This window comes from Rana temporaria, chromosome 5 (genome assembly GCF_905171775.1).
Source record: "Rana temporaria chromosome 5, aRanTem1.1, whole genome shotgun sequence".
Classification (NCBI taxonomy): domain Eukaryota; kingdom Metazoa; phylum Chordata; class Amphibia; order Anura; family Ranidae; genus Rana; species Rana temporaria.
In genome coordinates, this window is record NC_053493.1 from 407,172,940 (window position 1) to 407,461,297 (window position 288,358).

Sequence of the window (288,358 nt, forward strand, 5' to 3'; positions counted from 1 at the left end):
CGACATCTCGCACTTGCTGGAATAGAAAAAACACATTCCAGCGAGCGCGTCATAGAAGCGACGGGGATCCGACTTGGATTTCTGCCAATTCTAGCCGCGGATTTTGGTATGAATCATGAGGGGGAACTCCACGCCAAATTTTAAATAAAAAACCCGCAATGGGTTCCCCCCCAGGGGCATACCAGGCCCTTAGGTCTGGCATGGGTTGTAAGGAGAACCCCCCTACGCCGAAAAAACGGCGTGGGGGTCCCCCTACAATCCATACCAGACCCGTATCCAAAGTACGCCGTATCCAAAGCGAGCGCCCCCCCCCCTCCTGAGCCGTACCAGGCTGCATGCCCTCAACATGGAGGGGTTGGGTGCTCTAGGGCAGGGGGGCGCCCTGCGGCCCCCCACCCCAAAGCACCCTGTCCCCATGTTGATAAGGACAAGGCCTCTTCCCGACAACCCTGGCCGTTGGTTGTCAGGGTCTGCGGGCGGGGGGTTTATCGGAATCTGAGAGCCACCTTTAATAAGGGGGCCCCAGATACTGACTAATAAATTACTCAGGTGAATGAATATGGGGTACATTGTACCCCTAGCCATTCACCTGGCGGAAAAAAAATGTAAAAAAACACACTACACAGGGTTTTTAAAGTAATTTATAGGGTTGTCCAGATACCGATACCAGTATCGGTATCGGGACCGATACCGAGTATTTGCGGGAGTACTCGTACTCGCGCAAATACCCCCGATACCTAAATAGAATACTTTCCCCCCCCCCCCTTTCCCCCCCGCCGCTGCATCGAGGGACATGGCTAGAGGGACATTGCTGCATATGTGAGGGACATGGCTAGAGGGACATTGCTGCATATGTGAGGGACATGGCTGCATATGTGAGGGACATGGCTAGAGGGACATGGCTGCATATGTGAGGGACATGGCTAGAGGGACATGGCTGCATATGTGAGGGACATGGCTGTATATGTGAGGGACATGGCTAGAGGGACATGGCTGCATATGTGAGGGACATGGCTAGAGGGACATGGCTAGGGGGACATGGCTGCATATGTGAGGGACATGGCTAGAGGGACATGGCTGCATATGTGAGGGACATGGCTGCATATGTGAGGGACATGGCTAGAGGGACATGGCTGCATATGTGAGGGACATGGCTAGAGGGACATGGCTGCATATGTGGGGGACATGGCTGCATTTGGGGACACATTTAAAAAAAGTATCGGTATTCGGTATCGGCGACTACTTGAAAAAAAGTATCGGTACTTGTACTCGGTCCTAAAAAAGTGGTATCGGGACAACCCTAGTAATTTATTAGTCAGCTCTGGGGCCCCCCCTCTCTTCTTTAGCTCTTTTACGAGGGGGGGCCTTCTTCTTCGACGTCTTCGGTGGGGGGGGTGACGGTCTTCACCGCCAACTGGTTCTCTTCCGCGGGGGGGGGGGGGCTTTCTTATTTAGCTCTTTTACAGCGGCTTCCCTCCCAGGCTTCTTCTACGTCTTCCGCGGGGGGTGCCCGGGCTTCTGTCACCTTCTGCGTTCTTCTTCTCTTCTTCGATGTTAACACGTCGCTTCCTCCCGCTGTAATGCCGTGTGTGCTGCTCGCACCAATTTATATAGGCCTCTTATGACGTCACAGTCCCATCATGCTCTGGGTGCACGGTGCGCTTGCTCGTCCCCACTCCTTTCCTGACCGGCCGGGAGGCGTGCTTTGGATACGGGTCTGGTATGGATTGTAGGGGGACCCCCACACCGTTTTTTCAGCATAGGGGGGTTCTCCTTATAACCCATACCAGACCTAAGGGCCTGGTATGCCCCTGGGGGGGAACCCATGCCGTTTTTTTATTTAAAATTTGGCGTGGAATTCCCCCTCATGATTCATACCAACCACTGCGGCTAGAATTGGCGGGAATCCAAGTCGGATCCCCGACGCTTCTATGCCGGCTTTTTCCCCATCGCGGCGAGCCGGCTCGGTGCTGGCTCCCGCGACGGGGCTCGTAGGTGGTCAATCTCACAGAGAAAGGGAGCGAGATTGACACAATGTCGCGGTCACCTACAGTAGCGTTTATGGTTGTGGCCTCATCACTCCAAATGACTTTGTGGTAGAAGGTTTGAGGCTTGTCTCTGTGCTGTTAGGCGTATTATAAGCGGGATACTTTGTGGCATTTGTGTAGTAATGTCTTTCTTCTGGTGACTCGATCATGCAGCCCATCTTTCTTCAAGTGCCTCCTTATTGTGCATCTTGAAACAGCCACACCACATGTTTTCAGAGAGTCCTGTATTTCACCTGAAGTTATTTGTGGGTTTTTCTTTGCATCCCCAACAATTTTCCTGGCAGTTGTGGCTGAAATTTTAGTTGGTCTACCTGACTCGTTTTCCACTTCTTAATTAGAGTTTGAACACTGCTGATTGGCATTCTCAATTCCTTGGGTATCTTTTTATATATTTTTCCTGTTTTTATACGGTTCAACTACCCTTTACCACAGATCCTTTGACAATTCTTTTGCTTTCCCCATGACTCAGAATCCAGAAATGTCAGTGCAACACTGGATGAAAGATGCAAGGGTCTGTCAGGAGTCCAGAAACTCATTGACATTTTATACACACACACTAATTACATGCAAACAGATCATAGGTGAGGATGGTTACCTTTAATAGTCATTCAAACCTCTTTGTTTCAACTTATGTGCATGTTATCAGGCCAAAATCACCAGGGTACTTTTGATCAGGGTCATCTGGGTAGTTTCTGTTGCCATTTTGATTTAAAAAGAGTAAACACAGTTGATTGATAATAAATGGCTTCAGCCAAACACTAAGGCCCCTTTCACACTGGGCGGATCAGTAATGAACCTCTGCTTGCTCAGCGGGGATCGCTCCGTTGATCCCCGCTGAGCCGGCGGATGACAGGGCGGTCCCCGCACACTGTGGAATGGAAAAAAAGTTTTAAAAATGGTCGTTTTTTCAGGAGCAGTGATTTTAATGATGCTTAAAAAAAAAAAAAAAATTCCTTTAAATATTGTACCTGCTGGTTGTCTATAATATGCCTGTGATAACGTCTTTAAGAACCCGGGTCTTGCCCCAGGGAACATGTACTGTATCAATGGAAAAAAAGTTTTAAAAACTGTCGTTTTTTTCAGGACTCCTGAAATCACTGCTCCTGAATCTTTAGGTGCAAACTACAGAGCACACGGCCAGTACACACCAAGTAGCTTTAGGTGCAAACTACAGAGCACACGTGCAGTACACACCAAGTAGCTTTAGGTGCAAACTACAGAGCACACAGGCAATAAACCACGTAAGAATACTGCAGCTAGCACAATCACCTGCCTGCCAGTAAATTTAGAAGAACTGATCTAGCTAAACTATACAGTGTATAAATATATGTACAACAACTGGGATGTATATATATCCTCTACACACTGTAACATTAACTGACTAGCCTGCCTGCCTGCTCTATCTACCTGCAATAAATTACACTCTCTCTCTCTCTCTGTCCTCTCTTAACCACCGCAACACACTACACAAGGCCGACCTGCAGGTGGCCTCTTATAGTGTGGGGCGTGTACTAAACCCCCTGAGCCATAATTGGCCAAAGCCACCCTGGCTTTGGCCAATTATGGCTCTCCATTTTTTGCAAGCTGTTATTGGCCAAGCATGCGGGTCATAGTGCATGCTTGGCCAATCATCAGCCAGCGATGCCGCAGTGAATTATGGTCTGTGAAACGTAACTCGAATTTGGCGTGAACAACCCGTTTTGTCCGTATTTTGACGAACGATCGAACATACGATGTTCGAGTCGAACATGAGTGACTCGAATACGAAGCTCATCTCTAATAAACAGTTAATAAAGAGAAGTTTTTCCAAAATAATACAAAGTTTATGTGATGTTCCGGGGTTAGTTCTACGCAGTTCCTAGAGGAATCCTTCTATAAGCCATTAAAAACCAATGATATAAAACCAGTTTCTAATGTAATACCATAAAAAAAATATGAATGCATAGACAAACACAATAGATAGTCGGTTGTATTCTGCCTTATTTTATTTTTATTGGCTTAGGATTTTATCCTGTATTAAAAATATAGGTCCCTCAGGATTTAAGATTCCAGCCTTCACTGGGAAAACTTCAGGACAGATGGTGCTTAAATTTGAATACAGAAATGCTTATCCAAATGACTTTAGGCAAAGTTAGAGTATCTAGCCAGTGTTTTACGGATTTTATTTTAATGCTAAATAGAATTACAGGCTTAGTTATTTCGCCTGAAAGAAATTGCTTTAAGGAGTAGATAATTCTAGCACAAGTTGCATTTACGGTTTTATAGTTTATAACCAGAGACACAGTGGAAAATGCCCTGAGGGGTTTAACAGAAGAGCCTGTGGATTTGCCTTGTAAGATATGTGTATAATGCAAGGGGACAATCAACGATCTGCATCCTAGACATATGCACAGCAAAAAAAAAAAGTTTCTGTTCGTTTATCGTGATTCGTAACGAGTCGTAATTTCGTAAGACGTTAGTTATCGTATTCGTACTCTTTAGTATTTTCGTAACACTTTTTTTTCCGTTTCCGTTTTTTTCTGTTAGTTTATTTTTCGTTGAATCGAGATTAGTATTTTCGTTATATTTTGTATTCTGCCACGTTCGTATTTTTAAAATGATTTTATTCGTTCCTTCGTTTTTACGTTAGTTTAATTTTCGTTGTTTTGCTATTCGTATTTATATTATATTTTCCATCATGCCGCGTTCGTATTTTCGTAAGAAATATATCTTCGTTGCTTTATGATCATTCGTATTTTCGTGTCTAATTTCCTTTGATTGTAAAAACGTACTTTTGTAGATTTTATTGCATTCGTAATTCTGTTAGAATACATTTTACGTTTATTTGACACACTACTCGTCGTAATTTTGTAATTCGTACTTTACTGTGATTGACTTGACTGTCTTAGTTAGCACACACACCCTGTCTAGAATGAAGTCTGACGTAGAAGAAAACTAAAATATGTCAGATATTACAAATACAAATCTAGAAATTAGATGCACTGCAGTCTAACACAGAAAAAGACACAAGGAGCCAGAAGGTAATGAGAAAGAAGCTCATTGGGGGAAGGAACAAACCTCTTCAGAGGAAAGGGACAGCGCTCAGTGGCTATTGGTCAATGTCCAGAAATATTTCAGTACTAACGAAAGCTAATTTACATTATTTTGTTGTTTTCATTTCCGTTTTCCGAAGATTCGTAATTTATTTTTCGTTTTTTATTCTTTGTTCGGCATTCCGGTTGTTTTCTTTTCGGTCTTCGAATATTAGTAAGTTTGCATTTTCATTCATTTTGTTTTTCGGAATTATTATTTTTTTTTTGGGTTCGGTATTTTCGTTGTTTCTATGTTTTCGTTTTTTTCTTATTTCGTATCTTCAGTGTTTTCCATATTCGTTATTTTGAAAATATCGTTATTCGTTATTAATTGCGCTAAACCGTTCGTTCATTCGTATGTTAACGAATCAACTAAAATAACGAAAATTGACGGAAAATGTATTCGTAACTAAAAAAATTGCACATGTCTACTGCATCCACTCCAAATGTTACCCGTTTCATGAACACATAAAACAGGATATGTCCACCATCATCCAAGTGCCTAACTTCTAAATGGAGACTCCTATCTACTAAAATGAATGTCCAATTCTGTTTTTGTGCATCATCTCATGCATCCCTTTTCCTCGACTACACCTACTCATGGTTGTCAGCTTACCAATTTTTAACGTTAGCACATGTTCACACTAATGTTACACACATGATCTCAAAATCACATTTGCAAAGCAAGAACCATATGGTGCCAGAGGATATAGCTGTTTTTCTTTTTTTTTGCATCCCTCTAGTGTGCCCATAGAGTCTGGGAAAATTGAACGTTGCAGATTTGCTATCTTAGACTTAGTTCCTTCTGCGCAATTGAGCAGTAAGTGCATTGCATCTAATTTGGTAGGCTGTGGTCGATTCAGCCTCATCCTATGTGACCTTACTGGCTTTCAGGTCTGTTTTGAAGGTAGATTTCCAGGTTGTTGGCAGTCTTCCTTCGTTCTGTGTGGGCAGGGTTCATCTGCACCCTGCACGCAGGGGTACTCCGTAATTTGCATTCGGTTCTGGTTGCGCAGTAAGTGCACTCCATCAATTTGGTAGGCTGTGGCCAATTCAGCCTCATCCCATGTGACCTTGATGGCTTTAAGGTCTTTTTAGAAGGTAGATCTTCAGGTTGTTGGCAGTCTTCATTGGTTCCGTGTGGGCAGGGTCATCTTCACCCTGCACGCAGGGGTACTCCAAAATGTACGTTCTGTTTTGCTTGCACAGTAAAGACACTCCATCGAATTTGGTAGGCTGTGGCCGATTCAGCCTCATCCCATATGACCTTGATGGCTTTCAGGCCTGTTTTGAAGGTAGATTTCCAGGTTGTTGGCAGTCTTCCTTGGTACTGTGTGGGCAGGGTAATCTGCTCGCCTGAGTACTCTGTAATTTGTGTTCGGTTCTGGTTGTGCAGTAAGTGCACTCTACCGAATTTGGTAGGCTGTGGCCGATTCAGCCTCATTCCATATGACCTTGATGGCTTTCAGGTCTGTTTTGAAGGTAGATTTCCAGGTTGTTGGCAGTCTTCCCTGGTACCGTGTGGGCAGGGTCATCTGCACGCATGGGTACTCAGTAATTCGTGTTCGGTTCTGGTTGTGCAGTAAATGCACTCCATCAAATTTGGTAGGCTGTAGCCGATGCAGCCTAATCCCATGTGACCTTGATGACTTTCAGGTCTGTTTTGAAGGTAGATCTTGAGGTTGTTGGTAGTCTTCTTTGTTTCTGTGTGGACGGAATCATCTGCACTCTGCACGCAGGAGTACTCCATAACGTGGATTTGGTTTTGGTTGCGCAGTAAGTGCACTCCGCCGATTTTGGTAGGCTGTGGCCACCGCATCTGATGTTTGGTAAGCTGCAATATATCACATTTGGTTTTGGGTTTAGTACCGTTTTAATGTAATATTAATTAATTAATTAAATGTACTTTAACCGTTTGGGAGCCACGTCGCATGACCGCGCAATTGTCTGTTAAAACGACGCAGTGCCGAATCGCAAAACCTGGCCGGGGCCTTTAGCTACCTGGGTCTTAAGTGGTTAAAATCACTCTCGAATTGTTAGCTCCCGGCAATACGGAGAAAAGTCATTCATAAAAAGACCAGAGACTGGGAGTGGATTACCACCGCTGGAATCTTTTTTTTTTCCCATTTTTATTTTTTTTATTCTTAATAAAGGACTTTCCCAACGGTGGGTGTTGAATTTGGGGGGACCCCCACACATTTTTTTTTATTTTTATAATTGATTTTTCTCTTTATTGCCAGGAGCCGACAATTCATTATAGCCGCGAGTGATTTTAAATGACTTTTTTTCCCTTCAGAAATGACACTTTGTGCAGGGACAGTTCTAAGCATGGGAAACAAGCGCTGCTTTACAGGCATACTATGCACAACCCCCCAGGTATGAAATTTAAAGGAATTTTTCACTTTTATTGTTTAACTTTAAGCATTATTAAAACCACTGCTCCTGAAAAAACAGTCATTTTTAAAACTTTTTTTTTGCATTGATACATGTCCCCTGGGGCAGGACCCAGGTCTCCAAACACTTTTTAGGACAATAACTTGCATATTAGCCTTTAAAATTAGCACTTTAGATTTCAAACGTTTGAGTCCCATAGACTTTAACAGGGTTCTAAAGTTCACAAAACTTTTGGTCTGTTCGCGGGTTCTGGTGCGAACCGAACGTGGGGGCGGGGGGTGTTCGGCTCATCCCTATCGCTGACCCATGGGGCAGATGCCACATTGGCTGCATTGCTTGGTGAGGGCTGCTACTGGTCATCGCCATCCCAATTTAATTGAAAATCAAATTAAGAACATCTTTTGGTGTTTTTGTTGAAAACTCAGTGAGCTTTACAGAATATATGTTATCACACAGCACAGAGCTGGCTGCTAATCACATGAAGTAAATCCACAAGACGCACAAACATAGGGATCCGCGGCGGTACAGGTGCTCTATATTCTCAGGGATGAAACTATAGATGAAAAGCAATCTTTCAGTGACAGAACAAAAGCCAGCTCTGGCGTGTCGGGCTGCAGAACACTCAGTACACATGACACCAAAAATCCCGAAAAAACTGCTTCTGTGCGCTTAGCGAGGCCGCCTTTGCTTTCAACATGTATAACAGAGATAAAACTGCAGCTGCTATGGATTGCTTTCCAGCGGCGGGAGTACACAACACGGCGATTCAACTGATGGAGGCGAAGCAACAATTGATGTCGACCATTGCAAGTGGCTCAGATGGATGGGCTACAAAAGATGATAATGATACATAATTCAAAGGATGGCGTTTGTGCAAAATGGTAGCTGACACTTTTTTGTCACGCGTCAAGGATCATTAATCTTCAAACGGTTACAATGCCAGAAATTTAAATTGCTGTTGCGGTAATCTTTTCAACAGGTCCTACAGTTTTTTCTGCCAGTCGGCTTTTTCTTTTCATGGGTCATTTAGCAGTTTCTTTTTAACAGGACAAAAAAAAAAAAAAAATACAAAATAGAGATTATTATTATTATTTTATTTAAAGCGGTATTGGGCCTGCTTCAACCCTATTCAGGTTGCCGTTGATGCGTTTTGCATTTTTTCGCAAAGCATTTTTGATGCGTTTTGTGTTTATCTGTTGCCTTCCAGGAGAAACCAGCAAAAACGCAGCAGAAACGCATCAAAAAACAGTGATGCGTTTCCATTGTGTTTGAATAGAAGTCTATGGAACCAAAGACGCAACCAGCTTGACAACGACGGTACACAGTTGGGAGCAGTGGTGGCCCATCCATTAGGGGTGCACGGGCGCCCCCCATCCATAACTACATACAGTGAGGCCTCATACACATGGACCAGAATCTCGTCAGGAAAAAAACGCTTGGCCAGATTCACGTACGGCGGCTTAAAGATGTGCGGGCGTAGCGTATGTAATTTCCGTTACGCCGCCGCAAGTTAGAGAGGCAAGTGCTGTATTCACAAAGCACTTGCGTCCTAAGTTACGGCGGCGTAGCGTAAATGTGCCAGCGTAAGCGCGCCTAATTCAAATTGTGAAGAGGTGGGCGTGTTTTACGTAAATAAAGCATGACCCCACGTAAATGACGTTTTGACCGAACAGCGCATGCGCCGTCCACGGTCGTATCCCAGTGCGCATGCTCCAAATCACGTCACAAATAGTCAATGCTTTCGACGTGAACGTAACCTACGCCCAGCCCTATTCTGAATCGACTTACGCAAATGGCGTGAAATTCGACGGCGGTTCCGACGTCCATACTTAACATTGGCTGCGCCATCTTTTTGGTGGTTAATCTTTACGCCTGAAAACGCCTTACGTAAACGGCGTATTTTTACTGCGACAGGCGAGCGTACGTTCGTGAATAGGCGTATCTCGCTGATTTACATATTCTAGGCGTAAATCAGCGTACACGCCACTAGCGGCCAGCGTAAATAGACAGCTAAGATACGACGGCGTAGGAAGACTTACACCGCTCACATCTTAGCAACATTTAAGCGTATCTCAGTTTGAGCATGCGCTTAAATGTAGGACGGCGCGGATTCAGAGTTACGACGGCGTATCTACTGATACGCCGGTGTAACTATACCTTAATCTGGCTAGTTGTTTTTCCTGACGAGATTATTGGCAAGAATCTCTTGCTGCCCGAGTGTACAGACTCTCCTTTAACCACTTCAGCCCCGGACCATATTGCTGGTCAATGACCGGGCCACTTTTTGCAATCCGGCACTGCGTCGCTTTAACTGACAATTGCGCGGTCGTGCGACGTGGCTCCCAAACAAAATTGGCGTCCTTTTTTTTCCACAAATAGAGCTTTCTTTTGGTGGTATTTGATCACCTCTGCGGTTTTTAGTTTTTGCGCTATAAACAAAAATAGAGCGACAATTTTGAAAAAAATTAATATTTTTTACTTTTTTGCTATAATAAATATCCCCCAAAGATATATAAAAAAAAAATTTTTTTCCTCAGTTTAGGCCGATACGTATTCTTCTACATATTTTCCGTTAAAAAAAAAAATCGCAATAAGCGTTTATTGATTGGTTTGCGCAAAAGTTATGGCGTTTACAAAATAGGGGATAGTTTTATGGCATTTTTATTAATAATTTTTTTTTACTAGTAATGGCGGCGATCAGCGATTTTTATTGGTACTGCGACAATATGGCGGACACTTTTGACACATTTTTGGGACCATTGGCATTTTTTATAGCGATCGGTGCTAAAAAATGGATTGATTACTATAAAAATGCCACTGGCAGGGAAGGGGTTAACACTAGAGGGCGGGGAAGGGGTCAATCATGTTCCCTTGGTGTGTTCTAACTGAAGGGGGGTGGTACTGACATGGGGATGTAGCCTAGATGGTTCCTTATGTAGCGCTACCACCGAAGGAGCCGCTGATTAGTTTGGGATCGGCTTACTGAGTTACCTTCTTGGCTTGGTTTAGGGGTGACATCCGTGAGTGTAAGTGAAGAGCAAGTGTCCAGACACAGAATGAGTTTTCAATGCTTTATTCCAAGGCCCCAACATGGCCAACATCAACACGACACACAATAGAGAAAGGTTGATGAGCGTAGAGAAACTTTAGTATCAGGCCTTGGATATGAAAAAGAGCAAGCCTGCTCTTAGCAATAGTGTAACTCAATTCTTCGCCACCCCGATCAGGGTGGGTAAAGTGCCCCCGGACAGGCGACTATCACATGCCTGGCAGCCGGAGCGCCACTTAAAGCGGTGGTTCACCCTAAAAAACAAGTTTCTACCATGCCATGCAGCATACTAGCGTGAGCTACAGTATGCCTTTATTTATTTATTTTGCGCCGTACTCACTGTTTAATCCCGTAGTTAAGTTTCAGACTCCCCGCGGGGAGTAGGCGTTCCTATGCAGAAGGGAACATGATTGACGGCCGGCTATGGCGCGTCACGCTTCCTGAAAATAGCCGGAGTAGGACTCGGCTCTTCACGGCACTATACAGCGCCTGCGCACAGACTAAGAGCTGACTGCGCAGGCGCCGTGAAGAGCCAAGTCCTATTTCGGCTATTTTCAATAAGCGTGACGCGCCATAGCCGGCCGTCAATCATGTTCCCCTCTGCATAGGAGCGCCTACTGCATAGGAGCGTCTGAAACGTAACCTACGGGATTAAACTGTGAGTACGGCGCAAAAAAATAAAATAAAGGCATACTGTAGCTCACGCTAGTATGCTGGATGGCATGCTGGATGCGGCGTGGTGACCGGATCCCCGATGGTTCGTCTAGGCCTCCTGGACAACCTCTAGTTCTAGGTTCCCCTCTAGCCGATCCCCCATTGCACAGCTCCCAGCTTAGGACCCTTACAGCAGAAGGTTGGGACCCAGCAAGTCGCTGGGGCCCCTCTCAATATTAGGGTGAGGCTCCGCATGGTGCGTAACCTCAGTAAAGCAGGTCACGGTGGCGGGGGCCCATGGATGCGCGTACCCTGAATGTGGATACCGCACCTGGAACTGGGGCCCCGCACAGAACAGAGAACAATGGGTTGCCACAGATATATCCCCCCCCCCAGCATGCCCAATGAGTACAGAACTCCTCTGATTGGCTGCTGGGGAAGGTGGGTCTGTCAGAACCCCTCTAGCGCCACCTGTCGCCCGGGGGTAATACCCCCGGAGCGCAGACTTACCTACAGGACAGATTCTGAAATTGGCAACAACCCAAATTTCCACAAATTATGAAAAGGAGTAAACTAATCCTCTCATTCCCCACTAATTTTAGCGTAACGCCCATACTAAAAGTAAGGGGGCGCTACACTTATATAGTATACTGTCTAGCAGTCCCAGTCAGTCACCAGCACAGATAATCATCCAGTTTTAACATGCAATACTTTTATTCTGATTTTGCTCTCCTGCCTCATCTAACACACAAGCTTAGAAGCACCACCATGAACAGGGACTCGAGCCCAGTGGCTCAGCTGCCATCACGCTGAGAAAGCCTCCAATTTGTACAATCAGGGCTCTTGAAAGTCAGCTGATCTCAGCGTTTAATCATCCTGCCCCAGGCAATCAACCTGCCAACTGTGTAGCATACAATATAACATACATTCTGACTGCAGACATCAATGCATGAAGCCAACAGGAATTATTTAAGCGACAGCACCACATATATTTAGAGGAAACGAAACGTATATTTCTATAAAGGACCCAGCCTGGTTTTGCGATTCGGCACTGCGTCGTTTTAACAGACAATAGCGCGGTCGTGCGACGTGGCTCCCAAACAAAATTGACGTCCTTTTTTCCCCACAAATAGAGCTTTCTTTTGGTGGTATTTGATCACCTCTGCGTTTTTTATATTTTGCGCTATAAACAAAAATAGAGCGACAATTTTGAAAAACAATCAATATTTTTTACTTTTTGCTATAATAAATATCCCCAAAAACATATATATATAAAAAAAAATTTCCTCAGTCTAGGCCGATACGTATTCTTCTACCTATTTTTGGTAAAAAAAAATCGCAATAAGCGTTTATCGATTGGTTTGCGCAAAATTTATAGCGTTTACAAAATAGGGGATAGTTTTATTGCATTTTTTTTTTATTTATTTTTTTACTACTAATGGCGGCGATCAGCGATTTTTTTCGTGACTGCGACATTATGGCGGACACTTCGGACAATTTTGACACATTTTTGGGACCATTGTCATTTTCACAGCAAAAAATGCATTTAAATTGCATTGTTTATTGTGAAAATGACAGTTGCAGTTTGGGAGTTAACCACAGGGGGCGATGTAGGAGTTAGGGTTCACCTAGTGTGTGTTTACAACTGTAGGGGGGTGTGGCTGTAGGTCTGACGTCATCGATCGAGTCTCCCTATAAAAGGGATGACACAATCGATGCAGCCGCCACAGTGAAGCACGGGGAAGCTGTGTTTACTTACGGCTCTCCCCGTTCTTCAGCTCCGGGGACCAATCGCGAGGGGGTGGCTTCATCCCGGATCCCGCGCCCTCATCCCGGATCACTCCCCGACGATTTCCGACCACCGCATGTACAGGGGGGGGGGTCCCGATCGGACCCCTGACCCCACCGAAAGGCGGGGACGTACATGTACGTCCATCTGCCTGTACGTGCCATTCTGTGGACGTACATATATATGCGGCGGTCGTTAAGCGGTTAAATCAGTATTAAACCCAAAAGCATATATATTACAGCTTATCAATTCTTAGATGTGATGGCTGCATTCGTTTTTCTTTTTTAGGCTTTCTTTCTTCAATTTTTATCTGGCCACTAAATCTGTTGTTTTTCAAAAGAACAAGCTCTTTTGCAGTTATAGGGATTAGACAAACCAGTTATCCCGGGCACGGGTGCTTACAATGGTCAGCTTTCATCCATTTATGGAAAACCTTTATACCAAAAGGAAACATTTGATATGGAGAAAATAAACTTGTTTTTCTTAGAATCTTAAAGGGGTTGTAAAGCTTTGTGTTTTTTCACCTTAAAGGAGTTGTAAATGAAAAAATGTTTTCACCTTTTTTTTTACTTGTACTTATCGTTATATGAGCCCTTGTTTTCCGGCACCGAGCGGGGAATCCTGCGGGGAATGGGCGTTTCTAAGCGAAGAGGAGTTGATTGACGGCTGCTAAGGCGCGTCTTGGCCTCTGTTTAATCTTCAACTGCCATGATGCTGCACATGTGATCAGTTATGACACCAGCCATTGGATGGTTTGACAGTTTGGTTGAGAGCACAACCAATGTGACAGTTAGCATTCCCGGCATGCCAGGAATGTAACTGCTTTTTCAAACTGTTAAATTGATGGGTTTACTTCCGCTTTAAGGATGCTGGAAAGTTCATTTTGAGGGTGAACCTCCGCTTTAAGGTGAAAAAACATCTCATGATGCCGCCCCCCCGAGCCCCCGTTATACTTACCTGACCCCTCGAAAGTCCCGCGCGGTCCCGAGATCCTCTTCACCGCTCAGCCTGGTCGCTGATTGGCTAGAGCGGATGGATTGAGAGCATTGGCTGGCGCTGCTGTCAATCACATCCAGTGACGCAGCGCGCCGAGGGGCGGGGCCGAGTGATACAGTGAGCGGCAATGGCCACTCACTATATCACAGGAGCGTGCCCGCAATTACTCACCACCATGCAAGCTCTCTCGCATGACTGTGGTGAGTAATTGCGGGGAGGACCAGAGACAGCCGCCGAAGACTTGGATCGGGGACACTCTGTGCAAAACGAACTGCACAGTGGAGGTAAGTATAACATGTTTGTTATTTTAAATGACAAAAAAAAATTCCTTTACTAACGCTTTAATGCATCCTTTGCATTAAAGTGGAGTTCCACCCTGAATTTTTTTTTTACAGGAAAATACTGCAAAATACCTGTTGCTATGCGGATGTTCCTAATCTGCCTCTTCCTTATCCGCGGTGGGTCTTCTTCCGCATCCTCCTTGTGAATGGGGCGCACTGCTTTCTAGGAACTGTGTGTATCCCAGAGAGTAGCCGCCCATTCACAAAGCGGCGCGAGCCTTGTGCGTGCGCAGTAGGAAACGGGCCGCAAGCTTCACTGCCTGTTTCCCTTACTGAGGATGGTGGCGCAGGACATGCAATGATTCGGATCGGCATCGGGGAGGGGGGGGCATCATCGCGGGAGCCTAGGACAGGTAAGTGTCCTTATTAAAAGTCAGCAGCTACAGTGTTTGTAGCTGCTGACTTTAAAAAAAAAATTGCGGGTGGAATCCAAAGAGTTGCAACCAAAGAACCCCATACCTACTGTGAAGCATGGGGGTGGCAACATCATGCTTTGGGGCTTTTTCTCTGCAAAGGGAACAGGACGACTGATCCGTGTACATGAAAGAATGAATGGGGCCATGTATCATGAGATTTTACACTATTATACACTGGCTTCGGTGGCAATTAGCCTCTCAGCGGAGCGGGCGAAACGGGATGGCGGGCGGGCGGCCACCTGCTGCCCCCCTGAAATGCCGCCTGGTACAATGGTACCATCGTGTCCCAGGGTAGGGCCGGCCCTGGACCCAGCCCATGGTTGTCATGGACCCACCTCCTGGGTACATACATTGGACTTACACAACATTTCTATTAATTTAAGCATTTTTCAAAATATGATTGAAAAGACAAATGTTATACCAGCTTTCCTGTTAGTAGCTACAGAATCCTCAGGATTTGTAGGAGCCTCAGAGGCTTCTCTGCTGGGTCAACACCTTGACTCTCAAACATTTGTTATTTGTTTGCTAAATGCTACTCAACAAAAGCTTAGGAAGAACAAAGTTCCTTGACTTCTCATCCCGAAAGGATGCCTGTGACATCACCAAATCAATTTTTGGCAACACAATAAGCATGTCCTCGGGCCTCCCAAAAGCTTGAGGTCCAGCTTGACAAAATGAACAATTCATAGCCGCACAATACATTTTTATTTATTTTTTTTCCCCGCTCATAATAGGAGCCCGCCTAGGGAAACGCGTGAACCATCTGCGAAACGGCAACTCGAAATCCTGCACATTGAACGCTTGACAATGGCACATTATGTTCATAATTCATAACACAATAAACGAGCAGAGGTTTGAAAACCGGTGAAGAAAAATGCAGTTTAAATGAAGAAACATTCCCATTTCTGTTATTTTGTTGTGTCTTTTATGTTGTATTAATCTTGTTTATGCATGTTTAGAGCCTGCAGGATGGGGCAAAGATTGATTTATCAGTGGACGGAGTAAAAGAGAAGTGTTTTGTACGCTCTTTATCTTTAAAGTGACGCAAGCCTAAACGGCAATATAAATTCCAAACATTGCCATTGGTATTGGGGTTGGGGGGTATTGAAATCATTTTGCTTTCGGAAAATGCATTTCATCTTGCCGTTTTACCCAATAATTGTACACGCGTAAGCAATCTGTTGTCTTTAAGTAGTAACGGAACCTTTTTTGTGTTGGAGATGTAAATGTGCCAGGAATGATTTGGCAACTCATTCCGCATGCCATTCTCCATGCTATTCAAAGTATTTTCGCACATCATCAGGCATCTGTAATAAAAGAAGGAAAGTACTGTATCCATAGCAACCAATCAGAATACATCTTGTTCTGGTCTTGCTCTATGGAGAAAAAAAAATTAAGGGACAATTTGGAAGTGCACCTGCGCTTGGGCCATACGGAGAAAATTAACATGTTTAGCCCCCCTTCCTGACCAATAAAATCACCAAAAGTGGAATTGTGTGCCTTTCTTCCTCCACAATATACAAAAGAAAGTATAATATATTGAAAAATAAAATAATAAAATCACATAAAGGTCAACTTGACAGAGATCTCTCTCCTCCTTACATCAGAGTCCGCACACAGGCCCCCCTTACATCAGAGTCCGCACACATGCCCCATTACATCAGGAGGAGGAGACGGGGTGGGGGGGAGGAGGAGGAGGAGAGGGGGGTGAGGAGGAGGAGAGGGGGGTGGGGAGGAGGAGAGGGACCTTTACATTCAGGCACAGGCCCCCATTACATCAGAGTCCGCACAGAGGCCCCATTACATCAGGAGGAGGAGACAGGGTGGGGAGGAGGAGGAGAGGGGGTGAGGAGGAGGAGGAGAGGGGGGTGGGGAGGAGGAGAGGAACCTTTACATTCAGGCACAGGCCCCCATTACATCAGAGTCCGCACAGAGGCCCCATTACATCAGGAGGAGGAGACGGGGTGGGGAGGAGGAGGAGGAGGAGGAGAGGGGGGTGAGGAGGAGGAGGAGGAGGAGAGGGGGTGAGGAGGAGGAGGAGAGGGGGTGGGGAGGAGGAGGAGGAGGAGAGGGGGGTGGGAGGAGGAGGAGGAGAGGGGGGTGGGGAGGTGGAGGAGAGGGGGTGGGGAAGAGGAGGAGGAGAGGGGGGTGAGGAGGAGGAGGAGAGGGGGTGGGGAGGAGGAGGAGAGGGGGTGGGGAGGAGGAGGAGAGGGGGTGGGAGGAGGAGGAGGAGAGGGGGTGGGAGGAGGAGGAGGAGAGGGGGGTGGGGAGGAGGAGGAGAGGGGGTGGGAGGAGGAGGAGAGGGGGTGGGGAGGAGGAGGAGGAGGAGAGGGGGTGGGGAGGAGGAGGAGGAGAGGGGGGTGGGAGGAGGAGGAGGAGAGGGGGGTGGGAGGAGGAGGAGGAGGAGAGGGGGGTGGGGAGGAGGAGGAGAGGGGGGTGGGAGGAGGAGGAGAGGGGGGTGAGGAGGAGGAGAGGGGGGTGGTAGGAGGAGAGGGGGTGGGAGGAGGAGGAGAGGGGGGTGAGGAGGAGCAGAGGGGTGGGGAGGAGGAGGAGAGGGGGTGGGAGGAGGAGGAGAGGGGGTGGGAGGAGGAGGAGAGGGGGTGGGGAGGAGGAGGAGGAGAGGGGGTGAGGAGGAGAGGGGGGTGGGAGGAGGAGGAGGAGAGGGGGGTGGGGAGGAGGAGGAAAGGGGGGGTGGGAGGAGGAGGAGAGGGGGTGAGGAGGAGGAGAGGGGGGTGGGAGGAGGAGAGGGGGTGGGAGGAGGAGGAGAGGGGGGTGAGGAGGAGGAGAGGGGGTGGGGAGGAGGAGGAGAGGGTGTGGAAGGAGGAGGAGAGGGGGTGGGAAGAGGAGGAGAGGGGGTGGGGAGGAGGAGGAGGAGAGGGGGTGGGGAAGAGGAGGAGGAGAGGGGGGTGGGAGGAGGAGGAGGAGGAGGAGAGGGGGGTGGGGAGGAGGAGGAGAGGGGGGTGGGGAGGAGGAGGAGAGGGGGGTGGGAGGAGGAGGAGGAGAGGGGGGTGGGGAGGAGGAGGAGAGGGGGGTGGGAGGAGGAGGAGAGGGGGGTGAGGAGGAGAAGAGGGGGTGGGGAGGAGGAGGAGAGGGGGTGGGAGGAGGAGGAGAGGGGGTGGGGAGGAGGAGGAGGAGAGGGGGTAGGGAGGAGGAGGAGAGGGGGGTGGGAGGAGGAGGAGGAGGAGAGGGGGGTGGGGAGGAGGAGGAGAGGGGGGTGGGAGGAGGAGGAGGAGGAGAGGGGGGTGGGGAGGAGGAGGAGAGGGGGGTGGGGAGAGGAGAGGGACCTTTACATTCAGGCACAGGCCCCCATTACATCAGAGTATATCACATAAAGGTCAACTTGACCTTCGGAAGTTATAAACCCCCCTTCATGACCAGGCAATTTTTTGCTATACGGCACTGCGTTATTTTAACTGACAATTGTTCGGTCATGCAACGCTGCACAACGCTGTACCCAAATAAAAATTATTAACTTTTTCCCACACATAGAGCTTTTTTTGGGTGGTATTTGATCACAGCTGTATTTTATTTATTTATTTATTTGAGCTGTCAACAAAAAAAGACTGACAATTTTGAAAAAAACAAAACTGATGCTATCTGTGAGTCACCAGCCTACTCTGAGCCATTCCCAGCCCACGCAGATCAAAACAAACAGGCCTAGCTTCCAGTTAGGCCTGCTTAACCACTTAACCCCCGGACCATATTGCTGGTCAAAGACCAGAGCACTTTTTGCGATTCGGCACTGCGTTGCTTTAACTGACAATTGCGTGGTCGTGCGACGTGGCTCCCAAATAAAATTGGTGTCCTTTTTTTCCCACAAATAGAGCTTTCTTTTGGTGGTATTTGATCACCTCTGTGGTTTTTAGTTTTTGCGCTATAAACAAAAAGCGACAATTTTGAAAAAAATGAATATTTTTTACTTTTTGCTATAATAAATATCCCTCAAAAATATATATAAAAAAAATTTTTTTTCCTCAGTTTAGGCCGATACGTATTTTTCTACATATTTTTAGTAAAAAAAAATCGCAATAAGCGTTTATTGATTGGTTTGCGCAAAAGTTATATCGTTTACAAAATAGGGGGTATTTTTACGGCATTTTTATTAATATTTAGTTTTACTAGTAAAGACGGCGAACGACGTTTTTTTTCGGTACTGCGACATTATGGCGGACACTCCGGACACTTTTGACACATTTTTGGGACCATTGGCATTTTTATAGCGATCAGTGCTATAAAAATGCATTGGATTACTATAAAAATAACACTGGCAGTGAACGGGTTAACACTAGGGGGCAGGGAAGGGGTTAAGTATGTTCCCTGGGTGTGTTCTAACTGTAGGGGGGGTGGCCTCATTAGGGGAAATGACTGATCTTCTGTTCATACATTGTATGAACAGAAGATCAGCATTTCTCTCCCTGACAGGACCGGGAGCTGTGTGTTTAACGAGCGATCGCGTGTGCCCGGCGGCGATCGCGCCCTGCCGTGCACGCGCACGGGAGTCGGGGGAGAGCGGGGGGCGCGCACGCGCCCCTAGTGGCCTGCGCGAGAGCCGACGTATAGCTACGTGCTAGATAATATTGCATTTTTCCTTGAGTGAGTGAATAACTTGTATAGCGCTACAAATGCGCACTTAATCGCCTCAAGGCGCTTTGCAACCATTGACTTCCTATACCTTCAGAAGAGGTGGGTCTTAAGTTTTTTTTCTGAAGGCCCGATGGTTTTCTTCCATGCGGAGGAGCCGTGGTCATTGCACTGCAAATCGACGTTCTCCCTTCGATTTGTAGTGGGACTTGGGGAAGTGGAGGAGGTTTTGGTTGGTTGATCGGAGGATGCGATTGGTGGTGTAGTGTTTTATTTTGCACATCGCTCCTGGAGTTACTTCCGGGTATCGGGGGCTCCGGCACTGTGATTGGCCTGAACCGCGATGACCAGTATTCATTTTGGCAGCAAATTTCAATTCAGTTTTAGTCCCATTTTAGTCTTCTGCAATTGTTTTAGTTTTAGTCGTATTTAGTCGACTAAATCTCCAGTACATTTTAGTCGACTAAAGCCGCGTACACACGACCATTTTTCACGTGATTTCTCTCAAGCCTGCCTTGCATACACACGATCGTGAAAAAAAAATGTACACGTACGACGGCACTATAATGTGGAAGTTAAATTCGATTGGCGCCACGCTTTCGACTGATTATGCAAATTTCCCTTCTCATGACTTGCTTCTGAACATGCGCGTTTTTTCCCCCGTCGTTAAAACCTACACACAACGTTTTTCACGACGTGAAAAACAACGAGAAAAAATAGAGCATGTTCAAAATTTTTAATGCCCAATCAGTTTAATCGGTTAACCAATGAAGCTGACTGATGGTCTGATGTGTCTACACACCATAGGTTAAATAACCGATCGTGTCAGAACGCGGTGACGTAAAACACAACGACGTGCTAAAAAAAACGAAGTTCAATGCTTCCAAGCATGCATCGACTTGATTCTGAGCATGCACAGGTTTTTAACCGATGCTTTTGCATACTAACGATCGGTTTTGACCTATCGGTTAGGCGTCCATCGGTTCAATTTTAAAGCAAGTTCTAATTTTTGGACCGAAGGTTAACTGACCGATGGGGCCCACACACGATCGGTTTGGACCAATGAAAACGGACCTTCAGTCCGTTTTTATCGGTTTGGACCGATCGTGTGTACGCGGCCTTAGTCCTTTTAGTTGACGAAATTAACACTGGAGATGACATCACTCTCCACATGCGCACGGGAGCCGCTGGGAATGGCACACTCACTGAAGCAACGGCACATATGCGCCGTTGCTTCAGTGTGCATGTGCCAATGTCATCGGCACATGCAGATACAGGGGGATATCTCATAAACCGTACAGGTTTAGGAGATATCCAGGATAGCTACAGGTAAGCCTTATTATAGGCTTACCAGTAGCAAAAAAGTGGTTATAAAGGGTTTACAACAACTTTAAAGCGGAGGTCAGCCAATTTTTTTTTTTTTTTAAGTCAGCAGCTTCAAACACTTACCTGTCCATGTCAGCACCCGAAGCCGATCTGTCCCTCAGCTCACGGGTGGAGGCACCGCCATCTTCAGTAAGGGAATCAGAAAGTGAAGCCTTGCGGCTTCACAGCCTGGTTCCCTACTGTGCATGCGCAATCCCACTGGTCCCTGCTGTCTTCTGGGACATGTGGGTCTCCCAGAAGACAGCGGGGGGAGGAAGGAGGCGCCGGATGTTGCATAGATAGCCGCGGGTGGCTCGGCTATCTATGCCCAGAAGTGGGAGCAAAATACCTGTATTAGACAGGTATCTTCTCCCCCTGAAAGGTGATAAATGTGACATTGGAGGGGGGGGGGGGTATTCCAAAAAGCAGAAGTTAAATTTTTGGGTGGAACTCCGCTTTAAGTGCTACTTAACTGGCCAAAAAAATTAAATCACGGCTGTGCTTGTGTGCAAAGCTGTGTAAATCTCAGGACTGGGGGGACAGAAATAGACATGTGCATTAGTTTTCGCCCGAATTCCTTATTCGTCCGAATTTCGGGTATTTTCATGTTTGTTTTAACAAACGAAAACGAATGCGCAGAATCCGAAATCCGTAAGATCCGACATAAAAAAATGCTTTATTTTCGTTTTCGTTGCTACAACAGTTTGATATAGAGAGGAGATTCAACATGACGCTGACAATAGCAATCTGTGTCTATCTAACCTGAGGTCGAATGTGCCTAACCTCAACTCTATTAGTCCGAGATTATTCTACATAGAGAGGAAAGATTCAACATTATAGAGACAGTGTTGGGGGTAGACCATTCAACATGAACAACGAAGATTCGACGAAGCAGCGAAAAACATACAAACGTCGAATCTGTCATTGAAGGCTTATGGTGTCTGTCGAAAGTTCTAAGAAGATTCGACAAGCAGCTAAACTGTACGACGCCGCGATCATACAATTCCGGTCAAATCCTCCGCCCATAAGCTATAGAAGAATTTGAATGTTGGTTGACTAATAATTATAATTTATAAATACAATTATTACTAGTGTCAAACAACATTAGAATTCTTCTATAGCTTGTAGGCGGAACATTTGACCGGAAATGTACGATCACGGCGTCGTACAGTTTAGCTGCTCCGTCGAATCTTCTTAGATCATTCGACAGATACCATAAGCCTTTAATTGACAGATTCGACCCTTAATTCAGATTTTCGGACAAACGCATTTTATAAGGAAACAAAATAAATAACAACGAATTTCGGGAGTAACTAAATAAATGTATTTTTCAAACGAAAACGAAATTCCGAAGCGAAATATTTCAGTGCGCACATGTCTAGACATAAATACAAATGCATTGACGGGTAAACAGCAACCATATACAGTATACATTTCCTCTGTGTATTTCATTGTTTGCCCGGAGTTCGGCTTTAACACTGTAATGTGGAGCCTCATTTACCTTCCTACAGTAAAACTTCCAATTGCAACCATTTATTCTAAGAAGCACAAAAGCAATGTGGAAAACACGCCGCTGCATTTTAAAAGCATAACCGATTATGATATATTTTGATAGAAGCAAAGTATTTTTCACATGCAAGCGCTACTCATTCAACCGCTGAACTCCTTCTCCTGAAAGCACTACAAAAAAATGGGTCGAAATTCTGTTTTGTTTTTTTTTTTCCTTGCAAATATAGCTCTTCATCGGCTCACATTTCAATCACCAAAAAAGTGAAGCGTGATTTTTCTTCCTGAGGCTAATGTTATTGCTTAAGAGGCACCAGGTACATCTTGCAGAAGAATGAATACATTCTGGCTCCATGCTCACCAAAAAAAAATATGAAAGTGTCTGGAATAACCCTTTCGGTGACTGAGAGAGCTGAACTCAGACATGCAAACAACTAAATACATGACTGGTGCACTGCTAGAGTCCTAGCTCATGACTCCTTTAGCATAAACCCCCTACATACCCCTTATCCTTAAATTAACCACTTCCATACCGGGCACTTCCGCCCCTTCCTGCCCAAGCCAATTTTCAGCTTTCAGCACTGTCACACTTTGAATGACAATTGTGCGGTCGTGCTACACTGTACCCAAACAATTTTTTTATCATTTTGTTCCCACAAATAGAGCTTTCTTTTGGTGGTATTTGATCACCTCTGCGGTTTTTATTTTTTGCGCTATAAACAAAAGAAGAGTGACAATTTAAAAAAAAAAACACTATTTTTTACTTTTTTATTTAATAAATATCACAATTTTTTTTAAAAAAACTTTTTTTTCCCTCAGTTTAGGCTGATACGTATTCTTCTACATATTTTTGGTAAAAAAAATCGAAATGATCATATATTGATTGGTTTGCGCAAAAGTTATAGCGTTTACAAAATAGCTGATAGATTTATGGCATTTTTATTTTATAAATGTTTTTACTAGTATTGGCGGCGATTTGCGATTTTTTTACTGTCACCGTGACATTGCGGCGAACACATCGGACACTTTTGACACGTTTTTGGCGCCATTCACATTTATACAGCGATTAATGCGATAAAAATGCACTAATTACTGTATAAATGTGACTGGCATTCAAGGGGTTAACACTAGGGGGTGAGGGAGGGGTTAATATGTATACCTGTATTGTGTTCTAACTGTGGGGGAAGAGGGGTGACTGGGGGAGGTGACCGATCTATGTCCCTATGTACAAGGGACACAGATCGGTCTCTTCTCTCCCCTGACAGGACGTGGAGCTCTGTGTTTAAACACAGAGCTCCACGTCCCTGCTCTGTCGTTACCGATCGCGGGTACCTGGCGGACATCGCGACCGCCAGGCACGCGCATCGGCATCTTGGGGACGCGCCGGGCGTCATATGACGTCCTGTTGAATATTCAGAGTCACCGTGGAGCCATCATTTGACGATGACCCGGTACTCTACTGGTTAAAGACATGACACCTTCTGGACTAATTGGCCAACAAAGGCCCCTTTATTAATTCCAAAAGATAACATAAAATAAACGTATAAAATTAACCATTTTTAATAAATATATATAATCTTTAAATACATATATATATTTAAACACAAACAACTTTTATTGACCCAAAGAACTTTTTCTAACTATTGCGTAAGAGGTTCCTGAGAGAAGGTAAAGAATGCTATGTCATCGGCTGCCCACCATCACCAAAGTATTCTGGCCTCTAACCATTCTCCCACCAGCTCCGAGACTTGATCGTTCCTTCAATCTTCAGCCCGATTGACCAATAGCCCGCTTAACCAGATAGGGAAGGTGCCCATCCCGAGACAGGCCCCAAGAAGTTGGATGTTCCCAAAGTGCTGTTTTAAAGCACATTAATAGAAAGTTATGTGGAAGGGAAAAGTGTGGAAGAAAAAGGTGCACAAACAGCAGGGATGAGCGCAGCCTGGAGAGGATTGTCAGGAAAAGACCATTCAAAAGTGTTGGGGACTTTCACAAGGAGTGGACTGAGACTGGAGTCAGTGCATCAAGATCCATCACACACAGACGGATCCTGGACATGGGCTTCAAATGTCGTATTCCTCTTGTCAAGCCTCCTGAACAACAAACAACGTCAGAAGCGTCTTCCCTGGGCGAAAGAAAAACAGACCTTGGTGATGTCACCTGGAGACCCCACCCCCTTATGACATCAGCATCCCATCATGCCCCTGGGCCCGTGACATCATAAAGGGGTGGGGTTTTTCCTGATGACGTCACTCGATGGCCACTGGTTACTATGCACAGCTGCACCAGATTCAGAGTGCACCAATTTTAGTAAATCTTAACCACTGTGTCTTTGATTTAAAGCTATATTATTACACCATTTATTTACGATTGAAAAATGGCTCTGTATAGTCTGTGAAGTACCGTATTTATTGGGGTATAGTGCGCTCCCGCGTATAGCGCGCACCCCTAAAGTTGCCCCGAATTCCAGTGGAAAAAAGTTTTTTTGTACTTACAGTTTTGGTGTCTTGCGCGGCGTCCATCGGCGGCCTCGCCTGCGGCTTCGGGTGTCCTCTTCGTCGGGTCCGGCGTCCTTCTGCGGCGTCCTCGCGTCCTCCCTGCTCGTTTCCCGCGCCGAGTTTGAATACTGCGCCGACATATACAGAGCGCAGTACACTCGTGTATTGTCGGCAGGCTCGGCTACTCTCGCGCTGACGTCCTGTACGTCCAGGACGTCAGCGCGAGAGGAGCCGAGACTGCCCGATAATACACAAGTGTACTGCGCTCGGTATATGTCGGCGCAGTATTCAAACTCGACGCGGGAAAGCGGGTATCGGCGTATACCGCGCACCCACGATTTTGCCCTGATTTTCAGGGCAAAAAAGTGGGCGTATACGCCGATAAATACGGTATATGTAGTGTTGTGATACTGTATTGTACAATGTTTCTCCAAATGTTATGTGTTTCAATGGAAGCTGCCCTAGTATTTGTCTTGGTGAAGGGAAGGCCCCCTGTTGGGGTTGCTTTGTTTTTTTTTCTGTTGCCTGTATAACAAAAAAAAAAAAAAGTTTCAATATAAAAATAAATAAATAAATAATAATTATTGATTAAGATAAAAAAAAAAAAAAAGAAGAGCGTCTAGAATTTTTTTTTTTTTCCGTTGATGTTTTCTGGTCTTCTGACATCTGAGAGCTTCCTGCAGAGAGGCGCGCCCGGGAGAAGACAACAGTCAAGAGAAGAATAAAGACAATGGTGAGAAATGTTTTTCCCTGCAGCCTACACTTGGCAGCTTCATCGACTGCTGAAACTAGAAGACTTGCTTATAAACCCGTCATCCTTTCCTGAGCTGTCAGCTGTTCCTGGAGGCTGCTTGTTGTAGCACGAGAGGTCAACTCATCAATAAAGGCCGGGTGAGCAACAGGTTCTCCCTATTGTACTGCTGACCTCAGGGGCCCCTTACTGTATTCCCCCCTTCATCCCCCTGTTGGTAGCCATGGTCCTGACCATGCACCCATGAGTTTCATACATTTAATCCTACTTGTGATCTATGATTATTTGTAGGTCATTGTTGTGGAAACACCACAAATTCATGTTGAAATGATCGTGAATACATGCTCTATGTTTGCTGTGGATACACAAAGTTATCACTAGACATGTGCATTCGTTTTCGTCCAAATTTCGGGGATTTTCGCGTCCGTTAACGATAGCGAACGTGCAGAATCAGAAATCCAAAAGATACAACATAAAAAATGCTTTATTTTCGTTTTGTTGCGACAACAGTTGGATATAGATAGAAGATTCAACATGACGGTGACAATAGCGATCTGTGTCTATCGAACCTGCGGTCGAATGTGCCTAACCTAACTCTATTAGTCCGAGATTATTCCACATAGAGAGGAAAGATTCGACATGATTTGATGAAGCAGCTAAAAACATACGATCAATACAAACGGACATTTATGATCAAATGCTCCGCCCATAGGCTATAGGAGAATTCTAATGTTGGTTGACTAGTAATAATAATTAATAAATATAATTATTACTAGTGTCATACAACATAAGAACTCTACTATAGCTTGTGGGCGGAGAATTTGACCGGAAATGTACGATTGCGGCATCGTACAGTTTAGTTGTTTTGTCAAATCTTCTTAGAATATTCGACAGACACCATAAAGCCCTGTACACACGATCGGTTTGTCCGATGAAAACGGACTGTTTTCATCGGACAAACCGATCGTGTGTGGGCCCCATCGGTTTATTTTCCATCGGTGTAAAAAAAATAGAACATGTTTTAAATTTCTCCTATGGATAAAAAAAACGATAGAAAAAAACGATCATCTGTGTGGAAGTCCTTCGGTCAAAAATCCACGAATGCTCAGAATAAAGTCAACGCATGCTCGGAAGCATTGAACTTTTCTCAGCACGTCGTAGTGTTTTACGTCACCGCGTTTTGGCACAGTCGGATTTTTTACTGATGGCGAGTAGGCAAGACTGATAAGTCAGCTTCATCGGATATCCGACGAAAAAATCCATAGGTTTAGATTCCATCAGATATCCGATCGTGTATGGGGCTTTAGCCTTCAATTGACAGATTCGACCTTAAAGGGTCACTAAAGGAAAAAAAAATGTTGCCTAAAATTAATGTCTGCAAGGTAGACAGACAGAATAATGTAATGATTCTGTTAAAAAACGAGTAAATACCTATTAAATTCCTTCATCTATATCACCTCCGGCATTCTAGTTTCTGTTCTCTCATTCACTTCCTGGTTTCCGGCGCTCGTTCATGTAAGAACTACATTTCCCAGTATGAATTGGGGCACGCCCAGTAATTCACACCTCATTGAAGTCTCTAACACAGATGTAGTTCCCAGTAGGGGGTGAGCACATTACTGACCACCGCAGTAAAGCCTCCCTTCACGGTGGTGAGTAACAATCAGACAAGCAGGAAGTGAACTGAACAGAGAAGAAATAGAGCAACTTCTGAGCAAAAATGAACAATGAGGAAGTGAAAAGAGGAATGTCTGCAGGTAAAGGATGCGTATTATGAAAAAAAAATTTTTCCTTTACAACCCCTTTAATTAATTCAGATTTTTCGGACAAATGCATTTTTTTAACGAAACAAAATAAATAAAAACAAATTTCGGAACTAACTAAATTTATTTATTTTTTGGACGAAAACAAAATTCCGAAATGAAATATTTTAGTGTGCACATGTCTACTGGGCAGGATGTCAAGACACAAATAAAATGGTCCTTCCTTGAAGGCATGCTATGACATTGCAGGGCCACTTTCCATAACGTTCACCCTTTCTCGAAAAAAATGTGTAATTTACCCTTTACTATTAATTGTATTTTTATTTCCTCTAAAATAAAATGAAACACTTTAGCCTGGCTGCAGTGTTTCATCATCATGAAGACACGGCACACAATTTACATGTAAATGAGTCTTTGGGAGGGTTCTTTCCATTGGATATTATTAACAGCCTACTTCACTTATCACTCCGCAGTGAAACACATATGCCTGCCGGTGTTGTCGCATGTTTATAATTATGGAGCACAATCTTATAATTAATAACAAAACCTATTACAAGTCTAACTTTGATCCGGTAATTATTTACCTAGCGCTAGAAGAAGGCTTAGTGAGCGCGTTATTTTTACCAGCGCCATCCCCGCATCGTGCGGGAAGATAAATTACCATTTGAAGTTCAATATATTTGCGGTATTAAAAATATAACAGTGGAAATTCTATTAATTAAGAAATGTTCCTGACATTAATTAAAAAATATTCTCATCGATGAAGCGTTTTATGGAGCGCAAAAAATAATAGCGGGTTGTGATTGAGCGCGGGTGACTGCATCATTCTTGTTATATCTGAATTCATATTAATACATTTTTGCTACAGTTGTAGAGAGACAAAGATGATAAGTGATCCTCTGTTTTATTCATGCCACATTGCATTTTATATTTTCTCTATCCATAGAACACTTATTAGTTTAAAGCTTATCTCTGGATTATAAAAAAAAAATCAAGCCCAAACAGCCATATTGCCCCTCTCTTGTCCTACTTATTCACAATGGCCCGGATTCAAGTAGCAATTGCGCCTGTGTAACCATAGGTTACACAGCGCAATTGCTTACTTGCCCCGGCGTTACGAATGCTCCTGATTCAGGAACATCGTAATGCCGACTGCAGCCTAAAATCTGCGTGGCATAAGGCTCTTATGCCACGCATATCTAGGCTGCATTCTTGCGATGACCGCTAGGGGGCGTTCCCATTGTGGTCAGCGTATAGTATGCAAATTGCATACTAACACCGATTCACAATGTTGCGCGAGCCCTGCGTACGCAATTTACGTTGTTTCCGTACGGTGTGTTTAGCGTAAGGCTGCCCCTTCTAATAGCAGGGGCAGCCAATGCTAAAGTATACCCGTCGTTCCCGCGTCGCGACGTTCGATTTTTACGTAATTTGCGTAAGTGATTCGTGAATGGCGCTGGACGCCATTCACGTTCACTTTGAAGCAAATGACGTCCTTGCGACGTCATTTGCCGCAATGCACGTCGTGAAAGTTTCCCGACGGAGCATGCGCTCTACGCTCGGCGCGGGAGCGCGCCTAATTTAAATGATTCCCGCCCCCTACGGGATCATTTACATTAGGCGCCCTTACGCAGGGCAAGTTTACACAGCGCACACGCAATTTACGGAGCTACTGCTCCGTGAATCACGGGTAGCGCAGTAAATTTGCGGGGGCGCAGGGCAAAAACGCTGCCCTGCGCCTCCGTAAATAAGGGGCAAATCTACCTGAATCCGGGCCAATGTTTTAGACAAATATACTGCTAACCAGCTTTTTACTTGCCCAAGTCCACTATCATGCAACCATATGCTGCAACCCTTCCAAAAATGCAGACTGGTAAACCAGGCCTGCCAATGAATCTTGTTACTGCCCCTCACATTGGAATTATATGATGCTACTACTTGAAATTTTGTGAGGAGCCATCCAATCTTAAGTACCCTGGGATGGGCCTTCTGATCTTCAACAACCTGAGGGGAGCCCTCTGATCTTCAAGTCCCTGAGAGGACCACTCTGATCTTTAAGACCCTGGATGAAACTCTCTGAGCTTTGACCTTCATGACCCTGGGAAGAACCCTCTAATCTTCAAGAACCAAAAATAACTACTCTGGTCTTCAGGACCCTGATTCTTTGAAGAACTTGGGAGGTCCCCTCTGTATCTATAGGCTCCCGAGGAACCCCTCTGTTCTTCAAGACCCTGAAAGAACCCATCTGCTCTTCAAGACTCTGGAAGGTTTCCTCTGATCTTTTGAGACCCCAAGAAAATCCTTCTGATATTCAAGACCCTGAATAGAATCCTCTGGGCTTAAAGACTGTGGGTGGAACCCTCTGTATCTTTAAGACCCTGGGGGGAACCAATCTGATATTCAAGACCCTGAGAGAACCCCTCTTAACAAAAATTTGAGAGCTGGTTCTCAAATTTCCAGACCACAAAATCCGTTCTCGTAGATTCTGAGCGTGTGTAGACAATTTCCGACGCAGAAATTTCCACACATGCTCTGAATCAAGTACGAGACGGAAGTACAACTAACGCTCATAATGGCGATAGCACATTCGTCACGCTGCAAATTTTTTCATCTTTTAACCACTTACAGGGGTAGTTCACCGCAAAAAAAATTTAAGATTAGATTCATGCTCATTTTGTCTAGGGAAATCGGCTAGTTTTTTTAAAAACGAAGCAGTAGTTACCGGTTTAGAGAGCGATCTTCTCCGCCGCTTCCGGGTATGGTCTTCGGGTCTGGGCGTTCCTTCTTGATTGACAGGCTTCCGTCAAGCTTCCGACGGTCGCATCTATCGCGTCACGATTTTCCGAAAGTAGCCGAACGTCGGTGCGCAGGCGCCGTATAGAGCCGCACCGACGTTCGGCTTCTTTCGGTTACTCGTGACACGATAGATGCGACCGTCGGAAGCCTGTCAATCAAGAAGGAACGCCCAGACCCGAAGACCATACCCGGAAGCGGCGGAGAAGATCGCTCTCTAAAACGGTAAGTACTGCTTAGTTTTTCAAAAAACTAGCCGATTCCCCTAAACAAAATAAGCATGAATCTAATCTTAAATTTTTTTTTGCGGGTGAACTACCGCTTTAACCCCCGGACCATATTGCTGGTCAAAGACCAGAGCATTTTTTGCGATTCGGCACTGCGTTGATTTAACTGACAATTGCGCGGTCGTGCGACGTGACTCCCAAACAAAATTGGCGTCATTTTTTTCCCACAAATAGAGCTTTCTTTTGGTGGTATTTGATCACCTCTGCGGTTTTTAGTTTTTGCGCTATAAACAAAAATAAAGCGACAATTTTGAAAAAAATACAATATTTTTTACTTTTTGCTATAATAAATATCTCACAAAAATATATAAAAAAAACTTTTTTTTCCTCAGTTTAGGCCGATACGTATTCTTCTACATATTTTTCGTAAAAAAAATTGCAATAAACGTTTATTGATTGGTTTGCGCAAAAGTTATAGCGTTTACAAAATAGGGGATAGTTTTATGGCATTTTTATTAATATTTTTTTTTTACTAGTAATGGCGGCGATCAGCGTTTTTTTTTTTTTGGTACTGCGACATTATGGCGGACACTTCGGACACTTTTGACACATTTTTGGGACCATTGGCATTTTTATAGCGATCAGTGCTATAAAAATGCATTGGATTACTATAAAAATGCCACTGGCAGGGAAGGGGTTAACACTAGGGGGCGGGGAAGGGGTTAAGTATGTTCCCTGGGTGTGTTCTAACTGTAGGGGGGTTGGCCTCACTAGGGGAAATGACTGATTGCTGTTCATACATTGTATGAACAGAAGATCAGCATTTCTCTCCCTGACAGGACCGGGAGCTGTGTGTTTTGTAACAGTAGGAGCTACTGTGATGGTAAAATGGACCCAGGGTATGCACACTTGAGATGTGCAAAACTACAGAACATAGCTGTGGACTGGAGAAGACTGCTTTTGCAGCTTTCTCCAGGTTTTGGTAATCCAGGCTTTGTTCATTACCAGCAGGGTGTGTGTGCTCAGGTGAGCACAGCCCTTTATAATGAGTGTGTGGGAAGACCTCATGGCTCCCAGTTGGAGACAGCTCCTGGAAGAGACAGGAGGTCTCCAGGAATCAGAGAGGCTGTAGGAGACAGCCAGAACAGTGACTGCAAGAGGCAGAGCTGTAGACGCTGAAGGGAAGCGGTCTATGTTGAGGAGTCCGCTGGTCTGGGCAACCAGGATAAAGAGCAGAGGTACTGCTACAGAGAGCCAGAGGAGGACTAGCATTTTCTATTGTATATTTGATGGAGAAGAACCCCTGCGTGGGAAAACGTTTGTTTGGACTTATTTTTGCCTTTTTAATAAAAATGGGCTACCATGCCCTTAACCATAGTTCCTGGCTGGAGTGAATCGCTGAAAAAACGCCCATACCACGAGAGCTAATAACCCCCAACCTTACAAGTGGTGGATTAATGCGGGCACAAGACGGTGGCATCCGGGTCCTTGCTCCACAGTGAGTTCACGTCAGGAACTGTTGGCTGTGTGTGGAAGTGCAGCCAGGCAAAAGGCATTGCAGGTTATGTACCTGTGAAAGGACAATCTTGGCAGAACTGGAGATCTCTGCAAAAGTAAGTTCATCTGTTATATGAACTGTGTTTGTGTGCTTGAGACAGCACAATCTGTGTGCAGCTGAGGAGAACTTGCTTTAAAGTGACAGTGCTTCATTTTTGCTGGACGGTGCAAAAGTTTGGTGGAGTGACTGCAAAGATGATGCAAGGGTTTGAGCCTGCCGGAGAGTACTGCAGACTGTTTTTTGCTAAACTAACGCCAGTTAAAGGGGAAGTGCATGTGGTTGCCCCTGGTAACGCTAGTACAAGCAGGCCAGCTGTTAATGTGCAAAGTCCTAAGGTTGAAAGAGGATGCAGTTGGGGAAGCCCTGCTAAGGCTATGAAGCAAGAGCGCTGTTTGCGGTGCAGTGAGTGGGGGCATGTTGTCTCCAAGTGCCCTTTGTCTCAGTCTCCAAGACAAGGTGACATGGCCAAACAAAGGTCTGCGACAATGTTTGGAAAACCTAATTTGAGTGCCAGGAGTGTCCAAAAGTCGCATACAAAGTTCGAGAGGTATGTGGTTGCCCGTAGCAACGGTGGAGATATCAAGTCTGCAAACCACGTGAGAAACGAATTGCCGACAAAGGATCGTGGCAAGTTGAAAGCAACAATGTTTCAAGGATCGCAAAGTCGCTGCGTTTGGGAGAGTCAGCAAAGTACAGCTGGAAGAGTGCCATCTCCCTTGGCAACGAGAGATCAAATGTCAACCGGAAGGAGGAGCTACTGTGGAGATGTAAAGAGGCATCCCATTAAAGATATGTGTAAAAATGTACCATGCCTGGAATGTGGCCAGCTGGGGCATGAAATATTGTCTTGCCCTAGATTCTGGGGTGCACCTGGAGATAATGAGGCTGAGCCAGTTTCCTGTGAAAATATATTTGCCGTCTCCCCTGGCAACAAGGAGTTTTTTGTTGTGCCTCCTGGGGGTGCTAAGGAGTCAGAAATTGCTGCTGCAGTTTCATCCCATGGCCACCAGGGAGAGTTGGCCAGTGAAAGACAACGTACTCAAATGAACATGGCAGCCCCCGTTACAGTGATCGGTAAGACTGTTGCTGGTAAATGCATGGAAAAGATTGACTATGTAAATGTGCACACTGGAGTTGCAGTGACCCCAAATGGGAGATCCACTGTCTGTGTAGAAAAGGACTTTCCTCGCTGCAGTGCCCTGTTCAGTGGGGAGGCAAGTGGTAAACTTGAATATGACAATGTGATGGGTAAAACTGATATTGTGTTGGCTAAAGTTGATGGCCCAGCTGCTAATGGGCTAGTGCACCTCACTAGAGATATAAATGTTGATATGAATACAGTTAAAGATGTGCTATCTCCCCTAGCAACCGTGATGAAGGCCACAGAGGTGTCCCTAGAAACCCCCAGGGAGCTCTGCGTTTTGGAGCCGGAGGTTGCCTGGGACAGCTATGGTGCCACTCTGAAGGATAAGACGGTACCTGAACATGGTAATAATGAAATGTTAAATGCTAAAACTAATATGTTTGAAAACACTCATGATGGAAGTGTCTTAATGCTGTCTGGCAATGACAGGTGTGAAGGTCTTCATGCATTTAATGAAGCGCCACCAGAAGGTGAGAGTGTGGTATTGCAGCCTGCAATGGTTAAAAATGTATTACCACAGTCTGGTTTACACAAAAGTGACGTCTGCAATGTGTCGGTTACTGAGCCACTCTGTCCCTCTGGTAGCGCAGAGATAACAGATTGGGACAGATGGACAAAAAGCCTGTTGGCTTTGTTGGAAAAGGCCTCTGTTGGTAAGAGTGGAGCAGACATGATTTCTGCAGTGCCAGATGAAGGACCTGCAGAGCAACTTGTATGCAATGGTGCATTTGCTGCTGCAGATGATGTTGCTCACAAGATGGAAGCGCCAAGTAACGGCGAACGCACAGAAGAGGTCATGTCTGTGATCCACAAAGGTTCTAATGATGTGGTAATGGATGGTGCCATGCCAAATGAGCTGATGTTGGTGGAAGTGCCAGAGGGCACAGCAATAAGTGAACTGATTGTAGTCAAAGATCCAAATGTTGTGTTATGTGATGTTCAGCGGTCGGGACAGTTGCTGGCAGAGGATCTCATGCCAGTGGAGTTTGCGTGTACTGAAGCTGCCGGAGACAACCACTCCGTTGGGTGCAGTTCCTCTCCAGACACTGCCCTGCGGAACATGGGTGAAATTAAATATGACAAATGCATTGATGTTTCTGACCATGATGAAAAATGTAGCATGTTGGCGATTTTTGATGGTATGGTTGCCATGGGTGACATCAAAAATAATGGTAGACATGATGGTCTTGGTCAAGTTGATCTGGTTGTAGAAAACCCTGAAAATTGTAGCGAGACAGGGAATGATGGGTTTGACACAGAGGAGGAAAAAGGTATAGCAGAAGTAGGCCCCCTAGAGGTTCAGGAGGGTAATTCTGGGGAAGGTTTCCTGAGGTTTGAGGAACTTCTAGGATCTGAGAAGGATCCTGGTAAAAAATGGTTGGAGGGAAAAAGCCCAAAACTTAGCAAGGTGTCACATGACTTAAAAACCTCAGAGTGGCGAGATAGTCAGGATGTCCTTCAGAGGGAGACTAGGACGAGGCCGCAGTCATATGAGGATGTTGGTGATGAAACTGACAGAATGAAGCATGCAGTGTACATGGGGAAACAAGTGATGCTAAATTTGGACAGTGTTCCAGGGGAGCATCCGGCTGTGGTGGCTACCTCCAGTGAGGTGGATGCCCCTTTAAAGGTCTCGGACCCCCAAGCTGCAGTGAATGAGCCCCTCCATGTCTCTAATAAGGTTAAGGTCCCCAAAAATGTTTGGCATATTGATGTGGAGTGTGTAGAAATTACAGATATGCTAGTGGATTTGCTTGAACTGGTGAAAGCACAGTCCTTGTATACCTGGGTGCCTCCATTACAGTCAGAGGTGGTGGTACTGCGTGGTACCAATGGATGGAGCCAGGTAGTGCAACCTGTGCCGGTTAAAATTAGTCACCAGTGGAACTGGTTAGTACAGTGCTTTCTGATAGTGTGGCAGGTGATCTCCCAGTTTCCTGTGAGGGTGCTTCCGCATACAGTTCAGTACGGAAGGCACTCTGGGGGGCTGCTGGAGACATCAGAGGTCTCTCCGCCTGATGCGGTGATGGAAATGTCTGCTAATGTGGTCCGAGGTGCGGCTGAGCAGTGTTTTGTAAATGGCGCGGATACTGCCTCACCCGTTACAACTAAGAAGGAAGGGCCAGATACGGACACAGCAAAAGCAGATATTTTGTCTCTCACCTACAAAGAGGTACAAGTTGGGGTACCCGGAGACACTCTAAAATATAGTATGGAGAGGAACAAACATTGGGATATGGAAAAGTGTGAGCTGGCAAAAGTTGGTACACCCAAAAGTAGCAGGAAAGGCAGGGGGCCACCAGAAAAGAAACATGAGTTCAGGAACCCCAAGGACAGAGGGAGTAGGCTGGGGATACAGAATGGTAGGACCCTGTTCCGATCCAGGATAGGGCGTGCCTGGAAACGCACCCGAAAAAAAGATTGGGGCACCTCTGCGCCAGCTGTTCGCTGCGTAGGCCCAATCAAGGATTCAGGCTTGTGTGTTCCGCCCCCTACGGGTTCAAAACAAGGGGGGGAGGTATGTAACAGTAGGAGCTACTGTGATGGTAAAATGGACCCAGGGTTGAGATGTGCAAAACTACAGAACATAGCTGTGGACTGGAGAAGACTGCTTTTGCAGCTTTCTCCAAGTTTTGGTAATCCAGGCTTTGTTCATTACCAGCAGGGTGTGTGTGCTCAGGTGAGCACAGCCCTTTATAATGAGTGTGTGGGAAGACCTCATGGCTCCCAGTTGGAGACAGCTCCTGGAAGAGACAGGAGGTCTCCAGGAATCAGAGAGGCTGTAGGAGACAGCCAGAACAGTGACTGCAAGAGGCAGAGCTGTAGACGCTGAAGGGAAGCGGTCTATGTTGAGGAGTCCGCTGGTCTGGGCAACCAGGATAAAGAGCAGAGGTACTGCTACAGAGAGCCAGAGGAGGACTAGCATTTTCTATTGTATATTTGATGGAGAAGAACCCCTGCGTGGGAAAACGTTTGTTTGGACTTATTTTTGCCTTTTTAATAAAAATGGGCTACCATGCCCTTAACCATAGTTCCTGGCTGGAGTGAATCGCTGAAAAAACGCCCATACCACGAGAGCTAATAACCCCCAACCTTACAGTTTACACACACAGCTCCCGGTCCTCGCTCTGTAACGAGCAATCGCGGGGGCCCGGCGGCGATCGCGCTCACCGGGCACGCGCACGGGAGTCAGGGCCGCATAGAGAGCCGACGTTATAGTAAGGGCTCTCGCACAGGAGAGCCGAGCTGCCGCCGTAGAACTGCGGCGGCTGGTCGGCAAGTAGTTAATGCAGCGTATTCTCTTCTTCTTTATAATGCTAGAATAATGAAGTTGTTTTGCTGCTGATATTCACACAGAGATCCGACAAACTGATTTCTTTATTATTTCTCGTGATCTCCTGAATAATCTAATAATAATATAGTGATCTTTTTTCTTCGAATCGTCTCTCACCAAACTTCAACTAACACGAGTGTAACGGTCACCACCGTTTACGACCTTCCATCAACCCTCGACAGCTTATTGACACTCCACAATCAGGCAAACGAACACGACCCATAAGAATTCCCCCCAGACACGAGACACACAGCTCTGTTCTGGTTTCAAATGCAAGACAACTTTAATGGTTACCTCTCTAGGTTATATACAGTTTAAGCATGAAAGGAACAATTAAACTCTCCACCCACACCTCACACCCTGGGGGGGGGGCTTCAATACACCTTCAGATGGCTAATTGCTAAACATTCCAGACATCTCGGTGCCAGGCTATAATTATCATGATCTAATCACTTCACCTGAGAAGTCACATTCCTTCATTAACAGAATTCAAACAAAACACCATCACACAATGATTTCTTCTCAATCCACACCTTTAGACAGACGTTCTGTCTCAGCATACAGCTTGACAGAAAGGTATTCACACCTCTGAGCATCAATAGGCTTTAAGCAGTGTTATCACACAATGAAAGGCCTTTCAAGAGCCAGCCACATTTAACATGTCAACAGTCTACACAGAGAGATCAATCATAGAATAAACCAACACTTTGCAATATCTCCAATTGCATTATGAGCTATCAGTAATGTCCCCTGTCCTGTAATTTAGGATATAATTTCTCAGTCCCCCTATGGCCCTATCAGACATAAGGTGACCCTAGACATAAGAGTTATTAATGATGCCGGCACAGGAGTACCCGTTACAACGAGATTAGCAGAAGGAGCCCAAGGGGGGCGCACTTGGTATTTAACTTCCCTTTTAAAGTGCCATCGTACGTGTCCGCATTCTTGGCGATCGGAATTTCCGACAACATTTGTGCGACCGTGTGTATGCAAGACAAGTTTGAACCAACATCCTTCGGAAAAATCCACAGTTTTCGGAATGTCAGATCGTGTGTACGCGGCATAAGTGTTAGGGACCTGCAAGTAGACAAGCCAGGGGACCATATTTTATCAAAAAGGGATTGTTTGTCACGTAGAACACTCACTATCCTTTGGTTTAACATGATCCACGTAAGTTTGCATTTTTATCAATGCATTGTCTATAACAGGGCTTTCCCATGCTGTGGCGATAGCAATTTTTGGCGCCAGGAACAAAAAGTGTATCAGTGTCTGGGTCGAGGCATGTTTTCTACTGGTTAGTTTGTAGGGCAACCCTAGCGTCCTTGATGGTGTTAACCATTGTGACCGATAATATAAATGAATAGACCCTCACCCAAAATCGACGAATCTTGGGGCATATCGACCATATGTGAAGTGGTGTCCACACCTGGCCACAACCCCTGAAACAGGAGGACGAAGCTCCTGGTATATTTTGGACAGGCGCTCTGGCACTAGGTACCATCTAGCACAGTGGTTCTCTACCTTCTAGTGCCGCGACCCCTTGATAACATTTCCCAAACAGTAGTTGGGATGAGTGGCAATGCTGGGGAGTGTTCTGAACGGCCAACTTAGGTGCTCTTGATCAAGGTCATCTGCTGATCTGAGAACTGTAGTGAGGACTTTTAATGGCAACTATAATCACAGGTAGTGTTACTCACTGTGTCTCCAGTTTTGTGGTGTCTCGTAGCAGTAACACCTATGCCAAAATCTGGAGGTGGGGTCTCACATTCCTCACCAGTCAGCTGACCTCTAGTCTCTGCCCCCCAACCCATGTCGCAAACTAAATTGGCGGCTGTGAAGAGGCTGAGTGGGCGGCCACGGGCTCCAGGAACAGCCCAGCTGGGCTGCCGCGAAAAGGCTGGAAGAATGGTGCGGGCTTCAGGAACATCCCAGGATTTGGTGACCCCTGGCAAATCATCATTCGACCCCCGAGGGGGTCCCGACCCCCAGGTTGAGAACCACTGATCTAGCAGATTCGAGTCACAGCGTTTCCGAAAGAAGCCGAACATGCAGATCTGCGCTGTATAGAGCTGACTAGCAGATCTGCATGTTTGGCTTCTTTCGGAAACACCGTGACTCGGACGAGCCTACGCAATACGGGGGGCGGGGCCTTATCCGCCGGGGGGAGCTTTTGCTGAAAAGACGTCAATCATCTGGGCGACCTCCCAGATTACATGCCTCCTCAGCTTGGAAACGCCTACTCCCATGGGGAGAAGTACCCGGAAGCCAGAATGAAAAGATAAATTATTAGGTATGTACAGCGTAAAAAAAAAAAAAATGTGCGGACTGTACATGTGAGGCCTCGTACACACGAGGGGACATGTCCGATGAAAACGGTCCGCGGACCGTTTTCATCGGACATGTCCGCTCGGAGATTTCTGTCTGATGGTTGTACACACCATCAAACAGAAATCCGCGCGGACAGGATACGCGGTGATGTAGCCGCGACGATGACGTGCGCGACCCTGGAAGGTCAATGCTTCCACGCATGCGTCGAATCACTTCGACGCATGCAAGGGCTTTCGGCCGAGCGGACATGTCCGGTGAGTCGTACAGACAACCGAACATGTCCGACGGACAGGTTTCCAGCGGACATGTTTCTTAGCATGCTAAGAAATTTTTGTCCGCTGGAAAACGGTCAGCTGGACAAATGTCCACTGGAAAACGGTCCGATAGGCCGTACACACGACCGAACTTGTCCGCTGAAACTGGTCCGCGGATCATTTTCAGCGGACATGTTCGGTCGTGTGTACGAGGCCTTAGAAGTCTAAAGAAGCTGTTCTGAGAAAAATGTTATTTGGGTGAACCTCCACTTTAAGTGAAATACAGAGCTGAAAATATTTTATCATTTTATACCAATCTTTTATTTAAAAACACAATATATATACTTGTGGAAAATACTCTGTAAAGTCCCTTTAAGTATGGAGCAATTCTTTAATTGTTTCCAATTTGTTCTGAAGTCGAAGTTCTCGCTTTATAAACTGCTTTGCTGTCTTTTTAGCATCCATGTCAATTTTATTGGAAGAAGTCTCATGTTTGAACGATTCTTGTTACAAAGAAAAATGCTGACAAGTCTTTCGACATCTTGAGAATGGGCCATCAAGCACGAGCAAAGTCTTCATTGTGACAGATTGTATGAGACGAACGCACGCAGTGGTGACACTCTCTATCCTAGATCTTTGTGAAGAGTAACTAAAAAAAAATAAAAAAACTGAGCTCTCCCTATAAGATGAGAGGACCCAGAGAGAAGAAGAAAGCAAGCTCCGCACCAACCACTTTATAGTCTTTAAATCTATTTTGAACGTTGCTGGCAAAACAAAATGGAGCAAAATGGAGCAAAAATGACTTGTACATGTTACAGTTTATATCCTATTGAAGATATAATTATACAGCCCCCCGTTGGCTCCATTCAGTCTGCACTAGCCACTTAAGGACCGCCTAACACCGATATACGTTGGCAGAATGGCACGGCTGGGCACAATCACGTACCTGTACGTGATTGTTAAATGCCTAGCTGCGACCCGGTCCGAAGCTCCGTGACCGCGGACGTGGGACCCGCGGGTCCGATCGCCGCCGGAGTCCAGCGATCGGTCCAGGGGTCAAGTCCTGAAGAAAAAAGTGTGGGAACTCCCACCCAAGATCCACCCAAGATCCGTTTTCATCAGACATGTCCCCTCGTGTGTACGAGGCCTCACATGTACAGTCCGCACATTTTTTTTTTTTTACGCTGTACATACCTAATACCAAAAAAAAAAAATGATACGCTCATATGCATAATTACTAAACATGTTCTTTCTAAATCCCACGATAACTCGCGGCAGACCTCCGCAATGTCTCCTGGGAACAATGACAAAAGCTCCCAGGAGACATTGCAGCATTGAGGAAGTGATGGAATACCCGCACACTACCTGATGAATCCATATACAGGAAGCGGCCAGTAACATAAAGGATTACTAAGGTTCGCCTGCCCCTGACAGTGACTTGAGCTGGGCATCGCCCCTTAGTGAAGGATTGGCTCGGGCGGCTCGGTTGCTCTCAGCTACTCGTCCTGCAAATGGAACTGCGTTCCTGCTGTGAAAAAAGTGCAGGAACTCCGTTCCCACGCGTTCCCGCAGGACTTGAGCCCTGGATCGGTCACAGGAGCTGAAGAACCCCTGAAGAACGGGGAGAGGTGTGTGCAGGGGCGGACTGACAACTCATGGGATTATGGGGCCCCTGGGCAATAGATTATGGGGCCACACAGTATACACACAAAAACAGTATACACACACAGACACACAATATACACACTATGGCCCGGATTCACAAAGCACTTACGCCGACGTATCTCGAGATACGCCGCGTAAGTGTAAATGTGCGCCGTCGTATCTATGCGCCGTGCCCACAGAACTAGATACGCCTGAAAATAGGCTTTCTCCGACCGACGTAACTTTCCTACGCCGGCGTATCGTGGGCGCATATTTACGCTGGCGGCCTCATTGCAAATATGCAAATGAGGGTAATACGTCAATTCACAAACGTAGTTGCGCCCGGCGCATAATATACGCGGTTTGCGTAAGGCTTATGTCCGGCATATAGTTATTCCCCATCTATGAGGCGCAACTCATGCAAAGGTATGGACCAGGGAACACAGCCGTCGTATTTTACATTGTTTACATAGTAGTATGTGAATATGGCTGGGCGTAGGTTACGTTCACGTCGTAGGCAGTGATCCGTCGTATCTTAGGGAGTAGTTTCGACATGATTCTGAGCATGCGCACTGGAATACGTCCACGGGACGGCGAATGAGCCGTTCGTTTTAAGTACTTCTATGACGCTTGGCCCATCATTAGCATGGGGTCATGCCTCATTAGCATGGCTCACGCCCACTTCCACCTTAGCTGACTTACACCGAGGAAACCCAGCGTATCTTTAACAGCGAGTGGGAGCAAGTGCTTTGTGAATACTGTGCTTGCTGCTCTGCGCTACGCCGGCGTAGCCTAAAAAAGATACGCTACGCCGGCATAAATATGCACCAATGTATGTGAATCCATACTGTCCCTGCTTTTACTGAGGCTGGCAATCCTGATGGGGCCCCTTAGTGGCATGGGGCCCTCGGGCAGTGCATGAGTGCATGAATGGTCAGTCCGCCCCTGGATGTGTGTAAACGCACCTTCCCCGTTCTTCACAGTGGCAGTGTCATTGATCGTCTCTTCCCTGATATAGGGAAAGTTGCTCAATGATGTCACACATCCAGCCCCGCCCCCTACAGTTAGAAACACATATGAGGTCACACTTAACCCCTTCAGCACCCCCTAGTGGTTAACTCCCAAACTGCAATTGTCATTTTCACAGTAATCAGTGCATTTTTATAGCACTTTTTGCTGTGAAAATGACAATGGTCCCAAAAATGTGTCAAAATTGTCCGATGTGTCCGCCATAATGTCGCAGTCACGAAAAAAATCGCTGATCGCCGCCATTAGTAGTTAAAAAAAAATGATTAATAAAAATGCAATAAAACTATCCCCTATTTTGTAAACGGCATAAATTTTGCGCAAACCAATCGATAAACGCGTATTGCGATTTTTTTTTTACCAAATATAGGTAGAAGAATACGTATCGGCCTAAACTGAGGAACAAAAACTTTTTTTATATATTTTTTGGGGGAAATTTATTATAGCAAAAAGTAAAAAATATTGATTTTTTTTCAAAATTGTCGCTCTATTTTTGTTTATAGCGCAAAAAATATAAAAATCAAATACCACCAAAAGAAAGCTCTATTTGTGGGGAAAAAAGGCTGAATCGCTGAATCGCAAAAAGGGGCCTGGTCCTTTAACTGCATATTGGTCCGGGTCTTAAAGGAGTTGTAAAGAAAAATATTTTTTTTGCTGAAATGACTGTTTACAGGGTATAGAGACATAATAGTTAATTGATTCCTTTTAAAAATGATTAAAAATAGATAAAAATCAATCATATAATGTACCTGTAGTTTCTAGTTTCGTTTTTATTTCCTGCATCTGTGCTATACAGAGCCATAGAGCAGTGATGGTTTGGAAAACGAAACTAGAAACTAGACACACAGTAATCACACCTCATTGAAGTTAGTGACCACAGAGAGAAAGCTCCCAGTACCGTGGTCATCAGGAAACAGACAACCAGGAAGTGTGGAGATCAGAAAAGAATTACAGCAACTTGAGAGCAAAAATTAACAATGAGGACATGAAAACAGCACTGCATTAACCACTTGAGCACCGCGTCATGTAAAATGACGGCTTCACTGTGGCTCTGGAAAGTCAACAGGACATCAATTGACGTCCTGGATTCCTCTGGCCACTGGGGGGCGTGCGTCCCCGAGATGCCGATGCGCGTGCCTGGTGGTCGCGATGTCCACCAGACTCCCGCGATCGGTAATGACATCTTACAGAGCTCCACGTCCTGTCAGGGGAGAGAGGAGACCGATCTGTGTCCCTTGTACATAGGGACACAGCATCGGTTACCTCCCCCAGTCACCCCTCCCCCCACATTTAGAACACTAATTAGGGTACACATTTAACCCCTTCCTCACCCCCTAGTGTTAACCCCTTCAATGCCAGTCACATTTATACAGTAATTAGTGCATATTTATATCACTGATCGCAGTATAAATGTGAATGGCGCCAAAAATGTGTCAAAAGTGTCCGATGTGCCCGCCATAATGTCGCAGTCCTAATAAAAAAATCGCAGATCGCCGCCATTACTAGTAAAAAAAAAAAAAAAAAAAAAAAAAAATAATAATAATAATAATAATTCTGTCCCATATTTTGTAAGCGCTTATTGCGATTTTTTTTTTTTTTTTTTACCAAAAATATGTAGAAGAATACGTATCGACCTAAACTGAGAAAAAAAAATTTGGGGAAAAAAAATTGGGCTATTTATTATAGCAACAAGTAAAAAATATTGTTTTTTTTTTCAAAATGTTTGCATTTTTGTTTTATAGCGCAAAAAATAAAAACCGCAGAGGTGATCAAATACCACCAAAAGAAAGCTCTATTTGTGGGGAAAAAAAGGGCGTCAATTTTGTTTAGGAGCCACGTCGCATGACCGCGCAATTGTCAGTTAAAGCGACGCCGTGCCGGAAGCTGAAATTTCACCTGGGCAGGAGGGGGGTATATGTGCCCGGTATGGAAGTGGTTAAAGTGGAGGTTCACCCAAAAACCATTTTTTTTTAAGATTAGATTGAGGCTCATTTTGTGAAGGGGAATCGGGTGTTTTTTTTACAATCGAAGCAGTACTTGCCGTTTTAGAGAGCGATCTTCTCCGCCGCTTCCGGGTATGGGCTGCGGGACTGGGCATTCCTACTTGATTGACAGGCTTCCGACAGGCTTCCGACGGTCGCATACATCGCGTCATGATTTTCCGAAAGTAGCCAAACGTCGGTGCGCAGGCGCCATATAGAGCCGCACCAACGTTCGGCTTCTTTCGGCTACTCGTGACGCGATGTATGCGACCGTCGGAAGCCTGTCGGAAGACTGTCAATCAAATAGGAACGCCCAGTCCCGAAGACCATACCCGAAGGCAGAGGAGAAGATCGTTCTCTAAAACGGTAAGTACTGCTTCGATTGTAAAAAAAACACCCGATTCCCCTTCACAAAATGAGCCTCAATCTAATCTTAATTTTTTTTTTTTTCGGGTGAACTCCCGCTTTAAGGTAAAATAAGCTATTGTTGTTGTTTGTTTAGGGATCTCCTAAAGGTGAAAAGGGTAGGGGCTGATCGGACATACCAGGGCAGGGAGTTCCAGAGGACGGGAGAGGCTCTGGAGAAGTCCTGAAGGCGAGCACGGGAGGAGGTAACAAGGGAGCTAGAGAGCAGGAGGTCCTGGGAGGATTGGAGGGGACAATTTGGACGATATCTGCAGATGAGATTGGTGATATAGATGGGGGCCTTGTATGTTGTGGTTATCATTTTGAATTTTACACAGTGGGGTAGGGGAAGCCAGTGAAGGGATTGGCAGAGAGGAGCAGCAGTGAAGGATCGGTTAGTGAGGTGTATTAGTCTAGCAGCAGAAGAACTAATGCCTTTTAGCATGCAGGATTTGATATTGTAGCTCTGTGCATCTGCTCCAATGGGGTTGATTCATTAAAGTAAATAGGATGTTGCCTTGCTGACTTCCATCATTGAATCATGTACAAATATATAAGAGGTCCATACAGTGAACTTGGTGTTGAGTTATTCACTTTACGGTCAACACTGAGGACAAGGGGGCACTCTTTACGTCTAGAGGAAAAGAGATTTCGTCTGGGTGGCGTTCCCGTCGTTTTCCGCGTCGAGTATGCAAATTAGCTATTTACGACGATCCACGAACGTACGAGTGGCCGTCGCATTCTTTTACGTCGTCTCTAGTCGGCTTTTTTCGACGTATAGTTAAACCTGCTATTTGGTGGCGTACGCAATGTTAAGTATGGCCGTCGTTCCCGCGTATAATTTTAATTTTTTTTTCCGTTTGCGTAAGTCGTTCGTGAATCGGGATGGACGTAATTTACGTCCACGTCAAAAACAATGACGTCCTTGCGACGTCATTTAGCGCAATGCAAGGCGGGAAATTTAGGGATGGCGCATGCGCAGTTTGTTCGGCGCGGGGACGCGCTTCATTTAAATGAAACACACCCCCTACTCGCCAATTTGAATTACGCGCCATTACGCCGCGAGAGATAGACTACGCCGCCGTAACTTACAGCGCAAAATCTTTATGGATTCAAACCAAAGCCGGGTAAGTTACCCGATACGCTGCGCGGGTGCAGATCTCTGTGGATCTGCCCCTTCATCTCCAAATACGGAAAGGTTTCTTCACAGTAAGAGCTGTGAAAATGTGGAACAGACTCCCTCCAGAGGTAGTTCTGGCCAGCTCAGTAGATTGCTTTAAGAAAGGCCTGGATTCTTTCCTAAATGTACATAATATAACTGAGTACTAAGATTTGTAGGTAAAGTTGATCCGGGGTAAATCTGATTGCCTCTCGGGGGATCAGGAAGGAATTTTTTCCCCTGCTGTAGCAAATTGGATCATGCTCTGCTGGGGTTTTTTGCCTTCCTCTGGATCAACTGTGGGTATGGAGTTGGGTGTATGGGATTGTAATTGTCAGCTTCCGTGCCGGAAGCTGAAATTTCACCTGGGCAGGAGGGGGGTATATGTGCCCGGTATGGAAGTGGTTAAAGTGGAGGTTCACCCAAAAACCATTTTTTTTTAAGATTAGATTGAGGCTCATTTTGTGAAGGGGAATCGGGTGTTTTTTTTACAATCGAAGCAGTACTTGCCGTTTTAGAGAGCGATCTTCTCCGCCGCTTCCGGGTATGGGCTGCGGGACTGGGCATTCCTACTTGATTGACAGGCTTCCGACAGGCTTCCGACGGTCGCATACATCGCGTCATGATTTTCCGAAAGTAGCCAAACGTCGGTGCGCAGGCGCCATATAGAGCCGCACCAACGTTCGGCTTCTTTCGGCTACTCGTGACGCGATGTATGCGACCGTCGGAAGCCTGTCGGAAGACTGTCAATCAAATAGGAACGCCCAGTCCCGAAGACCATACCCGAAGGCAGAGGAGAAGATCGTTCTCTAAAACGGTAAGTACTGCTTCGATTGTAAAAAAAACACCCGATTCCCCTTCACAAAATGAGCCTCAATCTAATCTTAATTTTTTTTTTTTTCGGGTGAACTCCCGCTTTAAGGTAAAATAAGCTATTGTTGTTGTTTGTTTAGGGATCTCCTAAAGGTGAAAAGGGTAGGGGCTGATCGGACATACCAGGGCAGGGAGTTCCAGAGGACGGGAGAGGCTCTGGAGAAGTCCTGAAGGCGAGCACGGGAGGAGGTAACAAGGGAGCTAGAGAGCAGGAGGTCCTGGGAGGATTGGAGGGGACAATTTGGACGATATCTGCAGATGAGATTGGTGATATAGATGGGGGCCTTGTATGTTGTGGTTATCATTTTGAATTTTACACAGTGGGGTAGGGGAAGCCAGTGAAGGGATTGGCAGAGAGGAGCAGCAGTGAAGGATCGGTTAGTGAGGTGTATTAGTCTAGCAGCAGAAGAACTAATGCCTTTTAGCATGCAGGATTTGATATTGTAGCTCTGTGCATCTGCTCCAATGGGGTTGATTCATTAAAGTAAATAGGATGTTGCCTTGCTGACTTCCATCATTGAATCATGTACAAATATATAAGAGGTCCATACAGTGAACTTGGTGTTGAGTTATTCACTTTACGGTCAACACTGAGGACAAGGGGGCACTCTTTACGTCTAGAGGAAAAGAGATTTCGTCTGGGTGGCGTTCCCGTCGTTTTCCGCGTCGAGTATGCAAATTAGCTATTTACGACGATCCACGAACGTACGAGTGGCCGTCGCATTCTTTTACGTCGTCTCTAGTCGGCTTTTTTCGACGTATAGTTAAACCTGCTATTTGGTGGCGTACGCAATGTTAAGTATGGCCGTCGTTCCCGCGTATAATTTTAATTTTTTTTTCCGTTTGCGTAAGTCGTTCGTGAATCGGGATGGACGTAATTTACGTGCACGTCAAAAACAATGACGTCCTTGCGACGTCATTTAGCGCAATGCAAGGCAGGAAATTTAGGGATGGCGCATGCGCAGTTTGTTCGGCGCGGGGACGCGCTTCATTTAAATGAAACACACCCCCTACTCGCCAATTTGAATTACGCGCCATTACGCCGCGAGAGATAGACTACGCCGCCGTAACTTACAGCGCAAAATCTTTATGGATTCAAACCAAAGCCGGGTAAGTTACCCGATACGCTGCGCGGGTGCAGATCTCTGTGGATCTGCCCCTTCATCTCCAAATACGGAAAGGTTTCTTCACAGTAAGAGCTGTGAAAATGTGGAACAGACTCCCTCCAGAGGTAGTTCTGGCCAGCTCAGTAGATTGCTTTAAGAAAGGCCTGGATTCTTTCCTAAATGTACATAATATAACTGAGTACTAAGATTTGTAGGTAAAGTTGATCCGGGGTAAATCTGATTGCCTCTCGGGGGATCAGGAAGGAATTTTTTCCCCTGCTGTAGCAAATTGGATCATGCTCTGCTGGGGTTTTTTGCCTTCCTCTGGATCAACTGTGGGTATGGAGTTGGGTGTATGGGATTGTACTGTGTTTTTTTATTTTGTTTGTTTATATTTTTTTTGTGGTTGGACTGGATGGACTTGTGTCTTTTTTCAACCTGACTAACTATGTAACTATGTGCAAGTAAAAATGCTGTTTTTTTTTTTTTGTTTGTTTGTTTTTTCCAAGCACGTGGTTGGGTATTTTTTTTTTGCAAAGTAAATCTTCACCATATTCATTAGGCTAGGGGAAAAAAATCCTTTGCCGAGAGCAAATGCCCTTGCAAAGTGAACAAACCCCAATGCTATGCAAGAACAGAAAACATATTGGGCCAGATTCACGTAGCGCAGCGGATCTATAGATCCGCTCGTTCTACGTGAATTAAGATCCGCTCCCGCAAGTTTAGGAGGCAAGTGGCTAATTCACAAACAACTTACCTCCAAACTTGCGACGGCGGATCCTAAATCCCCAGGCGGAATTCAAATTCCGCGGCTAGGGGAGTGTACTATTTAAATCAGGCGCGTTCCCGCGCCGATTTAAATGCGCAGGCGCCGTCCGCGAAATTTCCCGGCGTGCATTGCTCCCACTGACGTCGCTAGGACGTCAGTGGTTGCGACGCTTACGTAAACGACGTCCGTCCGTATTCGAGAACGACTTACGCAAACGACGTTAAAAATTTTAAATTCGACGCGGGAACGTCGGCTATACTTAACATTGGCTGCGCCTGATAAAAGAAGGGGTAAGTATACGACGGAAAACCGCTACGGAAACTACGTAAGAACACTGCGACGGGTCCGCGTACGTTCGTGAATTTGCGTATCTCGCTGATTTACATATTATTTATCGTAAATCAGCGGGAACGCCATTTTTAAATTGAAAAAAAGATCCGACAGTGTAACACACTGTAACACTGTCGGATCTAGCCCTATCTATGCGTATCTGATTCTATGAATCAGGCGCATAGATAGGACCAGTTTACGTCAGAGATACGATGGTGTATCTGTAGATACATCGTCGTATCTCTTTGTGAATCTGGCCCATAAAACATAAAAAATACGCGCCGGCATGTGCGCGATACAAAACACACACGATACAGCCTCAACGAGCGAGCATTGATTTCGCTGGCACGTTGCAGCTGTGACTTTCCAAACAGCGCCGATCCTAAGGGGCACCCTGCGGCTCATTTATATGATTATACTGGGAAAAGCACCGCAGCTTAGCGCTGCTAAAGATGGCCTTTTATACAGCCTGAGATTGATGAGAACCACTTGCAGGCACTTGTAGGCTGGCGTCACATGGAGATGGAAAATGAAGCAAGGTACGGAGGCATGCCGGAGATGTCAAAGAAAGCGTATGCCGTGTCAAGGTTAAGTTGAAGTGGCTTTTGCAAAATGGTGATTAGTGACCTCAATGAACAGGGAGGAAATGCACTGTTGATATTCAGGCGTTGGACAGACTAGTCACCTATGGAAGAATTATAACGAGGGCGCAGAACGATCGGTGTCCTTGGATTAGGACGGAAAAATATGATCAATGAAAGTGTGACAGAGGAATAACTGAATGCCAAATTCCTCAATCACAACAGGCTTTTCTATGCCCATAAGCTTGGATAATATGGGCATAGACACCAGGGTGGTCCGTTATAGTTTGCTCATGTTGTGCCATGGATGGATGTTCTCTTTCACTGGACTGGGCATCATCTCCTTGGGGGAGGTCATTCAAAGCCCAGGTCTATGCTACATTATTTAACCACTTAACCCCCGGACCATATTGCTGGTCAAAGACCAGAGCACTTTTTGCGATTCGGCACTGCGTTGCTTTAACTGACAATTGTGCGGACGTGCGACGTGGCTCCCAAACAAAACTGGCGTCCTTTTTTCCCCACAAATAGAGCTTTCTTTTGGTGGTATTTGATCACCTCTGCGGTTTTTATTTTTTGTGCTATAAACAAAATAGAGCGACAATTTTGAAAAAAAATGATGGGCCAGATTCACGTAGAACTGCGGCGGCGTAACGTATCGTAGATACGTTACACCGCTGCAAGTGTTCATCGCAAGTGCCTGATTCACAGAGCACTTGCGATGAAAACTACGCCGGCGGCCTCCAGCGCAAGGCGGGCCAATTCAAATGGGCGTGTGCCATTTAAATTAGGCGCGCTCCCGTGCCGGACCTACTGCGCATGCTCAGTTTCGCAAATCCCGTCGTGCTTTGCGCGCCGTGACGTAATTTTTTCTAACGGCGACACGCGTAGCGTACTTCCGTATTCCCGGATGTGTTACGCAAACGACGTTCATTTTTAAATTTCGACGCGGGAACGACGGCCATACTTTAGACAGCAATACGTTTGCTGACTAAAGTTAGGGCACCTAAATTTGCGACGGGAAACTAGACTAGCGGCGACGTAGCGAACGCGAAAATCCGTTGTGGATTCGCCGTAACTCCTAATTTGCATACCTGACGCTGGTCTACGACGCAAACTCCCCCCAGCGGCGGCCGCGGTACTGCATCCTAAGATCCGACAGTGTAAAACAATTACACCTGTCGGATCTTAGGGATATCTATGCGTAACTGATTCTATGAATCAGTCGCATAGATAGAAACAGAGATACGACGGCGTATCAGCAGATACGCCGTCGTATCCCCTTTGTTAATCTGGCCCTATATTTTAAACTTTTTGCTATAATAAATATCCCCCAAAAATATATAAAAAAAACATGGGCCAGATCCTCAAAAGAGATACGGCGGAGTAACTGCTGTTACTCCGTCGTATCCCTGGTCCTAACTATGGAACTGATCCACAGACTCAGTTTCCCATAGTTAGGACGAAGATCCGACATGTGTAATTGAATTACACTGTCGGATCTTAATGATACAATTCTAGGCCGGCCGCTAGGTGGCGAGGCCATTGCGGCTGGCGTAGAATATGCAAATGACCAGTTACGGCGATCCACGAACGTTCCGACGGGCCCGTCGCTCTAAATCTACGTCGTTTACGTCGAGTTCCGCCGCGTAAAACTAGGGCTAAGCCCTAGTTCTCTTAAGCCATGTTAAGTATGGCCGTCGTTCCCGCGTCAAATTTTAAATTCTACGTCGTTTGCGTAAGACGTCCGTGAATGGCGCTGGACGCCATTTACGTTAACGTCTAAGCAAATGACGTCGGAGCGACGTCAGTTAGCGCAATGCACGTCGGGTAATTTACCCGACGGAGCATGCGCAGTACGTCCGGCGCGGGAGAGCGCCTAATTTAAATGGGACTCGCCCATTTGAATAGGAACGCCTTGCGCCGGACGGATTTAAGTTACAGCGCCGCAAAATTCCAGGTAAGTGCTTTGTGGATCGGCACCTAACTTGGGAATTTTGCGGCGGAGTAACTTAAATCAGAAAAGTTACGTTGCGCCGCGGCTTTGTGGATAACCCCCCATATTTTTTCCTCAGTTTAGGCCGATACGTATTCTTCTACATATTTTTGGTAAAAAAAAAAAATCGCAATAAGCATTTACTGCGACATTATGGCACACACTTAGGACACTTTTGGCATTTTTATAGCGATCAGTGCTATAAAAATGCATTGGATTACTATAAAAATGCCACTGGCAGTGAAGGGGTTAACACTAGGGGGTGGGGAAGGGGTTAAGTATGTTCCCTGGGTGTGTTTAACTGTAGGGGTGGGGGTGGCCTCACTAGGGGAAATGACTGATCTTCTACATTGTAAGAACAGAAGATCAGTATTTCTCTCCCTGACAGGACTGTAACGAGCGATCGCGTGTGCCCGGCGGCGATCGCGCCTGCCGTGCACACGCACGGGGTCAGGGGAGTGCGGGGGCGCGCACGCGCCCCAAGTGGCCTGCGCGAGAGCCGACGTGTTGCTACGTGCTCTCGTGCAGGGGAGCCGACCTGCCGCCGTAAAACGACGGCGGCTGGTCGGCAAGCTGTTAAAGGTCCCTCATGAGCTTAACAGACATCCCAACCTGCAAAATCTAATTTCAGGGAGGTGGCAAACTCATTTCAGGGAGGTGACGCTTCGTGCCGGTGCCGACCACCCCACCCCAGTTAAATACAGCCTGATCAGTGGCAATTAAATGCAGCTATACCAGTGCAGACATCTCAAGTCTCCCGCGACTCGCGGGAGTCTCACGCATTTGACAGCGGGCTCATGGACACCCGCGAGTGCGGCACAATCTCCCGGCTGAGCCTGCCTGCACTGTCACCCACTGCTACAGGAGGCGTTTGAACAGCGCCTGTGAATGGAGCTCCCGAGCTCGGCTCTCATTGGTCCATGGGAGGTGCCTGCGTCAGCGAAAGGAGGGAAGAGGGAGGCGGGCCCATGCAGTGAAATTATTCACGTGCGTGCGCTGTGAATGGTAGCTAGGCTCGGCTAATTTGCTTAGCTACTGAGCATATCGAGGCGGGTCCCGTTTATGCGGGAGACTCCCACCAGTCGCCGGAGACTTGAGATGTCTTGCTTATTAAATTTAAAAGCAGGTCTTGCTTCCATACTTGCCTCTTCTCCAATCACAGCGGTCACATGATCATAAACCCTGCCCTGCCTCCTGCCATCTGAAACCCCTTAAAGGGCTTGGAGGCACCAAGGGACATCCATCATAGGCGTAGTGCAGGATCGAGAAGGCGGGACCTGCTATGGGACTCGGCCACACTCAGCTACATTCATCTGCGCTCGGAATCAGATCGATCCTGGCGCTTACCACTCGCTCGGCGGCTCAGGGCTAATAATGAAGTCCTGCCACCGTGAGACTCGGGGCTTTACGGGGTCATATTCGGGGCTTCAGCCACTGCTAGCCACCCCCTCCCGACACCGCTGCTCCACTCCATCCGGTGATAATATGCACAACGCACACACCCGCTCAATTGCTGGATCCATTTCTGGATCTTACAGGCAGCTCTGCCAAGTCAGAAGGTGACCATACTGTCTGGACAGATTGGGTCCAAGGAGGTATGTCAATGGATTTGAAACAGACCACACCTTTTTACATTTTTTATTTCAGGTCACGTTTGTTGTCACATAGGAATGTACATGTACAAATATATAAGAGGTCCATACAGTGAACTTGGTGTTGAGTTATTCACTTTACGGTCAACACTGAGGACAAAGGGGGCACTCTTTACGTCTAGAGGAAAAGAGATTTCACCTCCAAATACGGAAAGGTTTCTTCACAGTAAGAGCTGTGAAAATGTGGAACAGACTCCCTCCAGAGGTGGTTCTGGCCAGCTCAGTAGATTGCTTTAAGAAAGGCCTGGATTCTTTCCTTTCCGATTGCCACTCGGGGGATCAGGAAGGAATTTTTTCCCCTGCTGTAGCAAATTGGATCTCATGCTCTGCTGGGTTTTTTTTGCCTTCCTCTGGATCAACTGTGGGTATGGAGTTGGGTGTATAGGATTTTACTGTGTTTTTTATTTTGTTTTTTTATTTTTTGTGGTTGAACTGGATGGACTTGTGTCTTTTTTCAACCTGACTAACTATGTAACTATGTAACTATATAGGAAGCGCAAATGAAAGCCTTGAGCTACTTTATTGGGGTTACGTCATTCCCTGAAGGCAATGGCCCAGATTCACAAAGCACTTACGTCGGCGTAACTTGTTATACGTCGGCGTAAGTGCAAATGTGCGCCATCGTATCTGTGCGCCAGACCCACAAACAGATATGCGCCTAAAACCAGGCTACACCCCGCCGACGTAGCTTGCTTACGCCGGCGTAGAGTGGGCGCACATTTAGGCTGGGTGCATGGTGCCGCTCCCATTGATTAGCCAATATAAACATGCAAATGAAGGAAATGCAGCGATTCACAAACCTGCGTGCGCCCGACACAGGCTACGTAAGGTGCGCGTCAGGGCTCGTACTGCCGGACCGTTTTGAGCGGACATGTCCGCCCGGAGATTTCTGTCTGATGGTTGTATACACGATACGCGGGAACGTGGCCGCGCCGTCGACGATGACGTGCGCAGCCCTGGAAGTTCAATGCTTCCACGCATGCGTCAAAGTGATTCGACGCATGCGAGGGATGGTGGCCGCTCGGACATGTACGGTGAGTCTGTACAGATGACCGAACATGTCCGACGGACAGGCTTCCAGCGGACATGTTTCTTAGCATGCTAAAAAACATTTGTCCGCTGCAAAACGGTCGGCTGGACAAATGTCCGCTGGAAACCTGTCCGCTTGGCTGTACACACGACCGAACATGTCTGCTGAAACTGGTCCACGGACCAGTTTCAGCAGACATGTTCGGTCGTGTGTACAAGGCCTAAGTTACGTCCGGCGTAAAGTTATTCCCCATAAAGGAGGTGCAACCCAGCAGCAGACATACAAAGGGCTGCACCAGGGAACACAAGCCGGCGTATTTTACGTTGGACGTGTGTCTGGCTGGGCGTAGGTTACGTTCACGCCGTACGCAGTGATCCGGCGTAGTTTAGGCAGTTGTGTTCCGACCTGGTTGTGAGCAGGCGCAGGGGGATGCGTCTACGTCACGGCGAATGCGCAGTTCGTGATACGTATCTGTCTGGCGCTCGGCCCATCTTTTGCATGGGGTCACGCCTCATTTGCATGGGTCACGCCCACTTCCACCTACGCCGGCGTACGCCTTTGAATCCCACGCCACGCTGGCGCAGCGTCGGGAGCACTGGCTTGCTGAATTCAATGTTTGCCTCTCTGCGCTGCGTTGGCGTAGCTTACATTGGTTACTCTACGGCGGCGTAATGTGCGCCTTGCTCGCTGTGAATCTGGGCCAAAGTGTCTGCAGCCAGTATTTTCAATTATTAGGATTTCTTTGAGCAGCCAATGTAATCCCACAGAAGAGGCAACCCTTATAAATTCTGGCTCGTCCAAGTGTGTTGGCGCCTATGCTAAGCGCAGATTATCTAGAAGGACCCTTACGATGGAAACCAAGCTTCTCCGTCTCACCTATTCATTTCTAAAACCGACTGAAGTCATCGTAAGACTCCACCAAACTCCACTCCATCCGGTGATAATATGCACAACGCACACACCCGCTCAATTGCCGGATCAGTTGCCGGATCTTACAGGCAGCTCTGGGAAAGCTTGCGTCTTTCTAAGCGCCTGTATTGTGTTTTTCAAGTAAGCCGCTAAGTGTGATTTTTAATTAAACTCGGCCGCGGTTCAGCGGGAAATCTTTAAGGATATGTACCGGAGGAGAGCATCACCTCTTTACATCGGAGACAAATGCTCCTTCATAAGTCCTCCGACAATCCTGACAAAGACAATTTAGAGACGAGGAATCTCTCGGCTCGGCACGCCGGGAGAGCGCAATTAGAAGCACAGACCAGCGTGTCACCGGCGACCGTCTTTATATATATCCCCCCCCCCCCCCCCAACCGTCTCCCACCGCAGGCTCCTGATGACTGCAATAACTGCAGCCCAGCACAGTACATTACACCATAGGCGCTGGATTATTATTATGTATTTACAGGTAAATTGGAGATTTGCAAAAAAATCCGTTTGGTGGACTGGCGAGGATGCTTTGAAAAGGCAATGTGAAAAAAAATAAAAAATCAACAGATCAACATTAATATCGGCATTATTATTGCAAATCATCGGTGAATTAAACAGTATGTTCTGCTGTGGTTTGAAGTCAAAACAATGCAGAAAACAGATTCATTAATTTTGAGAGTTTTTATTTTATTTTATTACCAACATTTGTTGGTGTGCTTTAAAACAAAGGCAGGTTTTATTAATATTAATTAAACAGCGCCATCTGCAGTATGTTTAGGAGAATTGCAGGTGGAAGAGAACGACAAAGGACATGAAAATTCCAAAATGACAAATAATACTTGTGGACACATCTATTAGGACAACAAAAACAACATTTACTACAATTTATACTAATACTACTACATAATAATAATAATAATAATAATAATAATAATAATAATATAATAATAACAAAAATTGTAATAAAAAACATCATCAATAATAGGAAATTCATTTAACCACTTAAGGACCGGACCAATATGCTGCTAAATGACCCAAGGGGTTTTTACAATTCGGCACTGCGTCGCTTTAACAGACAATTGCGCGGTCGTGCGACGTTGCTCCCAAACAAAATTGGCGTCCTTTTTTCCCCACAAATAGAGCTTTCTTTTGGTGGTATTTGATCACCTCTGCGGTTTTTATTTTTTGCGCTATAAACAAAAATAGAGCGACAATTTTGAAAAAAATTCAATATTTTTTACTTTTTGCTATAGTAAATATCCCCCAAAAACATATATCATTTTTTTTTTTCCTCAGTTTAGGCCGATACGTATTCTTCTACCTATTTTTGGTAAAACAAATCGCAATAAGCGTTTATCGATTGGTTTGCGAAAAATTTATAGCGTTTACAAAATAGGGGATATTTTTTTTTTTTTTTTTACTAATAATGGCGGCGATCAGCGATTTTTTTTCGTGACTGCGACATTATGGCGGACACTTCGGACAATTTTGACACATTTTTGGGACCATTGTCATTTTCACAGCAAAAAATGCATTTAAATTGCATTGTTTATTGTGAAAATGACAGTTGCAGTTTGGGAGTTAACCACTAGGGGGCGCTGTAGGAGTTAGGGTTCACCTAGTGTGTTCTTACAACTGTAGGGGGGTGTGGCTGTAGGAATGACGTCATCGATCGAGTCTCCCTATAAAAGGGATCACTCGATCGATGCAGCCGCCACAGTGAAGCACGGAGAACCGTGTTTACATACGGCTCTCCCCGTTCTTCAGCTCCGGGGAGCGATCGCGAGGGGGCGGCTAGAAAAGAATAGCCGCGCCCTCGTCCCAGGTCGCTCCCCACGGGTATCCGACCGCCGCATGTAGCGCAGGGGGGGGGTTCCGATCGGACCCCCGACCCAGCGGAAAGGCAGGGACGTACATGTACGCCCATATGCCTGTACGTGCCATTCTGCCGACGTATATGTACATGCACGTCTCTTTCTTTTTCTTCTTACAATGATGTTTATAATAATTATATCAATAATAATCAACAATTATATGGAAATATTATATGGGATTCTGAGCAACTACAGAGTACAGTTGGCAAGTGGATTATTATTGTTATTATTCTATAGATCAGTCATCATCAACCCTGTCCTCAGGGCCCAGGTTTTATGAACAGTGGAACCTTGGATTACAAGCATAATCCGTTCCAGGAGAATGCTCGTAATCCAAAGCACTCGCATGTCAAAGCGAGTTTCGCCATAGAAGTCAATGGAAAATGAAAATAATTCCTTTCCGCATTGACTTCCAATACCGCATGTGTCCTGAGGTGGGGAGGGGGATGCCGGAGAGCCTCGGAAATACTCGGAAAGGCTAGGGGACAGCTCGACTGAACTCGGAAAACCTCAAAAAGGCCCAGGAGTTTTCTATAGTTTTTCTGAGTATTTCCAAACGGCTACGAACGGCTCTGGTGCCCCCCCCCCCCCACCTCTGGCCAAATGCGGTACTGCACACCGCTGTGGCTTGAATCCTGCTCGTTTTGCGAGACAACACTCACAAACCGAGTCAGGATTTATTTAAAAAAATGCTCGCATTGCGAAACGCTCGTTAACCGCGTTACTCGCAATCCGAGGTTCCACTGTATTATCTTGGGGAGATGCAGACTAGAATACTGCAATCACTGAGCAACAAATGATATCACCTGTGATGTATTTCAGTTATCTTGCAAACCTGGCCTGTTAGTGGGCCCTGAGGACAGGAGTTGATTACCACTGCTATAGATAATACAGGCATCCAAGCAGCTGGCCCGGCGTTTAAGAAGACCCCTGCTTTTTGGCCAGTTTTTTTACGTGTAAAAGGTCTTCTTATACGCCGGAAAATACGGTACACACAAAGTGCTCAAATATGAAATCTGCTGACCAGATGGACATGACCTCTTTAATTAAAAAGAAGCTCTAATGTGCTGAATGGATGCCCTGAGCCAGTGCATAGATCTTCTATGCTGTGGCCTTCTCTCCGCAAAAGTGTCCCACATAAAAGACAAAGGAACAGTACATAGCGTAATACTGTTTTTATTATTATTATTATTATTATAATACACAATTTATATAGCGCCAACAGTTTACGCAGTGCTGTAGAGGGGGGACAGCACAATTACAGTACAATTCAATACAGAAGGTACAGGAGGGCCCGGCTCATAGAGCTTACATTCTAAAGGGAGAGGGTGATTGTACAAAAGGTATTAGCTGCAGAGAAGGATTTGATGGGGGTGGCTCCAGGGGTGTATTTAGGTTTTGTGCCGCCCTAGGCCTGGTGAAACTCGCGCACCCCCTACTTTATATATGACGCACCCCTTCCTTTTTAAGACCCGCTCTATCATTTTCATGGGAGGAGTACAAGGTGGGATGAGGACAGGGGGACAGGATGGGATGAGGACAGGGGGACAGGATGGGATAAGGACAGGGGAACAGGGTGGGATGAGGACAGGGGGACAGGGTGGGATGAGGACAGGGGGACAGGGTGGGATGAGCACAGGGGGACAGGGTGGGATAAGGACAGGGGGACAGGGTGGGATGAGGACAGGGGGACAGGGTGGGATGAGGACAGGGGGACAGGGTGGGATGAGCACAGGGGGACAGGGTGGGATAAGGACAGGGGGACAGGGTGGGATGAGGACAGGGGGACAGGATGGGATGAGGACAGGGGGACAGGATGGGATGAGGACAGGGGGACAGGATGGGATAAGGACAGGGGGACAGGGTGGGATAAGGACAGGGGGACAGGGTGGAATGAGCACAGGGGGACAGGGTGGGATGAGCACAGGGGGACAGAGCATCTTTTAATTTGGGGGGAGATGGTGGCATGGGGATATGTGCCGAGGAGTGATTTGATTTTTTGCCGCCCCCCGAAAAGTGCCGCCCTAGGCCTGGGCCTTGTCGGCCTAGGCCATAATACATCACTGGGTGGCTCGGGGGAATTTGTTAGGTGGGTGTGGGATAGGCTTCCCTGAATAAATGAGTTTTTATGGATCTCCTAAAGGTGGACAGGGTAGGGGCTGATCGGACATACTGGGGTAGGGAGTTCCAGAGGATGGGAAAGGCTCTGGAGAAGTCCTGAAGGCGAGTATTGAAGAAGGTAACAAAGGAGCTAGAGAGCAGGAGGTCCTGGGAGGAGTGGAGGGGACGATTTGGGCGATATCTGCAGATGAGGTTGGTGATGTAGATGGGGGCGATGTTGTGGGTGGCCTTGTATGTTGTGGTTACTGGTTAGCATTTTGGATTTTATAGGGTGGGGTAGGGGAAGCCAGTGAAGGGATTGGCAGAGAGGAGCAGCAGTCATGGATCGGTTAGTAAGGTGTATTAGCCTAGCAGCAGAATTCATAATAGACTGAAGGGGGAGGAGCCTGCGTAAGGGTAGGCCATTAAAGAGAGAGTTGCAGTAGTCAAGGCAGGAAAAAATCAAGGAGTGAATAAGTTGCTTTGTGGTGTCATTAGTCAGGAAGGGTCACATTCTGGAGATGTTGCGAAGGGTTAAGGCGGCAGGATTTAGCCAGTGATTGGATGTGGGGGCTGAAGGAGAGTTTTTATTAAAAGCTAACACATATAAAATAGTCTGCTTACATTAGATGGTACCTTGTCCTGGCACTGAGGATAGCCTGTGATATATTATATGAGAACCGTTCACCGCTGAGCTCATGTTGCAGAGCTGTGTTATATCAGATATGGCGACCTGTCAGAATTGGTAACGGAAGTGACGTTCCAACGCCACCATCTTGCTATACCCCACACTCCTCCATAGTAAAGATCAGTGTTGCCAAACTACCAGATTGAAATTTACTGGCACAACACCAAAAATTTCCTGGCGCAGCCACGTTTTTACTGGCATTTCACAAAAGTTACTAAATAAAATTTTTAGGTGCAAATTTCCGTATTTAAGCTACAAACAAGTACGCTGGGCAAATAGCAATTTGATTTAAGGTAGATATTAAGGTAAAAAAAACATATTTTTGTTATTTTCGATATAATAAGGGCAAATCATTTAGTCCCATCACCCCCTTCCTTCGCCCCCCCCCCCCTCTGCGATGCCACATTCCCCCTCTGCCTTCAATCTCCCCCAGGCCCCCTGCCTCCAATCACCCCCTTCCTCCATCATCCCCTGCCCCCATCCCCCTATGCGGTGCCACCAACAACACCGGTCTCCATCCCCCACCCTCTGCGGTGCCACCATCCCCCTCTGTGGTGCCACAATCTCCCTCTGCCTTCAATCTCCCCCAGGCCCCCTGCCTCCAATCATCCCCTGCTCCCATCCCCCTCTGCGGTGCCACCAACAACACCTGTCTCCATCCCCCACCCTCTGCGGTGCCACCAACACCCCCTGCCTCCATTCTCCCCTGTCTCCAATCTCCCCCTGCCTCCATTGCCCCCTGCCTCCATCCCCCTCTGCGGTGCCACCACAGCCACCATCACCCCCTGCCTCCAATCACCCCCTGCCTCCAATCTCCATGTGCAGTTCAAAGCCAAACCGATCTCTGCCTTTTTTTACTGGCACATTCCCGCAACTATGGACATTTACGAACGGGGGAAAAAAGTGCCCGTTTTTACGAACTGTCCGTAAAAATACAGACGGTTGGCAACACTGGTAAAGATACACAGAGAAAGGACAAAGCAGACATCTTGTTACTCCCCCCAGACATTTGTCCACTTATATACTTTTGTTTACACTTATATTTAACCACTTTCCCACCGCGCTATAGCGAAAATACTGCTACAGCGCGGTGGAGTTATTCTGGGAGGACGTCCCTGGGACGTCCTCCCAGAATCCTTCACTTGCGCGCCCCCTGGGGCGCGCTCCCAGAATCATCCGTGAGCGCCGGGTCTAGAAGACCCGGCGCATCACGGATCGCGGTAAATTGCCGCTGATAGCGGCCGTTTACCACGTGATCGCTCCATCAAATGACGCTGGTTCCTCCCTCTCCTCTCTGTACCGATCGGTACAGTGCGAGAGAAGAGGGGGGGGGGAGCGGGTGGCAGCAGCAGCTGCACTGTGGGCTGGATCTTTGACAATTGCAGTCACAGATCCAGCCATCCCTCCCTGCGCAATACTCTGCAATACCCCCCATACTGTCTGCAACACCCCCCCACACTCTGCAATACCCCCACAATCTGCAATACCCCCCCCCCACTCTGCAATACCCCCCCCCACACTCTGCAATACCCCCCCCCCCATACTGTCTGCAATACCCCCTACACTCTGCAATACTCCCCCACACTCTGCAATACTCCCCCACACTCTGCAATACCCCCCCACACTCTGCAATACCCCCCCCCCACACTCCGCAATACCCCCCCCCCATACTGTCTGCAATACCCCCCACACTCTGCAATACCCCCCCACACTCTGCAATACCCCCCCATACTGTCTGCAATACCCCCCCTACTGTCTGCAATACCCCCCATACTGTCTGCAATACCCCCCCATACTCTGCAATACCCTCAATACTCCACAATACTTCACAATACCCCAATACTCCACAATACTCCAATACCTTGCAATACGTCGCCTATGGGGATTTTTAAGTAGCGAAGTTTGGCGCAATTCCACAAGCGTGTGCAATTTTGAAGGGTGACATGTTAGGTATCTATTTACTCGGCATAACTTCATCTTTCATACTATGCAAAAACATTGGGCTAACTTTACTGTTTTTGTTGTTTTTTTTTAAGCACAAAACTGTTTTTTTTTTTAAAAAACACGCATTCAAAAAATTCCTGCGAAAATACCGTGCAAGATAAAAAGTTGCAACAACCGCCATTGTATTCTCTAGGGTCTTTGAAAAAAAAAGGATATATAATGTTTGGGGGTTCTATGCAATTTTCTAGCAAATAAATGATGATTTTTACGTGTAGGAGAGAAATGTCAAAATTTGCCTTGGTGCTCCAAAACGCCTGATGGTGTTCCCTGCATGTTGGGCCTCTGTATGTGGCCACGCTGTGTAAAAGTCTCACACATGTGGCATCGCCATACTCGGGAGGAATAGCAGAATGTGTTTTGGGGTGTCATTTGTAGTATACATATGCTGTGTGTGAGAAATAACCTGCTAATATGACAGAAACTAGAATTTTTTTTTATTTCTACAGAATTTTTAGTCTTTTTTCTTTTATAGCGCAAAAAATAAAAACCGCAGAGGTGATCAAATACCACCAAAAGAAAGCTCTATTTGTGGGGAAAAAAGGACAAAAATTTCAGACGTGTACAATGTTGTATGACTGAGTAATTGTCATTCAAATTGTGAGAGCACCGAAAGCTGAAAATTGGTCTGGTTAGGAAGGGGGTTTAAGTGCCCAGTGGTCAAGAGGTTAACAGTAAAGTGAGTTTAAATACTGAAAAACAGTCCTTAGAACTCCGTCTGACTGTTATGATGTTGAATTTTAAAAGCTGCTGCAAGTCAAGCTTCTCTGGTCACGTCACTTCCGGGTCCCAGCATCCGGTTTCTCTCTTGCACGGAGTGGAACGCACGCCAGTGCCACTGACCACTGACGAAACACCGGCATGCGTTCGCAAGAGAGAAACCAGATGCTGGGACCCGGAAGTGACGTGACCAGAGGCGCTTTCGGTCACGTCACTTCCGGGTCCCAGCAATTATATAAATTGGCTCAACTTATTTGTTGCACTATGGGCCAGATTCACAGAGGAAATACGCCGGAGTATCTACTGATACTCCGGCGTATTTTCAAATTTTCCGCGTCGTATCTTCATTTGTAATTCACAAAAAAGATACGAAGGCTTTTGGCTAAGATCCGACAGGCTTACGGCTTCGTACGCCTTCGGATCTTAGGATGCAATACTTCTGCCGCCGCTGGGTGGAGTTTGCGTCGTTTTCCAGCGTCGGGTATGCAAATGAGCTTTTACGGCGATCCACGAAGGTACATGCGTTCGTTACGTCGTCGCTAGTTGGTTTTTCCCGTCGCAAAGTTAGGCCTGCTTTTTCATGGCTTAACTTTAGACGAGCCATGTTAAAGTATGGCCATCGTTCCCGCGTTGAATTTCAATTTTTTTATTTTTTTGCGTAAGACGTCCGGAAATACCAAAGTACGTTACACACGTCGCCATTCAAAACATTACGACAGGCGACGTCATTTCGCGCAATGCACATCGGGAAATTTTCACACGGAGCATGCGCAGAACATTCGGCGCGGGAACGCGCCTAATTTAAATGGTGCACGCCCCATTTGAATTAGGCGGGCTTGCGCCGGACGGCTTTACGTTACACCGCCGTAAGTTTACACGAAAGTAAACGTTACGCCGCCGCAGTTCTTTATGAATCTGGCCCAATATGTATATGTTTACAATAATTGTTAAAATTTTTGCACTTTATGCACATTTTCACTTTATTATAATATATATATATTTTATTATTATATATATATTTTTTGCCAGAGAAGAGCATTTACAAATTCAGTCAAGAAGAGCACTAAATTCTGCACATGAAATAACATATTAGTTGATCCTGATGCCCTCTCTGCTGCACGCCCGGTACAATGTTACCATGTCACTACAAATTGTACCTCAGGGTACATTAAACAAGGACATATTTCAGACTCTATAACATTGTTCAGTGGACTGAAGGCAAAAAACAGAAAAGAACAGTTTGTACCATTAACGGTATGTGTCCTGGGGTTTCCTATTCATCTACACTGCGTTCTAGTACCGAAGCACTAAAATGATTTTTCTTGCATTCTACATTTTTACTTGGTTTGGCTAACAATAGAGAACAAGTCAACCTGAAAGAAAAAAGCTACTTAAAGTAGATGTAAACCCAATCACTACATTCTCTCAGAGGTGTTTTTTATCCCCCCCCCCCCCAAACATTAAATGGGCAATTTTCCAAATAAATAATTAATTTGACAGGTTTCATCCATCGGTTTCTAATGCCACGTACACATGACCGTTTTTCGAGTTGTAAAAAATTACGTTTTTTTTATGTCATTAACCACTTAAGGACCGGACCAATATGCTGCTAAATGACCCAAGGGGTTTTTACAATTCGCCACTGCGTCCCTTTAACAGACAATTGCGCGGTCGTGCGACGTGGCTCCCAAACAAAATTGGCGTCCTTTTTTCCCCACAAATAGAGCTTTCTTTTGGTGGTATTTGATCACCTCTGCGGTTTTTATTTTTTGCGATATAAACAAAAATAGAGCGACAATTTTGAAAAAAATTCTATATTTTTTACTTTTTGCTATAATAAATATCCCCCAAAAACATATATATTTATTTTTTCCCTCAGTTTAGGCCGATACGTATTCTTCTACCTATTTTTGGTAAAAAAAATCACAATAAGCGGTTATCGATTGGTTTGCGCAAAATTTATAGTGTTTACAAAATAGGGGATAGTTTAATTATTTTTTTTTTTTTTTACTACTAATGGTTGCGACATTATTGCGGACACTTCGGACAATTTTGACACATTTTTGGGACCATTGTCATTTTCACAGCAAAAAATGCATTTAAATTGCATTGTTTATTGTGAAAATGACAGTTGCAGTTTGGGAGTTAACCACAGGGGGCGCTGTAGGAGTTAGGGTTCACCTAGTGTGTGTTTACAACTGTAGGGGGGTGTGGCTGTAGGTCTGACGTCATCGATCGAGTCTCCCTATAAAAGGGATCACACGATCGATGCAGCGCCACAGTGAAGCACAGGAAAGCCGTGTTTACATACGGCTCTCCCCGTTCTTCAGCTCCGGGGAGCGATCGCGAGGGGCCTGTATGCGCCATTCTGCCGACGTATATGTACATGCGGCGGTCTGGAAGTGGTTAAAAACGATCATGTGTGGGCTCCAGAGCATTTTTCACGATGTAAAAACTGGCCATTAAAAATTTCGTACATGCTCTAATTTTTCACAACGTTTTTAACGTTGTCGTTTTTAACGTCGTAAAAAATGGTCGTGTGTGGGCTTTAACGACGTGAAAAAAACGCGCATGCTCAGAAGCAAGTTATGAGACAGGAGCACTCGTTCTGGTAAAACTACCGTTCATAATGGAGTAAGCACATTCATCACGCTGTAACAGACAGAAAAGCGCAAATCGTCTTTTACTAACACGAAATCAGCAAAAGCAGCCCCAAGGGTGGCGTCATCCGAATGGAACTTCCCCTTTATAGTGCTGTCCTACGTGTTGTACGTCACCGCGCTTTGCTAGAGCATTTTTTTTTTCACGATCGTGTGTGGGCAAGGCCGTTTTAACGATTAGGTCGAAAAAAAACTCCTTTTAGCTCTGCTTTCAAGAATGTGTAAACTGCAGAGTGCAGGAGTCAGGAGTAGGTAATGCACAGAGTGCAGGAGTCAGGAGTAGGTAATGCACAGAGTGCAGGAGTCAGGAGTAGGTAATGCACAGAATGCAGGGGTCAGGAGTCGGTAATGCACAGAGTAAAGGGGTCAGGAGTAGGTAATGCACAGAGTGCAGGGGTCAAGAGTAGGTAATGCACCGAGTGCAGGGGTCAGGAGTAGGTAATGCACAGAGTGCAGGGGTCAGGAGTAGGTAATGCACAGAGTGCACAGAGTGAAGGGGTCATAGATAAATCACAGAGTGTTGGGGATAGGAGTAACCGCCATATTTACACATTACTTAGCATGTATGAACGTAACATGAAAAAATATGTACACTTCCATAATGATCTCTACTTTAATAATCGTCACAGTCCTGTGCAAAATGAGGTTGCTGGGGTCATCTTTGTAAATCCTCTGGAGTCCTTTAAGGCAGTGGTCCCCAACCTTTTTCGCGGGCAATGGCTGGTGTTGGCGCTTCAATCATGGCACCATGGTTGATATGGTGTCAGGGTGATTATTTATATTATTACATTGTAGTAATAAATTAAATAGTTCAACTTGCCATAATGTAGAATCATAAACAAAGGAGAGAAGGATATGGGAATCCCACCTATTTATCAAATATGTAGTACTCACCGATATTTTCGGGGGGTGCAATCAAAAATATAATGTACCAAGAGAGAAAAAAAAATGACTGCTGCACACCCTTAAGAGTTATTACTACGTTTTATTAAATATCAGAAAATAGAGCATAAAAGGCATTAAAAACACACAGGTAACCAATAATGGTATAGTACCCTAGAAGTGACCTGAGAATACACTCACAAAAGCGAGACGGCAAAAATCAGTGACAAATTGAAAACTGGAGCTTGATCATCCAATAAGGAGATCTAAGTCCATAACTCACCCATTCACCCTCCACACAACACAAAGAGACCCCCCACCCCAAGCACATATAAAACCCCCACTGCTATCAATAATCCTAAAGATTTCCACACCATGCGGTGGTTCCCTGTAACTACAGGTGAAAGTACCACTTTTGGTGAGCAGAGCAATTATCTGCTCACCAACAGTGTATATATCAACACATCCAATATTCATGTAAGCCTAATTGCCATTAGCAGTTCAACAAGATTTCAATATCTGATGGACATATCTACTTGATATATTAGAATGGACACTACCCATAAGTAATGGGAACCCGTCAATCAATTGTGGCTACATTGTTGCATAGTCCTCTCAAGTGCAGCATAGGTGAACTCTGATACTTAATGATCACTACTACAGTGTCTCAAATATATATTTTTGTTGAATGCCTCCTTATCAGTTACTATCTGATGGAAATTGAATAACTGTTTACGCCAGATGCGGCGACCCATCTGAAGAGCAGAGACATATATATATATACCACTTTTTTTCTCCAGCCTAGTAGAATTGTCTGTGGTCCCTGGGACTATATCTCTCTCATCTGATTTATCACTTGCCATTTATCTCCAATTGAGCAGTATTACTATACCACTATATAGTGGATCCCTCTCATGTCCCCATTTTTGAGCTTTTTCTTTTTTGCAACTTTTCCCACTTAGACGGTGGTACTTTCACCTGTAGTTACAGGGAACCACCGCATGGTGTGGAAATCTTTAGGATTATTGATAGCAGTGGGGGTTTTATATGTGCTTGGGGTGGGGGGTCTCTTTGTGTTGTGTGGAGGGTGAATGGGTGAGTTATGGACTTAGATCTCCTTATTGGATGATCAAGCTCCAGTTTTCAATTTGTCACTGATTTTTGCCGTCTCGCTTTTGTGAGTGTATTCTCAGGTCACTTCTAGGGTACTATACCATTATTGGTTACCTGTGTGTTTTTAATGCCTTTTATGCTCTATTTTCTGATATTTAATAAAACGTAGTAATAACTCTTAAGGGTGTGCAGCAGTCATTTTTCTTTTTTTTTTTTTTTTTTTCTCTCTTGGTACATAATGTAGAATCAGTGGAAGCCCTGAGCATGTCACTTGCCACTGTCGCCTGCTACCAGATGTGGATAGTCACTTGCCAGGCTGCCTGTCACCAGATGCGGAATCTCACTTGCCACATCACCTGCCACAAGATGTGGATTGTCACTTTCCACATCACCTGCCATGCTTACTGCCACAAGATGTGGATTGTTACTTGCCACGTTGCCTGCCACAAGATGCAGAATGTCACTTCCCACATCACCTACCACAGTCACTGCCACAAGATGCAGAATGTCACTTGCCACATCACCTGCCACACTTACTGCCACAAGATGTGGATTGTCACTTGCCACGTTGCCTGTTACCAGATGCGGAATGTCACTTCCCACATCACCTACCACAGTCACTGCCACAAGATGCAGAATGTCACTTGCCACATCACCTGCCACACTTACTGCCGCAAGATGCAGAATGTCACTTGCCACATCACCTGTCACACTGCCTGCCACAAGATGTGGATTGCCACCTGCCACGTTGCCTGTCACCAGATGCGGAGTGAGTGGAGCGCCCCTTGTGGTATATCACGCAGACAGCTGAGGGGGTGAACTACAAGTCCCAGCACACCTCACCTGTACTCCCACACACAGCTCACCTGTCACTGTTAACGTCACATCTCTGTGGGATCGCCCTTCTAGATGTAGCAGGGTGTCTCCCTCCTCATGCTGCAGCGGTATCACCTGGCAGAGGGAGGGTCCAAGACTCCTTCATCTGTCACTCTCTGGATCCACCCTTCTGCAAATTCCTGCTTAGCTGTCCGGGGGGCCAGCAATCTGCGCCGCTGAACAATGACTCTAAGTTTTCCCAGCGAGGAGCCGCAGGAGAGAGGCGATGCGGGGCAGGCAGTGTAAGATGATGTCATCTCTCTGCTCCCCGCCTAACCTCCAACACTGAGGCAGAGCACTGGCTTTGAGGGCGGAAGAGCGGCGATGCAGGCGGCGGAGAGAGAAAAGATATCTCTGCTTGCCCGCCCGCTCACTTCTTCCATCCACCCAGCGCTCTCATGCCGGCAGCCCAGGATGTCTCTTGATGGCCGCCCGCACCCGCCTGCAGAAGGGCCACGGCCCGTTAGTGGGCTGCGGACCGGGGGTTGACGACCCCTGCTTTAAGGGTTTTTAACTCCTTTTAGCTTCAAAGAGGTTTTGCCCATAAGTCCTCAACTTCTTTTCCAAAGCGTTATCAGGAAGGCAAAATGGCAGCGTACCCCGGCATGTGAAGGAGATGTCAGGCTTAGACCCCTTTCACACTGGGGCGACTTGTTCATTCCCTGACTTGCTCATTCCCCGACTTAGTTGGGGTAGGCGGTACACTTTGGTGGGGGTGGGTCAGCCACGCCCTGTGACCTATGACCTCTGGGAACCCACCTTCTGACCTTTGGGGGAGGTCCCTGTTCCAATTCCTGAGTCTTAGCCATATTCTTCAATGGGAAACCCTAACCCTACCCCAACCCCAACCCTAACACTACCCTAACCCTACCCAAACCCTAACCCCAACCCTAACCCCTAACCCTAAACCCTAACCCTAAACCCTAAAAATAGCGCTTGCAAACCGACCTGAAACAGTCCTAGCCATATTCTTCAATGGGAAACCCTAACCCCTACCCCAACCCTAACCCTACCCCTACCCCAACCGCAACCCCAACCCTCTAACCCTAACCCTAATCCCTAACCCTAAATCCTAAAAATAGCGCTTGCAAACCGACCTGAAACAGTCCTAGCCATATTCTTCAATGGGAAACCCTAACCCCAACCCCAACCCCAACCCTAACCCTACCCCTACCGCAACCCTACCCTAACCCCAACCCCAACCCTCTATCCCTAAACCCTAACCCTAATCCCTAACCCTAAACCCTAACCCTAAACCCTAAAAATAGCGCTTGAAAACCGACCTGAAACAGCGGCTCCAGTTTCTTTAGTGTGAGAGCCCCAAAGTCTTGCTAGTCTCATCCTTGGAGCGGTATGTTTACCGCTCCTTCCCATTGAAAGCTATACCGCAGAGGTGCATTGCCGGAAGTATTAACCCGCAATTCCGACGGTAAAAATAGCGGAGCTTTACCGCCACCCAGTGTGAAAGGAGCCTTAGGCACGGCACACTATAGTTATGTTCGACAACTCTAACGACACATTTTCTACTCCGCCAATGCACATCTAGGTTTATTGTTTTAGGTAATGGCTCAGCATATTCCGAAGCCCCGATGTAAACAGGCAGACTTGTCATTAGGGCCCACGCTGTGTGTTTAGATCAAAGTCGGAGATGTTTAAAAATAGTGCAGTATATGTCACCTTTGTCTCATAAATTATGGAAGACAAAGTCATTCTTTGATCACTCGGAAGAAGTTTAAAAGTGTACGGAACAGCATCCTCCCCGCTGAGCCGCGAACATCCTCAAGAACAAATGCCAACCCTACTTTGGTTCCTTTACCTTTTCAGGTCTTCTATTTTCAAACTGTGAAAAGACATTTTTTTTTTTTTTCCTTTCTTTTCTCCAGAGTCTTGAATTTTCCTTTTCATTTTTTTTTCCTCCCACAGATAAAGGGCCACTTCAGCTGGTCGCTTACAGCTTTCATTTCGGAGAGCTTAACACCGACTTTATAAGAAAATGTTAAAGGGAATAATTTGAGCAGAAGGAGATGCTTTATCCTATCTGTGTCACGGCGTACTGACATCTCTCGCAGCTAAAAAATAAAAAAAATAGCGCCATTGGAAGACGCATAAATCCCTCCAAAAGGTCCAATTAAGTAAGAAAACAGCGATGAACGTCAATTCTTATATTTCGTACATAGACAGAGCTGTACCGGGATGTGAAATGTGAGCTCATTATATCATATTTAAATAGGGAAAAGTAGGGTATAAGAATCGCATATCACAGCGGAACGTTTTACCGCATTTTAAAGGTGATCAGACTCCTGATTTTTTAACCACTTAAGACCTGGACCTCTAGGCAGGTAAAGGACCCGGCCAGTTTTTGCGATTCGGCACTGCGTCGCTTTAACTGACAATTGCGCGGTCGTGCGACGTGGCTCCCAAACAAAATTGCCGTCCTTTTTTTCCCACAAATAGATCTTTCTTTTGGTGGTATTTGATCACTTTTTTTGATCATTATTTTTTGCGCTATAAACAAAAATAGAGCGACAATTTTGAAAAAAAAAACAATATTTCCTGACGCATTCATGGCAGCACACACTGGGTTGTGACTCCGCCCCCACAACCTGACAGGATTGGTTAGCTATAAATTTGAAGGGGAGACGCCCCGCACCATTCTCTTTTTTTATCCTCACCTGACAGATTGGACGAACAAGCAAGAAGCATGCCTCTTACCGCAGATCGCCCCAGCAGGTTCAGCCTCTCCTGTTTGGAAGTCCCTCCTGTACAGTCTCTAAATGAGCTTTATGGTGGGAACCCCCGTTCTGGTGGTCTCAGGGGCTCTGGAATTATACTGGCATCTGTAGCAAGCTTTAAAGAAGCTTCAAATCTCGCAGTGGTCCCCACTTTCGCTCTGTCTTTCCTTCCAGTGCAGTGTGTGCTTCCACAAAGGTATTTGTATCATTACATTTGCCACCTAAGGTTAGTTTGTTTTGTACCTTTGCCTGCCTGTTGTTTTTTTCTCAGCTCTGCTGAGCCCTGTGGTTCCTCTGACACCCCATACTCTCGGGGTCACCGCCGTGTACCCCTCAGCGCTCTGCTCATGCACGCAGCTCAGTGATGATGCCGCCGGTCTCCTCTGCCCTCTTCCAAATGGCGGCGCCGTTTAAAAAAAAAAAAAAAAAGGAAACAGTCCTATCGCTCTGTAGTTCTGGCTGCAGTCCTGCTGCTCTGCTCTACTCAGAGTGAAGATTGCACCAGGTGTGTGCAGGCTCGTCCCAGTTCAGCCTGGGCCAATTGATTACACAAAAAAAAAAGAAAGAAAAAGAAATAGGAACAAATAGGATAGAAGATATAATACATTTTATATATTAATTTATAACATATTGTAGGAGAAAGTATATCCATAATTAAACAATTAATATAATCCAAAAAATAAAATAAGGATAGATATATGTATATAAATCATTATATTTAATAAATAGAAATGTTGGGGGGGGGGGGGGACATATTGTAATGTTTTCCCTTCTCTCTTTTTTCCCACCTTTCCGGGCTGTCTCCCTGCTATCCTCATGGGGGCCACTGCCCTCGCAGACCACCATCAGCTGACCAGGTATAGAGGCCGTCCAGAAGGTGGTAAGTAGAGAAGAGACAAAAAAGAGAGCTTGGCCACTGACGCTACAGTTTTGGTAGCCCTATCGGGTCAAAAGACCCAAGTTTGCGGCACAGAGGGAGATTCTAGCCATGCTTCCGGCAGAAGGCGCAAGAAGTCACTCAAGGTTACCCTCTTGCTTTCTTCAATCAAGGCATAGCCGCTCGCGTCACAGCCACTCCTGTCATAGTGGGTCCCACCGCAGACGATTACCTTCATCCCAGATGGAGCTATCTTACCCGCACCACAGCAAATGTTTGCCAAATATGTGGGGCGCCAGCCTTGCCAGGGGAATTGGCCTGCCGCTTGTGCTTCATTGAAGTAACCAAGGATTCAGAGGCCAGAGTATATACTGAGCTCCTAGGAGAATCGCACAGGGATCAATTGTGGGCGATCCTTCCCCAAGCACATCGCCCAGCACCCGGCTGCAAAAACCCTCTCTAAGAATGAGGAGTGTGAGCAGGCGTCGGACTGTCTCTTCTTTAGTTGAACCATTTGCCCATTCAGTCGAGGAAGCGATCGGCTGGGAAGAGGTTATGGCAGAACCTCTGAAGGTTCAGAAATATTTCCTGGTGCTGAAAAGGGGGTCCTGAATCATTTCCCTTCATCAAAGAGCTGGAAAACCTCATAAAGGATGAGTGGGGGAGATCGCATAAGCGGCCCAGTATGAGCAACAAGTTTGCAGATTGTACCCCTTGTGGGAGTCTAGGATCAATTCTTTGATCAATGCAACTACGGTCGATTCATCTTTAATGCGACTCGCTAGAGACGTTTCTCTACCGATTGAAGATGCAGTTACCATCTGGGACGTTCTTGATCGTGAAATCAATATAGAACTGAAGGAAGCCTGCTCCACGACAGGAGACGCTAGTAGGCCGGCTATCACCACGGCGGCAGTAGCTAAAACTATCGCTGCATGGGCGGCTAACGTTGAGAATTCCATTCTAGAAGGAGCCGACCAGGGGAAGATATTCTCCTCCCTGCAGGGAAATTAAGTTGGCTTACGGCTCCTGAGGGGGCGACTTCATGACTGGGAAGAGCCTTATGGCTGAGACCCTGGATAGCGGAGACAGCATCAAAATCTACTGGTGCAAAACTCCATATGGCGGCTCAAGTGTATTTGGCACAAAGATGGACTTGGCCATCTCCAAGGTTACCGGGGGAAAATCCGGGCTGATTCCCTCCGATAGGAGACCAGAGCCCCAGAAGGGCCCCGCTTACAGACGCGATCTTCCTGTCAAGTACAGGGATGCTAGATCCTACCGTCCCGGCAGGAAATTTAGGAGGGACTGGAAGACTCGACCCTCCTTCATGTATTTACAGTAAGCCAAGGCTATCACAGCCGGGGAACAGCAGAAGTCCTTTTTGAGGGTCCGTCTGCCCACCCAGCTCAGGTGGGCACCAGACTCAAGAGATTCGCTTGGATATGGGCAACTCGTATAACAGATTCATGGACACTATCCTCTATCAAGACCGGTCACAATTGGAAATCCATGGGCACATTGCCAGGGAACACATTCCAGCCTACCAAGTACCTCCGCACCAGAAAGGGAGGGGGTTTTATTCCCCTTTATTTCTGGTACAAAAAAAAAACAGGGGATCTACGTCCAGTCCTGGACCTAAAGAGGTTCAACAGACGATCAAAATAGAGGCCCTCAGATTGGAAAAGCCTTCAGTCCATTTTGTTGACAGTGGACGTGGGAGACTGGATGCTATCTCCTAGATTTTTCGGACGTTTACCTTCACGTCCCGATCATCCCGCCTTCCAGAGGTCCCTTCGGTTCTCAATCTATCAATCTCATTTCCAATTTTGGTGCCCCCCATTCGGCATCGCCTCAGCACCCAGAGCATTCAGCAAGTCAGGGTGTTCCTAGGGGCAGAATAATATACCAGGTTGTACCGGGTGCAACTCCCTCAAGAGAGGCTGAAGCCCTTACTCCAGAAGGTACAGAATCTGCTATCATCCAGACGTCTACTGTCAGAGCCTGCCTCAGTACCCGGGGGTCCATGTCAGCATCCATACCTTTGATACAGTGGCCCCTGTGACACATGCAAGTCTTACAGAACTCCTTTCTCAGGCAGTGGAATGGAACGTCAATAATCCAAACCATTCACATCCCGAACTGGGTAAAGCAATTAGTATGGTGGTGGACACACCCGTCCAACCTCAGGGAGTCCATTCCAATAGTTCCCCCAAGTCCAGAAGTAGTAACATCGGACGCCAGCCAGGGGGGATGGGGTCCACACTATCTAGACCAAGTAGCCAAAGGACAGTGGCACTTTCGGGCTCAGGGCATAGTGTCAAATATTTTAGAGCTCAGAGCAGCCTTTCAGGCTCTCCTGGCCGTTGCGCCTCTTCTAGAGGGGAAGAGTGTCCTGATCAGGATGGACAACAAGTAGCGGTGTCATGTATCCAGATACAGGGGGGCATCAGGAGTCGCACGCTTCAAGAGGAAGTTTGCCCATATTGGAAAGGGCACAAGTGCACCTGTTAGATCTATGGGCAGTGTACGTCCCGGCAACACAGAATTCGTTGGCCAACTACCTAAGCCGAGAGACACTTTCAAACAACGAATGGTCCCTGAACCAACAGGTATTCTCCATTCTTACGAAAACTTGTGGAATACCAGAAGTCGACCTAGCGGCCACGCCAAAGAACTCCAAGTGTCAGAGGTTCCTGTCCAGAGCCCACTTTCCATCAGCCGAAGGGACAAACTGCCTAGCTCTTCCATGGAGCTTCGAGCTGGGGTACATTTTTCTTCCAACTTCTCGGATTACAAGATTCCTGTCCCGACTTCGGAGGTCCTCAGCCACGGTTATTGTACTAATACCGTTCCGACCGAGGAGGCCATGGTTTACGACCCTGCTACAACTAGGTACGCGGCCTCCAATACATCTTCCAGTAACCTGGGATCTCATACATCAGAGGCAATTCTTCCATCCAGCCCAGAGAAGCTGCATTTGCCAGCTTGGAAGTTGAGAGGGCTAGGTATGGGGAACTAGGATACTCTCAGGAGGTAATATCAACCTTATTACAAGCTCTAAGGAGCTCCACTGATGTCACCTATACAAGGATCTGGGAGAGGTTTGTGTCGTCGCAGCAAAGAGATTGGAATCCCATCTCAAATTCTTGAATTTCTTCAGTCAGGGCTTAACAAGGGCCCGGGCCCGGGTACCCTGAAGGTGCAAGTATCCGCCCTTTCAGCCATGACGGGTACTAGATGGGCTCTTCATCATCCGGTCACTCTGTTCCTCAGGGCCTGCGTAAGATCAGACCACCTAGGAGGCCAGCCTTTCCAACAGGGGATCTCTGTGTAGTACTCGAGGCCCTGTCCAATCCACCCTTTTCTCCATTCAACTTAGTCTCACCGTGGAACCTAGCTCTGAAGATGGCTTCCCGTATTGCTATCACCTCAGCTAAGAGGACGTCGGAGATACAAGCACTTATGGCTACGGAACCCCTATTTAGTGTTCTCCCCTGACAGAGTGGTTCTGAAGCCCTCAGACCATTTTTATCCAAGGGTAACTTCCTCCTTTCATTATAACCAGGACATCGTCCTTCCATCTTTTACTAATGAGAGGGGCGAGCCCCATGCCTAGGATGTCAAACCTACCATCTCCAGTTTCTTCACAGCTACATCTCAGGAAGACGGATTCTGTCTTAATTATCCCACACGGGAGCAGACGAGGTCAGCCAGCTACCTCCCGTACCATTACCTCTTGGTTGTTAGTGCTATCGCGGAGACCTATTCCATCCAGCAACTTACGACTCCTAAAGAGCATTAGGGCTCATTCGACAGGGGCAGTGGCCACTTCTTGGGCAGCATATTGCGGGATTTCACTGGAAACCATAGGCAGAGCAGCAACTTGGTCTTCCCAACACATCTTAATTTCTCACTACAGAGTGGATTCTGCTCTCCTGGCTACCGTCGACTTTGGCAGATCTGTTCTTAGAGCCAATTCCTCAGCGCTATAGAGAATAAATATTACTGTTTTCTTGCACCCTCCCGACTGGCGAGTTATTTCCCAGTGTGTGCTGCCATGAATGCGTCAGGAAAACGGAAAATTGTATACTCACCTTTCCGTAATTTTCCTTTCCTGACGCATCTTCATGGCAGCACACAGATGCCCGCCCTATTGTTTTATGATGATATATACAGAGAATGGTGCGGGGCGTCTCCCCTTCAAATTTATAGCTAACCAATCCTGTCAGGTTGTGGGGGCGGAGTCACAACCCAGTGTGTGCTGCCATGAAGATGCGTCAGGAAAGGAAAATTACGGAAAGGTGAGTATACAATTTTCCGTTTTTTTACTTTTTGCTATAATAAATATCCCCAAAAACATATACAACATTTTTTTCCTCAGTTTAGGCCGATACGTATTCTTCTACCTATTTTTGGTAAAAAAAAATTGCAATAAGCGTTTATCGATTGGTTCGCGCTAAATTTATAGCGTTTACAAAACAGGGGATAGTTTTATTGCATTTTTATAAATTATAACTTTTTTACTACTAATGACGGCGATCAAGATTTTTTTTGTGACTGCGACATTATGGCGGACACTTCGGACAATTTTGACACATTTTTGGGACCATTGTAATTTTCACAGCAAAAAATGCATTAAAAATGCAGGGCCAGATCCACATACATTTAGATAGGCGCAGCGTATCAGAGATACGCTACGCACTGTAACTTACTTTTGAATTCTTTGAATCCACAAAGAATTTGCGCCGTAAGTTATGGCGGCGTAGTGTATCTCTCTGCGCGTAATTCAAATTGGTGGGTAGGGGGCGTGATTCATTTAAATGAAGCGCGTCCCCGCGCCGAATGAACTGTGCATGCTCCATTTCAAAATTTCCCGCCATGCATTGCGCGAAATGATGTCACAACGACGTAATTTTTTTAACTTAGACGTGAATTACGTCCATCCCTATTCACGGACGACTTACATAAAAAGAAAAAATTCAAATTTCGACGCGGGAACGACGGCCATACTTAACATGGCAAGTCTATCTATACGCCGCAAAATAGCAGCTTTAACTATATGCCGGAAAAAGCCTACTAGAGACAACGTAAGAGAATTGTGACGGCCGTGGATCGTCGGAAAAAGCTAATTAGCATACCCGAGGCGAAAAACTACGCAAACTCCACCCAGCGGACGCCGAAGTATTGCATCTACGATCCGAAGGCGTACGAAGCCGTACGCCTGTCGGATCGAACCCAGATGCCGTCGTATCTTGGTTTAAGGATTCAAACTAAAGATACGACGCGGGAAATTTGAAAGTACGCCGGCGTATCAGTAGATACGCCGGCGTACTCTCTCTCTGGATCTGGCCCGCATTGTTTACTGTGAAAATGACAATTGCAGTTTGGGAGTTAACCACAAGGGGGTGCAGAAGGGGTTAAGTGTGACCTGTTTATTTTTTGTGTGGGGTCCTCCCTTGACCACTTCAATACCGGGTACATTCACCCCCCTTCCTGTCCAGGCCAATTTTCAGCTTTCAGCGCTGTCACACTTTGAATGATAAATGCCCGGTCATGCAACACTGTACCCATATGGAATTTTTATAAAGTTTTTCACACAAATAGAGCTTTCTTTTGGTGGTGTTTATTCACAGCTGATTTTTTTTATTCATTTTTGTAAAATAAATGAAAAACTATCAAAAATGTGGGGGAAAAAAACGTTAATTTATGGTATAAAATTTTACAAATAAATAATTGTTCTTCATAAATTTATGCCTAAAAATGCTACATTTATTTAGTGAAAATAACCCAAATCAGTGTATATTATTTAGTCTGCAGGAAAGTCCACAAACTATGGTATATACTGTATCTGAAAAATTAATCATTCCTGATGTACTGACGGTCATTTCTCAAGGCCAAAAAAGGCCTCAGGCCTCGTACACACGACCAGTTTTCCCGTCAGGAAATGACAGTGACGGGGAAACCTCTGGTGTGTACAGGGGGAAAGTTACCGAGCAGATTCTCGTTTTTCCCCCCGGGATTCCTGGTGGACTTTTTACCGCCGGGAATCCCGGTCATGTGTACAGGGCTTCAGCCAAAAATTACAGGACAGTACAGAAAAATTTAAAGCGGGGGTTCACCCAAAAAACAAATTTTTAACATTAGATTGAGGCTAATTGTGGGAAGCACAATCGTGTGTTTTTTTCCTATTTGATTGACAGGCTTCCGACCGTCGCATACAGCGCATCACGAGTTGCCGAAAGAAGCCAAACGCCGGTGTGCAAGCGTCGTATAGAGCCCCACCGACGTTCGGCAATTTGTGACGCGCTGTATGCGACGGTCGGAAGGCTGTCAATCAAATAGGAGCGCCCAGTCCCATAGATCATACCCGGAAGCCGCGGAGAACATCTATCTCTAAAACGGTAAGTACTGCATTGATTTAAAAAAAAACCACCCGATTGTGCTTCCCACAATTATGGCCCGTACACACGATCCGAATATCGGACGAAAACGATCGTCCGATGAAGAATCGTACGATTTTCGGATCGTGTGTACACTACTTTCGAAAGCCGATCACGACCGTTCATCCGATATTTTTCGATCGGACATGCACGAAAATTTTCCTCGTACGATGTAAGATCGTACAATTTTCGTTTAGTCAGTACAGTTGTCGTCCGACAATACAATACAAATTCATTACAACACATGACATCACTTCCGATTATTTTTATCGGTCGTACGAGAATTTTCGGGACTTTAATAACCTATTTTATTTTACTTGCGACTATTAAGCGAAAAAAGTCGTACGATCCGTCGTACGATATTCGGATCGTGTGTACGGGCCATAAGGCCTCGTACACACGACCGTTTTCCTCGGCTAAATCCATCAAGAAAAATGCTGGCAGAGCATTTTTACCGAGAAAAACGGTCGTGTGTATGTTTTTCGTCGAGAAAACTGTCGTGGATCTCGACGAGAAAAAAAGATAACATGTTCTCTTTTTTCTCGTCGGGAGTCTCAATTTTCTCGTTGTGTTCCTCGTCGGGCTGGTTTACGAGGAGAAACACGTTCGTGTGTATGCTTAGAAACCTGCACATGCTCAGAAGGGTGGCGCCAGTGGAATAAAACTTCCCCTTTATATTGCCGTTGTACGTGTGGTACATCACCGATGAGATTTTGTCTTGACAGTGTGTATGCAAAGAAAGCTTGACAAGAATTTTGTCGAGGGAAAACAACGTTTCTTTTACGACGACATTCTCGGTCGTGTGTACGAGGCCTATGTGTCAGAAATAGGCTTGGTCCTGAAGTGGTTAAACTTTGATCAAAAAAACACCCCCAAAAAAACAGAAGCTGATTGATTTCTTTTGCACTCTCTAATTTAACCACTTAAGGACCCATTCACGCCGATATACGTCGGCAGAATGGCACAGCTGGGCACATCCACGTACAGGTACGCCGCTGGAGTCCCGCAATCGGTCCCCGGAGCTGAAGAACGGGGAGAGCTGTGTGTAAACACAGCTTCCCCGTTCTTCACTGTGGCGCTGTCATCGATTGTGTGTTCCCTTTTATAGGGAACCACAATCGATGACATCACACCTACAGCCACACCCATCTACAGTTAGAAACACAAATGAGGTCATACATAATCCCTTCAGCGCCCCCTTTTGATTAACTCCCAAACTGCAACTGTCATTTTCCCAGTAAACAATGCATTTTAAATGCATTTTTTGCTGTGAAAATGACAATGGTCCCAAAAATGTGTCAAAATTGTCCGAAGTGTCTGCCATAATGTCACAGTCACGAAAAAAAAACGCTGATCGCCGCCATTAGTAGTAAAAAAATGTTTTTATAAAAATAAAATAAAACTATCCCCTTTTTTGTAAACACTATCAATTTTGCGCAAACCAATCGATAAACGCTTATTGCAATTTTTTTTATCAAAAATATGTAGAAGAATACATATCGGCCTAAACTGAGGGAAACAAATAATGTTTTATATATTTTTGGGGGACATTTATTATAGCAAAAAGTAAAAAATATAGAATTTTTTTCAAAATTGTCGCTCTATTTTTGTTTATAGCGCTAAAAATAAAAACCGCAGAGGTGATCAAATACCACCAAAAGAAAGCTCTATTTGTGGGGAAAAAAGGACGCCAATTTTGTTTGGGAGCCACGTCGCACGACCGTGCAATTGTCAGTTAAAGTGACGCAGTCCCAAATCGCAAAAACTGCCCGGGTCCTTCATGAGAAGAAAAGTAACCGCTCAGATGATCCAAGGAACTTTTACTCACTGGATCCAAACCGTGGGTTCCGGCAATGCAGTTAATGCAAAATTGAAGAGAAGAAGCTGGGACAGCCGCACTCCAAAAACGTTCCTTTTTATTAAAACTGGTCACAGAACATCACACGCCACAGCAAACAATCAGGAAAATTCTAACGCGTTTCGCACTGTGCTACAGTGCTTATTCATAGCTCATGATGTTCTGTGACCAGTTTTAATAAAAAGGAATGTTTTTGGAGTGCGGCTGTCCCAGCTTCTTCTCTTCAATTTGTTCGGGTCCTTCAGCTGCCTAAAGGTCCGGGGCTTAAGGCCCCATACACACCATAGAATCCATCCGCAGATAAATCCCATCAAATGGGTTTCAGCGGATAGATCCTATGGTGTGTACACGCCAGCGGATCTTTATCCGCGGATATATCTCCCCTGGGATGGATTTCCAGCAGATGAATATTTTCTGACATGCACAACAAATCCATCTGCTGGAATCCATCCCAACGGATGGATCCGCTGGTCTGTACAGACTCACCGAATCCATCCGTCCGAAGGGATCCCCCGCATGCGTCGTAATGATTTGACGCATGCGTGGAATTCCTTATATGACAGCGTCGCGCACGTCATAATCGCGGCGACGGCGCGACACGTCATCGCAAGAGGATTTCGGCGCGGATTTCAATGCAATGGTGAGTACACTCCATCGCATGAAAATCCGCCGAAATCCACGAGAGGATTTATCCGCGGAAACGGTCCGCTGGACCGTATTCGCGGATAAATTCTATCGTGTGTATGGGGCCTAAGTGGTTAAGGAAATCAACCTCAGTGTTTTTTATCTTGACTTCTTTGGAGAATAATGTTCAGGACAAAAAAGGCATACTGTAATGATGTACTGTCTGTGATTCAGTAGAGAACATTTATTTCTGGTTGTCAAGGCTATTTATTTATTTTTGGGGCCAAATTAGGTGAATGGTTGGTAAAGAGGATTTTAAAGTTTGCTCGTCGGTAAAGTATTTTGATAAATGGATTAAAGGAACAGAAAAGAAAAACAAATCATTCCATTCCGGGGAATTCTTATGTATTATGCAGGATAATACATCGCCTACTGGAGCTTACAAGGATTTGAGATTTCAGCCATGTGCATTGTTGTATACAACTGTGTAAAGCTCACAAAACTCCTTATTTTTAATATTGTTACATGACAGTATGCAACAGTATCAGCTAAATGATCAGGCAAACAGTACCGAGCAACTTGGGCCCGGATTCACATACATCGGCGCATATTTATGCGGGCGTAGCGTATCTAATATGCGCTACGCCGACGCAGCGCACAGAGGCAAGCACTGGATTCACAAAGCACTTGCTCCCACTCGCTCTTAAAGATACGCTGGGTTTCCTCAGCGTAAGCCAGCGTAGGTGGAAGTGGGCGTGAGCCATGCTAATGAGGCGTGACCCCATGCAAATGATGGGCCAAGCGCCATAGAAGTACTTAAAACGAACAGCGCATCCGCCGTCCCGTGGACATATCCCAGTGCGCATGCTCAGAATCACATCTAAACTACTCCCTAAGATACGGCGGATCACTGCTTACGACGTGAACGTAATCTACGCCCAGCCCTATTCACGTACTACGTAAACGACGTAAAATACGACGGCTGTGTTCCCTGGTCCATACCTTAGCATGAGTTGCGCCTCCTATATGGGGAATAACTTTACGCCGGACGTACGACTTATGCAAACCGCGTATATTATGCGCTGGGCACAAGTACGTTCACGAATCAGCGTATCTCCCTCATTACCATATTTGAATAGGAAATCAATGCGAGCGCCACTTGCGGCCAGCGTAAATATGCGCCCACGATACGACGGCGTAGGCAAGTTACGTCAGTCGTAGGAAGCCTATTTTTAGGCGTATCTTAGTATGTGGGTAGGCGCATAGATACGACGGCGCACATTTGTACTTACGTCGGCGTATCTTGAGATACGTCGGCGTAAGTGCTTTGTGAATCTGGGCCTTGATGTTTAATAACTGAAGTCAGGGTGAATTGGCAATAAAAATAGAATGGTAGCAGGGGGCACAGGGGGCCAAAGGGGCGCATTCCCTGGGCAGTGGGCACAGTGTTCATAAGAAGTTGGGAGGGGGGGGAAGCACCAGGAGTTTTGGCTGCTTCGTTCTCCAAAGCCTCACTGATAGAACTGCACTGACACTCCTGTCAGGAGGACAAGGGGCCTTGATAGCTGCTGGAGGGAGGATTCTGCTCCCCCTTCCCTTCAATAGTAGTCTACTGTGGGCAGAAAAGTGCAGGCAGCCACTGAGAACACACCTTGTCTAAGCACTGCCCCACTGGCGAATGAGGGTAGACTGCTGTTCTTCCCGTCTCCCGTTGTCATGTGACATATCACATGACCTGGGATGGGTAGATGGAGGAAATACTTTAATTATCAATGGGTTTGGCACTGAGAAGGAGATCTGAATGGAGGGTGAAGGGAGAACTCTGCCCTAGACTTCTCCTCTCCTCCTTAGAACCCCCCCTAGTATCAATGCTATTAGAACATCTTAATAAGGGAGTATATTGAGACCATTTATGTTATATGTATGTATGTTTAATGTATTTTTGTATCTATTGTAATGTTGGAAAAGTTTAATAAACATAGCTTGCTAAAAAAAAGAACCCCCCCCCCCCCTAGAGACCCTAACCTCTTCTATCCCTTAGAGCCCTTCGACCCCACTTCCTCCCTTTAGGGCCCCCTGGATGCCTTTAGTCCCATGCACCCCACAGGGCCCACCTCCGGGCTCCCCTCTTTCATCCTCCTGCCATAGATGCCAAAGCAGGCCTCCTAAGACTGACACCATCCACGGGGGGGTCATTTTTTCCCCAACACTTTTTATTTATTTCTCGGAGGGTATGTCTTAGGGGGGATGTATTTATTTATGTAGTTTGTCTCATGTCTTTGTTTTTATGTGTTTCCCTTTTTGTGTACTGTATGTGATCATTAGTGTGACTTTACATTTTTTATTTGACTTTTTCTCTGTCTGTATTTTTCGTTCTGTGAAAATTTTAAATAATGTAGGGTCATTTCACTTTTTCTCCCTCTGTATATTTTGTTGTGTGAAAATTTTTAATAATGTAGGGTCATGTAGGGCACAGGTATATGCCCATGTTAGCGACTGCACGCCCGCACACCTAAAGTTAGCATCCTACATTAAGATTTAAGCCACCAAGTAATTACACACTGTGGCCGCGATTCAGATACATTGTCGTATCTTTGAGCGGGCGTAACGCATCTCCTATGCGCTACGCCGACGTAACATTGAGAGGCAAGTACTGTATTCAGAAAGCACTTGCTCCCAAAGTTACGTTGGCGTATCGTAAATGGGCTGGCGTAAGCCTGCGTAATTCAAAGTATCAAGGCAGTGGGCGTGTTGTATTGTAATGAAGCGTGACCCCATGTAAATGCATGTCCGATCGTACGGCACATGCGCACGCATGCTCAGAATCACGTCGCAAATACTCCCTAAGATACGTCGGCTCAATGCTTTGTCAACGTGAACGTAACTTACGCCCAGCCCCTATCACGTACGACTTACGCAAACGACGTAAAATACGACGCTGTTCCGACGTCCATACCTTAACATGACTTACCCCTGCTTTATGAGGGGTAAACTTACACCGGACATACGCCTTACGTAAACGGCGTAGCTAAATCAGACGGGCGCAAGTACGTTTCTGAATTGGCGTATCTAGGTCATTTGCATATTCAACGCGTAAATCTACGGAAGCGCCCCTTGCGGCCAGCGTAAATATGCACCCAAGTTACGACGGCGTAAGGAGACTTACGTCGGTCGTATCTTGAAAAATTCAGGCGTATCTCAGTTCCTGCATAAGCGCATAGATACGTCGTAAGTCCTTTCTGAATCCCGGCCCATGAGTTTTCTTTTGTTGTTCAACCCAGCGGGTTAAAGAAAAAAAAAACAGGGGCCCCTGGTCAGAGCCACTGTTCTAACAATCCAAAGTTAGTACAGCGATTTCCGCTGTGCTGTTCTATTGTGTCCTGACAGAGGGACGCTTCCCCCCGCCACCAGAACACTTCGATTAGTGATTTCAGCCATTGGCTGAGAGCGCTGATCAGAAGCAGGTTGGCTGCTGGTTTTCCAGCATGCACGTCCAAATGGCCGGCTTCTGTTGGACCAGCTGCCATACACACGTCCTGAATGTCGGCCAATTTTTATTGATTTGGCCAATATCTCCAGACATTCGGCCCATGTGTACTAGACTTTTTTGTTCACAGCAAAACCTGCAGAATCTCTTCCCTCTGGCATGTTTCACTCAGAAAAGCCTGATTGTGTAGTAGAAGGGAGACTTGTTTGCCTGTGACTGGGACACCAAAGGTGGGGGAGGCAGAATAGTTGGGTGCTTGGAGCGGGGTTGCGACAGTGCATTACTGAGCAGGTCTGGGATAGCTGAAAGGAGCTTTCCTAACCATCAATAACCAATAAAAGCCCACCACATCTTTAAAAGTCAACATCAAGTCAACATCAAGAACACGTGGACATTACCTCAGATTAGCAGGAGGAAAGTTCAAAACTAATCATGGAAAGTATTATTTTTACTGAAAGAGCAATTGCTACTTGGAATAGACTTTGAGTAGAGGTGGTGAGTAAGTAACTCTAGAGATAAAACAATAATTCTTCCGCTCTACAAGACTCTGGTCCAGCCGCACCTGGAGTATGCTGTCCAGTTCTGGGCACCAGTCCTCAGGAAGGATGTTCTGGAAATACAAAGAGTAGGGATGAGCCGAACACCCCCCCGTTCGGTTCGCACCAGAACCTTCGAACGGACCGAACGTTTGCGCGAACATTTAGAACCCCATTGACGTCTATGGGACTCGAACATTCGAATTCAAAAGTGCTAATTTTAAAGCCTAATATGCAAGTTATTTTTGTAAAATGTCTTTGAGAACCCGGGTCTTGCCCCAGGGAACATGTATCAATGTAAAAAAAAGTTTTAAAAACGGTTGTTTTTTCTGGAGCAGTGATTTTAATGATGCTTAAATAAAAAATAAAAAAATGAAAAATTCCTTTAAATATCGTACCTGCTGGGTGTCTATAGTATGACTGTGAAGTGGCACATGTTTAGAACTGTCCCTGTACAAAATTAGATTACTATAAGAAAAAAGTAATTTAATACTGCTTGCGGCTTTAATGTAATGTCTGGTCCCTGCAATATGGATGAAAATCATTGAGACACAAACAGTACACACACCACGTAGCTTTAGGTGTACACTGCAGAGGACATGGGCAGTACACACCACGTAGCTTTAGGTGCAAACTGCAAAGGACACAGGCAATACACCACGTGAGAATACTGCAGCTAGCACAATCACCTGCCTGCCAGTAAATTAGGAAGTACAGATCTAGCTAAACTATACAGTGTATTAATATATATACAACACCTGGGATGTATATATATCCTCTACACACTGTAACTTTAACTGACTAGCCTGCCTGCCTGGCTGCTCTATCTACCTACTAAAAATGACACTCTCTCCCTTTTTTTAACGCCTCTCTCTGTCTTCTCTCTTTTAACCACCGCAAAACACTACACAAGGCCGACCTGCAGGCGGCCTTTTCTAGTGTGGGGCATGTACTAAACCCCCTGAGCCATAATTGGCCAAAGCCTTGTCATGAAAACAATGTGCACCCTGTCACCAAGCACTCCTCACACGAGAGTTTTTCCCAAAAAACAACATGATCTCACTTCACAAGTCACACACCATTGCAAGTCCGAATTGCAGAAGGTGCTTGACACACTTTGAAAAGAAGACTTCCAGGACACATTCCAGAAGTGGCAGGAATGCTGGGGTCACTGTATTGCTGTGCAAGGGGACTATTTTGAAGTTGATTGTGTGTAAACGTAGATAAATAAAGTACTTTCTTGTAAACAGAGCTAGTCTCAAAACTTTTTTTGTATTTTTGGTGGAGAATGCGGGTAGTTTTGAAACTTTTTGATACCACCTCGTATACTGAGATAAAAAAAATATATATATATATATATATATATATATATATATATATATATATATATATATACATAAAAAACAAGATACATTATTATTATTTTTAGTCTCAGTATACATGGTGGTATCAAAAAGTTTCAAAACTGCCCGCATTCTCCATCAAAAAAATATATATATATAAAAATTGATGTAAGCTCGAAGGACCACATTGTCTTTTTTTCTGCCATCACTCTTTTATGTTACTTCTATTAAAACCACCCCAACTTTGACTTCCCCATTGACACCAATTGGTAAAATTGTGCAGAAATCAGATTTTCTCCAAAGAATTTGGGGAAATGAGAACATTGAATGCAACACACAAAATTTCACACAGTTATCAACAATAACATTTTTATTATTATTATTTTCCTCTTCTTTTTTTTTTTTTTTTTTACACTGAATAAGCCACAACCACAAACACCATAAAGCGTATGTAGAAAAATAGTGGTACCATATTAGCAATGATGACCTGATAATAATTCCAAAGCAATTATACTTTATATATGCTACTAGTAACCAGTCAGTAACAAGCTGTCACAGTGACTGTACGCATTACATTCATTATATTGTAGAAGCTACAGGGATAAAGTCTATATTTTCTAGTACATAACTTCACAACAATTTGCACTGATTTATATATATATATATATATATATATATATATATATATATATATATATATATATATATATATATATATACATATATATATATATATATATATATATATATATATATATATATACATATATATATATATATATATATATATATATATATATATATATATATATATATATATATATATATATATATATATATATAATATTTGAAAGCCCTTGAAAACCATTTGACTTGATGCTGTTATTTTAACCTTGTACTTTACATGATATTTACTTAAATTTTTCAGGATGAGTTCGGGTCTCTGTTGACATTTGAGAGACACTCTAGGCACTGCAATCAGAAGCTTATTTTCTCCTTGAGACTTAAATAGTCCATAACAGAGTAGATTATGTGAGCATTTCTTTTTTTTCCGCTGACATTTTTAAGTTTAAACGCCTCAGGTTATCATAACCTAATCACTCTCCTGTGAGCAACATAAAAAGTCATGCTGGCCAAAGGTAAAAGAAAAAAAAATGTAAGACTTGATATTTCAATTTACAAAAATGTTTATGCTTTTAAAATTGAAAAATCCCTATAGCGTCTGGTTAGTTGGTCGTGTCTAAATATGGACAGTGGGATTAATATTTATTTACTACAAAATAAAATAACGTCAGTATCAAATATCTTGTTGTTTTGTATGCACAAACATAAATGTGTTTTAGAGACAAATAATTTTTTCTCTTTTTTTAAGGATTTACATTAAACTCTAATGATTCTTTTATTTATTTTTATTTATTTTTTGCTATGCATTTTTAATTTATCATTTAGAACAGTGTTAGTTGTTTTATTATTTTTAGCCAAATTTTTTTTTTTTTAAATCTATGGAACTTTTAAATAATTTACTTCTAATTGGCTAATAAGTATTTAAAATCATAAATATGAACACAGATCATTTTTAACATTTTTTTTTAGACTTTACATTAAACTTTAATGATTCTTTTTTTTTTGTTTTGTTTTGCATTCCTAATTTACCATTTAGAACAGTGTAATATTACAGTGTTTTTATTTTTTTTAGCCAAATATTTTTTTTAAATGTCTGGAACTTTTAAATAATTTACTTATAATTGGCTATTAAGTATTTAAAAATATAAATATGAACACAAACAAATTGCAGATAAGCAAAATGCTAAACAAAAAAAAGATATATATATTCATTATTATTTATTATAAAATGTAATATAATTATAATTAATTTTACATTTTATTGATAATAAAATTCTAACAGTCAACTTATGTTTTTCCAGGGGCCATGTAAAGTCAATGAATATCCAGCAACACGGTAGAACTTCCAATAAAATTTAATGAAGACAAAGGGGGAAACCATTACTGTGAAGAACCCAACCGGGACAGGGGCTTTTGGAGGGGGCTGCGGGGTGGCCTCTTGCCTACTGACTATGGGCCCTAACATTTGAGGGAGCTACAAGCATTCAGGAAGATGTCCTGTTATATAATGAAAAATGACATTACCACAGTCAAGGAAGCCATGATGGTCTCTGCCAACTTGAAACTCAGTTAGAATATGTATGTGAAAAGAAAGCTGGTTAATGAGATTTGAACTGGGTGGCCACTGATCGAAGTCACCTAGGCTTGTCTAGGTGACTAGTCAATTAGCTTACTGTTTAATTAGATTACTGTTTATGTTTAAGTTGGCTGTTCTTTAAATGTGCTAATGATATTACTGTTTACAGTTTGCATTGTTTAGGAAAATTTGATCAAGCTCTTACCTGATTTTGTGTGGTCTATATTCTGTGTGAATTTACAATAAAGTGAGTTCTAGTTTGCACCTAAGCTAGTGTTGTCTCGTTCTTGGGTACAATTCTCCTCTATAATACCTGGTTCCTGAGTGGAGGAAGCTGTATTTTGGCAGAGGCACCCATGCTTGGGTTTCCAGTTGGTTCGGCACAATTGCATAGCAAGGTTGATGCATTTCAGCCCCTTACTGGGCTTACTTGCTTAATTAGTGGTTATGACTAAGGCTCAGTAAGGAGCTGAAATGTGTCAAACTTGCTGTGTAATGGATTCCTCTTTTGTCTTTATGTAATTGAAGTAAAGATTCTAGGGATTTTACTGGAACTTGTACCGTGTTGCCGGACTTTCATTTTTTTTAAGTGAACCTGTTAGTGATCTGAAGTGTTAAAAAGCAAACATGCAAAAATTTGCATTCTTAAAGTGGGCGTAAACTCTCTTGTAGAATTGTGCACTGCCAAAAAATGTGTGTTTTAAATTTAGTTTCAGTCGTTTTTTTTTTTTCGGGTCATTCGTTATGATCGCAATTCATAAAAAAATTTAATTCATGAGTTCGTAAATTTGAAAATTCATAAATTCTAAATTCGAACATCCATAAATTTGTAAATTCATAAATCCGAAGATAAGAGAGAAAATCGTAAAATTCAAAAGAAGGAAAGCCCGAAAATGTGAAATAATAACTAACTAGTAATAACTAACTATTAAATTATAGGTATTGGAATTTCCTTTCAAATTGGCTGTTAGTGAATGTAATGAAAACTAATTATGCGAAGTTATGAATTATCTGAAAAACGAATGCCCCATCGAAATCGTATGGAACGGAACTAATTAATAATAAAAAATAGTAATAATAAAACAAGTTTTTATTATTAATGTTGTTGTTATTTATTATTATTATTAATTTATTATGTTCCATTCGTTTACATACAGCTTTTGTTTTTTCAGATAATTCGTAACTTCGGATATATTCCTAATCGTTACGTTCACTAAGGCCGCGTACACACGATCAGTCCATCTGATGAGAACGGTCCGAAGGACCGTTGTCATCATTTAACCGATGAAGCTGACTGATGGTTTGCGTGTAGAAGAAGTAGCTCTGTTCCATTGAGTTTGAGGGAGCTCTCTGTCACCCAATTATCTATCAATGTCAGACATTTTTCCAATCCATGATATTGGTCTTTTTTGTTGGTGATGCGGAGATAAAGTTGAGTGTCGTCCCCGTAAGAATGATAGAGCAGGTCCTGTTTGCTGATGATTGCGAAGAGTTGGCGGAGGAAGATGTTGAAGAGCACTGGCGACAGGGGTGATCCTTGTGGGACTCCACATGTAACGGTGCAGGCTTCTGACGTGAAGGTTCCTAGTTTGACTGTCTGAGATTGATTTTCCAGGAATGATGCGAACCATGGTAGATCCGAAACTGCGACTCTGGCTACTTCTGTGAGACGCACGAGAAGCGTTTTGTGATCTACTGTGTCGAAAGCTGCACTTAGGTCCAGCAGGACCAGGGGCACCGATTGGGAAGATTGTTCCTCTTACATTGTTGGCCATCGAGAAGAATGTTCCTCCTACACTGATGGCCAGTGGGAAGTATGTTCCTCTTACACTGGTGGCCATTGAGAAGAACTTACCTCTTACACTGGTGGTCAGTGATAATAATGCTCCTCTTACAATGGTGGCCACTGGGAAGAATGTTCCTCTTTCATGGGTGACCATTGGGAATAATGTTTCTCGTACACTGGGTGCCAGCGGGAAGAATGTTCCTCTTACACTGATGGCCACTGGGAAGAATGGTCCTCTTACATTGGTGGCCAGTGAGAAGAACGTTTCTCTTACACTGGTTGTCAGTGGGAAGAATGCTCCTCTTACAATGATGTAGCTACTGGGAAAAATTTTCCTCTTACAATGATGTCCACTGGGAAAAATGTTCCTCTTACACTGATGGCCAGTGGGAAGGATGTTCCTCTCACATTGGTGGCAGCTGGGAATAATGTTTCTCGTACACTGGTGGCCAGCAGGAAGAATGTTCCTCTTACACTGGTGGCCACTGGGAAGAATGTTCCTCTTACACTGGTGGCTAGTGGGAATAATATTCCACTTACATTGGTGGCCATTGGAAATAATGTTCCTCTTACATTGGTGGCCAGTGGGGAGAATGTCCCCCTTACAGACAGCTAAAAAAGATCATTGGTGTCATGCTGCTGGCTCTTCCAAGTGGTGCTGGACCCAAAACTTTACAGGCACCATCAAATTAGAGTTCAAGAAATCTATAGTAACCTCTGGAGGAACCCTGGGGTTCCGCAAAACCCTGGTTTAGAATGACTGTACGTAAAATGTATATGAAAACTAGGGTCCTTTTGAAAACAACTGTGCATAAGTCTGTTTAATTTCAAATATATTTTGAAGGAGACATTTTAAGAGTAACTAAAAAAAACGAAAATATTTAATAAAAAAAAAACTAAAAGAAAAATTATTATTATTTTTTTTGCATATGACTGTGCATTGGAAAATGTAATGCTATAATCATCAGGGTAAATGAGAAAAAATAAAATAATATATATATACAGTATACATATGTATGTATGTGTGTGTGTATATATATATATATATATATATATATATATATATATATACATACAAACAAACACAATATACGGTATATATGTATTTAATATGAACCTGACATAGCAAGTGCTGCATGCAAATGTTGTTGATTGAAACATTTTTAGGCCAGATCCCTTTAATTTTAACTTTAATTTTAATTGGTTGCATAATGCTAGAAAGGTTTCTATTGCAGAAAACAACATATTCCATGAATACAGTATCGTCTTTGTTACCCCACTCTTTTTAAAATATCCAGGAAAATTTCAATATTTTAGAAGCAGCTTTACAGGACAAAATAAATACAAACATGTTTTATATATTGAAATCTATCTGGTTAATACTATAAGATGATGATTAGATATTTTTTTTTCAGCATTGATATCACAAATGTACATTAAAAATAATTTAAATGATAACATTTTTATAACATTCAGACAGATATAGATTACATTTTGTACAATTTTATAGTTGAGGCAATCCCAGACAAGTTTTATTTACACAATTTACATCAGAGAGTGCCTGCTTTTTTAGCAGAGGATGTATACCATACTATTTTAATTATTTACTGAGCTGTTATTGCTAGAATGTTAAAGGGAGTTTTGGTGGTGTATGTACTGTAAAAAAATACCTCTCATTGCTGGTAGCATCCAAATTTATTTACACCTTAGAAAAAACTACTATATACCATAGGTCTACTCTATGTATTTGTTTTTTGCTCCATTTCATAAAATAATAATAATAATTAAAATAACAGTAGTGTGTATTATTTTTATTATTATTATTATTATTATTATTATTATTATTATTATTTTTTATATTATTATTAATAACTTAATAATGGGAAAACATTAAAAAAAAACATGGATTCAAATGTAGACAAAAAATATACCCGTGTTTTACTGGTGTCTAAGCTTCTACAAATAATAAAATGATATAAGCGGATATAAAGAATATTGTATATTGATTTAAATAAAATTATGAACACATTCTGAAAATGCTTTTACAAAAATATTTTCAGGGCTATTTATTTGAACCTTTAAGTATCACGGCTTTATACACAAAATAATTTATTTACAAATAAATAATATGCAGTGCCGTTGTATTGTTAAACCTTTGCCTCCCACAATTGTCTTTTATTAATGGAAAAATAATCTATTTGAGATTTTTGTTTTTTTGTTTGTGATTTTATCCATAGCTCTGAAATAGATTGCTGTTGTATTGTTTTTTTCTCTTTTTTTTTCTCCAATTTTGTAAACGAAAAATGTACACCGTGGAATATTTCTTGAAGTATTTTAAGGTTCACTCACTGCCACTAAAACGTTAGTTTTTTACATTTTCTGGATGTACTCAACCCATGGTGGCTTAGGTTGGAAAGATTTTTTTTCTATTTTTTTTTTTTCTAAAGATCTGTCTTCAATTTTTATATTAGAGAAAAGATCATTTGTCAATTATATTTTAAAATAAACCTTCTATTAGATTAAATAAGCGTTAAAAAAAGCTGGTCACCTAATTGAATGTATCACATTTTGGCACATAATTTTAGTTGCTCACACCAACCCAATAGAGTCCTCAAATTTTCTATAGTATCAGCTTTCTGAAAGTTTTGCATTGACATGTTCTCTCAGACATTGCATGGCCTCTCAATAGGTCAATCACTGGGCATTGCATGTTAAGATGAGGGGTGGGGAGGGTGTCTCTGCATTATGTTGGCATAGGAGATTCCAAGGTTTCTGGGGCCCGTGTTGATGTCCGGTGTGAAGAATGTAATGTATGTATTTTTTGCATAACTTGTATAGGATTTTTTTTTGCATCTGTAGTAATGGTTTTCCGTGAATGCAGATGAAAAAGGCACATGACAAGATGGGTGGGTAAGGAGGGGATAGGAAGGAAGGGTTCAGGGAGTAACAATTGGACATGAAATCTGGAGCAGTGGAAAGAATTAGAAAGTTAATTTTATTAGGAAAGACAAGTTACTTCCACCTTGTAAATAGGAGTTGGTAATTACGGGAGGGCAGAAGGGCCCTAGGGTTTGTTAATTGGTGAGAAAGGGTAGCTACTAATTTGGAAGAGATTTGTAGTTGAGGGTGATGAAGAAAGGTCTCTGTATGGGGGATGGGGGGGGCTTGTAGTGTTGTTGGGGGAAGAGGGTGACGGAAAAGCTCTGTATTGGGGAAGAGAGATGGGGCAGAGCTTTATAGTTGATCATGATGAAGGAATGGCTCTGTATAGAGGGGGGTGGGGGCATTTTAGTGGGGGTGGGAGGTTGGAGGGAATAGGGAAGGTCTTTTTATGGGGGAGGGCTTTTTGTTTGTTATTTTTTTGGGGGGGGGGAGAGGGTGTGGGACGAGTTATGTACTGGTGGAGAGGAGAGGGATGGGGAAAAGATTTGTAGTTGAGGGTGATGAAGGAAGGTCTCTGTATGGGGGGGCTTTGTAGTGTTGTTGGGGGGAAAGGCTGTGGGAAGAGCTCTGTACTGGGGGAGAGGAGAGGGATGGGGGAAGAGATTTGTAGTTGAGTGTGATGAAGGAAGGTCTCTGTATGGGATGGCTTTGTAGTGTTGTTGGGGGGAGAGGGTGAGGGAAGAGCTCTGTATTGGGGGAGAGGGATGGGGGCAGAGCTTTGTAATTGATGGTGATGAAGGAAGGGTTCTGTATGGAGGGGGGGGCATTGTAATGGGGGTGGGAGGTTGGAGGGGTTAGGGAAGGTCTCTGTATTGGGGGGGTTTGTAGTGTTGTTGGGGGGAGAGGGTGTGGGAAGATTTCTGTACTGGGGAGAGGAGAGGGATGGGGGAAGAGATCTGTAGTTGAGGGTGATAAAAGGAAAGTTTCTGTATGGGAGGGGGGCTTGTGGTGTTGATGGGGGGAGAGGGTATGGGAAGAGTTCTGTACTGGGGGAGAGGAGAGGGATGGGGGAGAGATTGTTAGTTGAGAGTGATGAAGGAAGGTCTCTGTATGGGGGGGAGGGGGTGTAGTGTTGTTGGGGAGAGATAGTGTGGGGTGAGGTCTGCACTGGAGGAGAGGGATGGGGGAAGAGATTTGTAGTTGAGGGTGATGAAGGAAGGTCTGTGTATGGGGGGTGTAGTGTTCTTGGGGGGAGAGGGTGTGGGACAAGTTCTGTATGGGATAGAGGGATGGGAGCAGAGCTTTGTAGTTGATGGTGATGAAGGAAGGGCTCTGTATGGAGAGGGAGTGCATTGTAGTGGGGGTGTGAGGTCGGAGGGGTTAGGGAAGGTCTCTGTATTGGGGGGGCTTTGTAGTGTTTTTGGGGGGAGAGGGTGTGAGAAGAGTTCTGTACTAGGGGAGAGGAGAAGGATGGGGGAAGAGATTGTTAGTTGAGGGTGATAAAGGAAGGTCTCTGTATGGGGGGGGGGGGTAGTGTTGTTGGGGAGAGAGGGTGTGGGGTGAGGTCTGCACTGGAGGAGAGGGATGGGGGAAGAGATGTGTAGTTGAGGGTGATGAAGGAAGGTCTCTGTATGGCGGGTGTAGTGTTGTTGGGGGAGAGGGTGTGGGATGAGTTCTGTATGGGGTAGAGGGATGGGGGCAGAGCTTTGTAGTTGATGGTGATGAAGGAAGGTCTCTGTATGGGGGGTGTAGTGTTGTTGGGGGGAGAGGGTGTGGGATGAGTTCTGTATGGGGTAGAGGGATGGGGACAGAGCTTTGTAGTTGATGGTGATGAAGGAAGGGCTCTGTATGGAGAGGGAGTGCATTGTAGTGGGGGTGGGAGGTCGGAGGGGTTAGGGAAGGTCTCTGTATTGGGGGGGCTTTGTAGTGTTTTTGGGGGGAGAGGGTGTGGGAAGAGTTCTGTACTAGGGAAGAGGAGAAGGATGGGGAAAGAGATTGTTAGTTGAGGGTGATGAAGTAAAGTCTCTGTATAGGAGCAGGAGCTGTGTAGTGTTGTTGGAGGGAAATGGTGAGGGAAGAACTCTGTATTTGGGTAGAGGGATGGGGGGGAAAGCGTTGTAGTTGATGGTGATGAAGGAAGGGCTCTGCAAGGATAGGGGGGGGGGCATTGTAGTGGGGTGGGCGGTGGGAGGCGGAGGGAGGGAAGAGCTCTTGACTGGGGGAACGGGAAAAGGGTTTTGTAGTGTGGAAGGATTTTGGGAAAAGTTCTGGGAAGGAGGTTTGAGGGAAGGAAGGTAATTTCTCATCTTCCCCCTGGGCATTAGATGGCCCTAGCCCACCATTTATTTTAATTATAAAGCTGTGCCCAAAATATTCCAAAGCCAAGTGGGTTATATTGATGGTCATTTTGCAACCCTTCCTTGTCCCTCTACCTGGGTAAAGTGCCAACTTATTTTTTGAATAGCCCTGTAAGGAAACCACCTGTAAACACAGACAGGCAAATTGCCATGAAGTTTAGAAAATAATAGACTAATCAATGCATAATGAAGGTGAAATCGTTTTTGTGGCATTTACTTCATAGTACAGGAACAAGGTCTGAAATAGTCGTGTAGCTGGGCAAACAACTCATTTGGACAGGAAACATTGGCTTGATTGAGGCCATTAGAGTCAAAGTTATAAAATAATCATATTACTTATATACACTGCTACAGAAGTGTTCTCCAGAAAAAAAACAATTACTTAAATTGTTGATGGGAGAAAGACCCACTTTGTGTCCTTTTTTTTTGCTGATATTCCTGTTATATGGTTATATAGACACTCCTCGTTCCGGTGACTTTTTGGTTTACATGTATTAATGGACAATCCCTACTTTTAGAATCCAGCGCTATTTGAAGTAGCTCAGGCCAGCCACGAGGAAAAACTTTTCCAAAAAAAGCTCAGAGTCCAGCACAGCGATGTGAGCGGCTCGTCCAATCAGAGTGTTAGCTGTGTTTGGGAGGGCATGAAAAACGTTGTGCCTGATCAAAGTGCAGTCCTTGGAGTCTATCACCGGCTGTAGAAGATTGTTTATCATTTCGGTGTAGATGGGACCTGGAAAGAAAAGTATTGAAGTTGCATTAAGCCTGTGATCATCTGTATATTGGGCCATGGATGTTTTATGAGTAGAGATAAGGCTTGGGTTTGATGTTTTCATGGGTTGCAGCAAATCCCCAGGATTCACAAATTGTAAACTTTTGGCCAAAAGTTCAAAGGTTGGCAGCAGAAATACGCAACAACCTACAATGCAGGACATGGCCTTTGCCCCTGGTCAGTACAAAGAGCCCTAAATGTAACCACTTGAGAGCCGCGCTATAGACGAAAGACGTCCACAGCGCGGCTCTCAAGTGCATTACCCGTGCACGCCACTGGGGGGCGCAGCGGGTAAACACTGTGCCCGGCGCATCGTTGAGAAGCCGATGCGAGTGCCTGGTGGCCACGATGTCCGCCAGGTACCTGCGATCGGCGGTGACAGAGCAGGGACGTGGAGCTCTGTGTGTAAACACCGAGCTCCACGTCCTGTCAGGGAGAAAGGAGACCGATGCCGTGTCCCTTGTACATAGGGACACAGCATCGGTCACCTCCCCAGTCAGTCCCCTCCCCCCACACAGTTAGAACACACCCAGGATACACATTCCTCACCCCCTAGTGTTAACCCCTTCACTGCCAGTCACATTTATACAGTAATTAGTGCATTTTTATAGCACTGATCGCTGTAGAAATGTGAATGGTCCCAAAATTGTGTCAACAGTGTCTGATATGTCCGTCGCAATATTGCAGGCCTGACAAAAAAAAAACGCAGATCGCCGCCATTACTAGTAAAAAATAAAAAATAAATCATAAATCTATCCCCTATTTTGTAGGTGCTATAACTTTTGTGCAAACCAATCAATATACCCTTTTTGCGATTTATTTAACAAAAATATGTAGAAGAATACGTATTGTACTAAACTGAGGAAAAAATATAAAAAAAAAAATTGGGATATTATTATAACAAAAAGTAAAAAATATTGTGTTTCTTTTCAAAATTTTCTGTCTTTTTTTGTTTATAGCGCAAAAAATTAAAATCGCAGAGATGATCAAATACCACCAAAATAAATCTATTTTTGTGGGAAAAAAATAAAAAAAATATAATTTGGGTACAGTGTTGTATGACCGCGCAATTGTCATTCAAAATGCGTCAGCGCTGAAAGCTGAAAATTGGTCTGGGCAGGAAGGGGGTTTAAGTGCCCAGTAATGAAGTGGTTAAAGGAATGGATAATAATTCTATAATTATATCAAAGCGTGGGCTAACAGCAGTCTCCCCATGTCTCCCCAGGGACTGTGGAAGAAGAATGTCTCCTAACAACAACATCTAGTAACCAGTTATGTGCAGTGGCGGCTGGTGCTCCAAATTTTTGGGGGGGGCGCAAACAAACAAAAAAAACAAAAAAACAATTGCAGCCTCACTGTGCCCATCATACACAGCTACTGTGCCCATCAATTGCAGCCACTGTGCCATCCAAGGCAGCCACTGTGCCCATCATACACAGCTACTGTACCCATCAATTGCAGCCACTGTGCCATGCCATCAATTGTCGCCACTGTGCCATCAATTGTCGCCACTGTGCCATGCCATCAAACGCAGCCACTGTGCCAATCAACTGTCACCACTGTGCCATGCCATTACACGCAGCCACTGAGCTATCAATTGTCACCACTGTGCCCATCAATTGTCACCACTGTGCCCATCAATTGTTGTCACCACTGTGCCATGCCAAACGCAGCCACTGTGCCATGCCATCAAACATTTACACTGTGCCCATCAATTGTTGTCACCATTGTGCCCATCAATTGTTGTCACCACTGTGCCCATCAATTGTACTCGCCACTGTGCCCATCAATTGTACTCGCCACTGTGCCCATCAATTGTACTCGCCACTGTGCCCTGTTAAATGCTGCCACTGTGCCCTGTAAAATGCCCCCTCCTCATTTCAGCCCGGCACTTACATTTTTGGGGTCAACCATCCTGCTTCCACCGTCCCTCGATGTCGTCTCCCGCCCTCGATGACGCTTCAGCCAATCAGGTTACCAGGTTACCAGAACCGGTGAACCTGATTGGCTGAGACGCCTGTCAGTCTTATACAAGGAGCGCATCCCTAGTGCGTTCCTTGTATAAGCTTCCGGGACCCGAGGGCTGTACTCGGAAAAGCCTATCAGCAAATGTTTTATTGTCTCGTTATTTATTATTTTGCAACCGAATTATTATTATTATAGCCACCAATTTTACGTTCTTACGGGGGCACTCGGCAGGAGGGAGGGGCCAGGAGCACTGGAGAGGAACCTGAACTGCTCTGTGCAAAACCACTACACAGAGCAGGTAAGTACACCTTGGGGGTTATTTACTAACGGCAAATCTACTTTGCACTACATTTGCCAACTACAAGTGCAAAGTGCACTTGAAATTGCACTGAAAGTGCACTTGGAAGTGCAGTCGCTGTAGATCCGAGGGGGACATGCAAGGAAAATAAAAAAGAGCATTTTAGCTTGCACGTGATTGGATAATAAAATCAGCAGAGCTTCCCCTCATTTCAAATCTACCCCCCATGTTTGCTATTTTGAAATTAAAAAAAACAAGACTTTAATATCACTTTTTACCACTTGCCGACCGCCACCTGTAGATTTACGTCGGCAGAATGGAACGGCTGCGCAAAGGGACGTACCTGTATGTCCCCTGCCGCGAGATCCATGACCGTGCCCATGGGACCCGCAAACTTGATGTCCGCCGGTCTCCCGCGATCGTGTAACAGAACTGCAGAATGGGGAGATGCCTATGTAAACAAGACATGTCCCTGTTCTGCCTAGTGACAGGACAGTGATCTACTGCTCCCTGTCATTGGGAGCAGTGATCAATGTCATGTCACTGGTAGCCCCCCCCCTCCACAGTTAGAATCACTCCCTAGGACACACTTAACCCCTTCCTCTCCCTCTAGTGTTAACCACTTCCCTGCCAGTAATCAGTGCATTTTTATAGCACTGATCACTGTATAAATGACAATGGTCCCAACTTAGCGTCAAAAGTGTCTAAAGTGTCCGCCATAATGTTGCAGTCATAATAAAAATTACAGATCGCCGCCATTACTAGTAAAACGAAATAATAATAATAAAAATGCTATAAATCTATCCCCTATTTTGTAGACGCTATAACTTTTGCACAAACCAATCAATATACGCTTATTGCGATTTTTTGATCCAAAAATATGAAGAATACATACCGGCCTAAACTGAGGAAAAAATATTTTTTTTATATATATTTGCTGGGGATATTTATTATAGCAAAAAGTAAAAAAATATATATTTTTTTTTCAAAAGTGTCGCTTTTTTTGTTTATAGCACAAAAAATAAAACCACAGAGGGGACCAAATACCACCAAAGGAAAGCTCTAATTGTGGGAATAAAAGGATGTCAATTTTTTTTGGGTGCAACGTCGCACGACCGCGCACTTGTCATTTAAAGCGATGCAATGCCAAATCGCAAAAAAAAAATGGCCCGGTCATTGGGCAGCCAAATCCTCCAGGGATGAAGTGGTTAAGCCCAGGAAATGACAGGTGCTGAACCTCCAAGTAATAAGTCTGTGGAGGGGAAGCACCAGATTGGGAAGGGAAGTTTTACAGCTGCTCTTTACTTTTTTCAAGCTACTAATTAAAATAAAAAAATATATAACATACTATATTTCCAAGCATTATATGATTGAGATCCTTTTTGTTTTATAATGTATAGTACCTGTATGCTTGTCCTTAATGGCATTTTTGCACATTTCAATCCTTGCTGAGTGAAATGGAACATACCGATCTTGGGGAGATGCCACCAACACAACATTTTTAAAGTACTGAAGACCTGTGGACAAAAAAGATACATAGTTCAGAGTCTTTAAGGTGTACATATATATATATATATATATATATATATATATATATATATATATATATATATATATATTATATATATGTCCAAAATAGTGGAGTGCATGTAGTTCACACAATCCAATAAGAATGATGGATGAAGGTAAAAGACAGGTTGCAAATTGTCACTAATACATAAAAATGTTCCAGTTTGCAGGAAGTATATAGATTTGTTCATTTTCAGATTGGAGACAAATGCATTTGAAGATATGGGCAGTATGTCCTAGTTATGAGGTCAACCACAAAAACGCGTAGACATTACCTTGTAAGGACATCTACTGATATATTGGGGGAGATCTACTAAAACTGGAGCACTCAGAATCTGGTGCAGCTGTGCATGGTAACCAATCAGCTTCTAACTTCAGCTTGTTCCTTAAGACCCGGTTCACACTGGGGCGACTCGTCAGGCGACGCAGCCACCTGACAAATCGCGTCCCATTCTAGTGAATAGAACCGTTCTAATAGGAGCGACGCAAGTCGCTCCGACTTAGAAAAAGGTTCTTGTACTACTTCGGGGGCGACTCGGGGCGACCTGCATTGACTTCTATACAGAAGTCATTTTGCAAGTCGCCTTAGATGTCGTCTTCATGTCTCCTGGCCGAGTCGTGCCGCCCCTGTGTGAACCGGCTCTTAAGCTTTGACAATAAAAATCTAAAATCTGATTGGTTTCTATGTAGAGCTGCACCAGATTTTGCACTGTCCAGTTTTAGTAAATCAACTCCCATGTTTGGTGAGAAAGTAGCTATTAGAAGCCCCTTAGGCCCCGTACACACGGTCGGACCGAACCGATGAAAATGAACCGAAGTTCAGTTTCATCGGACCAAACCAACCGTGTGTATAGGCCATCGGTCTGTTTTCCTTCGGTCCAAAATTTTAAAACACGCTTCAAAACCGAACCGATGGACCGCTGCCCCATCGGACCAAACCGATGGTTAGTACAGAAAAGCATTGGTTCAAAACCCGCGCATGCTCAGAATCAAGTCGACGCATGCTTGGAAGCATTGAACTTCGTTTAATTCAGCACGTCGTGTGTTTGACGTCACCGCGTTCTGACCCGATCGGATTTTGGACTGACGGTGTGTACACATATCAGGCCGTACGGCCACTTCAGAGGTGAACCGATGAAAATGGTTCGACGGACCAGTCACATCGGTTTGGTCCGACCGTGTGTACAACGCCTTACACTTTAGGATAGAGGGTTGGGTTTTTTTTTTTGTCTCTCCTGTCTGGGTGATAGTATGGACAATAAGGGCCCCTTACACGTGCTTCGGGTTTTTTTCCCCTTTTTTCTTCTCCCACAATAGTGTTTGGTGAGACTAGGGTTATAAGGGAATGGGGAGCACCGAACAATAATAAGACTGGATATATGCATTGTTACATAGGGGGGTAGGGGTTGTGGTAGGAAGAAGGGCAGTCCCCAGGAAAGGGGTGGCTGAGTGGACCGAATTATATTATAACTTAAATATGCGTTAAGGAGGGAGAGAGCCGAGAAGGGGGTAATTTTCCTCTCTGTTTTCTTTTTTTTTTTCTCTCTGCTCTTCTTTTACATGTTAATTATCTGGGATGTAATATAATGGATTGTTTTGTATTTATATGTACCTACAGTATATAGCTGGTATTGTATGACACTATGGAATATAAAGCTGTATAAACATGAATTGATATTTTGAACCTTGAAAAAATAAATAAAAAATGCTGATAATAAATAAAAAATCAACTCCCATTTTCGAATTAAGGAAACAGAATCAGAATCAGAATATCTGGGAAAATGGGAAGAGGAGATAGGTCCGCTCAGAGATGAGGAACATAGAAGGAAAACCTTGAGAACAGCTTGTTTTTCTACAGGGGATACAAAGACAGTGAAAATGTGCTATAGACTCCTGGCGAGATGGTATGTGACCCCCCCAGAGGGCACACAGGCTCGGGGCAGAGGGACCCCCAACTTGTTGGAGGGGCTGCGATGTCCCGGGGACCTTTGCGCACCTGTGGTGGGAATGCATAAATATTCAACCCTACTGGGAGGGAATTCTGGCAGCAATTTTTCAAATTACGGGAGAATGTATTCAGAAGGGTCCTTGGGAGTGTCTATTTCATGACACAAGGATAACGGTCCCTCAATATAAGAACACCCTAGTCCCATTTCTCTTAAAGCGGGAGTTCACCCAAAAAAAATAATTTAACATTAGATTGAGAAACGGGTATTTTTTTTAAAATCAATGCCGTACTTACCGTTTTCGAGATAGATGTTCTCCCGCCGCTTCCGGGTATGATCTTCGGGACTGGGCGTTCCTATTTGATTGACAGCCTTCCGACGGTCGCATACAGCGCGTCACCAGTTGCCGAAAGAAGCCGAACGTCGGTGCGGCTCTATACGGTGCCTATACGGTGCCTATACGGTGCCTGCGCACCAACTTTTGGAAAATCGTGACGCACTGTATGCGACGTCGGAAGGCTGTCAATCAAATAGGAACGCCCAGTCCCGCAGCCCATACCCGGAAGCGGCGGGAGAACATCTATCTCTAAAATGGTAAGTACGGCATTGATTTAGAAGAAAAATACCTGTTTCTGCTCCCCTTAAATAGCCTCAATCTAATGTTAAAAATGTATTTTTTGGGTGAACCTCCACTTTAAATGCAGCTAAAAGTTTGATTATGAGTTTTTGGAGGACTCAAGAAGTACCAAGCATGAAGGAGTGGGTAGTAAGGGTTGAAATCGTAAGAGCCATAGAAGAAACTATTCATGTAGAAGACTCACTGGAGAAATACCGGAATATATGGGGAACATGGATGTAATTTAGGGAATATGGAGGAGTAGGGAGTTGGGGGCTGGTCTTCCTTTTTTTTATGTCTGTTTTGTTATTTTTTGAATGGGTTGTTATGGGGGAGGATTCACGGATAGGGGGTTTTTATGAACCTTTTTTAATTATCTTTTTTTACTTTCCACATTTTTTGTTGGTCTTTGCAGATCCTCTTCCCAACTTCCTCCTCCCTGTGACTTGTTTCCTTTTTTCATTCTACCGTGGGCCATTATGACTGTGTTGCCATTCATAGAGGTTAATTGTGACCAAGTAAGTGGGGAGAAGAAAACAACCATGGGCTGAACACGTCAGGAAATGAGGGCAGAACAGCCGCTGCAGCCAATGTGAACCGTGCGCCAGACCCCACATGTGCAAGGAACGGGAACTGACTTCAGCCACCACAGTTACCAGGTCAATTTTTGCCTCGGAAACACCCAGAAAGCCCAGAGGGCAGCTCGGCTGAATTTAGAAAACCTTGTAAACAGAGTATTTCCAAGGTTTTCCAAGCATTTCCGAACGGCCCCGCACCCTCCACCTCAGGCCAAATGCGGTACTGCACACCGCTTTGGCTTGAATCCTGCTCGTTTTGCGAGACAACACTCACAAACCGAGTCAGAATTTTTCCAAATACAGTGTAACCGCGTTACTCACAATCCGAGGTTCCACTGTACATGGTATGACAGCATGTTTAGAAGATATGTGATAAGGTATATATAGGATCCTATGAGTAAGCAACGTGTAACAGTTGCGATACGCGTGAGGACGTGGAGGAGCTGCTGGTGACGTCACTCGCTCGCGGCCGCAGAGCGGGTGGACACATAGATTGTACACGCCGACTTTTCATCACTTATACTGTGAGTGTTTACTTGTTTCTTCAATAAATGTTTTAATATTACTACACTATGGAGGCTCCCCTTGCTTTGTATTTTCTCTGAGAGACTGCAAGCATTTGTGACTGAATCGTGAGACTGAGGTGCTGGATTAACAGCAGACTGCCAGGGAGATATCCATTGAGGCTTGATTACAAGCTGTTCTGAGGTAAGGGGCTGGAACACCTAGTCTGTCTGACACTTCTGGGAAGCCTGATGGTGGAAGTTTAAACATGCATGCATATCCAGCATTTGATCACTGAACGCTGTGGATACAAGGATCTGTGATTTAGAGCACAACTTTTTTCACTGAACATTCATTCATGAATTTATATTCTTTATCATCATATGCACTGGAACACTTTATTATTATCACTTTGCTTCTACTCTAATTTCAATTGGTGGACTATTAGAGACATCGTTATTATCTTATTATCTAACTGGACATTTTTATTTATTTTCATGCTGTTTTTTGCATGTCATTTATTTTTATTGTGGATCACTTGAATTAATATTTTTTGCACTTTAATTATTGCACGCCGCACTTTATTAGACTAGTGTTTTTGGTGTTTTAATTATATCGGATCTGTTTTCATTATTCACTTTTGATTATATTGTTGCAACATTGTGCAGTGATTTGGCACAGTTGTTCACGCATTATTGGTTACGTAATATTATTTACCACTACAAATACCCTCCACATTTTTTTGGATGTCGGATGGTATTCCAGGATTAACCCAGAGTGGAACACATTTTACTCACATCCTTTGGAGGATTCACCACGTACTTATTTCCTTATTTACTTATGGGCCTAGTGATGAGATTATTATTTTAAGTCCTTATTAAGTTTTGTAGTGTTTTTTTAGCGCCATTACACCAAACTATATTCATGTTTAGAAGATATATTAGGAGTCACATCACTAGAGACTGGATGGGGCAGATCCACATAGATCTGCACCCGCACAGCGTATCTGAGATACGCTACGCCGCTGTAACTTACCTGGCTTTGGTTTGAATCCAGAAAGAATTTGCGCTGTAAGTTACGGCTGCATAGTGTATCTCTCGCGGCGTAAGGGCGCGGAATTCAAATGCGGCGAGTAGGGGGCGTGTTTCATTTAAATGAAGTGCGTCCCCGCGCCGAATGAACTGCGCATGCACCGTCCGTCAAAACTCCCAGGGTGCATTGCTCCAAATGACGTTGCAAGGACGTCATTGTTTTCAGCGTGAACGTAAATGGCGTCCAGCCCCATTCACGGACGACTTACGCAAACAAAGAAAATTTTCAAAATTATAGGCGGGAACGACGGCCATACTTAACATTGAGTACGCCACCAGATAGCAGCTTTAACTATACGCCGGAAAAAGCCGAACGGAAACAACGTAAAAGAATGCGACGGCCGCTCGTACGTTCGTGGATCGTCGGAAATAGCTAATTTGCATACTCGCCGCGGATTACGACATGAACGCCACCCAGCGGCCGCCGGAAAATTGCATCTTAGATCCGACGGCGTACTAAGGCGTACGCCTGTCGGATCTAACACAGATGCCGTCGTATCTTGTTTGGTGGATACCAAAACAAAGATACGACGCGCAAAATTTGAAATTACGCGGCGTATCAACAGATACGTCGGCGTAATTTCTTTGAGGATCTGCCCCGATGTGTTTACAGTACTTTGTTTCTGTGCCAAAGCAATCTCTGAATGCCCCCCCGTGTCCACTGGCCAATCTCCTGTGTTCACAATGCAGCAGGGCAGCTGTTCATCATGAGAACCGGAAGCTAGCAGAGATCACTGTACTAACAATGTCTACTACAGGGATCTCCAGCTTCTAGAGGGACCCCACAAGTATGGTGTATGCATAGTTACATTGGTCCAAGCTAAAAAAATATCCATCCCTGGAATTTTTCTTTAAAAAGATTGGAAAATGAACCTATTTGACTGTACAAGTTACACGGTATGGAATGAAGGTCAATGGCACCTGATTAGGAGGTCATTATTATTTAATGTACTTATATAGTGCCGTCAATTTACGCAGCACTTTACATAAACATTCACATCGGTCCCTACCCTCAAGGATATATACTAGGGCCAATTTAGACAGAAGCCAATTAACCTACCAGCATGTCTTTAGAGTGTGGCAGGAAACCCACACCGGCACAGGGAGAACATGCAAACTCCTGGCAGGTAGTCTCGTGGTTGGGATTTAACCAGTGACCCTTTTTACTGCTAGGCGGGAGTGCTACCCACTGTCCCGCCCATTACATCAGACAAATGTTTTTATTACATTGTTTGTTAAAAAAAAAAAACTTTTTAAAATAAAGATTTACTGGTGTCTTTTAAAGATATAACTCATGTTGTTGCTATATATTGGTGCCAGTAGTGTCCTATTTTCTCTAGTTTTGTTTCTCAGCTACAAACCTGGTTTCTGGCTGAGCTGATACAGGAAAGATTTCCGCAGATCAGCGTTGTCCCTGAACGTCAGCTGTAGGAGAGAGCCGGACTTTTTCAGCTTTTGCATCAGCCACAAACCTGTGAAGGAAATACAGAATATGATGATACATAGTTACAGTACATAGTTAAACAGTCTGAAGAAGACCTAATACATCTACAGAGATCCAATACATCTAGAGATGCCTGTACATCTACAGAGGTCCAGTACGTCTGCAAAGGCCTATACATCTACAAAAGTGCAATTTATCTACAGAGGTCCAATACATCTACAGAGGTCCATATATCCACAGAGGTCCAAACATCTACAGAGGTCCAATACATATACAGAGGCCCATAAATCTACGGAGCCCCATACATCTACAGAGGTCTAACACATCTAAAGAGCACAATACATCTACAGAGGTCCAATGTATCTATAGAGTCCCATACCTTTACAGCATTTCATACATCTACAGAACTCATACATCTATAGAGGTCCAATACATCTACAGAGGCCCATCTACAGAACCCTGTATATTTAAAGAGGTTCAGTACATATACAGAGACCAATACAACTACAAAGGGTCATACATATACAGAGCCCATACATCTACAGAGGTCCAATACATCTACTGTGCCTTATACATCTACAAAAGGTCTAATACATCTACAGAGGTCCATACATCTACAGAGGTCCAAACATCTACAGAGGTCCATACGTCTACAGAGGCCCATAGCGTACATCTACATCTACAGGATCCCATACATCTACAGAGCCCCATACATCTACAGAGCCCCATACATCTACAGAGCTCCAATACATCTACAGAGCTCCAATACATCTACAGAGGTCTAACACATTTACTGAGCCCGATACATCTAATGATACCCAATGTATCTATAGAGTCCCATGACCTCTACAGTGGTCCGTACATCTACAGAGCCCCATACATCTACAGAGGTCCATCTACAGAGCCCTGTACATCCAAAGAGGTCCAGTACATCTACAGAGCCCCATACAACTATAAAGGGCCATACATCTACAGAGCCCCATACATCTACAGAGCCCCATACATCTACAGAGCCCCATACATCTACAAAGGTTCAATACACCTACTGTGGCCTATAAATCTACAGAAGTCTAATACATCTACAGAGCTCCATACATCTAATGAACCCCATACATCTACAGAGCCCCATACATCTACAGAGCTCCATACATCTACAAAGGTTCAATACACCTACTGCCCATCTATAGAGCCCCATACATCTAAAGAGGTCCAGTACATATACAGACCCCAATACAACTACAAAGGACCATACATCTAAAGAGCCCCATACATCTACAGAGGTCCAATCCAGTTATAGAGCCTCATATATCTACAAAGGTCCAGTACATCTACAAAGCCCCATACATCTACAGTGGTCTATACATCTGCAGAGCTCCATACATCTACAGAGGTTCAATACATCTACAGAGCCCAATACATCTACAGAGGTCCAATATGTCTATAGAGTCCCAAAGCTCTACAGCGGTCCATACATCTACAGCAGTCCATACATCTACAGAGTCCCATACATATCTATAGAGGTCCAATACATTTACAGAGGTTCATCTACAGAGCCCTTACATTTAAAGAGGTGCAATACATCTACAGATCCCCATACAACGTCAAAGGGCCATACATCTACAGAGTCCAATACATCTACAGAGGTCCATACATCTAATGAGCCCCATACATCCACAGAGCCCAATACATCTACAGAGGTCTAATACATCTACTGTGCTCTATATATCTACAGAGGTCCAATACATCTACAGAGGTCTAATACATCTACAGAGGTCTAATACATCTACTGTGCTCTATATATCTACAGAGGTCCAATACATCTACAGAGGTCTAATACATCTGCTGTGCTCTATATATCTACAGAGGTCCAATACATCTACAGAGGTCTAATACATCTACTGTGCTCTATATATCTACAGAGGTCCAATACATCTACAGAGGTCTAATACATCTGCTGTGCTCTATATATCTACAGAGGTCCAATACATCTACAGAGGTCTAATACATCTACAGAGGTCTAATACATCTACTGTGCTCTATATATCTACAGAGGTCTAATACATCTGCTGTGCCTTATACATCTACAGAGTCCCTTGCTTTATACAATTTGTTGGGTCACTGAAAAGTCCACTTTTTGTAATATTGGTTTACAAACACTTTTTAATTAAAATGACGTTCAATGGAGTTAGTTTGTGTTGTTCTGTTTTCTGTTTCCTATTAGCTATACTTGGATGCTCCTTTCTCATATACCTATAATTGATCGATGATTGTTTATTTAAAAAGGACTGCCTTAGGCTTACAGTTGTTTGTCATAGATTATTTTTATGTAGACATATTTTTTATACATTTACTAGCTGAATACCCGGCGTTGCCCGGTCTTCCTATCTTAACCTTTTGGGGAGGAAAATCATAGTAATATAAATATACCCATCTTTTATATAAGGATGTAGGTAAGGGTTAATTTAACTGTCATATATTTTTATTTGGCATATAAGTAATATGTGTACCAGGTATTATTGAAATATCTCCAGGCGTAGAGAAGTTATGTGGGAACATACATTTCCCATTGATTTGCATGGGACTTTAAACAAAAACCCCGACCCTCACAAATGGGGGTAGTTAAGGGATAAATTAACTATCCTATAGTTTAAGTGGACATATAAGTAACATGTGACCAAGTGTTATCGAAATATCTACAGCCGTTTGGAAGTTATGAAGTAACATGTATTTCCCATAGAGTTGAATGGGACTTTAAAGGAAAACCCTGACCATGGCAAATGGGGGTGGGTAAGGGTTAAACCACCTATCCTATGTTTGTTGCTGACATATAAGTAACATGTGTGCCAAGTTTCATGTTAATATCTTTAGCCGTTTGGACGTGATGCTGGAACATACATACACACACACACACGTTGAGTTTTATATATATAGATATACAGTATTTATATCCTAGCCTGAGCACCATAAAATACGTTCTTGCACCTTCCAAAGATATACCACCTTGCCAATTCATAACACTACCAAATACTAACTCACCTGTACTGACCAACGTGCTGTTACTATAGAGAGTTCCCAGGTGGGGTCCAGAAAGGGAAAGGAAGGTGTGCAGCTTGTTCAGGTAATATCGGAAGCGAGGGCGGGTGAGCACCGATCGGATGATGATGTTTCCCAGTGAATGCCCAATGAAACTGCATAGAGACAAATCACACAGGTACAATAATGTTTTTTTGTCCCAAACATTTCCATACTGTACATTTACATTGCTGTAACCCCTAAATTGGTGATATTTGAAGAGGAACTTCAGTCCCCTGTTTAGTGGCTTATGTGTACACACCTCATTTTCTTACTACTGACTGAATCTTACTATTCTGGTTGTTCAGTTTGTTTATATACACGATAATACCAAAAGTATTGGGATGCCTGCCTTTACATGCAAACAAACTTTAATGGTATCCCAGTCTTAGTCTGTAGGGTTCAATATTGAGTTGGCCCGCCCTTTGCAGCTATAACAGCTTCAACTCTTCTGGGAAGGCCGTCCACAAGGTTTAGGAGTGTGTCTATGGGAATGTTTGACCATTCTTCCAGAAGCGTATTTGTGGGGTCAGGCACTGATGTTGAACGAGAAGGTCTGGCTAGCAGTCCCTGGTCTAATTTATCCCAAAGGTTTTTTATCAGGTTGAGGTCAAGACTGTGTGTAGGTCAGTCAAGTTCCTCCACCTCAAACTTGCTCATCCATGACTTTATGGACCTTGCTTTGTGCACTGGTCCAAATCATTTGGTGGAGGGGGGGATTATGATGTGGGGTTGTTTTTCAGGGGTTGGGTTTGGCCCCTTAGTTTCAGTGAAGGAAATTCTTAAGGTGTCACCATTCCAAGACATTTCGGATCATTTTATGCTCCCAACTTTGTGGGAACAGTTTGGGGACGGCCCCTTTCTGTTCCAACATGACTGCATCCAGTGCACACAGCAAGGTCCATAAAGACATGGATGGGCGAGTTTGGGGTGGAGGAACTTGACTGGCCTGATCTCAACCCGATATAGAACACCTTTACGAGCCAGGCTTTCTCGTTCAACATCTGTGCCTGGAAGAATGGTCAAACATTCCCATAGACACACTCCTAAACCTTGCAGACAGCCTTCCCAGAAGAGTTGAAGCTGTGATAGCTGCAAAGGGTGGGCTAACTCAATATTGAACCCTACAGACTAAGATTGGAATGATATTAAAGTTCATGTGTGTATATCTGCGACAACAGTAGTTAAAGGGGTTGTAAAGGAAAACATTTTTTTTCCCTAAATAGCTTCCTTTACCTTAGTGCAGTCCTCCTTCATTTAACTCACCGCCATAATGCGAGGCTTTCTTCCTGGTGTGGAGAAAGCCTCTTGAGGGGGCGAGCAGGAGTGTCAGGACGCCCACTAACACACAGCTCCTTTCTTTATTTGCAAAGTAGAGAGTGTCCTGACTTGCCTGCTTGCCCCCTCCCCCCTCAAGAGGCTTTCTCCACACCAGGGAGAAAGCCTCGCATTACTGTGTGGAGTTACAGACAGAAGAACAGGAAGTGAGGATTTCTCAGAAGAAATAAGCAAAATGGAAGGATGAGGTAAGTGAAGGAGGACTGTACTAAGCTAAAGGAAGCTATTTATGGAAAAAACATTGTACCTTTACAACCCCTTTAAGCCCTTTTAGGAAGTCATCTAGATGCCTTTACCATTCCCTAGAAGAAAAGGATGGGAAAAGGACATTGTTCTAGACCCCAACATATGATGAGGTGTTAATGTCTCCTTAACCACTATCAACTATGTTGATGAGTAATAGCAAGAATTACTAAGCAGCAATGAAAATCTTCATGGTCTATGACGCTGAGGTACAAAAAGATAAGAGAAAGAGGTTTTTCTTTGTTTCCTTGTTTTTTGTAGGATATGTGGTATGCGAATAGAGTTCATACCAAGGCCTACTTTGTTTGATATTTGATTTTGATTTATTTAATTGCTGAAATATAACATATGGTTGTGTATGTTTTATGTGTTTAATAAATGAAAAATAAAGATATAAAAAAAAAGAGAAATGCACTCATTGAAGAATTTTTTTTCCATCCTTAGATCTGACCACACTAACCAAACGAAGGTCCTTAAAAAAAAAAAAAACATTCTAACAAATTGCTAGTATTAATTATAGCAACATTATGGGGACCTTGGTTCTCTGTCCTTGGTCTGGCGCCTACTTTTTTCTCGATGCAAAATATGATGAGGCGTTTCCAAAAGGTGGGGTTTAAGGTCCTGGCTCTCTGGTATAGAGTACCCACGCTCCTACATAAGATCTACCCTCCAGTTCCCTCCACCTGCTGGCGATGTCACCAACCTGATGGTTCGTTACTGCACGTATTCTGGACATGCTCACGTGTTCGCCCCTTCTGGGACGCTATTCGACGTATGGTTTTTAGAATGACAGACATTTCACTTGCCGACGATCCGGCGAAGTGCCCAATTCCCCTTACTCCGATGTCGAGGCGTCGATATAAGAAATCCCTCTTGATCCACCTTCTTAATTTTCGCTAAAATATGTATTCTGCAAAAATGGAAATGCTCAGATTCCCCTTCGATTGGTCAGTGGATAACTGTGGTGAATGAAATTAACCTGATGGAACAATTGACGGCCGCATTAAAACGAAAGGAGGAACAATTCAATAAAACCTGTTTTTACTGAGGGCGATTTTCGATTCTCTCAAGATTATAACACCTCTGTGGCCCCCTCGATAGAGCAACTGTAACTGTGCATGTGTCCCTAACCAATTGCTTTCACATCCAACACCCCCCCCCTTTTTTTTCCTACCCCCTCCTCTGCCCCTAAGCCTTTACCCTAATTCTCCCTCGATTTCTATTGAGCCTGCTCTGGTTTGATTCCTGCTTATGCTTTCTTCCCTGTCTTCTTAATTTCCAAAATGTGATGTCTTCTTCGTTATTTTGAAAATCTGCTTGTGTGCACCTGACTAGGGGCAACATTAATGTTTTATACTGTTGCATCTTAAGTCTAATTTAGGTGAACTGGCGCTATGTCGACACCAACCGATTTGCTATGTCCTTATTAGATGTTGCTACTTTCTTTTGGTTTATGCATCAGCCTATTCTGATGCCTTGTACAAACTATCGGTTTTCCCGGCGGTAAAATGTCCACCGGGAAAACCAAGGGGAAACTGAGAACCTGCTCATTTGTTTTTTTCCCCCTACACACAGCCGGCGGGAAAACTGCCATGAGAGCTTTGGTCGGGAAACCCGGCCGTGTGTATGCTCCACCACAGGCTTTCCCCAAACTGCCGGCTTGAAAACCACCGGGAATCCTGACAGGAAAGATAAAAACATGTTCTCATTTTTCCCCAATTGGATTTCTGGCAGTTATCCTGTCGGGAAAACTGCCATGGAGCACACACACGGCCAGTTTTCCTGGCCAAAAGCTTTCATGGCAGTTTTCCCGACGGGAAAACCGGTCGTGTGTACCGGGCATAACTGTACAAAATTTCGCTGATAGACTTGTTCTGCCCTGTCTGATGTACTCAATAAAAACTTTAAATTAAAAAAAAATATATGATGAGGTGTTAATGTCTCCTTAAAGCGGGAGTTCACCCAATTATGTTTTTTTTATCTCTTCCCCTTAGATTCCTGCTCGTTTTGTCTAGGGGAATCGGCTAGTTGTTTTAAAATATGAGCCGTACTTACCATTTTCGAGATGCATCTTCTCCGTCGCTTCCGGGTATGGGACTTCGGGAGCGGGCGTTCCTTCTTGATTGACAGTCTTCCGAGAGGCTTCCGACGGTCGCATCCATCGCGTCACTAGTAGTCGAAAGAAGCCGAACGTCGGTGCGGCTCTATACTGCGCACCGACGTTCGGCTTCTTTTGGAAAACCGTGACGCGATGGATGCGACCGTCAGAAGCCTCTCGGAAGACTGTCAATCAAAATAGGAACGCCCAGTCCCGCAGCCCATACCCGGAAGCGGCGGAGAAGATGCATCTCGTAAACCGTAAGTACGGCTCATATTTTAAAACAACTAGCCGATTCCCCTAGACAAAACGAGCATCCATCTAAGGGGAAAAAGTGTCATGTGCGGGTGAACCTCCGCTTTAACCCCTATCAACTATGCTGATAAGTAATAGCAAGAATAGAGTTCATATTCTATTGATCGAAAATCTATTTCGATTTGACCACACTAACCTTTAGAAAATCGAACGAATGTTCTTAAAATAAAAATATTCTAATACATTTCCATGAGTGTATGGCCAGCTTTAGATATGTAGGCATTCATATTTATCATCTGCAATTAAATAGATCAACAAACATCCACATCTGTCTGAATCCACAATTATTTGAGTTTAAGAAAATCTCAGAGGGACCCCAGTAGGCCTTATATAGTGTTAAATATGTCCACCAACTGTATGCTGAAAAAAAAACCCACTAACATTTCAATCCTTTATTTAATTGAATGAAGAATTTCTATATACAGTAAATACCCTCAACTTCAGACCTTCCAACCTTCAAACCCATCCCTACACACTACTTCTCTCAGTACAGTTCTCTTAGGCCTCGTACACACGATAGGTTAACCAGAGGACAACGGTCTGATGGACCGTTTTCATTGGTCAAAACCGATCGTGTGTGGGCCCCATAGGTTATTTAACCATCGGTTAAAAAAAAGCCAACTTGCTTTAAATTTAACTGATGGATTCCTAACCGATAGGTCAAAACCGATCGTTAGTAGGCACGACCATCGGTTAAAAATCCAGGCATGCTCATAATCAAGTCGACGCATGCTTGGAAGCATTGAACTTAAATTTTTTCAGCACGTCGTTGTGTTTTACGTCACCGCGTTCTGACACGATCGGTTATTTAATGAGACCGTTCTCATCGGATGGACAGATCGTGTGTACGAGACTTTATTGTATCCCTTTACAAATTCGAAACCTTGAGACACCACTATTGGCCCTATCTTGGAATAAACTAATTTACCAAATAACAGTGGCCACCTGCTGTATATGTACAGACATAGGCGTGCACACATTGTGCGCCAGGTGTGCCTGGGCACACCCTAATCCCCCTGTGCTGGGCAGATTCCCCCTGCTATTTGGCTGCAGAGAAAGGGACTGGGGAATATCTGTTCTCAGTCCCTGTTTCTGTCTCAAAAGTAAGACCCCAATATTTCACCAAAGCCCCCCAATGGGGTTCCTAAAAAAAAATGTAAAATGCAATAATAAAAAATTATTGTAAAACAATTAAATTGTAAAAAAAATAAACAATAAACTACAGACACCGATGTCTGCCCTTCTGTCACCGTCCACTGCTCTACCGACACTGTTCATTGCCCTACTGCTATATATACACACACACGGGTGTGTTTGAGCTTTGGGGTGCACACCCTAATGCAATAGGCTGCGCATGTGTACAGAAGACAAAAAAATGTACAAGACAGAAAATCCAGGTGACTACAAGACTTACCCACCATCTTGGAAGATGACCCAAAGGAATGTTTTAATCCTCATTTTACCATTGTTATCTCACCCAGAGATAGTATAATTATTTACTATATTGACTTCACCTAGCATGAGCTATTTAAACTGGGTACATTACAATCTTCAACTTGTCCCAATATATCAACTAGATATTGAGGATTTTATGCGCGCCATCTGGACATGTGCCCATGTAGAGGGGAGGGGGAGGTGTGCTTGTCTGAAATCATTCATCCAAAAGCACACAAAGTTCACATCTTAGTTTGTACTTCAGATCAATAACTTCTCAATCTCTGGAACATTATGATGTCTTCTCTCACCTTATCCTGGAGATTGAGAGGTTATATAGCTGTATGTGCTGGATAATCTCATCAATCAGCCTGTCAGTCATCGCATCAAAGTCCGCAAATGTGTCATTCTAAAAGAGGAAAGAAAAACACCATATTAAATGAGTCTACAACAGAGAAAAAGGAACACTGTGTGTGAGGTATACACAGTATATATTTGGACAGTAACACCCAAGCAGGTTGAGGGGCTCTTAGGTGCTAATATATGGAGGAATCTGGATTTTCAATTTCCCCAGAGATTGGAAAAACCTGGTTTGGGTCCTGGAGCCCAGAGACTTCGTAGAGACATGGGAGGTAATACGCCTCCAAACCTAGGTCTATGCTTTGTGTCAGAGGCATGTAATGCTTCTGTTCCATAGCAGCTGCTGGTCTCCTAGCATCCTGGTTCTGTCCACCTGCAGGGTGATTAATGAAGACACATAGGTAGATTCAGTAACATTGCCGCAACTTTGCGGCGGCGTAGCTTAAGGAACTTAAGCTATGCCGCCGTAAGTTAGCGAGGCAAGTACATGATTCACAATGTACTTGCCTGCTAAGTTACAGGGGCGTAGCCTAAAGCGGCGGGCGTAAGGGCGCCTAATTCAAATGTGTTTGAGGGGGGCGTGTTTTATGTTAATAGTGCTTGACCTTACGTTTTTTACGTTTCTTTCGAACTGCGCATGCGCCGGGCGCCTACATTTCCCAGTGTGCATTGCGTATCTCTGTTTGAGCATACACTTAAACATAAGTCGGCGTAGATTCTGAGTTAGGTCGGCTTATCTACTGATAAGCCGGCCTAACTCTTTGTGAATCTACCTAACAGCCTCTGGGTGGAGGCCAAACCTGTTTTAGGCCTGCCATGTGTCATGCTTGTGATAGTGTTTGCAACACATGCTTCACGCTCCCTGTTTGCCTGCCTTCTTTCCATGTCTTGACCTTAAAGTGATTGAAAAAGGTTCTAATTTTTTTTTCTTTCAAATAACAAACATGTCATACTTACCTCCACTGTGCAGTTTGTTTTGCACAGTGTCCCAAATCAACCTGTTCTGGGGTCCCACGGCGGCTCTCTCGGCTCCTCTCCGCATTTGATAACCTTGCAGGCGCGCTCCTGTGTCATACACTTGGTGTGTATGACTCGGCCCTGATGCCTGCGTCATTGGATTTGATTGACAGCAGCGGGAGCCAATGGCTGCGCTGCTATCAATCTATCCAATGAAGAGCCGAGAAGCCGCGGAGAGAGCAACACGGGACCGCGCCCATGGAAATTCGGGGCTCAGGTAAGTAAAACGGGGGGGGCTAGGGGGCCGGACACTGCAAGGTGTTTTTTAACCCTAATGCATAGGATGCATTAAGGTGAAAAAACACAAACGTTTACAACCCTTTTAACCTTTGTCTGATGCCCGCCCTTCCAGATAATTTGTATTCCATTGTTATTGACCGCAGATTGGACTTTGGACTACTCTCTGAACTCTGAGCCTGCCTTTTGACTATGGATTTGTTCCTAATTACTCTCTGAACATTGCCCGCCCTAAACCTGGACTGCTATTGGACCATTCTGACAGCCGCAAGTACCTATTTTCTGTGCTAAGCTAGTACCTGCACCGGCTTGGTAGTCAGATACTATATTGTTTATAAGACCTGGGTGGGAACTGAATACCAATAGGCCTTCTTGCCTTATGGGAAAGGGGGCTGCTATAGGTGAAAAACACAGAGCCAGCTATAGTGCCTGACCATCAGCGCTAGGGGTAGGCATAACACTTTGCCAGCAGCCAGCATCCTGATTGTGCAGGTTATATAAACTATGGGCCAGATTCACAGAGCAGATACGACGGCGCATCTCACATCTCACATCTGTTGTTCTATCTATGCGACTGATTCATAAAATCAGTTACGCATAGATAGCCAGAAGATCCGACAGGTGTAATTGTTTTACACTGTCGGATCTTAGGATGCAGTACCGCGGCCGCCGTTGGGGGGAGTTTGCGTCGTAATACAGCGTCGGGTATGCAAATTAGGAGTTACGGCGATCCACAAAGATTTTTCCCGACGTTATGTCGTCGCGAGTGTTAGATTTCCGTCGCAAAGATAGGGCACCTTTAACATTGTGTAAAAGTACTCCACCATGTTAAAGTATGCCCGTCTTTCCCGCGTCGTTTTTGAATTTTTTTTTTATTTTTTATTTTTCCCGGTGCAAGTCTTTTTTTCACGTCGCGATTCACAAAACGTTGGCGCGTCGTAATTTTGCGCAAAGCACGTCGGGAAATTTGCGACGGGAGCATGCGCAGTACGTCCGGCGCGGGAGCGCGCCTAATTTAAATGGTACCCGCCCCATTTGAATTGGGCCGCCTTGCGCCGGACCTGTTTACGATACACCGTCGCAAATTTCCAGGTAAGTGCTTTGTGGATCGGGCATTAAATTGGAAAATGTGTGGCGGTGTAACGTAAACGGGTTACGTTACGCTGCGCCGCTGGACTGTGAATCTGGCCCTATATTACCAAAAGTATTGGGACGTTAATGGAATGCCAGTCTTAGTCTGTAGGGTTCAATATTGAATTGGACCACCCTTTACAGGTATAACAGCTTCAACTATTCTGGGAAGGCCATCCACAAGGTTTAGGAGTGTGTCTATGGGAATGTTTGACCATTCTTCCAGAAGCACATTTGCAAGGTACTGATGTGGACCAGGAGGCCTGGCTCACAGTTTCCGCTGTAATTCATTCCAAAGGTGTTCTATTGGGTTGAGGTTAGTTCCTTCACCCCAAACTCACTCATCTGTGTCTTTATGGACCTTGCTTTGTGCACTGGTGCGCAATCATGTTGGAACAGGAAGGGGCCAAACTGTTCCCACAAAGTTGGAAGCAGGGTTGCCAACCGTCAGTAAATTTATAAACAGTTTGTAAAATCCGTAATTTTTGCATCTGTCCATAAATGTCCATTATGGACATACAGACTTCACGTCCATAATGGACATTTGTGGACAGATGCAAAAATTACGGATTTTACAAACTGTTTGTAAATTTACTGAAAGTTGGCAACCCTGGTTGGAAGCATGAAATTGTCCTAAATGTCTTGGTATGCTGAAGCCTTAAGAGTTCCCTTCACTGGAACTAAGGGGACAAGCCCAACCCCTGAAAAACAACCCCACACCATAATCCCCCCTCCACCAAATGATGTGGACCAGTGCACAAAGCAAGGTATATAAAGATATGGATGAGTGAGTTTGGGGTGGAGGAACTTAACTGGCCTGCACCGAGTCTTGACCTCAACCTGATAGAACACCTTTGGGATGAGATAGAGACTGCGAGCCAAGCCTTCTCATCCAACACCAGTGCCTGACCTCACAAATGCGCTTCTGTAAGAACGGTCAAAAATTCCCATAGACACACTCCTAAACCTTGTGGGCAGCCTTCCCAGAAGAGTTGAAGCTGTTATAGCTGCAAAGGGCGGAGCCAACGCAATATTGAGCCCTACGGACTAAGACTGGGATGCCATTAAAGTTCATGTGTGTGTAAGGCAGGTGTCCCAATACTTTTGGTAATATAGAGCTAGATTCAGGTAGGGAGCGCGTAACTCTGTGCGGGCGTAGCGTATCCTATTTACGCTACGCCTCCGCAACTTTGACAGGCAAGTGCAGTATTCACAAAGCACTTGCTCTGTAAGTTGCGGCGGCGTAGCGTAAATTGTCCGACGTAAGCCCGCCTAATTCAAATGTGTAAGATGTGGGCATGTTTTATGTAAAATCATCGTAACCCTACGTAAATGACGCTTTTTACGAACAGCGCATGCGCCGTCCGTGAACGTATCCCAGTGCGCATGCTCCTAATTACGCCGCAAATAGTCAATGCTTTCGACGTGAACGTAACTTACGCAAAGCGCTATTCACGAACGACTTACGCAAACAACGTAAAATTTGACGCTGTGCCGACGTCCATACTTAACATTGGCTACGCCTCATATAGCAGGGGTAACTTTACGCCGGAAAAAGCCTTACGTAAACGACGTAAAAAAATCCGCCGGGCGCACGTACGTTTCTGAATCGGCGTATCTAGCTCATTTGCATATTCTACACGGAAATCAACGGAAGCACCACCTAGCGGCCAGCGTAAATATGCACCTTAAGATACGACGGCGTAGGAGACTTAGCAACATTTAAGCGTGTCTCAGTTTGAGCATACGCTTAACCACTTCCCGCCCGGCCTATAGCCAATTTACGTCCGGGAAGTGGTTCTGAAATCCTGACAGGACGTTCCAGAACGTCCTGCAGGATTTCATGGGGCGCGCAGCGCGGCGATTGGTGATGCGGGGTGTCAGTCTGACACCCTGCATCTCCGATCTCGGTAAAGAGCCTCCGGCGGAGACTCTTTACCACGTGATCAGCCGTGTCCAATCACGGCTGATCATGATGTAAACAGGAAGAGCCGTTGATGGCTCTTCCTCACTCGCGTCTGACAGACGCGAGTAGAGGAGAGCCGATCGGCGGCTCTCCTGACAGGGGGGGTTCGCGCTGATTGTTTATCAGCGCAGCCCCCCCTCGGATCGCCACACTGGACCACCAGGGAAGCCCACCCTGGACCACCAGGGAAGGGCAAAAAAAAAAAAAGCCTGCAAAAAAATAAAAAAAACAATCAGTGTCCACAAATGGGCACTGACTGGCAACCTGGGAAAATCAGTGCTGCCCCACAGTGTCCATCAGTGCCACCCCACAGTGTCCATCAGTGCCACCCCACAGTGTCCATCAGTGCCACCCCACAGTGCCCATCCATGCCCAGTGCCCACCTATCAGTGCCCATCTGTGCCACCCATAATTATCCATCAGTGCCACCCATAAGTGCCGCCCATGAGTGCCCATCAGTGCCGCCCATGAGTGCCCATCAGTGCCGCCTATGTGTGCCCATCAGTGCCGCCTATGTGTGCTCATCAGTGCCGCCTATGTGTGCCCATCAGTGCCGCCTATGAGTGCCCATCAGTGCCGCATACCAGCGCCGCCAATCAGTGCCACCTCATCTGTGCCCGTTAGTACTACCTCATCGATGTCCATCAGTGCCATCTCATCGGTGCCCATCAGTGCCCGTAATTGAAAGAGAAAAACGTATTTACAAAAAAATTAACAGAAAAAATAAAAACGTAATTTTTTTTCAAAATTTTCAGTCTTTTTTTAGTTGTTGCGCAAAAAAAAATCGCAGAGGTGATCAAATACCACCAAAAGAAAGCTCTATTTGTGGGGAAAAAAGGACGCCAATTTTGTTTGGGTACAGTGTAGCATGACCGCGCAATTGCCATTCAAAGTGCAACAGTGCTGAAAGCTGAAAATTGGCTTGGGCGGGAAGGTGCGTAAGTGCCTGGTATGGAAGTGGTTAAAGTTGCGACGGCGCAGATTCGGACTTACGGCGGCGTATCTACTGATACGCCCATCGTAAGTCTTTATAAATCTAGCCTATAGTGTATATTTTTAAAATAACAGCTCAAGGTAGCTTTTCCAAGGAATCACCAAATCACCACTCGCCAATTCTTATGTTTACAGCATACCTTGTGCACTGTATTAAAAGAAAGCTACACAACACATATGGTTTTCCCAAGGAAGGCCTCCTGCCTTGCTCTTGCAGCACCACTGCTCTGGACCCAAATGAAGACCCGTGACTGTTCCTCCAGACAACATTCTTGGGCAAAACGTCACTCCTGGTCGCGCCCTTGCAGCCACACTGACCCCTGGGGAGGGTAGAGCCCTTAATTATTGCACCTATCCAATTCATAAGGGCTGTACACACCGGCACAATCAGGATGCTGGCTACTGGCAAAGAATGAACCTAGGATTGGAGGCTTCATCCCTCCTAAGTGTCTATGAAGCCTCCCGACTCCAGGACCTAGGTTTTTACCAATCTTTGAGGAAACTGAAAATCCAGGATCCCTCATATGACACGCATCGTGAAAGCCCCCTAACTTGTCTGGGGTGTGAACTATCACTATATATAAAACTGAAGAGTTTTACTAGTATCAGCCATGCAAATTCATCACGCGAGCTCAAAACCACCTCCAATTAATAATAGGAGAATTAGATAGAGGAAGGAACATAGTCCTCCAGCAGAGCAGAGTATTTCAGGAGAGGAGAATTAGATAGAGGAAGGAACATAGTCCTCCAGCAGAGCAGAGTATTTCAGGAGAGGAGAATTAGATAGAGGAAGGAACAGAGTCATCCAGCAGAGCAGAGTATTTCAGGAGAGGAGAATTAGATAGAGGAAGGAACATAGTCCTCCAGCAGAGCAGAGTATTTCAGGAGAGGAGAATTAGATAGAGGAGGGAGCAGAGTCCAGCAGAGCAGAGTATTTCAGGAGAGGAGAATTAGATAGAGGAGGGAGCAGAGTCCAGCAGAGCAGAGTATTTCAGGAGAGGAGAATTAGATAGAGGAAGGAACAGAGTCATCCAGCAGAGCAGAGTATTTCAGGAGAGGAGAATTAGATAGAGGAAGGAACATAGTCCTCCAGCAGAGCAGAGTATTTCAGGAGAGGAGAATTAGATAGAGGAAGGAACAGAGTCATCCAGCAGAGCAGAGTATTTCAGGAGAGGAGAATTAGATAGAGGAAGGAACATAGTCCTCCAGCAGAGCAGAGTATTTCAGGAGAGGAGAATTAGATAGAGGAGGGAGCAGAGTCCAGCAGAGCAGAGTATTTCAGGAGAGGAGAATTAGATAGAGGAAGGAACAGAGTCATCCAGCAGAGCAGAGTATTTCAGGAGAGGAGAATTAGATAGAGGAAGGAACAGAGCCCTCTATAAGTGCATATAATTTCAGGAGAGGAGAGTTAGATAGAGGAAAGAGTAGAGCCAGTGGCGGTGCGGCCATTAACCAGTTAACAACCGCCCTATAGACGAAATACGTCTACAAGGCGGTTGCTTAACTCTGGGAGGACGTCCATGGATGTCCTCCCAGAATCGCGCGCACACGGGAATGTCCGTGATCACGGAGCACGGTAAATCGCCGCTGATAGCGGCGATTTACCATGTGATCGCTCCGTCCAATGACGGAGCGATCACTTGTAAACAAACCGGCGTCATGTGATCACACCGGTTCCTCCCTCCCCTCTCTGTACCGAACGGTACAGTGTGAGAGGAGAGGGGGGAGAGCAGAAGCAGCAGCAGCTGCTGTGGGCTGGATCTGTGACAAATGCAGTCACAGATCCAGCCATCCATCCCTCCCTGTGCAATACTCTGCAATAACACCAATACTCTGCAATACCCCCATACTCTGCAATACCCCCATACTCTGCAATACCCCACAATACTCTGCAATACCCCACAATACTCTGCAATACCCCACAATACTCTGCAACGTCGCCTATGGGGATTTTTAAGTAGCGAAGTTTGGCGCCATTCCACGAGCGTGTACAATTTTGAAGGGTGACATGTTGGGTATCTATTTACTCGGCGTAACTTCATCTTTCACATTTATGCAAAAGAATGAAGAAAAAATACGAAATGTTCTAAATTTTATAACAGAAACAAAGAAAAATTCATTTTTTTTACAGAATTTTCAGTCTTTTTTCTCTTATAGCGCAAAAAATAAAAAACCCAACGGCGATTAAATACCACCAAAAGAAAGCTCTATTTGTGTGAAAAAAAGGACGAAAATTTAATTTGGGTACAGTGTTGTATGACTGAGTAATTGTCATTCAAATTGTGAGAGCACCGAAAGCTGAAAATTGGTCTGGTTATTAAGTGGGTTTACGTGCCCAGTGGTCAAGTGGTTAAAGCGGTGGTTCCCCCTAAAACAAATTTCTAACAATAGATTCGTAAGACCCGTTACACTGCGGGTAGGCTGGCTTTTGTTTTTGTTTTTTCGTACATACCTAGATCTCGCCGTTTCGTCCCTTGGCGGTGGGCGTTCCTAGTTGATTGACGTTTCTTTGATGGGCGCATACTGCGCGTCACGACTTTCCGACAGAAGCCGAACGTCATTGCGCAGGCGCCGTATAGAGTCGGCTCTATACGGCGCCTGCGCAGCGACGTTCGGCTTCTTTCGGAAAGTCGTGACGTCACGTATGCGCCCGTCCGAGGAACGTCAATCAACTAGGAACGCCCACTGACAAGGGACGAAACGCCGAGATCGAGGTATGTACTAAAAAAAAAAAAAAAAAAAGCCAGCCTACCCGCAGTGTAACGGGTCTTACGAATGTATTGTTAGAAATATGTTTTAGGGGGAACCACCCCTTTAAGGGCTCCTGCCATCTGTCTATCAGTTTTTTTCAATTTGTTTGCGCCCCCCCAAAAAAATTAGAGCACCAGCCGCTACTGAGTAGAGCCCTCCAACAGAGGAAAGTATTTCAGGAGAGGGGAATTAGATGGAGGAAGGAGTAGAGCCCTCCAGCAGAGCTGAGAATTTCAGGAGAGTTATATAGAGGAATTAGCAGAGTAGTGGTATCGGGGTTCATGTCAGACTAATGCTAAAATATTGTGATGGATAATATATCCTCATGTCATTTTATATAACTTTTGCTTTTAACCATAATTTACAAAAATACCCTAAGATATTTTATTTTATTTAAAAAAAACACAATATTCATGGGTCAAATTACACTACATTGCAATTTAAATATACTCATTTTACTAAAATACAAGATATAAACTTCCATACACACCTGATTTTTTTCAGACATAAGGAAGTCCAGATTTGCCCTTGGTAGACCCAACTCAAGAAACGTTTTGACTAATCGCAGATCTGCGCTGTTACCTGCAATATTTATTTACAGTAACTATAAAATATTTGAATTTGGTTAAAGTGTATCTAAACCCCAAACCAACATGTACAATAATACACTAGTACTAGTTCTTGGTGTGTCCGCATTTGTTTGTTTTTTTCAAGCTTATTTTGCTTTATTTTCACCTGGTAATCCTAATCCTAATTCTGTCCCTGGGTGGCTACCTCACTCCTCCACTGTATCTATGGAGGGAGACATGGTTGTCACCCTAGGTCAGTTTTTCTTAATTCCAGTCCTCAGGCTGGGTTCACACTGATACTACACGACAGTAGTACGACTTTCATCCTACTTTGCTCTGCTACATTGGTCCTACATCCATCCGACTTTCATGAACAGGATACTACTTTGATCTGACTGTGATAGTCTGACTTTTTTTTTGACCAATCAAAACCAGTGTGAGATAAATTACTTTTTTTCTGCTGCTGTAATCACAACGTCGGATGTCAAAAGTCGAATGGTTAAGACAAGGATCCTACTTTGATCCGACTTCAATGATATTCGATGGGCTGAAGTAGGACCAAAGTACTACAGGGAGCATTTTCAAAGTCGGACCGACTTGTGTTGAACCAGTTAAGACGGCTCTCATAGGGAAACATTGATTTTCACACGTCATGCTACATGAGACTCCCGATGTCGGGGGGGTTTGTCGGACAAGTGTGAACCCAGCCTCAAGGCGCACCAACAGGTCATGTTTTCAGACTTTCCATTATTTTGCACAGGTGAGTTGATCAGTTTCATTGCCTTAGTAATTACTACAGCTGTTTCATCTAAAGGGAAATCCTGAAAACATGACCTGTTAGTGCGCCTTGAGGACTGGAATTGAGAAACACTGCCCTAAGCTCATATGGACTACAGTCATGTCTGTATCTCTTATGGTGACGCGCCTTATGCGCAAGGGGAAGTTTTTCACCAGACGTCAATCATCTAACCTCTGAATAGGAACGCCCAGTCCCGCGGGAATCACAACCCGGAAGTCGGGGGAAAATAACAATAAAACAGTATGTGCGGCGAAAAAAAAAAAATACCAGCATACTGTACATGTCGGAAGTATGCTGGATGTAATGTTATATAATTGTTTTAGGGTGAACCTCCACTTTAAGAAAAAAGTGACAAATAAATGATCAGTAAACAAAAAACACAAATTACTTTATATACGGCATTAAAGGTAGAATTTACAAAAATTCAAATTTTGGGTTGTCCCCAGAAAATTAAAGGAACACTAAAGTCAAATTTTTTTTGGGGTAAAATAACAAACATGTTATACTTACCTACACTGTGCAGCTTGTTTTGCACAGAGTGTCCCCGAATCCTGTCTTCTGGGGTCCCTCGACGGCTGTCTTGGCTCCTCCTCGCAAGAGCTTTCCACCTTCATACGAGCGAGCGAGCTTGCATGGAGGAAAGCTCTTGTGAGCGCGCTTCCCGTGATACAGCGGCGGCCATAGCCGCCGACTGTATCACTCGACTCCGCCCCCCGCGCACTGCGTCATTGGATGTGATTGACAGCAGCTCCAGCCAATAGCTGCGCTGCTATCAATCCGTCCAACCAAGCCAACCAACGGCCTGGCTGGGAACCAAACAGGATGACGGGGACGCGCGCGGGACTTTTGAGGGGTGAGGTAAGAAAAAAGGGAGCTTGGGGGGGCGGTGCTGTAGGATGTTTTTTCACCTTAATGCATAGGATGCATTAAGGTGAAAAAACTTTTACCTTTAAAACCCCTTTAATAGCGAGGAAATCTTCCAATGGGGACACTAGCTCTGGTGAACTGGAGGTACCTAAGGAAGTCCCTTAAGTTGCAGGGATTACCTCTCACTTCCTGTTTGGCAATCGGACAGGAAGTGAAGGTAAATCTCGGCCATAGACTGCAAAAAAAAATCTGACAGGAGTTATAAAGTTATAGAGGATTGATTACTGCAACTTGCTCCTCATTGGCTTACCTCTGCATACTCTATCCCCCTTCAGTCCATCATGAATGTTGCTGCCAAACTCATCCACCTTACCAACCCTTCTGTCTCTGCTACTCCTCTCTGTCATTCCTTCCACTGGCTTCCACTCACCCAAAAAATTAAATTCAAACTACTAACAACTACCTACAAAGCCATCCACAACTCTGCCCCCAGCTACATCACTGACCTAGTCTCTAAATACCAACCTAATCGTTCTCTTCGTTCTTCTTAAGACCTCCTGCTCTCTAGCTCTCTCATCACCTGCTCCCATGCTCGTCTCCAGGACTTTTCCAGAGCCTCTCCAAGCCTATGGAACTCCTTACCCCAATCTGTCCGTCTATCTCCTTCTCTATTAGCTTTTGGATGATCCCTGAAAACCCTCCTCTTCAGAGAAGCCTATTCTACCCACACCTAATAACTGTATTTTCATTTTCTCCATCTGATCATCCCCCACAGCTACTACACTTTGTTCCACTTGACCCTCCCTTCTGGACTATAAGCTCTAACGTGCAGGGCCCTCTGATCCCTCCTGTATTGAATTGTGACTGTACTGTCTTCCCTGATTTTGTAAAGCGCTGCGCAAACTGTTGGCGCTATATAAATCCTGTATAATAATAATAATAATAATAATAATTATAACACTGTGAATAATTTGGAGATGTCACTGTTTGACCAGTTGGGTGTAGAGCGTCCTGCACAAAACTCTGACCCCAACCCTACTAAAATCACTGACAGTGTGCCAGGCCTTCTCAACCAACATCAGTACCTGACCTCACAAATGTTTTTTTGGCTAAATGGTTACACATTCCAACAGAGGCACTCCAAAATCTTGAGGAAAGCCTTCCCAGAAGAGTGGGCTTATAGCTTCAAAGAGAAGACCAAATTCAAATGACTCCCTATGGTTTTGGAAAGGGATCTCTAACAAGCTGATATAAGTGTGATGGTCAGAAGTCCATAAAGACTTGATCATATAGTGTATATTGAGGGATGAAATGTGTCACTACTCAGATCAGGAAGCATCTGTGAAAATCTGGGGACCTGTAAACCTGCCCAACCCTGGATGAAGCTTTCTCCAGATAAACCAATTCATTGACTTCTATTCTATTAGTAAAACCAGTTTTGATATGATGGGTTTATCATACACCACATCCCTTAATTCATAAATAAATACATCATAAGCTTTGTACTAAATAATACTGTATGTGTAATATTTTAGGATATAAGTGAGTTATATCATTATACGGCACATTGGAAGCCCCAAGGTTATAAGGGAGTGTTGTGGAAATTTTATAAAGATGTATTTAATATGTATTGTCATAGTGTCTCCCATCGTTAGTACTCTAGCAGCCCGCTCTAAAGAGCTGACTGGGGCAGACTGATGCTGATTGAGATCCACCTGGTAGTGGAAAGCTTCTTGGGGATGGAGAGAGGTGTTTGCAGAGTGGGGATATGTCCGCCAGCAAAAGGGTCCCTGTGCAATGCACAGACATTCATCTGGGGCGGATGTGTTCACTCTGCAAAGAGATTATAGGCGGATGTACGCTCATGTCACCCCGATGTGCCTGATCAACACATTTTGGGGCAGGTATGGCGTGCCCCTGCAGATAATCTCCCATTCACAGGAACTGTAGTATAATCCGGGTATGCGTTGTTCTTTGAACAACGCAGAATAAGGATTCATATCAACGGTAAAACGGGAGCTTTTGTATTGTTATGGTCAGGGATAGCGTCCATGTTTGCAGGCCATGCGGCTTCGTTTGTCTAGTTGAAGAGCATGGCTTTCAGGTAAAGGGGACAGGAAAACATACACACTGCCCTTGCCCAGACACACCCATAAGACTCCCCAAGCCATTATTCATCCTGTTGGAGGGATATCCTGTGAGGTCATTTCCTGTGATGTCATTTCCCATGGAGGAAGCGATTGGCTGTTGGAGCCATCACTTCCTCTTTGTCATTGCTTTTGTTGTGTTTGAATAAAAACCAAGTTCTGTGCTGGGTAGAGGCCAGAAGAGCATGGTATGGAGGATGTAAGCACGTAAGCTGTGGTCATGTCTGTTTACTAGGGGATATGCGGGAAATAGAGTGATAGTTAAGATACATTATGCCATTAGATGAAATGGGTGCATGTGTTAGCACGGGAGATATGGTTTACGCACAGCGTACAGCCATATTTCCATGTCGGGAAGGGAACATGTATTTATTTACCTCTATTCTATGATCAGAAACTGTGATATAACTGTTCCCCATAATCCCAATCTGAATACAAGTGTATTTGGATACATAAAATGAAAACAGAGACGTATATTACCATCCAGCCCATGCACACAGATCACAAGATGGATGCCATCTTCCAGGTGCTCTTCTTCTGGTGGGAAATAAGGAAGGTCTGAGGCCAATATGGAGAGGTCACTGTACATGAAGCCTTCAATTTTCAGGTCTTCAATGAATTTTTCTTTAGCCTGATGAAAACTAGAGAAAAGATTAATAAGCAGCATGTAGGGAAGCAACTGCAAGATATAGAACTTAAATGGACCTACCTGCAATTTATAAAAACTAGAGTAAGACCCCTTTCACATTGAGGAGTTTTTCAGGCGGTACAGCGCTAAAAATAGCGCCTAAATACCGCCTGAAAAACTCCCTTCACTGCATACTCAATGTGAAAGCCCGAGGGCTTTTACACTGAGGCGATGCGCTGGCGGGAGAGAAAAAAATCTCCTGTCAGCGGCATCTTTGGAGCGGTGAGAGGAGCGGCATGTATACCGCTCCTTCACCGCTCCTTCCCGTTGAAAACAATGGGAAACCGCGGCAATACCGCCTGCAATGAACCTCTATAGAGGCACATTGCGGGCGGTATTAACCCTTTATGGGCCGCTAGCAGGGGTTAATACCGCACCGCTAGAGGCCGATTCCCGCGGCAATCCCTGCGGTATAACGCCGCTATTTTTAGAAGCGTTATACCGCCACCGTGGCTCCCGCCCCAGTCTGAAAGGGGCCTAAGGGATATTATGGTAAACAGCATCAGAGATTGATTTAGTAAAGAAGTAGAGTTTGTTCACCCAGTTAAGAAAATAAGGTTAAGCTGTGTGCATGTTATTCATTCAATCATTTGTGCAAAATAAATCCTTGATTGGATATTTAAGGTGAAAACAACTTAAATTTATTTATAGACATACGTGTACATTCAGTTTGCAAAAAAATTGTATATAAGTTAGATATGGTGTAACAGAGTGAGTAAACTTACGGCGCCATGGGGACCAGTGGGATCGCGCAGAGCGAGTCGCGAATGCACAGTAGGGAACCAGGAAGTGAAGCCGCAAGGCTTCACATCCTGATTCCCTTACCGAAGATGACAGCATCTCCACCCAAGAGCCGAGGGACAGATCGGCTTTGGGTGCCGACATCGCGGGCGCCCAGAACAGGTAAGTGTCCTTATTTTAAAAGTCAGCAGCTGCAGGATTTGTAGCTGCTGACTTGAAAAAAATTAGGCGGAACTGCGCTTTAAAGAATCACTATCAAGCCCTAGACCAAGGATCTCCAAACTATGGCCCTTTAAAACTCTGATATGCTACAAAATGAAATGACTCTCAAGGTAATGCCTAACACAAAATTATAATGATACAAAAAGTTCTAAAGAAAACTAATTTGGTTGAATTATTGAGATTTGTCAAACTCAAGAAAAAGGGAGACTTGATTGAGCCGCCGACGCAGCCGGCGGTGACCGGCGAAACCGTTCAGGCCTTGCCACAGTCCTATCCTCATGACCCTATTGACCTTGTGATGTCACCCACTTGTCAGTGCTTTTGAATGAACCCTGCAATGGAATACTGATTGCTGCACAATGAAGGAGTTGGCCAGATTTCTGGATCTGATAAGTATACCTTATGTCATGAATATGCATCATGTCTGTCTGCCTACCTGATCTCCATGTGTTCATTAGAGGCAGATCCTGTTCTGGTTTCCCTTCTTATCACTTCCTCTTCCTGTATGGCTCCACCCTAGTCCATCCCAGGAAGCCTATATTAACCTTTGCTCTACAGGTCTGCAGTGCTGTTCAACAGTGTTCCAATGCTCAGTTCCTGTCTGCAGTGTATTGCTAGTTCCTGGTTGCAGAGTGCTACGATCATCTTCCGTGTACCGTTTTGGCTTGTCCCCGACTTCCCTGTCTGCCTGTGCCCCTGACTATTTGCATGTTCCACGGTTATCCTTGTCTGCCTGTTGCCCTGACCTCGGCCTGTCCATCACCACTGTTTGCTGGCTGCTTCCCCCTTCTCCCTGCGGAGTGTGACCTGAGGAATCCCGGGAACGCGACCTGGACCCAGTTGCGGCCAAGACCATCCCTACCACCAAGGGCTCTGGTGAATACAAAACTGGGTCTTAGACTCCGCGCCCTGGGTGATCTTGGGTCACGCTTCCTCCCTGCCAGCAGTAGTCGGCTATAGGGTTCACTTCCCTGCGGTGCATCCCTGACCCCTACAGGGTGCACTTGTCACCTGGCCACAGGTGACCTGACACCTTACACCTCAAGAACTTGGGAACTACGCAATATTTTATTTACAACCTTTAAATTACAAATGATCCCCATGGGATCGGGACTATCAGTTTGCTTTTCGCAGCCATATACTTCAATGCAAGGGAGGCAATTCAGGAGTGGATATGCCACTAAGTGTCTCTACATTGTGCGTGATAGACATGTGAACACTGAAATATTTTGTTTTTCGGAATTTCGTTTTCGTCCGAAAAATCCAAATTAATTAAGGTCGAATCTGTCAACTGAAGTCTTATGGTGTCTGTTGAATGTTCTAAGAAGTTTTGACGAAGCAGCTAAACTGTACGACTCCGCAATCGTACATTTCTGGTCTAATGCTCCGCCCACAAGCTATAGTAGAATTCTAATGTTGTATGACTAGTAATAATTATATTTATTCATTATTATTATTAGTCAACCAACATTAGAATTCTTCTATAGCCTATGGGGGGAGCATTTGATAAAAAAATGTCCGCTCGTGGCGATTGTATGTTTTTATGCTATGTCGAATCTTTATGCTATAATGTCGAATGTTTTTTCTCTATGTCGAATCTTTCCTCTCTATGTCGAATAATCTTGGACTAATAGAGTTAGATTAGGCACATTTAACCGCAGGTTCGATAGACACAGATCGCTATTGTCACTGGGCTAGATTCAGTAAGCAATTGCGTCTGCGTATCCATAGATACGCAGCACAATTGCTTAGTTGTGCTGGCGTATCGACTGCTCCCGATTCAGGAAGCTCGATACGCCGACTGCAGCCTAAGATATGACTGGCATAAGGCTCTTATGCCGTCGTATCGTAGGCTGCATTCTTACGCAGGCCGCTAGGTGGCGTTCCCGTAGTGGTCAGCGTAGAGTATGCAAATTGCAGACTCACGCCGATTCACAACCGTACGCGCGCCTGGCTTTCGCATTTTACGTCGTTTGCGTTCGTCGGTTTCTGCGTAAGGCTGCCCATGCTTTTAGCAGGGGCAGCCAATGCTACGTATACCTGTCGTTCCCGCATCGTGATTTTTAAAAATTACGTCGTTTGCGTAAGTGAATCGTGAATGGCGTTCACGTTGAAGCAAATGAAGTCCTTGCGACGTCATTTACCGTAACGCACGTCGGGAAAGTTTCCCGACGGAGCATGCGCACTACGTTCGGCGCGGGAACGCGCCTAATTTAAATGATCCACGCCCCCTACGGGATCATTTAAATTACGCGCACTTACGCCGGCCACTTTTACGGAACGCCTCCGCAAATTACGGAGCTACTGCTTCCTGAATCAAGCGTAGCGCAAGTAATTTACGGAGGCGTAGCGTAAAAACGGAACCCTGCGCCTCCGTAAGAGTGCGCAGCCCGACCTGAATCTACCCCAGTGCAGCAAATTTGGAGCCTTTCAATATACACAGAATCATATTAATGATAGAAAGCAACATGCAATGTGGGAGCTGCAATGTTATCTTACCTAAGCATTCGTTCATTAACTTCTTCATCATTATCTGAAGAATTCCCTGAAATAACCCCAAAAGATCCCAGCGGTTGCCTTGTTATCGGGAACAACACTTGTTTGGTTGAAAAGCCAGGAATAACAGGAGTGTCCTTTTGTATTGAAGAAAAAGGCAAGCATGTTGCCGTACAAGAAACAGAGAGGTTAACCATATCCACACCTCGCCTTCCACCTGGGGCCAACACTGTGGTTGAACTTGAGCTTGGTTGCGATAGAGAAGTGCACACATTTTTGCTCACTTTAGGCTTAGGGTCCGGGTCTATCAATTCCTGATCTGAGTAATTATCAAGCAATTGTTCACTACTGGAATCTTCAGTGAGTTCAATCTCTTGCAAATATGGATATTCTTCCGTGGCCTCGTTAGTTTGGGGCACATTGGAGAAATTGGCTTGTGATGTGTCATCTTCGATCAACATTTCTAATGAAAACGTTGTTGAGTTCAGCTCTCCAGGCCTTTGTCTCAGACAGTCTGAAATACATTCACCCTCTTGAACATTTAAATTGCACATCAAAGATCGTCCGTAGACGTCATCTTCGTCTAACATGACTTTGTCGTTCTCAGAGAACAAATTCTCTAAACTGCTGTTGGAATTTGACATGGAATGATCAACAATGGGTTTGGCATATGAAGACTCATCAGTTACACTTTGAGCATATCCCTCACTGCACATTACTGTAGTCATTACACATTCAGTCCTAGCAGCATCACTGACTTCGGCCAAAACATTGTCTTGGTTGTCCTCCTCAGTCTCAGACTTTACCGCAGTCAATTCATTTGCTGTTTCCTCTGGGCTACTGATTTGCGGTGCAGAAACCGATTTAGTTAGTTTGGAAAGTTCTACTTCTCTTTCCTCTTCTTCAAATGGCAAGGAGTTGATGGAAGTCAATGAAGCTTGAATACCACTCGGTAAGCTTGTGTTACTCTCTGTCTGTACTCCCTCCAGTGAGTTTCGATGCATATCGTACTTTCCAGATAACTGCTGTAAAAGTTGCTTATCGATGCCTGGGTCTACTGTCCTCGAGCGGGTATCGCACCAAGCTACAGAGCTTGGCTCGCTCTCTATTCCCGAGTCAGATATCAAAGATGATGACCGCTTGATCACATCAGAACACAATGAAAAATTGTCAAGTTTGTCATTAGGAAAAGAATTTGCTACAAGCGCCTTCTTCAAAGATTTACCTATTAATTCCGTACTATTACTTTTGGACAGTATGTGCATACCTTGATGTAATCTCCTCTTATTAAGACTTTCCCCATCTTTAAAGTCCCCTGTATCCTGCATTTCTATGCTTTCAGATTCCAGACTCTCTTTAGTCAACCCAGAGAACCCAAGAGCAGTCTCCATAAGGTTAAACTTTACTTCTGTTGCAGAGCCATGGCTAGGAATAGACGCATTGACGATTAACACAGGTTCTCCTCTGTATTGGTTGACTAGGTTAGGTTTTACTTCAATAAACGTAACACCTGTTGATTTATGTTCTGGTGGAGACTCATGAGATACTTCAGGTTCCTCTGGCATCTGTTCTTGTGGGTCAATTGTAGCCCCAAGCTGCAGAACCTTAGAAACATTTTCTGCTTTCTGAAAAGCTTCCTGGAAACAGTGTATCGGGCTCTTGGTTGGGATGAAGTTTTTTGGCACGTGGACGCATTGACTGGTTTCTTCAAAAGAAGCATTTTCATACACTGTTGTAGTCTGGATGAAATGGTCACTTATATTGCTACTGCCTAGGATGGTCTCAGATTTGTATTTCTTTCCTTCAGCTGTAAAACAAAAGAAACAGAAGAACATTACATTAAATACATTTTACAGATAACAAACTGTTATAGGAGAGCTACACTATCACTTTGAGAAGAATTCTAGAGGCTGTTTCCTGACATCATCCCTTCCTGCCAACTCTGAACATTATTGGTCGTATTTTTATATTGCTAAATTCCCAATTCCCCCTGAGGAAGATACGTCATCCCGGTGTCAATACGCGTTGGGGAGGGGACAGGACAGCACTGTAGGCAGGTGGTCTGCCAAGGAGGAAATACATACCATCCCGATACCAGCTCAGTATTTTATTCATTTTTTCACCCGATGTAGAGTGGTGCACTGGCGCACCTAATCTATGTGAGTACCCCGAACTGTGTTTTTTTATAAATTAATAAATTGTTTGTTTAAAAGCTATAACACACTATCAAGCTTTTTTATTATCCCACATACACATGGAGACACTTCATTGAGGAGTCCAGGCAAGGCCGTCTTAATAGCAATATGGGCCCCTGGGCAAGGTAATGCCCTGGGGCCCATACCAGCCTGCCCCAATTTACGCACCTATTCTCAAGAATTACAGTACAGTATAAATAGTTGATAGAATTAACCATATAATTATTGGTACTTACAATAAAATTGATTTTAAACAATAAAAAAAATCATGTCATAAATCAAAGACTAATCACAAAGACACAGTACAGGGAGAGGCAGGAGGGCATAGTATAGGGGGGTCAGAAGGGCACAATACTGGGATCAGGAGGGCACAGTACAGGTTCTTGGATTCTTCCCAGGATACGGCCATCCTAGTACAGTTTAGTAAAAAGCGTGACTGTCCAAGCAGATCCGGGACAGTTAGAAAGTATGCTGTAGGGCCTCCCATGCACCTGGGGCTCCTGGGCAATGCTCATGGGTGCCCCTGCCTTAAGACAGCCCTGAGTCCAGGATCCCATTACTATTGCAGAGCCCAGAGGTGGTTCACAGGTATGGTTTGACTGAGCTTGGTTGCAAGGTCACACGCTCTAAGGTGAGCGTTCAATACCTAGGGGGAGCACCCGAGTGAGAACACAATGGCATGCTTCGGATCACCTATTAAGCGTATCTATATATGGACTTTTAAAACCTTTTGTGCCTGGTTCTAAGTGATATGATTGGATGTCACGTTTATGCACAGGAGCACTGATATATTATTTCACTCAGTATTCAGTATTTATTATTATTCGTTGATACTTGGTCACAATTTTTAGCACTTTCGGAAATGCACGAAAAGGCCAGAGGACAGTTCGGCTGACCTCGGCAAACCTCGGAAAGGCTTGGAAACAAAGTCTTTGCCTAGATCAGCCGAACTGTCCTTGGGCCTTTGCGGCCGTTTCCGAGGCTCTCCGGTGCCCCCCAGCCTCTGGCCGCATGCGGTATTGCATTACATTGAAGTCAATGTGGAACAAATTATTTTCGTTTCCATTGACTTCTATGGGGAAACTCGCTTTGATATGCGAGTGCTATGGATTACGAGCATTCTCCTGGAACAGATTATGCTCGTAATCTGAGGTTCCACTGTATTAGTATAATAATAGTCACTATGCACTTTGTTATTTGTACGCATCTCTTATTATATCTTACATTGATAAAGCATGCATTGTATCTAGGAATCATTTGTCTAGCACAGGGTACATATTTTATTTTTGATGTATTTTATATTGCTACTTGCTGATTAACCACTTCAGATCCCGCCCATAGTCAAATGACGTCCACAGATGGGATCTCCCATCCTGGGTGGACTTCATATGACGTCCTGGGCTTCCCGGCCTTCTAGGGGGTGCCAGCGGGAATTGCTCGGGACCTGGTGCACTTGTCCGGCGGCCGCAAAGTCCGCCAGGCACCCGCGATTGCCCACAATCACTGCAGGATGTCCTGTCAGAGGTGAGGAGACCGATGGTGTGTTCCCAGTACAGAGGAACACAGATTGGTCTCCCCCCCTTGTGAGTCCCCCTCCCCCTACAGTTAGAATCACTCCCTAGGGAACATATTTAACCCCTTCAGAGCCCCCTAGTGTTAACCCCTCTCCCTGCCAGTCACTTCCCTGCCAGTGCAGTTTTAGAGCACTGATCGCTGTATAAATGTGAATGGTCCCAAAAACGTGTCAAAAGTGTCCGATATGTCCGTTGCAATGTCGCGGTCACAATAAAAAAAATCGCAGATCGCCGCCATTACTAGTAAAAAAAAAAAAAATGCAATAAAACTATCCCCCATTTTGTAGACGCTATAACTTTTGTGCAAACCAATCAATATACGCTTATTGCGATTTTTTTACCAAAAATATGTAGAAGAATACGTATCGGCCTAAACTGAGGACATTTTTTTTTTTTTAAAGTGTGATATTTATTAAATCAAAAAGAAAAAAATATTGTGCTTTTTTCAAAATTGTCACTCTTCTTTTGTTTATAGCGCAAAAACTAAAAACTGCAGAGGTGATCAAATACCACCAAAAGAAAGCTCTATTTGTGGGGAAAAAAGGACGTCAATTTTGTTTGGGAGCCACGTCGCACGACCGCAAAATTGTCATTCAAATTGCGACAGCTCTGAAAACAAAAAATTTATCTGGGCAGGAAGGGGGTGAAAATGCCCTGTATTGAAGCGGTTAAAGAGCGTTACTTCAATACAAAGAGCAATGCTCTTCTATACAGAATTTTGACAGGGAACAGGCTTTTCTAGTCAGGATTTGGCTGCTTTCTAAGAAAAATTAACTGTAGACTTTGCACACATTGGGGCAGATCCACAGAGAGAGTACGCCGGCGTATCTACTGATACGCCGGCGTACTTTCAAATTACCCGCGTCGTATCTTTGGTTTCAATCCTCAAACCAAGATACGACGGCATCTGGGTTAGATCCGACAGGTGTACGTCTTTGTACGCCTTCGGATCTAAGATGCAATTCTTCGGCGTCCGCTGGGTGGCGTTCATGTCGTTTTCCGTGTCGAGTATGCAAATTAGCTATTTCCGACGATCCACGAACGTACGAGTGGCCGGCGCATTCCTTTACGTCGTCTCTAGTCGGCTTTTTTCCGGCGTATAGTTAAAGCTGGTATTTCGTCGCGTATAGGTAGACCTGCCATGTTAAGTATGGCCGTTGTTTTTTTTTTTTGCGTAAGTCGTCCGTGAATCGGGATGGACGTAATTCACGTCTAAGTTAAAAAAAAAAAAGACGTCCTTGCGACGTCATTTAGTGCAATGCGCAGGGGTAAATTTAGGGACGGCGCATGCGCAGTTCATTCGGCGCGGGGATGCGCTTCATTTAAATGAAACAGGCCCCCTAATCGCCGATTTGGATTCCGCCGCCAGAGATACACTACGTCGCCGTAACTTACGGCGCAAATTCTTTGGGGATTCGAACCGGCCAAAAGTAAGTTACAGCGGCGTAGCGTATCTCACATACGCTGCGCCATCTATTTCTATGTGGATCTGCCCCATTTTGTATTGATGCACCTAGAATGTGTTTAGATCATTTCAACTGAAAATGTCTGGCAAGGCAGTAGACTTACAAATGTATACATTTCCAGTCAGACTTTACCCACCTATCCTGGGATGTTCCACGTATCTGTCTTCGAAGATGATGGGAAGAGAACTCCAGTCTCCATCTATGTCTAGACATTCAACTGGTAGAGGAGGCATGCTGGTGAGGTACTCCGAGCTCCTGACTACCGATGACAAGTTACCGTGACTCTGAATCCTGGAAGCGAGAAGTGAGAACATTTTTATGAGAGTGCCGAAAATCCAAAGGAACATCTTTGGCAAGGGTAGACAAAATGCAGTTATTTAGGAAATTACAGTATGACGTGTTTGAATATTTCATGTAAATATCAAATATACTGTTTATTCCAATACTTTCAGTATTACCAGCCCATTATAATAAAAAAAAAAAAAAAACATGGATCTTAGAATCATCTAATTTAATGTACAAGGCCTTAACAGTCCCTTTAAGAATTTGGTCAACAATAGACATGTGCACACTGAAATATTTTGTTTTGTAATTTTGTTTTCGTCCGAAAAATACATTTATTTAGTTACTCCCAAAATTCATTTTTATTTATTTTGTTTCATTAAAAAAAAAGCATTCGTCCGAAAATCTGAATTAATTAAAGCGGAGGTTCACCCTAAAAAACATCTATATACCATTACATCCAGCATACTTCCGCCATCTACAGTATGCTGTTTTTTTGTTGCCGTACATACCGTTTTATCGTTATTTTCCCCCCGGCTTCCGGGTTCTGGCTCCCGCGGGAGTGGGCGTTCCTATTGAGAGGTTAGATGATTGACGTCTGGTGAAAAACTTCCCTTGGCTCATAAGGATTTGACTTCCCTTGGCGCATAAGGCACGTCACCAGTTTTCCGTAAATAGCCGACCTGCGAGTCGTCTCTATATGGCGCCTGCGCAGTCAGCTCTACACGGCGGGCGCAGGCGCCGTATAGAGCCGACTCACAGGTCGGCTATTTACGGAAAACTGGTGACGAGCCTTATGCGCCAAGGGAAGTCAAATCTATCATTGAAGGCGTATGGTGTCTGTCGAATGTTCTAAGAAGATTCGACGGAGCAGCTAAACTGTACGACGCCGCAATTGTACATTTCCAGTCCGATGTTCCACCTACAAGCTATAGAAGAATTCTAATGATGTATGACTAGTAACAATTATATTTATAAATTATTATTACTGGTCAACCAACATTAGAATTCTTCTATAGCCTATGGGCTGAGCATTTGACCGGAAATATACGATTGCGGCGTTGTACAGTTTAGCTGCTCCGTCGAATCTTCTTAGAACTTTCGAAAGACACCATAAGCCTTTAATGACAGATTCGACCTTAATTCATTTGGATTTTCGGACGAATGCATTTTTTTTACGAAACAAAATAAATAAAAATAAATTTCGGGAGTAACTAATTAAATTTATTTTTTGGACGAAAACAAAATTACGAAACAAAACATTTCAGTGTGCACATGTCTATTGTTGACCAAATTCTTAAAGGGACTGTTAAGGCCTCGTACATTAAATGAGATGATTTTAAGATCCACGAGAGAATAGTAACCAGCTAATTGTGGTGTTAGTTCCTATTTGAGACATTAATAGGGTATCATTATCATCTTGAGAGTGCCCTTTAATGTCAGATTCAAATAAGAAGTCACTTTGAGGCTGTACCTGTAGAGTTTATATCATTAATAATATAGTATACTATTAACCCCTGTGATGTGAAAAACTATAAAACACAACAAACATAAATGATTCACTGAATCAATGCATGTGTGTACACAATTAAATATTAGTCCAAATGCATACTGAGTGTGTGCACATGCAATACACCTCCTGTGTGCAAACCCAATGCTGTGTACTGGCATGAAAGAATGTATTGTGCGATCAGGTTCTAAGACTCCAGGCTGATTGTTTCACATGTAGATGTCAGATCCTCCACAATTGTACAGCTCATAGAAAACAGAGAGACAAAAAGCAACAATTCTCATAGCGCAGATATGCATAGACCATATGGGAACAGATATCAAGCTTGAGATAAGGGCACACTCACGAATCCACCGATTAAGACAAGCAACAAACAATCCTCATTTGGCTGCTCAGCATAAGATGTTTCTCCTCATTCGGATGTGCGATCCGTCCCGTTCGTAGCTCCTCCCCCACGCGTTACGTCACTAGACACGTGACTTAGTCATGGGTAACTGCTGGTCGGATCTCAGCTGATGTTATTTATAGTCAGTGAGATATCCAGACCAACGGGTAATGTACCAAAGGAGTTTGAACATCAAACATCATTGCTAGCAAATGGGATGTGCATAGATATCATTTCATACATATTTCGTTTTAATACAAAAAACAAATTAAAACAATCACAATATAAACCTATTTAAAACCGGCATTTTAGGAGGATATGCAAACTGCATAGCAGCCCCCAGTGGCCGTAATCAGTAGCAGCACTTGTATAATATTACAGAACTTCATATAGTGCTACTCTGACATGTATTATCCATTTCTCCAGAAATACACATATATAATATGATCCAACTTACATTGGACAATCCGATATCAATACACTTTGAGATAATTTTAATAAAAGTATTTAAAATATTTAAAAATCTTAAAATATATATATATATATATGAAAAAATATATACATAATTAAAAAGAGAGAAAGAAACCCATAATTAATAATCAGAGATGAAAAAATTGAGATCAAACTCAATGTTCAAACCATTGGGCGATAAAGATCTAATTTCGTGTATCCATCTTGATTCGCTCTTACTCAATTCACGCACTTTGTGACTTCCCCTCCAGTAGGGAGTATATTTGGCGATAGCCCAAAACTTTAAATCTTTAGGGTTGTTTTGGTGACACAGGGCAAAATGTCGCGACACATTGTGTTTGGGGAAGCCTTTTTCAATGTTCTGTACATGTTCCCTAAGACGTTTCCACATAGGTCTTTTAGTATGTCCAATATATTGGAGGGAGCATGAACACTGTAGAGCATAAACTACTCCTTCCGGAATCTGGAACATTTTTGTCCATTAAAATTTGTTTTTTTGCAGGCGAAACATCGCCTACACGGAAAAAAAACCTTTTTCCTGAAAAAAGTTAGTGTATTGGATTTGGTGGGCGGATCCGGTATGTTCTTTGCCACCAAATCCCTTAAGGTAGGTGCACGTCTGTATACTATTCTTGGCATGCTGGGTAGTATACATTGCAGTTGTTTGTCTGCCTGTAGTATAGACCAATGCCTTTTGAATATATTTTCCAATTGTTTATGTTGGACATTGTAGTTGAGAATGATTGGTACTTGGTTATCCAATCCTTTGCTTTTTACTTTGTCTTGTATATGTATGTCTCTCGGCATTTCTAGCACATTTTGAATTTGTGTCTGTATAAAGTTTGTATCATAACCTTTATTAACAAACTTGGTGCCAATCATATTGACCTGCTCAAGAAATGTTTGTGGATCAGTACAATTCCTACGAATCCTAACCAATTGCCCTTTGGGGATATTTATCAACCAGGGATCAAAGTGGCAGCTGTCCACCGGTATATAGCTATTTCTCTCAACAGGTTTAAAATGGGTTTTAGTACTTAGTTGTTGAGACTCAAGTGTGATTTGAAGATCCAAGAACTGAATCATTTTTTCACTGATGGTATAAGTGAGTTTGATGTTCCTTTGGTTCATGTTTAATTTTTCAAAGAACTGGATAAGGGATTCTTCATCACCCTTCCATATGACTATACAGTCATCAATAAATCTTCTGTATAGTATTAATTGATCCGGGGTGTCATTATGTATAGCAGTCTCTTCCCACTCAGGCATAAAAACATTAGCCACGCTTGGCGCATATTTATCACCCATGCCTATAACATTTAGTTGTCTATAGTATTCCTGCTTGTGCCAAAAATAGTTGTGTTGTAGTCCAAAAGCTAGGCATCTTAGGACAAACCTATTCTGTTTTGACACAAGTGTCCAAAATTTATTCAGTGCCCACTTTGACGCCTGAATAGTTCTATATGGTTAATAACCGTATAGAGTGAGGCCACATCGGCCGTAGCCAACAAATAGCTACCCGATGTGTCGATGTTCACTGTGTTGAGGACCTGAATTAGGTGCTTCGTATCCCTTAAATATGCCCGTGTTTGTGGGACCAACGGCTGGATGAATTTATCAACGTATTCCCCCAGTCTCTAATTAATCGACTGGATTCCGTTGATTATGGGTCTCCCTGGTGGTCTGAGGGGGTCTTTATAAATTTTAGGAACTGTGTATATTATAGGTACCCTACAATTGTCTGGAACCAGATATTTTTGTTCCCTCTTGTGGAAGACCCCTTTATTCCTTCCCTTTTCGATCAATTCAATCAATTGTTCCTTGTATTCACACGTGGGGTTTCCCCTGAGTTTGATATATGTATTGGTGTCTTTCAGCTGATTTTCCAGTTCTTCATAGTAGTAATTCTTGGATAATACCACTATGGCTCCGCCTTTATCCGCCGGTCTTATAATGACTTGTTTGTTTTCCTCCAGTTCTTTAATCCCTTTATGTATAGCTTTGAAATCCGGGATTTTTTTGATTTTTAGTTTTTCCAGATCTCGTAGTACCATTTTGTTGAATACCTCAACGTGTTCATTATTATGAACCTCAGGATTAAATAAGGATTTATTCCTCAGTTGACTATGTTGAACTCTTCCCAATAGGTTACTTTGATCCTGTTCCCTTTTAACGGGTTGGTTCAACATGTATTTTTTAATGTTCAACTTTCTGGTGTATTTTTGTATGTCCACGTAGACATCGAATTTGTAGATGTAGAGTTTGCTTCTGTGGTAGAGGAGTTAGACCTCGTACACACAATAGGATAGCCAGAGGACAACGGTCTGAAGGACCGTTTTCATCGGTCAAAACAGATCGTGTGTAGGCCCCATAGGTTATTTAACCTTTGGTTAAAAAAATAGGAACTTGCTTTAAAATGTAACCAATGGACGCCTAACCCATAGGTCAAAACCGATCGTTAGTATGCAAAAGCATTGGTTAAAAACCTGCGCATGCTCAGAATTAAGTCAACGCATGCTTGGAAGCATTGAACTTAGTTTTTTTCAGCACATCGTTGTGTTTTACGTCATCGTGTTCTGACACGATCGGTTATTTAACCTATGGTGTGTAGGCGCGACGGACCATCAGTCAGCTTCATCGGTTAACCTAAGACAATGGTCCTTCAGACCGTTGTCCTTTGGCTATTCTATCGTGTGTACGAGGCCTTAGATTTACATGCGCTGCAACCAAGGAGAGGGTAGGGTCTTTCAACAGACACCATAAGTAGGGTGACCACGTGTCCCGGATTGCCTGGGACAGTCCCGCATTTTGCAGGTCTGTCCCGGGCACCTTCATTCCAGGACAATACAGTGACTTGGAATGAAACTGACACAGCCACCCCCCAGGCCAATCTGATGCCCCCAATAAAGGCCGCCACATCACCGCTTTACTCACTGACAGTACTTGTCCTGACCGGGAATGCCTGGAGGAGCACAATCCCGCCCCCTGCTTGTAATTGGAGAAATCATAAATCCCGCCTCTTGTGTCCAATCACTGTGCTGTGATTCGTTACAGCACAAGCTGATTTTTGGGAAGGGAGGGTGTCCCTGAATGGTAGTTTGGAAATGTGGTCACCCTAACCATAAGCCTTCAATGACAGATTAAATATTTGTATGTTTTTTGCTGCTTTGTCGATTCTTTGCCAGTCATGTTGAATGGTCTACCCCAACACTGTCTCTATAATGTCAAATCTTTTCTCTCTATGTAGAATAATCTCGGAATAATAGAGTTGGGTTAGGCACATTCGACCGCAGGTTCGATAGACACAGATTGCTATTGTCACCGTCATGTCGAATCTCCTATCCATATCAAACTGTTGTAGCAACGAAAATGAAAATAAAGCATTGAGGATGGACCACTTTCCTCTTCATATTTGCAGAAAAGACTGCACTGACGCCTACGGCGCACGCACACCGTAGACAATGGAGAAGGTGCACTGAGCGTGTCGTTAATGAATGGGATGCATGCGCAGGAGTGACGTCATCGCTGCTCCGGTCAGTTACAGCGCCGGAGCAGCGATAGCCGGAAGTCACTCCAGGTATCATGGTGGCGGCGGAGGAGAGGAACGAGGGTCGCTGCTGGGGCTTCGATCTAAGGTAAGTAATTCATAATGAGCTAGTATGCATAGCATAATAGCATACTTGCTCATTATGTCTCACTTGCAGGTTTTTTTTTATAGGAAAACTTTCAAAGGGTTTACATCCTCTTTAAGCTATTAGATGTACTTATGAAGTTCAAATCTGCCTGTATCTTCATTCTGTCATTTGCAATCTATTGACTATATACCTTTACTATGTATTGACGTATGACAGATATTGTTTTCCTCTGTTCTTTTTGATAAAACCTTAACCACTTCCTTACTGGGCGCATATACCCCTTCCTGACCAGGTGAAATTTCAGCTTGTGGCACTGCGTCACTTTAACTGATAATTGCGCGGTCGTGCGACGTGGCTCCCAAACAAAATTGACGTCCTTTTTTCCCCACAAATAGAGCTTTCTTTTGGTGGTATTTGATCGCCTCTGCGTTTTTTATTTTTTGCGCTATAAACAAAAATAGAGCGAAAATTTTGAAAAAAAAAACAATATTTTTTACTTGTTGCTATAATAAATAGCCCAATTTTTTTAAAAAACAATTTTTTTTCTCAGTGTAGGCGATACGTATTCTTCTACATATTTTTGGTAAAAAAAAAAAAAGTGTCTGGTTTGCGCAAAAGTTATTGCGCTTACAAACTAGGGGCCAGAATTATTATTATTTTTTTATTTTTTTTACCACTAATGGCGGCGATCAGCATTTTTTTCGTGACTGCGACATTATGGCGGACACATCGGACACTTTTGACCCATTTTTGGCGCCATTCACATTTATACAGCGATCAGTGCTATAAATATGCACTAATTACTGTATAAATGTGACTGGCATTGAAGGGGTTAACACTAGGGGGTGAGGAAGGGGTTAAATGTGTTTCCCTAAATTGTGTTCTAACTGTGGGGGGAGGGGGGTGACTGGGGGAGGTGACCGATCTGTGTCCCTATGTACAAGGGACACAGATCGGTCTCCTCTCTCCCCTGACAGGACGTGGAGCTCTGTGTTTACACACAGAGCTCCACGTCTTGTCCCTGTAGCCGCCGATCGCGAGTGCTTGGCGGACATCACGGCCGCCAGGCACTCGCATCGGCATCTCAGCGATGCGGCGAGCACGCGCGCGCCGCCGCCGGACGCATGCGCGCCAGCGCCGCTGGATGCGCGCGCAGGCCATGTTTTTACGGCCTGTTAGAGATTCACAACCACCCCGCGGCCGTATAAAGTCGTACGGCCGTCGGGTAGTGGTTAATAAAAACATTTAACCATAAAGTTAATTCCTGGATAACCTCTGTGTAGTGGTGCACATTTGAGTGTGCCATTTAGTACGGTAATACTCTGAACTGATGACACACCCCCCTCCATGACACCCTGGGCTGAAAGGAAGTATGATGCTGGTGGAGGACATCTAGGCCCAGATTATGAAAGGGCTTACGACGGTGCAACGCAATGTACGCCGTCGTAAGTCCTAATCTGGGCCGTCGTATCTATGCGACTGATTCTTAGAATCAGTTACGCATAGATAACCATTAGATCCGACAGACGTAAGGCTCTTACGCTGTCGGATCTTAAATGCAATTTTTTTTTTGCCGCTAGGTGTCGCCTCCGTCGTTTTCCCCGTCGTGTATGCAAATTAGCAAAATACGCGAATTCCCGAACGTACGCGCGGTCGACGCAGTGAAGTTACGACGTTTACGTTAGATTTGCGACGCGCAAAGTTGCCCCTGCTATATGAGGGGCAACCAATGTTAAGTATGGCTGTCGTTCCCGCGTCGAAATTTTAAAATTTCGTAAGTCGTCCGTGAATAGGGCTGGACACCATTTCACGTCGAAACCAATGACGTCCTTGCGACGTCATTTAGCGCAATGCACGTCGGGAAATTTTGGGGCATTACGTTCGGCGCGGGAACGCGCCTAATTTAAATGCTCCATGCCCCCTACCCGGCTCATTTGAATTAGGCGGGCTTGCGCCTGGGGATTTACGCTACGCCGCCGCAACTTTACAGGCAAGTTCTTTGTGAATAAAGCACTTGCCTGTAAAACTTGCGGCGGTGTAGCGTAAAGCAGATACGTTACGCCCGTACAGTTTTACGCCCATATACGAGAATCTAGGCCCTAGTGGTGGAAAATAGTTACTGTGGGAAAAAAGTTCCAGATGGAAACTGGATATTGCAGTATTGCTTCTTTTTTTTTTCTTCTTTTTTTACCTTGCCATGTTCTATTCATTTTTTTTTTTTTTTGGCTGAAGTTGTAATATCAATGTATATGTTCAGTAATTACTGGAAATAATCTAACATACTGTCAGCAGTTCAGATGCCAAAACTATCAGAAACTTACAGATTTTCTTGAAACGTGAGAGCAACTGGTTTTTCATATTCGGTGTAGAAAAAGGCTTCTGAAAATCTCCTTACCTACAGTATGAGACACGAGTGAAATTAGACATCGCCATGACAGTGGAAGCAGTTCTAGCCTATTCATAGTAATATTAGAGCAGTTGTTATCCAATTTTAATACATGATAAATAACATTTAAAACACATACTTATATTTTTATATAAATAATGATATTACAAAAATATATAATTCTATTAAAAAATAAAAAATGATAATAATTGTTAAATAATATAATAAAAGTTTTATTAAACTGTTTTCCAGTAAAAAAAATAAAAAATAAATAGCCTATTCATAGTAATATTATAGCAGTTGTTATCTAATTTTAATAAATGATAAATAAATTAAAGCGGAGGTTCACCCATACAGAACACTTTTTCCCCTTAGCTTCATGCTCGTTTTGTCTAGGGGAATCGGCTATTTGTTTTAAAATATGATCCGTACTTACCGTTTACGAGATGCATCCTCTCCGCCGCTTCCGGGTATGGGCTGCGGGACTGGGTGTTCCTATTTTGATTGACAGTCTTCCGAGAGGCTTCCGACGGTCGCATCCATCGCGTCACGACTTTACGAAAGAAGCCGAACATCGGTGCGCAGGCGCAGTATAGAGCCGCACCAACGTTCGGCTTCTTTCGGCTACTAGTGACGCGATGGATGCGACCGTCGGAAGCCTCTCGGAAGACTGTCAATCAAGAAGGAACGCCCGCTCCCGAAGACCCATACCCGGAAGCGACGGAGAAGATGCATCTCGAAAACGGTAAGTACAGCTCATATTTTAAAACAAATAGCCAATTCCCCTAGACAAAACGAGCATCCATCTAAGGGGAAAAGAGAAAAAAAAAGATCATTGGGTGAACTCTCGCTTTAAATAAAGTAAAAAATACTTACCGTACATTTTTTTATAAATAATTAGATTAATATATATATATGTGTTACTTCCAAGTACTGGTGCTTTGTTAAATTTTGAGGGGGATCAGAGAGTTAGTTGGCTCTGATCCATTATAATCTATTCAACTTGGGTCTCTGTCTCAGCCTGGCTGTGCTGTGGGCTCATTCTGTTGCTCCTGGGGTGCTGTTCCCACCCCAGGACGATAGGTGGCAGGAGTGGAGTCGAGGTTTGGGTGCTTTTCCCCAGCAGCCTATCAGGAGGGTTTCTCCTCGCTGTGCATGCTGGGGGAGGGTATTTATGAGACAGACGCCATTGGTCTGGGTTCTTCTTTGTCGAGTGCGGCACCCACATTTAGGGTGGCTGAATCACGCCCCCCCTGGCGAAATGGCCTACCAGGCCGGGGCGCACGTGCCACGCGGTGTTCCTGGTTCCGGGACCATGTTGGTCAGGATCATTTAAAGCTGTGGCGGGCCCCAGTGATCGACTGGGTCCCCAATCCTGAGAAGATCCCAAGCGAGATAGCTGTTTGGTGGGGAGTCCATCTGAGGAGAGCCAAGAGAGGCTGGCAATCCAATAGGGTCTCGACAATTCACCGGGGATCAAGGCAACCGAATACTGAAAGGATGGACGCTGGTCATCTGTCAGTCGGTCACCTGCAAACTACCTGAAGGAGATCCAGGCCAAAGTCTATCAAGGAGGATTACCTCCGCTACCTCAATCCTAAGGAGGGTCTGTGGCAGAGACTTTTCCTCTAAGTTCCGAGTGATACTCTGGCTGCCAGGTCAGTAAGAGAGGCCTGTCCAGGTACACTATACCCACTCCGGCTGAAGTGGCAAAGAAGACTAAGGGGCAGATCCACATACATCTGCGTAGGCGCAGGGTATGTGAGATACGCTACGCCGCTGTAACTTATTTTTCTTTCCTTTAAATCCTGAAAGAATTTGCGCCGTATGTTACGGCGGCGTTGTGTATCTCTCGCGGCGTAAGGGCGGGGAATTAAAATTGGGCGGGTAGGGGGCGTGTTTCATTTAAATGAAGCGCGTCCCCGCGCCGAACGAACTGCGCATGCCCCGTCCGTCAAAACTCCCAGGGTGCATTGCTCCAAATGACGTCGCAAGGACGTCATTGTTTTCGACGTGTACGTAAATGGCGTCCAGCCCCATTCACGGACGACTTACGCAAACGACGTAAAATTTTCAAAATTATACGCGGGAACGACGGCCATACTTAACAATGCGTACGCCACCAGATAGCAGCTTTAACTATATGCCGGAAAAAGCCGAACGGAAACGACGTAAAAAAATGCGACGGCCGCTCGTACGTTTGTGGATCGTCGGAAAAAGCTAATTTGCATACTCGACGCGGATTACGATGGGGACGCCACCCAGCGGACGCCGAAGAATTGCATTTTAGATCCGAAGGCGTACGAAGCCGTAACCCAGATGCCATCGTATCTTGGTTTGAGGATTCAAACCAAAGATACAACGCGGGAAATTTGAAAGTACGCCGGCGTATCAGTAGATACGCCGGCGTACTCGCTTTGTGGATCTGCCCCTAAGTGTTGTTGGAAGCGGGACTGTTTCCCTATTGTTACACCTGAGTCTGCTATTTCTTCTTTTACTTCAACTCTTCTATCACCACAAAGTTTTATTGTTTTTACCCGGCTGGGTAATAAAGAGCACAGAAAAAGACACCTGTCGTGGACATTCCATTAATGCCACATCCACCATACACCCTTAGATGGCGGAGGAGCCACGAGGTAACATGCCACCCAAAACAAACCAGCAGCTCCTTCGGGGGTAGTGCTACACATATATATATATATATATATATATATAGGTATTTATGCAACTGCTTGGGGACCTGAAGTTGGGTTTTAAAATGTGTCTAAAGCCAACACTTTTTGGAGGATAGTGTAGGCTAAAACCACTGGCAATATACATATACACATTATACAGTAAATGTAGGTGAAATGTGCCTATAAACTTACCACAAAGTCCAACGACCATGGTCATTGACCACGGGTTCTTGCAAAATGTCCCAGGTGATCCTACTTGTCTTCGCCAGAGGTTCTGATTGGGTTGCAGATCCCTCATTGTGATACTTATAAAGTTATTGTTGCAATATTAGCTTTTCTATATCCTGCCAAGTAAACTAGACTGTGAAACGCGTTGAGGATGGACCACTTCCCTCTTCAGGATGCAAAATCATGACTAGGATGTTGTAGAGGCCGGCCATAGACGGTAGACATGTACACACTGAAATATTTTGTTTCAGAATTTCGGTTCCGTCCGAAAAATAAATTTATTTTGTTACTCCCGAAATTAGTTTTTATTTATTTCATTTTGTTAAAAAATGCATTTGTCCGAAAATCTGAATGAATTAAGGTTGAATATGTCAATTGAAGGCTTATGGTGTCTGTCGGATGTTCGAAGAATATTAGACGAAGCAGATAAACTGCACGACGCCGCAATCGCACATTTCCGGTCAAATGTTCTGCCCACAAGTCATAGTAGAATTCTAATGTTGTATGACACTAGTAATTATTATATTTATTAATTATTATTAATCAACCAACATTAGAATTCTTCTATAGCCTATGGGTGGAGCATTTGACCATAAATGTCCGCCTCGCGGCGATCGTATGATTTTAGCTGCTTCGTCGAATCTTCATGTCTCTATAATGTCCAATCTTTTCTCTCTATGTCGAATCTTCATGTCTCTATAATGTCGAATCTTTTCTCTCTATGTCGAATCTTTTCTCTCTATGTCGAATCTTTTCTCTCTATGTCGAATCTTCATGTCTCTAAAATGTCGAATCTTTTCTCTCTATGATGAATCTTTTCTCTCTATGTTGAATCTTTTCTCTCTATGTTGAATCTTTTCTCTCTATGTTGAATCTTTTCTCTCTATGTCGAATCTTCATGTCTCTATAATGTCGAATCTTTTCTCTCTATGTTACAGTAAATCTTTTCTCTCTATGTCGAATCCTTTCTCTCTATGTTGAATCTTTTCTCTCTATGTTGAATCTTTTCTCTCTATGTTGAATCTTTTCTCTCTATGTCGAATCTTTTCTCTCTATGTCGAATCTTCATGTCTCTATAATGTCGAATCTTTTCTCTCTATGTTGAATCTTTCCTCTCTAGGTTAAATCTTTTGAAGGCTTATGGTGTCTGTCGAATGTTCTAAGAATATTAGACCAAGCAGATAAACTGCACGACGCCGCAATCGCACATTTCCGGTCAAATGTTCTGCCCACAAGTCATAGTAGAATTCTAATGTTGTATGACACTAGTAATTATTATATTTATTAATTATTATTAATCAACCAACATTAGAATTCTTCTATAGCCTATGGGTGGAGCATTTGACCATAAATGTCCGCCTCGCGGCGATCGTATGATTTTAGCTGCTTCGTCGAATCTTCATGTCTCTATAATGTCGAATCTTTTCTCTCTATGTCGAATCTTTTCTCTCTATGTCGAATCTTTTCTCTCTATGTCGAATCTTCATGTCTCTAAAATGTCGAATCTTTTCTCTCTATGTTGAATCTTTTCTCTCTATGTTGAATCTTTTCTCTCTATGTTGAATCTTTTCTCTCTATGTTGAATCTTTTCTCTCTATGTTGAATCTTTTCTCTCTATGTCAAATCTTCATGTCTCTATAATGTCAAATCTTTTCTCTCTATGTTACAGTAAATCTTTTCTCTCTATGTCGAATCCTTTCTCTCTATGTTGAATCTTTTCTCTCTATGTTGAATCTTTTCTCTCTATGTTGAATCTTTTCTCTCTATGTTGAATCTTTTCTCTCTATGTCGAATCTTTTCTCTCTATGTCGAATCTTCATGTCTCTATAATGTCGAATCTTTTCTCTCTATATTGAATCTTTCCTCTCTAGGTTAAATCTTTTGAAGGCTTATGGTGTCTGTCGGATGTTCTAAGAAGATTAGACGAAGCAGATAAACTGCACGACGCCGCCATCGTACATTTCCGGTCAAATGTTCTGCCCACAAGCCATAGTAGAATTCTAATGTTGTATGACACTAGTAATTATTATATTTATTAATTATTATTAATCAACCAACATTAGAATTCTTCTATAGCCTATGGGCGGAGCATTTGACCATAAATGTCCGCCTCGAGGCGATTGTATGATTTTAGCTGCTTCGTCGAATCTTCATGTCTCTATAATGTCGAATCTTTTCTCTCTATGTCGAATCTTCATGTCTCTATAATGTCGAATCTTTTCTCTCTTTGTCGAATCTTCATGTCTCTATAATGTCAAATCTTTTCTCTCTATGTTGAATCTTTTCTATCTATGTCGAATCTTTTCTATCTATGTCGAATCTTTTCTCTCTATGTTGAATCTTTTCTCTCTATGTCAAATCTTTTCTCTCTATGTCGAATCTTTTCTCTCTTTGTCGAATCTTCATGTCTCTATAATGTCAAATCTTTTCTCTCTATGTTGAATCTTTTCTCTCTATGTCGAATCTTTTCTCTCTATGTTGAATCTTTTCTCTATATGTTGAATCTTTTCTCTATATGTTGAATCTTTTCTCTCTATGTTGAATCTTTTCTCTCTATGTTAAATCTTTTCTCTCTATGTCGAATCTTTTCTCTCTATGTCAAATCTTCATGTCTCTATAATGTCGAATCTTTTCTCTCTATGTTAAATCTTTTCTCTCTATGTCAAATCTTTTCTCTCTTTGTCGAATCTTCATGTCTCTATAATGTCGAATCTTTTCTCTCTATTTTAAATCGTTTCTCTCTATGTCGAATCTTTTCTCTCTTTGTCGAATCTTCATGTCTCTATAATGTCGAATCTTTTCTCTCTATGTTGAATCTTTTCTCTCTATGTCGAATCTTTTCTCTCTATGTTGAATCTTTTCTCTCTATGTTGAATCTTTTCTCTCTATGTTGAATCTTTTCTCTCTATGTTGAATCTTTTCTCTCTATGTCGAATCTTTTCTCTCTATGTCGAATCTTTTCTCTCTATGTTAAATCTTTTCTCTCTATGTCGAATCTTTTCTCTCTATGTCGAATCTTCATGTCTCAATAATGTCGAATTTTTTCTATCTATGTTAAATCTTTTCTCTCTATGTCGAATCTTTTCTCTCTTTGTCGAATCTTCATGTCTCTATAATGTCGAATCTTTTCTCTCTATGTCGAATCTTTTCTCTTTATGTCAAATCTTTTCTCTCTATGTCGAATCTTTTCTCTCTAGGTTAAATCTTTTCTCTCTATGTCGAATCTTTTTTTCTCTATGTCGAATCTTTTCTCTCTTTGTCGAATCTTCATGTCTCTATAATGTTGAATCTTTTCTCTCTCAACATTTGTATATTTTTTGCTGCTTTGTCGAATCTTTGTCATTCATTTTGAATGGTCTACCCCAACACTGTCTCTATAATGTTGAATCTTTTCTCTCTATGTCGAAATCCTTTCTCTCTATGTTGAATCTTTTCTCTCTATGTTGAATCTTTTCTCTCTATGTTGAATCTTTTCTCTATATTTCGAATGTTTTCTCTCTATGTCGAATCTTCATGTCTCTATAATGTCGAATCTTTTCTCTCTATGTTAAATCTTTCCTCTCTAGGTTAAATCTTTTCTCTCGATGTCGAATCTTTTTTTCTCTATGTCAAATCTTTTCTCTCTTTGTCGAATCTTCATGTCTCTATAATGTTGAATCTTTTCTCTCTCGACATTTGTATATTTTTTGCTGCTTTGTTGAATCTTTGTCGTTCATTTTGAATGGTCTACCCCAACACTGTCTCTATAATGTTGAATCTTTTCTCTCTATGTAGAATAATCTTGGACTAATAGAGTTAGGTTAGGCACATTCAACCCGCAGGTTCCATAGACACAGATCACTATTGTCACCGTCATGTCGAATCTTCTTTCTATATCGAACTGTTGTCGCAACAAATCGAAAATAAACCATTTTTTATGTCGGATCTTTTGGATTTTGGATTCTGCGCGTTCGTTATCGTTGTTAAAACGAACGCGAAAATCCCAGAAATTCGGATGAAAATGCAGTCGGACGAAAACGAATGCACATGTCTAATAGACAAGCAAATTTGTTGATGAGGGAATCCATCCTGCTGAACCATTGTGTTCTCCTGGAGCGGGAAGCCAACTCCTGCCAGGAGGACACAGTGATTATTGCTAGCCGGTATAACAACTGCTTGCAATAATTGCATGTCAAATCTGGCAGGCTGGTTGTACCCAAGCTAATTTATCGATCAATTTGGGTACAATCAGTCTGCCCATACATGGTTCAAATCTGGGCTGGTTACAGCTGAAGTTAAAACTAATGACTGTTACCTCAAAAGTCCCTATATGTTGCTTCTTGACTATGTTCTTCAGGACAGAAAGTAGAGGAAATCCTCCAATGTGAAATAACTTGGGTCCTAACATCTCCACTCAGAGTTTACAGGCAGCCTACAAAAGGATGGTAATGAACAAGCAACTTACCCGTAGGGTGTGATGTTCTTGCATGAGGTAGGTAGTCACATCAGGCTGAAGTGTCACTATTTCCAGAAATTTAGACCATATGACCAAAAGTTGGGAACAAAGCCAAGCCAGGTCCTTGCTGATCTGCTCAGTTATTCTGTCTGGGCTCTCCAACAACTGCCAGGAGACAAAAAAAACAACAACATTCTGCTATTTGTCTGGTGAGCAATGTCTTTACCTTATAAATCCCCATACACACGATCGGAATTTCCGATGGAAAAGGTCAGACAGGTATGTCCCCCCAAAATCCATACCAGACCCTTATCCGAGCACGCAGCCCGGCCAGTTAGGAAAGGGGGTGGGGACGGGCGAGTGCTCCCCCTCCTGAACCGTACCAGGCCGCATGCCCTCAAAATGCTTTGGAGCAGGGGGGCGCCCTTTCCTGACCGGCCGGGCTGCGTGCACGGATAAGGGTCTGGTATGGATATATATTTTTTTTTTGCGGTTACTGTTTACTATCATACCTACTTTAACACTCATTGCCTTGCCATTCAGTAGCCACTAGACGGCAGTGTATTACCACAAGGGTTTAATATTACAATAATAATAATAACAATAATAATAACAATAATAATAATAATAGTTAGTATTAGTATTATTAATATTACATTTTTCAGTCACTGTTTACTATCAGGCCAATTTTAACACACAGTTCACAATCATGACCTTGCCATGCAGTCACCACAAAATTGTTCTATATTACCACAGGGGATTATAATTATTATTATTATTATTATTATTATTATTATTAATAATAATCATCATTGTTATTAAAATAAATAATACATTGTTTGCAGTTATTGTTTACTATCAGACCTACTATAACGCACAGTGCACACTCATAACCTTGCCCTACAGTGACCACTAACAGGTTTTGTATTACCAAAAGGGCTAGCTATTATTAATATTATTAATAATAATAATAATAATAATAATAATAATAATAATAATAGTTGTTATTAAAATTAAAAATACTTTTTTTGCAGTTAATGTTTAGTATCAGACCTACTTTAACACACAGTGCATCCTTATGACATTGCCCTTCAGTGAGCACTAGATGGCATTGTATTACCACAAGGGTATAATATCACAATAATAATAATAATAATAATAATAATAATAATAATAATAATAATAATAATAATAATAATAATACCAATAACAATTATTATTATTACATTTTTCAGTTGCTGTTTACTATCAGACCAATTTTAACATACAGTTCACAATCATGATCTTGCCCTGCAGTCACCACTAAATGGTTCTATATTACCACAAGGGGTAATTAATAATAATAATAATACTAATACTAATAATAATAATAATAATAATAATAATAATAATAATAATTTATGTTATTAAAATAAATAATATATATATTTTTTTCAGTTACTGTTTACTATCAGAACTACACAGTGCACACTCATAACCTTAACCTGCAGTTACTACTAACAAGGTTTTTTATTACCAAAATGGTTATTATGAATATTATTATTCATAATAATTGTTGTTATAAAAATGTATAATACTTTTTTTGCAGTTACTGTTTACAATCAAACCTACTTTAACACACATTACATTGCGCCTCAATAGCCACTAGATGGCAGTGTATTACACAAGGGTTTAATATTACAATAATAATCATAATTTTTATTATTATTATTATTATTATTATTATTATTATTATTATTATTATTAATACATCTTGCAGTTGCTGTTTACTATCAGACAGGGGTCAAGTCCTGGGGAAAAAAGTGTGGGAACTCCCACCCAAGATCCACTGCCCCACCAAAAAAAAAAAAAAAATGATACGCTCATATGCATAATTACTAAACCGCATTTTTTTTTTCCGATCCACTCGATCGAAAAAAAGCAAGTTCTTTCTAAATCCCGCGATAACTTGCGGCAGACCTCCACAATGTCTCCGGGGAACAATGACAAAAGCTCCCAGGAGACATTGCGGCATCGAGGAAGTGACGGAATACCCGCACACTACCTGATGAATCCATATACAGGAAGCGGCCAGTAACATAAAGGATTACTAAGGTTCGTCTGCCCCTGACAGTGACTCGAGCTGGGCATCGCTGCTTAGTGAAGGATCGGCTCGGGCGGCTCGGCTGCTCTCGGCTGCTCTAGTCCTGCAAAGGGAACTGCAATCCTGCTGTGAAAAAAGTGCAGGAACTCCGTTCCCACGCGTTCCCGCAGGACTTGAGCCCTGCTATCAGACCAATTTTAACACACAGTTCACAATTATGACCTTGCCCTGCAGTCACCACTAAATGGTTCTATATTACCAGAAGGGATTATTATTATTAATTATTATTATTATTATTATTATTATTATTATTATTATTATTATTAATAATCATTTTTGTTATTAAAATAAATAATACATGTTTTGCAGTTACTGTTTACTATCAGACCTACTTTAACATACAGTGCACACACATGGCATTGCCCTTCAGTAGCCACCAGATGGCAATGCATTACCATAAGGGTTTAATATTACAATAATAATGATAATTATTATTATTATTATTATTATTATTAATAATACATTTTTCAGTCACTGTTTACTATCAGACCAGTTTTAACACACGGTTCACAATCATGGCCTTGCCCTGCAGTCACCACTAAATTGTTCTATATTACCACAAGGGATAATTATTATCATTATTATTATTATTATTATTATTATTATTATTAATAATCATTTTTGTTATTAAAATAAATATAATTTTTTTTGCAGTTACTGTTTACTATCAGACCTACTTTAACACACAGTGCACACTCATGACGTTGCCCTTCAGTAGCCACCAGATGGCAGTGTATTACCACAAGGGTTTACGAAATATAACAATAATAATAATTATTATTATTATTATTATTATTATTATTATTATTATTACATTTGGCATTTACTGTTTACTATCAGACCAATTTTAACACACGGTTCACAATCATGACCTTCCCCTTCAGTCACCAATAAATTGTTCCATATTACCACAAGGGATGATTATTATTATTATTATTATTATTATTATTATTATTATTTGGGAACTTTCACACTATCAGCGCACAGGCGTCGGCGGTAAAGCTCCACAATTTTTTAGTGGCGCTTTACCATCATTTTTGCAGAAAAAGGGTTAAAGGTGCCCGCAAAGTGCTGCTGCAGCGGCACTTTGCCGGCAGTTCGGCGGCGCTGCCCATTGATTTCAATGGGCAGGGGCGCTTTTTGACGTCCTGCCAGCGCAGCGCCCCAGAGTAAAAGCCCTCTGGCTTTCACATTGGGATTGCAGCTGAGGCTTTTTTCACGCGCTTTACAGGCACCATAGGTGTGCGCAGCCTATTGCATTAGGGTGTGCACCCCAAAGCTCAAACACACATGCGTGTGTGTGCATGTGTATATATACTGACAGTGTCAGTAGAGCAATGGACAGTGTCAGTAGTGCAGAGATTGGTGTCAGTAGGGCAGTGAATAGATTTAATTTGTATTATTTATTTTTTATAATTTTTGTTTATAATTGTTTTTATAATTTTTTATTTATATATTTTTTTTATAATTTTTTATTTATATCTTTTTTTATCATTTATAAAAATGTATGGACAGTGGACAGTGTAAGTAGATTTTTTTTATTTATAATTTTTTTTATCATTTTTTATTTCTATTTTTTTTTTTTTAGAAGACCCGTTATGGGGCTTTGTTGAAATATCAGGAGTCTAAACATGGGAAATCTTCCCCATATGGGATGATTAGGGTGTGCCCAGGCGCACGCCTATGACAGGCGCTAAAGTGCCTGAAAAACGCCTCCAGTGTAAAAGGGGTCTTATTATTATTATTATTATTATAATTATTATTATTATTACATTTTGAGGCTACTTGTTCACTATCAGGCCTACAGCGCACACTCATAACCTTGCCCATCAGTGGCCACTAGGTGGTGCTGTATTACCAGCAGCTGCTGAGTCCAGGAAATGTCTAATTCCACAATTCTCTGTGGAAATCCTGACTCTCGTAGACATAAGGGGGAGAATGGAGAAGATATTTACCTATTCTGTGAATTAGATTAGTGATTAAATATGTCATCAGCTTCTTAATTACTTGTTCATTAAATTATAATTAAATGTAATAAGAGAGTTTTTCTTCTAATTCTTCAGCGTCTGCCATTGTGCAGACTATAATGAATTGATGGGTCATGTATAGCGCATTCCCGGGGTTATTCCTATCCATAGAGATCTTTAAAGACACAAAGTGATTGTAAATGTTTAACCACTTAAGCCCCAGATAGTTTTGTTGCTAAATGACCGGGCCACTTTTTGTGATTCGGCACTGCGTCGCTTTAACTGACAATTGCGCGGTCGTGCGACGTGGCTCCCAAACAAAATTGACGTCCTTTTTTCCCCACAAATAGAGATTTCTTTTTGTGGTATTTATTCACCTCTGCGGTTTTTACTTTTTGCGCTATAAACAAAAATAGAGCAATTTTTTTTTTTAAAAGAAAGCAATATTTTTTACTTTTTGCTATAATAAATATCCTAAAAAAAAACATAAAAATTATTTTTTTTTCCTCAGTTTAGGCCGATACGTATTCTTCTACATATTTTTGGTAAAAGAAAATCGCAATAAGTGTCTATTGATTGGTTTGCGCCAAATTTATAGCGTCTACCAAATAGGGGATAGTTTTATTGCATTTTTATAAATATTTTTTTTTACTACTAATGGCGGCGATCAGCGATTTTTAGCGTGACTGCGACATTATGGCGGACACATCGGACACTTCTGACACATTTTTGGGACCATTGTCATTTTTACAGCGATCAGTGCTATAAAAATGCACCGATTACTGTGTAAATGACACAGGCAGTGAAGAGGTTAACCACTAGGTGGCGCTGTAGGGGTTAAGTGTTCCCTAAGGGGTGATTCTTACTGTAGGGGGGCGTGGCTTGCTGTGATACATCACTGATCGTGTTCCCGATGACAGGGAACACGATCAGTGACAGTGCCACTAGGCAGAACGGGGAGATGTTGTGTTTACACCAACATCTCCCCATTCTGTCTCTCCGTGAGACGATCGCGGGTATGCCCGCAGCAATTGAGTCCATGGGACTCGCGGGTATGCCCCCAGCGATTGAGTCCGTGGGACTCGCAGGCACGCTCACGGAGATAGCAGCGGGTGCGTGCACCCGCAACATCCACTTCTTAAAGGGGACGTACAGGTACTTCCCTTGCCTGCCCGTGCCATGCTGTAGACGTATATCTGCATGCGGCGGGTGGCAAGCAGTTAATTATTTTCATCTTTTACACATTTTATAGACTTATCATTTTTTTCTTCGTCGTTTTTCCCCACCTTTCACGTATCCACCAGTCTCTGAGGCTCCATGGCACACTTTCCTAAGCTCCCATAAATCTGTCCCTACCATAATTAAATCATTCCACCCATCAAAGGGTTTGGAATTCTATTTGGATGGTCTTATGATCCAAGGACAGGGCCGGCGCTAGCACAAGGCAACATGGGCACTTGCCTTACGGCGCCGCCAGGGAGCAGGGTGGAAAATTGACTGTGACAGTCGCCCATCTGACACAGGCGTTGCTAGGTGGGTGGTCCCGTGGATAGTGGCACCGCTATCACCGCCCGCTGCCCTGTTGATCTGACCCCGCTCTGTTTCGGTGGAGCGGACTGAAGCCGCCGGCGCCTCCTCCTCGCTCTTTACATACAATGAGGAGGAGGAGCCGAGGGACACACACCGCTGTGTGTATACATCTGCTGCCGCGCTGTTCTGAGGTCTGTACTGTACACTTTACTACTATATTATAAGTAGATGGACATGTGGGGGGGGGGGGGGGGCGCTATGGGAGGGGAGAGGGGTGCCTAAGCTGATGGTGGATCTGAAATAAGGGGGGTGTCTATACTGCGGGGGTCTGCACTTAGGGGGATGTCTATACTGATGGGGGTGTCTATACTGATGGGGGTGTCTATATTGATGGGGGAGTCTGCACTATGTGGGGGGGTCTGCACTAAGGGGGAATGTCTATACTGATGGGGGTGTCTATATTGATGGGGGAGTCTGCACTATGTGGGGGGTCTGCACTAAGGGGGAATGTCTATACTGATGGGGGTGTCTATATTGATGGGGGTGTCTGCACTATGTGGGGGGTCTGCACTAAGGGGGAATGTCTATACTGATGGGGGTGTCTATATTGATGGGGGAGTCTGCACTATGGGGGGGTCTGCACTAAGGGGGAATGTCTATACTGATGGGGGTGTCTATATTGATGGGGGAGTCTGCACTATGGGGGTGTGTCTATACTGTGGGGGTCTGCACTAAGGGGGATTCTGTACTAGTGGGGGGTCTGCACTAAAGGGGGTAAGGCCCCATGCACACGAGACGCTGGTAAACTCGAGTTCGGAAGCATTTGGGCATTTTTTTCAACTGCCCCTGAACACATTTAATATTATCCTATGTGTCCATGCACACAATCACGTTTTTTTGCGTTTTAAAGCAGTTGGGTTTAGGCTCGTTTTTTCAGAAGCAAAATTTTGGGTTCAGATGCAAAAGTTTTTGCGTTTCAAAGCTTTGGGAGGGTCTGCAATGTCTTTGTTGTAAAAGCTGATAGCCGCAAATTCGGTAAAACGCAGCTAAACGCGGCAAAACGCTGCGAAATTCGCGGCAAAAACGGGTGTTTTAAAGGCCGGTTTTTGCCTTTAAAAAAACTTGAGTTTACATGTGTTTGCATTTGCTTCTCGTGTGCATGGGGCCTAAATCTATACTGATGGGGGGTCTGCACTAAAGAGGAGAAATCTATACTGATGGGGGGTCTGCACTAAAGAGGGGAAATCTATACTGATGGGGGGTCTGCACTAAAGGTGGGGTGTCTGCACTAAGAGGGGGGATTCTACACTGATGGGGTGTCTGTACTGAGGGAGGGGGTCTATACTAACAGAGGGTGGTCTGTTCTTAGTGTGGGGTCTATACTGACAGAGATAAGAGAGCTGAAATTCCCACCGCACAAGCCGGCCTCATTCTTTCTATTGAATTCTATTCTATTGTTTCTATTATTTTCCATTCTATTTAAAGTGGAGGTCCACCCTAAAAAAAAAAATGACACCAAAATGCAAAAAAAAAATTCCGGTTGCTTTGCGGATATTCCTAATCTGCCTCTTCCTCGTCCGTGGCAGGTCTTCATCCTCGCAGTGTCTTCTGGGGAATGGGCCGCGCTGCCTTCTGGGAACTGTGTGTATCCCAGAGAGCAGTCACCTATTCATAAAGCGCCACGAGACTCGCGCATGCGCAATAGGAAACCGGCAGTGAAACCGCAAGGCTCCACTGCCTGTTTCCCTTACTGAGGATGGCGGCGCCGGGACCTGCCGCGATCGAGGGATCGGCCTTGGGGGGCCGACATCACAGGCGCCTAGGACAGGTAAGCGTCCTTATTAAATGTCAGCAGCTACAGTGTTTGTAGCTGCTGACTTTAAAAAAAAAATCGTGGGTGGAACCCCGCTTTAAGTTCACATTTATTTTATTCAAAATTCAGATTTCAGAGGAGGCTTTATTCTTTATATGTTATACTATCTTATTCTATTGTTTTTTTTTATTCTATTCTATTCTTTTCTCATCTATTCTTGTATTTAATTAAATTTCATTCTTCTCTTTTGCATTCTAATATATTCTATTCTGTTCTATCCTATTCCTTTCATTTCTATTCAATTTTGTTCTGTTTTGCTCTATTCTTTTCCATATTCTATTTTTTTTTTTTAATTCTAATATGTTCTGTTTTACTCTATCATTTTCTATTCTATTCTATTTTATTCTATTACTTTATTTTTTTTCTATTCTGGAAATTGATAGTTGTGGTGTGTCATTGTGTCTTGTTCTGTTCATCGCTGTGATCTTGTGCTTTCTTTGTTGAGTGTGGCATGTGTCACAATAATTTCCCTTTGGGATTAATAAAGTATTCTGATTATGATATTATTTTCTTTTATATTCTATGCCTTTATTTTCTATTTTTTTATTCTATTCTGTTCAGTTTTACTATGCTATTGTTTTCTTGTTTTTCTATTATATACTTTTCTATTCTATTATTTTATTTTTTCTATTCTATTATGTTCAGTTTTACTCTATTATTTTCTATTCTATTCTATTTTTTTTCTATTCGGTTTTACTCTATTCTTTTCTACTCAATTATATTATTTTATTTTCTATTCTATTTTTTTTATTTATTTTTTCTATTCTATTCTATTTTGGTAATTTATTGTTGTGTTGTGTCCTTGTGTCTTGTTCTGTTCATTATTGTGATCTGGTGTTGCATTTGTTGAGTGTGGCTGTTTCACAATAATTTCCCTTTGGGATTAACAATGTATTCTGATTCTGATATTCTTTTCTTTTATATTCTATTCCTTTATTTTCTATTTCATTTTATTCAGTTTTACTTTATTCTATTATTTTCTCTCTTTTTTCTATTATATTCCTATATTTTATTTTATTCTATTCTGTTTAGTTTTACTCTATTATTTGTATATATATATATATATATATATATATATATATATATATATATATATATAAAGAATAGAGTAAAACTAAACAGAATAGAATAAAATAAAATATAGGAATAGAATAGAAAAAAGAGAGAAAATAATAGAATAAAGTAAAACGGAATAAAATGATATATATGTGTGTATATATATATATATATATATATATATATATATATATATATATATATATATATACATATATACAGTATGGGGTAGATTCAAATAGCCCGGCGCAAATTTCTGCGGGTGTATCGTATCTCAGAGGCAGGTTTTGTATTCAGAAAGAACCTGCGCCCTAAGTTAAGGCGGCGTAGCGTATGTGGTCCGGCGTAAAGCCTGTGGAATTCAAATTATCCATGCAGTGGGCGTGATGTATGGTAATGAAGGCTGACTCCACGTAATTGACGATTTTGACTAACGGCGCATGCGCCGTCTGTGAACGTATCCCAGTGCGCATGCTCCAAATTAACCCGCAAAAAGCCAATGCTTTTGACGTGAACGTAAATGGCGCACAGCCCTATTCGCGAACGACTTACGCAAACGACGTAATCGACGAAAAATTCGTCGCTGGCCCGACGTCCATACTTAACATAGGATATGCCTCATATAGCAGGGGTAACTTTACGCCGGAAAAAGCCGAACGTAAACGACATAGAAAAATGCGCCGGGCGGACGTACGTTTCTGAATTGGCGTATCTAGCTAATTTGCTTATTCCTCGCGTAAATTGACGGAAGCGCCACCTAGCGGCCAGCGTAAATATGCAACTAAGACAGGGTTTGACAAATTTGCTTGGAATCTAGGAGCCAGCCAAAAAAAGTTAGGAGCCAGAAAACACACCCCGTCCCGACGAGCTTGTGCGCAGAAGCGAACACATACGTGAGCAGCGCCCGCATATGTAAACGGTGTTCAAACCACACATGTGAGGTATGGCCGCGATTGGTAGAGCGAGAGCAATAATTCTAGCTCTAGACCTCCTCTAACTCAAAACATGCAACCTGTAGAATTTTTTTAAACGTCGCCTATGAAGATTTTAAAGGGTAAAAGTTTGTCGGCATTCCACGAGTGGACACAATTTTGAAGCGTGACATGTTGGGTATCAATTTACTCGGCGTAACATTATCTTTCATAATATTAAAACAAATGGGGATAACTTTACTGTTGTCTTATTTTTTAATTAAAAAAATGTATTTTTTTCCGAAAAAAGTGCGCTTGTAAGACCGCTGCGCAAATACGGCGTGACAGAAAGTATTGCAACGAACACCATTTTATTCTCTAGGGTGTTAGGATAAAAAATATATATAATGTTTGGGAGTTCTAATTAGAGGGAAGAAGATGGCAGTGAAAATAGTGAAAAATGACATTAGAATTGCTGTTTAACTTGTAATGCTTAACTTGTAATACCAACACAGCTTACACCACCAGCTTACACATCTGGTGGTAATAACTTGTAATACCAACGGCTCACCACCAGATGGTGCCAGCTCACAAAAAAAATGTTTTTTTTTTGCCCCCCCTTCAAAGCCAAGTCCCCAGGACCCTATTTCTAGTCGCCATGGCGACCTGGCGACCGGGATTTGTCGAGCCCTGAACTAAGATACAACGGCGTAAGAGACTTACGCCAGTCGGATCTTAGCCATATTCCGGCGTATCTTGTTTTCTGAATACCGAAAAAATACGCCGGAGCATCCTAGAAGTTACGCGGCGTATCAATAGATACGCCAGCGTAACTTCTTTCTGAATCTGCCCCCATAGAATATAAATATATATATATAAATATATATATATATATATATATATATATATATATATATATATATATTCTATTATTTTCTATTCAATTTCTTTATTCTCTATTCTATTTTATTCTATTCTTGTTTTCTAATTCAAATATCCACCTTATTTTGTTTCATTATTTCGGATAAGTTTTAATTCGCTAATATTGTAATTCGGAAATTCAGAAACATCAGAATGGAAAAAAAAATTGTCAGAATTTTGATTTGGAACAAAATGAACTGCACATGTCTAGTCAAAAGATTTTGGAAGCTCCAAAGCCATGCAGACAAAATAAGAAGCCTCGCAACAAAATGGCAAGCGGGTGCCCCCCGGGTTCCGCCATAGCTATCATTTTATGAGTTTCCCTTGATCGGCACATGCCAACATCCGAGCGGCAGAGCTCTATACAGAGAAAGAAGCTGTGTTGCTGGAATTAGCGATAAGCGTGTCAGCGGGGAGCCAGTCCAGCGGAGTAAAGACTATTGAAGTTGTACGGGGGCCTCCTCTCCGCTCCTCTCCGCAGCGAGCAAACACTTTAAGATGTTCAGGATCAGAGGCGGCTGGAGACAGCGGCTGATGTGCAGAAAAAAATAATCCTTGGATCAAACGCCGCCGTGATCAAATTAGCCTTTCAAGCTGCTGTGTGCATCACGGATTGTGTTCATTGCTGTGAGTTATTCAATTATGAAGCAGGAATAAAGGCTCAGAGATGACCCTGACGAAGCACACTCGCTCAGAGATGACCCTGACGAAGCACACTCGCTCAGAGATGACCCTGACGAAGCACACTCGCTCAGAGATTACCCTGACAAAGCACAATCGCTCAGAGATTACCCTGCTGGAGCATACTCACTCAGAGACACCCTGACTAAGCACACTCACTCAGAGATGACCCTAACGGAGCACACTCGCTCAGAGATGACCCTGACGAAGCACACTCACTCAGAGATGACCCTGACAAAGCACACTCACTCAGAGATTACCCTGACGAAGCACACTCGCTCAGAGATTACCCTGACGAAGCACACTCGCTCAGAGATGACCCTGCCAGAGCACACTCACTCAGAGATGACCCTGACAAAGCACACTCTCTCAGAGATGACCCTGACGAAGCACACTCGCTCAGAGATGACCCTACCGGAGCACACTCACTCAGAGATTACCCTGACGAAGCACACTCACTCAGAGATGACCCTGCCGGAGCACACTCACTCAGAGATTACCCTGACGAAGCACACTCGCTCAGAGATGACCCTGCCGGAGCACACTCGCTCAGAGATTACCCTGCCGGAGCACACTCGCTCAGAGATGACCCTGACGAAGCACACTCACTCAGAGATGACCCTGACGAAGCACACTCACTCAGAGATTACCCTGACGAAGCACACTCACTCAGAGATGACCCTGCCGGAGCACACTCGCTCAGAGATGACCCTGCCAGAGCACACTCACTCAGATATGACCCTGACGAAGCACACTCACTCAGAGATGACCCTACCGGAGCACACTCACTCAGAGATTACCCTGCCGGAGCACACTCACTCAGAGATGACCCTGACAAAGCACACTCCCTCAGAGATGACCCTGACACAGCACACTCACTCAGAGATGACCCTGACGAAGCACACTCGCTCAGAGATGACCCTGATGGAGCACACTCACTCAGAGATGACCCTGACAAAGCACACTCACTCAGAGATGACCCTGACACAGCACACTCACTCAGAGATTACCCTGCCGGAGCACACTCACTCAGAGATTACCCTGACGAAGCACAGTCACTCAGAGATGACCCTGCCGGAGCACACTCACTCAGAGATGACCCTGCCGGAGCACACTCACTCAAAGATGACCCTGACGAAGCGCACTCACTCAGAGATTACCCTGCCGGAGCACACCCGCTCAGAGATGACCCTGCCGAAGCACACTCACTCAGAGATTACCCTGACGAAGCACACTCGCTCAGAGATGACCCTGCCGGAGCACACTCACTCAGAGATGACCCTGCCGGAGCACACTCACTCAGAGATGACCCTGCCGGAGCACACTCACTCAGAGATGACCCTGACGAAGCACACTCACTCAGAGATGACCCTGCCGGAGCACACTCACTCAGAGATGACCCTGCCGGAGCACACTCACTCAGAGATGACCCTGACAAAGCACACTTGCTCAGAGATGACCCTGACGAAGCACACTCACTCAGAGATGACCCTGACAAAGCACACTCACTCAGAGATGACCCTGACAAAGCACACTCACTCAGAGATGACCCTGACGAAGCACACTCGCTCAGAGATGACCCTGCTGAAGCACACTCACTCAGAGATGACCCTACCGGAGCACACTCGCTCAGAGATGACCCTGATGAAGCACACTCGCTCAGAGATGACCCTGACGAAGCACACTCACTCAGAGATGACCCTACCGGAGCACACTCGTTCAGAGATGACCCTGGCGAAGCACACTCGCTCAGAGATCACCCTGACGAAGCACACTCACTCAGAGATGACCCTACCAGAGCACACTCGCTCAGAGATGACCTTGACGAAGCACACTCACTCCGAGATGACCCTACCGGAGCACACTCGCTCATAGATGACCCTGACGAAGCACACTCGCTCAGAGATGACCCTGACGAAGCACACTCACTCAGAGATGACCCTACCGGAGCACACTCACTCCGAGATGACCCTGACGGAGCACACTTGCTCAGAGATGACCCTGACGAAGCACACTCACTCAGAGATGACCCTGACGAAGCACACTCACTCAGAGATGACCCTGACGGAGCACACTTGCTCAGAGATTACCCTGATGAAGCACACTCACTCAGAGATGACCCTGCCGGACCACACTCGCTCACAGATGACCCTACCGGAGCACACTCGCTCAGAGATGACCCTGCCGGAGCACACTCACTCAGAGATGACCCTGCCGGAGCACACTCACTCAGAGATGACCCTGCCGGAGCACACTCGCTCAGAGATTACCCTGACGAAGCACACTCACTCAGAGATGACCCTGACGAAGCACACTCACTCAGAGATGACCCTGACGAAGCACACTCACTCAGAGATTACCCTGACGAAGCACACTCACTCAGAGATGACCCTGCCGGAGCACACTCGCTCAGAGATGACCCTGCCAGAGCACACTCACTCAGATATGACCCTGACGAAGCACACTCACTCAGAGATGACCCTACCGGAGCACACTCACTCAGAGATTACCCTGCCGGAGCACACTCACTCAGAGATGACCCTGACAAAGCACACTCCCTCAGAGATGACCCTGACACAGCACACTCACTCAGAGATGACCCTGACGAAGCACACTCGCTCAGAGATGACCCTGATGGAGCACACTCACTCAGAGATGACCCTGACAAAGCACACTCACTCAGAGATGACCCTGACACAGCACACTCACTCAGAGATTACCCTGCCGGAGCACACTCACTCAGAGATTACCCTGACGAAGCACACTCACTCAGAGATGACCCTGCCGGAGCACACTCACTCAGAGATGACCCTGCCGGAGCACACTCACTCAGAGATGACCCTGACGAAGCGCACTCACTCAGAGATTACCCTGCCGGAGCACACCCGCTCAGAGATGACCCTGCCGAAGCACACTCACTCAGAGATTACCCTGACGAAGCACACTCGCTCAGAGATGACCCTGCCGGAGCACACTCACTCAGAGATGACCCTGCCGGAGCACACTCACTCAGAGATGACCCTGACGGAGCACACTCACTCAGAGATGACCCTGACGAAGCACACTCACTCAGAGATGACCCTGCTGGAGCACACTCACTCAGAGATGACCCTGCCGGAGCACACTCACTCAGAGATGACCCTGACAAAGCACACTTGCTCAGAGATGACCCTGACGAAGCACACTCACTCAGAGATGACCCTGACAAAGCACACTCACTCAGAGATGACCCTGACAAAGCACACTCACTCAGAGATGACCCTGACGAAGCACACTCGCTCAGAGATGACCCTGATGGAGCACACTCACTCAGAGATGACCCTGACAAAGCACACTCACTCAGAGATGACCCTGACACAGCACACTCACTCAGAGATTACCCTGCCGGAGCACACTCACTCAGAGATTACCCTGACGAAGCACACTCACTCAGAGATGACCCTGCCGGAGCACACTCACTCAGAGATGACCCTGCCGGAGCACACTCACTCAGAGATGACCCTGACGAAGCGCACTCACTCAGAGATTACCCTGCCGGAGCACACCCGCTCAGAGATGACCCTGCCGAAGCACACTCACTCAGAGATTACCCTGACGAAGCACACTCGCTCAGAGATGACCCTGCCGGAGCACACTCACTCAGAGATGACCCTGCCGGAGCACACTCACTCAGAGATGACCCTGACGGAGCACACTCACTCAGAGATGACCCTGACGAAGCACACTCACTCAGAGATGACCCTGCCGGAGCACACTCACTCAGAGATGACCCTGCCGGAGCACACTCACTCAGAGATGACCCTGACAAAGCACACTTGCTCAGAGATGACCCTGACGAAGCACACTCACTCAGAGATGACCCTGACAAAGCACACTCACTCAGAGATGACCCTGACAAAGCACACTCACTCAGAGATGACCCTGACGAAGCACACTCGCTCAGAGATGACCCTGCTGAAGCACACTCACTCAGAGATGACCCTACCGGAGCACACTCGCTCAGAGATGACCCTGATGAAGCACACTCGCTCAGAGATGACCCTGACGAAGCACACTCACTCAGAGATGACCCTACCGGAGCACACTCGCTCAGAGATGACCCTGGCGAAGCACACTCGCTCAGAGATCACCCTGACGAAGCACACTCACTCAGAGATGACCCTACCAGAGCACACTCGCTCAGAGATGACCTTGACGAAGCACACTCACTCCGAGATGACCCTACCGGAGCACACTCGCTCATAGATGACCCTGACGAAGCACACTCGCTCAGAGATGACCCTGACGAAGCACACTCGCTCAGAGATGACCCTACCGGAGCACACTCACTCCGAGATGACCCTGACGGAGCACACTTGCTCAGAGATGACCCTGACGAAGCACACTCACTCAGAGATGACCCTGACGAAGCACACTCACTCAGAGATGACCCTGACGGAGCACACTCGCTCAGAGATTACCCTGATGAAGCACACTCACTCAGAGATGACCCTGCCGGACCACACTCGCTCACAGATGACCCTACCGGAGCACACTCGCTCAGAGATGACCCTGCCGGAGCACACTCACTCAGAGATGACCCTGCCGGAGCACACTCACTCAGAGATGACCCTGCCGGAGCACACTCGCTCAGAGATGACCCTCCCGGAGCACACTCACTCAGAGATTACCCTGCCGGAGCACACTCACTCAGAGATTACCCTGCCGGAGCACATTTGCTCAGAGATGACCCTGACAAAGCACACTCGCTCAGAGATGACCCTGACGAAGCACACTCACTCAGAGATGACCCTATCGGAGCACACTCGCTCAGAGATGACCCTGACGAAGCACACTCGCTCAGAGATGACCCTGCCGAAGCACACTCACTCACAGATGACCCTGCCGAAGCACACTCGCTCAGAGATGACCCTGACGAAGCACACTCACTCAGAGATGACCCTGCCGAAGCACACTCACTCAGAGATGACCCTGCCGAAGCACACTCATTCAGAGATGACCCTGACGGAGCACACTCACTCAGAGATTACCCTGCCGGAGCACACTCACTCAGAGATTACCCTGACGAAGCACACTCACTCAGAGATGACCCTGACGAAGCACACTCGCTCAGAGATGACCCTGCTGGAGCATACTCACTCAGAGACACCCTGACGAAGCGCACTCACTCAGAGATGACCCTGACTAAGCACTCTCGCTCAGAGATGACCCTGCCGGAGCACACTCGCTCAGAGATGACCCTGACAAAGCACACTCACTCAGAGATGACCCTGACGAAGCACACTCACTCAGAGATGACCCTGCCGGAACACACTCGCTCAGAGATTACCCTGACTAAGCACAGTCACTCAGAGATTACCCTGCTGGAGCACACTCACTCAGAGATGACCCTGCCGAAGCACACTCGCTCAGAGATGACCCTGCCGGAGCATACTCACTCAGAGACACCCTGACGAAGCACACTCACTCAGAGATGACCCTGACTAAGCACACTCGCTCAGAGATGACCCTGACGAAGCGCACTCACTCAGAGATTACCCTGCCGGAGCACACCCGCTCAGAGATGACCCTGCCGGAGCACACTCGCTCAGAGATGACCCTGCTGGAGCACACTCACTCAGAGATGACCCTGCCAGAGCACACTCACTCAGAGATTACCCTGACGAAGCACACTCACTCAGAGATGACCCTACCGGAGCACACTCACTCAGAGATGACCCTGCCGGAGCACACTCACTCAGAGATTACCCTGACGAAGCACACTCACTCAGAGATGACCCTACCGGAGCACACTTACTCAGAGATGACCCTGCCGGAGCACACTCACTCAGAGATGACCCTGACGAAGCACACTCGCTCGGAGATGACCCTGCCGGAGCACACTCACTCAGAGATGACCCTGACGAAGCACACTCACTCAGAGATGACCCTGCCGGAGCACACTCACTCTAAGATGACCCTGCCGGAGCACTCTCACTCAGAGATGACCCTAACGAAGCACACTCGCTCAGAGATGACCCTGCCGGAGCACACTCGCTCAGAGATGACCCTGCCAGAGCAAACTCACTCAGAGATGACCCTACCGGAGCACACTCACTCAGAGATGACCCTGCCAGAGCAAACTCACTCAGAGATGACCCTACCGGAGCACACTCACTCAGAGATGACCCTGACTAAGCACACTCACTCAGAGATGACCCTGATGAAGCACACTCACTCAGAGATGACCCTACCGGAGCACACTCACTCAGAGATGACCCTCCCGGAGCACACTCGCTCAGAGATGACCCTCCCGGAGCACACTCGCTCAGAGATGACCCTGCCGGTGCACACTCGCTCAGAGATGACCCTGCCGGTGCACACTCGCTCAGAGATGACCCTGACGAAGCACACTCGCTCAGAAATGACCCTGCTGGAGCACACTCACTCAGAGATTACCCTGATGAAGCACACTCACTTAGAGATGACCCTGACGGAGCACACTCGCTCAGAGATGACCCTGCCGGAGCACACTCACTCAGAGATTACCCTGACGAAGCACACTCACTCAGAGATGACCCTGCCGAAGCACACTCGCTCAGAGATGACCCTGCTGGAGCACACTCGCTCAGAGATGACCCTGACTAAGCACACTCACTCAGAGATGACCCTGCTGGAGCACACTCACTCAGAGATTACCCTGACAAAGCACACTCGCTCAGAGATGACCCTGCCGGTGCACACTCGCTCAGAGATGACCCTGCTGGAGCACATTCACTCAGAGATGACTCTGACGAAGCACACTCGCTCAGAGATGACCCTGCTGGAGCACACTCACTCAGAGATTACCCTGACGAAGCACACTCACTCAGAGATGACCCTGACGAAGCACACTCACTCAGAGATGACCCTGACGGAGCACACATTATAATGCCCATGGTTTTAAAAGTCCAGTAGGCTCACATGGATGTGATGGTAAGGTGCAGTGGCGGTGCGTCCATAAAGGGCGCATGGGCACCGTCCCCTCTCTCCTGCCACCTGTCTATCACCATAGATAGATTCATGCATTGCATGAACCTATCTAAGGTCGCCGCTGCCACCCTCTATTCATGTGCTTGGACCCTTTTCGGGCACCGGGCACCAGAATTACAGCAGCAGGGTATTTTTTGGAAGCACCTGATTAGAGCCATAGGCTCTAATACGCGTCCAAAAAGGTGAACAACGGGCACCATGCTGGGCGCTCACTCAAAGTTGTGTCAGGAAAGCAAATTAATATTCGATTTCCTAACACTGAACCGCCTCTCAGCCAATCAGGTGCTCGGGTCTGTTACCTGTCACTTGATTGGCTGAAATGACAGGTGCTGTGATTGGACGCCTATCAGGCATCCAATCATAGCAGAGGACGGGAGATGACATTGTGGAAGACATGGCCGCCGTGACCCGCTGCCCCACCGAGACAGGTAAGTGCTGGGCGGGCGGGGGATGCACACTGGCAGCATTTGATGGGCACAGTTGCGGCAATTGATGGGCACAGTGGCAGCAATTTATGGGCACAGTGGCAGCAATTGATGGGCACAGTGGCAGCAATTGATGGGCACAGTGGCAGCAATTGATGGGCACAGTAGCGGCAATTGATGGGCACACTGCCAGCAATTGATGGGCACAGTGGTGGCAATTGATGGGCACAGTATTGGCAATTAATGAGCACACTGGCAGCAATTGATGGGCACAGTGTCAGCAATTGATGGCACACTGGCAGCAATTGATGGGCACAGTAGTGGCAATTGATGAGCACACTAGCAGCAATGGATGGGCACAGTAGCAGCAATTGATGGGCACACTGGCAGCAATTGATGGGCACAGTGGCGGCAATTGATGGGCACAGTGGCGGAAATTGATGGGCACACTGGTAGCAATTGATGGGCACGGTGGCAGCAATTAATGGGCACAGCGGCAGCAATTGATGGGCACAGTAGCTGCATTTGATGGGTACAGTAGCTGCATTTATTGGCACAGTGGCGGCAATTTATGGGTTCAGTGGCTGCGTTTGATGGGCACAGTGGCTGCGTTTGATGGGCACAGTGGCTGTGTTTGATGGGCACATTGGCTGCGTTTGATGGGCACAGTGGCTGTGTTTGATGGGCACATTGGCTACATTTAATGGCACAGTGGCAGAAATCAATGGGCACAATATCTGCATTTGATGGGCACACTGGCTGCAAATGATGTTTTTTTTCCAGTTTGTTTTGCCCCCCCAAAAAGCTTAAGCACCAGCCGCCACTGGTAAGGTGCCTACAGATCTTTAGCCATACAGCGTTTCTCCTTCCCCTTGTATCTTCAGTATCATGAACAATTGATTTGTGCAGCTCTTGGAATTCTGTGTGATTAAATGCCCTCCTTTCCCCGGGAGAGCAAAAAAGTACTAAACGCTTTCCTGGCTCCAGCAAGGAAATCATTCACCATGGGAAAAACATAGCCTGGGTCTATTTGCATGTAATTAATAGAAAAAAAGGTTAATTGTGCTATTAGTTATGTGGTTATCTTTAGCAGGATAATGGAGAGGAATGCCAATCGATGGCAGTGCTGAGTGTGTTGCGGAGTTTTGCTGAAGCATCTCTAATTCTGAAGTTCTGGGAAGACGTCAACGTTTTCAGGGAGAACTTTTTGCATCCAACATGTACCATCTGTAATTTTAACAACCAGCTATGTGCTAAGCATTAGAGCTGCACGATTAATCGCGGAGAGAATCGCGATCTCAATTCTCCCCGCCTGCGATCTCCCCGCGGGATGACCCGCAGTTCTTTTTTTTTACGGCCGGTTCCACGTAACCAGCGTGGAACGCAAATGGCGCCGATATCGGAACCGACGTCAGCAGCCTGCGCCGCTGGATGGATGCCTGGGCTTCTCTTGCAGATCTGTACAACTGTAGTGTGTATCCATGCGCCACCCAGTGGTTGCCGGCGGTACTGCTTCTGATGTAGTAATCTTTTTCACAGTTCTGTACAACTGTGTGTATCCATGCGCCACCCAATGGTTGCTGGCGGTACTGCTTCTGATGTATAAAAAAGAGACCAGTGATATGTCTATAATGTTAAAGACCATATAACTCCTATGAAAAAAGCAGAATCAAAGTTTGATTCTGCTTTTTTCATAAGAGTTATATGGTCTTTAACATTATAGACATATCACTGGTCTGTTTTTTATATATTCATATTTTCAGATAAATCACAGGTTTATTTATTTATTTGGGGGGGGGGGGGGGGGGGTTTCTGGCATTCAGTTTTTGAGAATCGTGAGAGAATTGTGATCTTTAGTCTAAGCAAAAGAATCGTGATTCTCATTTTGACCAGAATCGTGCAGCTCTACTAAGCATATATTGTTGGAGGGTCCACGTGTGCCTAAAGCTGACTATATACATTACAATCTGCCTGTACAATCTCCATTAGATCTACCAACAACTATGTAGTGCAAAGTAGGGATGAGCCCCCCCATTTTGGTTTGCACGAGAATATGCTAACAGACAACAAAATGTGTGCCAACATTCAAACACCGTTAAATGTTATGAGCATACTAGCCCATTATGTGGCACTTACCTGCAAATCTCAGAAACACTATGCCGCCGTAACTTAGGGCGCAAGTTCCGTATTCATAAAGAACTTGCGCCCTAAGTTACGGCGGCGTAGTGTAAATGTGTCGGCGTAAGCCCGCCCAATTCAAATGTGGCTGGTAGTGGGCGTGTTTTATGTTAAACTATCATGACCCCACGTAAATTACGCTTTTTTTCGAACGGCGCATGCGTGCGCATGCTCAGTATCACGTAGAATTTTCAAATTAAATTACGCCCGCTCAATGCCTAGACGACATGAACGTAACTTACGTCCAGCCCCATTCACGGACGACTTACGCAAACGACGTAAAATCCGACGCTGTTCGTACGTTTCCGACGTCCATACCTAACATGACTTACCCCTGCTTTATGAGGGGTAACTTTACGCCGGAAAAAGTCTTACGTAAACAACGTAAACAAATGCGCCAGGCGCACGTACGTTTCAGAATCGGCGTATCTACCTAATTTACATATTCAACGCGTAAATCGACGGAAGCGCCACCTAGCGGCCAGCGTAAATATGCAACTTAGATACAACGGCGTAAGAGGCTTATTCCGGCGTATCTTGTTTTCTGAATACAGAAAAAAGATACGCCGGAGCAACCTAGAAGTTACGCTGGCGTATCAATAGATACGCTAGCGTAACTTCTTTCTGAATATGGGCCTCGGTCTTAAATACACTTTAGGAATACACTCACACTCAACAAAGCTCACATATCAACTCTCAATCAAAAACTTCCCTAGAGGAACTCTGCGGCGATGACTTACCTGCAATTGGCTGCAGATTTGGGCCAAAGTTTTTCCAGGCATCAATTCCTCTAAGAAAAAAAAAGAGACAAAGTGCCAGTGATTGACCAGTTAGCCCCGGTGTCTAATAGACATGTGCATCCCAATCCAAATCTAATAGACATGTGCATCCTAATCCAAGTCTAATAGACATGTGCATCCCATTCCAAATCTAATAGACATGTGCATCCCAATCCCAATCTAATAGACATGTGCATCCCAATCCAAGTCTAATAGACATGTGCATCCCAATCCAAATCTAATAGACATGTGCATCCCAATCCAAATCTAATAGACATGTGCATCCCAATCCAAATCTAATAGACATGTGCATCCCAATCCAAATCTAATAGACATGTGCATCCCAATCCAAATCTAATAGACATGTGCATCCCAATCGAAATCTAATAGACATGTGCATCCCAATCCAAGTCTAATAGACATGTGCATCCCAATCCAAATCTAATAGACATGTGCATCCCAATCCAAATCTAATAGACATGTGCATCCCAATCCAAATCTAATAGACATGTGCATCCCAATCCAAATCTAATAGACATGTGCATCCCAATCCAAGTCTAATAGACATGCGCAATTAGTTTCGTCCCGAATCGAAATTGGGAAACATTTTCCGTTATTCAGGAATTCGGATGTATCTGAATTTCTGAATTACAATAGTAACAAATTTAAACAAATCCAAAATAACGAAACACACATTTTGGAAGAAATTTGGATAGTTTTCATATCGAATTTAAAGCGGAATTTCAGAAGAAAATAAAGAAATAGAATAGAAAAAAATATAATAGAAAATAATAGAATATAATATAATAGAGTAAAACAGAACAGAATACAAAATAAAAGAATGGAAAAAATAGAACAGAAAATAAAGGAATAGATTAAAAAATAAAGGAATAGAAAATAAAAGAAAAGTATAGAATAAAAAAGATTAAATAGAAAAAATGGTGATAAGCGCTAACCACTATAATATAAATCACAACAACTATCCAAGCTGACAACAACAAGGAGTAAATGTGAATAATAAAAAAAGATTAGCATACAACAGAAAAAAATTGAATAGATAATTAAAGAACAGAATATAATTGAATTAAAGAACAAGAAGAATAAAATAGAAAAAAACATCTTCTGAAATTCAAATTTCAAATTTGAATTCAAATAGAAAAAAATATATAGAATAGAATAGAAAAATAAAATAAAAGAATAGAAATAAAAATAGAAATAACATAACCATCTTCCAGAATTCAAATTCAAATAGAATAGAAAAAAATATAATTGAAAATGAAATAATAGAAAAGAATACAATAGAAAAAAAAAACAATAGAATAGAAATAATATAACAATATAATCATCTTCTGAAATTGGAATTTCAAATAGAATAAATATTTGAATAGAATAGAAAAGAAAAGAATAGAAAATATAGAAAATAATAGAATAGAAAAGATCAGAAAAAAAAACAATAAAATATAATGGAGTAAGAATATAACCATCCTCCAAATTTTTAATTTCGGGTAGAATAAATAGATTTCGAATGGATTTTGAATGGAATTCGAATTGATTCAAATTTTCCAAGTTCGGTCAAACTGAATTAGTAAAAACAAAATGAATCCCGAAACTGGCAAATGCAGACCCCTCACTGTATATATGTGTCATTTTTTTAAAGATGGATATCTCGGTAACGGCAGCAGCTGCTGCCACAACCGAGAGATCCATCTTTTCAGTGAGCGGTCCTCTAAATGATAATGGTGGTCTCCTCGGCGGATTCGGATTCGGATTCGGCGGACGAAGGCCCCCCCTCCTGCCGCTCTCCCGTGCCCTCCGCCGCTTACCGGAGCCGTCGGCAGCAGTGGAGGCGATCGGGTCCTTCAGCCTGAATTGCTGGGATGTGAGTGAGGGCAAGATGGCCCCCACCCGTCTCCATAGCATAGCAGGGCGGAAGTGACGTCAAAACGTCACTTCCGCCCATGCTTCTTAAAGGGACATTTTCTTGTTGTCATTTTTTCAAATGACAAATATTTTTTTTTTGGATTCTAGTGTAAATATGAGATGTGACGTCTTTTTGACCCCAGATCTCATATTTAAGAGGTCCTGTCATGCTTTTTTCTATTACAACGGATGTTTACATTCCTTGTAATAGGAATAAAAGTGATCCATTTTTTTTTCTTTAGTGTAAAAATGTATAAAATAAATAAAAATAAATAATAAAACTCATTTTTTTTTTAAAGCGCCCTTTCCCGACGAGCTTGCACGCAGAAGCGAACGCATACGTAAGTAGCGCCCGCATTTAAAAACGGTGTTCAAACCACACAAGTGAAGTAGTTAGAGTGAGAGCAATAATTCTAGCCCTAGACCTCCTCTGTAACTCAAAAGATGCAACCTATAGAATTTTTTAAACGTCGCCTATGGAGATTTTTAAGGGTAAATGTTTGTCGCCATTCCACGAGCGAGCGCAATTTTGAAGCGTGACATGTTGGGTATCATTTTACTCGGCGTAACATTATCTTTCACAATATAAAAAAAATTGGGCTAACTTTACTGTTGTCTTATTTTTTTATTAAAAAAAGTGATTTTTTTCCAAAAAAAAGTGCGCTTGTAAGACCGCTGCGCAAATACGGTGTGACAAAAAGTATTGCAATGACCGCCATTTTATTCTCTAGGGTGTTAGAAAAAATATATATAATGTTTGGGGTTTTAAGTAATTTTCTAGCATAAAAAAACAGTTTTAATCTTGTAAACACCAAATCTGAAAAGCAGGCAAGGTCCTTAAAGCGGAGTTCCGGCCACAATTTAAAAAAAAAAACTTTTTAAATATGAAAACCCCTGTAATACACAAGCTTAATGTATTCTACTACAGTTAGTCTGTAAACTAAGGTCTGTTTTGTTAGGTTGTTACAGCATTTAGACACTTTATAAAACAGAAATTGACTGGGGCCATCTTAAGTGTGGGCATCATGAAGCCAGACTGTATGACTTCCTGGATTTCAGCCTTGCAGTTCTCACACAAGCTCAGTGTTGTACAAGCAATGTAATGGTTTCAGATCAGGTTTCAATAGCAACGGGAGTGTCAGAGGAAGTTACCGCCCCTTATCTATGCAAACCTCTCCTCCTTCCAGGAACCAGTAAATATACGAAATAATTTGTTCCTGTGCAGATATATCTACATAACAAGATTATATATATATATATATATCTTGTTATATATGTGGTGTGTATACATATACCAGACATGTGCACTGTCAATAAATTCATTTTGTTTAGTTCCGTTTCGCATTAGCCGTTATTTCGTATTTTGTGCCCGAAACTCAATTCAGATTCGTACGCTCATAATGGGCACAGCAGGGGTACAGCCACAGGAAGTCAGCACAGAACAGGGATGGTGGGAACCCTTCATGAGGGGTTCCCACCATCCCTGCACTGAGTTCCCGGGTCTGTACACCCGCTGTGCCCATTATGAGGGGTTCCCACCATCCCTGTGCTGAGTTCCCGGGTCTGTACACCCGCTGTGCCCATTATGAGGGGTTCCCACCATCCCTGTGCTGAGTTCCTGGGTCTGTACTCCTGCTGTGCCCGTTATGAGGGGTTCCCACCATCCCTGTGCTGAGTTCCCGGGTCTGTACACCCGCTGTGCCCATTATGAGGGGTTCCCACCATCCCTGTGCTGAGTTCCTGGGTCTGTACACCCGCTGTGCCCATTATGAGGGGTTCCCACCATCCCTGCACTGAGTTCCCGGGTCTGTACACCCGCTGTGCCCATTATGAGGGGTTCCCACCATCCCTGTGCTGAGTTCCCGGGTCTGTACACCAGCTGTGCCCATTATGAGGGGTTCCCACCATCCCTGCACTGAGTTCCCGGGTCTGTACAACTGCTGTGCCCATTATGAGGGGTTCCCACGATCCCTGTGCTGAGTTCCCGGGTCTGTACACCAGCTGTGCCCATTATGAGGGGTTCCCACCATTCCTGTGCTGAGTTCCCGGGTCTGTACACCCGCTGTGCCCATTATGAGGGGTTCCCACCATCCCTGTGCTGTTCCCGGGTCTGTACACCCGCTGTGCCCATTATGAGGGGTTCCCACCATCCCTGCACTGAGTTCCCGGGTCTGTACAACTGCTGTGCCCATTATGAGGGGTTCCCACGATCCCTGTGCTGAGTTCCCGGGTCTGTACACCAGCTGTGCCCATTATGAGGGGTTCCCACCATTCCTGTGCTGAGTTCCCGGGTCTGTACACCCGCTGTGCCCATTATGAGGGGTTCCCACCATCCCTGTGCTGTTCCCGGGTCTGTACACCAGCTGTGCCCATTATGAGGGGTTCCCACCATCCCTGCACTGAGTTCCCGGGTCTGTACAACTGCTGTGCCCATTATGAGGGGTTCCCACGATCCCTGTGCTGAGTTCCCGGGTCTGTACACCAGCTGTGCCCATTATGAGGGGTTCCCACCATTCCTGTGCTGAGTTCCCGGGTCTGTACACCTGCTGTGCCCATTATGAGGGGTTCCCACCATCCCTGTGCTGTTCCCGGGTCTGTACACCCGCTGTGCCCATTATGAGGGGTTCCCACCATCCCTGTGCTGAGTTCCCGGGTCTGTACACCCGCTGTGCCCATTATGAGGGGTTCCCACCATCCCTGTGCTGAGTTCCCGGGTCTGTACACCAGCTGTGCTCATTATGAGGGGTTCCCACCATCCCTGTGCTGAGTTCCCAGGTCTGTACACCCGCTGTGCTCATTATGAGGGGTTCCCACCATCCCTGTGCTGTGCTGCATCAGCCCCGGCACCCCTAATCGGCCCCGTCACCCCGCATCGGCCCCTGACACAGCACCCCGCATCGGCCCCCGGCACCCCGCATCGGCTCAGGCACCCCGCATCGGCTCCGGCACCCCGCATCGGCCCCCGACACAGCACCACACATCAGCCCCCCGCATCGGCTCTGGCACCCCGCATCGGCCCCCGACACAGCAACCCGCATCGGCTCTGGCACAGCACACTACATCGGCCCCGGCACCCTGCATCGGCCCCAGCACAGCACACCGCATCGGCCCCCAGCACATCTCATTGCCCCCTGCCAAATTGCATCACATCGCACCAGCACATCGCATTGCCCCCCCACCAAATAACATTGCCCCCCCCAAATCGCATCGCCCCCCAACAAATTGCATAACATCACACCAGCACACAGCATCGCCTACCACCAAATCGCATCGCCCCTCGCCAAGTCGCATCGCCCCAGCACATTGCATCAACCCAACACAGGGCATTGCCCCCCGCCAAATCGCATAGCCCCCATCGCACCAGCACATTGCAATGCCCCCCCACCAAATCACATTGCCCCCACCAAATCGCATCACCCCAGCACATTGCATCGCCCCTCGCCAAGTCGCACCGCCCCAGCACATTGCATCAACCCAACACAGGGCATTGCCCCCCGCCAAATCGCATAGCCCGCTTCGCACCAGCACATTGCAATGCCCCCCCACCAAATCACATCACCCCAGCACATTGCATCGCCCCTCGCCAAGTCGCACCGCCCCAGCACATTGCATCAACCCAACACAGGGCATTGCCCCCCGCCAAATCGCATAGCCCCCATCGCACCAGCACATTGCAATGCCCCCCCACCAAATCACATTGCCCCCACCAAATCGCATCACCCCAGCACATTGCATCGCCCCTCGCCAAGTCGCACCGCCCCAGCACATTGCATCAACCCAACACAGGGCATTGCCCCCCGCCAAATCGCATAGCCCGCTTCGCACCAGCACATTGCAATGCCCCCCCACCAAATCACATCACCCCAGCACATTGCATCGCCCCTCGCCAAGTCGCACCGCCCCAGCACATTGCATCAACCCAACACAGGGCATTGCCCCCCGCCAAATCGCATAGCCCCCATCGCACCAGCACATTGCAATGCCCCACCAAATCACATTGCCCCCACCAAATCGCATCACCCCAGCACATTGCATCGCCCCTCGCCAAGTCGCACCGCCCCAGCACATTGCATCAACCCAACACAGGGCATTGCCCCCCGCCAAATCGCATAGCCCGCATCGCACCAGCACATTGCAATGCCCCCCCCACCAAATCACATCACCCCAGCACATTGCATCACCCCTCGCCAAGTCGCACCGCCCCAGCACATTGAATCAACCCAACACAGGGCATTGCCCCCCGCCAAATCGCATAGCCCCCATCGCACCAGCACATTGCAATACCCCCCCACCAAATCACCGCGCCCCCCACCAAATTGCATAACATCGCACCAGAACATAGCATCGCCTGCCATCACATCGCCCCAGCACATTGCATCACCCCCCCACCAAATCGCATCACCCCAGCACATTGCATCGCCCCTCGCCAAGTCACATCGCTCCAGCACATTGCATCAACCCAACACAGGGCATTGCCCCCCGCCAAATCGCATAGCCCCCAGCACATTGCAACGCTCCCACCAAATCGCATCACCCCCAGCACATGGATGCGCTTTACGGGCACAGTGAAGCAGCGTTGGGCACAGTGGATGCGTTTGATGGGCACAGTTAGGCAGTGGATGCGTTTGATGGGCACAGTTAGGTAGCGTTTGGCACAGTGGATGCGTTTGATGGGCACAGTTAGGCAGTGGATGCGTTTGATGGGCACAGTTAGGTAGCGTTTGGCACAGTGGATGCGTTTGATGGGCACAGTTAGGCAGTGGATGCGTTTGATGGGCACAGTTAGGTAGCGTTTAGCACAGTGGATGCGTTTGATGGGCACAGTTAGGCAGCGTTTGGCACAGTGGATGCGTTTGATGGGCACAGTTAGGCAGCGTTTGGCACAGTGGATGCGTTTGATGGGCACAGTTAGGCAGCGTTTGGCACAGTGGATGCGTTTGATGGGCACAGTTAGGCAGCGTTTGGCACAGTGGATGCGTTTGATGGGCACAGTTAGGCAGCGTTTGGCACAGTGGATGCGTTTGATGGGCACAGTTAGGCAGCGTTTGGCACAGTGGATGCGTTTGATGGGCACAGTTAGGCAGCGTTTGGCACAGTGGTTGCATTTGATGGCCCACGTGAGACAGAGTTTCATGGCACAGTGAGGCAGCCGTTTCATAGCACAGTGGCTGTGTTAGCTGGGTGCTTTCTCACACACACTACACCCCTCGTCGTCGTTCTCACCCCCCCACGCCCCCCTCCGCCGAGTACATAACTATTGCGGTGGGCGGGGCTGTTAACCATGTCTCCGCCTCCGCCCGCCCGCTCTGCTCTATCTCCCAACACTGTCGCTCAGCCCCCCCCCCCCCCGCCGAGTACATAATTAGTGCAGCGGTGGGCGGGGACGTTAACGATGTCTCCGCCTCCGCCCGCCCCGCTCCGCTCTGCTATATATGCCGACACCAACACTCGTCCCGCCCGCCGAATACATAATTAGTGCGGTGGGCGGGGCTGTAAACCATGTCTCAGCCTCCGCCCGCCCGCACGCACGCTCGAGTTTTTTTTTTACTGCGGCTGAAGTCCCGCGATACTTCTGCCTCCTGGGCTCGATAACAAGCATCTCCCCAGGAGGCATAGCAGCGCTGAATCCGCTGCGGCGGGAGAAATAAACTTATCGGCAGAGCACAGTGAGTTTTTAAAATAAAAAAAAAAAACATGCCAAATCTATTTAAGGGGGCAGTATTAAAAGGGATGGTTCAAAGTGGTAAAATAGGGTGGAACTCCGCTTTAAGTGGTTAACGAACTTTTTTTATGTAAATAATGAATCGTTGCGAACCCAAATAAACAAAATAAATTCAGAAAATGAATTAAATTAATTGGACAAATTTAACTAAACTAATTATGTAAATAATGAATGAATATGTAAAGGGTCTATTTATTAAACTAATATTGTCACATTGCCTTATTAGGGCAATTATGTCACAGGCATCCCCGCCCTTTGTGTATGTCAGCTCAGGGATGTGCAGCCTCACCTGCCATGAATATAAAAAAATGCCCCAAAAAATACCAAAAAAAAATGATCAAGCTTCGAGGGACGTAGCTCGGCGACCTGGGGTCACAGAGACTTTGGGCGGTAGGTAGCTGAAGTCCTACCCCACCACTGGTCAAGATTTACCTCTTTACCAGTTTACTGACAGAGGCCACAGATTTTTCTTTGGCATATTAGTAACCAGTGACAAGCGTATGTTTGATGACATTGTTCCACTCTGAGTAAAAATCCAATTTTTGAAGAAAAAAGTTTGGTTTGCTCAATATTAGACATGTGCACTGCCAAAAAAAAACTTTTTTTTTTTGTTTTTGTTTCATTCGTGTTTTTTTTTTGCTTTTTTCGGAAATTTGAAAAATTATTTTTTTTTGTTTTATTCGTTTTTTTGCTTTACTCGGAAATTTGAAAATTCGGAATTTGGAAATTCGAAAATTCGGAATTCCAAATTTCTGGATTTCGAATTTTCGAAAAAGCAAAGACCAAATAAAACAAAAACACCACATTTTTCGAATTTTTCTAAAACAAAGAATTTTCAGAAATTCGGAAATTCTAAAAATTCGGAAATTTCCCATTTGCCATTTCGAATTTTCGAATCTCGAATTTTCCAAACTTTGAATTTTTTAATTTACGAATTGACGAAAATCCAAATTTACGACTTTATGAAAATCCAAAAATCCGAATTTACGAAATTGGGACATAAGGAAATTTGGAAATTCTAAATTTCGTAAATCCAAAAATTTGTAAATTGAAAAATTTGGAAATACGAAAATCCGGAAATTCAAAATTTCAGAAATTGAAAAATTCGGAAATACGAAAATTCGATATTAACGAATTTCTAAAAATTTGTTAAAAAACGAATTTGAAACTAAACAAATTGCACATGTCTACTCATTATAATTCATAAGCTTTATTACTACTTATGTATCAAACAGGAACCACTTACCTATGTCAATTTGGGTTAAATCTGGGATTTCCTTTAGAAGGGTGGCATAGTAGGAGGAGAGCCCACTGTATGCAGACAGCAGCAGCTGGCAAAGATCCTTGTGCCACTTGTAGGCATGTTGTATGCACGTATCTGATGGCACATAGCAAGTTTCCTGCAAGGAAGAGATATCAAATCAGTTGAATGCTGTTGTATATACAGTAAGCATAAAACCTTTCTGTTTTAGATAGAGTTGGAAGGGTTAAAACCAGGGGCATAACCATGAATCACGGAGCCCCATAGCAACATTTTGGTGGAGCCCCCAGCTAACTCTATTTCTGAAGTACCTGCCAACTGTGACAATATGGGGGGATATTTACCAAAACCTGTGTACACAGAAACTGGCACAGCTGTTCATACCGTGTTTCCCCGAAAATAAGCCCAGATCTTATATTCATTTTGGATACAAAAGACACACTAGGGCTTATTTTCGGGGTAGGTCTTACCATGTAATGTGCTGTCTTCTCTCCCTGCCTGACCGGAATCCCCAGTGTGAGCCAAGTTAAAATGCTTGTAAAATCCTATGTAGCGCCCCGCTCCTGTTGACCAGGCGCTATTATTCAAATTTAGTGGGATATCTGAAATGTAGTTAGAAGTTTCCTCTAGAAGGGGATTGAACTTTTAAGTTTGCAACATAACTGCTTATGTTTAACGTTAGAAGGGAAGCTCCATTTCTCAGGAGATGTAGCTTTGCTTCTGCAAGTGTACAGTAATATATATATATTTTTTTTGAACATTTGCTTGTTGTCTTTGTTTTTGTTTTGTAGGTGAACCGGATCTGCTGTCAAGACTGCTGGAGAGTGGGTGGTTTTAGACAGATAGTGATGGGTTGTGATTAATGTGTTAATGTGGTATTGTTGTATATTCATATTGTAAGAGTTAAGATCTGTAAAACTCTTTATTTTCCTATCCTTACCCTCCCCATCCAAGTTTATGGTTCAGGTACCAGCTCTCAGGATTGAGAGCAGATTTTTCCAGACTGTGTCTTTTTTGTAGTGGGGGGAGTGTGTAGCGCCCTGCTCCTGTTGACCAGGCCCTATTATTCGAATTTAGTGGCATATCTTAAAGGTAGTTGTTTCAGATTTGTGTTAATGGCTAAATTGGCATTTGCTCCAGCTTTGACTGTGTTGGGTGTATTTCCCATGGGTCCCAGCAGGTGTCGTTGTCTCCTCTGGTTCCGTTTTGGAAGTTACATCCAGTCAGAGTGTATTGGGTGCTCTTTCCCAGAACCAACCTAGTGGGAGTTTCTTTACCGCTGGGCATGTTGGGAGAGGGTACTTAATGGGTGGATGCCATTTTCCTTGGTCTCTTGCCTCATGGTCACCTTGACCTGGGGAATGTGACAGTTCCTCTTCTGCCTTGGGGCTGGCTGGCCTGAGGCTTTGCAACTGAAGGTAGGCCCAGCTATCTGGGGCCTACTGGCTCGAGGGTGATCCTATGCTGTCTGTCCTGAGGGCAGAAGCTGTTCAACTGAAGGAACCGGGGGAGGACTCATCTTGGAGAGCACACATCTGGAAGCTGGTATCTCGAGAAGAGCCTGGTACCTCAGTTGGAGGACACATCCTGACCTATCTGCTTCACAGTATTGCCAGGTCGGCTTACAGGGACTTTTTCATACTGTGAAACTGAGTTTACTGAGGAAAATTCTGATTATTGGATCCTATGGCAGAGGATCATTCAGAAGCTATTGTTACTATGAGGTCTGTGGCAGAGACCTTCACTTTTTGACTGTTCGTGCATCATTCCGGCTGCCAGGTCTGTGGCAGAGGCCTGTCCGGGTGAGCAAGATCCAACGACAGTGAGTGCACCTGTCTCAGGGATCTCAAGGTTTCATTGATCTACAGAAAGGTACCTGAACTTTCCCTCTCCCTCCATTCCCCTTGTTTCGTCAATGTTGTGGTTGAATTAAAAAAAAGCCTATGAAAAAGACTCAGTGACTTGCAACCGTGTTTTTGATTAACCCTAGACTCTGAGCCAACACAGAGAACCACTGTTCTCTGTGTTGGCTCAGAGTCTAGGGTTAATAAAAAGCGGCAGACCAAAACTAACCAGCAGCACCTGCGGGGGGTAGTGCTACACCTATAATCCACTCTATTCAAGTATTATATAATGTACATGGTGTGTTTCTGTAATATAATTGTGCCAAATACCTTTGTTATAGCGCCGCTCTGCACTTCAGTGGCCCACCGGAGCTCTCTTCCCCGCAATTATATTACAGAAACACACACATTGTACATGATATAATACTGTAATAGAGTGGATTATATGATTTTACAAGCATTTTAAACTAGGGCTTATTGTCAGGGTAGGGCTTATATTGCAGCCTTCCTGGAAAATAACACTAGGTCTTATTTTTGGGGTAGGCCTTTTTTTCAGGGAAACACGGTAGTAACCAGCGTCTAACTTCAGCTTGCTCAACTAAGCTTTGACAAGAAAACCTAGAAACTTATTCTGTGTGCACCAGTTTTAGTAAATGTCCCCCTACGTGTCATCAATATTAGCAAAAACATTCATGAACCAAGAACAAGTAGCATTCAACTTGGAGCCTTCCAGTTCAAAACCTTTCCAATCTGTTGTGATTGAGTTCCCTTCTTCTGCTTTGCACCTCCTCACCTACCACCAAGTTCTGCTCTGACAAGTCCATACTCTTTCAACCTTCCCTGGTTGATCAGCTTCTAAAAAAAATGGTCCTACTCAATTTCGGACATTTATGGCCAATGAAACTTCTACTTCGACATGGCTGTGTGCCATACATTTCTAAAAAATAAATGGAACAAGAATCTTTCAGAGGAAGATTTGGACACAAAACTACTGAAGGGATCAAATAAAATTTGATAAATGAAACTTGGAGAGAAATGCAATGTAAACGACCCCACAGGGTATTTGTCCCTTTTCTTCCCTCTAAATCTCGCCTTTAGGCCTGCCCTCATTGCGGCCATAACAAACCTACACTATCGCATTGTTTTCGGAACTGTGATAAAGTGTAAACTTTTTGGAACCATACCATAAACTTTATTTTTAGGATCACCGGGCTACAAGTACCCAAAACCATGGGCGTCCGCAGGTAGGGGCAATGTGGGGAAAGTGCCCCCTGCAATCAGGGATTGGATCGGGGGTTCCCCACTCGGTCCTCATCCTAGCACCGGACCTGCTCGCACCTGTACACAGTTTAGCAGGTACGGTGACAGCTGGTGCGAGGAGCGGGACAGCGAAGGCCTCGAGGGGTGGGCAGGATGACATCCCTGGTCTACATGGTGCGAGTGGCCTAGGAGACGGAGGTCACGAGCAAGTAGAGCAGCAAGATGCCAGGAACAGCAGGCACAGCGTCCCTGGTGCCTCCCGGAGCCTGGAACCCCTGGACTCCTTAAACCTCCTCATGGCTCCCAGGCCTGGAGAACAGACTGACTGGGTTTCACAGAACAAGGACAGGCAGGAAATGCAAGCTGCGAGGGGCCGCTCCATGTCACATCATAGATCCAATGGAAGGAACAGAGCACCTTCTGTTCTCACCCAGAATAAAAATGGGTCTTTCCAGCCGCTGGCCGCCATGCACATCCTGCTGCCATGCAAGGTACCATACTGAGCACTACACACACCACTGGGACATAGGGGAATTATCCCCCTGTCTTTCTCCCCCCCTGTCTCTCTCTGTCACCCCCCCCCCCCACATGTATGCAGTCTCTTATGCCGGGTACAGACGAGAGGATTGATCCGCGGATACGGTCCGCCGGACCGTAACCGCGGATAAATCCTCTCGAGGATTTCCCCGGATTTGGATCCGATGGAGTGTACTCACCATCGGATCGAAATCCGCGCCGAAATCCCTTCGCAATGACGTGTCGCGCCGTCGCCGCGATGATGACGCGGCGACCTGCGCGACGCTGTCATATAAGGAAACCCACGAATGCGTCGAATCATTACGACGCATGCGAGGGAGGGAATCGGACGGATCGATCCGGTGAGTCTGTACAGACCACCGGATCGCTCCGCTGAAGCTGATTCCAGCGGATAGATTTCTTAGCATGCTAAGAAATTTTTATCTGCTGGAAATCGGTCGGGCCGAAAAAAATCCGCGGAAAAAGATCCGCTGGGATGTACACACCAGCGGATCTATCCGCTGGAACTGATGCGCAGATCAATTCCAGCGGATAGATCCTCTCGTGTGTACGGGGCCTTACAGTCTCTTGTGCCATGTCTGCAACCTTTTACAGTCTCTTGAGCCATGTATGCAGCCTCGGATCATCTATTGTGCCATGTCCACAGTCTCTGACAGTCTCTTGTGCCATGTATGCGGTCTCTGACCGTCTCTTGTAGCATGTCCGATTGTCCGCAGTCTCTGGCCATCTCTTGTACTATATCTGCAGTCTCTGACCATCTCCTGTACTATGTCCGCAGTCTTTGAACATCTCCTGTACTATGTCCGTAGTCTTTGAACATCTCCTGTACTATGTCCGTAGTCTTTGAACATCTCCTGTACTATGTCCGTAGTCTTTGAACATCTCCTGTACTATGTCCGTAGTCTTTGAACATCTCCTGTACTATGTCCGTAGTCTTTGAACATCTCCTGTACTATGTCCGTAGTCTTTGAACGTCTCCTGTACTATGTCCGTAGTCTTTGAACATCTCCTGTACTATGTCCGTAGTCTTTGAACATCTCCTGTACTATGTCCGTAGTCTTTGACCATCTCCTGTACTATGTCCGTAGTCTTTGACCATCTCCTGTACTATGTCTGCAGTCTCTGACCATGATAATGACAGTGTTGAAAAGCATAAGGGCGTAAAATGATGCCCTCCCCTGAAAAAAGTTCTGCGGACGCCCAAACCCCCTCCTCTGCTTTTGCTTAGTTACAATAAAGATGTCTCTCTAAGTCTGGATAACCACAGAGCTGTTATTTCTCCATAGATCCATCTTTCATAGAAATAGTGTGAAAGTTTAGACGGTCTCTTCAGTTCCTACAACTGCCGCAGTTAACAAGGATCTTTTGACCCTCTTCTATAAAGAGAAGCTTGATACCGAAATCCAAAATATACTCCCACCAAACACTTCCTCCGCAGATGGAAATCTTTTATTGCGCATACTTTCTCACCCCCAGAAATATTGTCATTGATGTCTTCTTTTCAATATACAGAGTGGTACTCCAAGGCTAATCTGACCAACTTCTAGGGCACGTTCAAAATTTAACCACTTGAGCTCTAGAAGCTTTTACCCCCTTCATGAACAGGCCATTTTTTGTTATTTAGCACTGTACTTCTTTAACCACTTGCTGACCGCCGCCTGTACATTTACGTCGACAGAATGGCACGGCTGCGCAAAGGGGCGCACCCCTGCCGCAACCTCAGTGTCCCGCGATCGTGTCACGGAGCTGCAGAACGGGGCGATGCCTATGTAAACAAGGCATTTCCCTGTTCTGCCTAGTGACAGGACAGTGATCTACTGCTCCCTGTGATCGGGAGCAGTGATCACTGTTGTGTCACTTGAAGCCCATCCCCCACACAGTAAGAATCACTCCCTAGGACACACTTAACCCCTTCCTCGCTCCTAGTGGTTAACCCCTTCCCTGCCAGGGTCATTTACATAGTAATCAGTACATTTTTATAGCACTGATCGCTGTATAAAGGACAATGGTCCCAAAAAAGCGTCAAAGTTGTCCGATGTGTCCGCCATAATGTCACAAAAAAATATTAATAAAAATGCCATAAAACTATCCCAATCACTATACGCTTATTGCAATTTTTTTACCAAAAATATGTAGAAGAATACGTATCGGCCTAAACTGAGAAATTTTTTTTATATATTTTTTTTGGGGATATTTATTATAGCAAAAGGTAAAAAATATTGCTTTTTTTCAAAATTGTCGCTTTTTTTTTGTTTATAGCGCAAAAAAATAAAAAACCGCAGAGATGATTAAATACCACCAAAAGAAAGCTCTATTTGTGGGGAAAAAAGGACGTCAATTTTGTTGGGTACAGCATCGCACACCCGTGCAATTGTTAGTTAAAGCAACGCAGTGCCGAATCGCAAAAAGTGCTCTGGTCAGGAAGGGGGTAAATTCTTCTGGGGCTGAAGTGAGGAAGGAACCGGTTAAGGCCCATAGACATGACCGGATTTTCCGACGGGAATTGTGTGATGGAAGGGTTTTGTCGGAAAATCGCTCTATCGGACAATTGATGTTGGATTTTCCAACAACAAATGTTGGATAGCATGCTTTAAAATTTTTCGACAACAAGTATGTGCCGTCGGAAGTCTTTCGGAAAAAAATCCAAAGTACAAACACGCATGCTCAGAACCAATGCTAACCACAGCACAACATTAGCAGAAGTTGCCCAAAGGGTGGCGCTAAAGAGCTGAAAACGTTTTGCCCTCTGTATGCAGAACAAGTTCACGGCCAACGACCTTCGGAATAAAGTCCTACTCTTTGTCTGACGGAAATACGATCATTTGTACCAGGCTTAAGGCATACCGGGTTCATTTCAGTCTGTATCAGAAGTTCAGAGGGTCATAACTCCACACTGCTAAGACAGCTAAGCAAATTCCTACCTCTGGAGAAGGTGGTTTGCAGTATGCAGCTCCAAAAACCAGGTTTTCAAGAGAAACGCTTGTCTGGTCCGTCGCCAATTCTTGGTTACTTTTTCCCAACCAGGAGCCTCTTACTGGACGAACAAAACTAGAAGACAATACATTGGAAATTGAAGATCACAGACAATTAAAGAGGACCTTTTTATTGTGACTCTTATATCTTTATGTGCTGGAATCTGGTTCACATTGGCCAATATGGTATTTTTTTTTCATAAATATAAAATATAAGATCCAGATGACTTTTATGAATTTATTAATAAGACCTTTATTAGTGCTTAGTATAGCGAGAGTAGAAGGAACTTATGTGCATTTTGGGCCAGATCCTCAGAGCGAGTACGCCGGCGTATCTACTGATACGCCGGCGTACTTTCAAATTACCTACGTCGTATCTTTAGTTTGAATCCTCAAACCAAGATACGACGGCATCTGGGTTAGATCCGACAGGCGTAAGGCTTTGTACACCTTCGGATCTAAGATGCAATACTTCAGCGTCCGCTGGGTGGCGTTCACGTCATTTTCCGCGTCGAGTATGCAAATTAGCTATTTCCGACGATCCACGAACATACGAGCGGCCGGCGCATTCCTTTAGGTCGTCTCTAGTCGGCTTTTACCGGCGTATAGTTAAAGCTGGTATTTTGCGGCGTATAGATAGACTTGCCATGTTAAGTATGACCGTCGTTCCCGCGTCGAAATTTGAATTTTTTTTTGCGTAAGTCGTCCGTGAATCGGAATGTACGTAAGTCCCGTCTAAGTTAATTAGTGACGTCATTTAGCGCAATGCATGCCGGGAAATTTCGGGACGGCGCATGCGCAGTTCATTCGGCGCGGGGACACGCTTCATTTAAATGAAACCCGCCCCCTAATCGCCGATTTGAATTCCGCCTCCAGAGATACACTACGGCGCCATAACTTACGGCGCAAATTCTTTGAGGATTCAAAGCAGCCAAATGTACGCTGCGCCAATCTATTTCTATGTGGATCTGGCCCTTTATTTTTAGCCATTGTGACTTACGTGTGGTACCTCTGAACAGGGCCGCTGATAGGGGAGGAACCATTAGTCCTCCTGTAGGGGGCCCGGGCATACGGGGGGGCCCAAACACTAGAGGGATGGAGGGGCAATTACAGGATGCCCTGTGAGGCTCTCTGCAGCAGCTGAAAACAGGTTTCTCTCCCTCCTGCCAACTTTCAGCAGCTGCAGGGAGAGACACAGACACAACTGCCGGCTTCCCTGTCCCGTTAAAAAAAAAATAACAAATTATAACTCTGTATTGTTTTAATCCCTTGTAAAAAAAAAAAAAAAATTTGTAAAATCAAATAATTTTAAACATTTCGGGGCAGATCCACAAAGCGAGTACGCCGGCGTACTTTCAAATTTCCCGCGTCGTATCTTTGTTTTGAGTCCTCAAAACAAGATACAACGTCATCTGGGTTAGATCCGACAGGCGTACATCTTCGTACGCCTTCGGATCTAAGATGCAATTCTTAGGCGTCCGCTGGGTGGCGTTCCCGTCGTAATCCGCGTCGAGTATGCAAATTAGCTATTTCCGACGATCCACGAACGTACGAGCGGCTGTCGCATTCTTTTACGTCGGCTCTATAGTCGGCTTTTTCCGGCGTATAGTTAAACCTGCTATGTTAAGTATGGCCGTCGTTCCCGCGTTTAATTTGATTTTTTTTTTCGTTTGCGTAAGTCGTCCGTGAATCGGGATGGACGTAATTTACGTCCACGTCAAAACAATGACGTCCTTGCGACGTCATTTAGCGCAATGCACGGCGGGAAATCTAGGGACGGTGCATGTGCAGTTCGTTCGACGCCCCCTACCCGCCCAATTTGAATTCTGCAGCCTTATGCCACGAGAGATACACTACGCCGCCGTAACTTACGGCGCAAATTCTTTTTGGATTCGAACCAAAAAAAGTAAGTTACGGCGGCGTAGCGTATCTCAGATACGCTGCGCCGGGGCAGATCTTTGTGGATCTGCCCCTTCAACTTTTTTTTAATTATAAAATGTTTTTGAATTTTTTTTAAAAAGGGCTAATTCACACAGCTTCCCTGTTAAATTTGTGTCCGCTAAGAATGATTTTATTATAGTTATTGTGAAAATTTTGTTTTGATATAATTAAGGGGGGCCCTGCCAGGTAGGCTGTACGGGGCCCGGTGATTTCTAACAGCAGCTCTGCCTCGGAATCCTGTATCCTGACACCAAGTACACTGAGGGCTTGTTCACAACACCAACTCTGGGCTGTGAGGTACTTTACAATAATGGTGTAACTTTTTCTAGGGAGTCCTGGATGGAATTTTTTTTTCCCTTAGGATGTTGTTATACATGTCCACTATCCTTTAACTCCAGGCGGGTTTTTCTTGGATTGAGCATCAGGCGGGCGTCATAAATTCTTAGTGTCTGCTTAAGGCCCCTTTCACACTTGTACGACTTGTCCCACGATTTGTGATGGCAAAGTTGCATGAGAAGTCGTTCCCCATGATTTCCAATGACAACCATTCATATTAGTACGACTTCAAGTCGTTCCGACTTCAACGTAGTCCCTGCACTACTTTGGTCCGACTTTGATGCCACAGGCATTCCCTGAAATTGCGGAAAAATCGCGTGACTTTGAAGTCGTAGTAGTGTGAAAGGGGCCTTAGGGTCATTTCACAAATATTTCTGATCAGGTTTACCTGCCAGTTTTTCAGGCGACTATGGGCCAGATTCACAGAACAGATACGACGACCTATCTCCTGTCGTATCTATGCGGCTGATTCATAGAATCAGTTCCGCATAGATAGCCCTAAGATCCGACAGGTGTAATTGACTTACACATCTTAGGATGCAATACTTCGGCCGCCACTGGGTGGAGTTTGCGTCGTTTTCCTGCGTTGGGTATGCTAATGAGCATTTTAGACGATCCACGACGGTTTTCGCGTCCGTTACGTCATCGCTAGTAATTTTTTCCCGTCGCAAAGTTACACCTGCTTTAACATGGCTTAACTTTAGTCGAGCCATGTTAAAGTATGGCCGTCGTTCCCGGGTCGAATTTCTAATTTTTTTGTTTTGGCGTAAGACGTCCGGGAATACGAATGGATGCTACACACGTCGCCGTTCTAAAAAATGACGTCACATCGCACAAAGCACGGTGGGAATTTCTAAACTGAGCATGCGCAGAACGTCCGGCGCGGGAGCGCGCCTAATTTTAATGGTAGACGCCCCATTTGAATTGGGCGGGCTTGCGCCGGACGTGTTTACGATACACCGCCGCAAGTTTACAGGTAAGTGTTTTGTGGATCAGGCACTAACACTGAAAACTTGCGGCAGTGTAACGTAAACGGGTTACGTTGCGCCGCCGTAATTGTACGAGAATCTGGCTCTATGACTGTAAACGCCATGTAAGTCTATTGTCTCTGAGTCCGTCTAGCTCCACAACAAATGTAATGTGTCTGTAGGCAGGTGCAGTTAGCCTTTCCACCTGTAGAAGGCTTAGTGCCATTATTGCATGAGAAGCGGAGTCTCATAAGGGAATTGATCCTTTAGGCCGCGTACACACGGTTGGTCCAAACCGATGAAAACGGACTGAAGTCCAGTTTCATCGGTCCAAACCGACCGTGTGTACGGCCCATCGGTCCGTTGTCCTTCGGTCAAAAATTTTAGAACTTGCTTTAAAATCGAACCGATGGACCGCTGCCCGATAGGTCCAAACCGATGGTTAGTACACAAAAGCATCGGTTCAAAACCCGCGCATACTCAGAATCAAGTCGACGCATGCTTGGAAGCATTGAACTTAGTATTTTTCAGCACGTCGTGTGTTTTACGTCACCGCGTTCTGACCCGATCGGATTTTGAACTGATGGTGTGCACACACATCAGACCATCAGGCCACTTCAGCGGTGAACCGATGAAAACGGTCCGTCGGACCATTCTCATCGGTTTGGATCGACCGTGTGTACGCGGCCTTAGAGATTCCCCTATGAATTTGGATATAACTTGCCAGTGTGTTCTCAGCCAATCCGCGAAAATAATAATTTTGTATGTCCTTATAATTATGTTGTATTGTTATTATGTCTCGTGTTATGTTTTCTAAAAAAATCTTTTTCTATTTCTAGTGTTTACAGTGCCTGATAAATAAATTCTCCTGAGGAAGCTACTACCTGTGGCGAAACATGTAGAGAACTAATCAGTCTGCACTTTTCAACTGTACTATTATTACCGTATTTATCGGCGTATATCGCGCACTTTTTTGCCCTGAAAATCAGGGCAAAATCGTGGGTGCGCGATATACGCCGATACCCGCTTTCCCGCGCCGAGTTTTGAATACTGCGCCGACATATACCGAGCGCAGTAAACTCGGGTATAGTCGGCCAGTCTCGGCTTCTTCCGCGCTCACGTCCTGGACGTACAGGACGTGAGCGCGACAGTTGCCGAGCCTGCCCGAGTGTACTGCGCTCGGTATATACTGGCGCAGTATTCAAAACTCGGCACGGGAAACGAGCGGGGAGGACGCGAGGACGCCGGACCTGACGAAGAGGACACCCGAAGCCGCAGGCGGACGCCGGACCCGCCGGGCCGATGGACGATGGACGCCGCGCAAGACACCAAAACTGTAAGTACAAAAAAATCTTTTTTTCCACAGGAATGGGGGCAACTTTAGGGGTGCGCGCTATACGCGGGAGCGCGCTTTACCCCGATAAATACGGTATGTCTTTAAATTTTCAATAAATAATACATTTTCATAAAAATCTTGTTGTAAATTTGCACCTTTAAAATCCCATAAATTCTCCACTTTTGTATTAATGTTGTTATTAGGGTATGCGGTGCTGGTATAATTCTAGATGATAAGCAACAATTTCTCTCCTTATGCTCTATTGAGTTCTACACACACGATCGGATTTTCCATCGGAAAAACCTTGGATGGTTTTTCCGACGGAATTCCGCTCAAGCTTGGCTTGCATACACACGGTCACACAAAAGTTCTCTAAACTTTCGACCGTCAAGAACGCGGTGACGTACAACACTAGAAAATGAAGTTCAATGCTTCTGAGCATGCGTTGAATTGTTTCAGAGCATGCGCCTGGGCATCCCCAGTGACGTAGTCAGAAGTGCGTCAGAAGGGGAACTTCCTTAGTGAATTGGTAGAGGTACAATGTACCCCATTACCAATTCACATGGAGGGGGCCAGGATCTTGGGGTCCCCTTTGTTAAAGGGGTCTTCCAGATTCTGATAAGCCCCCTGCCCGCAGACCCCCACAACCACCGGCCAGGGCTGTGGGGATGAGGCCCTTGTCCCCATCAACATGTGGACATCCTCCCCATGTTGAGGGCATGTGGCCTGGTACGGTTCAGGAGGGGGGCGCTCTCTCGCCCCCCCCCCCTATTTTCTGCGGCCGACCAGGTTACGTGCTCGGATAAGGGGTCTGGTGTGGATTTTTGAGGGAAATCAACGCCATTTTTTTTTTTAAATTTGGGGTGGAGTTCCCCTTAAAATCCACACCAGGCCTGAAGGGTCTGGAATAAAAATTTGGGTGGAACGCCACGTCATTTTTCCCCCTTAATATCCATACCAGACCTGAAGGGCCTGGTAATTGAATTTGGGGGGACCCCCACGCTTTTTTTTTTTATGAATGAATTTTCTCTGAATTGCCAGGAGCCGACAATTCATTATAGCCGCAAGTGAATTTTGCTACAGACGTTTGGAATTTCTTTTTTTATGTCGGAAAATTTGAGAAGCAGCTCTCAAATTTTTGTTGGCGAAAATTCCGACAGGAAAAGTCCAATGAAGCCTACACACAGTCGGAATTTCCAACCAAAAGCTCACATTGGACTTTTCATGTCGGAAACTCCGACCGTGTGTAGGGGGCATCAGAGTACCTCTGTTGCGATAGGAATTGAAGTCTTTCCATTCACAGATTCCTATTAATGGATCAGTGGATGGATGACATGACTGTTGAGCTAAATGAAAAAAATTAACAGGGAGAAGTACCCCACAATTAAGGTAAGTGAGGGCAACAGGTCAGGGAATGTGGCCATGTTTAATGTTGCACCATGAATATTGGTGAAGCATGGTGAAATGGTGGACTAAACCTTTAATGACTTTTTCTGGTTTGATTGGCATGGTTTTTATTTTCCAGAGGACGAGTAACATGAAACGGTATTGTTGCTGATGCGGAAGGAGGTCAGTCCAGAAAAAAATAGTTTCCCTCTCCCGGATTATTTTCAGCGCACTCCAGTTTTGTACGGTAGGACAAGCGATTGCTTACAAGGCCGTGCAGGCATGAGAGGCAGGCATCTGCTGTGTCTGGTACTGTACCTGGTAAACGGCTGATGTAAGGCTAGCAGTGAAGCGTGCACCGTTACGGAGATCACCGACAAGTGGAAATAGTCGAACATGACAGGAACATGGTGGTGCAAACCTCTTCGCGGATGGAAATGAAGACCTAAAGTGCGGCTGCTGATCAGGGGGACGGCAGAGATGTCTTTCAGCCTGGAAGAAATGTTTACACTTGTTAGCGACGCTCGTGTTGTTTTTTCTTGTTAGAGATTCCAGAATTTTATCAGAAGAAACTTGACAAAATGCTCAGCAAAAGCAGGAGCTGAACTATACGCGTGTTATGGATCTATCTACGGGAGGCAAGGGAGATGACTGCCGTGCCTGGACAAGATCTTCTGGCAACCAAGAAGGAAAGAAATGAAGGAAGGGAGATAAGGAAAGAATAAAAGATAATGGATAGGGTTAAAGTTGATTTATATATTAAACATTATTTAATAGGATAGAGGAAGTAAAGGAAGGAAGGATGAATCAAAGAAAATGGATAAAAGTAATTGTATCTATATAGTATATACACAGTCCTGATCAAAAGTTTAAGACCACTTGAAAAAAGGCAAAAAATCATATTTTACATTGTTGGATCTTAACAGGGTTCCAAGTAGAGCTTCAACATGCAACAAGAAGAAATGAGAGTGAGACACAACATTTTTTGAGCATTCAATTTAATGAAAATAACGAATAAACTAAAACAGGCTGTTTTTCAGCTGATCAAAAGTTTAGGACCACATGCCTTTAAAAGGCCAAATCTGTGCAAAGATGTGGATTCATTGTCATTTTCTGTCAGGTAGTCACACGTTGTGATGGCAAAGACAAAAACATTCTCCCTTTTTGAACGTGGTCGGGTTGCTGAACTGCATAAGCAGGGTCTCTCATCAAGACACTGGACGATCCTCGACCCAAATTAAGGCCCTTACTGGTGCTGACTGCAGCCCCATAACCATCAGACGGCATCTGAGACTGAAGGGCTTCAAAAACAAAAAACGTCTTCAAAAACCTTGTCTCTTTGAACGCCACAGAACTGCTCGTTTGGACTTTGCAAGAGAGCACAAAACATGGGACATTCAAAGGTGGAAGAAAGTTTTATTCTCTGATGAGAAAACATTTAACCTTGATGGTCCTGATGGTTTCCAACGTTACTGGCATGACAAGCAGATCCCACCTGAGATGTTTTCTATGCGCCACAGAGGAGCGGGCGCCATAATGGTCTGGGGTGCTTTGTCCTTCAGTGGAACAATGGAGCTTCAGGAAGTGCAGGGGCGTCAAACGGCCGCTGGCTATGTCCAGATGTTGCAGAGAGCATTCCTCATGACGGAGGGCCCTCGTCTGTGTGGTAACGACTGGGTTTCAACAGGACAACGTTACAGTACACAATGCCCACAGGACAAGGGACTTCTTCCAGGAGAATAACATCACTCTTTTGGCCCATCCTGCGTGTTCCCCTGATCTAAATCCAATTGAGAACCTTTGGGGAAGGATGGCAAGGGAAGTTTACAAAAATGGACAACAGTTCCAGACAGTAGATGGCCTTCGTGCGGCTGTCTTCACCACTTGGAGAAATGTTCCCACTCACCTCATGGAAACGCGAGGCATCAAGCATGCCGAAATTAATTTTTGAAGTGATCAACAATAACGACGGAGCTACTCATTACTGAGTTCATGTTTGGAAGTTGGATTTCTGTTTTGGGGGGGTTCAGTTTTTTTTTGGAGGTGTGGTCCTAAACTTTTGATCAGCTCATCTCACTCTCATTTCTTCTTGCTGCATGTTGAAGCTCTACTTGGAACCTTGTTAAAGTGGAGGTTCACCCTAAAAACTATTTTTTTTACATTAAAAAGCACAATAGTAAGGACATTACATTTTGGCAGGTTTTTTTTGCTCTGTACTTACCTTTATATCCGGATTTTGTCCAGGGCTTCCGCGTTCTGACAATTCCGGGACTGGGCGTTCCTATGCCAGCCTCAGGCTACCGATGCTTGCGGGACTGGGCGTTCCTATCCTTTCGTTGGATGATTGATGGCTTGTGAAACAGGTGACCTGTCGCACAACGCGCGTCACCAGATTTCCGGAAATACCCAACCTAAGAGTCGGCACTATACGGCGCCTGCGCCCGCCGTGTAGAGCTGACTGCGCAGGCGCCGTATAGTGCCGACTCGCAGTGTCTGGTGACGCGCGTTGTGCCACAGGTCACCTTTTTTACAAGACGTCAATCATTGAACGGAAGGATAGGAACGCCCAGTCACGCAGTCATCAGAACCCGGAAGCCCTGGACAACATCAGGATATAAAGGTATGTACCGAGAAATGTAATGTCCTCAGTATGCTGGCTCTGCCAGATGCAATTAAAACATTTTTTTTGGGTGAACCCCCGCTTTAAGATCCAACAATGTAAAATATGATTTTTTGCCATTTTTCAAGTGGTCTTAAACTTTTGATCAGGACTGTATATATATCTTTTAAAGAATAGGGATACATTAACAAGAAATAAAAAAGGAAGGAAGAAAAGGTAGGAAGGAAAAGTAGAAAAAAAAGAAAGAATGGAGGGGAGAAAAGAAAAGAAAAAAAGAAGAGGAAGAAAAAATTTAAAAGAAAATAGATAACGTTAAAGTTTATCTAGACTTAAAACTTTTGTGTTCAATATAATAAGGATATGAGGAAAGTAAAGGAAATTAATTGTATCTATATTTAAAATGTTTTATTAATAGAATAGGTATAAGGAATGAAAAGAAAGAAAGAAAGAAAGAAAGAAAGAAAGAAAGAAAGAAAGAAATAAAGAAAGAAAGAAAGAAGGAAAGGAACATGGAAAGGAACAAGGAAAGAAAGGAACAAGGAAAGAAAGGAACATGGAAAGGAACAAGGAAAGAAAGGAACAAGGAAAGGAACAAGGAAAGAAAGGAACAAGGAAAGGAAGAAAGAAAGAAAGAAAGAAAGAAAGAAAGAAAGAAAGAAAGAAAGAAAGAAAGAAAGAAAGAAAGAAAGAAAGAAAGAAAGAAAGAAAGAAAGAAAGAAAGAGAAAGAAAGAAAGAAAGAAAGAAAGGAACAAGGAAAGGAAGAAAGAAAGAAAGAAAGAAAGAAAGAAAGAAAGAAAGAAAGAAAGAAAGAAAGAAAGAAAGAAAGAAAGAAAGAAAGAAAGAAAGAAAGAGAAAGAAAGAAAGAAAGAAAGAAAGAAAGGAACAAGGAAAGGAACATGGAAAGGAACAAGGAAAGAAAGGAACAAGGAAAGGAACAAGGAAAGAAAGGAACAAGGAAAAGAACAAGGAAAGGAACAAGGAAAGAAAGGAACAAGGAAAGGAACAAGGAAAGGAACAAGGAAAGGAACAAGGAAAGAAAGGAACAAGGAAAGGAACAAGGAAAGGAACAAGGAAAGGAACAAGGAAAGAAAGGAACAAGGAAAGGAAGAAAGAAAGAAAGGAACAAGGAAAGGAACAAGGAAAGAAAGGAACAAGGAAAGAAAGGAACAAGGAAAGGAACAAGGAAAGGAACAAGGAAAGAAAGGAACAAGGAAAGGAAGAAAGAAAGAAAGGAACAAGGAAAGGAAGAAAGAAAGAAAGAAAGGAACAAGGAAAGGAACAAGGAAAGGAACAAGGAAAGAAAGGAACAAGGAAAGGAACAAGGAAAGAAAGAAACAAGGAAAGGAAGAAAGAAAGAAAGAAAGAAAGAAAGAAAGAAAGAAAGAAAGAAAGAAAGAAAGAAAGAAAGAAAAAAAAAATCTAAAAAATGGATGAAGGTGATGTTTAATAAAACAGGGATACATAAACAAGAAAGAAAAAAAAATAAGGAAGCAAGGAAAGGAAAGGAAAAGGGGAGGGAAGGGAGGGGAAGGAAAGGAAGTTTATCTATATTTAAAACTTTTATTAGTAGGAGAAGAAAGGAAGGAATCAAGGAAGGAAAGGAACAAGGAAATAAAAAACAAAGAAAATTGATGAAAAGAGAGAAAGAAATAAAAAAATAAGGAAGCAAGGAAAGGAAATTAATGAGAGGGAAGGGAATTAAGTTTGTCTATAATTGGGTTTCATTATTATTCAAGGATCTGTTCCGGGGATAAACTTTTACAAGACAGGAAGTCTCGGAAAATCTGCAAAATGGGAGCAGACAATAGAAATGCTGAGAGAGGTTCTACCATTCCCTTACTTAAAGTGTATCTCTAAGCAAAACCGTTTTCTTTTAGTTTTGGGTAGAGTAGGGAAGGGAGTAGGGAAGGGTTAGATCCTCTCATGTAATTGGTGCCAGTGTCCATATTGGGGGGATTCACTATCTGTTTGTACTGATGACCATTGTCCCGGAGAAAGAAGAGAAATCCAACATTTTAGAGTTGCTTCTCATGTAATGGAAATAGATAAAAAAAAAGAAGTTTGAAATCCAGCCTGGGTCATATCGCTGACTGATGCAGCCACCATATCTAATAATAATAACACATTTATTTACATAGTTTACCCATGAGGCATTGCAGTACTTACTGTTGCTCGCTGTCTGTAAAATGAAGGTCTAACTTCAGTTGGAAATCCACTTCGCTGAGAGCATCTTCTACCTGAGAAACAGAACCAAGACAAATGGATGCATTCCATAAGGTAGTGCAAAAGTAAGGATTTTTTATTCATTAATAAAAACAAAAAGATTTAATATATGAGTTTAAAAATGTCTAACCAATAAAAATATAAATTATGAAATTACTTCAAAATCCATACAGTAACCCTTTAAAAAGTATTCTGCTCTTACTGGCAAAGTGAAATACATATACATATATACATATATATATATATATATATATATATATATATATATATATATATATATATATATATATATATATATATATATATATATATATATACACACACACAGTATCTCACACCCCTCACATTTTTGTAAATATTTTCTTCTATGTTTTCATGTGACAACACTAAATAAATGACACTTTGCTACAATGTTGTGTAGTGATTGTACAGCTTGTATAACATTTTAAATTTGCTGTCCCCTCAAAATAACTCAACACACAGCCATTAATGTCTAAACCGCTGGCAACAAACGTGAGTACACCCCTAAGTGAAAAATGTCCAAATTGGGCCCAATTAGCCATTTTTCCTCCCTGGTGTCATGTGACTCGTTAGTGTTACAAGGTCTCAGGACGGTGTGAATGGGGAGCAGGTGTGTTAAATTTGGTGTTATCGCTCTCACTCTCTCATACTGGTCACTGGAAGTTCAACATGGCACCTCATGGCAAAGAACTCTCTGAGGATCTGAAAAAAAGAATTGTAAGATGACCTAGGCTATAAGAAGATTCCCAATACCCCAAAACTGAGCTGCAGCACGGAGACCAAAAAGATACAGTGGTTTAACAGGACAGGTTCCACTCAGAAAAGGCCTCGCCATGGTCAACCAAAGAAGTTGAGGTCACATGCTCAGCTTCATATCCAGAGGTTGTCTTTGGGAACTAGACATATGAGTGCTGCCAGCATTGCTGCAGAGGTTGAAGGGGTGGGGTGTGTCAGACTATCAGTTCTCAGACCATACGTCACACACTGCATCAAATTGGTCTGCATGGCTGTTTTCCCAGAAGAAAGAATCTTCTAGAGATGATGCACAAGAAAGCCCACAAACAGTTTACTGAAGACAAGCAGACCAAGGACATGGATTACTGGAACCATGTCCTGTGGTCTGATGAGACCAAGATAAACTTATTTGGTTCAGATGGTGACAAGCGTGTGTGGCGACAACCAGGTGAGGAGTACAAAGACAAGTGTGTCTTGCCCAGGGCCGCCATCAGGGGGGTACAGGCAGTACACCTGTAAGGGGCCCCGGATGGCAACCCCCCTTTTTTTTTGTTTAATTTTTATAAATGATGATATATATATATTTTTTATTATTAAAGGGCACAGAGGTCCCCAGGGCCCCGGATGACAACCCCCCTTTTTTTATATAAAAAAATATTATTTTTTTATATTTTTTTAATTATATATATATATATATATATATATATATATATATATATATATATATATATATATATATATATATATATATATATATATATATATATAATTAAATGGCCCTTTTTATTTCTTTTTTTTATATATGTATTTTTTTTATTAAAGGTCCCTCAGGGCCCCCGGATGGCAACCCCCCTTTTTTTTATTTATTTTTTATACATTTTTATTTTTTTATATATATTTTTTTCAAAATATTGACACTTTGGGCCTAATTTGGACATTTTTCACTTAGGGGTGTACTCACTTTTGTTGCCAGCGGTTTAGACATTAATGGCTGTGTGTTGAGTTATTTTGAGGGGACAGCAAATGTACACTGTTATACAAGCTGTACACTCACTACTTTACATTGTAGCAAAGTGTCATTTCTTCAGTGTTGTCACATGAAAAGATGGAAGAAAAACTTTACAGAAATGTGAGGGGTGTACTTACTTTTGTGAGATACTGTGTGTATGTGTGTTCCAGACCTTAGTGAATGTGGTGACTTACTAAAGAATACCCAATCATGTGCAAGGAAAATAAAAAAATGGGGTTGATTTACTAAAACTGGAGAGCGTAAAATCTGGTGCAGTTCCTCATAGAAACCAATCAGCTTCCAGGTTTTATTGTCAAAGCTTCATTGAACAAGCTGAAGTTAGAAGCTGATTGGCTACTGTGCACAGCTGCCCCAGATTTTGCACTCTTTAGTTTTAGTAAATCATCTCTGGCAAAGCAAACAGCATATTCGCCTTAAATCTAAGGTCCAAACAAAAAGTGAACCTCCGCTTTCCGGAACCCTCCCCCCCTCCGGTGTCATATTTGTCAACTTTCAGGGTGGGGGGGGGGGTGCAGATACCTGTATAATACAGGTATTTGTACCCAGTTCCGTGCATAGATTTGCGGGTCCCCCCCCCCCCCCGCTGTCTTCTGGGAAACACACAGGCCTCAGAACACAGCGGGGACCAGTTAGAACGCAGAAGACGACAGGGGTCTGCTTCTGCTTCAGGTGCTGCCGCTAAGTGTTTCCTACAGCCACTATTATTACTACTATTCAGGACTTTCATGGACATTAGGGGCCAGATTCACAGTCGAGATACGACGGAGTATCTCAGATACTCCGTCGTATCTCTCAGAGTATCTATGCGACTCATAGAATCAATTACGCATATCCCTAAGATCCGACAGGTGTAATTGTAATCTTAGGATGCAGTACCGCGGCCGCCGCTGGGGGGATTTCGCGTCGTAAACCAGCGTTGGGTATGCAAATTAGGAGTTACGGCGATCCACAACGGTTTTTCGCGTTCGCTACGTCGCTGCTAGTCTAGTTTCCCCTCGCAATTTTAGTCGTTATTTGACCTGCCCTAACTTTACACCGTAATTGTATTGCTTTCTTAAGTATGGCCGTCGTTCCCGCGTCGAAATTTAAAAATTAACGTCGTTTGCGTAACACGTCCGGGAATACGGAAGTACGCTACGCACGTCGCCGATCGCAAAAATGACGTCAGTTCGCGCAAAGCACGGCAGGAATTTCGAAACGGAGCATGCGCAGTAGGTCCGGCGCGGGAGCGCGCCTAATTTAAATTGTACCCGCCCATTCGATTTGGACCGCCTTGCGCCGGACCTATTTACGATACACCGCCGCAAGTTTCCAGGTAAGTGCTTTGTGGATCGGGCACTAAAACTGAAAACTTGCGGTGGTGTAACGTAAACGGCTTACGTTACACGGGCGCAATTGTACGTGAATCTGGCTCTAGGTTCTTTATATGGACTTGATTTGATTAACAGATTATTTTATATACCTCATTTAGTATTGGATGCTCTACTGGATCATGCGCCACATACCATTGTTTGCACCAGTTAGAACGCGCAGCGCGACTCACACATGCACAGTAGTAGGGTGACCACGTGTCCCGGTTTGCCCGGGATCGTCCTGTAATTTTAATTTTTGTCCCATGTCCCGGGAGCCTTCAATCCGGACAATAGAGTATCAATAGAGTATCCGGACAATAGAGTATCCCGGAGTCCCCCTGTCTATCCCACGGTCCCCCTGTCTATCCCTCTGTCCATCCCAGGGTCCCCCTGTCCACCCCACGGTCCCCCTGTCTATCCCACAGTCCCCCTGTCCATCCCACGGTCCCTCTGTCCATCCCACTGTCCCTCTGTCCACTCCACGGTCCCTCTGTCCACTCCATGGTCCCCCTGTCCATCCCACGGTCCCCCTGTCCATCCCACGGTCCCCCTGCCCTCCATCCCACGGTCCCCCTGTCCTCCATCCCACGGTCTCCCTGTCCTCCATCCCACGGTCCCCCTGTCCTCCATCCCACGGTCCCCCTGTCCATCCCACGGTCCCTCTGTCCATCCCACGGTCCCCCTGTCAACCCCACGGTCCACCCCACGGTCCCCCTGTCCACCCCACAGTCCCCCTGTCCATCCCACAGTCCCCCTGTCCATCCCACGGTCCCTCTGTCCATCCCACGGTCCCCCTGTCAACCCCACGGTCCACCCCACGGTCCCCCTGTCCACCCCACAGTCCCCCTGTCCATCCCACGGTCCCCCTGTCCACTCTGAGGCCCCCACTGACCACTCTGCAGCCCCCCATCCACCCCACTGCCTCCCCCTGTGCATCCCGCTGGTGTGGGGTCCTTACATCTTTCGAAGTGCCCCACCACCAAGGTGGTGTAGCAGTGGATAACAGACTATCAGGACATGGTATTGCACTCCTGCTTTTCCTCCTCTCTCCACTAACTACCCCCCACCATACACTCCGCACTCCTCTCCTTTACATATTACTCACCACCATACACTCTGCATCCCCTATTTAACATTACCACATTCTGCACTATATAAGTCATCTCAGACTCTCTTTAACAACACCCCCTGTAAGCCAATATTTAGCGCAATTTAAGACATGTCCATTGTTCACCACAACGCGCTTTGCTCTCCATATTGTTGTTCTTCTTGATGCCTAGGGCCCACTTTTGATCTTGCACACAGGCCCACTGATTTTATATGCCCCTGCCCCAAAAATCTGCAAAATATGTAAAAAATCTTCTTTTTTTGGGGGGTGTGTCCCCGAATGGCAGTTTGGAAATGTGGTCACCCTACACAGTAGGGATCCGGGAAGTGAAGCCGCAATGCTTAACTTCCTGATTCCCTCGCCGAGGATGGCGGCGGGGGCAGCCGAGAGCCGAGCGATTGATCGTCTTTGGCTGCTGACATCACGGGCACCCTGGACAGGTAAGTGTCCATTTATTAAAAGTCAGCAGCTGCAGTATTTGTAGCTGCTGGCTTTTATTATTTTTATTTTAGGCGGACCTCCGCTTTAAGTAAATTATCCCTAATGACAAATGTCCATTGACCGAAGCTCAACTTTATGGTGGAACTTTTTTAATATATAACTTTATAATTAAAAAACAATACTTAATACTTAATGCCTTTAAATTGAATTACTGCATAGTGTCAATTGTTACTCATATAAGTAATACTATACACAATAGTGACACCAAGTACAAACCCGTTCTCCATCCAGAAAAAGGTGGGCTTTGAACAACATGACATCATTAATATCGATATCTTCATTCCTATAGAGGATTTGTAAGATCCGACTGTACACGATATTATCATACACACATGGAGAATACGTTCCAGGGTCATCTGTAACAGAAAGAGAAATTAAATATATTATTTTTCTTTGTAACATTACCCAAACCCCTTCAACTCTTGCAGCTGTTTTTTTTGTATTTACAGACTTACTGCTGTGGCAATAATAATTGTCAATACATGACATTAAAAGCTACTTCTTAGCCTGCCAGAATATTTTTTTTGTACATTAAAGTGGATGTAAACCCAACATTTTTTTTTGTTTTTTGATGTCACAATGTAGAGTATAAGATTTCCTATCATCTGTGTGTCAGGGCTCCATTCCCGGCTCCATTGAGCTCCCGCGCATGCGCGGGGCGACTGGGCACTGGCGCACGTCCGGGCGCAATATGTGCGCGCGCATGCGCACGCGCATGCGCGGTACAGCGGCGCGCCGTGTGCGTGGACGCGCGCACGAGCGTGCACGTGACAGCTCTGTGGCCAATCAGAGGACTGACTCTCCTATTTAAACTGGCCTCATCCCTTGAACAAGTTGCTGGCTTGTCTTCAGCTCCTAAGTGTTTACCTGTTGCCATACCTGCCTGTTTTGACCCGGAATTCTTGACGACTCTCCTCTCACCTGGAACCTCTGACCCTTTGGCTAACGTGACCTGGATTGCTGTTGTCTCCTGCCCCTTGACCTTGGCTTGCTCTCACGGACTCCCTCTGAACTCTCCTGCTCTTGACCCTCGGCCTGTGACTCGGATTTACCTTTGCTTCCTGTGGACCCTACCGGACTTACCTACCAGTTCCTGCCTGACCAACGCTTGTCTCCAGTCTTCGGCACCTGCCCTGCTTCTGTCAGCTGCACCAAGTCGGCCTACCAGCTCCCGGCGCCGGTGCCTCCTTGTGCCATCCCTCCTCTGTCCCAACTCCAGGGAGTGGTCTGCACAGGGTCGCAAAGGTGAGCCGCCCTCAGCATCTCGGTCTCGGTGAGTACAGGTTTTGACAGTACAAGCCAGCCAGATGTCTGAGACCGACAGGGCGCGCTCACCCTTTGAGACGCTGTGCCAACAGGTCTCCGCCTTAACAGAGGCAGTCCAGAAGCTTCAGGAAGGCTACCTCCAGATTGATGGCCGCCTACAACTGGCCGGTTCCCCAGGTCCATCCGCTGCAGCCCTAGCCTCTTCACCCGGACCTTCTGCTGCCCAAGCTCCTGCGGGCCCTGCCATGATGGGGAGTAATCCCGAACCTCGGGTCTCCATGCCCGAGCGATTCTCAGGTGACCGCCGGAAATACCGGGCTTTCAAGAATGCCTGTTCTCTTTATCTGGCCTTACAACCCAGAACTTTTGTGACCGAAGCTGTTAAGGTTGGATTCGTAATCTCTCTCCTTTCTGATGAGCCTCAAGCATGGGCACACTCCTTAATGGAACAACGCAGTCCAATACTTGACTCTATTGACACCTTCTTCACCCACATGGGGAAATTATATGACGATCCTCTACGTGCAGCCACAGCAGAGGGTACTCTGCACAGCTTGAATCAAGGGAGACGGCCGGTGGAAGACTACACCGCCGAATTTAGAAAGTGGTCTGCTGACACAGGCTGGAATGAGTTGGCCCTCAGGTACCAATACCGCCAGGGCCTCTCTGAGAGCCTAAAGGATGAGCTCGCAAGGTCGGCACCCCCTGCCTCTCTGGAGGATTTAATCCAAACCGCCACTCAGCTGGATAGGCGCCTTCGAGAACGTCGTTCAGAGAGGTTCCAGTCCAACCGGCCTAATTGGGTTCCACCAAGATATGCTCCAGTACCTCCGCCTCACCCAGCTCCACCAAACACCTCATTACCCGAACCAGAGCCGATGCAGCTTGGTATAGTACGGGCCCCTCTGACTCCAGAAGAGAGACTCCGGAGGCGTCAATCTAACCTCTGTCTGTACTGCGGAGCCGCCGGACACTTTTTGCGCACCTGCCCAGTAAGACCTTGTAAGTCGAAACCTCCATCTGCTATCAATTTCCCTGTTACCAGTTTGCCTCAGACTTATGTTATCCTCTTTCTTTCCCTACAGCTCCCGGAAGGGGCAACACGTCTGCCGGCGATAATTGATTCCGGGGCCTGCAGCTGCTTCTTGGACTCATCCTTGGCCCAAAAGCTGCGTATCCCCTGCCGTACCAAGGATTTTCAGCTGCAAGTCCATCTGGCTGACGGCTCTCTCCCCCGTTCCGGATTGATTACCCAGGAAACCCTTCCTCTTTGTGCCATCTCAGATTCTGGGCACCGGGAGTTCCTCTGTTTGGACTTGATTCCGTCCCCCATGTTCCCTATCATTCTGGGTCTCCCTTGGCTACAAGTTCATCTGCCCTGCATTGATTGGCTCAAGAAAGAAGTCAGCTTTTCTTCCATCTACTGTTCCCAGCACTGCCTTGCACCCGTTCCAGTCTCCTGCTCCACGTTAGCTACTCCACCTAAAGACCTACAGCATGTTCCTTCAGCCTACCTAGACTTCAAGGATGTCTTTGACAAAAAACAAGCCGATTGTCTCCCACCACATCGGTCATATGACTGCCCCATCGACCTCTTGCCCGGATCGGAAATTCCCTTTGGGCGCATATTCCCCTTGTCAGAGACTGAGTTGAAGGCCCTCAAGGCCTATATTGAAGAAAATTTAAGAAAGAAGTTCATCCGTCCCTCCTCCTCGCCAGCGGGGGCGGGGATCTTCTTTGTCGAGAAAAAAGATGGATCGCTTAGACCCTGCATTGATTATAGGGAGTTAAACAAAATTACCATCAAGAACCGATACCCGCTGCCTCTAATCCCCGAGCTCTTTCAAAGGTTCCGATCAGCTCAGGTTTTTTCTAAATTGGACCTCCGGGGCGCCTACAATTTGGTCCGAATAAGGGCAGGAGATGAGTGGAAGACTGCGTTCAGGTCCAGATTCGGGCACTTCGAGTATCTGGTCATGCCCTTTGGGCTCTGTAATGCGCCCGCCACCTTCCAGCATCTAGTCAATGACATTTTTCGACAATTTTTAGATGACTTCCTCGTAGTCTACTTAGACGATATTCTCATCTTTTCAGCCACAAAAGAACTACATCGGCAACATGTCAGGCAGGTTCTCACCATCTTGAGACAACACAGGCTTTATCTCAAATCAGAAAAATGCGAGTTCGAAAAGACATCAGTGCAATTTTTAGGATTCATCATTTCTGTGAATGGGGTAGCCATGGATCCCCAGAAAATCAGTGCTATTCAGGAGTGGGCACCTCCAACAGACAAAAAGGGCGTTCAGCGCTTCATTGGCTTCGCCAATTTTTATAGACGATTCATCATCGGTTTTTCATCAATTGTTTCTCCCATCACCAAGTTGACCCGCCAGGGGTACCGCTTTCAGTGGCCACAAGAGGCTCAGGAGGCCTTTATCAAACTCAAAGCAGCCTTTACCTCGGCACCTGTACTTTGTCATCCGGATTCTACGCTACCTTTTGTTCTAGAAGTGGACGCCTCGGAATCTGCTACAGGCGCTATTCTTTCCCAGAGACAGGGACCGAAGTCGCTTCTCCACCCAGTAGCCTACGCCTCTCGGAAACTAAGTCCTCCTGAGCGCAATTACGACGTAGGTGATAGAGAACTACTGGCCATAAAATTTGCGTTGGAGGAGTGGAGGTACCTGCTGGAGGGGGCAGCGCATCCCATTATCATTTTCACGGACCACAGGAACCTGGAATACTTACGGTCTGCAAAACGCCTTAGGCCTAGACAAGCCCGTTGGGCTCTTTTTTTTGTTCGCTTCAATTTCCATATTACCTATCGTCCTGGCGCAAAAAATGGAAAAGCTGATGCCCTCTCCAGGATGTTTCCGGAGACGCCCGATACTTCCGAGCCCAGCACTATCCTGTCACCTCAAAATTTTTTGCTTCTCCCTCAAACAGATTTGTTGACTGCTCTAAAGACTGCATGCCAACGGTGCCCTGATCATGAGGTTTCCTCCTTGGAGAAAAAGGACGACCTGTTGTGGTCTCGTGGGAAGATTTTTGTTCCAACAGAGGCAAGACAATTAATCCTCAGCACCTTCCATGATCGTAAATTGGCTGGCCATTTTGGTGCTCGTAAAACTTCCGAACTGATCTCTCGATCCTTCAGGTGGCCTAAATGGAGGTCCGACTGCAAGGATTATGTCTCTTCCTGCATTCGCTGCCAGCGGAGTAAGGGGCCAAACACGAAGACCTGGGGGCTGCTGAAACCCCTTCCTATCCCAGAACGGCCCTGGATTGACATCTCCATGGACTTTATTGTCGACCTGCCTCCTTCAGCCGGGTTTACCACGATCCTAGTCGTGGTGGACCGTCTGTCCAAGATGGCGCATTTTTTGCCCATGGTGGGCACGCCCTCCGCGGCAGACACAGCCAAAATCTTTTTTAAAGAAATTATCAAGCTGCATGGAGTGCCCAAAAGCATAGTATCTGACAGAGGTACTCAATTTACATCCAAATTTTGGAAGGAACTTTGCAGAGCTTTGGAAGTGGAGATCTGTCTGTCCTCGGCCTATCACCCTCAAAGTAATGGCCAGACAGAGCGCACTAATCAAACGCTAGAACAGTATCTACGATGCTTTTGCTCAGTCTCCCAAGACGATTGGTCCTCCTTGTTATCTACAGCCGAATTCGCTTACAATAATTCCATACATTCTTCTACAAACCAAACCCCGTTCTGGGCTAACTTCGGTTTCCACCCTTCCTTTTTGCCGGACTCCATCCCGGAAACATCTGTGCCAGCGGTCCAGGAACGTGTGACCTGCATCCAGCAAAACTTTCAGAAGTTACAGGAAAGCATGCAGCAAGCTCAGCAGGACTATAAGAGGTTCCATGACAAGGGGAGGAAGGATTGCCCTGTCTTCAAAGTGGGTGAGAAGGTCTGGCTATCCGCCATCAACCTCAAGTTACCTATTCCCTCTCGGAAGCTGGGTCCGAGGTTCATCGGGCCATTTGAGATCAGGCGAGAAATCAACCCAGTAGCTTTTGAGTTGGCTTTACCCAGGTCCTACAAGATCCATCCTGTGTTTCACGCCTCCCTGCTTAAGCCCGTGGTGTCTGACCCCTTCAACGGTAGAGAAGAACTGTTGCCACCACCAGTGGAGATTGAGGGGGAAAAGGAATTTGAGGTGGAAGCCATCTTGAATTGTAGGAAGAGAGGAAGACAATTACAATACCTCATCAAATGGAAGGGGTATCCCCCTGAAGACAACTCCTGGGAGCCTTCCCGAAATATCCATGCCCCTCGCCTGATTCGGGCCTTTCATGCGGAGCACCCTGAGGTGATGGACAGTTTGGGCGTCCGGAGTCCGCCCCTTGGGAGGGGGCACTGTCAGGGCTCCATTCCCGGCTCCATTGAGCTCCCGCGCATGCGCGGGGCGACTGGGCACTGGCGCACGTCCGGGCGCAATATGTGCGCGCACATGCGCACGCGCATGCGCGGTACAGCGGCGCGCCGTGTGCGTTGACGCGTGCACGAGCGTGCACGTGACAGCTCTGTGGCCAATCAGAGGACTGACTCTCCTATTTAAACTGGCCTCATCCCTTGAACAAGTTGCTGGCTTGTCTTCAGCTCCTAAGTGTTTACCTGTTGCCATACCTGCCTGTTTTGACCCGGAATTCTTGACGACTCTCCTCTCACCTGGAACCTCTGACCCTTTGGCTAACGTGACCTGGATTGCTGTTGTCTCCTGCCCCTTGACCTTGGCTTGCTCTCACGGACTCCCTCTGAACTCTCCTGCTCTTGACCCTCGGCCTGTGACTCGGATTTACCTTTGCTTCCTGTGGACCCTACCGGACTTACCTACCAGTTCCTGCCTGACCAACGCTTGTCTCCAGTCTTCGGCACCTGCCCTGCTTCTGTCAGCTGCACCAAGTCGGCCTACCAGCTCCCGGCGCCGGTGCCTCCTTGTGCCGTCCCTCCTCTGTCCCAACTCCAGGGAGTGGTCTGCACAGGGTCGCAAAGGTGAGCCGCCCTCAGCATCTCGGTCTCGGTGAGTACAGGTTCTGACACTGTGCCCAGTCTTGCCACACAGAGTTAATCCAGCTCTGAGCAATCCTCTTTTATTGTTCAGTGAAAATTAACAGACTTCCAGATAAAAACCTGTCTAAATAACAAGTCCTTTCCTCTCTCCTTGCTTTGAGTGACAGGTTATTTACATATCTAGCTTGGACATGTTTATCATATGTTATGTTATGTTTATCATAATATGAGGTGATCCACAGTTCATTGTATATTACCAGGATGTGTTATGTGGGAGAGGGGTGGATTTCTCACTTTTTATACTGTGGATCACCTCATATTATGATAAACATAACATAACATATGATAAATATGTCCAAGCTAGATATGTAAATAACCTGTCACTCAAAGCAAGGAGAGAGGAAAGGACTATTAGCCAGATTCAGAGAGGTTTACGCCGGCGTATCAGTAGATACGCCGTCTTAACTCTGAATCTGCGCCGTCGTACATTTAAGTGTATTCTCAAATTGAGATACACTTAAATGTAGCTAAGATACGACCTCCTACGCCGTCGTATCTTAGCTGACTATTTACGCCGGCCGCTAGGGGCGTGTACGCTGATTTATGCCTAGAATGCGTAAATCAGCGAGATATGCCTATTCACGAACATACGCTTGCCCGTCGCAGTAAAGGTACGCCGTTTACGTAAGGCGTTTTCAGGCGTAAAGTTAGTCCACCAAAAAGCTGGCCCAGCCAATGTTAAGTATGGACGTCGGACCCGCGTCGAATTTTGAAATTTTTACGTCGTTTGCGTAAGTCGTCCGTGAATGGGACGTCTGCGTCATTTACGTTCACGTCGAAACCAATGAGTCTTTGCGCCGTAATTTGGAGCATGCGCACTGGGATACGTTCACGGACGGCGCACGCGCCGTTCGTTCAAAACGTAATTTACATAAAACACGCCCACCTCTTCACAATTTGAATTATGCGCGCTTACGCCGGGACATTTAGGCTACGCCGCCGTAACTTAGGACGCAAGTGCTTTGTGAATACAGCACGTGCCTCTCTAACTTACGGCGGCGTAGCGTATATGAGATACGCTACGCCTGCCTAACGTTAGGAACGTCTACCTGAATCCAGCTATTTGTATTTAGACAGGGTGTTATCTGGAAGTCTGTTAATTTTCACTGAACAATAAAAGAGGATTGCTCAGAGCTGGATTAACTCTGTGTGGCAAGACTGGGCACAGATGATAGGAAATCTTATACTCTACATTTTTGGGTTTACATCCTCTTTAAGTCTTGCAAGCACAGTTCAGTGTACAATTATAGCATGCCATGGATGCCGAGATAATAGAGTTCCCGTGCATGTGTTGAAATGATATCATCCCTGGCTGGCTAATCAAGATGGCTGAAGACTCTGGACCCAGAAGAGGACTGGGAGAAGATGTCAGCTTGTTATGGAGCTATGAGGGGGAGCATGGGTTATTACATCACTTTAGTGGGGCACTTTGCAAAATTAGTGTGCCATAATATGCAATGCTGAGCAAACTTGTACATTATGGCAAAAGTTCTGGAGGACCATTATAATCAAAGTACTGGTAGTTGTAAACCCGTGTAACACTGTGTATTGTTACTGTAATGCAGATCTTTATTTTGACCACAAGATGGCAGTGTTCAGCCACTCTGTCCATTATAAGTTCAAATACAGGAGTGCAGAAGACACTGGGACTTTTATGCTGAAAGCAACATTTGTCCTACAGTTTAGCTGAGGTCAAAACTACACAGCCAAGGAGCAATTGCCAGGGGATGGGAGCATATAAAAGGAAAAAGCTTGGGAACACAGGGAAAAAAAGAGAGATGCTTTGTTACTGGAAGGATGTGTGGAGGAGAGCTGTGTGGAGCCATATGGACCCGGACTGTACTAGGTTGGGAACATATTGTAGCTTACACATTTCAAGGGCTGTGCCGTCTGATGAAGAGGGCACAGCCCTTAAAATGCGTAAGCTGCGCTCCTATAGATGGATACGAATCTAGTGTTGGAACTGGACTGGATAGTGATACATGCACTTTATTCTATACTTTCGTGAGTACATTGGAATTTGTTATATTAATTAAAGGGACACTAAAGGTTTCCGTTAAAAAAACAAACAAAAAAAAACAAACATGTTATACTTACCTCCACTGTGCAGCTCGTTTTGCACAGAGTGGCCCCGATCCTCGTCTTCTGGGGGCCCTCGGCGGCTGTCTTGGCTCCTCCACACAATAATTAACCCCCTTCATGGGAGTTCTCTCCCATGGGGGTTAGTTCTTGTGGGTGCGCTCCCATGATACAGCCGGCGACTATAGCCGCTGACTGTACCACTCGGCCATGCACCCCCCCGCCGCGCCATTGGATGTCATTGACAGCAGCGCGAGCCAATAGCTGAGCTGCTATCAATCCATCCAATCTAGCCAATAAACGGCCAGACTGAGTGGAGAAGAGGACGTCGGGGGCGAGCACAGCAGGTGAATGGGCTCAAGTAAGTAAAACGGGGGCTGGGGAGGCCGTCATTGCCAGTTTTTCTTTTCACCTTTGGATGCAGTAAGGTGAAAAAAAACGAACCTTTACAACCCCTTTAAAGGTCTTATGGCAGTGCACTAGGCCAGTGTGCCTTCTTCTTTTTGCTTTTGTTTTAGATCGGCTTTCCCCGATCTGAGGTATGCAGCAAGGCTTAAGTGAGGTCTAGGCTCCCTGCGGCGACTGTATCATATCTGGTTCCACAATTGAGAAGAGGAGCAGTTTCTGGACCACCAGTAGAGGAGAGGGGGTGCATGTAGAACTGCTGCACAGAGACTTTTGCTCTGGTATAGAGTGTAACAGCCCAGCTCTGCAGTTCATGACCCAGCCCAGTAACTAAACTGGTGCAGATTATTTCCTTTCACAGAAATAAGCCAAAATGGGAAGTTCTGCTATTTTGCATCCCCCCTCAGCTGCCACAGTTGCCACCTTTTGGGGGAGGGGGATCAGGTACTTGGTTTTGACAGGTACCCGTTACCACTTCTGTTCAGATAGCCACAGGGATCTGAGCAGAAGTTGGGCCACCCTCTTTCCCTCCTCAGCCTTCTGGGACACATCACAGGTCCAAGAAGACTGCGGGACCGTTTACAAATTGCAGTGCAGCTCATGCATTCACAGTAGTAAAGGCTTCATAGCCGGTTTCCCTTATTTAAATTGCCAGCACCTGGCCTCAAGGTCAATTGAAGAATCAGCTTGGGTGAGGACATCACTGGATCCCTAAACAGGTGAATGTCCTTATATTAAAAGTCAGCAGCTATCGTATTTGTAGCTGCTGACTTTCAATATTTTAAGGGGGAAACTGGAGCCCGGCTTGCTCCTGACCTCTCTTGTCTCCATTTCCGGCTCTGACCGCTGGCTTTTTCTAATGACTCTGCTGCTGTCTGATCACCCATATACGACCCCTGACTTTTTCTTCTGTCTTTGTTGCTGCCCGATCACCATGTATGACCCCAGCTTGTTCCTGATTTTGCTTTCTGCCTCTGTTCCTGACTGACCTTCCATGCATGGCTACTGGCCTAGCTCCTGACCCTGTTTTGTGTATCTCCCGGCTGTCACCTGGTACTTCTGAGGGATACCTGCCCTGCAGTATCCTGCTCGTTCTGCTGCTACCTGGTGAACATCATCTCAGCTCTTTAGGCTGCATTCACACCTGAGCGTAGCGTTTTGCTGCGTTTTTTACCGCGATTTTGTACAGGTCTAGGGTCACCAATGTAAAACGCCCAAATACGCTCAATTCGAGCGACAAAAAAGGGTCCAGAACTTGTTTGGGCTTCAGGCATTCAGCGTCAGGCGTTTTGTAGTGGAGATGTGAACCATCTCCATAGAGAATAATGTATTTTTTCCCCTCTAGCGTTTTGGGGCGTCGCGCTTCAGGCGACAAAACGCTCAGGTGTGAATGCAGCCTTAGTCTACTAGAGTTGGAAACCTGTACTTCTTTGGGCATATCATCTCCTGTTATCACCTTCATGAGTGCTCTGCACTTAGCTGCAAAGGGAGCCCTCTCAGCACCGGTCTCTGACCAAGTACATGACATTCACCCACCAATACCAATGATGGGGCATTGTTTACCTCCACTGACATTGGGACATTTTCAACTCACACTGACCAGAGTCCACTATCAGAACTGTTGTGAGGAAGCCTATAGGACCAAGGAATAATAAAACATACCCTAGACCAGCCATTCTCAACCAGGATTCCATAAAACTCTTGGATTCCATAAAACTCTTGGATTCCATAAAACACTTGGGTTCCTCCAGAGGTTGATGGGGGTTCCTTGAACTGTGTCTAATTGACCCCCCATCTGATGGTATCTGCATAGTTCTGGGGTCAACACCAGTTGGCAAAGCCAGCTGCATGACACCAATGCTCTTTTTAGATGTCTGTAAGGGTGGCCTTCTGATCACAATTCTAAGGGAGGCAAAGTGAGCTCTCTCAGCACTCTGGCCTCTGACCACGTACATGACATTTGCCCACTAATACCAATGATGGGGCATTGTTTACCTCCACAGACATTGGGACATTTTCAACTCACACTGACCAGAGTCCACTACCAGAACTGTTGAGAGGAAGCCTATAGGACCAAGGAATAATAAAACATCCCCTAGACCAGCCATTCTCAACCAGGATTCCATAAAACTCAAGGGTTCCTCCAGAGGTTGCTAGGGGTTCCTCGAACTTTGACTGATTGACCTCCCATCTGATAGTACCTGAAGCCTCGTACACACGACCGAGGAACTCGACGGGCGAAACACATCGTTTTCCTTGTCGAGTTCCTTGTTAGGCTGTCGAGGAACTCGACAAGCCAATTTTCTCCACTCCCGTCAAGGAAATGGAGAACTTGCTCTCTTTTTGGCTCGTCGAGTTTCTCGACAGTTTCCTCGTCGAAAATGTACACACAACCGGTTTCCTCGGCAAAAAAATATCTCCCAGCAAGTTTCTTGCTGGTTTTTGCCGAGAAACTCGGTCGTGTGTACGAGGCCTGAGTAGTTCTGGGGTCAATGCCAATTGGCAAAGTCAACGGCATGACACCGATGCTCTTTTTAGATGTCTGTAAGGGTGACATTCTGATCACAATTCTAAGGGAGGCATTCTTCCTACTGATCACCAATGTAGCATTTTTTATTACTGACCAACAATGAATTTGTTTTAGCACGTGTTCCCTGAGACATAAAAATAAGGGAGAAAGGTTTTCCTAGACTAAGCAAGCATTACATCCTGAGCATACAAAGAACATTATATATTTTTTATGTATTTTTAGGTTGACTGAAATTCAGCTTTAAATAATGGGCAGGGTTGGTTTTTAGGTTTTTGGAACTTATTCACCATTAATGGCTCAAGGACCGCCACATGCAGATTTACGTTGACAGAATGGTACGTACAGGCAAATGGGCGTACAGGTATGTCCCCTTTAATTTGCCGCCATGTGGTCGTGCGAGCGCCGACGACCCTGTCGCGAGCTCCGTGACAGTGCCGGAGGACTTGCGGACTCGGTGTCCCTTGATCGTGTCACGGAGCTGAAGAACGGGGGGATGTCAGTGTAAACACAACATCTCCCCGTTCTTTCTAGTGACATGTCACTGATCGAATGATCGGGAGCTGTGATCAGTGACGTGTCACTCGTAGCAGTTAGAATCACTCCCTAGGACACACTTAACACCTTCAGCACCCCCTACAGGTTAACCCCTTCACTGCCGGTGTCATTTTCACAGTAATCAGTGCATTTTTATAGCACTGATTGCTGTAAAAATGACAATGGTCCCAAAAGTGTCTGATGTGTCCGCCATAATGTCGCATTCACGATATAAAAATCGCTGATCCATTACTAGTAAAAAAAAAAAAATATTAATAAAAATGGCATAAAACTATCCCCTATTTTGTAGACGCTATGGGCCAGATTCACAGAAAAAGTACGCCGGAGTATCTGCTGATACTCCGGCCTACTTTCCAAATTTCCCGCATCGTATCTTAATTTGTGATTCACAAACAAGATACGACGGCATTTGGCTAAGATCCCACAGGCGTACGCCTTCGTACGCCTTCGGATCTTAGGATGCAATACTTTGGCCGCCGCTGGGTGGAATTTGCGTCGTTTTCCAGCGTTGGGTATGCAAATAAGCTTTTACGGCGATCCACGAAGGTACGCGCGTTCGTTACGTCGTTGCTAGTCGGTTTTTCCCGTCGCAAAGTTATGGCTGCTATTGAGGTGGTGTAACAATAGACAGCCCATGTTAAAGTATGGCCGTCGTTCCCGCGTCGAATTTCAATTTTTTTATTTTTTTGCGTAAGACGTCCGTGAATACGAAACGACGTATCGCACGTCGCCGTTTAAAACATTACGTCGGGGCGACGTCATTTCGCGCAAAGCACGGCGGGAAATTTTCGCACGGAGCATGCGCAGAACGTTCGGCGCGGGAGCGCGCCTAATTTAAATGGTACACGCCCCATTTGAATTAGGCGGGCTTGCGCCAGACGCCTTTACGTTACACCGCCGTAAGTTTACACGCAAGTGCTTGGTGAATCAGGCGCTTGCGCTGAAAACTTACGGCGGTGTATAGACGATACGTTACGCCGCCGCAAGTATATGTGAATCTGGCCCTATAACTTTTGCGCAAACCAATCAATAAACGCTTTTTGCGTTTTTTTTTTTACCAAAAATACGTGGAAGAATACGTATCGGCCTAAACTGAGGAAAACCATTTTTTTTATATATTTTTTTGGGGGATATTTATTATAGCAAAAAGTAAAAAATATTGCATTTTTTTCAAAATTCTCGCTCTATTTTTGTTTATAACGCAAAAAATAAAAACTGCAGAGGTGATCAAGTACCACCAAAAGAAAGCTCTATTTGTGGGGAAAAAAGGATGTGAATTTTCGTTTGGGAGCCACGTCGCACGACAGCGCAATTGTCAGATAAAGCGACGCCGCGAAGAATAACAAAAATGCCCAAATGATCCGGGGCTGAAGTGGTTAAAGTCCTCTAAAGTACCGCAACAAACCCAAAACTGTTTTAGACATCACAGTGACCAGAATCTAGTCCTTGGCCGTGCAAAGGTCCATTAGGACACTTCTGAATATTAAGGCGATGAGCTGGAAACTGCTGAACATCGGCATTTGTCTCAGAAGAATTGCGGGTTATATACCGAGCAATTGAACACGGTATTGGCCAACATGAAGCAAATGTGTAGTTCATTTCATTTCACAGTCAGCGAGACAAGGGAAGCGCTTTGCAACTTGGTTTTCTGATTGCTCGAGTGAAGCCTAAACTGATTAAATCTCACCCTCACACATTGATAATCTTCCATCAGTTCCTGGCCGCCATCCAGCAGCTCCATAAACATATTGCCATCATTGAGAGTGTGCACTTTATTTAACGAACGTTTTATGAAGCAATCCTTAGAGAAACCAATTGTGGGAGTAGGACTTCTTGTTTGTCTCTTTCTACATCAACAACCTATTTCCTAATGAGAAAAAAATCCTGATTCAGAATATGCTAATACCCTACATTAATGAAAAGCAGAGAGATTTTAAGAATACTGATGTTGCCGATTCCTTGGCAAAATGTCGGCAAAATTAGCTTCTTATTTCACTATATTTTTTGCCTATTCAAAATGTACTTAAAAAAACGTGTAAGAAAACCTAATTGATAGCCTGGTCGTTTGGGTACTCACTGTGGTCGTTTAAGTGTCCTTTGCTTGTGGCGCCTCTGTGTCGTGGTTGCTTCCCCACCCTTCTCCCCCCCCCCCCCAAGTGTTTCCTTTCATATGGGGGAATAGGGTCCTTGGTGGTAAGTCCCTCTGCTTTTTGGTGGATTGGGTTAACAAGGGTATTCCTGTTATTTGTATTGCTGACTTAATTTTTTTTTGTTATTTCTATTTCTACATTTGTATAACTTTCTTGCTTATCTGTGGTTGACGCATACATCCCCTGATGAAGCCTTTAGGCTCCATGCACACTAAGGCTGCATTCACACCTGAGCGTCGGTCGTTCGGTGTTTTTTTTGGCGTTTTTTTCCGCCGTTTTGTCGCGCGTATTCATGCTTATTTGCACGTTTGCATACAGCATTGTCCGACGTTTTTGTACTTCAACGTTTTTTATTTTAGCCAATAGGAAAAATTATCATCTTTTCATCACTTGTTGCTATGTTGGTAGATTTTTTTAATCTTCTGCATGGGCGACAAGTTCTATTGATTAAAGCGACGAAACGCCCGTAGCAAACGCCCGTTGTCGCGCAAGTCGCTTGAATCGAGCGTTTCCATTACTTTCTATGGGAAATGGAAACGCTCAAATACGACCAAAACCGCACGATACGCGCAACAAAAAAAGGTCCGGGACTTGTTTGAGCTTCGCGCGACAGGCGTTCGGCGTTCAGGTGTGAACAGTCACCATAGCAAATAATGTTATTTCATCCCTCTGGCGTTTGTGAGCGTAGTGCTTCAGGCGTAAAAACGCCTAGGTGTGAATGGAGCCTGAAGCTAAAAAAAGCTATAAAAAACCGCCAGTAGCTTTGCAGGGAGCCTTACAACGTTAAGTTTTCAGAGACAGCGTACAGGATACAGGAGATGGTCAGATACTGCGGAAAGGATACAGGAGATGGCCAGAGACTGTGCGGACATTTGAAGATATTTGTAGACATTCCAATCAGCAATCAGATCAAAGCTCGTTGCTGAAGTAGACTCTGGGCTAGATTCAGGTAGCTGCGCTTTATCTTACGGCGGCGCAGCGTATCGTATATACGCTACGCCGCCGCAACTTACAGGAGCAAGTGCAGTATTCACAAAGCACTTGCTCCGTAAGTTGCGGCGGCGTAGCGTAAATGGGGCTGGCGTAAGCGCGCGGAATTCAAATGTGGAAGGGCGGGCGTGTTTTATGTAAATCCATGATGACCTGACGTGATTGACGTTTTGTACGAACGGCGCATGCACCGTCCGTGTACATATCCCAGTGTGCATTGCTCCCGAGTACGCCGTAACGACGTATTGGTTTCGACGTGAACGTAAATTACGTCCAGCCCTATTCGCGAACGACTTACGGAAACAACGTAAAAAATTCTCATTTCGAAGCGGGAACGACGTCCATACTTAAAGGGTCACTAAAGGAAAATTTTTTTTTAGCTGAAATGACTGTTTACAGGGCATAGAGACATAATAGTTAACTGATTCCTTTTAAAAATGATTAAAAATGGATAAAAAAACAATCATATAATGTGCCTGCAGTGTAGTTTCGTTTTTGCTGTTGTTTGCTGGTTCTCTGATGTACAGAGAGCCACTAGAGGGCAGTCAGCCAATAGAGAGCAGTGATACTTTGTCTAAAACTCCTCAGCACCAATCCAGTTTCGTTTTACACACACCTCCTTGATTAGTGACCACCGTGAGAAATCTCCCAGTACTGTGGTTATCAGGAAACAGGCAACCAGGAAGTGTCCAGAACAGAGAGGATTTACAGCAACATCAAAGCAAAAACTAACACTGAGGACATGAAACCAGGACTGCAGCAAGGTAAAGGAAGCTATTTAGCTAAAAAAAAAAATTCCTTTAGTGACCCTTTAACATTGGCTGCGCCACCTAATAGCAGGAGCAACCTTACGTCGAACAAGCCTAACGTAAACAACGTAAATAATTTGCGCCGCCCGTACGTACGTTTGTGAATCGGCGTATCTAGGTAATTTGCATATTCTACGCCGAAAACAACGGAAGCGCCCCTAGCGGGCCAACGTAATATTGCACACAATTATACGCCACCGCATTCAAGTTACGTCGGCGGAGGAAGCCTATTTTTGGAGCGTATCTGCCTTTGAGAATCGGCGTAACGATACGCCGGCGCAGATTTGAAATTACGGAGGCGTATCTGGAGATACGCCGCCGTAATAGCTACTTGAATCCACCCCTCTGTGCCTTATCCCTGTGCTCTTCCATGTAACAGAGATGTGCGTCACAACGGCGCACAAAACTGTACTCACTTGTATACTGTATGTAGGTAAGGGTGAAGGGGATTTTAGAGCAGGCCAAGTTATAAAATATCCTTCTACAAGGCACCACACTTACCTTCAGTTTAAAGGTAATGAGATTTAATCAAACAAGATATAAACCTTTTAATTACTAGTTTTCTTTCTCCTTACCTGTTTGTCTCATAAGGGTTGCCGTCACTTTGTGTGGTGTCCTAGATGACACTTTTAACGAAGCCCTTACGTGATAGTACCTAAAAGAGAAAAAATAGAAGACATTTAGAATGGTCACACTAAAACCTAACTCCAGCCAAAACTTTTTCATTTTTATAAGGAGGACCTTGCAGCCCCCCCCCCCCCCCTCCCGTTTAAAAATCACCTTGTGTTAGTAGTCTCAAAAAGTGCTTTCCATGAAGTTAGAACTCACCCGATCTTCCTCCCGTGATGCCCAAGCATTATGATGTCACATTTTTTACGGCGAGATCCTGGGGAATACAGAGCAGCAGAAATCTCATGATAAGATGCTCGTGTGATGGACTGGAACATGTTCTTATGAGATTTCACCTGCTCTGCATTCCCCGGGAATCTCCCAGGAGGGACAGTGATGTCATAGTGAGCAATGCAGAATACAGGTGTAAGGTAAGTATAAATACAACCTCTTTTCTTTACAGGTACATTTGGACTCACTCATTTTAAAGGGGTAGGGGCCCTGAATATTACATGTAGATCTTGCTTTCTACGGTCTGTAGATCTTGCTTTCTAAGGTCTGCTTTAAGTGGAAGGCAAGTCAAACCCTAACTAAGCTTAAAGTGATACTAAAGTCTTGTATTTGGGGGTACAAAATAATTGACATGTTATACTTACCTGCTCTGTGCAGTGGATTTGCACAGAGCAGCCCAGATCCTCCTCTTCTTGGGTCCCTCTCTGTCGTACCTGGCCCCTCCCTTCTATTGAGTGCCCCCACAGCAAGCATCATGCTATGGAGGCACCCGAGCAGAGTCACAGCTCTGTGTGTCAATTCAGACACACAGTTCAGCCCCACCCCCTCTCTCTCATTGGCTAACTGATTTTGATTGACAGCAGTGGGAGCCAATGGCGCCACTGCTGTCTCAGCCAATGAGGAGGGAGAGTCCCGGACGGCCAAGGCACTCGTTCACATTTCTGGTTCAAGATGGGGCTCAGGTAAGTATTAGGGGGGCTGCTGCATACATAAGGTTTTTTATATTAATCCCTTAGCGCCTGACCGTACGCACATATGTGGTCTCGGCTTTAAGGGGATATACCAGGGTGATGCCCGCAGCTGCAGGCTGCCCCGTACACACAATCGGTTTTCCTGTTGGAAAAAGTCTGATGAGAGCTTTTGGTTGAGAATCCCGGCCGTGTATATGCCCCATCAGACTTTTTTCCGACAGGAAAACTGCTGGAAAAAGAGAGCAGGGACTCTTTTTTTTTCATCAGGAAAAAAACTGATTGGAATTTCTGATCGTGTGTACAAATCCGACGTGCGAAATTCCTACGCATGCTCGGAAACAATTCGACGCATGCTTAGAAGCATTGAACTTAATTTTCTTGGCTTGTCGTAGTGTTGTACGTCACAGCGTTCTTGACAGTCAAAAGTTCACCGAACTTTTGTGTGACCGTGTGTATGCAAGGCAGGCATGGGAGGAATTCCCGTCGGAAAAAAGTTGGATGTTTTTTCCGACGGGAATTCCGCTCATGTGTACAGGTGTACACATGTGTACAGGGCATAAGCCTTTTGTACCCTGTAAGGGAAAGATCTCTATACCGACCTATTCTGAAGTCACTTTGGTCCAGTCACATGATCTCTCCAGCGCCGGCTTCAGTAAAGAGGAGAGACTGCTGATGAAGGCTGCAGAGTCTGGGCAATGACGTCACCCATAGGCTTACCATGAGCCATCCGTTGTTGGCTTTCCCTCTTCTGCACTGAAGCCAGCACTGGGAATCGATCATGTGACCAGACCGGAGCGACTTCAGAATAGGTCGGTATAGAGATCTTTCCCATCACAGGGTAGATAGCATAGCCATAGAATAGGGGCAGGAGTAGATTTAAAAGGGTTGTAAACATATTTGTTTCGAACGTTACCAATCTCGATTGTCCGTTCTGACTTGTTGGCCTTCCAGAATAAGCTTTTGTCTTTTATCTGGGGTGATAAGAGGCCCAGGGTGAATAAGCACACACTATTTACCCCTAAGAGGAGGGGTGGACTGGGTGCCCCAGATCTGCAAAAATATTATTACGAGGCACAACTGGCTAAACTAGCCAGATTTCACTCTGCCAAGCCCCATCCTATATGGATGCGGATGGAGGAATTTTCATGCACGGGTAGGCCGATATCACACCTTTTATGGTTATCGCCTAGAGACCGGCCCCCAATTCTGTGCCCGGCATTGTCCTCGTCCCTGGGTATTTGGGATAGGTTAAGGAAATCATACAAGTTTTCTTCCCAACATACTCCATTAGCCCCGATTGTTGGAAATTCGGATTTCACCCCCAAAACTTTTGTTTGGTGGACCAACAAAGGGCTACTACGGATAGCTGATCTGTGTAACCATAAGGGTATATTGACAAGACAAGTTTTAATTGAGAAATACCAAATGCCGCCCTCTGAGTTTTTCCGATCCTGCACTTCTTGGGGACTTTGTCGCGAGATTCTGACATGGCTACTAGGTCCTCGATGGAGTACCTGTGTCAGAGCTTCGATAAAATCCGAGGGCATATCTCTGAAATGTATACTATCTTGACTAACTCTGCCGTCAAATTGACTTATATGGTAAAATGGGAGGCAGACCTTCGGGAGACAATTGATTTGGATGAATGGCATGCTATAGCTCAAGGGGTCTCAAAGTCCATAATCAATACATCAATTATTGAAGCTAACTATAAAGTGTTCCTGCGATGGTATATGGTTCCAGCCAGGCTGGCATCATATGTACCGGCAGCATCCCCTCTGTGTTTCCGCGGATGCGGACAGCAAGGAACCATGTACCATGTGTGGTGGCAGTGCCCCAAGGTACGGCGTTATTGGATCAGAGTATACAATTTCATTTACTCTCTTACCCAGGTCAATCTAGTGAAATCCCTGAGACAGGATCTGCTGGGTAGTGAGATAGAGACGGCATCAAAATCTCAGAGGCGTCTTATATCATTCATATTTATTTCAGCCAAGATTATTATTGCAAAATCCTGGAAGAGGGCGGCTTTACCATTCGTGCATCTTAAGAACAAGCTTTCCTGGATTATGCTAAACGAACGTATGTCTGCACTATTGCAAGATAAAATGCAAATGTTTGATAAAGTTTGGAACCCCTGGGTGAAATACCTGACAGGGGATCCAAGATACTGAGTAGGGCTGTCTCGGGATGGTGGGTGTTGGAGCACGGGGTCACTTTCTACTTCCTCTATTCTCTTTCTTTTCTCTTATCTTCTTTCCCCCCCCCCTTTTTTTTTCTTTTTCTATTGTTTTTTGTTTTCTCTTCTTTTCTCTTTTCCCTTTCCCTTTTTCTGTCTTTTCCTTGTTATTATAATGATGTGAGAGTCATCTAATTTTTGCTCCCTAACCTCTGCATAGTGAGTATCTCTATGGAATGTATTCTGATCTCAGGGAGTGGTGGGGAAATCTTACTACTAGCCACTTACCTCGACTTGCTTATATGTACAGCAGTTAGTTGATGCGTCTAAAATATATGTTTGTCTAAATAATTCTTTATGGATGACTGATGTTGATCTTTAAAGGTTGGAGGACCTATTTCTAAATGTCACATGGTATTGGATCCAGCCCATGTGTGAAAATTCAAACGAGCTTTGAGGTCATTGTTAGGGCTGAAGACGTCTTACTTACTCCGCTTCATAATGACTCCAGTTTGCAACTTGGATGTTATGGAGGTTTCCATTCACTGTTAGGATGACTCAGGACTTTGCCTACATTTTGTATTGAACCCCCCCCCCCCCCTTTTTTTTTTCTCTTTTTAGACTTAAGATTGTATTTTATTTATTTTCTTTGTAAAAACTTCAATAAAAAACATTGAAACATAAAAGGGTTGTAAACCTTTGTGTTTTTTCACCTTATAGCATCCTATGAATTAAGGTGAAAAAACACCTTGCAGTGACCCCCCCCCCCCCACTGGCTCCCACTGCTGTCAATCAAATCCAATAACGGGGGCGCTGCACACACACCCTCTCCATAAAGAGGACCTGTCACACACTATTTCTATTAGGCCCAGGGCTTTTTTTCTGGGGGAACTTGGGGGAACTCAGTTCCACCACCTCTGGCTCAGACCCTTTGGTGCCTGCTCACCACAATCACTTGTAAACGCAGAAGTCTGGTTTCTGTGTTTACAAGTGACAGCTCTGCACTCTGTATGTAACCCCCTGAACTCTGCACTCTGTATGTAATGCAATTCTGGTATTTAATGCCCCTTTAAGACCCTTCTACTGTTTTTGAAATCTGAACAGGTCGTGGTTGAGTTCCTGCACCTATTTTCTGAGAAAAAAAGCTCTGATTAGGCCTTATACAGACGGGCAAACATGTACGATGAAAACGGTCCGCCGGACCGTTTTCATCGTACATGTCTGCCCGGGGATTTCTGTATGATGGCTGTACACACCATCATACAGAAATCCGCGCGTACTCGATACGCGGCGACGAGGCCGCACCGTCGCCGCGACAATGACGCAGCGACGTGCGCGGCCCTGCCAGTTCAATGCTTCCACGCATGCGTCAAAGTCATTCGACGCATGCGAGGGATGGCGGCCGCTCGGACATGTACGGTAGGTCTGTACAGACGACCGAACATGTCTGACGGGCAGGATTCCAGCGGGCATGTTTTAAAACATGTTCAGAAATATTTGCCCGCTGGAAAAAAGCCCGGCGGGCAAATGTACGCTGGAATCCTGTCCGCTCGGGCCTACACACGACCGAACATGTCTGCTGAAATGTTCGGTCGTGTGTACGGGGCCTTACAGGGGATGTTTACATTTACATTAAAAATTAATGAGAAAGTGTAAAAAAAATAAAAATAAAAAAGTAAAGTAAAAGAAAAAAAGAAAATAATTTAATGCGCCCATGTTTCTGCGTGTTTGAGCACAGACACGAGCGCATAGGTAAGTCGCGCGTGCGTCAGAGCGAGAGCAATAATTATTGTACTAGACCTCCTCTGTAACGCTAAACTGGTAATCTGTAAACATATTTAAAGCTTTGCCTATGGAGATTTTTAAAGCGGAGGTTTACCCTAAAAACGATTTTCTAACATTACATTGAGCTCACTCTCTACATTGACAGTATGCCGGATTTTTTATTTTTTTTGCTGTACATACCTCGTACAGCTATTTTCTTCCCCGGCTTCCGGGTAGTGCCTCCCGCGGGAGTGGGCATTCCTATCCAGCAGGTGATTGACGTGATGACAAAAAATACCTCCCCCCGTCGCCTAAGGAGCGCCACGAGTTGCCGAAAGAAGCCGAACGGCGAGTCGGTGCTATACGGCGCCTGCGCACCGACTTTCGGCTTCTTTCGGCAACTCGTGACGCTCCTTATGCGAGGAGGGGAGGTCGTTTTTGTCATCACGTCAATCACCTGCTGGATAGGAACGCCCATTCCTGTGGGATTCGCTACCCGGAAAATAGCTGTTCGAAGGTATGTACAGCGAAAAAAAAAAAATTCGGCATACTGTCAATGTAGAGAGTGAGTACCATTTAATGTTAGAAAAATGTTTTAGGGTGAACCCCCCGCTTTAAGTACCGAAGTTTGGCGCCATTTCACGAGTGTGCGCAATTTTAAAGCGTGACTTGTTAGGTATCTATTTACTCAGCGTAACTTCATCTTTCACAGTATACAAAAATAGGGCTAACTTTACTGTTTTTTTTTTTAATTCAAACTGCTGCGCAAATACTGTGTGACATACAAAGTTGAAACAGCCGCAATTTGATTCCGTAGGGTCTCTGATAAAAAACATATATAATGTTTAGGGGTTTTGAATAATTTTCTAGAATTGTTTTTTTTTTTTTTTTTACATGTAGAAGCGAAGTGGCAGAATTGGCCTGGATGGGAAGTGGTTAAAGAGTCATTGCAATCATTTGATCAGTGTTTTAAATAAATAAAATAATAAATAATAAATCCGACTAAAACATTTTAGTCAACTAACTTAACCACTTAACACCCAGATCATTATGCAGGACCTTGCCCCTTTTTGTGATTCGGCACTGCGTCGCTTTAACTGACAATTGCGCTGTCGTGCGACGTGGCTCCCAAACAAAATTGGCGTCCTTTTTTTCCGCACAAATAGAGCTTTCTTTTGGTGGTATTTGATCACCTCTGCGGTTTTTATTTTTTGCGCAATAAACAAAAATAGAGCGACAATTTTGAAAAAAATTCAATATTTTTTACTTTTTGCTATAATAAATATCCCCCAAAAATATATAAAAAAAAAATTTCCTCAATTTAGGCCGATACGTATTCTTCTACATATTTTTCGTTAAAAAAATCACAATAAGCGTTTATTGATTGGTTTGCGCAAACGTTATAGCGTTTACAAAATAGGGGATAGTTTTATGGCATTTTTATTAATATTTTTTTTTTACTAGTAATGGCGGCGATCAGCGATTTTTATCGGTACTGCGACATTATGGCGGACACTTCGGACACTTTTGACACATTTCTGGGACCATTGGCATTTTTATAGCGATCAGTGCTTTAAAAATGCATTTGGATTACTATAAAAATGCCACTGGCAGGAAAGGGGTTAACACTAGGGGGCGAGGAAGGGGTTAATTATGTCCCTGGGTGTGTTCTAACTGAAGGGGGGGTGGCCTCACTAGGGGAAATGACTGATCTTCTGTTCATACATTGTATAAATACACGGTCAGGCATTTCTCCCCTGACAGGACCGGGAGCTGTAACGAGCGATCGCGGGTGCCCGGCGGTGATCGTGCCTGCCGGGCACACGCGTCGGGACCAGGGGCGAGCGGGGGGGGGGGTGCGCACGCGCCCCTATTGGCTGATTCGCGAAATGGCGTAATATTACGTCATCTCGCGCAGCCGAGCCGACCTGCCATGGTAAAACTGCGGCGGCTGGTCGGCAAGCGGTTAAAGAGTCATTGTAATCATTTGATGAAGATTTTTCTTTTGTTTGCTACATTTGAATCGAAAAAAAAAAAACATAACATTTTCGATTTTAGTGTTGCTCACAAATATTCGCATTTCGAATATTCGTTACGAATATGGCATATTCGAATATTCGCGAATAACTCGAATTTCGCGGCCAATATTCGCTATTCCGAATATTCGCATTTTTTCAAATTTATTTTTAAAACACATCCTATCGACGTCTAAAAGCATTGCTGGTATGATTAGAGACCCTGGGCCGAGTAGCTAAGCTGAGGCGATCCTTTTATGTTGCCGAATATTCGCAATCGCGAATATTCGATTTCCGAATATTCGCGAATACTTTCTCCGCCCTTCTTTTGCATCAGAGCCAATCAGAGTTCTCCTACCACAGTTGTCAAAATCTCGCAATCAATTTCGCATTCGCATTAGCGAAATTTCGATAAAATATCACCAATATTCGATTTCCGAATATTCGCGAATACTTTCTCCGCCCTTCTTTTGCATCAGAGCCAATCAGAGTTGTCAAAATCTCGCAATCAATTTCGCATTCGCATTAGCGAAATTTCGATAAAATATCACCAATATTCGATTTCCGAATATTCGCGAATACTTTCTCCGCCCTTCTTTTGCATCAGAGCCAATCAGAGTTCTCCTACCACAGTTGTCAAAATTTCGCAATCAATTTCGCATTCGCATTAGCGAAATTTCGCAATTTTTTTTTTTTATATAAAATATCACGAATATTCGATTTTAGCGAATATTTCACGAATATTCGGCTATATATTCGTCATATATCGCGAAATCGAATATGGCGTATTCCGCTCAACACTATGAATCGATTTCACAAATTTCAAAATTATCGATTCGAACGTTTCGGATCGAAAAAAATCAGTACAGTCAAAGAAAGTTCGAAAAAATGACAAAACAAATTCCGAATACGAACTGAACGAATCAACCAAATTTAATGAAACAAAATAACTAGATTGATGAATCTAAACAAAACAAAACCCGCAGCAGCAGTGGGGGGGGGGGAAAGGGGGAGAGAAGAGCCAACAGCACTGCGGTGGGGGCCGTGCGACACGGGGGGGGGGGGGCGGTCAGTAGGAAGAATCTGCACCAAACAGAGTGATTAGGGAGTGCCCAGGCACGTCTGGCACACCCCCTGTGCACACCTATGCACTGATTAACCTTTTATTGAACACAAATAAAAGAAACAATGTAACGCGTCTCTTCCTGCATACAGTACATGGATATTGAATGATTTACTCACCCTCTCTGGAATAAATCCACATTATGGAATTTGTGAAGCTCCACCGAGAACTCTAAGGTCGCTTGTACTTCAGACATTGTATTATCAGCTCATCACCTAGACAGGGAAAAAACAAACATAATGCAGTCTTGTCTCTGATAACACACAAGACATTGTCAGGCGTACACAAATCTTGGCAGGTAAAAGCACTCAGGGATCTGATAACGCTGCCCGCGAGTCACTGCGACTGTGAGAAAGGGAGGAATTACACCTAATGGGCCAGATTCTCAAAGGCGTTACGACGGCGCAACACCATTAGCGCCGTCGTAACTCCTCATCTGGCCCCGGGTATCTATGCGACTGATTCTTAGAATCAGTTGCGCATAGATAACCATTAGATCTGACAGGCGTAAGGCTGTTACGCTGTCAGATCTTAAAAGTAATTTTTTTTCCCGCCGCTAGGTGTCGCATCGTCGTTTTCCCCGTCGTCTAAGCAAATTAGGTAAGTACGCGAGATTCCCGAACCTACGCGCGTCCGACGCTGAGAATTTACGTTGTTTCCGTAGCGTACGCGACGCGTAAGGTTGCCCCTGCTATTAGCAGGGGCAACCAATGTTAACTATGGCCGTCGTTCCCGCGTCGAAGTTTAAAAAAAATACGTTGTTTGCGTAAGACGTCCGTGAATGGACGCCATTTACGTAAACGTCTAAGCAAATGACGTTGGGGCGACGTCATTTAGCGCAATGCACGTCGGGTAATTTACCCGACGGAGCATGCGCAGTACGCTCGGCGCGGGAGCGCGCCTAATTTAAATGGTGCCCGCCCCATTTGAATGGGGCGGGCTTGAGCCGAGCGAATTAACGATACACCGCCGCAAGTTTACAGGTAAGTGTTCTGAGAATCAGGATGTAAACCTGTAAACCTGCGGCGGTGTAGCGTACAGCACATACATTACGCTGCCCAGGAGCAACGTTAATGTATGAGAATCTGGCCCAATGCCTTCTATATACACCTTGGGCTAAATTCAGGTAGGTGCGCGCATATTTACGGCGGCGCAGCGTATCGTATTTACGCTACGCCGCCGTAACTTAGAGAGGCAAGTGCTATATTCACAAAGCACTTGCCTTCTAAGTTACGGCAGCGTATCGTAAATGGGGCCGGGGTAAGCGTGCGTAATTCAAATGTGGATGAGGGGGCGTGTTTTATGTTAATTCTTGGTGACCCGACGTGATCTTGGTGACCCGGCATGCGCCGTCCGTGTACATATCCCAGTGTGCATTGCTCCAAAGTACGCCTCAAGGACGTATTGGTTTCGACGTGAACGTAAATTACGTCCAGCCCTATTCGCGAACGACTTACGCAAACGACGTAAAAAATTCAAATTTCGACGCGGGAGCGACGGCCATACTTAACAATGCGTGCACCACCTAATAGCAGGAGTAACCTTACGCCGAAAAAGCCTAACGTAAACGACGTAAAAAAATAGCGCCGGGGCGTACTTAAATTTGTGAATCGGCATTTCTACGTCATTTGCATATTCTACGCCGAAAACGACGGAAGCGCCACCTAGCGGCCAGCGTAAATATGCACCCTAAGATACGACGGTGTAAGAGACTTACGCCAGTCGCATCTTAGGCTAATGTTGGCGTATCTTGCTTTCTGAATACAGAAAAAAGATACGCCAGCGCAGCTTTGAATTTACGCGGCGTATCTATGGATACGCCGGCGTAATTCATTGCTGAATCTAGCCCCTTATGGGTATTTCTGCATCCAGATCAAACAGGGCTTTCACTGTGCTTCTCAATCGTGCAACCTTTCTCCTTCAAACCTACAGCAGTCTGAGTACATTACCTCCTGTAGACCAGGGCTGGACTGGGACAAAAATGTGGCCCTGGACTTCATCCAGACCGGCCCAGGGTGCAACACATCAGGGCACAACATGTACAGGGCACATCACATCAGGGCCATCACAGCACATCAGGGCACACCACATTGAGACACAGTACATCGGGGCATGGGCACATCTGGGCACATAGAACATCAGGGACTGGGGCACATGGGGGGACAGGGCACATCACACTCCCTCCCTCCTCCACCATGCCCACTAACAAGCTAAACACAACGGCGGTGGGATATTACATATAGATTAATGGAGGCCTCACCTCCCTCTTATTCTAAGACACAGGCTGGAGGGGTGTAGCACAGCCTGTGACTGGCAGAAATCTGCCCACATCATGTTATTTCCACACAATAATAAAGATTTAATTTCAAAAGTATTCCAAAGGCTAAAAGTACTTCAAAACAATGGGCTAGATTCAGATAGATTAGCGGATCTTTAGATCCGCGTAATCTATCTGATTTACGATCCGCCGGCGCAAATTTGAGAGGCTAGTGCAGTATTCAGAAAGCACTTACCTCCAAACTTGCGCCGGCGGATCGTAACTTCCCCGGGCAGGATTCAAATTCCGCGGCTAGGGGAAGTGTACAATTTAAATCAGGCGCGCCCCCGCGCCGATTTAACTGCGCATGCGCCGCCCGCAAAATTTCCCAGTGCGCATGCTCCAAATGATGTCGCTAGGACGTCATTGGTTTCGGCGTGAAAGTAAATCACGTCCATCCGTATTCGCGACCGACTTACGCAAACAACGTAAAAATTAAAAACTCTGCGCGGGAACGACGGCCATACTTAACATTGGATACGCCGCATATAGCAGGGGTAAGTATGCGCCGGAAAAAGCCGAACACAAACGACGTAAAAAAAAAAGCGACGGGCGGGCGTTCGTTTCTGAATCGGCGGAAATCGGAATTTGCATATTCGTCGCGTAAAAAACCGAAGCGCCACCTAGCGGCCGGCGGGAGATTGCAGCCTAAGATCCGACGGTGTAAGTCACTTACACCTGTCGGATCTAAGGGAGATCGATGCGTAACTGATTGTTATGAATCAGTCGCATAGATCTGACCGTCGGATCTCAGAGATATGACGGCGTATCAGGAGATGCGCCGTCGTATCTCTTTCTGAATCTACCCCAATATGTTTACTATCACTTTCAAAGCTGAGAGTAGCAATTATATCATGGGAAAAAGGCTGCTCCATCCCTGATACACAAGACAAAAGATATCTCACATGGGACTTTGTTGCAGCAATAGAAATCACACAATTACAAAAATTGGTGTATAAAAAGTAGAAAAACTTTTATTGAACAACAGGTTTAAAATTGTCTGGGCTAGACACGTCAAATCCTGATCTTATATTATTCCTACAATATACATATACTGCAGGGATACGTGAAATTATTAAAATAAATTGCATATCCACCAAGTCTAACCAACGCGTTTCGACTTATATAAAGTCTTCATCAGGGGTAAGGAAGTGGAAGCAATCAAAGATATGGATGTCCAGACCGACAGGTAATGGATCAGAGTTGCAGACCACACAGGTCTCAGCCCAACCCAGACCTCAAGTCCCACAGAGGATCAATGGCTATCAAGGAGAAGGCAACAGAGGCGGCTTGCTCGCATTCACTAATGGAAGAGTTAGGCCTCGTACACACGACCAGACATGTCCGATGAAAACGGTCCGCGGACCGTTTTCATCGGACATGTCTGCTGGGATCATTTGGTCTGATGTGTGTACACACCATCAGACCAATCTGTCCCGGAAAACTGTCCGGTAGGCTCTACACACGGTTGGAAATGTCCGCGGAAACTGGTCCGACGGACCAGTTTCAGCGGACATGTTCGGTCGTGTGTACAAGGCCTAAGAGGCCACAAAATAAATGTATAGAGCTGGATGTTAGACAAAAGGAGATAAATCTCATAAAAAAGCCACCCAGCATGAGTTGACAGCATGGACTTCACTATGACTTTAAATTTGTCAGGAAAGGGTTGCCTTCTCCTTGATAGCCATTGATCCTCTGTGGGACTTGAGGTCTGGGTTGGGCTGAGACCTGTGTGGTCTGCAACACTGATCCATCCACTGTCAGGAAAGAATTCACCCATTGGTGGCACTGTTGGTTCTATGGATCGTAGTACCGGTGTCCACCAGTGGGTGTCATCTAATGGCCAGGACCTGTAGTAAAGGGTTTCTCCTGCTGGTGGCACTGTTGAATCCATGGGTCATAGTACCGGTGTCCACCAGCGGGTGCTTTCCGACAGTGTGGAGCCGACATTATCTCCTGCAATCAGGCTCAGGTGACGTCTGACGGATCCAACAGTGCCACCAGCAGGTGAAACCCTTTACTAGAGGTCCTGGCTGTTAGAAGATACCTGCTGGTGGACACCGGTACTACGATCCATAGAACCAACAGCGCCACCAATGGGTGAACCCTTTCCTGACAGAATTCAACCATTAGGCTTCATTACAGTGGATGTAAACCCACATTTTTTATTTATTTTTTTGATGTCACGATGTACAGTATAAGATTTCCTATCATCTGTGCCCAGTCTTGCCACACAGAGTTAATCCAGCTCTGAGCAATCCTCTTTTATTGTTTAGTGAAATAAAACGGACTTACAGAGAAAAACCTTAGGCCGCGTACACACGATCGGTCAAAACCGATGAAAACGGACTGAAGGACCGTTTCATCGGTCCAAACCGATCGTGTGTGGGCCCCATCGGTCAGTTATCCTTCGGTCAAAAAAAAGAGAACTTGCTTTAAAATTGAACCGATGGACTGGTAACCGATAGGTCAAAACCGATCGTTAGTATGCAAAAGCATCGGTCAAAAGGCCGCGCATGCTCAGAATGAAGTCGACACATGCTTGGAAGCATTGAACTTCGTTTTTTTTTTAACACGTCGTGTGTTTTACGTCACCGCGTTCTAACACGATCGTTTTTTTTAACCTATGGTGTGTAGGCGCGACGGACCATCAGTCAGCTTCATCGGTTAACTGATGAAACGGTCCTTCAGTCCGTTTTCATCGGTTTTGACCGATCCTGTGTACGCAGCCTTAGTCCGTTCCTCCCCCTTAGCTGTGAGTGACAGGTTATTTACATATCTCATGCACTAGCCATATGGTAAAATATAAAAGATGATGTTATGCTGAGTAAATAGATACTCAACATGTCACACTTTAAAACTGCGTACGCTCGTGGAACAGCGCCAAAAAACGTCAGTACCTAAAAATCTACAGTGTACAGTACCATGAGTGAGTGGTGTCACCCCAGGACAGGAAGTGTGTTACTGGCAGGATCTCTAGGTAAAAATAGTAGAAAAAAAACGTCTGAATAAAGAAAACCAATGCAGTTAGCACATCTAAGTATTGGCAAGCTGCAATAGTGTATATTACATTTTCTGAAAAATCATTAAAATCATAATCAATGATAATAGCCCCTAGTCTTATCATAACCACTTAAAGCGGGGGTTCACCCGTACATAAGACTTTTTCCCCTTAGATGGATGCTCGTTTTGTCTAGGGGAATCGGCTAGTTGTTATGAGCTGTACTTACCGTTTACGAGATGCATCTTCTCCGTCGCTTCCGGGTATGGGCTGTGGGACTGGGCATTCCTATTTTGATTGACAGTCTTCCGAGAGGCTTCTGACGGTCGCATCCATCGGGTCACGATTTTCCGAAAGAAGCCGAACGTCGGTGCGCAGGCGCAGTATAGAGCCGCACCGACGTTCGGCTTCTTTCGGCTACTAGTGACGCGATGGATGCGACCGTCGGAAGCCTCTTGGAAGACTGTCAATCAAGAAGGAACGCCCGCTCCCGAAGACCCATACCCGGAAGCGACGGAGAAGATGCATCTCGAAAACGGTAAGTACGGCTCATATTTTAAAACAACTAGCCAATTCCCCTAGACAAAACGAGCATCCATCTAAGGGGAAAAGATAAAAAAAAACATCATTGGGTGAACTCCCGCTTTAGAGAACCCCTGAAAACCCCAAATCTTATTATTATCACTATAAGAGAATAAATCACACTTTCCTGTGCTGAGATTTCTCAATGCTGTGATTGGTTGTGTTGGGAACCTTTAGATTTATGACAACTGGAATATGAATCTACTGCATTATTCTGTTGGTTAAAAATCATCAGATTCATATTTCTGTGATGTCAGCAGATTTGGGCAGATTTTCTGTTATATTATTATTTCTCATGTCGCCTTTCACCCCCAGATATTGTTGTAGAACCTTCTCCCACAGCTAACACAGCATGGAGGGGCTCAGTGAAAGTGGTGGTGAAGGTGTGGAGGTGTCTGATCGGGTCACACAGATCATAAAAGGACAGCTGCCCGGCCTCATAATCCACAGAGATCCTGACTCTGTTACTGGAGAGATCGGGAGATATGATGATCCATTTATTGTCATGTATTAGATAACACCCACCGCTATCCCTCCACAAACCCCAGGACTTCTTATTATCTCCAATCAGTGACTGCACTCCTCTCCTCTCTATACTGGGATAACACATCCCGACTCTGTAATTTTCTGACTCTCTGACATCCACTTCCCAGTAATGTCGCCCCGAGGAAAATCTCTGACTGCTTAATACCTGGGCCCACCACTGAAATCTCTCCGGTGTTTCTGGACGATTCTGCTCTATATCTGACCTGGATACAGTTTTCATGTCATCTGATATCTGTAGATTATTCTGAGCTGTGTTCACATCCAGTAATATGTCTGAAGCTTCCTGTATATTGAAGAATACATTTACCTCTTTTATCATATCAGATAACCCTGTGTGTAATGTGTGTGAGATTCCAGACACATCCAGATCCCCTCCATCATGGAGGAGTGTATCATGTCTCTCTCTGTCCTCATTATCTCCCTCCTCAGTATCACACAAGTCCCCTGTGTCTGATTCCTGTAGGACAGTCAGTGGGTCAGTCATGTTACACAGCTCCTCAATGTCCTCCATCTTCCTGGACAGATCCTCCTTCTTTATTTCCAGCTGATGGATCAGATCAGACAATAAGATCCGCTCTTCCTGGCTGGAGATGTTCCTACGGACTCTCTTCTCCAGGTCCTCCAGATGTCTCCTGAGCTCTATGAACAGGGCAGTGACTCTCTCTGATTTTTCTTGTACTTTTCTCCTGCGATCCTGCAGACTCTGGACTCTTTTCTCCGTCTCCTCTCTCTCTGTCATCAGTTTCTGCAGAACATTTCTCAGTTTCTGTAGCCTTAGTCCGTTCCTCCCCCTTAGCTGTGAGTGACAGGTTATTTACATATCTCATGCACTAGCCTGGAGACAGGCATTATTTTTTAATTCCCATCTCCACTCCTTTTTTGAAGTCATGTGGTTACTTTTCTGGATTTTGACTGGCTGTTTAATGATCATAGCAGAATTCAGTGTAAGGAATACACAGTAAAAAAATTCATGTTGACAAGAGGAGTGTAGAGGAAGGCGGGGAGTCTACTGACATCACGACTCCACCCACCGAGCTCCAGACAACAGACCCACCCACAGAATCTGCAGTTTTTTAGTTCTTATAACAGACAGAGGGGAGACATTGGACAGGTAAGGATACATGCAGGAGGCATCTATACCCTTATAGATCAGCACTATGGCAGTAGTTTAGAAAGGATGAGAGGGGGTTTACATCCACTTTAACTGGTTGCCGACCGCCACATGTATATGTACGTCCACAGAATGGTACGTACAGACATATGGGCGTACATGTACGTCCCCGCCTTTCCGTGGGTCGGGCGCCCGATTGGGAACCCCCCCCCCCCGGTACATGCGGCGGTCGGAAACCCGCGGGGAGCGATCCGGGACGACGGCGCGGCTATTCTTTTCTAGCCGCCCCCTCGCGATCGCTCCCCAGAGCTGAAGAACGGGGAGAGCCGTGTGTAAACACGGCTTCCCCGTGCTTCACTGTGGCGGCTGCATTGATCGTGTCATCTCTTTCATAGGGAGACTCGATCGATGACGTCAGACCTACAGCCACACCCCCCTACAGTTGTAAACACACACTAGGTGAAACATAACTCCTTCAGCGCCCCCTGTGGTTAACTCCCAAACTGCAACTGTCATTTTCACAATAAAACATTTAATTGAAATGCATTTTTTGCTGTGAAAATGACAATGGTCCCAAAAATGGGTCAAAATTGTCCGAAGTGTCCGCCATAATGTCACAGTCACGAAAAAAAATCGCTGATCACCGCCATTAGTAGTAAAAAAAAAAAATAATAATAAAAATGCAATAACGCTATACATTTTGCGCAAACCAATCGATAAACGCTTATTGCGATTTTTTTTACCAAAAATAGGTAGAAGAATACGTATCGGCCTAAACTGAGGAAAAAATTTATTTTTTATATGTTTTTGGGGGATATTTATTATAGCAAAAAGTAAAAAATATTGCATTTTTTTCAAAATTGTCGCTCTATTTTTGTTTATAGAGCAACAAATAAAAACCGCAGAGGTGATCAAATACCACCAAAAGAAAGCTCTATTTATGGGAAAAAAAGGACGTCAATTTTGTTTGGGAGCCACGTCGCACGACCGCGCAATTGTCTGTTAAAGCGACGCAGTGCCGAATCGCAAAACCTGGCCTGGGCATTTAGCTGCTTAAAGGTCAGGGGCTTAAGTGGTTAAGGAATTGCAATGAAACTTCGGTATATGAAGTCAGGAATTACTAGCTTGCAGATTCATGAGCTTGAACAAGGTGTTCTCAGAATGCATTAAGGGTTATATAGCTGTGGAAACCTCAAAAACCCAACCCCCTATAGAACTTCTGCACCTGCCAATGGTGACAAAACTTGCCTGCCCCTTCCTACCTCCTCCACATTCCTATTGGTCAATAAGGTGTCCCATCACAATAATGGGCTACTAGGAATCTTCAAGAGGCAGGTTCTGCGACAAGCTTGGACACCTAGACGTGACCATAAATTCAGGTTAACAGGGTGTGCTGCATGTATATGTGAGGATCTCTAGGTTATCGCATTTTATGAGAAACAAAAGCTCGAGCGCTTCTTGATGGGAAAATGTATTATTGTACTACAGCAATAGCAAATTCCAAAAGATAATAACGTGTTTCGTCCAAAGCCTTGTCTCATAGATGCTATGAGTACATTCTACAGCCCCTGTGGACAGGGGCGTTTTAATTTATTTATTTATTTTTGTGGTGTCTACTATCACAACTCCCAGTGGATGGCTGTAGAATCCCAGGTTGATAGAGGGAAGTGATAGAGGGAAGTGATAGAGGGAAGTGTAACAGCCCTTGCGTGTGGCAGATAGAAAGGTCCCGCCGGCATGCAGATATGAAGGCACAGCAAAGGAGCCCTTCAGATGGACACGGCAAGCCCTGCCGGTGTCCGTGACGTCACCGGATCTCCGACGGAACTCCCTGAAGGCCCAGAAGCGAGTACCAATCAAAAGAATTTTAATCGATCAAAAAGATTTTGATCGATCAAAAGAATTAAAGATTAAAGGGGTGGTTCCCCTAAAAATAAACTTTTAACATTGCATTTCCCACATTAATGACAATTAGAATCGGCTGGTTTTATAAAAAAAAAACGTCCGTAAGTACCGTTTGCTGTAGGCGTTCTCACCGCCACTTCCGGGTACGATGGTGGGGCTGGGCGTTCCTAATTGATGGAAAGGGATCCGACCGACGCATACATCGCGTCACGAGATGCCGAAAAAAGCCGAACGTCGGTGCGCATGCGCCGTATAGAGCCGCACCGACGTTCGGCTTTTTTTGGCATCTCGTGACGCGATGTATGCGTCGGTCTGATGCCTGTCCATCAATTAGGAACGCCCAGCCCCACCATCATTCCCGGAAGCGGCGGTGAGAACACCTACAGCAAACGGTACTTACGGACATTTTTTTTAATAAAACCAGCCGATTCTAATTGTCATTAATGTGGGAAACGCAATGTTAAAAGTTTATTTTTAGGGGAACCACCGCTTTAATCGATTAATTAAAAGTTAATTTGCACAGCCCTAAAAATTTGGTTTTGTTGTTCGAAATTAATATAAGCTGTTGCCTGGGTACTGCGCCTCATGAGTGTGGTATTCTGTTGTTCAATGGCATTCTTTTTTTTGGGGGGGGGGCTGTTTGCAGGGGGGCCCCATACAACATTTTGCTATGGGGCCCTGTGATTTCTAGTTAGGCCCCTGCTAGAAACCTCTGTAGGAACTCTAGGGTCCCACGGAACGCTGGTTGAGAAAGCCTAGTGTAGGAAATCAAGCTTTATTTTACCTAACCAAGAAGGAAATCAGAAGTTACTAAAACAAAATCATTCACTACACAGCCTCTAAGGCCCCGTACACACGACCGAACATGTTTGCTGAAACTGGTCCGCGGACCAGTTTCAGCAGACATGTTCGGTCGTCTGTACAGCCGAGCGGACAGGATTCCAGCGTACATTTGCCCGCCAGACTGCTTTCAAGCGGGCAAATATTTCTAAACATGTTTAGAAACATGCCCGCTGTAATCCTGTCCGTCGGACATGTTCAGTCGTCTGTACAGACCTTCCGTACATGTCTGAGCGGCCGCCATCCCTCGCATGCGTCGAATGACTTCGACGCATGCGTGGAAGCATTGAACTGCCAGGGCCGCGCACGTCGCCACCGCGACGGCGCGGCCTCGTCGCCGCGTATCGTGTACGCGCGGATTTCTGTATGATGGTGTGTACAGCCATCATACAGAAATCTCCGGGCGGGCATGTACGCTGAAAACGGTCCGGCGGACGGTTTTCATCGTACATGTTTGCCCGTCTGTACGAGGCCTTACAAGTAAAATGTTACGACGCTCTAAATTCTATGCTTTTTATATTTTTAAACTCGAAATAATTATTTTTCGGCTGTATCACTTTGATCGTAGCCTTCTAAAACGACAAAAGCACCATTGGAACTAATGTTGGGTTGTTCTTCTGAAACAGAAGTACATGGAAAGAATTGTGATTATACCCCTAGCACATCGCCTGCTGTTCTGCAGCACAAAGTGTTATCAGCGCTTTCTGCAATCTGAGGTCACTGTAGGAAATCACATGTTAGAAAACGGTTACTCTACGCAGCAGAAATGGCGCTACAGATCATAGTTATTTGCCAAGGAGCTTCACAATGCTTGCTCATGACACTTTGCTGAATATTGTACCAAATGATAAACATCCAAGATGTTCAGAGATATTCTAAATTCAGCATACCTATGTACTACACACTATGGGCCAGATTCACATAGAGATACAACAGTGTATCTCCTGATACGCCGTCGTATCTCAGAGTTGCGTCGGTCGTATCTATGCGACTGATTCATAGAATCAGTTACGCATAGATATGCCTAAGATCCGACAGGTGTAACTGTGTTACACCGTCGGATCTTAACTGCAATTTTAAAATGGCCGCTGGGGGCGTTCTAGCTGATTTACGCAGAGAATATGTAAATCAGCGAGATACGCCAATTCACGAACGTTCCCGACGTAGTCACTTTACGCCGTTTACGTAAGGGTTTTCCCGGCGTATAGTTACCCCTGCTTCTAAGAGGCGCAGCCAATGTTAAGTATGGCCGTCGTTCCCGCGACAAAATTTGAATTGTTTACGTCGTTTGCGTAAGTCGATCGCGAATACGGATGGACGTAATTTACGTAAACGTCGAAACCAATGACGTCCTTGCAACGTCATTTGGAGCAATGCACACTGGGAAAATTTACAGACGGCGCATGCGCTATTCGATCGGCGCGGGGACGCACCTGATTTGAATAGTACACTACCCCTAGCCGCGGAATTTGAATTCCGCCGGGAGATTTACGATACGCCGCCGCAAGTTTTGAGGTAAGTGTTTTGTGAATTACCCACTTGCCTCAAAAACTTGCGGTGGCGGATCTTAAATCACATAGGTTACGCGGAGATCCGCTAACCTATGTGAATCTGGCCCATTGATTTTATACAGCATATTTACAGTATATATAGATACAGTATATATTTATATAGTGTATAAATGCCTACATAGTGTGGCGGTGGGACCCTGTGCTACCTTAACCACTTAAGCCCCGGACCATATTGCTGGTCAAAGACCAAAGCACTTTTTGCGATTCGGCACTGCGTCGCTTTAACTGACAATTGCGCGGTCGTGCGACGTGGCTCCCAAACAAAATTGGCGTCCTTTTTTTTAGACAAATAGAGCTTTCTTTTGGTGGTATTTGATCACCTCTTTGGTTTTTAGTTTTTGCGCTATAAACAAAAATAGAGCGACAATTTAAAAAAAAAAAATATATTTTTTACTTTTTGCTATAATAAATATCCCCCAAAAATACATAAAAAAAAATTTTTTCCTCAGTTTAGGTCAATACGTATTCTTCTACATATTTTTCGTTAAAAAAAATCGCAATAAGCGTTTATTGATTGGTTTGCGCAAAAGTTATAGCGTTTACAAAATAGGGGGTATTTTTATAGCATTTTTATTAATATTTTTTTTTTTACTAGTAATGGAGGCGATCAGCGATTTTTTTTCGGTACTGCGACATTATGGCGGACACTTCGGACACTTTTGACACATTTTTGGGACCTATGGCATTTTTGTAGCGATCAGTGCTATAAAAATGCATTGATTACTATAAAAAGGCACTGGCAGGGAAGGGGTTAACACTAGGGGGCGGGGAAGGGGTTAAGTATGTTCCCTGGGTGTGTTCTAACTGTAGGGGGGGGTGGCCTCACTAGGGGAAATGACTGATCGCTGTTCATACATTGTATGAACAGACGGTCAGGCATTTCCCTCCCAGACAGGACCGGGAGCTGTGTGTTTACACACACAGCTCCCGATCCCCGCTCTGTAACAAGCGATCGCGGGTGACCGGCGGTGATCGCGACCACCGGGCACACGCGCGGGAGTCAAGTGCGAGCGGGGGGCACACGCCTTCGGTGGCCTCTTTGCGAGGTGACGTTATACTAAGGGCTCTCGTGCAGGGGAGCCGAACTGCCGCCGTAGAACTGCGGCGGCTGGTCGGCATGTAGTTAAAGATTGCTGGTTTATGCCAGATTTTGGAGAGAAAGGTATGCTGATTGCACAGCTGTTTGTTAGGCTATTTAGTTATGACCTGACTATGGCTCAGGGCCCCACCCAACAGACAGGAAGTCTGTTCCTGGGAATCACGTGGACTCCCATCCCTCTGAGAGGAGTCAGAGGCTGCATGTCTGCGCTGATCAGGAGTAAGCTAGGAGAGAGCTTAACTCTAGGAAACTTTGTTTGTTCTGAGAAGCAGACGTAAGGCCTGAAACAGCCGGATGACAAGAATAAAAGCCAGCAGGCTAAAGTGTCGAGTATGCAAGCTACAGTAATGGTGGAACCCCCCTGTGAGTGCTACTGATGTATTTGTGAACTTTTTTTCCCTAACCATTGGCTCTCACCAGGCGCACCCTCCGTCAAAGAATGGTTAGCTAGAATAACAAAGATTGCAGAATTAGAGGAACTTATCCACGCATCCCAAGAACGCTTACCGAAATATACGCTAACTTGGGCCTGTTGGACCCATTTCGCATCCTCTCAAAGCTACAAATCCCACGTTTCCCCCTGAATTGTTTAGACACATCTTGAATGGCCTATGCCCTACCCCTCCTTCCACCCGGATATATCCCCCCTCAGAACCAAATGTAGGAGGAGTGGCCTCCTCCTCCACCCCTGCCCCATCTCCTCCCCCCCCCTACCCCCATCCCTTTCATTTCTTTTTTCAATTTTTCTTTCTCTCGGAATACCCCAATCCACCATTTGATAGCTTCATATGCTGGGTATTCTCTGCTCATTTAAATGATACGATGTATGTATGTCACTGCAATCAGTTGTACTACCGTTTTGAAATTTGTCTATTATGACTGTTACACAAACTTGTATTGCTTCTTTAACTTCAATCATAAAAAAATCTTTGTGGAAAAAAAAAAAAAAACGCAATGAGCGACTGATTTGTGCAAAAGTTATAGCGCCTACAAAATAGGGGACAGAATTATTATCATTTTTTTTATTTTTTTTTACTAGTAATGGCGGCGATCTGCAATTTTTTTATTGGGACTGCGACATTATGGCGGACACATCGGACACTTTTGACACATCTTTGGCACTATTCACATTTATACTGCGACCAGTGTTATAAATATGCACTAATTACTGTATAAATGTGACTGGCAGGGAAGGGGTTAACACTAGGGGGTGAGGAAGGGGTTAAATGTGTACCCTGCATAGTGTTTCTAACTGTGGGGGAAGGGGACTGACTGGGGGAGGTGACCGATCTGTGTCCCTATGTACAAGGGACACAGCATCGGTCTCCTCTCTCCCTGACAGGACACGGATCTGTGTGTGTAACCGAACCGTCTGTGTAACCGCATCGGCATCTCAGTGATGCGGCGGGGCACCGTCGGCGACGCTCGCACGCCCCCTAGTGGCTGCAGGCCGGAGGCCGTATATAGACGGTCTTCCGGAGATTGGCAACCACACTGTGGCCGTATATAGTCGTACGGCCGGCAGGAAGTGGTTAATTACTGCCATAATTACATTGGCCCGGATTCAGGTAGATTTGCCCCTTTGTTACGGAGGCGCAGGACAAAGTTTTTGCCCTGCGCCCCCGCAAATTTCCTGCGCTACCCGCGATTCACGGAGCAGTAGCTCCGTAAATTGCGTGTGCGCTGTGTAAACTTGCCCTGCGTAAGGGCGCCTAATGTAAATGATCCCGTAGGGGCGGGAATCATTTAAATTAGGCACGCTCCCGCGCCGAGCGTAGAGCGCATGCTCCGTCGGGAAACTTTCCCGACGTGCATTGCGGCAAATGACGTCGCAAGGACGTCATTTGCTTCAAAGTGAACGTGAATGACGTCCAGCGCCATTCACTAATCACTTACGCAAATTACGTAAAATTCAAACGTCGCGACGCGGGAACGACGGGTATACTTTAGCATTGGCTGCCCCTGCTATTAGAAGGGGCAGCCTTACGCTAAACACGCCGTACGGAAACAATGTAAATTGCGTACGCAGGGCTCGCGTAACGTTGTGAATCGGCGTTAGTATGCAATTTGCATACTATACGCTGACCACAATGGGAACGCCCCCTAGCGGCCAACGCAAGAATGCAGCCTAAGATATGAAGGCATAAGGAGGCTTATGCCATGCATATCTTAGGCTGTAGTCGGCGTAACGAGCTCTCTGAATCAAGAGAACTCGTTACGCCGGGGCAAGTAAGCAATTGCGTCTGCGTAACTATGGTTACGCAGACGCAATTGCTTCTTGAATCCGGGCCACTGGGTGTAGGGTGCGGGGTAGAGTTAGGAAATTGCGATTGTGTCGCGTGACGGAGTAGCAAAAATCTAAAAAACATTTGGTTTTGAAGTGTAAATTCAGACGTCCATTTTCTAGGAGGTGGTGGAGATAAAATACCCCTTGTGTGGACCATGTACTTGCATCCTGTATTTTAGCGATCTCATGAAGATTCATATTATGCCATAGCGGTGTGTTCATAACTATTTTTAAGAGAAAATAAAATGTCTTATATTTTTCATTCTAGATCAGTTTGTATGTTAGTATAGCGCTCACCCCAGAATGAGCCGCTGGTTGCATTGGCCACTTCTAGCCCGGCTAAGGTTAAACAGTTCCACAGCTGCCCCAAAGCTCTTACCGACCCCGTTGATCTTTTGCTTGAAGAAGGATAATTGGACAACTCTGAAGGATTGAGGTTTAGGGCACAGGAAAAAACCTGAGGGGGACAGCAGACTCTAGTAGCTTAACAGAAATTAAACTTTCAGCTTTCGCTGGTAAACAACTAAATTTAGAGCCGGTTCACTGGGGCGATCCGACTTCCAGCGCGACTTCCAGAGGCGATTCCGACACGACTTGAATGTGAACCATGGGGCGATCTGGGGCGATTTATAAATCGCCTCCAGGACAGGGAATGTCAGAAATGGCCAATCAGAGCTACTAAGCTCTTCTGACATCATTATTCTTCCTGTTTGATTTCTTCTTCCCTGTTCCCTGTTTTCCTGTGTCTAAAATGCTCTCTGTGCGTTACAATAGATCAGGGATCTATTGTTGTTGGAGGATATGTTGTTCCTGCCAGGGATCTAGTTTTGTCAAGGATCTATTGTTGTTCTCATGTGAACTTGTGTTCCCATCAGGGATCTATTGTTGTTGAGGGATCTGTTGTTCCTGCCAGGGATCTAGTGTTGTCAAGGATCTATTGTTGTTCTCATGTGAACTTGTGTTCCCATCAGGGATCGATTGTTGTTGGGGGATCTGTTGTTCCTGCCAGGGATCTAGTTTTGTCAAAGATCTATTGTTGTTCTCATGTGAATTTGTGTTCCGATCAGGGATCTAGTGTTGTCAAGGATCTATTGTTGTTCTCATGTGAACTTGTGTTCCGATCAGGGATCTATTGTTGTTGAGGGATCTGTTGTTCCTGCCAGGGATCTAGTGTTGTCAAGGATCTATTGTTGTTCTCGTGTGAACTTGTGTTCCTGCCAGGGATCTAGTGTTGTTGGGGGATCTTTTGTTCATGCTATTGAGCTAATGTTGTCAATGATCTATTGTTGTTCTCATGTGAACTAGTGTTAATTTCAGGGATCTATTGTTGTTGGGGGATCTTTTGTTCATGCTATTGAGCTAATGTTGTCAATGATCTATTGTTGTTCTCATGTGAACTAGTGTTCCGATCAGGGATCTATTGTTGTTGGGGGATCTGTTGTTCCTGCCAGGGATCTAGTTTTGTCAAGGATCTATTGTTGTTCTCATGTGAACTAGTGTTCCGATCAGGGATCTGTTGTTCCTGCCAGGGATCTAGTGTTGTCAAGGATCTATTGTTGTTCTCATGTGAACTTGTGTTTTGATCAGGGATCTATTGTTGTTGGGGGATCTATTGTTCATGCTATTGAGCTAATGTTGTCAATGATCTATTGTTGTTCTCATGTGAACTAGTGTTCCGATCAGGGATCTATTGTTGTTGGGGGATCTGTTGTTCCTGCCAGGGATCTAGTTTTGTCAAGGATCTATTGTTGTTCTCATGTGAACTTGTGTTCCGATTAGGGATCTATTGTTGTTGAGGGATCTGTTGTTCCTGCCAGGGATCTAGTTTTGTCAAGGATCTATTGTTGTTCTCATGTGAACTTGTGTTCCCATCAGGGATCTATTGTTGTTGGGGGATCTGTTGTTCCTGCCAGGGATCTAATGTTGTCAAGGATCTATTGTTGTTCTCATGTGAACTTGTTTTCCGATCAGGGATCTATTGTTTTTGGGGGACCTAATTGTTCCTGCCAGGGATCTAGTGTTGTCAAGGATCTATTGTTGTTATCATGTGAACTAGTGTTCCGATCAGGGATCTATTGTTGTTCTTGTCATTTGAAGTAGTGTTCCTGTTAGGGATCTACTTTTTTGGGGAATCTATGGTTCCTGTCTGCATCTACTATTGCCAGCATGGGATATACTGTTCCTGCCAGGGGATCTATTGATGCCGGTGTGCTCTATTGTTGCTGTCTTCAAGAGGGAGTTCATGCTGCCATTCTCTGTGCAAACAAGTGGCATGTATGGAACTACAACCAGCATGCCTAGGCAAGGAAAATAGACATATAATAAAAAGGTTAAACTTACTTTTGGCAGTGCGGTTGGTCTCAGACAATATGCCCCAATCCTCAGACGAGAAATGTCCAGCCAGGCATTGTCCCTCTTCATTTGGTCCTTGTAAAAGGGGTCCCTCTTGTCGTAGAGGCATGGTCTCTCTTTTACCAGCCTTATAAGGGACTCGTTATCCATGGCCTCTTTCCTAACTCTGACAGCCATGCTGCAAACAGAGACAACGTACTAAGAAAGTGAAAGTAATCCGTGCCAAGAAGGTGGGAAGAAGGTGGGGGCTGCCTGGGGACAGGGGAGTACCTGGTGGCTTCTGGGTAAATTCCTCTCTGCTTCTGGCAAAATCGCCTCACTATGAACAGGGATCAGACTTGAAAGCTACTTCCATTGAAATCAATGGGTAGGAATCGCCTACAAGTCGGATTGAAGTCGTACAGGAACTTCTTTTGAAGTCGGATCGCCTTGAGTAGTGTGTATTAACACCGTTCCCATTCACTTGCATTGTTTTTCTTGACAGCACGACTTGGGACGACTTGAGGCGATTTCAAGTCGGATCACAAATCGCCCCAGTGTGAACCAGCTCTTAAGCTCTTGCTGTCCGTGTAATGAAAATGTATGGAGCAGAAAGAAAATGGGCTTTAAGCCCTGCTGTTGCACATATGTGTCCATGGTGGCCTGAGGTTGTGTGGTGAGGGTTTCTCACTGTGTGCCCCCAGCACACTAATGGAGCTGCCAGCAAGATGGGCTCTTGATCATGTAACCGCTGTGGGAACCAGTCCCAGGCTGCATTAATGGGTTAAAGGGTTTCAAAGCTTCCCGCTTTTTCACCTTAACCGGGGGGGACCATATTGCTGGTCAAAGACCAGAGCACTTTTTGCGATTCGGCACTGCGTCGCTTTAACTGACAATTGCGCGGTCGTGCGACGTGGCTCCCAAACAAAATTGGCGTCCTTTTTTCCCCACAAATAGAGCTTTCTTTTGGTGGTATTTGATCACCACTGCGGTTTTTAGTTTTTGCGCTATAAACAAAAATAGAGCGACAATTTTAAAAAAAAATACATTTTTTTACTTTTTGCTATAATAAATATCCCCCAAAAATATAAAAAAAAAAAAACATTTTTTTCCTCAGTTTAGGCCGATACGTATTCTTCTACATATTTTTCGTATTTTTTTTTGCAATAAACGTTTATTGATTGGTTTGCGCAAAAGTTATAGCGTTTACAAAATAGGGGGTATTTTTATGGCATTTTTATTAATATTTTTTTTTTACTAGTAATGGCGGCAATCAGCGATTTTTTTTGGTACTGCGACATTATGGCGAACACTTTGGACACTTTTGACACATTTTTGGGACCATTGGCATTTTTATAGCGATCAGTGCTATAAAAATGCTTTGGATTACTATAAAAATTCCACTGGCAGTGAAGGGGTTAACACTAGGGGGCGAGGAAGGGCTTAAGTATGTTCCCTGGGTGTGTTCCAACTGTAGGGGTGGTGGCCCCTAGTGGCCTGCGCGAGAGCCGACGTTATATTACATGCTCTCGCGCAGGGGAGCCGACCTGCCGCCGTAAAACGACAGCGACTAGTCGGCATGTGGTTAATGCATCCTATGCATTAGGTGAAAAAACATCCGATACTTACAAGCCCCCCAGCCGTGGGGGTTTGAACGCGCTGGCTTCTCTGCCTGGTCTTCTCGGCTCTTCATTGGCTCCCGCTACTGTCAATCAAATCAATAACGCAGCACGGCAGGGGGGAGCGGGGACGAGTGATACACTTGGCAGCTATGGCCACCACTGTATCACATGGGAGCGTGCCCGCAAGCTAACCCCCTTGGGAGAGAGATTCCCAGAATAGGGGTTAGCTCTTGCGGGGAGGAGCCGAGACAACCGCCGAGGGACCCCAGAAGACGTGGATTGGGGCCACTCTGTGCAAAACAGACTGCACAGTGGAGGTAAGTATGACATGTTTGTTATTTAAAAAAAAAAGGAACCTTTACAATCCCTTTAAGCCAATTAACCTTGCATTCTGTGAACTTGAATGCCTGGCTAGAGAGTAGGTAAAGTAGTAGTAAACTCCTTAGGCAAGACACCAGACTTCCTGTAAAGTCAAACCAAATTGCTGTTTTTCACGGACCTCTGTCTGAAGTTCCACCCTGGTGCTTCTTCCCAGGATTGGCGTACTCCTTGGAAAAGTCACTTCCAGCAGGGTAGTGTAAGCCCTAGCTCTAGACTCAGGCTTTGACTCACAAGTACATGGGTGACAGCTAGGGTGACCACGTGTCATGGATTGCCCGGGACAATCCTGCATTTTGCAGGTCTGTCCCGGGCACCTTCATTCCAGGACAATACAGTGTCCCGGAATGAAACGGACACAGCCACCCCCCAAGCCAAACTAATGCCCCCAAAAAAGGCTTTACTCACTGACAGTACTTGACCTGACCGGGAATGCCTGGAGGAGCAAAGTCCCCGCCCCCTGCTTGTGATTGGATAAATCATAAATCCCCCCCCCCCCTCTTGTGTCCAATCACTGTGCTGTGATTCGTTACAGCAAAAGCCGATTTTTGGGAAGGGGGGTGTCCCTGAATGGTAGTTTGGAAATGTGGTCACCCTAGTGCAGTGTTTCTCAATTCCAGTCCTCAGGCCCCCCCAACAGGTCAGGTTTTCAGGATTTCCATTATTTTGCACAGGTGATTTGATCAGTTTCACTGCCTTAGTAATCACCACAGCCTTTTCATCTGTGGGAAATCCTGAAAACCTGACCTGTTGGGGGGGCCTGAGGACTGGAATTGAGAAACACTGCCCTAGTGGCAGCAGACCTAGAAGGATGAAACATCTAGCAAACGTCTTCCCCCAGGCAGAAGCCTAGAGGGATAAAACGGCCACAGGTCACACCTAAATATTTATATCCTCACCCAGCCCACACCATTGCCAACCATTGGTTAACCAGGGAGACAAAAATATTCACATCCCATACTTCTTGTATACTTTAGCTCTAAAAAAATTGCAATAATAGGTTTAGGAAATACCAAGTGAATACAGAACTATCACTCTCAGCCTAGGATGATTACAAAGGGTCATAGCCAGCTTGCCCTCATATGTGTCCATGCAATGCTGTATCCTGGGCTAGGCCAACAGGGCCCAGGCCTAGGGCAGCAGCGTGAAAAGACTCCCCGCCGGCTTGCGCTACACTGTTAGGCAAATTAGTCTAGGGCCCCAAAATGTGGCCGTACTGCTTTTGGTATGCGGGCGGCCGGCATTCCATAACTGTGTGCCACTATTAATTTTAACTGTCCTATCATCCTGGACCACAAACCTTCCTCACTGTGTTATATGTTTTCTGCTACACCATAGGCATGGTTATATCTTCTTAGTCCTCGCCATAAAATTATCAGAAATGTGTGCTTAAAGTAGAACTATGGACAACACTTTTGGATAGAATAAGGGAGGGTTATAGCCCCTGTCAGTTTATTTTTTACCATCCCTGTCAAATTGCTGTGATTTCCCTTCACTTCCTGCCCCATAGCCAAACAGGAAGTGAGAAAAAACTATGCAAATTAAGGGAATCCATTTGCCACCCCCACAGGCCCTCAGAACTGGTGTCCCCACTTGAAAATTTCAGGGCAGGTCTTAAGCAGCAAGGGGTGTGGCCTTGACAGGAAGGGGTGGGTCATATTTAAATTAGGGGGTGCATGAGCTTAGTCAGGCCTAGGGCAGCACAAAACCTAAATACTCTACTGTGTCCATGGAGGCCTGTGGTTGTGTGCTGAGAGCCTGCACATTGTGTGATAATATTAGCAATTTATTTTTCCTTGGGAGGTTTTCCGTTTTTATTTTTCTGATGACCCTGCCCCCCACTGCCACTTTGGTTTCAACCCAAATGATGTGCCCTGCCCCTGCAGGCCCCCTGGGAGAACCTCGTCACATATCACAGGAGGCCATTCACAGAATGACCAGGGGTAGAGTTCCCGCTTGGGGAGCCATGCTTGAATCTGGATGAGGCAGTCATGTTGGAACAGGAAGGGCCCATCCCTAAACTGTTCCAACAAAGTTGGGAACATGAAATTGCCCAAAATGTCTTGGTATGCTGACGCCTTAAAGGGGTTGTAAAGGTAAAACATTTTTTCCCCCTAAATAGCTTCCTTTACCTTAGTGCAGTCCTCCTTCACTTACCTCATCCTTCCATTTTGCTTTTAAATGTCCTTATTTCTTCTGAGAAATCCTCACTTCCTGTTCTTCTGTCTGTAACTCCACACAGTAATGCAAGGCTTTCTCCCTGGTGTGGAGAAAGCCTCTTGAGGGGGGAGGGGGCGAGAAGAAGAGTCAGGACACTCTCTACTTTGCAGATAGAGAAAGGAGCTGTGTGTTAGTGGGCGTCCTGACACTCATGCTCGCCCCCTCCCCCCTCAAGAGGCTTTCTCCACACCAGGGAGATATCCTTGTATTACTGTGTGGAGTTACAGACAGAAGAACAGGAAGTGAGGATTTCTCAGAAGAAATAAGGACATTTAAAAGCAAAATGGAAGGATGAGGTAAGTGAAGGAGGACTGCACTGAGGTAAAGGAAGCTATTTAGGGATTTTTTTTTTTTTACCTTTACAACCCCTTTAAGAGTTCCCTTCACTGGAACTTAGGGGCCCAACCCCTGAAAGACAACCCCACACCATAATCCCCTCTCCACCAAATGATTTGGACCAGTGCACAAAGCAAGGTCCATAAAGCCATGGATGAGCGAGTTTGGGGTGAAGGAACTTGACTGGCCTGCACAGAGTTCTGACCTCAACCTGATAGAACACCTTTGGGATGAATTAGAGTGGAGACTGCAAGTCAGGCCTTCTCGTGCACATCAGTGCCTGACCTCACAAATGCACTTCTGGAAGAATGGTCAAACATCCCCATAGACACACTCCTCAACCTTGTGGACGGCCTTCCCAGAAGAGTTAAAGCTGTTATAGCTGCAAAGGGAGGGCCAACCCAATATTGAACCCTAGGGTGTCCCAATACTTTTGGTAATATAGGGTGCGCAGGGGCGGACTGACCATTGAGTCACTCGGGCAGTGTCTGAGGGCCCCATGTCACTAGGGGGCCCCATCAGGGTTGCCAGGCTCAGTAAAACCAGGGACAGTATGTAAAAATCTGTGTTTTTTTTACATCTGTCCCTGATATGTCCAAAACCGACAAGCTTCCGATGTAAAAATCCCAGGATTTTAGCTGCCCCGCCTCTGCACTGCCTCCTGACGTGGTGGCCATCTGTAAGCCCAGGGGCCCCATAATCTTCTATTGCCCGGGGGCCCCATGAGTTGTCAGTCCGCCCCTGAGTGTACGTCTGTATATATAGGAGAATAAAAAAATGAAATTCCCCAATAAATGGAACCAATAATGTGACTTTACTTTTACAGTAATTCTTGCCACCTGGATATGTTTTTTAATAGTAGAAGCGATCCGGAGCCCCCACTGTGGTTCATTGCAGCCCGCCATTATAGAAGTAATGTTCCCTTGGAAGAAAACAAGTGACTCATAACACCTACAGACGCCTGTACCTATTTTCTGATCATTATGTCTATTATCCCCGTGTTCAGGTCCATTATCCAGCTGCATTTTGCTTAGATGTTATGACTGTATATTTAGAACTGTAAGAGAATAACAATATACAGCATATGGTAATGTTTCAGTTGGTATTCACTGCTCAGACCATGCTACATTACAACTAGCTTTATAGGGGAGAAAGGACTAAAGCTTCATGAAATACAAGCAGTCCATTTAATATTTGGGACCCTGGACTTTTTTTTAATGTAGTGGTATTCTGTGAGAGCCGAAACCCTGTGACAACACCAGCATAAGTGTCCTTTTAGGCTCTGTAGAGCTGCTTTCCACAATAGAGTGGTTTATACCGACGAGGATTGTTTCCCATATATAAATAGATATTAAAGTGCTTTGGTTAGTGTTTTTTGATGGGCCTGATTCCTATTAGATGTGGATTCATAGAATATAACCCCCATGGTTCCCCTGAGGAAGCCCTGTCTGGGTGAAACGTGCTGGGTCTAGCTTTGTATTCAAGCCAATAATAGAAAAAAAATATTTGGACTGGCTGGTTTGGTATTTTTCTTTCACACAATCTTATTTTTTTCTGTGCTGATCATACATTTTTCTCTTTTTATGTTTTTTTATGTTTTGTTTTTGTGTTTTTTTCTTTGTTACCTTCACTTTCAATGTGCCTACTACATTCTCTGACTATCTTTTGTAGTATGCCTATAGACTCTCACCATTTCTTGCAACATTCCTATAGTCTCTATCTGCTGTGGTGTGCCTAATGTCTCTGACCATCTAGTGTAGCATGTTTATAGTCTCTGACCATCTCGTGTGGTATATGTACCTATTGTCTCAGACCATCTCCTATAGTATGACTATAGTCTCTGACCATCTCTTGTGGTATATGTACCTATTGTCTCAGACCATCTCCTATAGTATGACTATAGTCTCTGACCATCTCTTGTGGTATATGTACCTATTGTCTCAGACCATCTCCTGTAGTATGACTATAGTCTCTGACCATCTCTTGTGGTATATGTACCTATTGTCTCAGACCATCTCCTATAGTATGACTATAGTCTCTGACCATCTCTTGTGGTATATGTACCTATTGTCTCAGACCATCTCCTGTAGTATGACTATAGTCTCTGACCATCTCTTGTGGTATATGTACCTATTGTCTCAGACCATCTCCTGTAGTATGACTATAGTCTCTGACCATCTCTTGTGGTATGTGTACCTATTGTCTCAGACCATCTCCTATAGTATGACTATAGTCTCTGACCATCTCTTGTGGTATATGTACCTATTGTCTCAGACCATCTCCTGTAGTATGACTATAGTCTCTGACCATCTCTTGTGGTATATGTACCTATTGTCTCAGACCATCTCCTGTAGTATGACTATAGTCTCTGACCATCTCTTGTGGTATATGTACCTATTGTCTCAGACCATCTCCTGTAGTATGACTATAGTCTCTGACCACCTCTTGTGGTATATGTACCTATTCAGGGGCGGACTGACAACTCATGGGGCCCCCGGGCAAAAGGAGATTATGGGGCCCCCAGGCAACAGGAGATTATGGGGCCCCCAGGCAATAGATTATGGGGCAACACAGTATACACACACACTTACAGTATACATACACAGTATACATACACACAGAATACACATACACACACTGAAAAGGTACTGGAGAGACGGGCAGCTATAAAACACCGATTTTTACATACTGTCCCTGGTTTTACTGAGGCTGACAACCCTGATGGGGCCCCCTAGTGGCATGGGGCCCTCGGGCAGTGCCTGAGTGTGAGAATGGCCCCTGTACCTATTGTCTCAGACCATCTTCTGTAGTATGACTATAGTCTCTGACCATCTCTTGTGGTATATGTGGGAAAAAAAGGTTACTGCGCTAATTCAAAAAAAATTGTGTATATAAAAGAAGTAGCAACAAAAATGTTATACAACATTAAACAAATAGACAAAAAGAAAAAGTTGCGCTAATAAAAGTGATGTAGAATGCACTGAGGAGAGCACAACCAGTGCAGAAAGAACCACTAGGGGGCGCTGAAGGGGTTAAGTGTGACCTCATCTGTGTTTCTAACTGTAGGGGGCGGGGCTGGACGTGTGACATCATTGATCGTGTTTCCCTATATCAGGGAACAGACGATCAATGACAGCGCCACAGTGGGGACCGATCGTGGGACTCGGCCGCGGTCACGGAGCTTCGGACCGGGTCGCGGGCGAAAAAAGAGCGGAAATTTGGAAAAAAAATAATATTTCCTTCTTTCTATTTTTAAAAGAAACCCAATAAAATCAAATTTTGTCATAAATTTAACCCAAAATGTATTCTGCTACATGTTTTTGGTAAAAAAAAGTGTATAATAATTGGTTTGTGTGATCACAGACAGATATACGCAAATGATCATGTGTGCAGGTGATCACGGACATATGATTTTACTGTTACATATGTGGGGGACAGGTGTTTTTACTATGTGGAGACATGTGTGTATGGGGACATGTGTTTTGGGGGACATGTGTGTATGGGGACATGTGTTTTGGGGGACATGTGCGCTTACTGTGTGTGTGTTTTACATTGTGGGGACACTAGGCTGGTGATCAGTGAGTAAAAAAACAGCTCATACTCACTGATCACCAGCCGGGCTGCAGCGATCCCTCTCCTCTCCTCACTGACAACTTCTGTGTGAGAAGAGGAGAGCCAATCGCCTAGCAACCGGCTCTGTGTTTACATCACATGACGGCTGTGATTGGACACAGCCGTCGTGTGATCAGGAGGGCCAATCACAGAGCCCTCCTGCTGATCTGAGATGCTTCATGTCCGGGTGACGCGAGTGCATCGGGATCACGCCGATGCGCGGGAATGCGTGCACGGGATCCCCCTCCTTCTGAGAGACGTTCCCGAATATCCACTCAGAAGGAGAGAGCGCCCACCCGGCCGTATATATGCAGTGGCCAGGTGTGGAAGTAGTTAAAGACTTGCTTGGCTGACGTCCCTTCTGGCTCCTGATCCCGCTTGCTGTTCTACACGTTCTTCTCTGGCTCCCTGACGTTTGGCTTGTCTGACTATCCGATCCGGTTCCTTATCTCTGGCTATGTTTTAACTATGTTTACTCTCTTTATCTTTTTATTATTAGTGGGGTAGATTCAGAAAGCAATTGCGTCTGCGTAACCATAGATACGCAGCGTAATTGCTTAGTTGCGCCGGCGTATCGACTTCTCCTGATTCAGAAAGTTCGATACGTCGACTGCAGCCTAAGATATGACTGGAATAAGGCTCTTATGCCGTCGTATCGTAGGCTGCATTCTTACGCTGGCCGCTAGGTGGCGTTCCCGTAGTGGTCAGCGTAGAGTATGCAAATTGCATACTCACGCCGATTCACAACCGTACGAGCGCCCGGCGTTCGCATTTTACGTCGTTTGCGTTCGTCGGTTTTTGCGTAAGGCTGCTCATGCTATTAGCAGGAGCAGCCAATGCTAAGTATACCCGTCGTTCCCGCGTCGCGATTTTTGAAAATGACGTTGTTTGCGTAAGTGAATCGTGAATGGCGCTGGACGCCATTTACGCTCACGTTGAAGCAAATTACGTCCTTGCGACGTCATTTACCGCAATGCACGTCGGGAAAGTTTCCAGACGTTCGGCACGGGAACGCGCCTAATTTAAATGATCCACGCCCCCTACGGGATCATTTAAATTACGCGCGCTTACGCCAGCCAGTTTTACGGAGCGCCCGCGCAAATTACGGAGCTACTGCTTCGTGAATGAAGCGTAGCACAAGTAATTTACGGAGGCATAGCGTTCAAACGGTACGCTGCGCCTCCGTAAGAGTGCGCAGCCCTACCTGAATCTACCCCATTATTATTATTATTATTATTAATAAACATGTGTGATTTAACTGTACTTCTGTCTCGGTCTGATTCATGGTTTCTGACAGAGGCATGGCCGAAGTCTACCCTAGATGACCACCATAGCTCCCTCTATAGATACAGTACAGTAAGGGAGCGCGTTGTAATATGTTGGACGATTTATGTGGGATATTATATATATATATGTTGTATTATTATATTATAAGTCCAAAATTTACCAGGCCAGATTTCAGTTGACATTTGGTACCTGTTAAGATAATTACATGTTACACATCAAAAGAGGCTTGTTGATTGTCAATAGGCAAAGAGACAGGATGAGTCTATTTTACACATCAAACCATTACTCAGGCCACATGTAATCTAATTACATATCAGAGGAAGCTTATTAACCACTTGCTTACTGGGCACATATACCCCCCTCCTGCCCAGGTGAAATTTCAGCTTCTGGCACTGCGTCGCTTTAACTAACAATTGCACGGTCGTGCGACGTGGCTCCCAAACAAAATTGACGTCCTTTTTTCCCCACAAATAGAGCTTTCTTTTGGTGGTATTTGATCGCCTGTGCGGTTTTTATTTTTTGCGCTATAAACAAAAAAGAGCGACAATTTTGAAAAAAATACAATATTTTTTACTTGTTGCTATAATAAATATCCCAATTTAAAAAAAAAAACTATTTTTTTTCTCAGTTTAGGCTATACGTATTCTTCTACATATTTTTGGTAAAAAAAAAAAATCGCAATAAGCGACTGGTTTGCGCAAAAGTTATAGCGCCTACAAAATAGGGGACAGAATTATTATTTTTTATTATTTATTTTTTTTACTAGAAATGGCGGCGATCTGTGATTTTTATTGGGACTGCGACGTTATGGCGGACACATCGGACACTTTTGACACATTTTTGGCGCCATTCACATTTATACTGCGATCAGTGCTATAAATATGCACTAATTACAGTATAAATGTGACTGGCATTGAAGGGGTTAACACTAGGGGGTGAGGAAGGGGTTAAATGTATTCCCTGCATTGTGTTCTAACTGTAGGTGGAGGGGGGTGACTGGGGGGGTGACCGATCTGTGTCCCTATGTACAAGGGACACAGATCGGTATCCTCTCCAGAGACAGGACGCTGTCTCTGTGTAAAACGGCAATGAGAGATGATCTCATATGTTTACATATGAGATCATCTCTCATTGGCCGCACAGATCGCATCACTGGGGATCACTCTGATTGGCCGTTCGCGGCGATCTGTAATTGGTTGTGTCCAAGGGACATGGCCAACACAGAGTTTCCCCGCTGCGCGCTCTGGAGCGCGCGCGGGGTACGCCCAAAGGGGCGGACGTCTATTGACGTCCTGTTGGATTTTGGGATCCGCGCTGTAGCCGTCATTTGACTATAGCGCGGGTCCTAGGAGGTTAATATGCAAGAATGCAAAATTAGGAATAGGTGATGATTGAAGCCGTCTCCGGCTGGGGTCATTATCTGTCACTCTGAAAGACAGGGGCCCGGATTCACATACATCAGCGCAAATTTATGCCGCTGTAGCGTATCTCTTTTACGCTACGCCGGCGCAGCGCACAGATGCAAGCACTGGATTCACAAAGCACTTGCTCCCACTCGCTGTTAAAGATACACTGGGTTTCCTCGGCGTAAGCCAGCGTAGGTGGAAGTGGGCGTGAGCCATGCTAATGAGGCGTGACCCCATGCAATTGATGGGCCAAGCGTCATAGAAGTACTTAAAAATGAACGGCGCATTCGCCGTCCCGTGGCCGCATCCCTGTGCGCATGCTCAGAATCACGTCGGAACTACTCCCTAAGATACGACGGATCACTGCCTATGACGTGAACGTAACCTACGCCCAGCCCTATTCACGTACAACGTAAATGACAAAAGATACGACGGCTTGTGTTCCCTGGTCCATACCTTTGCATTAATTGCGCCTCCTATATGGGGAATAACTTTACACCGGACGTACGACTTACGCAAACCGCGTATATTATGCGCCGGGTGCAACTACGTTTGTGAATCGGCGTATCTCCCTCATTTGCATATGTGCATAGAAAATCAATGGGAGCGTAAATATGCGCCCATGATACGACGGCATAGGAAAGTTACATCGGTCGGATGAAGCCTATTTTCAGGCGTATCTCAGTTTATGGGCACGGCGCACAGATACGACGGCGCATACTTACACATACGCGGCAAATCTGGAGATACGTCGTCGTAAGTGCTTTGTGAATCCGGGCCAGGATGTAGATCAAAGACGGTGAATCAAATTGCTCAGCTATTCAGTGGATAGGGAATATAATTCTGGAGATCAATCTTGTCACTCTGTATGAATATGGCACAGGTCTAGAAGTGATCAGAATATTCTCTGTGTATTCTCTGGGCATGGCACAGGTCTAGTGATGATCTAGTCAGATGGGACTTTGAATTACTCTGTTGGATTTGTATCATCTGTGGAATTTGGACTTTATTCTGTATTGGAAGTCAAATAAATGCACTCTCTGGAGAGCCTGGTGTGTTGCTGCGGAACAACATAACTTATAGTCATCATACTAATACCTAAATATCAATTATCTACTCCGGACTCCACTATATATGAGATCACTACGGAGCGTTGTTACCCCAAAACAGGAAGTGTGTTACTGGCAGGATCACAGGTAAAATAAAGGAAATAAAAGCCTAAAAAAGACAAGAAAACTAAAGCAGCCACCACTCTGACAAGTTTGGGAATCAGAATTTGGATGGAAACAGATTTGGAAAAATTCTCTCGCCTCTGTTCATGACGGAGTGGGAAATTTGTTGTTGCTCTAGATATAAATACATATGATGTTAGGGCAGGCAGAACCGTAGAACACGCAGTGTATACAAATATAAATGTTCCTGGAAATCCCCGCAAGCATCGCTTAATCTCGCCGTATAATGAACCAGTTTTATATGTCTCAGTCCTATGGGAGTCAGCCTGTATTAATTAAAATGCTAATAAATGTTAAATCTCCATTCTATTCTGGTTCTCCCCGGAGGACACGAGCCGAGCAGAATGTTCTTACAAATGTGGTGCCTCGTGGTTTGCTCTCCGCTGCTGCGAAGCCGGGGAACCGTGACTTACAGAGAACTCATAGCGCACTCATTTTATTAGGACTGAAAAACCCTAAAACTAAACTCGGGGCAAACAGATAAATATACAGATTAAATACACAAAGCACAGCCAAGCGAGTGACACCACTTTCTGTAATACAAGAAGGGCTTGTTTACACTTGCTTGGATTCTTACACATATTAAAGTGTCTACCGCTTTAATGTGCATTTTTTATGTTTTTGATGATTCTGTGATTCTTTTTTGAAGGTTTATTGAAGTTTGGCAAATGGCCTGTGTTTGTTAATTTTCTATTTGTTTTAAAGGGGTTTAGCAGAGCATCCCCTGCTCAGTAGGACTTCTGATCTTCCACACAGTAGTAACCCCCAGCTCTGCTGATCCTCTGGTTTGCTGATCCTCCTCTCTCTAATCCCGCTAAATTGATTATCATTTTTTCAGCCGATCCCCAGCTTATTAGTGCCCTTGTTCAGCAGATCCCCAGCTTAATAGTGCCCCTGTTCAGCAGATCTCCAGCTCTTTAGTGCCCATGTTCAGCAGATCCCCAGCTCATTGGTGCCCTTGTACAGAAGATCCCCATCTCGTTAGTGCCCTTGTTCAGCAGATCTCCAGCTCATTAGTGCCCTTATTCAGCAGATTCCCAGCTCCTTAGTGCCCTTGTTCAGCAGATCCCTAGCTCAGTAGTGCCCTTGTTCAGCAGATCCCCAGCTCATTAGTGCCCTTGTTCAGCAGATTCTCAGCTCAATAATGCCTTTGTTCAGCAGATCCCCAGCTCATTAGTGCCCTTGTTCAGCAGATCCCCAGCTTAGTAGTGCCCTTGTTCAGCAGATCCCCAGCTCAGTAGTGCCCTTGTTCAGCAAATCTCCAGCTCTTTAGTGCCCTTGTTCAGCAGATTCCCTGCTCATTGGTGATTTTGTTCAGCAGATCCCCAGCTCATTAGTGCCCTTGTTCAGCAGATTCTCAGCTCAATAATGCCTTTGTTCAGCAGATCCCCAGCTCATTAGTGCCCTTGTTCAGCAAATCTCCAGCTCTTTAGTGCCCTTGTTCAGCAGATTCCCTGCTCATTGGTGATTTTGTTCAGCAGATCCCCAGCTCATTTGTGCCCTTGTTCAGTAGATTTCCAGCACTTTGGTGCCTCTTGTTCAGCAGATCCCCTGCTCTGCTCATTGGTGACTTTGTTCAGGACTCAGATCCCCAGCTCATTAGTGCCCGTGTTCAGCAGATCCCCAGCTCAATAGTGCCCTTGTTCAGAGGATCCCCTGTTCAGTAGTACTTCTGATCTTCCACTCAGTAGTAATCCCCCAGCTCTGCTGATCCTCTGGTTTGCTGATCATCCTCTCTCCAATCCAGCTAAATTGCTTATAATTTTCTCAGCCGATCCCCAGCTCATTAGTGCCCCTATTCAGCAAAACCCCAACTTAATAGTGCCCCTGTTCAGCAGATCTCCAGCTCTTCAGTACCAATGTTTAGCAGATCCCCAGCTCATTGATGCCCTTGTACAGAAGATCCCCATCTCATTAGTGCCCTTGTTCAGCAGATCTCCAGCTCATTAGTGCCCTTGTTCAGCAGATCCCCAGCTCCTTAGTGCCCTTGTTCAGCAGATCCCCAGCTCCTTAGTGCCCTTGTTCTGCTGAACAAGGGCACTAAGGAGCTGGGGATCTGCTGAACATCTGCTGATCTTGAGCTCATTAGTGCCCTTGTTCAGCAGATCTCCAGCTCTTTAGTGCCCTTGTTCAGAAGATCCCCAGCTCATTAGTGCCTTTGTTCAGCAGATCCCCAGCTCCTTAGTGCCCTTGTTCAGCAGATCCCCAGCTCCTTAGTGCCCTTGTTCAGCAGATCCCCAACTCCTTAGTGCCCTTGTTCTGCTGAACAAGGGCACTAAGGAGCTGGGGATCTGCTGAACATCTGCTGATCTCCAGCTCATTAATGCCCTTGTTCAGCAGATCTCCAGCTCTTTAGTGCCCTTGTTCAGCAGATCCTCAGCTCATTAGTGCCCTTGTTCAGCAGATCCCCAGCTCATTAGTGCCCTTGTTCAGCAGATTCCCAGCTCAATAATGCCCTTGTTCAGCAGATTCCCTGCTCATTGGTGATTTTGTTCAGCAGATCCCCAGCTCATTAGTGCCCGTGTTCAGCAGATCCCCAGCTCAATAGTGCCCTTGTTCAGAGGATCCCTTGCTCAGTAGTACTTCTGATCTTCCACTCAGTAGTAACCCCCCAGCTCTGCTGATCCTCTGGTTTGCTGATCCTCCTCTCTCTAATCCCGCTAAATTGCTTATCATTTTTTCAGCCGATCCCCAGCTCATTAGTGCCCTTGTTCAGCAGATCCCCAGCTCCTTAGTGCCCTTGTTTAGCAGATCTCCAGCTCCTTCGTGCTCTTGTTCAGCAGATTCCCAGCTCATAAGTGCCCTTGTTCAGCAGATCCTCAGCTCATTAGTGCCTATTGTTCAGCAGATCTCCAGCTTAATAATGCCCTTGAAAAAAAGATTTACCCTTTCAGTGCCCCCCCCCTACCTACCGAAGGGTTAACTGCTCATTTTATTCTTAGGGGTGATGAATATGGTGATATATTTACCTTATTCCTTGCTCCTGTGGGCTTCCTCCTGTAGCACCCTCCAAGTTAGATGGCTAAGGATGTTAGGCTGATAGCTTTTGACTGTTTTAGAACTCACAGGCTGCAGGTTTGATTGCTCACCCCTGCTTTCCAGAAGCTTCTGGAACATAGAGGAATTGAACAAGGCAAATAGGCAGCCGGGGGGTCAAAAGGTGGCTGGAGAGGCAGATATATAGTCTGAGATTTAGGGCAGAGGGACTTTCTGTTCCCTGTGGAGGGAGTCCACCAATCTGGGCGGGGGTGGCTACCCCCACCTTTAGCAGTTTTCCTGGTTCCATCTGGGGGGCCTATTCCTAAAGCTCCATGTTTGAAGCTAGTCAAGGGAACCCTCATCCAAGAACCTGGTCCAGAGAGCTCACTGAAGAAAGCCTAGTAGAAGTTAGAAGGGGTCTGGCTGTCCTGTGGCAATGTGAATATTAACCTCTCCCTGGCTGAAGAGTGTCTGGTGGATACTGGATATAGGCATCCGGTGATCCTGTGACATTGTGAGCACTGACCTGAGCTCAGGACTCTAGCGATTGTGTGCTTTGGGTGGAAGAATCAGTGGTAGCTTTGTCTGGGCTAGCTTCTAAAAAGGGACTCTACAATCTGTACTTGCTTCTGCTTAGGCCCCGTACACACGAGAGGATCCATCCGCTGGAATTGATCCGCGGACCGGCTCCAGCGGATAGATCCCCTGGTGTGTACAATCCAGCGGATCTGTTTCCGCGGATTTTTATCCCCTGGGATGGATTTCCAGCGGATAGAAATTTGAAGACATGCTTTAAAATCTATCCGCTGGAATCCATTCCAACGGATTGATCCGCTGGTCTGTACAGACTCACCGGATCAATCCGTCCGAAGGGATCCCCCGCATGTGTCGTAATGATTCGACGCATGCGTGGAATTCCTTTTATGACAGCGTCGCGCACGTCGCCGCGTCATCATCGCGGCGACGGCGCGACACGTCATCGCGAGGGGATTTTGGCGCGGATTTTGATCCGATGGTGGGTACACTCCATCGGATCCAAATCCGTGGAAATCCTCGAGAGGATTTATCCGCAGATACGGCCCGGTGGACCGTATCCGCGGATAAATCCTCTCGTGTGTACTAGGCCTAAGAGAATGTTCAGGAAGACTTAGCCAAGTGAACTGTTCTCCTGCCAATATTTAGTGAATTTAGTGTATCCAATATTGTCCCACACACCATCCAAGTTCTTCAGTAATCAAAATCCTAAAAAGATATCCCAGACTGATTACTGAGATAGAGTGAGCAAACTGTTAGGGTTAGGGGTTAGGGTTAGGGTTTCCCATTGAAGAATATGGCTAGGACTCAGGAATTTGAACAGGGACCTCCCCCAAAGGTCAAAGGCCAGAAGGTGGGTTCCCAGAGGTCAACGGTTACAGGGCGTGGCTGACCCACCCCCACTAAAGTAAACCGCCTACCCCAACTAAGTCGGGGAATGAACAAGTTGGGGGGAGGCGTCTTGCTGTATTCCTGGCTGCCTGGGTGTACGCGGCATAACAATACACAACCAGTAGTCCTGCATAGTATGGGAGGACACTGTTCCAGAATGTCAGACAGTGGAGGACAGGGTTGGCTGCCAGGTTAAGTGTATTGAAGGGTAAGTTATTCATCAAGCCCTAGGAAAAACAAGCACTTGACCACTGCAGTTAGGAGAAAGACCCACTGCAGGGGTAAATCTTCTTTCTCCAGAGTCGAGCTATAAGCGCCACATAGCACTACATGTGCATGTTTTTAAAGCGGAGTTCCACCCAAAAATTGAACTTCACTTCCTGGTTCCCTTACCGAAGATGGCGGCGGCAGCACCTGAAAGCCGAGGGATAGATCGGCTTCGGGTGCCGTCATCGCGGACGCCCTGGACAGGTAAGTGTCCCTTTTTTAAAAGTTAGCAACTGCAGTATTTGCCCTGCTGCAAAGTATTGCATCAAAAATTGTAATTACATGCCCCTGTTAAACAGGGGCAGACAAATTGAGCCGAAGGCACTGGTGCTGGTGCCACAACACTGCAACCCCTCACAGATACTCTAGTTGGAGCGCAGGAGTGAGCCCGCTGCAAAGTATTGCATCAAAAATTGTAATTACACGCCCCTGTTAAAAAAAAAAATTGGCGGACCTCCGCTTTAAGTCAACATTGAACTATAGGCTAGAGTATTTGTGTCAAAACTGAAAATGTACGTATTTCTAAAGCAATTTTTTTATTGGCTTTGAATGAAGTGGTGAGGTTTTAAAACCCATATTAGGTTTTAATTACTGGATCTGTACCCTAAAATTGTGGTAATAACTGGAATAGGAATATTACATGGAAGGCCCTTCCATTTTTCATGTTTATGATAATAATTTATGAGCTCTGCTACCTTCTGTATTAGTGTACGGTATATACTGTATGTGTATATGTTTATATTGCAGGTGGCATGGCAGCTAAGCAGCAGAACGGTGGACTTGCCCCATATCGTTACTCTGCAATGTGTTTGTTTGCAGTCCTTGATGCTGTTATTGCTGCCCACATCCGATAACACTGTGCCAACTCAAATACAAATGTCCTCTCTGCATGAAATAATAGATAAGGGGATTTCTGCTCATCTGCTGTGCTTTCTTGTTCTAATGCACTTGGGGCTTGAAAATCAGAATGCAAGTTACTCACTAGGGGGAGAACCTCGGGGGGAATCAAGGAATCGAAAAGCACCCGGGGGTCCTAGTAGATCACATACTCAGCAAAAGCATGCAATTCCCAAGCTACAACAAGCAAGACCAGCAGACTATTAACATGCATCTAAAAGAGAATTTACTCAAGAGATAAAACTATAATTCTACAACTTTACAAGACTCTGGTTCAGCCGCATCTTGAGTATGCCGTCCCGTTCTAGTCACCAATCCTCAGGAAGGATGTGCTGGAACTGGAGAGAGTCCAGAGAAGGGCAACAAAGGTAACAAGGGGGCAGGAGGACCTCAGTTATGAGGAGCGACTACAAGCATGAAACATATCCTCCCTGGAGAAAAGAGGGGAAATTATTCCAATATAAAAAAAATTTAAAAAAATGGCGACCCTGGCATTGGGAGGAAACTTTTTAATCTAAGATCTTTAAAGAAGACATGCAGCCACTCAATAAAGTTGGATGAGAAGCAGTTCGATCTTAATCACTTAAGGACCGCCTCCTGCACATATACGTTGGCAGAATGGCACGGCTGGGCACAAGCACGTACAGGTACGTCCTCTTTAAGAGCCCAGCCGTGGGTCGCAGGCGCACGCCCGCGACCTGGTCCGAAGCTCCATGACCGCGGGATCCGCGAACCCGATCGCCGCTGGAGTCCCACGATCGGTCACCGGAGCTGAAGAACGGGGAGAGCTGTGTGTAAACACAGCTTCCCCGTTCTTCACTGTGGCGCTGTCATCGATCGTGTGTTCCCGGATATAGGGAAACACAATCAATGACGTCACACATCCAGCCCCCCTACAGTTAGAAACACAAATTAGGTCACACATAACCCCTTCAGTGCCCCCTTGTGGTTAACTCCCAAACTGCAATTGTCATTTTCACAGTAAACAATGCATTTTTAATGCATTTTTTGCTGTGAAAATTACAATGGTCCCAAAAATGTGTCAAAATTGTCCGAAGTGTCCGCCATAATGTCGCAGTAATGAAAAAAAAACGCTGATCGCCGCCATTAGTAGTAAAAAAATAATAATTAATAAAAATGCAATAAAACTATCCTCTATTTTGTAAACCCTATAACTTTTGCGCAAACCAATCAATAAACGCTTATTGCGTTTTTTTTTTACCAAAAATATGTAGAAGAATACGTATCGGCCTAAACTGAGGAAAATTATTTTTTTATATATTTTTTGGGGGATATTTATTATAGCAAACAGTAAAAAATATTGCATTTTTTTCAAAATTATCGCTCTATTTTTTGTTTATAGCGCAAAAAATAAAAACCGCAGAGGTGATCAAATACCACCAAAAGAAAGCTCTATTTGTGGGGAAAAAAAGACGTCAATTTTGTTTGGGAGCCACGTCGCACGACCGTGCAATTGTCAGTTAAATCGACGCAGTGCCGAATCGCAAAAAGGGGCCTGGTCCTTTATCCGCAAAATGGTTCGGGGCTGAAGTGGTTAAACCCACCTGTGAAGTGGTGCACAAGAACTCAAACTTCATTCTTAATTTTAACCCCAACACTTCCTCCCCAATCTTCATATCTGCGGAAGATCAGGTGTGGAGCTTTTTATAGCCGCTGACTATATATGGATGTGGATAGCCGCCGGGACTTTGCCTTATTAGTCTTCAATTTCCATTATTTAATTGTCACCTCTTTTAAAAAAACATCCTCCTAAAACCTTCCTTCCCACCTGGTTACTAAGCATCTCCAACATCCCAAATCTCTTTGTTTCTTTTTTTTTATTTCCCAAGGAAATTCTTTCCTGATAAACATCATTAATCTTGAGATCTGTAGAAAAAGGAATGAATTACTTTCCTATACAGAGTGTGGTAGAGAATCGTTTTGTGCGTTTATATTCCCCATTCGGTGATCATGTCTTTCATAAATCATCTCTTTCTTTATTGTCTTTGGGGGTACAAGAAATGCAGAGTGTCTCAGCTTATCCGCTTTTATATTGTAGTGTATGACTAACAACGCCTACCTCTTCTAGGTGGTCTATACCTTACCTTATAGCTTACCTGTAGCCACCAAGGATATCTCCTAAACCTGCACGGTTGGGGAGATATCCCATGTCCCCTGCATGTGCCGATGTCATCAACACATGCGCACTGGGGCAAACTGAAGCAATGGCAAATATGTGCCGTTGCTTCAGTCTGCGCGCCGTTACCGGCTGGAGGGGGAGGCTGTCGGCAGCTGGAGGGGGAGACGTGGACCGCTGCGGACGCTTCGATCTGAGTTAAGTAATACATAATGAGCTACTATGCTATGCATACTAGCGCATTATGCCTTTGTCTTGCAGGGTTTTTTTTCTTTACAAGGGTTTACTTCCTCTTTAACCACTTAAGACCCGGACCTTTAGGCAGCTAAAGGACCCGGCCAGTTTTTGCGATTCGGCACTGGGACGCTTTAACTGACAATTGCGCGGTCGTGCGACGTGGCTCCCAAACAAAATTGACGTCCTTTTTTCCCCACAAATAGAGCTTTCTTTTGGTGGTATTTGATCACCTCTGCGGTTTTTATTTTTTGTGCAATAAACAAAAATAGAGCGACAATTTTGAAAAAAATGCAATATTTTTTACTTTTTGCTATAATAAATATCCTCAAAAACATATATAAACATTTTTTTTTTCCTCAGTTTAGGCCGATATGTATTCTTCTACATATTTTTGGTAAAAAAAATCGCAATAAGCGTTTATCTATTGGTTTGCGCAAAGTTTATAGCGTTTACAAAATAGGGGATAGTTTTATTGCATTATTATTATTTTTTTTTTTTTTTACTACTAATGGCGGCGATCAGCGATTTTTTTCGTGACTGCGACATTATGGCGGACACTTCGGACACTTTTGACACATTTTTGGGACCATTGTCATTTTCACAGCAAAAAATGCATTTAAATTGCATTCTTTATTGTGAAAATGACAGTTGCAGTTTGGGAGTTAACCACAAGGGGCGCTGTAGGATTTAGTGTACACTTAGTGTGTGTTTACAACTGTAGGGGGGTGTGGCTGTAGGAATGACATCATCGATCGAGTCTCCCCTTTAAAGGGGATCACTCGATCAATGCAGCGCCATAGTGAAGCACGGGGAAGCCGTGTTTTCATACGGCTCTCCCCGTTCTTCAGCTCCGGGGAGCGATCGCGACGGAGCGGCTATAAACAAATAGTCGTCCCGGATCGCTCCCCGAGGGAACCCGACCGCCGCGTGTAGCGGGGGGGGGGGGTCCCGATCGGACCCACGTCTAGGCAGGGACGTACAGGTACGCCAATGTGCCTGTACGCGCCATTCTGCCGACGTATATGTACATGCGGCGGTCGGGAAGTGGTTAAATGATCCCGTAGGGGGCGTGGATCATTTAAATTAGGCGCGTTCCCGCGCCGAACGTACTGCGCATGCTCCGTCGGGAAAATTTCCCGACGTGCATTGCGGTAAATGACGTCGCAAGGACGTAATTTGCTTCGACGTGAACGTAAATGGCGTCCAGCGCCATTCACGATCCACTTACGCAAACGACGTCAATTTCAAAAATCGCAACGCGGGAACGACGTCCATACTTACCATTGGCTGCGCCTCCTAATAGCAGGAGCAGCCTTACGACGAAAGCGACGAACGCAAACGACGTAAAACACGACCGCCGGGCACGCGTACGTTTGTGAATCGGCGTTAGTATGCAATTTGCATACTCTACGCTGACAACTACGGAAACGCCACCTAGCGGCCAGCGGCAGAATGCACCCTAAGATACGACGGCATAAGAGCCTTATGCCAGTTGTATCTTAGGCTACAGTCGGCGTATCAAGCTTTCTGAATACAGAAAGTTGATACGCCGGCGCTACTTAGCAATTACGCTGCGTATCTATGGATACGCAGGCGTAATTGCTTGCTGAATCTACCCCAATGATGCCAGGAAAATTTCCACTCCCGCTGGCCAAAGTCCGGCCCTCCAAGAGTCTGAAGGACAATAAACCGGCCTTTTGTTTAGAATGTTTTGGGACCCCTACTCTAGGTGGTCTTTTTTACAACTTTATGCTACAGGTAAGCTTATACCTTACCTTATAGCTTACCTGTAGCCACCAAGGATTATCCGATTTTTTTTCACGATCGTGTGTAGGCAAGGCCGTTTTAATGATCGGGTTGAAAAAAAACGTTGTTTTTTCTAGACCATTAAAAACTTTGTTTTTTACAACCCGAAAAACGGTCATGTGTAGCGCATTACAGTAGAATAATTTCTAAAACTTGAGTGAAAGTTGTATGGTTTGTTGCTCCTTCCTCAGCATGCAGAAGTGATCAGTTGGCTTTGCTGTACAAAAATAATGTACCATATTGTGATAGTAACATGTCCGCAACATAAGTTTTAGAGGACCATTCACATCAGGGTCCCACCATCACAATAAAGCCGTCCCTCTAAACATCAGAGGCCCCCATCACCACAGGGTCCCCCCTACAACACCAGAAGCCCCCCTTCCCATTTCAGTTACTCCCATTACATCAGAGGTCCCCCCCCATACATCAGCGACCCACCATCACAATAAAGTCCCCTCTATATATCAGAGGCCCCCAATCACATCAGAGTCCTTCCTTTATATGAAAGCACCCAATCACATCAAAGTCCATAATTAACATTATAACCCCCCCCCCATAACATTGGAGCTCCTCCTTTACAAGAAAGAAGCCCCCCATGCACATCAAAGTCACTCCTTTACAGGAAAGCCCCCAATCACATCAGAGGGCCCCCAGGACAAAGTCTCCTCATCACATGGGAGTCCTCCCATCACATCAAAGTCCCACGTCACCATAGACATCCCCCCAGAGATCTTCCATCCATCTTTGATTCGGGACAAATGTGGCATTGTGCTTGAGGCTCCTCAGGGGAACCCAAAGATCACTCTGTAGTGCCGTGGCACCCTGGATGATAAACACTGGTCTACAACATCTTTATATGCTATGGTATTAACAGTAGATATGTGCATTCCCGTTCGTACGAATGTTGTTTTCGTATGAAAATGTTCATTTTCGTACCCGCAGAATAATGTGTACATACGAAAAAATGTAAGCACCAAAATACGAAAACCACGGGATTACGAATGAGTCGCATAACGAACAACCGCAAATACGAACGAACGATCCGACGAAAATACGACAAAACAAAACCGGCAAAAGAACGAAAATTACATCTATAACAAAAGACTTGCATTCTTTATTTTGTTTGAATCCTTGTTCTGTTCGTATTTTGATTTTCAGTCGTATGTTCATATGACATCTAACAAAAGATTTTCATTCTGTATTTTGTTTGAATCCTTTTTCTGTTTGTATGTTCATATGACATCTATAACAAAAGATTTTCATTCTGTATTTTGTTTGATTCCTTTTTCTGTTTGTAATTTGGTTTCAAAATACAGAATGCAAATCTTTTGTTATAAGATGTCATTTTTGTTTTTTTGAATGGACAGTGAGTGTAGTTAGTTAGTGAAGCAGCTTCTCTTTTGTGCTGAGTACAGTAGTACAGTAGAGCCAAATAAACTTTTCTGTGGATTTTCGTCTGAAGGGAGATCAGTTGGCCAGACTTTTGAACCTGGAACCCAAAAATGGTTTTCTGATGGAGTTTAAAAACGGACGAAAGTTCGGTAAAACGATAGTTTTTATGTTTGTTGTTAAAAAAGTCTGACCAAGTGTATGGGGCTTAACAATAGTTAATATGGATGAGCCGCGTGTGGAAAGTGCCGCGAATCCCGCGATATATTTAGGAAAGTACAAAATGATGAAAATTCACGAAAATTATTGTCTAACAAGTAACAAACATGAATTAAACAGAATAACGAACCATCCCGCATGTACGAAAATAAAACGGTAACCAATATACGAAACGATCGAAATACGAAAAAATCGTGTCGTACGAAAAACGAACGGGAACGAACAGGAAAACGGGCGTCTTACGAAAAACGAACAGGAACGAACCTACGGAACGATACGAAACAGAACAAAAAAAAAACTAAAAAAAATTCTGTGCACATGTCTAATTAACAGTACCCTAAGGCCCCGTACACGCGGCCGATTTTCGCGGCAAAAACCAGCAAGAAGCTTGCTGGGTTTTTTTTTTTTGCCGAGGAAACCGGTCCTGTGTACACTTTTCAACGAGGAAACCGCTGAGGATCTCGTTGGGCCAAAAAGAGAACATGTTCTCTATTTCCTTGTCGGCAATGGGAAAATTTGGCTCGGCGAGATCCTCGGCGGCTTCACAAGGAACTCGACGAGAAAAACGATGTGTTTTGCCCGTCGAGTTTCTCGGACGTGTGTACGAGGCCTGAGAGAAAAACGTAACTATTTGGAGGGGCGCCCAATTACTTTTGGCTGTATGAAGTAGGTGCGATGGTAAGGTGTCGAAAAATGTTTAGCCATCATTGTATATACTGCTGGAAATATTTTGGCCCTGGAAGACTTTGCACACTTCAAGAGGGGAATTCTTGAAAGTTTACTTGTTAAGGAAACAGTGATTGCTAGAGTTACCTTTTACATACGGCACAATGATTTTCTGAACGAGCTTCACCATGATTTGCACAGTCAGCAAGCTCTAACTTATGTAATCCACAGTAATGCAAATGTTTCTTCCACTGAGTGAGCACAGCTGAAGCCTTAAGCAGAAAGCTGACTGAGCTCTAATGTCAATTTAACAGCTTTTCTGGCATCACTGGAGGAGTGATGATAATGAGACGGGATAGCGGCGGCCGGCGGTTCCATAAATTTGTATGTATATCAGGAATCAACGTCATGGAGGGAGAAGGGATGCAGTTGTTATTATTCCAAAGTCTTCTATGTATGTAGACAGTTACACCGCAGCCAGGGAGACCATCAGGGGGGTACAGGCAGTACATCTGTAAGGGGCCTGGAGGTCCCCAGGGCCCCTGATGGCAAACCCTCCTTTTTTATAATTAAAAAAATATATATATATATATATATATATATATATATATATATATAAAAAAATATTTATTTTTTTATTTTTATTAAAGAGCCCAGAGATCCCCTGGGCCCTGTATGGCAACCCCACCTTTTTTTTATAATTATTTATTTTTATTATTTTTTTTAGATTTTTTTTTATTATTTTTTTTTTTATTAAAGGGCCCAGAGGTTCCCAGGGCCCCGGATTGGAAACCCCCCTTTTTTTTTTTTTTTATAAAAATAAAAATAAAATTGTTTATGTTTTTTTTTTTTTCTTTTTAGTAAAGGGCCCAGATGTCCCCAGGGCCCTGGATGGCTACCCCTCATTTTTATTTTTTTTATAAAAAGGGCAACCCCCAATTCGTTGCACCCCCCTGCTTCTCAAGAGGTGGCAGCCCCCCGCTTCACAATTTGAGGCGGCAGCACCCCCAGGGTGCCCATGCTCCAGGGGGCCCATGCCTGAAGCTGTGTAAGGGGCCCCATAATTCCTGATGGCGGCCCCCGACCACAGCACATGCTCAGTTGATGGGTGAGTAGACATGATTTTAGGGAGCACTGCTTGTCTGACCAGTATTCACTTCCAGTGCCGATGGTCCAGCAATAACCCCCAAAGGTTTGTGAAAGAACATGCACCAAAGTGCATTGGGGGATGCCCCCTTGGACTTTAAATGGCAGAAGTAAGAATATAAAGGATCAACGTTGAGTAAAAAAAGGCTGCCAACTTTATTGGTTTACAAGACAATTTTTTAAACCAATAAGTTGGCACCCTTGTGCCTTTTTTTACTCAACTTTGATCCTTTATTTTCTTACTTCTGCCATTTAACCACTGAAGACCCGGACCATTATGCAGGTTAAGGACCTTGCCCCTTTTGCAATTCGGCACTGCCTCGCTTTAACTGACAATTGCGCGGTCGTGCGACGTGGCTCCCAAACAAAATTGGCCTTTTTTCCCCACAAATAGAGCTTTCTTTTGGTGGTATTTGATCACCTCTGCGGTTTTTATTCTTTGCGCTATAAACAAAAATAGAGTGCCAATTTTGAAAAAAATGCAATATTTTTTACTTTTTGCTATTTTTTTCGGACAATTTTGACACATTTTTGGGACCATTGTCATTTTCACAGCAAAAAGTGCTATAAAAATGCATTGATTACTGTGAAAATGACAATTGCATTTTAGGAGTTAACCACTAGGGGGCGCTGTAGGGGTTAAGTGTGACCTCATATGTGTTTCTAACTGTAGGGGGGCGGGGATGGACTTGTGATGTCAGTGATCGTCTTTCCTTATATCAGGGAACAGACGATTACTGACATTGCCACAATGAAGAACAGGTAAGGTTTGTTTACACACACCTCTTCCCGTTCTTCAGCTCCGGTGAGAGATCACGGGACACCGGCGGCGATCGGGTCCCGCGGGTGCGGTCACAGAGCTTCGGACCGATCGCGACCCCACGGCTGGGCTTAAAGAGACACGTACAGGTACGTGATTGTGCCCAGCCGTGCCATTCTGCCGACATATATCGGCATTAATGGGTCCTTAAGTGATTAAAGTCCAAGGGGGCATCCCCCAATGCACTTCAGTGCATGTTCTTTCCATGATGCTATATAGAATGTTAGCAGCTTATAACACCATTTCAATTCCCATAATTCTTTTCTTTATAATCCCCATAGGTCAGTAGTTTGGTTTGGTCATACTTGGACCCAAACCCTCTGCAAATCTCAATGCCTCCCTTTTGCTTGACCTAGACAAAGAAAGAGGGGGGGGGGATTTGGGACATTAGATGAAGCATGTATCTGGACGCAAAAAAGCAACGTGGGTCTGTAAAGTGTTTTATTGACATATACTAATACAGATGAGGTACAACCACAATGCAGGGGAAATGAGTATAAATATAACATACAGTTCATATATTTGCACGTAATATTGTAACGTGACGATACAATTGGTATCATGCCCACTATCAACATCCATATTACACATGATATATCACAAAACATGGTTGGTAAAATTGTAACATAGTCAGACATAGTTAGTAAAAAGGTAGCAAATTAAATTGCATGACGTGGAGCGGAGCCACGCACTTTACGTCACTTCCAGGAAAACATTGACAGGAACAATCTGTTCCTGTCAACTTTCAATATGAGATCCAAAGAGCTGTCACTATCAGTGAAGCAAGCCATCATTAGGCTGAAAAAAACAAAACAAACCCATCAGAGATGTCAAAAACATTAGGTGTGGCCAAATCAACTGTTTGGAACATCCTTAAAAAGAAAGGACGCACCGGTGAGCTCAGCAACACCAAAAGACCATGGAAAACAACTGTGGTGGATGACCGAAGAATTATTTCCCTGGTGAAGAAAACACCCTTCACAACACTTGGCCAGATGAAGAACACTCACCAGGAGGTAGGTGTCTGTGTGTCAAAGTCAACAATCAAGAGAAGACTTCTGAGTGAATACAGAGGGTTCACCACAAGAAGGCCCCCTTCTGATGATCATGTGCTGGTCGGAGCGGAGGGAATATTTCTTCAGTTTCGGGCGCATGCCCATTCAGCTCCGTTCGCATGTTCTTCTGCCTTGGCTCAAATCCTGGCCAGCCACCTACCTATCTCCTTGCCTTCCCTGGTGGAGTGATCTTCCTCCGCTCCCCATCCAGTAGTAGCCGGGGCCCGAAGAGTAAGGCTTGAGAGGCTGTGAGGCGGGCGGCGACGGGCAGAGAGTCGCTGATTGTTGCCATTACTTGTAAAGAAAAAGTATGTCCCCGGATTTCATTTTAAAAATCTGGTCACCTTACATCAGAGTTCTCAGGAGTTCCCCCTTACATCAGAGTTCTCCGGAGTTCCTCCTTACAGTGAAGGGCAACTCTGCCGATTCAGAGGGAAAAGGGCAACTCTGCCGATTCAGAGGGAAAAGGGAAACTCTATACTATAAGAAATAAAAATTGCTGTGCGCCGCTAAAGTGTCCGGGTTTGACTTGAAGAAAAGGTGGCAACCCTACATGCCACACTGCAAAAACGGTTCAAGAATGGTTTGAGGAACACAACCATGAGTTTTATCATTTGATTTGGCCTCCAAATTCTCCAGATTCCAATCCACTTGAGCATCTGTGAGATGTGCTGGAAAAATAAGTCAGATCCATGGAGGCCCCACCTCACTACTTCAAGGCCTTGAAGGATCTGCTACCAACAGCCAGGTGCCAGATACCACAGGGCTGGTGCAAGGATTTTTGACACCCTGGGTGAAACCGAATTTTGACCACACCCCCTTTGCCCTGCCCATGTATACCCCACCTTTTTAATAAAGCGCCCATCAAAGGCCTACCAGTTTCCATCAAGTGCAGCCTCACAGCACCATCAAATGCAGCCTCACCAGTGCCCATCAAATGCAGCATCACCAGCGCCCATTAACCACTTAAGGACCCGCTCACGACTATATATGTCCTGTTTTAAAAGATTGATATCTCGGTAACGGCAGCAGCCGCTGCCACAACCGAGGTATCCATCTTTACTGTGAGCGGTCCTGTAAACGATAACGGTGGTCTCCGCGGCGGATTCACCGCAAGATCACCGCTATCGGTGGCGGGAGAGGCCTCCCGCCGCTCTCCCGCGCCCTCCGCTGCTTACCGGAGCCGTCGGTAGCGGCGGAGGCAATCGGGTTCTGTCTCCTGCTCGGCTGGGATATGAGTGAGGGCAAGATGGCCCCCACCCGTCCCCATAGCATAGCAGGGCGGAAGCGACGTCAAAACGTCACTACCGCCAATGCTTCTTAAAGCAAAATTTTCTAGTTGAAATTTTTTCAAATTTTCTTGCATTTTAGTGTAAATATGAGATGTGAGGTCTTTTTGACCCCAGAACTCATATTTAAGAGGACCTGTCATGCTTTTTTCTATTACAAGGGATGTTTACATTCCTTGTAATAGGATTAAAAGTGACCCATTTTATTTTTTTTTCAGTGGAAAAATTATTAAAATAAGAAAACAAACAAAAACATTTTTTAAAGAGCCCCGTCCCGATGAGCTTGCCCGCAGAAGCGAACGCATACGTGAGCAGCGCCCACATATGAAAACGGTGTTCGAACCACACAAGTGAGGTATCACCACGATCGTTAGAGCGAGAGCAATAATTCTAGCCCTAGACCTCCTCTGTAACTCAAAAGATGCAACCTATGGAATTTTTTAAACGTCGCCTATGGAGATTTTTAAGGGTAAAAGTTTGACGCCATTCCACGAGCGGGCGCATTTTTGGAGCGTGACATGTTGGGTATCATTTTACTCGGTGTAACATTTTCTTTCACAATATATACAAAAATTGGGCTAACTTTACTGTTGTCTTATTTTTTTATTCAAAAAAGTGAATTTTTTCCAAAAAAGTGCGCTTGTAAGACCGCTGCGCAAATACGGTGTGACAAAAAGTATTGCAATGACCGCCATTTTTTTCTTTAGGGTGTTAGAAAAAAAATATATAATGTTTGGGGGTTTTAAGTAATTTTCTAACAAAACTGTTTTAATCTTGTAAACACCAAATCTGAAAAACAGCCAAGGTCCTTAAGTGGTTAATGAATGTTTGCTTGCTTCCATCCATTTGGGAGTCGGGACACACACGGTCCTCCACTGCCGATTCACCTCTGTGTGAAAGGAGCGGTGGCTGCCTGATGATGCTGAGACTTGGTTATTTGCTGCAGAGAGAAGAGAGTAGGAACACCAGTGGCTGGGCGCCCTAGGCGGCTGCCTAGTTGTAGCACCCGCCCTGTATGCCAATCAGTATACATCTTTTTGATTCATAAACAGATTTGGTTATTGATTGGTTTTGCAACAACTGGAAACTGTCAGCGGATGGCTCTACCTGTTTTGAGAGACAGCCAGTGCACCCTGCTTATCTTCTAGGACAGTGGTCTCCAAACTGCGGCCCGGGGGCCAGATGTAGCCCTTTGCTTGATTTTATCCGGCCCTTGGGGTGCTTTTTTATTCATTGGCACCAATGAAGGGCAGAATTCCTCCCAATGACACCAATGAAGGGGCAGAATTCCTCCCAGTGACACCAATGAAGGGGCTGAATTCCTCCCAATGACGGGGCAGAATTCCTCCCAGTGACGGGGCAGAATTCCTCCCAGTGATGGGGCAGAATTCCTCCCAATGACACCAATGATGGGACAGAATTCCTCCCAATGACACCAATGATGGGGCATAATTCCTCCCAATGACTTCAATGAAGGGGCAGAATTCCTCCCAATGACGGGGCAGAAGTCCTCCCAGTGATGGGGTAGAATTCCTCCCAATGACGGGGCAGAATTCCTCCCAGTGACGGGGCAGAATTCCTCCCAGTGACGGGGCAGAATTCTTCCCAATGACACCAATGATGGGGCAGAATTCCTCCCAATGACGGGGCAGAATTCTTCCCAATGACACCAATGATGGGGCAGAATTCCTCCCAATGACGGGGCAGAATTCCTCCCAGTGACGGGGCAGAATTCCTCCCAATGACGGGGCAGAATTCCTCCCAGTGACAGGGCAGAATTTCTCCCAGTGACGGGGCAGAATTCTTCCCAATGACACCAATGATGGGGCAGAATTTCTCCCAATGACGGGGCAGAAGTCCTCCCAGTGATGGGGCAGAATTCCTCCCAATGACGGGGCAGAATTCCTCCCAGTGACGGGGCAGAATTCCTCCCAGTGACGGGGCAGAATTCCTCCCAGTGACACCAATGATGGGGCAGAATTCCTCCCAATGACACCAATGATGGGGCAGAATTCCTCCCAGTGACGGGGCAGAATTCCTCCCAGTGACGGGGCAGAATTCTTCCCAATGACACCAATGAAGGGGCAGAATTCCTCCCGATGACGGGGCAGAAGTCCTCCCAGTGATGGGGCAGAATTCCTCCCAATGACGGGGCAGAATTCCTCCCAGTGACGGGGCAGAATTCCTCCCAGTGACGGGGCAGAATTCCTCCCAGTGACGGGGCAGAATTCCTCCCAGTGATGGGGCAGAATTCCTCCCAGTGACACCAATGATGGGGCAGCATTCCTCCCAATGACACCAATGAGGACAGTAATCCGGCCCTTTGTTTAGAAAGTTTGGAGACCCCTGTTCTAGGACAAGGATTATCAGCACTTTGCTCAGATAAGTGGAAAATCTGCTAAGACTCCCATCAGCTCTAAAGGAAAGCGAAGGCTGATACATAGCTGTGTATCTGTATACATCTGTTCTATGGGTCGCCAAGCCTTAGATCTACCAGGTAGTATAAATAGTTCTCAGACAGCGCAATATAATCAATAGAACAGCAGTGAAGGTAAAAATAGAACTGGTAAGATTTACATTATAGGGAAGCCAAATTTCAAGACAACAAGCTAAAGTCCCTGGACTGCTAAAATATACACATACAGAACAACGGCGCAAAATATAAAAATAATTGAAAGAATATAAAAAAAAAAAACAAGGTTAAAAATAAAATGATATCTATCTATCTATCTATCTATCTATCTATCTATCTATCTATCTATCTATCTATCTATCTATCTATCTATCTATCTATCTATCTATATGTACACATATATATGCACACATACAAACAAACAGTATCTAACAAAAGTGAGTACGCCCCTCACATTTTTGAAAATATTTTCTTCTATCTTTTCATGTGACAACACTGAAGAAATGACACTTTGCTACAATGTAAAGTAGTGAGTGTACAGCTTGTATAACAGTGTAAATTTGCGGTCCCCTCAAAATAACTCAACGTACAGCCATTAATGTCTAAACCACTGGCAACAAAAGTGAGTACACCCCTAAGTGAAAATGTCCAAATTGGGCCCAATTAGCCATTTTTCCTCCCCGGTGTCATGTGACTCGTTAGTGTTACAAGGACTCAGGTGTGAATGGGGAGCAGGTGTGTTACATTTGGTGTTATCGCTCTCACTCTCTCATACTGGTCACTGTAAGTACAACATGGCACCTCATGGCAAAGAACTTTCTGAGGATCTGAAAAAAATAATTGTTTCTCTACATAAAGATGGCCATAGGCTATAAGAAGATTGCCAAGACCCTGAAACTGAGCTGCAGCACGGTGGCCAAGACCAAACAGCGGTTTAACAAGACAGGTTCCACTCAGAACAGACCTCGCCATGGTCCAATAAAGAGGTTTAATGTACGTGCTCAGCGCGCGATTGGGCAGGGCCCATGGGCTTGAGCCCAGTCAAGCCCAATGGTAAGTCCGGCCCTGCTTATGGTTACACCCTGGGGCGTCGTTCGGCCCGGGCTTAGGAAGCTGGAGCCCCGAATGGGTCCCCGTAAAGCCCCAAGTCACAGGCATTTGGCTGTCTATTGTTTGCCCCGAGCAGCAAGCACCGGGACCGTTCTGATCCCGAGTGCCGCCGCGCCGAGTGTGGCCGAGACCGGGTCCTGCCGAATGTGTGACTGAGTGCCGCCACTCCGATTGTGGCCGAGTCCTGCCGAGTGCGATAGCAGGTCCTACCTTCTGGAGCCTGCACTGCCTATGATGGACGTCCCACTGATCCAATGCCGGGACCGCGGGATGTCCATCATAGGCGCTGCAAGCTGCAGAAGGCGGGAATTACAATACTGCCGCGCCACATCACTGAGATGATCCCCACTCGGAGCTCGGGCGGGGGGCTCTCGGATAGATCGGGAGAGATCAGGCCAGTGGAGGAGCGATCGGGCAATCAGGTGATAGCAAGGTAAAAAGGCAACTGTGTCCAACAGGCAGCAAAGTAAATGTAAATGCAAAGTCAGGTTATGTATGTCAGGTAGGTGAGTGTATGTAGGTCAGGTAGGTGAGGTCAGTGTATGTCAGGTAGGTGTATGTAGGTCAGGTAGGTGTATGTAGGTCAGGTCGATGAGAGTATGTAGGTCAGGTAGGTGAGGTCAGTGTATGTCAGGTAGTCAGTGTATGTATGTCAGGTAGGTGTATGAATGTATGTCAGTGTATGTGTCAGGTAGATGTATGTATGTCAGTGTATGTGTAGCGCCCCCTTGCTTTCAGCATGGGCACTACGCCTAAATTTAGTGGGGAAGGGAGAGTTACTTTGCTCCCTTCCAGTGGTTGTTTAAATTTGGGACCTCTATCATTCTGGAAATGTCCACTGGGTCAGTCTGCGGTCAGGGAGTGCAATGCCACCCCTGGCCGGCAGCTGGCGCCAGAGGGGTTCTAGCAGAGCAGATCTTCTCCCAGCAGCCAATTAGAGGATGTTTTCCCTCGCGGGGCATGCTGGAGGAGGGGATATCTGGAACAGAGGTCATGTGTTGGGAATCTTTTGCGGGGTCCCCGTTCCAGGTGCGGTACCCACCTTCAGGGTACGCGCATCCATGGACCCCGCCGGCGCGGCCCACCTGGCCAGAGCTGAACTTTGCAGCAAGCCTCATCCTGATGAGAGAAGGGATCTCAGCGTTCCGCAGGGTTCCAAGGCCTATTGACAGAATCCCAGCCTGGGATCGGGTGTCCGGACCACTGACAGGTATGCTTGCTGCCATCCGGGGACCACTTATAGAAAAGTCTACTGGGAGGATTCTCTTTCCTTATTCACTCAAGTGCTCTATTGAAATTGGGCCGTGGCAGGGGCCCTAGAGACAGGTCTGTGTGAGAGACCTGTTCCTTCCAGTATTATCCTAAGTGACGCTCCGGCTGCTAGGCCTATCATAGGGGTCTGTCCGGGGTAGGGTTGCCAACTCATCCCTTTAAAACAGAACACATATGAATTACACAGGTTCTGAGGCTCCCGGGGGGAACTTCACCCACTCCGAGCAGAGTGGCGACATGTTACAAAAATTGGTTCAATGCAGAGCAGTGTATTGCTCAGTTCTATATCCAGGCCTGATACCGCATGGTTCTCTTTTTCTTCCTTCATCAACTTTGACCTTCCCAAATTGTGTTGATGTTGGCCGTGTTTGGCCTGGGCAATAAAGCATTGAAAACTCTTTATTGGATGTCTGGACCTCCACTCACTGTTGCTATTCTCACAAGTTACACCCCTAGACACTGCCAGGGTAACTTAGTAGGCCGATCCCCAAATCAACCAGCGGCTCCTTCGGGGGTTGCGCTACATATGTATGTCAGGCAGGTGTATGTATGTCAGGCAGGTAGGTGTATGTATGTCAGTGTGTGTATGTCAGGTAGGTAGGTGTATGTATGTCAGTGTATGTATGTCAGGTAGGTAGGTGTATGTAAGTCAGTGTATGTATGTCAGGTAGGTGTATGTATGTCAGTATATGTCAGGTAGGTGTATGTATGTCAGGTAGGTGTATGTATGTTAGTGCATACCTCCCAACATTTAAAAAATCCAGTGCGGGACATCTTGTTGAGCGGGGGGGGCCGGGGATCAAAGTTAAAGTTGTTGAGCGGGGGGGGGATCAAAGTTGTTGAGGGGGGGGTTCTCCTACCTGTGCAAATATCGCTCTGTCCCGACTCCCCGTCTGCTCCATCCGCCTGCTGTAGCCCGCTCCATGGTGTATGACTGCACTGTACCGTCGCACTGTGATTGGGCGTGTAGCGGTCATGTGCGGAGGCGGGACTTCTAGACAATCATGCCGCACATGACCACCATACGCCCAATCACAGGGCACCGGACTCAAACATGGAGGCGGGAAACGAAAACAAACATGGAGGCACGGAATGTCGCCCCACCAAATGTCGCGCCCGGGGGTCCTGTTTTCCGGGACTCTAGTCTAGTCCGCGGGACACACTTTAAATTGCAGGAGGATGCCGCGGAATCCGGGACGGTTGGGAGGTATGTCAGTGTATGTCAGGTAGGTGTATGTATGTCAGGTAGGTGTATGTATGTCAGGTTGGTATATGTATGTCAGTGTATATCAGGCAGGTTTATGTATGTCAGGCAGGTGTATGTATGTCAGGTGGTCAGTGTAATGGTCAGTGTGCCAGGTAGGTGAGTTTAGTGTTCAATATTGATGGGCAATGTTAAGCTAGATAGCAACCAGCAAGTGAGCTTACCCCCCACCGCCCAGCCCAAAAAAAACGTGCTATAACCATCCTGGATCCAAAACCGCCCCGACGCCCAACCCCCCCCCCCCCCGGTGCCGGCCTTTGGGCTAAAGCCCCTGGTCTTCTTGCCACCTAGCAACGCCACGCCCCTGGTTACGGCAACAGCACCTTGTAAGGTGAATGATCTATGGTTGGCCATTTAATGTATTTGACCAATAACCTGTGCTAAACTTGCTTCTTTGTTCTCTATAGACTTTTGTATTTAGACAATATTTGCCTTTCCCAGTGTTTTGCTTTAAATTGCATGTCCGCCAGGTCAGGAGCTGTCTGCCCTTCTAGCTACTCTCTTTGATACGCTTCACAGAAAGCAGCTCCCTGTCCTCCAGACTGCCATGAACCCAGGGACGGAAAGTACACACTGTCCTCCCTATTATTCTTGCTTATGTTGAATATGAATTGTGTGACAATGACATCCACGTTCCTTTTCAGGCGGCGTCGCCCTAATGAAATTACTGAAGCCAGTCTCCTCCAATTCTCTGAAAAGCAATTACAGAACCAATTAAGGTGGTAATGAAATTTGGGGAGGTGCATGTTAAGAGTCTAATTCAAACAAGGGTAAACGCTTGCGGAGACGCAACGGCAGCCACGATAAATCTTCTCTTGAGCAAGGCTCTGCCTGCTTAATCCACATAATGGCAAAACAATGTTACAGCAAGGTTGATGGCTCTCTCGGAAGAACCAGACAGAATGCTGAAGCTGGTGACGCGAAGGATTAACATGGCTTCGATTGTTCAACTGCCTGTATACCAGCTGAGCATGATGTGTTTGGTCTTGACGTTGGGGAGTCAAGTGCTGGGAGGATTCAGAGAGGAGGTCATGGTGCCAAGTGAGAAATGTAATTTTCCCTAAAAATAAGTCACGTACAAAGTATCCTCTTCTCCCCTGGTGCCCAAACTGAGGCTCAAGGGCCATAGGTGGCCTATTGGTACTTGCTGTGGGGTCCTTTGCAGATCCAAACAGTCATTAGTAGAATACCGTATTTATCGGCAACTAACACAGACTGGCGTATAACACGCACCCCAATTTAAGAGGGAGGTTATCTTCAAATAAACCACTTTGAAGCAAAATAATGGTCAGTGCCAATTAATGCAGCCTGAATAGTGCCCATCTGCAGCCTCAATGCAGCCTGATGCCCATCTGCAGCCTCTGTGGCCATCTGCAGCCTGATCTGCGCCCATCCAATGCAGCCTGATGCCCCATCTGCAGCCTCAATGCAGCCTCTGTGCCCATCTGCAGCCTGATCTGCGCCCATCCAATGCAGCCTAATGCCCATCTGCAGCTTCAATGCAGCCTCTGCGCCCATCTGCAGCCTGATCTGCGCCCATCCAATGCAGCCTGATGCCCATCTGCAGCCTCAATGCAGCCTCTGTGCCCATCTGCAGCCTAATCTGCGCCCATCCAATGCAGCCTGATGCCCATCTGCAGCCTCAATGCAGCCTCTGTGCCTATCTGCAACCTGATCTGCGCCCATCCAATGCAGCCTGGTGCCCATCTGCAGCCTCACCATCTCTCATGCAGTGCAGGAAATCAGGAGGGGGGACGAGCGCCGCCAGAATCACCGAGCCGTCATCTTCTGTTTACAGTACTCGGCTCTCAGTCGGCAGTCACATACACAGTTCCGCCATCGCCATTGTACCAGCTCCTGTGATTGGCAGAACACTGGTCCAATGACGTGTGTGTGACGTCAGAGCCGAGTAAACAGGACATGACGGCTCGGTGATTCCGGTGGCGCTCGTCCCCCTCCTTCTCCTCCGTTGTACGCTATCGGCGTATAACACACACCCGTGTTATACGCCGATAAATATGGTAATTAATTTGTAAAGGCTTTAACAGCAGTGATCTCTAGCAGTCTCATGTAGCCTGTTTGAAGTTTCTCCTGTAATGCGTCTTACAACCACCCATGCTTTAGGTCTGCAGTCTCTATCGGTCTCTCTCTATTATGCCTAAAGTCACTAACAGTCTCCTGTCATATACAACTAACCAAAAACATGGGCCCAGCGAAACCCCTCATGAAGTCTTTGATCCATCAGAACACCCAAATCTTTCTCCATCACTGACTCACCAGATCCTTCTCTATCAATGGCTCACCCAGATTCTTCTCCTTGTATTGACTGACCCAGATTCTTTTCCATCAATGGCTCACGCAGAACCCTCTTCATCATTGGCTCATCCTGATCCTTCGTCATTGACTCACCAAGATCCTTTTTCATCATCTTTTCACACAGTTTCTTCTTCATCATTATCTCATTCAGATCCTTCTTCATTATTGACTCCCCCAGATCCTTATTCATCATTAACTCACCCGGATCATTCTTCATCATTGACACACCCAGATCATTCTCCATCATTGGCTCACCCAGATCCTTCTCCATCATTGACTTACCCAGATCCTTCTCCATCATTGGCTCACCCAGATCCTTCTCCATCATTGACTTACCCAGATCCTTCTCCATCATTGGCTCACCCAGATCCTTCTCCATCATTGACTTACCCAGATCCTTCTCCATCATTGGCTCACCCAGATCCTTCTCCATCATTGACTTACCCAGATCCTTCTCCATCATTGGCTCACCCAGATCCTTCTCCATCATTGGCTCACCCAGATCCTTCTCCATCATTGCCTTACCCAGATCCTTCTCCATCATTGCCTTACCCAGATCCTTCTCCATCATTGACTTACCCAGATCCTTCTTCATCATTGACTTACCCAGATCATTCTCCATCATTGGCTCACCCAGATCCTTCTCCATCATTGACTTACCCAGATCCTTCTCCATCATTGGCTCACCCAGATCCTTCTCCATCATTGACTTACCCAGATCCTTCTCCATCATTGGCTCACCCAGATCCTTCTCCATCATTGACTTACCCAGATCCTTCTCCATCATTGGCTCACCCAGATCCTTCTCCATCATTGGCTCACCCAGATCCTTCTCCATCATTGCCTTACCCAGATCCTTCATCATTGGCTCACCCAGATCCTTCTCTATCATTGGCTCACCCAGATCCTTCTCCATCATTGACTTACCCAGATCCTTCTTCATCAATGACTTACCCAGATCCTTCTCCATCATTGGCTCACCCAGATCCTTCATCATTGCCTTACCCAGATCCTTCATCATTGGCTCACCCAAATCATTCTCCATCATTGCCTTAACCAGATCCTTCTCCATCATTGGCTCATCCAGATCATTCTTCATCATTGACTTACCCATATCCTTCATCATTGGCTCACCCAGATCCTTCTCCATCATTGGCTCACCCATATCATTCTCCATCATTGCCTTAACCAGATCCTTCTCCATCATTGGCTCATCCAGATCATTCTTCATCATTGACTTACCCATATCCTTCTCCATCATTGGCTCACCCAGATCCTTCTCCATCATTGACTGACCCAGCTCTTCCAGTGCTCCAAAAAAAGAATGCTTAGCATGTCACAGTGAAGAGTGGGCATGGTTTTCATTGTACCAGGGGCGTTGTTAGGATTATAAAAGACCTGGAGCACCTTTAGGCATTCCAAGTGGAAGAGTGGGTGTGGCTAAATTGCATCAATGGTGATAGGGGCTTACGGGTGTGGTTAAATCAAACAAGAGTTTGTACCCCAGTACAACCCCCCCTCCCCCACTGGTTAGACTGTCTCCATGTATAATTTTGTCCCCCAGGTCAATCTGTCCCACAGTTAAAATCCTTCCTCCTCTCCAGGTCAGTGTGTCCCCAATTAAAATCCCACATGTCAGTCAGTCAAGTATAATCTACCCCCTTCCCCCAGGTCTGTCTGTCCCCCAATATAATCCCCCCTTGTCTGTCTGTCCCCCAGTATAATCCCCCAGGTCAGTATGTCGCCCAATATAATCCTCCCCTTCAGATCAATCTGTCCCCCAGTATAATACCCCTCCAGGTCAATCTGCCCGCAAGTACAATCCTCCCCAAAGGTCAATCTGTCACACAGTATAATCTCCTTAGGTAAGTCTGTCCCCTAGTAGAATCCTCCCCCCCCCCCTAAGGCCAATCTTTCCCCTATTATAATCCCACCTGGGTCAGTATATCCCCCAGTATAATCTTTCTCCTCCAGGTCAATCTCTCCCCAGTATAATCCCCATCCCAAGGTCAGTCTGTCCCCCAGTACAATCCTCCCTCCCAGGGTCAATCTGGTACCACAAGTCAGTATGAGAATTACAACAAGGTTGAGCTATGAATAATTATACCTTTTCCAGCCAACCTCCAGTACAATCCCCACAATATATTGATTTTTGGGCCCTGCAATAGTTGTGGAAATGGTTATCAAATAACTTTTTCTCGAAAAATAAGGTAATGTAATTATTATTGACCCAAGTAATACCCAACGGCCTTAGGGAACCTGGAGGGAAATTGTATTCTCTGTTGGAGAATTTTTTTTTTTTTGTCTTGGTCAGGATCAAGTATGGATGAATAAACAAATGATAAGCGCTTCAAATACGTGATCTAATTCACTGTGGAAGGTAATACCAGTGATGAGTGCACAAACACAATAAGAGGTTAAATGTGATAAATAACCAATAAATATTTTCAAAACAATCACAAATAATGTGAACCTGAGAAGGTGCAAATAGTGCAATGAGATGTCCTTCAATATTGAATGCAAACAACAATTGGTGCAAATAGTGGTTCAAAGAATTGAAAAATATATATAAAAGAAAAAATGAGTGGATGATAATGAGATCAGAGTGAGACAGTCTATATAAGATGGATCAAATGAAATCAATTTCTGAATCTCTTCTCTTCTCTCTCAAGTGGTGAGAAAATATCCTCATAAGTAATGTAGTTCCCTTCCCTGCAGGGTACTATATATGAGCATATAGTGTAGACTCCACGACGTGATGGTCCTGCTCCTCCGAGTATGGATGACTCCTCCTGCTCCAGCTGATGGGTCTCTCCAAGCTGCAGGGTACTATATATGAGTATATCGTGTACACTCCACGGCGTGATGGTCCTGCTCCTTCGAGTGTGGATGACACCTCCTGCTCCAGCTGATGGGTCTCTCCAAGCTCCGTGGTCCGGAGTAAGCAGTGAGATGAGTGAGGAAAGAAAAAAGTGCCTCCAATAGTGCAGTAGGTTTGGACTCAATCCGGTTTATTAGTAAAAAATTAGATATGCAGGTACATTTTGCAGGGATGGGCACATGCAGATGTCAAATTTTAAAATTCCCGGGGACGCGGCGTTCTAGGTACCGCCTGACGTCTGGTGGCCTCCGGCTTGTGCGGGTGTGTGAATATTGGTCTGACTCCCTACGTTACGTTACGTCAGTCCCCTGATGAAGTCACGAGGTGCGTGACGTAACGCCGTAGGGAGTCAGACCAATATTCACACACCCGCACAAGCCGGAGGCCACCAGACGTCAGGCGGTACCTAGAACGCCGCGTCCCCGGGAATTTTAAAATTTGACATCTGCATGTGCCCATCCCTGCAAAATGTACCTGCATATCTAATTTTTTACTAATAAACCGGATTGAGTCCAAACCTACTGCACTATTGGAGGCACTTTTTTCTTTCCTCACTCATCTCACTGCTTACTCCGGACCACGGAGCTTGGAGAGACCCATCAGCTGGAGCAGGAGGTGTCATCCACACTCGAAGGAGCAGGACCATCACGCCGTGGAGTGTACACGATATACTCATATACAGGGAGTGCAGAATTATTAAGTAAGTTGTATTTTTGAGGATTAATTTTATTATTGAACAACAACCATGTTCTCAATGAACCCAAACAACTCATTAATATCAAAGCTGAATATTTTTGGAAGTAGTTTTTAGTTTGTTTTTAGTTTTAGCTATTTTAGGGGGATATATGTGTGTGCAGGTGACTATTACTGTGCATAATTATTAGGCAACTTAACAAAAAAAAAATATATACCCATTTCAATTATTTATTTTTACCAGTGAAACCAATATAACATCTCAACATTCACAAATATACATTTCTGACATTCAAAAACAAAACAAAAACAAATCAGTGACCAATATAGCCACCTTTCTTTGCAAGGACACTCAAAAGCCTGCCATCCATGGATTCTGTCAGTGTTTTGATCTGTTCACCATCAACATTGCGTGCAGCAGCAACCGCAGCCTCCCAGACACTGTTCAGAGAGGTGTACTGTTTTCCCTCCTTGTAAATCTCACATTTGATGATGGACCACGGGTTCTCAATGGGGTTCAGATCAGGTGAACAAGGAGGCCATGTCATTAGTTTTTCTTCTTTTATACCCTTTCTTGCCAGCCACGCTGTGGAGTACTTGGACGCGTGTGATGGAGCATTGTCCTGCATGAAAATCATGTTTTTCTTGAAGGATGCAGACTTCTTCCTGTACCACTGCTTGAAGAAGGTGTCTTCCAGAAACTGGCAGTAGGACTGGGAGTTGAGTTTGACTCCATCCTCAACCCGAAAAGGCCCCACAAGCTCATCTTTGATGATACCAGCCCAAACCAGTACTCCACCTCCACCTTGCTGGTGTCTGAGTCAGACTGGAGCTCTCTGCCCTTTACCAATCCAGCCACGGGCCCATCCATCTGGCCCATCAAGACTCACTCTCATTTCATCAGTCCATAAAACCTTAGAAAAATCATTCTTGAGATATTTCTTGGCCCAGTCTTGACGTTTCAGCTTGTGTGTCTTGTGCAGTGGTGGTCATCTTTCAGCCTTTCTTACCTTGGCCATGTCTCTGAGTATTGCACACCTTGTGCTTTTGGGCACTCCAGTGATGTTGCAGCTCTGAAATATGGCCAAACTGGTGGCAAGTGGCATCTTGGCAGCTGCACGCTTGACTTTTCTCAGTTCATGGGCAGTTATTTTGCGCCTTGGTTTTTCCACACGCTTCTTGCGACCCTGTTGACTATTTTGAATGAAACGCTTGATTGTTCGATGATCACGCTTCAGAAGCTTTGCAATTTTAAGAGTGCTGCATCCCTCTGCAAGATATCTCACTATTTTTGACTTTTCTGAGCCTGTCAAGTCCTTCTTTTGACCCATTTTGCCAAAGGAAAGGAAGTTGCCTAATAATTATGCACACCTGATATAGGGTGTTGATGTCATTAGACCACACCCCTTC

The 288,358-nt window shown here is 44.9% G+C and overlaps 1 protein-coding gene across 1 annotated transcript; it reads right to left on the minus strand.

The window, feature by feature from the left end:
• Positions 1–94,397: 94,397 nt before the first annotated feature.
• Positions 94,398–229,283, minus strand: FAM135B (family with sequence similarity 135 member B). Its single transcript, XM_040355006.1, has 19 exons — positions 229,104–229,283; positions 220,887–220,966; positions 204,655–204,794; positions 199,635–199,705; positions 195,166–195,339; positions 188,830–188,956; positions 182,253–182,406; positions 173,326–173,375; positions 151,899–152,054; positions 144,487–144,560; positions 136,019–136,173; positions 130,651–132,454; positions 126,981–127,141; positions 122,609–122,700; positions 113,975–114,072; positions 108,200–108,351; positions 105,081–105,191; positions 98,819–98,932; positions 94,398–95,110 (listed from the first exon to the last, which is right to left on the minus strand). Exons 1-19 carry the CDS (start codon positions 229,178–229,180, stop codon positions 94,905–94,907), a joined length of 3,996 nt encoding a protein of 1,331 aa, XP_040210940.1. The 5' UTR covers positions 229,181–229,283; the 3' UTR covers positions 94,398–94,904.
• Between the last annotated feature and the right edge of the window lie 59,075 nt (positions 229,284–288,358).

What these genes read in the sequence shown, in the direction of transcription:
- FAM135B (XM_040355006.1), bottom strand. Translation starts at nt 229,180, where the DNA reads ATGTCTGAAGTACAAGCGACCTTAGAGTTCTCGGTGGAGCTTCACAAA. An exon ending in AACCCTTATGAGACAAACAG is followed by an intron (nt 204,795 to 220,886) that starts GTAAGGAGAAAG and finishes TTTCTGTTACAG; the next exon opens with ATGACCCTGGAACGTATTCT. An exon ending in CTCACGTTTCAAGAAAATCT is followed by an intron (nt 136,174 to 144,486) that starts GTAAGTTTCTGA and finishes TCTCGCTTCCAG; the next exon opens with GATTCAGAGTCACGGTAACT.